Source organism: Acinonyx jubatus, chromosome A1 (genome assembly GCF_027475565.1).
Source record: "Acinonyx jubatus isolate Ajub_Pintada_27869175 chromosome A1, VMU_Ajub_asm_v1.0, whole genome shotgun sequence".
Classification (NCBI taxonomy): Eukaryota; Metazoa; Chordata; class Mammalia; order Carnivora; family Felidae; genus Acinonyx; species Acinonyx jubatus.
The window spans coordinates 98,873,150-99,161,507 of NC_069380.1; the positions used below are offsets into that span (position 1 = coordinate 98,873,150).

General features: G+C 37.1%; 3 protein-coding genes and 1 long non-coding RNA gene across 6 annotated transcripts; 2 read left to right on the forward strand and 2 right to left on the reverse strand.

Moving 5' to 3' along the window:
- Positions 1-58,478: 58,478 nt before the first annotated feature.
- Positions 58,479-60,208, forward strand: FTMT (ferritin mitochondrial). The gene has a single exon (XM_015072561.3). The coding sequence runs from the start codon at positions 58,802-58,804 to the stop codon at positions 59,528-59,530; it is 729 nt and encodes a 242-aa protein (XP_014928047.2). The 5' UTR covers positions 58,479-58,801; the 3' UTR covers positions 59,531-60,208.
- Positions 60,209-99,205: 38,997 nt separating this feature from the next.
- Positions 99,206-174,378, reverse strand: LOC113604521 (uncharacterized). 2 transcript variants are annotated; one of them, XR_008297374.1, is made up of 3 exons: positions 173,998-174,378; positions 173,528-173,651; positions 99,206-108,700 (listed from the first exon to the last, which is right to left on the reverse strand). It is a non-coding gene; the product is annotated as an uncharacterized LOC113604521 (long non-coding RNA). The 2 variants fall into 2 exon arrangements; XR_003426474.2 differs by lacking the exon at positions 99,206-108,700 and adding an exon at positions 167,381-168,047.
- A 52-nt stretch (positions 174,379-174,430) lies between these two features.
- On the forward strand, positions 174,431-240,704 carry SRFBP1 (serum response factor binding protein 1). Its single transcript, XM_015072467.3, has 8 exons — positions 174,431-174,616; positions 185,108-185,196; positions 186,235-186,307; positions 222,878-222,949; positions 233,036-233,117; positions 233,909-234,617; positions 236,277-236,305; positions 240,137-240,704. Exons 1-8 carry the CDS (start codon positions 174,581-174,583, stop codon positions 240,319-240,321), a joined length of 1,275 nt encoding a protein of 424 aa, XP_014927953.1. The 5' UTR covers positions 174,431-174,580; the 3' UTR covers positions 240,322-240,704.
- A 21,357-nt stretch (positions 240,705-262,061) lies between these two features.
- On the reverse strand, positions 262,062-278,480 carry LOX (lysyl oxidase). Of its 2 annotated transcripts, XM_015072475.3 has the most exons (7): positions 277,711-278,480; positions 277,235-277,343; positions 275,483-275,620; positions 273,634-273,790; positions 270,693-270,788; positions 269,693-269,808; positions 262,062-265,697 (listed from the first exon to the last, which is right to left on the reverse strand). In XM_015072475.3, exons 1-7 carry the CDS (start codon positions 278,333-278,335, stop codon positions 265,691-265,693), a joined length of 1,248 nt encoding a protein of 415 aa, XP_014927961.2. In that variant the 5' UTR covers positions 278,336-278,480; the 3' UTR covers positions 262,062-265,690. The 2 variants fall into 2 exon arrangements, with proteins under 2 accessions (XP_014927961.2, XP_014927967.2); XM_015072481.3 differs by lacking the exon at positions 262,062-265,697 and having other exon boundaries at positions 269,689-269,808.
- Positions 278,481-288,358: the final 9,878 nt, after the last annotated feature.

Here is a 288,358-nt window from a genome sequence, read left to right on the forward strand (position 1 = left end):
CCGCATCCGGCTGTGTGCTGACGGCTCAGAGCCCGGAGCCTGCTTCAGATTCTGTGTCTCCCCCTCTCTGTGCCTCTCCCCTGCACATCCTCTCTCTCTCTCTCTCTCTCTCTCTCTCTCTCTCTCTCTCTCAAAAACAACTAAACATTAAAAGAAAAAAAAGCTCTCCAGAGCCCTAAACTAGGATATTATGCAAGTGGAAGAAAAAACATTAGCTGGTGCATTGTGTGAATTATCTGAGAAATAGGAGAGACATAGTAACAATAAATAACACAATGCAATTGGGTGATTATTACTAAGAATGATTGATATTCTGAGGAAAGATCAAGAAAAGCTAAGAGGGATTAGTCACTGACAGATAGTTAAGTGAAAGTCAGAGGGCCTCCTTGCTAGCTCACAGTCACTAATCTCTTTCAGAGGGCAGAAAAAAGTTGGAGGCCAGGCCCAAGACTTAGTATCCGGAGTAGCTCAACTCCAAAGAAGGTTAAACCGTCCACCAAAGCAGTTAGTTCTGCTCTGCAAAATTGAGAGCTCTCTGTGGAAGAATGCGACCCAAGCAGCTCTCTAGGGGATCCAGAGCACAAAAGGCTCCACTGAGTGCCCACACTGCAATGTAAGAACTCAGTTACTTGGGTCTATCAGACTTCATGCTATAAAAGAATTTGGTGGTGGGGCGCCTGGGTGGCTCAGTTGGTTAAGCGTCCGACTTCAGCTCAGGTCATGATCTCAAAGTTCCTGAGTTTGAGCCCTGTGTCGGGCTCTGTGCTGACAGCTCAGAGCCCGGAGCCTGCTTCGGATTCTGTGTCTCCCTCTGTCTCTGCCCCTCCTCTGCTCATGCTCTGTCTCTTTCTCTCAAAAATTAATAAATGTCAAAAAAATTTTTTTAAAAAGAGTTTGGCAGTGAGAAAAGATGACACAGGGAATTTGTGAAAAGCTCCAGTGACATCACAATGCAAACTTCTTCAACAAGCCATACTCTCTGTAACACACAGCTACAATCCTAATTCCACACAAGCTTTTAATATTTTGCTTTAACTTACTTTTAGAATATAGATTTCTGGGCTTCTATATTGTTTTCATGGTTATTCATTTTAAAAGCTGAATAATTTCCTGTTAAGTTCACATAATATAATTTACCTTTATGTTATTAAAAATGAGGGGCACCTGGGTGGTTTAGTCGGTTAAGTGTCTCTTGATTTCGGCACAGGTGATGATCTCACAGTTCATGTGTTGGAACTCTACATAGGGCTCAAGGCTCAAAGCCTGCTTGGGACTCTCTCTCTCTTCCTGTCTTTTTGCCCCTCCCTTGCTTGTGTGCTCTCAAAATAAATAAATTTTTTTAAAAAGCCCATTTATGTGTGTTTTTTGTTGCTATTACATACAATAAATACTTTGATGAACCTTTGGCACATGTAACTTTATATTAATTTGAATTATTTCTGTAGCTTTAAATACCAGTAGTAGAGTGTTGGAGACAAACACATGAACATTTCTATGTCTCTTGATTATTATCATTATCTTATTTTATCTGCTCTCCAAAATTCTTGTAGCAATTATAGTAATTTAAACCATTTCTATAGGGCATCAAATACTCAAAAAATGAAGTAACTTATCCCCTCAAAAAAGAGCTTCATCAGTAACACAACTGGTATTAGAATCACATCTTGACTAGCATGATATTAATTTATTGAGTATACACTTAAACATACAAGAAAAAAATGAAATCATGGGCTTGGTTTTTCCAGGAAGAAAGTAGATTTTCCTCAATCCCAAGGATAAGAGGAACTTAATTTGATGATGTTTCTTCAGCATGAAATACTTTTTCCTAATCTTCTCCTTACTTAGAAATTTCTACCCATTCTTCTTTAAAAGGTTTTTTTAAATGTTCATTTTTGAGACAGAGAGAAAACGTACAGGTGTGTGTGTGTGTGTGTGTGAGATCATGATCTGAGCCAAAGTCCAACGCTCAACTGACTGAGCCACCCAGGACCACCTACCTATTCTTCTTTAGAGAAGAACTCAAAATTTAATTTATGGAAGAAATCGCTCTTTACCTCCAGATTAGCTTAGGTTTCCTATAAAACACTGTCATTCCAGACTAACTTCCTCTTGTAGAATCTATCACAACTATAATTAAATCATTAATAATTAATTACTTTCCTAATACAACATAAGCTAGTTTCTGTCTGTTTTGTTCTCCACTAGATCTATAATATCTACAACAGTGCTGTACATACAAAATTGCTCAATGTTTATTGAATAAATAACCAATACATGGATAGTAGGACGGATGGTCAAATTATTATTTAAGCAGTACTGAATGATGCTCACCAAAAATACTGTTAGCTCTCTTTTTTCTAAAAATCTATAAGGAAACTTGGCTTCAAGATGATGCATTTTTATAAGGCCTTTTCCTTTATTGACTCCAAAAATCATCGTGAAATGACAGTAGAAGTATACTATAAACAATAAAATACAGCACAAAAATAGAAAATATGCCACTGATGAAGGAAAAATTTTCTGGTGGACAGAATGTACATGATAGTGTAATGGCAGACAAATCAGATCAGACGAAGTGACTACCCAAAGCATTAACAGAAGACTTTTGTAGAGATGGGGGTTGTTTAGCCTGGTAAAGACCTGAAAAGATTTCAAGCTTGGAGTTGGCAGATATTGAAAATAGAAATGGGGTATAGGGAAGCACCATGTGTTAACTACAAGGTTACAGCCCTCAAAAGCTGAAGAGAAAGATTTTCCTACTGGCCAATCATGACATGAGTGTTAAGAAAGGGGAGAAAGGCAACTGAAAGCCTGCAGTGACTCTATACCTCCGTGGTAGACCTGTGGAGATTCATTGGGTGGATTTGAGAAACTTAACAGATGAACATAGGGGAAGGGAAGGAAAAATAATATAAAAACAGAGAGGGAGGAAAATGAAAGGAGACTCTTAAATACAGAGAACAATCTGAGGGTTGATGGGGGTGGGGGTGTTAAATGGATGACAGACCTGAAGGAGGGCACTTTTCAGGATGAGCACTGGATGTCATATGCAAGAGATGAATCACTGGGTTCTACTCCTGAAGCCAAGACTACACTGTATGTTAACTAACTTGAGAACAAAAATAAGTTAAAAAATGTAAAAGGGAAGCAAAGCAGCTTCACCCGTAAATAAACCATGTTCACATGTTCCCCACCAGAGGGCAGAATGCTTACGTTGGCAGCTGGCACAGATGAAGTCGTGCCCAAATGTTCCCCAATTTTGTGACAAAAAGGTAGACTGCTGGGTGACAAAATCCACGCACTTGAAGAAAATTCACATCCAGGCATTCTACTGAGGGTGAAGTCTTGAGGATATGCAGATATTTGAATGGTGACTACTATCTGTCCATGCTAAACAGCAGAAGACTTTATCTATAACCAGGAGTGGTCACACAAGGACAGCCACACTGTTTCATAAAAATAACAACATGAAAAAGAAACATTCAGTTTTCAAGTTTTAAAAACAGACTCATAGGCCAAATACCAATATTGTAAAGAACAGATGATAATACTATTAAAAAGAAACTAGTTTTATGCTAAGAGAGATTAAAGAAGATTATTAGTGAAAGTCTTTTTCTGTCTAAGATTTAGATGGGAGGAAAGATTGTGTTCACCAAAATAAATAAATAAATAAATAAATAAATAAATAAATAAATAAATAAATAAAAATGCTGGATACTTTCTTTTTTTTAATTCTAATTTTTGGGGGCAGCTGGGTGACTTAGTTAAGCATCTGATTTTTGGTTTTGGCTCAGGTCATGATCTCACGGGTTGTGACTTTGAGCCCCCAAGTCTCTCTGTTTCCCTTTCTCTCTGCCCCTCCCCTGCTCATGCTCTCTCTCTTTTTTTCTCTCTCTCAGTAAATGGACTTCAAAAAATAAAAATAAAATTCTAATTTTTCTTGATCCTGTCGAAAAGCTGCATTTGCAATGAAATCAAATAACCTAAAATTTAAGGGAGGAAAGATACCTCCTCAGAGAAATGGGATATAAGCCTTGACTCACCTGTAGCAGAATATGGAAGGAAGAAATTCAGGTATCAAGGAAGGAGGTTATAAGAGTTTAAGGATCCAGGTAAATTTATTTTAATTGCTCTATCAGTCAGCATTCTCCAGAAACAAAACTAATAGGAGAGTAAGAAAGGGAAAGAAAGAGAGACTTTGTTTAAGGAACCCAATCACACAATTATGGAGGCTGACAATTCCAGAATCTGCAAAATGGACCAGCAGGATGGAAACCCAGGGAAAAACCGATATTGCAGTTCCAGTACAAAGGTGTCTGATGGCAGAATTCTCTCTGTCTCAGAAGAAGTCAGACTTTTGTTTCATTTAGGCCTTCAACTGATTGGATGAGGACAAACCATATAATGGAAGCCAATAGGCGCATGCAAAGCTCACCTATTTAAATGTCATTCTTCTCCAAAAACACTCTCATATGAAACATCTAGAGGGACATTGGGCCACATATCTGGGCACTGTAGCCCAGCCAAATTAACGCATAAAATTACTGATCACAATTGCTAAAGGCTGAGAGAACAGAACTCTGGGAAGCTATAGACATAGGCCATTTTGTTTCTGCTCTTTTCCATTGACCTCCGCTATGTGTTCATGAAAAAGACTAGAGGACAGTGGGAGGCTGAGGACAGCCTTCCTTGGTGGGCAGGTCTATAGAAATAAAGAGATGGTCATTGCAAGAAAAGCCTGAAGCCTCAAGAAGAAGCTCTTCCTTATGAAACAAAATCCTGAAGTACTTTAAACATGAAAGGAAGTCCTGTCACCCTGGGGCAAGGGTGAAGACTCACTACAGCTGCAAGAAAGTTAAGAGAGGGGCGCCTGGGTAGCTTAGTCAGTTAAATGACCAACTTCGGCTCAGGTCATGATCTCATGGCTTGTGGGTTTGAGCCCCGCATCAGGCTCTGTGCTGACAGCTCGGAGCCTGGAGACTGTTTTGGATTCTGTGTCTCCCTCTCTCTCTGCCCCTCCCCCACTTTCACTCTGTCTCCTCTCTAAAATAAATAAATGTAAAAAATTGTTTAAAAAAAAGTAAAAGAGAAAATCCTACCCCTGACAGGAGAGCAACACATATTCCTGGGGCCAGAATTTCATACCAATAGAATCCTGTACCAATCCAATACATACTTATGAGGAAAGGCAGAAACATTGAACTAACACAAAATCTGCAAAATATACAAGGCAGAGATTGGCTGCCACAGAGACAAGAAGCAGGAGCACAAGGGCACTTGGTTGGCTTAGTCTGTTAAGCATCTAACTCTTGGTTTCAGCTCAGGTCATGATCTCATGGTTGTGAGTTCACTCCCCACATAGGGTTTTGGGCTTGTAGCGTAGCTCACCTTGGATACTCTGTCTCCCTCTCTCTCTGCCCTTTCCCCATTCTTACTCTCACTCATCTCTCAAAAATAAATAAATATTTAAAAAAGAAAGTCTATAAAAAACCTTACCAACAAATAAAATTTAAAAAAAGAAGAAGAACCAGGATCACAGAGGAAACTCCACCTCTGAGGCCCACGGACACAGGGCCTACTTAGGACTCTGGCTGGAGGCTGGATCAGGACAAGAGACCACAGCCCTCTCCTGACATAAGCAGGCTAGAAGACACCCAGGCATGCAACATTTCTGGAGGAGAGGGAAGAATGTGGAGAGAGACACTGGAACACAAGAAAGAATGAAACCTGAGGGTACAAGGAAGTATCAAGAAGAACTCTGCAGCAAACCAGATTCAACTTCAACATGAGGAAACAATAGAGCTATTTGAAGCTGGTGTTGCATCAAGAGTAAATACAACAACAAAAATTTCCAAACTCAGCTCACTTCCTGACAACATAGACCCAACACCTTATACTAAGGGCACAGCCAAAGAGACCACCCATGTCCAGGCATAAATACCATTTCAGTCAGTCTTTCCTTGCTACACATTATATCTACTGTCTGATAAAAATTAGGAGACACATACACAGCAAACAACTCACTGTCAAGAGTTGAAAAAAATAAACAGAATTGGGCTCAGAGATTACTCAAATACTCAATTCTATAATAAAGGATGGCAGAGGGGAGGAAAAAAGAAGGTATAAAAAGCAATTTTAATAACTGAAAGCCAGTCTTCACATTTTAAGGGATCTTTACATGCATAGCATAATGAATTTGGAACAAGCCAAGCCTAGATTCATCCTAACAAAACTCAGAATGCCAGGTGTGAATTAAAGTGTTTAAAATCACTGAAAAAGAAAAATAAGTTTACCTTCAAAAGTATAAAAATAAGATTTGCATTTGCATTTTCCGTCAGCATTATTGGAAACTAGAAAATGTAGCAGTCTTAAAAATTCTGAAAGCAAGAGATTTTAGAGCTAGAACTCTACATTCAAAATATCAGATTTGATTTTGAAAGCACAAGATAGACATTTGCAGCTATAAAAGGATAAAGATGACTGAAGGAATACCCAAGAACAATTTTTTAAAACATGAAATCTAATAGAGGGGAAGTGAGAGATCTGAGAAACAATGACACGAACTCAGGGGAGAATTGACAAGAAGTTGTAGAATGATACCTTTTGGGCATGTTTAGAGCGCAGTCCACTCCAAACAGAGTAAATACTCAGTATGATTAACATGCTGCATATTCTAAATTGTAATCTATATTTTAATTATATCACCAGGTGATTTGAATCCATGTCAGAGTCTGAGAAACATTAGTGTGAGTGCTCTATTTTGCGAGTTTACCATACCACAAGTCAATTGATAAACTCAAAAGTTGATACATCAAGAAGGCAAGGTTCAAGGATGACATTTAGAACCAGGGGCAGAGGGAGTAACAAGTAGAACTAACTGAAAATAGAAAATTTCAACAGTTATTATATATAAAAAGAAAGATTATAAGATGAAGTAGAAGTAAATTTTTACTTTTCGTATTCCACTCTTGGAAAAGCTTGTATTTAACTATGTAAGTATGTTATTTTTATAGCTATTATAAGGATATAAGGATGGGAATCCCAATGATTGCAAAATACTTATAGTTCCACAACTGTTTTAAACCTCCATTAACTATTTGACTTTGTTAAATTAAATTTGGTGTACTAGACCAGATAATTGTTATATTCAAATCGTGTTTACACAAAATAAATACTATTAAAAACAAGCATAAAAGATTTACAACTATAGTTAAAATTCTATTTCTTTTTAAAGTATTCCATGCAACAAATTTCCATTTTGGTTCAACAAAAGTCTTTGGCAGTTTCTTAGATTTGATTGGAATAGAATTAGGCTTGGAAAAGTTTGCCTTTGGGAATGAAAAACAATTATTGTTGAAATATAACTATTCATTGTTTGTATCACAACACAATAAAGTTTCAAATAATAGGCCATTATTTCCATATATTCACAAATTGAAAGTAGTAGCTGGAGCCCTGGAATCCATGTTTAAACCAGAGTAGTTCTAAAATGAGATCAATCCCAATGCTCTACTCTAAACCCTAAAATGAATTTACCATCTCCTTGTCTTTATTATTGAAACAAATAATGCCATTCATAATGTCCTGGAGTTAAAAGTACACACAAATATGTTTTAGTAGTCAGCTGTGTTATAATAACAAACAACTCATAAATCTCAATAGGTTCTGAATCCTACCAATAGAATCCTATACCAACCCAACACCTACTTATGGGGAAATGTGCCCAAGAATTTTGTTACAACAACAAAGCTTTATTCCTCACTGTTGTTTTATGTTGGCAGCTGTGGGTCTCTGCCTCCCATATCCTTTTACACAAGGATCCAGGCTGAAGGGGAGACATTTACTTGCAACATGTAATTCTCAGAGAAGGGGGAAAGATAACCAGAGAATTGGTGGGAACAGACACAATCAATGGCTGTTGAAGATTTGTGTTTGGATGTGGTATATTTCACCTCTGATCACACTCCCTTGGCCAAAGCCCAGTGTCTGCGGGACAGGAATTTCTATTTCACCAGTACACACAGCAAGTTGCATAGATATGGATGGGAATCATAATCATCTTTCACAACAGAGAAAGAAATTGGGAACGCTAATATTCCATAATCCTTTTCTTTCCCTTGAACTTCACAGTCTGTCACACTTACCTGGGAGATATTCTGAGGTCGTATGCCAGATGATGAAGTATTCCACAGAGGAACTGGAAAGCTGGAGGTATTGAATTCCTGTAGAAAGTATGGCTGAGTAAATTGAATAATGAAACATTTTTAATCTTAACTCAACAAAAATTCTGCATTTTTATTAAACTGATGCCATCTCAATTTATCTTTTAATTATATGGTGAAATAATAGATTTATGATTATTTCTTTATGGAAGTTTTATAAGGACAATAAAAATAAGAAATATAGGACATGTTTCAATTAATCATGGATTAAACTGGGAGCCAAATTTGGCATGAGATGAGTTCTAACTATCGATTTTTCAGTTGAGGAGAAAGAGCTATTTAATTCCCATCAGATCTATGCAAAACAGACAGCTCTGAAAAGAATTCTGCGTGAAACATTAGAATTTGTCAGACTATGTGATTTTTCTCCATTTGTATGCAGAGTATATGCAAGCCAGACTGTAGACTCTGGAACTTTGTCAATATCATTGTACCATATTTATTAGTAAGTTTGCCTGCACCTCTTATCCAAAAAGCTATCATCTTCAGTCAACAGAATGGCCAGTGTTAAAATTCTGACACTACTGAACAAGAAATACAAAGGGTAAATGTTTTCACCTGGATAGAGCATATACAGTAGGAATAAAAACATGTTGCAACAGTTACTTAATGATTTTTATTATAAAATTCAAAGGTTAAAGTGTACTTGTTGTTATTATACATACACACACACACACACACACACACACGCACACGCACGCACTGGAGAAGGTATTGACTGCTCTAAATAAAAAGTAAAAACTCTAGGAATAAAACTGGACCAAACTGACAGTCACTTCTATTTTATTATTTTGTATTCAAATACAAAGCTGCAACAGCTGAGGAAAATGCCCTTTTCCTCTTGAATTTTAAGGCAAAATACTCAATGTACATAAGCTTGCCAATATAAAACCTTATGACACAGACCTAATTTCATTGTCTTGTCATCGTGAGTATTATAATGGACAAAAATAACCTTGATCAAGGGAAAGTCCATGGGGTAGGGATGGGACAAACCAAAATTTTTGAGAAACTGCAAAAATGGGCAATAAAAATAACAACGTAGCTTTCCCAACCCTATTTCATTTTGTAAAAATTTCATATACACGGAGAACATTTCAAAAAGTTTCTGGCATGAGGAGCATTATATTGCAAACAGCCTTCTATTTGAATCTCAGTCCTATATTTATAGCTATGGGAAAGTCAGTTATGCTGTTTGAACTTCATGTATTAAATGAGGAAAGGTAAGACATACATTGAAATAATGTAAGAATTCGAAAGAACACAGGAAGCCTGGGTGGTTCAGTTGGTTAAGCATCCGACTTTGGCTCAGGTCATGATCTCACAGTTGGAGTTTGAGCCCCGTGTTGGGCTCTGGGCTGACAGCTCAGAGCCTGGAGCCTGCTTCGGAGTCTCCCTCTCTCTGACCCTCCCCTCCTCACGATCTGTCTCTCTCTCTCTCTCTCTCTCTCTCAAAAATAAATAAACATTAAAAAAAATTTTAATAGAAAAAAATGAATTAGAGAGAATGCATACCATAGTTTTGGGCACACAAGTGGAATTCAATTTTTGCAAGTTTTCATGGTTGTTATGGTTGTTTTTAATGTTTATTAATATGAAAAAGTATTCAACCTTCAAGAAGCTACTCTAGTGCCTATTTTAAAGAATCCATTCAAAACATTTTGGGAATATGAGCTATGCAAGACAATGTGTTAAGCGCCAAGCAAGGTACCAAAAAAGGGTACCTTTTTTCCCTGTTGCGAATGTGGGGTTGAAAAGCAAGGAGAAGACTTAGCTAGAAAAAACACCAGAGCTATCTGGATGTCACTTTTGTGACTGAATACAGAGTTCTGTGCATTCTGGATGTTTCAGCAGGCATGGGTAAGGCAGTGCATTTTTTCTTTCTCAGTGCATTGTTTGATCACAGGAGATGTGGCACAATGAGAAATAGATATTTGGTCTTTATCCCTAGTTCCTGACACAGAGCTCTTATACCCTATGTAATTTCCTGAGTGACAAGAGCACCTTTTGATCCAATGAGGTGACTCTTGATGCACCTAGGTAGCTTCCGGATGGGGGCTGGTGTCCAGAAAGACAAAGGCATGGTTAGAGGGTTTCGGTCCCACCCCTCAGTCACTGGAGAAGGGAGAGAGAGTGGAGGTTTAGTTAGCACCAGTGGCCAATTATTTAATTCATTATGTCTGTGTAATGCAACCTCCATGAATGCCCTGTAAATGATGGTTTGTAGAGCTTCCCAGTTGGTGGACATATGGAGGTGATGGCAGGGTGGCACACTCTCCTTCCCACATACCTTACCCTATCCATCTCTTCCACCCGGCTGGTTCTGAATTTCTATCCTTTATAATGATAGAATTATTATAGCATTAAAGTGTTTTCCTGAGACCTGGGAATTGTTCCAGCACATTATCAAACTTGACGGAGGGTCACAAGAATCCCCAATCTATAGCTAGGAGGTCAAAAGTACAGGTAGAAATTTGGGACTTGCAATTTGTACCCAAGGCAGGAGCAGTCTTGTGGGCCTGAGTTCTTATTCTATGGGCTCTGCATTAACTCCAGATAGGTAATAGAATTAAATCGTATGACACCTGGTTCATGTCCAGAGCGTTGAGAGAATTGGTTGTTAATGGGGGGCAGGGGGGACCTCCACCTATTTGGTGTCAGAAGTTTTAAAGGGAAAGAAGGTGGAAATAGTGTGTAAAAAAACTAGTATAGCAGATATTCCAGCTGAATCATATTCTTTTGAAAGAAGTGAAATACTAGGTACATAGAATTCGAAAGCAATTTGATGAACAGTAGGATACAAAACGATAGGATTTTTAAATTATTTTTTAATGCTTATTTATTTTGAGAGAGAGAGAGAGCATGCGCATGAACAGGGGAGGGGCAGAGAGAGAGAGAGAGAGAGAGAGAGAATCCCAAGCAGGCTCTATGCTATCAGCACACAGCCTGATGCAGGGTTCAAACTCACGAACTGTGAGACCACGACCTGAACTGGAATGAAGAGTGGGACGCTTAAGTGATTGAGCCACCCAGGTGCCCACAAAATGATGTGTTTTTTTTTAAATGACTTTGTTTAATCTTGGAATTTTAATGGTGTTTTGAATTCCCAAGGGGGTTAGGAGTAGGGTGAGACACTGTTCATGTGATATCTAGACATTATTAACAATAGGATGAATCAAAACTGGAACAAGGGTAATGAATAACAATAATGGGGGACCCAAGGAAGTGTTAAACTCTTATCTATGGTTTTGTCTACATTTTAATCTTTCCCTTCATAATCTTTTCTGATCTGTTTGTACACATACAACCCATCATTAAACACTACACTGGCTTGTATTTTATGCTGAAATTGTAATGAGCAACATCCCAAGTCAGCACCACTGACTGCCAAGGATAGCCAGATCTTTCAGGACCAGCCCAACATGCCAACTTTAAAATAAAGTGCAAATGTCACATGGGCATATAAGGAATAGTAATAAGAAGAGAATTGTCTGGAAAAGAAACATTTGCCTAATAACGGCTTTACAAGTTTTACTTGAATTCAGTGCTAGAACAGATTTTAATTATGTCTAGAATTAGTCTAAAGAAAGATAATCTTGAAAGGTGCTCTTTCACAATTATGTGGGGAATATTATACATGGTTTGAAGAATGAAGGGACTAAACTACTTCTGATATTTCTTGATACGTGAAATCGTTTCATATTTATCCAATTAACACATAAAACATGACAACAGATTAAAATCCCACAGTATGCACTCCCATTAACCAGGCTGGCTGACATCCTATTGAGTACATAAGTAGCAAATTTGACCCACAGATAAACAAAAGATTATAGATGCACTTTCTAAGAAGCTTTCAAACTAATGAAGAAAAACAGAAATTAAAGAAATAGACCTAATAATAGAACATTAATTCACTGTCTAAAATGATAAGTCAGCATCTCTTGTATCAACTTGTTGTAATTAACACGAAGAAAGTTCATATGCTCATTTAAAGAGCCAAACTAGGGACACCTGGATAGCTCAGTGGTTAAGCAGTGGCTCAGGTTATGATCTCATGGTTCATGGGTTAGAGCCCTCCCTGCATGGGGCTCTGCCCTGACAGTGTGGAGCCTGCATGGGATTCTCTCTCTCACCTTCCTTCTCTGTCCCTCCCCCACTGGGGCGCGTGCTCTCTCTCTCTCTCTCTCTCTCTCTCTCTCTGTCTCTCTCTCTCTCTCAAAATAAGTAAGTAGACTTTAAAAATAAATAAATGAGAGCCAAACTATAAATAATATAAAACTTGGTTGTCTGAGTGCCTTAGATCAATATTTTTTTGCCACTGACTAACTTTGTACCAAAAAAAGAAATCTTAGCCACATTTTTGTTTGTTTGTTTGTTTTGAGAGAGAGTGGGAGAGCTAATGGATGGGGGAGGGGCAAAGGGAAAGGGAGAGAGATAGACAGAATCTTAAGCAGGCTCCACACCCAGCGCAGAGCCCAACCACAGTTTCTAATAAAAAGCTAAAATGATTCTTTACATGGGAGCAAGAAGATCCCTAGGAAATGTGACATGTAAAGGGAATTATGTTTTAAAAGTTTGACTCCTATTTTAAAAGCTCTTATTACCTACCACTGACATAAGTAGTACCAGAGAAATCTTTTATTTTATTAGGTAAACATAAGGCCACAAATCCATCACTGGAGAGTGTGTTTCTGTAAGCCACTTCACTCAGAGTGTGTGCTAGGATTTTTCTATTCATGCCTATTCTCTCCTCTCTTCCTCGCCTCTTCCTGATCTCAAGTGTTCATCTACAAACACTCACCCACTATTTCTAGTAAAATATTCTGTGGTTTACAACTTTTATACAAAATATTTGTCTTTCAGAGGACAATGATGGAAATGAAAATAAGAATAGAAAAAGATGAGTGTAGGAACTACTATAACTATGAGTAGTCATTGTTAACGCTACCTGTAAATACCATCAAGATCATTGCTCTTGAGAAAGCTGGAAACTAAAAAGGAAAACCATTCCTAAACATAAAAATAAAACCCGACAATGAAAAATATGTTTAATTTATAAATAAAAGTAATTAATATCTTTGAAGAAGTAATTAAGAACAAAAATCTGCTGTATAAGGAAAATCAAAATTGCATATGGAAACCAATTGTTCTAGAAGATTATATAAAAGAAACAAAAGTATACATTAAAAATTAATGAGTACCTATCAAGTATTAAGTCAGCAGCAAGGATACTAATTTTGACTATGACAGTGGGGTAGTTTGCTGTTTTTTGTTTTAGCCAAGAAGAGAAGAAAATAAATTCTCTAATTGAGAGCACTGTATTATGAAACAGTTTCCCCTAGAAACTTATTTCCATTTCACTGTTCCTACATTCAAGAGAATACACAAAATATATTTGTTGACCTAGATCTTAGTTAACTTCGAAAGATGGCTTAGAAGTCTCTTTAACTTCCCACAGGCTCAGAACAAAAGAAGTGATGAAATCCTCTCATGTGCATTACAGAAAAATTTGAGACTATAAACGTTATGCCCCATACAGCTAACAATAATTGCAAGAGAGAAGTGGGGAAAAAATTAGGAATCATGAAAAAAGTAATTCCGAATAGCTGAGTTCTCACTAATCACTGTCAGGAAGGCAGTGCTGATTAAAAGTTTTCAGACTGCCATCAGAACCTGTCAGGCCAGAGGGCACTGATTTTCAATTCACAGCAGTATCATGCAAGCATTTCATTTGAAAAGTGCATGACCCAGTCCTGAAGGAATATTTTACATATTTATTTGCCTTGAACTCAACTCACTTTTTTTTTTCAATCAAAACACCCCCATGATTTCAGGACATCTTTCTCAAGAAAATATATTATCCTTTTAGTGTGACAATAAAGAAACCGGCGGTCTAGGAAAATTCTAGTTGGAGTGTATTGAAAGTGGAAATAGTGGTTAAGTCTAAAATATGTAATTAACCCTAGGTTCAATCCACATATTGCAAAAAGTGATAATGCACTAAAGAAGTGTTATTCAAATCACAAACATGGAAAATGATTACGTGTAGCCTTCAGTGAGATCTCTGGTATTATTTAACTCAGAGTATCATCAACAATGGTTTAAAGCTGATGGATAGACTCTAAGAAATCAAATCTGCCATTAGTAAACCATTGAATAAACCACTGTGTACTTGATAAAGTGAAATATAAGCAGGTAACATTAATCTGGGGATCAGTGCTTAGTCATGAATGATTTTTTTTGTTTTATAATTCAAAATAGAAGCCAAAGTACAAATCCCAAACATAACACCTTTAGTTAAAAGTTACGAATTCCACACCAATATTTACCACTAGAAATATACATTCACCTTCATTCAATTTTCAGTGAATCATGTAGCTGAAAGTTCACTATCCTATACCTTACTTTCTTCCTCTGCAAAATGGGTAAAACAATACATAACAAATAAAGTTGCAGTGAGGATTAAGTAAGGTAATACATGCAAAGTATATACCTTGGTACCAAAAATCAAATAATAGTACATATCATTACCCAAAACAAAACAAAAAAACCTGCCACTTACTATACACTGGCTAAACTTTATTACTTTTCATACATTTTCACTAATCCTCAAGCCTCGCTGAAAAGTTTGTTATCCCTGCTAAAGGAAACAAGCAAAGACAGATCCAATAACTTAGAGAATTAGTAAGTAGAGATATTCAGATTACAATGAATGTTTGACCACAAAGCCCACCTATTTTCAACTATACCAATGGTTCTCAAATTTAAGTGTACATAAGAGTCTCCTGGAAAGCTTATGAAATATAGTTGCTGGATCTGATCACCAGAGGTTCTGATTGAGCACACTGAGGTGATAGCCATGAATGTGTATTTGTAACAAGCTTATAGGTGATGCTGATGCCCCCTTGTCCAGAGACCGCATTTTGATTGAATCATACCATACAGTCTCTCCTAAAATGCAGGATAAATTGATGGTAATTGCATCCATCTTAGAGGACCCTTTTTATAAACCCGTACACAGATAGGTGAAAAGGCTAGATAATGCATCTGTATTCAATCTTATCATTTAAAAATCCAGGCAACAGTTGGTTTTAGTATTGTATCTGGGCAAAAATGCACTTCCTCCTTATTAGATGGAGTTCTGAATCCCCTCCTTTCAAAAAAGAAATCATTCTGAAAACAATCTTGGTTTCCTAAATTCCCTAGTAAGCCAAATAACAGAATTTTCAGAGAAATCTCCAAATCTTCCTGTTTGAAGTATATATTTAAAAATAAATAATTGATAAAATATACAAATGAGCACAACATTCATGGTAGAAAGCTATTTTCTGCACTGCTATAGATATATAACACACTCAATACCTGTAATGATTTCAAAAAGGTCTTGGTAAAGATTTGCACTAATTATTGATTCATTTCTGTGCAGGCGCTTTTATATGGATGAAGGTTGCAGTTAGCCCAGTTTTTTATACTTTGAGGAAAGGATTCAACAAACCTGCTGAGTAGCAGCTACCACTGTTTTAAAAACACACATATCTAAACATATCTATGGATCAAAGAATCATAGAAAGGACCGACAAAGAGAAAGTATTCAATTAATTAATTAAACAACAATTCTTTCTGTGAAATTTGAGACAGGTAATCATGTATTCACTCCTGTCCACCTAAACTCTTTTTGTGAAGGGGAATTCATCAAGCTGTGTATTTCACTTTTCAACAGTTCTACTTATTAAAAAGGTTTCTCTTTTATTCTGTGCATTTTTAATCTGGGGTCCATGCAAACTCCTTCCCCATTATAGTTGATCTATGGGGCTGAAATCCTAATCAAACATTTGCATACCGTTGGTGTATATCTTCCATCAACTCAGTGACTCAAAACAGGTGCAGGACCATTGATTTACATCATGAATTCCATCCTCATGCAAAAAATCCTTCCTCCTACTTAAGCCATTGGGAATTTTATAGCCTCAAAGTTTGCTACTGCTTCAATATATCAGCTTTCCCATTACTTTGAAAGAAGTAATCCTGTCCTCCCCCAATTGACTGGTCTTCTCTTTCATACATTCAACATTTCCAGTTTTCTCCACCATTCCAGTCTGATGTGCTTTCTGGATACTTGCAATTTTTCTCTCCTCCAGGATTGCTAAATATTTATTTTGAGGCATATTAGTAACCATCACATTTTTATGTGATTGAATTTGTGCAATTAATTTTTTCTCAATATACATCATACCAAACATAAACTAAAATGCAATCTATTGTTCTGCCATCATTTATGATAAATGAAGATAGCACTTTGAAGGGTAAAATTTTGTATATTTCCTAACGTTAGCATTACTTTCTTTGGTCTAATGCTTAATTTCATGCTGGAAAAACAAATCTTTCAACAATTCCAAAAATATTTCACATTTTCACTTGCTCTGTGTTAACATACTTAAATGCATTTCAAAGTAATACAACCACACAAAATAGAAGAGTATACATTAATTGATACAAACAGGAATCGTCATGCTTAATCTAATGATGCATTCTATTGTTCTTGATGACAAAAAATTTAAAAAACCTTCCCTCCGAATTTGAAAGAACCTTGCAGGCAACCTTGCAGCAACAATCTTTAGACTGTCTTGTTTCTAAACTCCACATTGTGCTATGAGGTTTAGCACAACAACACACATGAAGGAAATGAAAATATAAGAGTGCCCAGGGATGACATATATATTGTAAGAACAGATACAAATAAAGGGAAACAAAGAGACTCTAACAACAGAGAGGAGAGCAAATAACCACGTGGACTACAAATCATACTGTTTTCAGGGATACTGATTACAGCGCATTGCCCTCTGGAGAACTATGTGTAAGACATTTATTATTTTTCATATTATTTAAAGGTACTGAAAGGTTGTCTGACATGAAAAAATAATCAGAAAAACCTAAATAAAAATATGTTTAGGTTAACAGTCAATCAGAATTACCCATGAATTTCTCATCATATTCATCTATTTGCTCACTTGGCTAAGGTTGAAAGGAATTCCAAATAGAAGTGAATTTTATTGAGAAAAACTAAAGAGCACAAAAGTAAAATGTGTGATGATGGATCAAATGAAGAATTTTGCCCTGGATTTGACACCTTTATAAGATTCATGATAATACTAATCATAATTTTACTAAATACCGTAACACCTTTACTGAGGACTCAACAATGTGACAATGAATGTGCTTAGTATATTCAACCAATTACCTCATTTACACTTCATAACCACTGGATAGGTCAGGAGTTGCCAAACTAAAGGCTGGGGGACAAATCTGACCACCAAACTGTTTTGTAAATTAAGTTTTATTAGAATGCAGTTACCGCTCATTCATTTACATAGTGCCTGTGGCTGCTTTCACCCCACAAAGGCAGAGTTAGGTAGTTGCAGCAGACCATACATTCTGTAAACCTAAAATATTTGCTTATATGGCCCGCTGCAGGAAAAGTCTGCCAATTCCTGAAATAGATGTTATCGATTTTACTTTTATTTTCAGTTGAAAAAACTAAGATAGCCTATTTGACAGGTGATGTTCTGTAATTATCCTTGAATGACAATAAAAATCTAGTGAGTTAAATTCCAAGCCTATCATGAATGACCTTCTCCATGAGAAAGATGTATAGTTCTTATCCTATGGCTCGCATCCTATAGCCAACAGTGAAGTCACAATATGTGAATTTTAGAAAGCTTAAATTAATTGATGAAACTTGGACTTTGGTATGTATTATTTCAAACTGAAGAATAAGAAAAATAAAAGGGACAGAGTATATTTACCTTAAATATCTGCTCCGCAGAGAAGCCTTCCCTGATAGTGTTCTTGGAAGAACTATCGCAATCAATTCCTAGTCCCTGTCTATTACGTCACCCTGGTTATTAAATTAATAGCATTTTCCACAAGTTTCAGCTGTCATGTTTGTTAGCTTGTTGTGTATCTTCTTCCACATAGATGTAAGTTTCATGAGGACAAGGATTCTGTCTTGTTCATCTCTGTATCTACAATGCCTAGTACTATTAGTGCTCAAGTATTTGAAGAATGACAGGCAGTGAAAGAGGGGGATGAAGGAGACCAAATAGAATAAATTGTATTTTCAAGAGATAAAGAACTGAAAGAAAAGCCTTTTGGGCATAAAAAAAGGAATGCATGTAGCAAAGAAAATGCTTGCTTTGCTCTTCCATTGTTTATTGCTATAAATAGAATAAGTAGAAATAAAATGAGATATCCCCAAAGAAAGAATACAGAAGGAATATTTTTTGAGGAGTTTCATTCTTCTAAATATTGATCAACTTCTTTCACTTAAATCAGTCATTTATGAACAAATTGTAGCATAAAACTTTTACAATAGAGGGGGAAAAATAAATATGGTCTTAAACCTATAATTCCTGAACATTAGGATTTCAAGGGGCTGGCAGGAATAGATTTCCACTAAGAGCAAACTAAAATTGAACTACTAAATAGGGTTTGGGTCTAAAACTGAGCAGGAGTAAAATGGTTTAATGAGTCATGAAATTTTATGAAACTGGTAAAAATACTCTATCTAAATAGCAGTCTCTGAATCCAAAATGATGTTATCTTGTTTTCAGAAATAATCCAGTTATCTTTGGACATCATCAAAAGTTGCAAGGACAACTTTTGCCTGATAAAGTAATGAAAAGTTTTAAGTGTTTTGAGATTAGAGTCCATGTATCTACCCCTTGATGTCCTACTACTAACACAGTGCTAATAGAGGTCACCCACTCAACAAATAAATGGATAAGTATTTCTCAGAAATACTACTCTATATGTAGCAAATGCTGTCATACATTGTAAGGCACACCTCCTTCTAGGGTATCTCACTCTCATGGGGAAGGCAGGTAAGCAAACACACTATTTCTCTAATGTAAGAACCAATACAGAAATAATCTCAGAGTGCTAAGAGAGGAAAGCCTTAATAAATATAGACAAGTTAGTTAGCTCTGTACAACCCATGACAAGCAATGTCTATTTACTCAGTGTACTGCAACCACGGAGTTAACCACCATCACTCATGTTTGGCAGAAACTCAAAGGCAAGAAGAAAAAAAAATAGCTTTATGGTGGAAAAAAATTGAAGGCTTTAGGCCTGCCATAACCAGAGGTTATGGTCATGGGGAATTTGTAGATGGGCTAACTACAAGTGGGCATCCTATGTGATTGGTTAGACATTGCATAGTTGGCTCTTTCCAGTTGGTCCCAGGGTGGAAGCAGGGGCAAAAATAAGGAAAGCTGTCAGTTACATGCGGAACTGGTCACTTTGTGCTGGTTACTACAGGGGTCATTGCTTGTGTACTGTTTGCTGCTGGACTGACTCCGTTGGGTCAAAGGGCTATTTTTATATATTGTGCGGCCATTGCTAGTTGCATATTCAGTCTCTCGAATGCATATTGATGGTGATGAAGAATTTAATTAAAAAGTTACCTTCACATTCCAACCAATTTGCCCCCTATTTTTTTTCTTCTCTTATAAGCTGAATGTAACCTACATTTTTAAACATTCATCAAAAGAAGTCATTTGCTAAAGAAAGCTTGTTTGATTTCCAAAAAAGACAGAGTCATAATGTAGAAAAGATTAGTGCTACTGCAGAGAGAATTATAAAATCAACAGATTGGACAGTTCAGAAGCTTATAATAAAATTACTTTTCTCAAATTTGTATTTAAATTCAAGTTAGTCAACATGCAGTGTAATATTGCTTTTAGGAGTAGAATTTAGTGATTCCTCACTTACATATAACACGCAATGCTCAACAAAACAAGTGCCCTCCTTAATACCCATCACCCATTTCGTTTACCCCCTGCCTACCTCCCCTCCAGCAACCCTCAGTTTATTCTCTATAATTAAGAGTTTCTTATGGTTTGCTTCACTCTCCTTTTTGTTCTCTTCCCCTATGTTCACCTGTTTTGTTTCCTAAATTCCACACATGAATGAAATCATATGATATTTGTCTTTCTCTGACTTATTTTGCTTAGCATAATACTCTCTATCTACCTTGTTGCAAATGGCAAGATTTCATTCTTTTTCATGGCTGAGTAGTATCCCATTGTATTAATATAACACACCTTCTTTATCCATTCATCAGTCAATGGACATTTGGGCTCTTTCCATAATTTGGCTATTGTTGATAATGCTGCTATAAACATCGGGCTGCACATGTTCCTTCGAATCAGTATTATTGTATCCTTTGGGTAAATACCTAGTAGTACAATTATTGAGTCATAGGGTAGCTCTTTTTTTAACTTTCAGGAACTCCCATACTGTTTTCCAGAGTGGCTGCACCGGTTTGCAATCCCACCAACAGTGTAAGAGGGTTCCACTTTCTCCACGTCCTCACCAACATCTCTTATTTCCTGTGTTGTTAATTTTTGCCATTGTGACAAATGTGAGGTGGTATCTCATCATGGTTTTGATTTGTATTTCCCTGATGCTGAGTGATGATGAGCATCTTTTCATGTGTCTGTTGGACATCTGGGTGTCTTCTTTGGAAAAAGGCCTGTTGATGTCTTCTGCCCATTTCTTAACTGGATTATTTGTTTTTTGGATGTTGAGTTTGATAATGTCTATACTACCCAAATCAATCTACACATTTAATGTAAACCCTATCAAAATCCCACCAGCATTTTGCACAGAGCCATAATAAACAATCCTAAAATTTGTATGGAATCACAAAAGACCCTGAATAGTCTTAAATAAGAAAAACAAAGCTGGAGCAATCACAGATTAAATTATTATTTTTTTTAATTAAATAAACATGACAGTTCAATTCACAATTGAAGTAGTGGCTGTACTACTACATTAAATGATAACCTTTTAAGTTAAAGAAGGTGTTTTCAATTAAGAAAGTAAGAGGTGCCACTAATGCCCAACTAGTCATATTCTTCGTATGTCCCGTTTGTTCCCATAATTTCCCCTTGTATTTTCTAGTGTGGAAAGCCTGTGTTTTAGATGCATAATTCTACCATGTCTTTTTTTATCTTCAGTTGTTTATCTTAATTCTCAAAGACACGATGGTTTACAAAAAAACGAATAAAAAACAGCAGAACAAAAGCCTAGTCAACCACCTAAAAACCACTTACGTCCAGATGGTATAACACGTAGGGTGTGGGGGAAAAACAGTTCTATGTTCCACACACCCTGTTACTTGCCTCAAGAATACTTAAAATGGCAGATTTTTTGCATTCTTGGTATTGAAGATGGCGCCAAAGGCTGATTTAAAAGTGACAAAAAATAATGTCCAAATGTGTTCATAGTGTGCCTTTATGCATGTGTCTCCCTCACCACATATATTTTCTTCCCACTGCTCACGGTTTGAAAATGTAAAACACAATTTAATATAAATTTAATGGATCATATTCAGTATAGTTGCCCGATTTTATATATGAATTGTGCCAGTTTTTGCTGTCTTGCCTCATAGAGACTCCAGGAAATGTGTGACTTGCCACAGCTCAAGAACTTAAATAAAAGCAAATGTGGTTTCTGATGCAAAGTCCTATACTTCTCAAGTGATTACAAATTCAGAAGAAAATGATTACGTCTGCTATTTAACAAGTTTTAGAGGCATGTCAACTTGCTAGCAAACTCTTTTCAATGTAGGCTGATAAACAATTCTGACTCTAGATCAAAGTCCTCTTCCCTTAGACAAAATCGACCAAGTGCCACAAAATATGCCAGCTCATATTCAATGAACTGGGCTTCTCTTTGCAATAACCTTAGGATTGCTGTAGCAGTGGGTATTCGCAGTATGTGATAACTCTAATTATCTCATTTGTTCATAGCTCTCCCACACAAGGACTGTTAACTCCAAGTTCATAGATATCTTGGAAGGAATCCATTAACTCTGAAATTTTTCAGAAGGGCATATTTTTTTTTTCATGGAAAGACGATGCCCATCTATAAATAGATTCCAAAAAGGTATCAGTGACACCCAATTGGTTAAGATATTGGGATATATCTAAATCATAAACAAATACCTTTGGGATTTATACTAGATAACCAACATATAGGAAAAAAAATAGCTTTAGTGGTCTTTGAAAGATGTCACTAAGTAGTTTTCTCATACATCTGGTAGTGACATTTCTTCTCTCTCTGTACATTTATTTAAGATTTAAACACATTGGTCATTTCAAATAATATTCTATTACTATATTGAACATTTAAAGTCACCAAAATATTTTGCTTTAATGTTAACATGATTTAACATTTATCTTATGCTTTAATTTGATGTTCCAGTTTTAAGTAAGGTCACAGATTATTTTCAATTATTTATTCTTTCATTTACTTATTATCACTACTATATAGATAGGGTTCTTTGTTCCTAACAACAGAATCCCTGCTAAGCAGAAAAGGATGTATTAAGGGCATTAGGTAGCTTAACAAATTTCTATCTCAGCCAAAGAGCCAAACTTGGATGTTAGACAGCAGGAAAACTGCAGCCAGAACAGAACTTTGGTCCTGTTCTAGTGAAAACACCACTATGGCTTCTGCTCACCACTTACTATGCTATGAATCAAATATTTGACAACTACGATGAACCTGAACCACATATTGGCCATTTGATCTTCCATATCTACTCTCAACCCTTTTCTGCTTTGCTCTCTGCTCCAAACGGCTGATCTACCCGATTCTACTAACAAGGTAATGACCCATATGGATTCTCTTTGGATGGACCAATGGGGATACTGCAAAAAAATTGGAGGGAAGAGAGTGAGTTTATGACATTTATTGATTTAGGTCCCTCCCTAAATCTGTTAGGTTCTGTTAGATTGCCTCAGGATGGCCGTGTTCCTTGAGGCAACTTGCCCTGCATAATTCTCTCTCCCTCTCTACTCCAGTTGAATATCCATTTCTCACTCCTTTGGGATAGGGTTAGAGGGCATCCCTACTGCTGCGAGACCAGGGAAATTGCGGTATTCATTAAGATGGCCTACATACCATGCAGACCTTTACCAATGGTGCCTTTATAAATAGACAGTGTGTCCTTTGTTTCCTGTTGAGACTCAAACTTAACAAAACAATATCTGCATTTTTGTTGCTGAAGACCTGTTTTATAGCTATTCCAGGAAAATCAAAATTCTCCCCTACAGGATGCTCTCTCCCTGTACTCGACTACACAAATGTAACTTAATTCCACCTTACAAATCTCAGCTGTAGATCTCAGATAGTATGAAGAACATTAGATGCGAGGATTTGGGGAAATTTAGTTTTATCTTTTAGGCCTCCACAATTCAAGAAAGTACACCAAAAGGGACAAAGTAGATGTTGCACGAGGCAGCATACCATTACCTGCTTCAAACACTGATATTTACAGATAAAAATCTATAAAAAGTTGACCTGCTATGAAGTGAGTAGTAGTGTTTTCTACAACTTTGTCATGTATCGACGTGGCCTATGTTGTTTTATACAAATATTTGGATTAGTAATCAAAGAGCACAGCTCGATATTAACCAAGAACATGCATGTATTAATTATCAATAGTACATAAAGCTTAAAAGGTCAGGTAAATATTGGCTTTGTTATGTGTATTCGGAATATATTTTTCATATATGCAATACATACACCAGAGGTTTATTCTATCACTCTACCAAATACATCCTCAAAAATGTAGCTATGACACAAGTATCATTTCCCCTGCGAATTCCATGGGTGCTGAAAATATTACACAGTGGATAGACTATGGTCATAAAGAGTATTTCCAGGATGTGGTAGACTTTAAAAAAAAATGTTTATGTATTTATTTTGAGAGAGAGAGGGAGGAAGAGAGAGGATCCCAAGAAGGCTCCTCACTGTCAGGACAGAGCCTGTCATGGGGCTCGATCCCACGAACCACAAGATCTCGACCTGAGCCAAAATCAAGGGTGAGATGCTTAACTGACTGAGCCACTCAGGCACCCCAAGATGTGGTAGATTTTTTAAATGACCACAGTCTTTCATTTCTCCAATGAAGAGTAAGTACCTATTTCCCCAGCTCTTGAAAATGGATGAGCTTTGTGAACTCTTGGCCACAAGGATATAGGCAAAGTATAGCACAAGCAAAAATTTGAAAAGCATTTATACACTGGGACTTACCCATTTGCCATTCCTGGGATCTGTTGTTACCACCATCATATGAATAAGCCTTGGCAAGCCTGCTATATGACAAGAGACACGTGACTCAATTATACCATCTGTTCAGGTAACAGAAACCAATCACCAGACAAGTTTGTGAGGCCATCCTGGAGAAGCCAGCCTCCAACCAACCTGCCAGCTAACAGCAGATACAAGAACTGGCCCAAATGAGATGAGCCTAGTGCACCTGGAACAAAAAAGCCAGCATTGAGCCCAGCCCAAATTGCAGACCCACAGAATTATGAGCTGAGAAAAAAAATAAATAGGTTTTTTAAAGGTTTGTCAAGACACTAAGCTTTGTGGGTTTTTTTTAAAACACAAACAAGTTAATGCATGTATAAAAAAAGATACCTAGAAGGAATATGCTGCTGTTGTCTAACTGAAAAATATATAGCATTGCATGTAGGACTGGGCAGTAAACTGAAGCTGGAAAAACAGTGAAGAAACTTGCAAGGGCTGACCTGTGCTATGAAGTAAAGACTAAGTGGCAAAACCATCACCTGTGGTAACGAGGGAGACAAAGAATGTATCTGCTAAGCTTGTTGGGCGTTGACGAGATGGCTTTACAGCAGAATGTTTCAAGTGTCAGTCGGATTCTTTTAGTTTCTAAGATAAAGTGTGGGAAGAGAGATATGCTAAAAATAAACTATTTTCAAACAGAATTTATTTTTTCAGACAGAATTTAAAAGGAAAATAAAAGGGTGAGACAAGTTGGACTGGAAAACAAAATTGTTTCTCATTTCCAGTACCTTCAACTAGAAAATTATCATTATTATTACTTAGTTTCAGGTGTAGGATTTAGTGATTCATCACTTACATACAACACCCAGTGCTCATCACAAATGCCCACCTTAATACCCCTCACCCAGTTAACCCATCTCCTGCCCATCTCTTCTCCAGCAACCCTCAGTTTGTTCTCTATAGTTAAGAGTATTATTTCTGGTTTGCCTCTTTCTCCCACTGCTGTGTTAATCTTTCTTGTTTCTTAAATTCCACAGATGAGTGAAATCATATGGTATTTGTCTTTCTCTGACTTATTTTGCTAAGCACAATACACTTTACTTCTATTAACATTGTTGCAAATGTCAAGATTTCATTCTTTTTCATGGCTGAGTAATATCCCATTGTGTGTGTGTGTGTGTGTGTGTGTGTGTGTGTGTGTGTGTGTGTGTATGCCACATATTTATCCATTCATCAGTCAATGGATTTGGGGCATTTTCTGTAATTTGGCTGTAATCTAAGAAGCCTTAGATTAAAAGGAACTAAGCTGCTAAAATTAAAAAAAAAATCTTCTGTGTCTCAACTGTCTATGGGAAGAAGCAAGTTAAGAAAGCTACTCAGTTGCAATTGGAGGTAATTTTTGTGAAAAAAAATAAGAAACATTTCAGAGACGTGAGCCATGAACTCAAAGGTTGGATTCAAGATCCATAGAAAACGGTGACCAAGTAACCACTCCCAAGGAAAATTTAAAAAGTTTTTACTGGGACCAGTTCTATGGAGAACTGGGACCAAATCAAGAAACATTCCCTGGTCCTAGAAGACCTGACATCATTGGCCCTGTGGGATTCCAGAATTGCATGTATTAGCCCCTGTGATCTGGCTCCTGTTCCTTCCTTTTTTAAATGGAAAAGTCCATTAGAATTATCCTATCCTTGGGACACCTGGGTGGCTCAGTCTGTTGAGTGCCAACTTTGGCTCAGGTCATGATCTCATGGTCTGTGAGTTCAAGCCCCGCGCTGGGCTCTGTGCTGACAACTCAGAGCTTGGAGCCTGCTTCAGATCCTGTGTCTCCCTCTCTCTCTGCTCCTCCCTCACTCATGTTCTCTCTCTCAAAAATAAAACACTACAAAAAAATTAATTATCCTATCCTTGTCCCTCCACTGTAGGTGAGGCACACGTGTTTTCAGTTCAGTTTTCTTTAGTTCATGGGATCAAGAGGAACACAACCAAGGAGCAACATTCAGACCTTATTTAAGCAAGAGAAACACATTCAAAGATCTCTCTTTAAATCATGAGATCCTGGACTTCCAGCCGAAAACTGGAATGTAATGAGACTTCTGGGGAGTCTTAGAAGGAGATAAGGGTATTTTGAAAGTGAGAGGAGAGTGAATTAATTGGGATCAACCGACAAACTCTAGTAGTTTATTAAAACACAATTATCCCTCTTTCATATAAAGGCTTTCCACTTTCCCACCCCTTGAATCTAGGTTGGCCGTGTAATTTGCCATGTAAATGAGACATTAACAAAAATGATACAAGCGCTTACCTACTTGCTGTTTCTGGGCCTTCTGCCACTGCCACCATGTGAATATGCCCAGATTAGCCTCCTGGTTGATGAGAGACATGCGGCTTAATTACATTTATACTCCATCTGAGAGTGTGACAACAATCAAACATGAACGAAGTTCTCGAGAGTCAGTCGGGCCCCAAGTGGCCTGCCAAGTATTAGAAAGCCCAGCTGAGTTCATCCAATTCCAACCTTAGGAAGAGCCGGCACAAACTGCCAAACTAAACAAAAGGTTGTTTTTTAAGCCACTCTCTTTGTTACACTAGCTTGTTACACAGCAAAGGCAAACCAATATACAAGAGTAATCTACTTCCATGTAAACATCTGGATGGAATCTCGAAAGAACAACATGAAAGTCTTCTATATCTCCTATTGAGAAGTCTGGGAATCTAGAATTACTGAAGATTAGATTTTTTGTTTGCTAAAAGGAAGAGTTGAACCCTCTTTTTAAACTAGGTCTGTACTACCCCTAGGAAGTACTGTCTTAAAAGCCGAAGACAGTACTTTACATTGTGGTAAAAAGAGGCTTCAAATTAGAGTTGAAAGATGTTGGGGGCAGGGGGGAGGGTCATGGAGGGAGCATGACCTCTGGTTGACCTGAGGGCTGGCCTGAGCAATCAGAGGCTCCTTGAAATGTACATTTTGCCCACCGTTCCCACAGTGGGAGCCATTTCCAAGGGTGTGGCCTTGCGAGAGCAGTATGTGGTTAGAACATCTACAGTGTTCATGACTTAACCCATTTAAGACCTTGTTAGATCTTGGGTGGCTGTGGAAATCTACTTGGTTTGCTGCAGCCTAAGACAAGCCTTGAGTAGTTTCCCTTGCTTATCCAACCTGCTGCCAACCCCTCTGGAGTGATCCATCTCTTTCCCTGATGTCTCCTTACCCTCAGATAAAGGGCCCAGTTCTCAAACTAACAAAAGATCTGTGTTACTTTTACCTAGTAGCCATTAACTGAATAGTTACATACATATTTACATATACATATACATACATGTACACATACATATATACATATCTAGAGTACATAAGTGGACAGTTCTAGTCCTCTACTGAATAAGTAAAATAAAGGGGGTTGGATGAGGTGATAGCTGAGTTTCCATCTAGCTTGAAAATATTTTGGTTTTCTGATTTCATTTCATATTTTGAGGCCAGTCTGACCATTAAACTAATGGTCCATTAAATTAATAACAATGTCTCCCATATATAACTATATTTTTAATCCAAGTGTTTACAGAAGATTTATATACTTGAAGACAGAAAATAATCACATTCCTAGGTTGCTCGATCAATCTGTCTAGCTAACTAGAGAAATAGAGATTTTTATTTTCTAATATTGTAAAATTGAAAGTTTCACCAATTAGTCCATTTAAAAGTATTTTTTAAATACTAATTACATGTAAAGTATTGTGTTTTGACACCTTCCAGGACACAAGAGGTGTTGTATCTAGAAACTGCCCCCAAAGACCTTACTATTAATTGGAAAAGAAAGATATTTACTTATTAAAAAACAAATCAGGGGACACCTGAATGGCTCACTGGTTGAGCATCCGACTTTGGCTCAGGTCATGATCTCACAGGTGGTGAGTTCCAGCCCCACATGGGGCTCACTGCTGCCAGCCTGTCAGCGCAGAGCCCAATTTGAATCCTCTGTCCCCCTTTCTCTCTGCCCCTCCCCCACTTATGCGCTTGCTCTCTCTCTCTCTCTCAAAACATAAGTAAAAAAAAGCATTAAAAAAAGAAGCAAATAACAAGCTAACCCATAACAATATATGACAAATACCAGAGACATCATGTAAGTCAAAGCTTAGTGGTGAAGAGGGTAGGCTTTGGAGCCAGATTGCTGAACTCTGATGCTAGCTCCATCACTTACCTGCTGTGCAGCCTGGACAGGTTTTTTTGTTTTTTATTTTGTTTTTGTTTTTGTTTTTACCATCTCTGGGCCAACCCCTTAAATACATATGCACAAAATAGGTATATCAAAGATTGTACCTACCCCAGAGATTATTATAATTAATATATATGAAGTGCCTACAACAGTCTAAATGTTAATATATGCAAAGTGCTAAGCACATAGGAAATGTTATATAAGTGCTATTTATCTAAATGTAGATGGTAAATGGCTAGGAATAATTAGCTACTCCACATGAACTGCTCTAAGAGACAAACTCCAGCCACCTCTAGAAGAAAAGTCAGCCAACTTCCTGACTTCAATTTCATGTTCCATCTGTTTATCAGTTTTCAGAAGTGGACCATGTTTGTTAACATTTTGTTTCCTCACATACTCAAATTCAGTGTGCCAAAGTATCTTTTTACTATGGACAAATTCTAATGACAAGACATATGAAGGGCATGTTTTAATCATAACCCTCATGTTGAGTCTGCTCTGTTTTTCTTTTTAAAATTATGTAATGTTTATTTATTTTTAAGAGTGAGAGACAGAGAGTGAGTGGGAAAGGGGCAGAGAAAGAGAGAGAAAGACACAGAATTCCAAACAGGCTCCAGGTTCTGAGCTGTCAGCACAGAGCCCAATGCTCGAACTCAGGAATGGCGAGATCATGACCTGAGCTGAAGTCAGATGCTTAACCGACTGAGCCACCTGGGCGCCCCAAGCCTGCTCTGATTTCAAATGGCTGTTAGAATCAATACAGCAATTGATGCATTCGCATGGAAATATACATGTAAACTCGGTATCTGTGCTGTGCACTAATGCACCTCTCCTAGGAGACTGGCACATAGTATGCATCCAGTGAATATTCTTGAAATAAATTAATGAATATGTTGAAGGTAATTTCAGAGGTAGAATACTAAAGGCAGTATCAAAAAAAATGCAAAGCTCAGTCGGTACTATTGTTCAACTGAGTTTCCTTTTTTTTTTTTTTTTTTTTTTGACTACATGCATCTACACAAAGTTCTACAGGTAAAACAAAAAAACAATAACTCATCTCAAATTAATGTTAGAAAATGCATTTATGTACTAATAGATTTAGGTTTCCAGAATTTTCCTTTTGAAGTTATTTGGAGCCTAACAGTTTACAATGTCATAAGAGCCACCTTAGACGTGATTTTCAGTGAAAGCGTTCAGCGCTAGGTGAGAAAGTGTGGTCTCCAAAGGGCTGCATCGGCATCACCTGCATGCTTGTTAGAGATGTAAATTCTCGGGCCCCATCCCTGACCTGGGGAAATTCTGGAAGTGAACACAGCAGTGTGTTTTAATGAAGTCTGCAGGTGTTTCTGTTGCATGCTAAATTGGGAGAACCCTGGCTTCCAGCAACTTTGTGGTCCTCACTGTCTTTTCTTACAGACTTCCAAAGGAATGATATTGTTCTGTCTTCAAAGAGATAGAGAATTCTTGGGTTATTTTAGGAACTGGTTCCAATATTACAAAAATCAAAATACAAAAAGGCAAGCTCACTCTTCTTTTTCTGAAAACAATGGAATGGAACTGTTCTACCGGGGAAATTTTTTCAAACACTTGGATAGGCCTTTTTTTTTTAATATCTTTTACCACATAACTTATGCTAAGTGTATTTTTGTCCTTTCTTTTAGAAACTGTTGATTTAGTGAAGAGAACAAGAAATATTACATAGTACAAAGTGTAAAAGTCACCAAAGAAAAAAGCCAAAAACTAAAGGTTGAAGAAAAAGTTAATACTGAATTTCATTTCAAATAGATAAAAATTTACAAAGCCATGAAATTCATCTAATGAGAGGGAGCTTGCATAAAATAGAAATAATTTATATGTAAAATGGAAGAACTGATTTTCCCAGTTTGACTTCCATTCAGAGACACATTTGTAAATTATAAGTAGAGATGAGGGGAAAAAAGACAAAGGAATTTAGAATCACAGTCTTAAAATACTGCCAAGGCACTGCATAAACCATTTTTAACAGTAATTGAGTATGTGTATAGGGAATTGCACTGTATTAACCACTTTGGGAATTATAATTTAGTTGAATATAGCTCTTGTTTTCACAGAAGACACAATCTACTGGATAAAGTATCTACTTTGTGATGAAAGTGCATGTTAAAAAGCACTAGGGAGAAAAGAGAAATTTCATTTTAACATGTAGAGTTATAAGACTGCGCTCTAAGAAAGAATTCTATAGCCAGTTTTTTAGATGGGCAACAAAAATTAGAGCTCCAGTAAGACAAAATGATGTTGGTACAGGTTTAGTACAGTCCCTCAGACATAGTAAGTAATCTGTAAACATTTGTTATTCAACTTTACAGTAAATTCTATCATCTTTACTTTCATAGTAGAAATATTGCCTCCTTAAATATCTGTATTAATGTACCAACTAGAAGGAGTTAATGAACAAGAAAGAGAGAAGACACAATTGTCAACTACAGCAAAGAGTTTATTTACATTATATGAGAATTTAAGAGACTCAGTGAGAGACGAGAGACTATGAGACATATAATAATGAAACTATTAACATAAATCAATGTATCATGAGAACTTATTGAACTCCAACAGTGTGTAAGATACTCTAGAACATGTTATCATGCACTGTCAGGATACAAAAATCTGAAAAGCTTAGATTTCTTGTCTGCTGAATGAGAAGATAAGACATATCTGAGAAGTATATGGAAATGAATACAAGGTGATTAAGTGCCCATTTTATGAGGGACAGTGAAGGTTACAGGGCAATATCAATTAAACAAGAGTTTTATATTGGCAGGTGGTATTGAAGTTTTTAGGTTGGACTGTAATTCCTTGTTCTGCTGTGTTTTGGGTTTTTTTTAATTTTATTTATTTATTGAGAGAGAGAGAGAGAGAGAAAGAGTTGGGGCAGAGGGGGAAGAGAGAGACAGAGAGAGAGAGAGAATCCCAAGCAGGCTCCACGCTGTCATCACAGAGCCTGATGCAGGGCTCAAATTCACAGACGCTGAGATCATGACCTAAGCTGAAACCAAGTTGGCCTCTTAACTGACTGAGCCACCCAGGCACTCCTGTTGTGCTGCGTTTTTAGGATAAAATCATTACCTGCCTTGCTTCTCCCAAGCAGATGGGGGTAGGGCTGGAGTGGGGGGGGGGGGGGGAAGTAAGTATTCTTTACTCAGTATCAATGGTTCGTCAGAAAAACAAAATCCAAATCTACAAAACTAATGGTAATTGCCACCAAGTTTGCCAATGGAACTGTATTTTTTTTTTTTACTAACTCACATTCACACGTTCTAAACGGTTTACAGAGTGACTTTGCACACATTCTATTATTAGTTGGCACAGCAAATATGAATAGAAACAGGTGCTCAGGAAGCTTAAAAGACTTGAGTAAAGGCTAACAGCTAGACATTGGATGGAGCCAGGACTCAGAGTCAAATACTCAAAATGGTACTGAATACTTTGAAATACTCAAAATGGTATTGAACACTTTGAAAGGCCAGAGATGAAGATGTTTCCTGGTCTAAATTTAATTCAATATCAAGGAAAAAAAAACTTCCAACACAGGAGTAACTATCATTTGTTGAGCACAAACCGTGTGATCGGTGTTTTATATCTCTAACTGGGCGATCTCCTTGGCCCAGCCAGAGAATCTTAGAACCCATATATTAGTATATGGGATTTTGCTCATATAATCAATAGTCTCCACCTGTCAATAGTTCTAACTAATAGAAAGAGGAGGGAGTAATGTTCTGTGTCCTCCAAGGCTATTTCAGCTAAGAAAAAACAATACTGTTTCTCCTTCTCTCTCTGTTTCTCTCTGGCATCCCAACTCCTGTGCTCTAAGGAAATCAGGCCATATGTGGAAGCCATATATAATTGTTCGAGAAGGCAGTCCTAGTTGGCAACCCAGCCAACATCTAGCCTCATGACCAGACCTGTGAACAAGTCTTTGCCAGGCACTGACTGCAACATGATAGACCATGAGTGACAGTAGGCTAATTGAACTCAGTCAGCCCTGAGGGCCAAGGGAGACAAAAAGAGTGTTGCTTTAAATTATTAAGCTTTAAGGTAATTTGTTCTACAGCAAAATGACAACCAGAGCCTCATTTTTTTTTGTTTTTTTTTTGTTTTGTTTTTTTTAACCTGGATTATTTCTTTAGAGAAGGCAATTAGTTCAATTTGTAGGCTCTCTGCGGAATCCCAGCCAGGTGATAAATATGTAGCACTTGGTCAGGTCTGAGACCTCATTGTGCAGAGACAGCTACATAAATTGTGGAACCCAGTGCCAAATGAAAATGTAGGGCCCCTTTTTCAGAAAGCAGGAAAAAAGTGTGGAGGCATATATATATATATATATATATATATATATATATATATATATGAAGCTTTTTCCTTTCTTTTATGGTGTCTCCACCTGTTTGTGTTTTGTTGTCTCATGCCATTCCCAGGGAAGCAAACTTTACATTTTAAATTATGAGCGCTTTTTGTGCTATTCATCTTTATATTATGCAATGCAAGCTTCAAATGCAAATATCAAAACATTCAACTTACATGTGGAATTGCCAAAATTACACAATTCATATTACGTGACTCCTGTCCAAAGGGGACCACAAGCCCACCAAGGGAGAGAAGAAAGGAGAAAGAGAAAGGAGAAGGAGGAGAAAGAGAGAACCTATGTCTAGGGACGGAGCGAGCCTAGGGATTGTTCTGGGGCATAAGGATTGTGAGGAGAGTGCAGACCCTCACAGGTGGCACAAGTGTGGGGCCGTCTAGGGATGCAAGGTGTACACATGCTCACTGAGCCTGCTGTCAATACAGGAGCCATGCCTCAGAGAGGGTGGGGTCTGGAGAAGTTCCCTGTCTCACTGGTCTGTGAACAACCCCTATGGATCTTTAAACCTTTGTACTGGGAGGCACTCAAACCTGGATGAAAGGTGGCCACCAAGCCAGATGCAGCATCAAGCAGATAGACCACAAGGTAGGTGTTGCCACTCTGGGGTGGGAGACTGTTAATGTCATAACATTCTAGGTTCTAGGATACCATGGAGTCCGCACGCCCACCCTGTCCCTTTCCTGCACCCATGTCCAAATCCCTGTTGGGGACAGAGGCTGGCAAAGGCTGTGAGGTGAGGAGTGTGGAGAAGGAGGCTGGAGGGGCCCAGGATTCCAGGGAGTCAGGGAGCTGGGAAGCAGGGACAACCATCTGGGGAGGTTGCAGGGAAGCAGGATGGGTGGGAGGCTCCAGGGGCCCATGCTTGATCCATTGTCCCTTGAGACTTGCAAATCATAATAGCAACATGCAGTGCATGCCATTAGAAAGAGAAAGACTCAGTAAGTAGTTACAAATGTAACTGAAATTCTAACAGAAGTCCAAGGTGCAATGGGAACCAGTGAGGGTAGGAGGGGTCATCTTTGAAGTATGTAGAAAGACTTCTCTTCTTTCAAATGACACTGGGAGGATGAGCAGGATTGTGTGTCTTTGTTTCCTCATTTGTGGGAAAGACTGGAACAGGGTTGAGCAGGGACACAGAAAAAGGACAAAAAAAGGGCAGGGCATTCCCAGCGGAAAGAAGAGCATGGACCACAGTGCTGTGTCTGGAACAGATACTAATTTTGTAGGTAATGCGAACCCAATGCTGACATACTAAGGGGACAAGAGAGCAGGTTCTGACAGACATGGGACATTAAAATGCAAACCAACAGCAAACCCTGCTGTCTCAGAAGCAGAGAGGAGCATACAGGGGACAAAACAAGTATTTTTTTTTCCCAAATTCAGAGCTTGAGATAGGATTCACATGCAACCAGTTCATTTTGGAAGCTACTGCAGAAAGCGCCACGAAGGAATAGGGATGTAGGACAGAGAAAGGAAGATAACTAATGAAGGCAGTGTTGCTCTGTGGATAACTGTTACTCCCACTGTGGGGCCCCCAGCCGGGAGAGATAGTACAGAAACTTCCCTCAGATTTGTCTCCTGTGGGATAAGGAAGCTAGGGTATTTTGACCAATTCCTCTCCATCACTGATGAGAGACTGCCCAAGGGAATCTAACTCCCTGGGGCTGCTGGTTTGGCCATGTGTGGCAATAGCATACTGCCAGGACCAGAGAATGCTTCAGGCAGAGACCACGGCTGTTACTGGCATTCTTGACAGTGGTGAACTTCAGGGCAGGCTGAGAGGTGTGGGCAGGGTACAGTGTTGGTCACAGCGTCTGACTGAGTGGCTCACTGAGCTGAGGTAAGGAAATGGAAACGATAACAGAAGAAAATTCTAGAAAAGACCATGACCTAAGTAGGGAGATAAAATGGTAGCTAGTACTTCCTAGTTCTCCAATTAACTTAATCCATTCACAGAGGTTTGGCGCTCAGTGTTTCAACTGCCATCTTACATGACAAAACTGGATTTTCCAAGAGCTAACTCACTTGTCCAAAGTTTAACAGCCACTAAGAGGATGGGCTTCATAGCATTGATTCCAATCTTTTTTCTACTATTACATACCTCTTTACTAACATGGCTTTCACCTTGAAAAGGAAAAAAAAAAAAGAATAAATGGGATTGGCATAATCATCTTCATGCACCAGGACATAAGCAGCTTCTAGAAAGTGGATTTACAAGCAAAGTCAAAACAGCAGCCAGTATGAGAAGACCTCCACCTTATTGAAATGTATATAAATATTTTCCCCCAAGAACTCGCCCTTTCTTCATCTTCATATCCTCTACAGTTTTGGAGAAGAACAGAAAATTTTGCACAGAATATTGCTAATGTGCTCTATATGTGTATTAAGGTATATAATATGTATAAGTAAAAAAAAACTAGATTTCCCCTGGTTTAGTAAAAAAGAGTAAGACTCAATTATTGAGGGTAGTCATGCATCAGTAATCATCCAAGGAATAAGTTAACATATACCAGAGGAACAAAATTCTACTAAGCTCAAATACATCACAGGCTTCTAAGAAACAACTTAAAGAGCTAAAAAGAAAAAATCAATATTAACACAATAAATTTAATCATTTATAGGAGGACAGTGTTCTTGGAACTGTACCTTAATAGCAGTCTAAAATTATATCCCCTACTATAAGAACATGGCCTTAGCCACTGGAGTGATTCAGCTGGCACAGTGATTTATTCAGGGTATAAAAAGATTTGAAATATTAAAACCTTAAATTTGAAAGGTTATCTTCTCTGCCTGGACAATAGCTACATATAAGGGTAAAAATATGATGTAACTAATAATAGGACACTTACAAATGAACGATGCCTTCGAAGGTGAACAAAAATTTTAAAATAAGGTGAATAGAATTTTTCATTAAAAATATTTGACATACTGAATATATATTTGAGGCCAAATGCAGGAATAAGTCACTGTCATCACTGCCATGAGCAATTTTAAAAATCAAAATGCTACAGGGAAGTTATTTTAATGATAGTTAAATCTTCTAGAGACCCAGGTGAGCTTTTGACATAAATCTCAACTGTCCCTAAAAATCTTCCCAAAATGATACACGATGCCCCAATCTTTCCATTCAAACAGCTTCAAAAGATCAGAGTCTCACACAGCTCATACGTTTTTTAATTCAACTTTTGTCAAATTGATTTATGATCTCAAATTGGACTTATGTCAATTTGATTTATGTTCCTGCTCTCGGTCGATGCCATGCGTACTTACCATGATGGAGTTGTCACAGAGGGAAGGGGACCCACAGGGAGAGAGATGATACACCTCCCAAGGGGCCATTAACTGGAAAGAACAGAGCAAGCCTTGCCCTTTGCTCTCAATGGTCCATGAGCTTCAAGAAGCATGTGTCTTGCACTTCCAGGCACAGATTAGAAGCCGGGACTCCACTGAGATAAGCAAACAGATATAATCCAGTGCTTTCTGGGAAAGTAACATCTCCCATAAAGTTCTTTTGTACTTCTAAAGATTAGCTGAGTTAGGAAACCGTTTAAAACTCGTTACCTATGACCATTAGGTGATAATACATTTCTGTTCAACTTGTCTTGCTACAGAAGGAAAGCCTATGTGGTTGTCTCAATTTTTCCCACCTTAATATAGACGTTTTGCCTGTCCCAGGGAGAAATGGATTTCAAGGTTTGGTGAAGAAAAAAAGATGTGTGAAATAATATTGCACCTCACCATTCACACAAAATAAAGTTCCCAGCCAACACACTTAAGGACTTAATGGTTAATTATCTGCCCTTTTAGGCACAAGATTGTGATTTCGCTATTAACACCTATTGGCCAAGATATATGGTCCTATTTTCTCCACGTGTGGTCTGCCATTAGCACACGTATTCTTCAAAACTTCTGATGTCACTGCTAGGTATAATTTAACTCTCTTCTTTTTATTGGTAGTATGGTAACGACCATATTTGACTTCTATAAATCTAAACTAAAAAGTGAAGTATAGAGTAGGTGTCTATCAAGCATGTCAATATTTTCTTAGATCACCACCAAACAGTGCAGTGATAAAATTCCCAAAATGACCTTTTGCTTAACCTTGATTTGCAGAAAACATTCTCTCTTTAACAATTGGGGCATAATTTCCACAAATTGCCACTGTAACTACTTCCCAGGAAATCACCAAAAGTTAGTTTGAAAAATATGTTTTGAAAACATTTGAGAAGAATATTGTTTCTACTGAATATCTGCAGATAACAGAATATACCGTGATTTCAAGGCCATGTCAAGGCCAGAAAATGTACTTGTCTAAGTAGATCCTCAGGTACAAAACAAGACCATTAAGAGGCACCTAGGTGGCTCAGTCGGTTAAATGTCCAACTTCAGCTCAGGTCATAATCTCACAGTTCATGGGGCTCAGTTCATGGGTTTGAGTCCCACGTCGGGCTCTGTGCTGATAGCTCAGAGCCTGGAGCCTGCTTCAGATTCTGGGTCTACTTCTCTCTCTGCCCCTCTCTCACTCACGCTCTGTCTCTCTCAAAAACAAATAAACATGAAAAATAAAAGACCATTAAAATTTTACATTTTCTGTAAGCTTTAAGTTGTGACCACCAACAACTCTCTGGCCACTTTCTTCCCTCCCTGTAGCAGCACTCAAATAATAGGGTATTCAGAGAGTTATGGAAGTTTACTCTTCATAGATCTTCAGTCAAGAAAACACCCATGTCTTTCACCAGTTTATGAACAGTACTCTAATTGAAGAGAATGTTCCAAACCAGTCACAGAGATCTAATCTATCCCTAGTATTTTATATAGATTAGATGTCCATTCTATTGATCTTAGAAGATTTCAGGCAGCCTTGAACTCTACGTGTTAGTAAGCCTCTGATGCTATGTAATTAATCTGAGGAACTTTGTATTTCTTCAAATTAGCAAATACCATAGCACCTCAAAGCAATACTGAATTCTAGTAAGGACTGATGAAACTTTCTTAAACTGAAGGTAAGAAAAACTAGGCAAGGCCCCCACAGAAAAGCCAGGGGACTCCTTTTCCACATCTAACATCCTGAGCACACGACTCAAATTTGTGTCTTCATAGGGTGACAAATTATGACAGGTTATAGACAATGTTGTTGGCGCAACAAGTGCCAAAGTTCTCTTGTGATACCTCTCCTGTATCCATGGCTTCGAGCACTGTGCTATTCTCTGTCCCATCAGTGAGATAATAGAGAAGGCCACAAATAGCCTTGGAGGAAAGCAATGATTAAATACAGAATATTGTGACTGTTCCATTTTATTTCATGTTATATCAAGAAATTAATCAGCTATTTAGCTGTTTCTTTCAAGACTGCTTCCTCTGACCTTTTCATAGCTCATGCAGTGCACTGAGAGAGAAGAATAAGAATTCATTGCAGATTCTTCCACACTCTTGCAGTATATCAGGTGTCACAGCGAAAGCTGATTAGCCTGGTTAGGAAAATGTTTTTTCAAAGGAGTGGAAGTGCTCACACTCTGCATGGTGCTTTTCTTTCTCATTAAGCCTGACATTTGAGTGCTTTGTTACAAATCAAAACCCACGACTGCACTAGACCGTCAGTATGAAATTTTGCCTGCTGCACAGAACACAGTACATGGAAAGAAACGAGAGGGAAGCAAGAGAAAGAGTTCCTGATACATACTTTGTAGCTATGGTCACTTGATGACCGTTACCAAGCGGCAGCAGTAGCTGAGCCAGTTTACAGACAGCCATGGACAGCTATTAGAATACTGACTACCACAGCAGCCTACACAATTGACAAATCAGAGGGGACTTCGACTGGAAATCCAAGCACATTTGCTTTGTCTACTCTTCATCCCAAATTAGCCTGCCTTTTTCATAGGCAAAGGTTTTGTCGGAATTCCTTGATTTACATTTTGAACTCGATCTCAGTTAAGCATCTGACTCACTTTTACAACTGGGAATCTAACCAGAGAGTACTGGCAGCAACAGAGAAACAGAGCAACAGGCTATCAGGGGTGGGATGACTGTTGTATCCAGCTCAACTATCATTATGATCTAAGGCTTGGGTTTTCTCTCTAAGTTGAGAGGTTGCAAGTATATGCATAAGTCACTGTGACCTCTTCATACTATGTATACTCTTTGTTTTACTGATAGAAGTTTAAAATTCATGCGCATTTTTTTTTGTAAAAAGAACAGTTGTTGCCCTATTTAGGAACTGCACCAGAAATGGAAATTCTACTCTGAAAAAAAGACTGAGATCACTTGTGGAAATTAGCATAATCAATTTGTCACCATCAGTATATTTACATACATAATAAGTTTCCCTTAAGTATACTGATATACATTTATTTATATATATATACAAATGTATAATACTATCTATAACTGTTGATTTCTATAATTAAAACACAATTTTCTCATGTACAATTCATATTTATCTGTAGCTTAAGCCCCTGGTAGAGCATACTAGGAAATATATTTCTACTTTATTTACTTATTTACCTTTAGAAATAATGGGCATGGATTGAGTGAAGCAAGTTATGAGGGAGAGCCAGAAAAATCCTGTTCTGAATATAAACAGCATATCCAACTATATGCAGTAAATAGCTACACAAAATTAATTTTAGATAGATATACCAAGATGGCGTGATAGATACAATTTCTAATCGTTTTACAATTAATGGATTTAATCTCATTTTTTATAATTTCTATTTCTATATATTTCCCCTTTCACCTGGATGTGAGTAGGCCTGGAATTTAGAAACCAAATATACGCTAACAAATATAAGACATTCCTATCCCTTTTTAAACATAGTATGTTTCTAAAAAATACCAATAATATGTAACATTAAAAAATGCAAATGCTATGTAGAATATTTGCATTATCTAATTCATGTTGTCTTTAGTAAGAAAGCATTTGAAATTATATCTACTAAAATAAAAGAGTAACAGATTAATAAGCTAATATCATTAGTTAAGGAATTAATAAACACCGTGTCTTGGTTATCTATTGCCACATAACAAAATTAGTGGATGAAAACCACAAGCCTCCCAATTTCTGTGGATGAGGACCTGCAGTTGCAGCTATGCTTGGTGCCTCTGGTCAGGGTCTTCTGTCAAATTACAGCCAAGTTGTTGCCTAGGGCCATGTTCTTACCACAAGACTGGACTGGGAGGGTGCCCTTCCAAGGTTGTTCCCGTGGCTGTTGGCAGAACTCAGAACACGTGCCATCTGTGTGCATCTGACCCTCCCCACAGGTCTGCCTCACCACTCACCACATAGCAATGTGCCTCTGCACAGAGTAAATGACCCAAGAGAGAACAAGAGAGAACATCCAAGATGGAAGCCATAGCATATTCTCACCTGATCTTGGAAATAACATCCCATATTGTTTATCACAATTGTTTATTGTTTTATTCATTAGAAAGTCACTAAGTCCAGCTCACACTCAACGGAAGGGGACTATACAAGAGTGTGGATATGACAAGGTAGGGACCATCCAGGTAAAAGCAGAGGCTGCCTTTCACATATTGTGTTGAAACTCTCTTGGAAAATATCCCTTTAGGTCTCAGTTCTGTTTAATCAGCAGCTATTACTCATTTGTAATAATTTATTCAAATATTCTATATCAATATGATATCTGGCTAATTTGGTTCTTTGAACCTCCTGGACTAAAGGCTCCAATAAGCACATTTAAATATAATTTAGTCCTCCAAAAAGAATGTTATGTCTTCTGATATGGCCCATTTTAGACCCTGTAGGAAACCAATTTAAACTTTTTACACTATTTATAATTGCCTTCAAATGTAATTTCTTTTTTTAAATTTATATTTTAGTTAATTAATATACAGTGCAATGTTGGTCTTAGAAGTAGAATTCAGTGATTCATCAATTACATACAACACCCAGTGCTAATCACAACTGCCCTTCTTAATACCCATCAAATGTAATTTCTAATTATCAAATAATTGTTAAATGCCATTAGATTGTTTGGAAATGAGATTATGAAATCCTCTGGTAAAGTATTAGTAAACTCCAGTTTGAATCATAAATCAAATCTGATGAAGAATAACTTCTGCTTCAGTTTGGCAAGAATATTTTTCTGGTTCAGCAGAAGGGGATTAAATTATGGACAGAAACAGACAAAAAATATAAAAGACTTGGAAATCTTGATTCATTCCAGATCTACCATTGCCTCAGTTTTTTTTTTAATAAAAAAGGGAAAAACAAGAGCATCAATCAAAAATAGGTATAGCATCCATACCTGCCTTCATATAGTTATCATTCAATTCATTATTTGTCAAGGTAAAAAATGTTATTCAAATTTTGCTCCAAATTACTTATATTATTTTTATATAAGCATTATCAAGGATTAAATTTCAATTCCAATAATGAGTCACCATTTCTGTCCCTTCACCGTTTACTCAAGGATATTTTTTTATACATTCTGTATGAGGCTGTTACATTTTGGCTCTCTTTCTCGAGACAGAAGTAAGGATATCAGATTATCAGAATCAGATTGGATCCTTATTGCTTATTACCTTTTTTTAACTAAGAAAGGGTCAGGCCAATCCTGTGACCCATTCATATTCTAGAGGATGTCATGGTGAAGAACTAAATCCTTCAGAGCATCCGTCTCCCTGACCTGGCTCTTGCCCATGGTTGGCCCTAAATCGAAACATTTGGATGTGACAAAAGACAGATGCTAATGATCATGCATATCTGCAAAAATCACACCTCATAGTACAATAGTCTTCTCAAGGCTTTCAGAATACCCTCCGTCAATGTGATTCATCACTTTCAAGAATGCCATTTTAAAATATTTCTGGCAATCACATAAGGCACGTGCCGAGAATGACATGAATTAGATCATTTTAAATACATAGAGGTAACTTTATTTCCCTAACTGCCTCCATTATGTAAGTAGAAGATATTACTCCCAATTTAGAGGTTATTCATTAATGACAATGCAAGTTCACATAAGAAATGCCCACAGAAATACACACACACACATACACACACACACACACACACACACACACACACAAATACACACACACATACACACATGGTATATTCAGGCTCTCACATACTATGAATAATGAAACAACTTGCCATCTAAAATGATGCTAAAATATAGTTTTACCAAAGCATAAAGGGCACTTGTATGAATATATATGCATCAAACTGCTAAGATGTACAAGCTAAGCAATTTTAAAAGGGAATTGAGTACTAAGAACTAGTTTTCATTTAAAAACTCAAGTTCCACAGGCCAAAGGAAAAAAATCTGAGTACCAACAAAGTGACATAAACCTCTATTTTAATTCCTACTAGGAAATAATTCTTTTAACTATTATTTTAATCCATAAGCCTTACGTTTCATTTTAATATGGCTGTCCTTTTCTCTGCATAGGCTTTCTCAATGTGAAAACAAAGTCTTACTCAAGATCTTTACAAATACAGAAGATATTAGCTTGCCCTGTCATTCAGAAGGCCTACGTTTTGAGAAAGAGTATCATACTAAAAAGATGCCCTTGTGATTTAGCAGTTCTTTATCAGCTCCCCACAAAATAACAACTTTCACATATGAGACCCTATATTACCCAAAGATAAAAGTATCCAGTGAACTTTCTGTTGGACTACCTACTCCCTGTTTTTCTCCATCTTGCCCTTTGGTGTGTCTTGCCTTAACAATATGACTCAGCCATTATTCCCCTTTGACATAAAATAGCACTTAGTGATTTTTCTTATCATAACCAAACTCAGAAAAATGCATACATCAGAAAGTTTTCGAGATACTCTGACATCTTATTTCTATGAAGGTCCTTACATGGCTTTGATGTGTCCATGTTTCAATCATTATCTGTTTCAGTCTCCACAGAGCTCTTGGGAAGGTAAGAGCTTGATGGTAAAAAAGACTACTAGCTGTTTTAGTCAGCTTGGTCTGCCATAACAAAAATGTCAAAGACTGGGTGGTGTAAACAACAGAAATTTATTTTCTCATAGTTCTGGAGAGCAGAAGTCTAAGATCAAGGTACTAGCATGGCTGGCTTCTAATGAGAACTCTCTCCTTGGCTTACAGATGGCCATCTGCTATCTGTGTCCTCACATGCCTTTTCTTCTGGGCAGCACACTCCTGGTGTTTCTCATTGAAACACCAACACTTTAAGACATAATTTACCTAATTAATCCCTGAAAAGGCCTATCGTCAAATATAGTCACATTGGGAGTTAGGACTTCAACATATGGATTTGAGGGGTGGGGGGAAACAATTGAGTCCATAACACTTGCCAGTATGCTGGGATCTTAAATGATGTCTTTAGGGTCCCACAGGAAACTCTATGGTTCATCCAGGGGTCATTCAGCTCTAGAAGGTCTGTGACATTCCATTTGCTAGTCCCATCACAGATTATGAGCTTCCTCTGGATTTGTGTCTCAGTATATAGAACAAGTATTTATGGAGTTGTGTCTGCAGTATTGGAGCAGCCAATGGCAACTCTAAAGGAAACTCTTCTAAACTTTCCTTTACATATTAGGAAATAAAGCAAACCATTTATCAATGACTCACAGTGATCCAGGTGACTGTCTTATAAAGGTGCCATTCTCATGACCTAAATCTCTGTCCTTTTCAGATAGTATTGATCATGACTTAGAGCCATCTGAGAGAATCAATCCTTCTTCATTAATTTATTCATTCATTCATTCATCAACTATTTATTGTTTGAACGTGCTGGTCAATATCCAACACACTGGGATTCAGCGATAAGGAAGACAAGGTCCCAACTCATAGTTGAGAACTGAACTTGAACTTTTAAAATGTGGACCTTTGGACCTAAGTTTGGAGGACATAATCACTATCCTGGTTTCAATATCATAAAAAAGTGGATCAAAATTAAAATGCTTTCAGGTCGGGACCGCTGCTAGGCCACACAATGCCTTTGTGCAAGTTAAAAAATGGCAGCTTCTCTATGCCCAGATTGGCACATGAACAACACCAGTGTACAACAAGCATCCCTTCCTTCAATGGACAGGCTAAGCACGATGCACAGGCAGGACTGTGGCCACCTACAGACTCTTCGGTTGTATCCATTTGTCCAAAGAACACAAACTGCACCATTATAAGTGGCAGTTGTCTCGCAGATGGTGGGATTCAGAATATATTGGGGAGCAACACAGGCCGCCAGCAAACATTCCAATTGAACACCACCTCATACACCAAACAGTTAACCAGAGAAGATTAAGTAAGGTCTAGGAGATTTCAAGGCCAATCCAGAGATTCAAGGAGGCTAGTAAGTAGAATCCCAGATCCAAAAAAATGTGAATATATAAATTCCACAACAATGAAATTCCAGAGATCTTTGTGACTGATTTTATCCCCAGGAACTCTTTGATCTTCTAGAGAAAGCAAGAAAGGTAGACTACCTTCATGTCATGCTTGTTCTAGCCATCTATTTTCTGAATTATATTACAAATCAACTATGAATAGGGACCTAAGCTGTGAATGCCATGTACTTTAGAAGTACTTATGAAATGCAAAGCAACACAATCCTATTTTCAACAGAAGTAAAAAAAAAAAAAAAAAAGGAAAGAACGAAAGAGAGATTGAAAAAAATCAGTTATGTAGGAATGACTAATTTCTAGTTACAGAAATGATTATTGGGTGAAGAGGAACAGTCTCAAGTGTCCTGCATACACTATCCTAAAATATCTTCATATTTCATTTATTTTAGTTAGTGTTTTTCCAGTAGGCATGCATGAATGCATACCATCAATTCAGTGACTGAGAAGTTTGATAACACCATTTTTCTATATCATGAAGATAAATACACAACTTAGCTTTAGGCTTATAATTAAATGAACCACAAAACTCTGATTTATTAAAACTCTTTGCAGATTTTTGGACAGAAATTTATTCATGTTCAAAGGTAACAATAAATTATTATAAACGTTTCTGAACTGAAATTTGTGTTTTTCTGGCCTACAGAAAAGATGTAAGTAAACCCTTTATTCCCTTAATTATATTATAAGTCATACTTAGGTGGACCAAATTAATAATAAGATTGATAGAAGACATTGTTGGCATATATGCTGATAAAATGTAAACAGCATTTTTATTTTTTCTTTGTAAAAAATTTTATTACTGAAATCTAGCTGATAAACAATGTGTATGAGTTTCAGGTGTACAACATAGTGATATGTGGTTTAATATCAAAACGAGTGCAATGCCTATGACCACACAACAGTCCTAGATTCTAGGGCTATCATCTAGAATCTATATTCTAGATGATCACAAACTGTCATTTCTCCTTTCCTCAAGCACATGTGCTTTTAATTTTTATCAAACCTATTCTATCTTAATTCTGTACTAATATTTCCTAACCTATATTGCCATCTCCATTTGTCCCATGAGGTTTGAAAATTGTTATTTCTTGGGGTGCCTGGTCGCTCAGTTGGTTAAGTATCTGACTCTTGATTTCAGCTCAGGTCATGATCTCATGGTTTGTGGGATGGAGCCCCACATAGGTCTCTGTGCTGATAGCGTGGAGCCTGCTTGGGATTCTCTCTCTCTCTCTCTCTCTCTCTCTCTCTCTCTCTCTCCCCCTTCCACCACTTGTGCACTCTCTCTCTCTCAAAATAAATAAATAAACTTAAAAAAAAGAAATTGTTAGTTCTTATGATCACTCCCACATTTCTCCCACTGTGCCACTGCACTAGCCACTTTCAACAGATGATGACTAGGCTATAGTCATTTCCCTGGTTTAGAGTCTTCTTTATGTACATTTCCTGTCCTCTCTGATTATCCGGCCTCTTCAAAAGCCTCCTTTTATACTTTTTAATTAAAGAAATACTGAAATAGAAATTAAGTAAAATCAGCCATAATCATGTTACTTTAAAATGTATAAAAAGTTAATGTATAAAAAACTAAATCCACATCTTCCTCTTTCCCAATCTATCCAATTGCAAAGGTCAGAAGTTATGGTTAATAGCTCAGTGCCCACCTCTTCTGACACTTTTCTATTTTTATACAGATGTCTTTCTCTCTCTCTTTCATATGTGTGTGTGTGTGTGTGTGTGTGTTAACACTTAAATGTACACTGTTTTATTCCCTCCAAATATGGGAATGTGCGCACACACACACATTGCTTTTTCCACAGAAAATATCTTATGGATATCTCTGTACATTATAAAGAGAACTACTTTATTTTACTAAAGGGCTGTATGATATCCCATTGTATGACCCCCCTGTAATTTGTCAAAGACAGTTTAGATACAGCTTTTTATTTTTATGTGTAACACTGCAATGAAATTAACATACATCTCTATGTACTCTTTAAGCACTATATTTTTTTCCATGTAATTAATTTCTCAAAGTGAGATGGTGAGATCAAAAGGTTATTCTTTGATGAGATTCTTGAGAATAGGATCCATTTGTAGAATCCCACAGGATTTATATAACACTCCAAGATACAGTGGTCACTAACTGGTGTTAGCAGACTCTAGTTAATTGAGTGGTTGACTATTCTAAAAATAGAACTGACCTTTGTAAATACCTGAACAAATACAAGTGATTGACTCTTTCACTTTTTCCTACAGAATAGATTCTACACAGCCATCCAAAGCATCAGTTGAAGAGGTTATGGTGATAGGCAAGTCTTTATTCACAAGAAATTTTTTTTATTGTGTGACTTTGATGCAAATGAAAGCCAACCCACCATTGTCATTGAGAAAGCATTAGCATCTCTCGGTTTTGCTTCTTTCTTTCTTTCTTTCTTTCTTTTATTTATTTATTTTAGAAAGAGAGAAAAAGAGAGTTTAAGCAGAGGAGAGGGGCAGAGGGAGAGAGAGAGAGAATCTCAAGCAGGCTCCATGCTCAGGGTTCAGTATGGGGCACCAAGTAGGCCTGACCCAGGCCCCATGTGGGGATCAATCCCATGATCCTGGAATCATGACATGAGCCAAAATCAAGAGTCAGATGCTCAACCGACTGAGCCACCCAGGTGCCCCAGTTTTACTGCATTCTAATATACTAATCATTACTGGGAAAATACACCATGTATTAGGTTGGTGTAGTATACTTTAAAGACCACTGTCCAAAGGCTGGCCTGTTGCTATCAAAATTTGTAACTGTGTCAATACTCTCTAGCATACAGCTTCTGCATTTGTAAAATAAGATAAATAAAATAGACAAACTCCATGTTCCTTTCTGGTTCTAAATTCTCTACTATAATCCCTGCCAATAAAGACAGCAGTGCCATATTATTTAACTTTCAAAATATTCCTCCCACTTTGATTGAAAATGGAATTATTAGAAACATTTTTCCTAGGTCCGTTGAAATTGTATAAAACTGGAGAAATGTGTTCATATAGCTTCGAATTTGCCAACAAAGTGGACGTACTGATTCCTACTGTATAATGTTTTTGTGAAAATTCAGTGATCAAATACTCTTAGAATACTTTGTATAGTGCTTAGCATATATGAGTACTCAGTGGCTACTACTTTTTTTCATTATGATCACTGGAGAAGGTTTAGAGCTTGTGTTTAAATGCTATATCATTATATCCTGTTTTAAATCATGAAATTGCTTAAAATAGCAGAATTAAGTAATCATTATCAAAAATTTTTTACACAAATTGGGGGTGTCTTAGCTTCTTTAATAAAGAATAATTGCAAACATATTTACTCCTGAACTAATATTGAAAGAGCTAAAATATAAAACATAACAAGCAGAAGAGATTACCAAGAACATACTCAATGATCGTCAATCACCATCAGTTGATCCAAGTCCAGCCCATGAACTGAAAGAACCCTCTGTTATGTAACTTGAGTAATGATGGCAAACCACATCCTTGGTGGAAGCAGCATCCCAGGGTTCTAGCACTGAAAATAGCTACTTCTAGCATATATAAAGGCCAGCATATGTATACTTTATGCACTTTATTATTTCATAAAAGTTTAGGCTACAATGTATAACAGCAAGAAAGGACATATGCAATCATTAAATCCTTTAGAGCTAGAAAGAAGGCTCCAAACCTTGACCTTATTCAAGTCAATTCTGTCCTAATGTGTATTACACATACTATCCGTACTCCAAACAAACACCAACAAAGTTTTGCCTACAGCCTCTCTGCTCCAAATTCAACTCCATCCTCCCACCTTTGGAGGTGTTGTTGTTGTTGTTGTTGTTGTTGTTGTTTTCTGCACAGAATCCTTATCCCAAACATCTTTTAAGACCACAGCCAAGCTGACCTTCTGTGCAAGGCACACCATAATCCTCCTGTACTTGGTTTGAGGTCAGATTCAACCTTCTATGATTCAGTGTGGCTCTACCTCTTGATTTCGAATCCACAGAGGCCCTAAAATCCAGGTGTCTTTTACTTTTTCATAGTATGAGGGGCTTCTTACTCATCTGGCATCAGCTGCTCAAAACATATATTTAGAATTTACTTGAATCGAATCAAATTGAATTGAAGAGGACGGTCGATTCAACCGTTAAGAACATAAGGCTCAAAATTAATATACGTTTACTGGGTTCCACTAGTAGCAGAGATAGAAAAAATAAGCCATTAAATGCACTGCAGCTAAACCATCAAACCGACTACAGTTCCCCTCATCTTTGTTGCTTAAGTGTTATTTAGAACCAGCAAAGTTTGGGGATGTGAAGGAATTTTACTCCCTAATTAGCTTTATTAACAGTGCTCCTTGGATGCAATGGATCAGGTGCCATCTAAATGCTAGATACACAAGGGTGAAAAAAGATGGACAAGAATTTTTCAGTTTAGTGGGGTAATAGGCTAAGTAAATAATTAGAAGTCCATCTCCACACCAGAGTAAGTAGAGGAGCGTGGGACTCCTTGAAGGCCTCTAAGAACCATCTAAGATATGATGAGAACAGTGGAAGTGAGTGAGCTGACAAAGATGCAAAAGGAGGGGGTGCTAGACACAGCTACATGGCTGTGGAAAAGCAGGTGCACTGGGGTGGGGTGTCAAAAGATAAATCCATGTTAATTTGCTCATTCTTTGTAGCAACCACCAAAGGGCCTTCATGAATGAACTAAACATTCATACCTACAAGCCTGGCACCATGCCACTCGGGATTAAAATAGAAACCACGGTTTATTGGCACAGTAGTATCAAGCATCCTGTTAAGATCCCCATAAAATGGGTAGGAGAGATGCCCTGGCTAAAAAGCCTCATGTCCACAAGAACAAATACCTTTTGTAACAATGCCACAGCTTCCAAAAATCCCAGTAAAGGCATGCTCAGAGACAAAGTTCATCATACTCAGAGAAGATTAATGTTAATTTGCCAATCAGGGATAATTTTCCCACTAGCAAGATGGCCTGGATGTGTACTCCACATCTGAGCAGAGGCAGACAGTTAACCAGTCGTCATCATCTCTTGCGGAAGGGGAAAGGGTTTGACAAGCATCTGCCCACACTGTCCTGTGGTTAGTTCTGAGTGGAGCAGTGCTCCAGGTAGTGGACACAGCATGTAGAAGCCTATGGGAAAGGAACAAATAGTACCTTCTGGTGCCTAAAGCAAAGTTCATAAAAAGACTGAAGCATACTGGGAGCTGAGGGAGAGTAAGAAGCGCTGGAAATGGCAAGGAAAAGTCACAGAAGCCCGGGAGAATATATTTTACAGGGCTGTGGTTTAATGTGGGACTACTTGAAGGTTCAACGCAAGTGGATAATTTAATCATATTTGCTTTTTAGATAGCTGTCTGGGGCTATTCTATGCACAGGAGATTAGAAGAGCACAAAACGGTCTGATGTCTATGTCTGCCTCTACATACCCACACTGCAAATTTCCTGGCCCTGTTCTCTCCCCAGGGGTCAGTCTGAATGCACTACAGCAATGAGTTCCCTAGCTTCTGACTTTCTGTTAGGGTCAACCTATGCAGAGCCCTAGCAAGAGACCCAAAGGAAGGCAGAGAATGAGGTCACATAATCATTCCCCTGGATTCTTCCCTTCAAGGTTCCTTCCCTGAGATTGGCCATGTCCTTCCACCAGGTGTCATTGCTCCTTTTCAGGTTGCTCTCAGAACAGTTCACTGTCACCTGGGTTCTGATAGCCAGCCACTCCTCTTGAGATCAGCTCCAGGAGTACTGAACTAACTAGAACTATTCTTATTTTGAAGTGTTCTATCTATTGTCTCCTAGGTCCTGGTCTGATCACAATAAGACTTTAGGTTAGGCAACCAGTTAGGAGTTGTTGGGATCCTGCCCAAGATCCCCTTGGAAACCTTTCACCATGTGTGCGCCCTCTGCCCTGACCCAACCTTCTGTGTGCTCCTTCTAACAAGAGAATCTGTAACACTGGTAGGAAGATGATGGTCAGGACCGGAACTGCTTTTCCAGGACATGCAGACAAGCAGAGAACTTGAGTGTGTACATCTCCCTAGGGCAGGCCTCATAGGCTGTGACTGGCTGGTGCAGGGCTATAAAAGCCCAGTTCCTTGTCCCAGCTCCATTTCTGAGGCATGCCTATCCTCCAGGGGATCCAGAGGTCCCCTGTGGGATCAGTTCAAGTTATCCCATATTCAGGGCCCAGTGAAAATGGTAGCCCATCTTGATGAAAATGCAGGGGAAAGTGGTATTAAAGGCACTAAATAATAAAACGTTTTAATCTCCTCTGTGGTCTCTCTTGACTTGTCATGGCATTTTGACCTTCTATTCAATGTCATTTTAAGAAAGAAAAATGCTTAACATCTTACACTGTAAGCCTCAGTTTCACTGTTCACGTTTAGATTTTAGATTGTGCAATGCCTGCTTTAAGTATAAATATAAGAGCAATTTATTGATATAAAAAGTCACTGAAATTACACAATTCATATTTTGTGGCTTGTACATGCATAGGTATTTCATTGTTACCAGAACAGGGGAAATGCTACACAAAAGTAACTGAATTGTTTTTATTTCGTTTTTTGAATGGGCACACGTTCTATTAACACTTCATCTTTAGCTTACTGATAAAGGAAGGACCAAAAGGAAAATGAACTATGGGTTAGTTTACTTCCTAGATTCCATCCGTGTCACCATTTTTAGCATAAATGACTTGCTAAGACAGTGAAGTCTGACACTAGCAAGAAAAGATCTAGTAAGTTTCCTTAGTCCTTCCTGTTTGTTCCTTGGAATGTCAGGGACTTCTTTCTGCATTCCCCGCACATTCTGTTTCAAAAGCAAAGGGCAGCTTGAAAAGCAAATGGGCACCCCAGCTTCCTTGGTCACAGATTCAACACCTCTACCTCCAACTTGCTTTCAGTGATGCTTATCTCTCACTCCTTATGGCTCCACCAAAATTCAACATTCAGGGAGCATTGTAAGCGCTATCTGTGAACAGGGACGCAAGGGATGAGAAACACACAAATTACATGTGTCTGCTCACCTGTGCACTCCATTGTGCTCCCACCAACACACACACACCACAACCAACTGCTCTTAAAAGATACAGGTTCAGAAATCAGATTCTTAATGACTTTCAAGACCGCTGCGGCAGCAAAGCATTAAACCAAGCCCAGGGCTTGACTCAGTTCAGGACGCTACCCATTTGCACAGGCCTTTGAAGCTAGCCTTTTCTGTTCTCAATTTTGCTGAATCACACCCTTTTATTGTTTCCCCCTTTACACTTCTTCTACTTCCTTACTGGTTTCTCCTGGCGGCATTTCCTTGATAAATCACTTGCAAATGAGACATTTGCTGGAAGTTTGCTTAGGAAACCAACCTAAAAAAGGTTTTATTGGAAATGTTCCTAAGAGGCAAATCTAAGATGAGTTTCAGGAACTGATCACTGGCTGGACAAGTAAGTAACAACACGCACCCCACACCTACGTCCCGCAATACTGGTGGTGAGTGGAGGGTGATAGTTCCTGGGGTGTTCCAGCATTGCAGTTACTAAGATTTCCACTTATAGAACTGGGACAGACACAGATGGAAGGAGATGCCCTTGTGTGTGCAGTCTCTCTCTTGGGTCAGGGCTGTGGTGGAAATGTGGAATTGACTGGGTTTGACTGAGCACCGCTGATGCGTAAAAAAGAGAAAATGACAGGGGCGCATCGGTGGCTCATTCAGTTAAATGTTGGACCCTTGATTATGGCTCAGGTCATGATCTCACAGTTCCTGGGTTCGAGCCCTGTGTTAGGCTCTATGGGGACAGTGTGGAGCCTGCTTGAGATTGTCTCTCTGCCCCTCCCCCACTCATGTGAGTGCCCTCACTTGCTCTCTTTGTCTCTCTCTCTCTCTCTCTCTCAAGATAAATAAGGCTTAAAAAAGAGACAGAGAGAAAGAGAGAGAATGGCAGACTTGGCTGAGTTCATTACCAGAGTAATGAAGTGAATATCAGAAATGCTCCATGGCAGCGTATAAAGAGGTCCTCCTCTCCAGAGCAGGAGTCAGCAAACTCTTTGGGCCAAGTCTGATCCACTACTATCTTTGTAAATAAAGTTTAACTAGAACATGACCACACTTATTCATTACATGTACTCTATGACTGCTTATAGTACACCATAATAGCAGAGTTGACTAGATACCAAAGAGACCTTATGCCCCACCAAGCCTAAAATATTGCTCTGGCTCAGTACAGAAAAAGTTTGCAAGTCCCTGACCTGGAGTCTGAGAGCAGCCTGAGCTGCTTGTCACATGGACTTCCTCCTTGTCTGTCTCTGTCTAATTTTTTGTCTCCTTGGAAGAACCCCAATCACTGAAATAGGATACACCTTAATCCAGTATGATCTCACTTTAACTTGGTGACATCTGCAAAGACCCTATTTCTGAATAAGGCCTATTCACAGATTCTGGGTGGACAAGAATTTTACTGGGATACTATTCACCTAGTATACCACGATATCAACAATTAGGTCCAAATCTCAGCATGGCGCAACTAGGGAAATGCTGGCTCTGCTAAGGGATGGAAGGATTATACTTAGAAGCCCAGGAGCTAAGATGTTCATACAGTTCTAGGAGTATAATGGTCTGAGGTATCCCAGACACCTCCTGAAGATAAAGTAGGAGTTACTGTACCTTGTGCCTCTGACCACAGAGGAAAAAAATTAACAAATGAAATTAATTAAAACAGAGTTTGCTAGACCTCTTCTAGTTTTAGAGGCAGCTTGCACTGCAGTTCTGACTCATTTATCGAGTGACCTGGGAGATTTCCCAGTTTTGAATAGATCTGAGAGTGAGGCAAGAACGTGTTCTGCAGCTGAGTGCAACCACTCCCTTTAGAATTTTCAGAGATTTCCTTGTGATAATACACCGAATCACAATACATTTTCCTTTTCCTAAGACAAAATCCTCTACTGTTCTCTGTTCAAAACCCTCAGATATTCCATTAACAGCAAGAACATAATCCAGAATCCAGAATCCATATTCCAGTGATCAGTGGACTTCTCTCCACCCTAGATTTGTCACATTTTGGACTTCTAACAGCAAGCAATTTTGAAAGGGCCAGTATCAGTAATAAAGATGAAGAATTGCTTGTGTGATTAACCATGTTTGAACATTAAAGAAAGAATGAAAAGAAAGAGAAAGAGACAAAGAAGAGAAAAGGAGAAAATATGTCTTCACTACAAGTATGTACAAGTATAAAGGAGTAGACTTACTTTTCATTTTTCCTTTTCCTCATTATTTATGACTCTGCTCCCATCTATTAACGTAAAACGATAGAGTGATGTTTAAATATTTTCCAAGACAGGTAAATTCTATTTTTTTTACATTTATTTAATTTTGATAGACATAGAGAGACAGAACACAACTGGGGGAGGGGCAGAGAGAAGGAGACACAGAATCCGAAGCAGGCTCCAGGCTCTGAGCTGTCAGCACAGAGCCCGACGCGGGGCTCAAACTCACAAACCGCGAGATCATGATCTGAGCCAAAGTCAGACGCTTAACAGACTGAACCACCAGGCGCTCCCCAAGGTAGGTAAATTCTAAAAAAATATTTAGTATTTAAAATCAAATGCTTTGAAGAAAATACCAAAACACGATTCAGTGAATTACAATCCACTTTCATATAGTTCCTAAATCTCCAAGTGGCAAAGCATTTTCACATATAATACAAATACTTTACTCAATACATCTATAAAGAAGAAAATAGAAGATATTGTTATTCCTTTAAAGGCTGAAATCAGCAAAGTACAGAGCTTTTCTAATAACTTAAAGTGAAGCCATCTCTCAATATACTTGACAAACACATGCTAGGCAAGCTGATATGCCATAGGAAATAAAAATCCCTATCCCCATTCTTCTGGGGGATAGAAACATTGTGCCAAGACTAAAAATTTAAAACCGAGTAGGATGGGTAGCCAGAGGGCAGGAGGGGGGGCAAAATGGGTGAAGGAGAGTGGGAGGCATAGGCTACCAATTATGGAATGAGTAAGTCATGGGAATGAAAAGTATATCACAGGGAATACAGTAATTGTATTGTAATATTGTAATGGTGTTGTATGGTAACAGAAGGTAGCTACACTTGTGATCATAGCACAATTTATAGACTTATGGAATGCTGTGCACCTGAAACTAACATAACATTATGTGTCAACTACAATAAAAAAAAATGAGGAGGATGAGAAGCTGTGCCCTTAAGGACACACACACACACACACACACACACACACACACACACATATCAACATACATACAAGCATGCACATGTGCATGCCCATATACAACCATATGATATGATATACTCTCAGCATAAACAGTCTTCAACAACAACAAAGTAGTGATTAATTCCAAATGAAGTTATCTGAGACCTTACAGAGAAAGTAACATATTTGATGGGACCTAAAAAGATGAGATGGATTTCATGAGGAAGTAAAAGAGGAGAAGACAGCAAGGTGGGGAAGTAGAGGCAACACCAGAGAATCTCGAAAGCTTAGACAGGTGTTCAAGGAGGAGAAGAAGTCATTAAAATGGAGGAAGAAATGACTCGTGAGGAATGGTGGGCCATGATCTAGGTGTGTACTTTTGGTAGAAGACCATTAATTTTACTATGAATACTAGAAATCAAAATGTCCCTCAGATAAGAATCCTTGCATTTTCAAAGTCTAGCAAAATACATGACAAACTTTGTAAGGGAACAAGAAACATTTTTGACAAGTTAACACAGGACGTTTAAGTGTGTATTGTGTTTTATGGCCTTGTTTTGCATTACATTTCATGTACTGCATTTATTTTATATCTATGCTTTTTATTACTTTGGGGAGAAGCATTTATATGAAGAGCATCATTTCTACTAAAACACTGGTAGCAGCAGTTGGCATTTAACACCACTCTAAAGGATCATTTTCAGAACCTCTCTTTAGGGAACTACATTTTAGGAGAAACAAAACTTTGAAGAAAATACAAGCAAAGATGGATATAGGAAAGCAAAAGTTAGTGGGAAATTTCTTGGTGAATATCAGTCAGATTCTGCCAGCAGAGTTTAAGTGCAGCTAGATCTTAGGTGTCCACCTTTATTTATTGTACACTTTAAGAAGTTCATCTGAGACCAAGGAGCTTCCTACCAAACTACACATTTGATGTGTCCAGATTATAAAAGAATTTCTACCTCACTATTCCTACATGATAACAATATAGTGTGGATAAGCATACTTTACAAACTGTGTAAGTTTTTCCATATGTAATAATAATAATTACTGCTTACTGAATAATTGAAAATGAATGATTTTGAATAATTAAATAGACACTATGCAACAAGAACTGTTAAAGAATATTTTGAGTGCTTATTCTGTGATATGCACTGTGATAAGTACCCTGCATAATTATTTTATTGATTCCTTTCAGTAACCCAAAGGAAATAAGTAGGATCTTGGATTTATAACTGAGGAAATTGACCTAGAAAGGTAAAGTGATTTGCCCAAGGAAATATAGGAAAGTAATACAGAGATGGTAACATACAGATAACAGAAAGAAGACCTGAATATAAGCAGCACTAATATCAAAGATCCAGATATTAACCATAAGACATCAAACAATCCTAAGAAATGGCTGAACATGTAAAATGGGCAAAAGCTTTGAATATACACTTCACCAAAGATATATATATATGGTTAGCAAAGAAGTATGACCACATATACTCAGCATCATCAATTAAAATGGGAATTCAGATTAAAGATACAATGTCATACCAGTATACATCTACTAGAATGGCTAAATTTTAAGTTTAAAGTGAAATAAATGACAATACCAAGGGTTGCAAGGATATGAAGGAACTTGAACTCTCACATAGTGCTGATGGCCATATAAAAGGGCAAAACCACTTGGAAAAACAATTGGAAGTTCCTTAAAACGTTAAACCTACACTTACCATATGATCTACCCATTACAAGCAAAATATTCACCCAAGAGAAATAAGCTCATAAAACTACACAAAGACTTGTACGGGAATGTTCACAATAGCTTTACTTGAACAGCCAAAAGCTGTAAACAAGCAGAATATTCATGAGATGGTGACAGAATAAACAGATTGTGGTATCTCTACACAATGGAATACGATTCAACCGTAAAAACTATTAATACACATGACAATATGGATGGATCTCAAAACCACTGTGCTGAGTGATAGAAACCAGGCAGAAAGGTATATACACAGGTTCTATTTATATGAAATTCTGTAAAGTGCAAACTAACCTACGTAGTGAGGAAAAGCAGACCAGTGGATGGCTGGGATGAGGTGGGGCAGAGAGGCAGGAGGGAGTGATTACATAACGAGTTGGGGTACCTGTCAGGCTCAGTGGCAGAACATGCGACTCTTGATCTAGTGGTCATTCAAGCCCCACGTTGGGGGTGGAGTTTACTTAAATAAACAAATAAAAACAAAAATTAAAAATTAAAAAAATACATATAAACAAACCTGAGAGAACTTTGGGAGTTGATGAGTATGTTCATTACCTTGACTCTGATGATGGTTTCACAGACATACCTATGTCAAACCCTATCAACTTGTGCACTTGAAGTATCTGCAGTTTATTTTAGGTCAATCCTATCTCTTTAAAACTGTTAAAAATGTACATGTTGGTTGTTTTGTTTCTATGATTTTTTTAATGTTCCTCTTTTTTTTAATGTTTATTTAGTGTTTAGAGAGAGGGAGAGAGAGAATGAGTAGGGGAGGAACAGAGAGAGAGGCAGACACAGAATCTGAAGCAGGCTCCAGGCTCTGAGCTGTCAGCACAGAGCCTGATGCAGGGCTGGAACTCACAAATCATGAGATCATGATCTGAGCCAAAGTCCATTGCTTAATGGACTGAGCCACCCAGGCACTCCTAATGTTCTTCTTTTAATCTGTGAGAATTACTATCAACATTTTAACGATGGTTTTTTTCTGGGAGAGAAAGATTAGGAATTTTCGGAATTTTCTTCTCTGAGTTAATACTCATTTTCTCAATACACTACAACAATTACAAATATTCTTTTAAAACCAAATACCAGTTTAAATGTAATTTTTTTAAATAGTTATAAACAGAGAGGGAGGCAAAACATTAGAGATTCTTAAATACAGAGAACAAACTGAGGGTTGATTGGGGGGGTTGAGGAGAGGCGAAAATGGGTGGTGGGCATTGAGGAGGACACTTGTTGGGATGGACACTGGCTGTTATATATAAGTGATGAATCATGGGAATCTACTCCTGAAGCCAAAAGCACACTGTATGCACTGTATGTTAGCTAACTTGACAATACATTATATTTAAAGAAATAAATAAATTGAATTTTTAATTGTCCTTTTTATTTTTAATTTAGTATTTTTTATTTTAGTTGAGACGCAATGTTACATCAGTTTCAGATGTACAACATAGTGATTCAACTTCTCTACAGCTTTGCTATGCTCACCACAAGTGTATGTATCTGCATTAACAAAAGACAGGAAAATAACATCAAGTTTAGAGCTAGTTTATTTATTCCTCCTACTTTTCTACAGTATCCTATTTTTCTTTGCAGTAAAGATAAATTTTACATTTAAAAATAAAATCTTTTTATTCTTTTTTAAGTTTTTATTGTTTTTTATTTATTACTTTTAATGTTTATTTATTTTTGAGAGAGAGAGCTGAGCAGGGGAGGGGCAGAGACAGACGGAGACGCAGAATCTGAAGCAGGCTCCAGGCTCCTAGCTGTCAGCACAGAGCCTGATCTGTCTGGGGCTGGAACCCACAAACCGTGAGCTCCTGACCTGAGCCTAAGTCCCACGCTTAACCCACTGAGCTACCCAGACGCCCCAAAATAAAATGTCTTTTTAAAAGAAGGCACTGTCTTCTTACAGACCCCTGGAAATGTGCCTATATACTACTCTGGCAATTATTTCCATACCTACATTTGTTAAAATAACCACAAAGTCAATTTATAAAGACCCAATTTGGCTGTGGACCCCCGCGCCCAGATAAACGTCTGGTGACTTTTGTTTTCCTCTATGTCGCTGCCCTGCCTCCCCCAGGCCTTGGTCTTTCCACAGAAAGAGGTCACAAAGGGAGGGCAAGTACACTGGGCTTGTGCTTTCATTTGCTAGTCCTAGTGCCTGCTTTTCTTTCTTTCTTTTTTTTTTTTTTTAACAGCACTTTTAACTTAGATGAAATAAGTTACAAACGCCCAAGGGCAGAAATGGGGCAATGTTTCGTTAAATGGAGTTGTCAGGATTATCCGTCTGCGCCCAACCGCGACAGGCGCGCGCGCCCCCGCCGCCCTCCGCCTGGAACTCGGCGCCTCTCGAAGCGAAGGCGTGTGTGTGTGTGTGTGTGTGTGACGCAGTCGCCATCGCCTAGGGCTGCGTTCTGATGCAGAAGCCCGTGAAGCCTCTGAAGCCACTGGTGCCCGACCGCGCGGTGAGCCGCCTGGGCCTCAGTTTCCAGACTTCTAAAGAAGGGGAACCATGCCGCCCTGTTTCTTGTTCCTCTCTAAGCAGATCAGCAGTTCGCTGGTGTCCCTGCGCAGCGCGCGCCGAGGCTTCGCGCTCCGACCGCTCTGGGTCTCCTGGCGCCCCTCGGGTCCCCAGCCCGCCGCCCCCCGCCGCCCGCTGGCCGCAGCCACCTCCTCCCGGGACCCTGCCGGGCCCACCTCCGCCCCCTCCCGGGTGCGGCAGAACTTCCACCCGGACTCCGAGGCCGCCATCAACCGCCAGATCAACCTGGAGCTCTATGCGTCCTATGTGTACTTGTCTATGGCCTATTACTTCTCCCGAGATGACGTGGCCCTGAACAACTTCGCCAGATATTTCCTTCGTCAGTCTCGGGAGGAGACCCAGCACGCCGAGAAGCTGATGAGGCTGCAGAACCAGCGGGGAGGCCGGATCTGCCTGCAGGACATCAAGAAACCTGACCTGGACGACTGGGAGAGCGGGCTGAATGCCATGGAGTGTGCGCTGCTCTTGGAAAAGAATGTGAACCAGTCGTTGCTCGAATTGCACACTCTGGCCTCAGACAAAGGTGACCCCCATTTGTGCGACTTCCTGGAAACTCACTATTTGAATGAACAGGTGAAATCGATCAAAGAACTAGGTGACCACGTGCAAAACTTGGTTAAGATGGGGGCCCCGGCTTCTGGCCTTGCGGAGTACCTCTTTGACAAGCACACCCTTGGAAATGAAAACGATCACAACTAAGCCACAGGCTGCCTTCCTTGCTGCCCATGGTGTGTCAAGACCCAGAGTCAGCTGACTCCTGCTTTCTTGCCCTTAAAATGCACCTCCACCTTTATATCCTGTTAAACTGTCCCAATCAAGTGACTTGTGGAGAAAATGTATTTAGCCTCCAGTTAACAAGGGCTTTTTTTTTCTTCCTGTCCAACATCAAGATAATTTTTCTAGCCTGTAAAGTAGCCCAGGATACTATGGTATAAAAAAAGACTGGGAAACAGCTACTGAAAAGTAGATACAAACTTTCTCCAGTTACCAAATATTATTCCAGACCATGAGCCTTCACTAAAATTCTGTGATTTTCTACTGAACAAGTGCCTGTTATTTTTAAGACTTTATGCTAAAGGCTAAAATTGGGAAGATGTGTAAGATAAATATACAAACAACTATAACAAGTTGAAGAATATATATAGTACTATAAAGTACTGTGAAAACCACACATGAAAAATTCTGTGACAACGTTTACCCTTTCCCGGTATTTTCCAAGAAAAAAATAATGTCTGGAGATGATCTGTTTCCAAAGGATTTTGTGATCAAATTCAAGGAAAGCTACACAAAGTGTCGATACTAGCCTTAGGAAGTTATGACACATATGAACATTTTAAGGGCTCTGGGAAGTCTGAGAATTAAAAACATCTTGGATTATTTTTGTTTAGCTCAGTGTTTTCCCAAACCTATCCAATCTCTGCTAATTTGTAGGTGTTTTAATTTTTTTTAATGTTTATTTATTTTTGAGAGAGAGAGCGAGATAGAGTGAGAACAGCAGAGGGGCAGAGGGAGAGGGAGACCCAGAATCCGAAGCTGACTCTAGGCTCTGAGCTGTCAGCACAGAGCCCCACACCAGATTCGAACCCATGAACCACAAATCATGACCTGAGCCAAAGTGGGACGCTTAACCAACTTAGCCACCCAGGCGTACCTGTGTGTGTGTGTATGTGTGTGTGTGAAATGATGATCTAGGTCTGTCTGATTACAAAGTATACACTTCACCATTGGGCTTTATAGCCTCCCTTTAATGTAACTAACTCCTTTTGACAAAAAGAGTGACTACACTGCAGAAAACACATTTCTGTGGCCTTTAAAATGGAGGGGGGTGCGTGGAGGAAGTCACAAAGAAATCCAGAATGAAGGAGGCATCAGCTGAGCACATGTTTTCTTGGGGGCTGGGGGAAGGAGGCATGAGAAAATGAATGCGAGAATATTTGGTCAGCAGGCCCAGGGCTGGACTAAGAACACTGGGTGGTGTTTGGATAGATGGGCTGGAGCCAAATGTGGAGGGGGTAGGAGGGGCTTAAGCTTAATGTACTGAGCAATGGCAGTGCTTGAAGGGCTCTCAGCAAAAGAGTGCTGTGCTAAGAATTGAGCAATCACAAGTTTAGTGGTACAGAATACAAACCCGAGACAACCTAAATGTCTGTGTTAGTTTGGGTCTTCTGAGAAACGTGCCAAGATGGGATTAAGTATATAAGAAATGTCTTAGGGGAGACCAAAAGGCCCCTGAGAGAAAATGGGAAAGGAGCTGGAGAAGCAGATACAGCCTCCAGACTCCATGCAAGTCTGATCCTGGCAGAAGGAAAAAAGGACTGTGGTGCATCGTTGTAAGCAATGTGCTACAAAGCTTTCTGGGAGACCATAGCTAGAGTCGCTCATCAGAGGAATCCCAGGTCTCCCAGAAATGGGCCTGCCTAAGAACATTTCCGGAACTCTGTTATTGACTGGGAAGTGCAGGCTTGCAACAAGCTAAGAGATGAATCGATTTTTCTGAGCAGAGCAGCAGGGTCCTTGGCAAATTGTGCTCCCTGTAGTCCCAGATCTGAGAGGCACATGCACATGACTGCACAAACTCAACAAAATGGTTTAGATTAAAATGCCATACGTGGAATGCCCTACAGCTGTTAAATATGTACAGCCAAGCACATAATGATGTGAGCAGAAATTCACAATGTGTTCTCTTAAAAACGAGAGTATTATGAAACAGGACTATATTATATAATTGTATATAGACAAGTACAGGGGAAATAATACATATGCATACAAAATGGAAGTAGATACACCAACAAAGGAAGCCAGACAGCCTCTTAGTGAGATTGTGTTTGATATTTTCTTTAGCTACTTGTCTTTTTAAAATAAATTTCTTCTTATGGACACCCATTGCACTACTGTCACAACAAGAAAAGTAAAAATATAAGGTAGAGAGAAAGCAATAGGGCCTGAACATGGCAAAATCAGTGGAAATAGAAACAGATGCTGACAGGAATTTACAGGCAGATTATTTACAATTTTGCAAATGAATGAATGGAGAGAGTTACAAAAATGGGGGAAGAAACGAGGGAATTAAAGTGACAGATCTCAGACCTATGTCACTGGAGAACAGAGGAGCCCAGAATAAAAAGGGATCTTGACAGGAGGAACTACTGGGGTGTGGGGAGTGCACAATGATTCGCTTTTGATTAAGCTGATGGGCCTCCCTTTACCATCTAGACTTAAAGTTGGTTTATTTTGCTGCATATAATCTTATTACATGTCTTCAGAGAATTTCCTCTTCAGTTCTTCTGGATGAGTGTTTTCCAAACTACAGATTCCACCCCATCAGTGTCATGAAATTATTTCGTGACTCGCTAGCCACCATTTGTCATTAGAACAGATTTGAACAGAAGTGAAAGTAAGTTAAAAAGGGTATTGCCTCCTGAAATTCTTGTTTTGCAGTCTCTCTGTGTGTATGTGTGTGTGTTTGCATATTTACCTCCTCAGTAATGTTATTTCTTATTCTGTGTTGCTGTCAAAACATACAATATCCATTGTCCCAACTCTTTTACACATTGTCATTGTGGATCTCTCAGTCTCCTCCCGCTCAGCGCTGTCTGTTGATAATCCCCTTATTTCACTAAGAATTTAGAAGGAATCCCAGGAGAACCTCACACTTCCTTGTCATGGAATTGATCACATGCTTGTAATTGTACAAAGCCTTCTGTTCTGCTACAGGGGTTGAAGCATCTATGCCACTTCCTAAAGCCAACCTCCCATGGTGCCCTGAGTCCCAACCCTTGAGCTTATGGAAGGACTCCAGGACATCACACCTCCAATTATTCTCTTGCTGGCATTATCCATTTTGCCCTTTCTACTGATTGGTTCCCAGGAGAAGCAAAGATGGTGTTATTTCTCCTCATCTTTTTTGGACTTACATTCCCTTCAGCAAACGCTAAGCTACCACCCCCTACTTAGTTCTTTTTTCATACTCTTTTACAACAAAACTTCTTAAAAAAGTTATTTCTGTTTCCCATCTCCACTTACCCTGTTCTCTCTTGATCCCCTGCAAGTAAGTCTGTGAACGGTGTTTACCCCCACGCCAACCTTTTTATTTTTCCATCAAGAGCGTCAGTGACTTCCATGATGACAAACCTAGTGCCTCATTTCTCAGCCTTCCTCTCACTCACCCAGCTAGCAGGACTTGTCATTTCACTCCTCAAACACTTACTCACTGTCATTTGTCTCCCTTTCTAATTGCCCCTCAACTTGCTGAACTTAACACATTAAAGTGTCCCAGAACTCTGTCCTCTGGATCTCTTCTCCTCTTTATCTATACTTGTTCTTTAAACATCTCCTCCAGTCCTGTAACTTCTTTTTAAATACCTACCTGTTGAGTTCTAGTCAAAGAAGGCAATGTAGGAAGACCCTGAACTCACCTCCTCCATGGAACTCACCAAATGACAGCTAATTATAGAACAATTCTTCCTGAAGAACTGACCCAAGAGCTAACTGAACAATTTTTGGACAAAGATAGAATGGCAAGAGAACAGCAAGAGAGACAGAGACACAGTAACAAAGGGAATCCCCATTCAGGGACACTGAGAATGGCAGTGGGGAGGCATAGTACCAAGGGGCTGGGGGCAGTCCTTGGTTCTTGGGTACAGAAAAAAAAAAGCCTTGGTTTAAAAGAGTAACTAGAATATAAAAGAGACAACACTAGAATTCTACCAAATGGAGGAGTGACTGTGGGAGCACTCTCCAGGTTGGAGGGACTAGAGAGAGAAGCACATCCTGCTCCACCTTAAAAGCCTAGACTGGAGCGGGGTCTGGACACCATAACTGGTGGGCCAAGCCCATCATCACAGGGACCCTGAGTACAGCAACCTCAGCAAGCCCAGGATTCGCAAATCTACACCAACCTGGGTCACCCTGGGACTCAGGAAAAAGCCTTCAGTTTAAAAGGGCCAAGGAGCTATGGGACACACTCTCCTCTTCCACTTTAAAAACCCAAGACTGGCTCATAGTGAGCCTGCAACCTCAGACAGCCAAGGTCCACAAGCCCCAATCAGCCCCGCTGGTGCTGGGTTACAGAAAAGAAGCCGAGTTTTAGATTTCTTTGCGGTTTTTTTTTTCAGTCTTTAAAAGTTTTATTTTTATTTTATTTTTAAAATTATTTTTTAAATTACTCTTGGTTTTGTTTTCATTTTTGTTCTTGTTATTTTTTCTTTTTGTTCTTTGTAGATTTTTTTCTTTTTTTCTTTTCCTTATCTTTTTTTCCCTTTTCTTTTTTCTTTTATTATTTTCTTTTTAATATTATTATTTTTCTTTTTATAAAAAGCCACAAATTAAAAGAGTAGCTAGCACACACAGCCACAGCTCCAGACAGCCAGCAAAAGTCACTAAGCACACACAGTCTACATAGGAGACACCATACACAAGATTATTCATTCAAATTTAGAAGAAGTAGCTGTTCTACCTAATCCATAGAATCAAACAGAAAGTCAAACAAAATAGGAAGATAGAGGAATGTGCTCCAAAAGAAAGGGAAAGAAAATGCCTCAGAAAAAGATCTAAATATAGATAAACAATATGCTTGACAAAGAATTTAAAGTAATGATCATAAAGATACACTGAGTTGGAGAAAAGAATGGAAGAACTCAGAGAGGTTTTCACTAAGCAGATAGAAAATATAAAAAAGAACTAATCAGAGTTTAAGAATACAACAAATGAAATAAAAAAACATACTAGAGGGAATCAGTAGTAGATCAGTGGATGCAGAAGAACATAGTGATCTGGAAGACAAGGTAACAAAAGCACACAGGCTGAACAGCAAAAAAAGAAAAGAATTTTAAAATGAAAATAGGTTAAAAGATCTCTTAGACAACACTGGGCAGCATTTGCATTTGCATTACATTTGTATTACAGGGGTCCCAGAAGAAGAGAGAAATAAAGGTACACAAAACTTATTTGAAGAAATAATAACTAAAAACCTCCCTAACCTAGGGAAGGAAATAGACATTCAAGTTCATGCAGCACAGAAAGTTCCAAACAAGATGAGCTGAGGAAGTCCACACCACAAAATGTGATAACTAAAATATCAAAGATTAAAGAGAAAGAGAAAATTTTAAAAGCAGCAAGAGAAGCAAAAGTTTATGTACGAGGGAAATCCCATAAGGCTATCAATTGATTTTTCGGCAGTAACTTTGTAGGCCAGAAGGGAATGGCATGATATATTCAAAGTGCTGAAGGGGGGGGGGGGGAACTACAACCAAAAAAACCACTACCTGGCAAGGGTATCATTCAGAATTGTATAGAAAAAATAGCTTCCCAGACAAACAAAAGTTAAAGGAGTTAATCACAACTAACCTCACAGAAAATGTTAAAGAGACATCTTGAAGTGAAAAAGAAATGGCCATAAGTAGACATAAGAAAGTTATGAATAAAAAGATGTAATATATGACAACATATACATAAAACATGGAGGAGGGAGTAAAAAGGAAAAGAAGAAAAAAGGAAAAAAAAAACTTTTCCTGTCAACGCTTTTCTTTTTTTTTTAATGTTTTTTTTTTTTAATGTATTTTTGAAGGAGAGAGAGACAGAGCATGACCGGGGCGAGGGGGGGGGGGAGCAGAAAGAGAGGGAGGGATAGCAGAAAGAGAGGGATAGAATTTGAAGCAGGCTCCAGGCTCTAAGCTGTCAGCACAGAGCCCGCTGTGGGGCTCGAACCCATCTGTGAGATCATAACCTGAGTCGAAGTTGGATGCTCAACTGACCAAGCCACCCAGGCGCCCAATGCTTTTCTTTTTTTAAGAATGTGTTTGAACTTAAATAATCATCAAATTAATACAGACTGCTATTTACTTTGGATGTTATATATAAAACTCATGGTAATCATAAACTCAAAACCTATGACAGACACACAGAAAATAGAGAAAGAAAGCCAAACTTAACACTATAGAAACTCACCAAACCCAGAGAAAGAAGAAACAAACAAGAACTGTAAGAAAAATCAGAAAACTAATTTTGAAACGGCAGTAAGTACACACCTATCAATAATTACTTTATATGTAAAGGGCCTAAATGCTTCAATCAAAAGACACAGGGTGGCTGGTGGAATAGATTCAAAAATAATAATAACACACAAAAACACAAGACCCATCTATATGCTGCCTACAAGAAACTCACCTCAAACCAAAAGATACACACAGACTGAAAGTGAAAAGATTGAAAAATATTCACCATGCAAATGGAAGTGCAAAAAAAGCCATATAACAATACTCATATCACACAAATTAGACTTTAAAACAAAGACTGTAATAAGAGACAAAGAAGGGCATTACATAATGATAAAGGAATCAATCCCACAAGAGGATATAACAATTGTATATATTATGCACCCAACACTGAAGCACTTAAATACATAAAGCAACTATTAACAGGCAAAAAGAGAGAAACTGATGGTAAGATAATAGTAGTAAGAGACTTTAACATCCCACTTACGCCAATGGATGGATCATCTAGATGGAAAAATCAATAAAGAAACAATGTCATTGATTGACACATTAGGCCAAATGTACATAACAGATATGTACAGAACATTCCATCCAAAACGGACACAATATATATTCTTTTCAAGTGTACACTGAACATTTTTAAGAGTATATCATATATTAGGCCACAAATAACTCTCAATAAATTTAATCATATTGAAATCGTACTGTGCATCTTTTCCAACCACAACAGTATGAAACTATAAATAAATCACAAGAAAACACTGGAAAACACACAGACTTACAGAGATCATAGAACATGATACTACACAACCAATGGGTCAATGACACAATCAAAGAAGAAATTTAAAATACATGGAAACAAATGAAAAGAAAAACACAACAGTCTAAGATCTTTAGGACACAGTGAAAGAAACTCTCAGAGGGAATACATACCAATACAGATCTAGTTCAGGAAATATGAAAAAGCTCAAATAAACAATCTTACCTTATACCTAAAGGAACTAGGGGGGGGGGGGAAAAGGCCAAGGTGAGTGGAAGAAATGAAATAATAATGATCAGAACAAAAATAAATGTCATGGATATTAAAACAATTGAAAAAGTCAATGAAACCAAGAGCTGGCTTTTTGAAAAGATAAACAAAATTGACAAATCCTTAGCCAGACTCATTAAGAAAAAAGATAAAGGACCCAAATAAATAAAATCAGAAATGAAATAGGAAAATCAACAACTGACAGCACAAAAATACAAAGGATTATAAGAGAATACTATGAAAAATAATATGCCAACAAATTGGACAATCTAGAAGAAATGGATAAATTCCCCGAAGCACACAATATTGCAAAACTGAACCAGGAAGATATGGAAAATCTGAACAGACTTATTAAAAGTAATGAAGCTGAATCTGTTGATTAAAAAAAACTACCAAAAATAAAAGTCAAGGGCCAGATGGATTCAAGAGTGATTCTACCAGACATTTAAAGAAGAGTTAATACCTATTTCTTCAAACTATTCCAAAAAATTGAAGAGGAAGGAAAGCTTCTAAATGCATTCTAGGATATTTTACCAAACACTACCTGATACCAACAACAGACAAAGACACCACAAAACAAACAAACAAACACACAACAAACTACAAGCCAACATCCCTGATGAACATAGATGGAAAAGTCTTCAACAAAATATTAGCAAATCAGATAAAACAGTACATTAAAAATATCATTCACCACAATAAGGTGGAATTTATTCCCAAGATGCAAGGATGGTTCAATATTTGCAAATCAATCAGCATCATACACCACATCAACAAAACAAAAGATAAAAATCATGGATCATCTCAATAGATGCAGATAAAGCATTTAACAAAATTCAGCATCAGTCATTTTAAAAACTCTCAACAAAGTGTGGTTAGAGGGAATATACCTCAACATAATAAAGATCACATATGACAAACCCACAGCTAACAGCATACTCAATGGTGAGAAACTGAGAGCCTTCCGTCTAAGATCAGGAACAAGATAAGGATGTCCATTCTACTGGAAGCCCTAGCCACAGCAATCAGACAAGAAGAAATAAGAGGCATCCATATCATTAAAGAAGAAGTTAAACTGACAGTATGTGCAGATGGCATGATACTATACAGAGAAAATCCTAAAGACTCCACCAAAAAACTACTAGATACAGGGGAGAGTCTGGATGACTCAGTTGGTTAAGTGTCCAACTCTTGATTTTGGCTCAGGTCATGATCTTACCCTGCGTTGGGCTCTGCACTGCTGGCATGGGGCCTGCTTGGGTTTCTCTCTCTCCTTCTCTCTCTGTCTCTCCCTGACTTGTGCTTTCTCTCTCTCTCAAAACAAATAAATAAACAGTTTTAAAAAGCTCCTAGAAATAATCGGTGGATTCAGTAAAGTAATAGGATACCAAATTATTACCCAGAAGTTTGTAGCATTCCTATACACTAATAATGAAGTAGCACAAAGAGAAATTTTAAAAACATCATCATTTATAATTGCATCAAAAAGAATAAAATACCTATGAATAAAGTTAACCAAAAAGGTGAAAGACCTGTACCGCAAAAACTATAAAAAACTGATGAAACAAATTGAAGATGACACAAACAAATGTAAAGATATTCCATTCTCCTAGATTGAGAGAAGCAGTATTGTTAAAATGTCCATACTGCCCAAAGCAATCTAAAGATTCAACCAACATACCAACAGCATTGTTCACAAAAGTAGAACAAATAATTACTAAAATTTTTATGGAACCACAGAAGACCCAGATAGCTAAATCAATCCTGAAAAAAAAAGAACAAAGCTGGAGGTATCTTGAATCCCAGGTTTCAAGATATACAGCAAAGCTGTAGTAATCAAAACAGTTTGGTATTGGCACTGACACAGGACATATAGATCAAAAGAACAGATTAGAGACTCCAAAAACAAACCCACATTTGTATGGCCAATTAATCTATGACAAAAGAGGCAAGAATATACAATGGAAAAAAGGCAGTTTCTGTAATAAATGGTGCTGGGGAAACTGGACAGCTACACATAAAAAAAAAAATGGAGCACTTTCTTATACCATACACAAAAATAACCTCAAAATAGAATAAAGACCTAAATATGAAACCTGAAATAATAAAAATACTAGAAGAGAGCATAGGCAGTAATTGTCTCTGACATGAGCCATAGCAACATTTTTCTGGATATGTTTAATTTTAATAAATTAAAATGAATTAATTCATATTTAATTAATTAATTAATATTTAATTATTTTGGGTGTTCAGTTACATATATATATGTATGCATACATATATATATGTGTAACTGAACACCCAAAATACATATATGTATGTAAAATACATATATACATATAAAATACATATATATATGTAACTCAACACCCAAAAAAGTTAACAGATTATAAAATGGGCAGAACACCTGAATAGACATTTTACCAAAGAAGGTCTATAGACAGCCAGCAGACACATGAAAAGATGTTCCACATCACTAATCATCAAGGAAACATAAATCAAAACCACAATGAGATATCACATTATGACAGTTAGAATGGCTAAAATCAAAATGACAAGAAATAACAAGTGTCACTGAGGAAGTGAAGAAAAAAGAACTCTCATGCACTGTTGCCAGGAATGCAAACTGGTGCAGCCACCGTGGAAAACAGTATGAAGATTCCTGAAAAATTAAAAATAGAAATACCATACGATCCAATAATTTCACTATTGGGTATTTACCCAAAGAAAATGAAAATACTAGTTCAAAAATATATATGCAATTCTATGTTTACTATGACAGTATTTACAATAGTGAAGATATAGAAGCAAACTAAATATCCATCAATAGATGAATAGATAAGGAAAATGTGGTATACATGTATATAAATATATATACACATACATATACACAAATGTATGTATATACATATAAATGTATATATGTATGTATGAATATTAATGAATATTATGCAGCCATAAGAAAGGATAAGATTGTACTGCTTGAGACAATCTGGATGGACCTAGAGGATATTATGCTAAGTGAAATAAATCAGACCGAGAAAGACAAATACCATATGATTCCACTCATAAGTGGAATCTAAAGGCAAAACAAAATAAATGAATAAACAAATTAAAAGAGGAATCAGACCTGTAAATACAGAGAACAAACTGATGTTTGCCAGAGGGGAAGGGGCGGGAGGATGGGCAAAATGGGTGAAGTGGAGGGGTAGATAAATGCTTCCAGTTATGGTATGAGTAAGTCACGAGAATAAAAGACACAGCATAAGAAATATAGTCAGTGATACTGTAATAGCGATGTGATGGGACAGAAGGTAGCTACATCAGTGGTGAAAGTAGCATAATGTATAAACCTGTCAAATCACTAAGCTTTACACCTGAAACTACTGTAACACTGTGTGTCTACTATATTCAAAATCATATATTTTGGATATATATATGTATCAATATTTAATCGATATTTCTTTTCAAATGTTTAACAGACATTTCATATTGACCATGTTCAAAAGCATATGCCTGATTTCACCACGCTCCACAACCTGTTCAACCCACTCTTTTGGGGTTTTTTTGGTTTTTGGTTTTAGGTTTTTTTCATAATAAATGGAAGGTACAGTCTACCAATTTCTAAACCCAGTCATTCCTGACTACACTCTTACACTCATACCTTACACCAGAACCTTCAGCAAATCTTTTCTGGTCTTCCTTCAAAATAGATCCTTACTACTTCTAAGAACTTTCATCATTGCCACCTTGGCATAAGCTTCCATCTTCTTTCCTTCATTACTACACTTTTATTTTTAATTTTTTTTTAAATTTCTATTTATTTTTGAGACAGAGAGCATGAACAGGGGAAGGTCAGAGAGAGAGGGAGACACAGAATCCGAAGCAGGCTTCAGGCTCCGGGCTGTCAGCACAGACCGGATACAGGGCTCGAATTCATGGACCATAAGATCATGACCTAAGTCGAAGTTGGACGCTTAACCAACTGAGCCACCCAGGCGCCCCTGCATTACTATACTTTACTCTTGACTGGTCTACCTGTTTCCCGCCTTGGGCACACAGAATCATTTTCTCCACAAAGCAGGCAAGTATTTCTTTGTAAGTGTAAGTCAGATCTTGTTACTTCTCAGCTCAAAAACCTTCAGTGGCCTCTGCTCTCATCTGGAGTCAAAATCAGGGTCCTTACCATGTCCCACAATACAATTTGAGCCTCTGATAACATCTCTAGGTATATTATATATACATTAGTAGATAGATAGATACAGAGATAGAGATAGATATGAGACATGTGTGAATGTGTGTGTAAGAGTGTAAGAAATGGTAAGATTATAAAATTTTACATAGATATAAATATATAAATAATGACATCAAAGAACTCTCTCTTTCTCTCTCTCCATAACAGATATCTCTATGCACATTATCAGAGAGTAGAAATAAAGATACACACACACACACACACACACACACACACAGAGAGAGAGAGAGAAAGAGAGAGAGAGAGAGAGAGAGAGAGAGAGAGAGGACATTTTTCCTCACTATATTCCAGTCACGTTGCCTCTTTGTACACTTTGCCCCCAGATATGAATATGGTTCACACACTCATTTCCTTCAGATTTCTGTTCAAGGGGCATTTTACAAAGACCTTCCTGATTATTTGATCTAAATTAGTCACAACATTTCCCATCATTCTCACTCCTCTGATTTGATTTGTTTTCCTCCGTGGCACTTACCACCACCTGACACATTGTTTATTTGCTTGTGTTTATTTGCTTGGGTCACTAGGATGTGAGCTCTGTGGGGCAGGGACTTTGTCTTGTTCACTTCTGTCTCCACACTCTAGAGCAGTTCTTATCTTTTAGTCGCTTCTCTGTGAGCTTGAATGAGTGCTCAAAGATATCCAGAAGCCAGTTGGAAGTGCTGATCTGTAGCTTTCAAAAAATTAGTACCAGAAAAGTAAACTGGGAAGTTGTCCTTATGAACATGGTAAATGACAAATGTGAAAAGGCTGAAGCGACAAAGAAGAGAGAAGAGAAAAGAGAGATACAGGAGAGGGGTCCAAATATAGCAATGTGGGAAATTGGAGGAGCTCTATAATTAGGGGAGATTATATAAGGAACCCTTGATAAGCTACAGAAAAGGAACATAAAAATAGCAAGACAGAAAAAAAAAACACTTATCTAGGAAGCCATGAGACAAGAGAGTTTCCATCAAATGCCGCAGAGCCTAATGAGGTTATGGGTTGAAAGGCCATCAGAGTGGGCAATCAGTAAGTGAGTGGTTATTTTGGAAAAATGGCTTTAGCAGAGGTGGAGATAGAAACCAGGTTCAAGGGAAACAAGGTGGAGAATACAGAAGGCTCTTTTGAAAACTTTTTCTTTTTTAAGTAATGGAAGGTACAAGAGGGTAGAGGGTGCCCATGAGTGTGTTAAAATGAGGAAAGGAGCTAGAAACAAAGGAAAGACTTGAGAAGCAAGTGATAGAATGAGGTTCCAGGAGAGAACAGGGAACAAGAAGAAGAGCCTAAGTATATACAGCCTGGTAGGATATGTCCACCCAAACCAGAATCAGACAGGAGGGAAGAAATGACATAGACTTTGAAGAAAGAAGAGGGCAAAGCGAGGAAGTTTATATTGGCTGAGCTCAAACTAGTTAAATAAAGTAGCAAATGATGTCATCAACTGAGACATAGCTGCCTCTATGTCAAAATATTTTAATTAACCTTATTTCTCAGATATGATTGCAAAAATAATAAATATAAGTTATTTTACAGATGGGATATAATCTTTACTCTTTGTCTAATATTTAAAACAAGACTGGAGCTTTCCCAAATCAAAAAGCAAGTTCCTGGAATTGAGCCAAGCGGGGGCCAGATTTCTAAACAAAAATGTAGTATACAGAAAGATATGGCTCCAAACCCCTAAATGTCTTAATGGATTGTATTACTCCTGAGCACAAACACCCAGTGATGCCAAGATCCCAGGCCCTCAGACCTGCAGGAAAAGACAACATATATCCCCTAACAGTAGCAGCTCTTGAAAATGATCATCTTTCATGTTCAACTGTTACTCAGATTTTGTATGGTTCATTCGAAAGGGTAAAGCTTCCTTAGAGAAGACTTAGCCTCCATGCCAAGATATCTCAGGACAGAGTGTCTGTGTGTGTGTGTGTGTGTGTGTACGTGTGTGCATGTGCGTGTACATCTTTTACTGAAATTTTGACCCAAAGTTCCTGAAGCCAAGAAAGTTCGCTTGACTATTTAAAACTGTGAACTTCACCTTCAAACTTTCCGTTCTCGGATAAAAGGCAACAGAGAAAGCATTCAGCACCTCTAAGGTAAGAGAGGAAGGTAAGATGCATGTGTAGTGGAGAGAAGGGAGAACACAGATTCCTGCATGAGACACTCTACTTCCTCCAAGAGGGCACCAAGACGTACATTCAAGAAGCAGATGACTAGAAAACATGCACGATTGCTAAGCAGAACTGACAACAGCGGTGTCTCTGCTTACAACAGACTGTCAAATAGCACTTACTTTATTAAATCAGAAAGGCGCACAGGCTGTTGCTCTTATGTTGTTACCTTTTCTAAGCTTTATATTTCTATTATGCGAGATTAAGACTCTTGATAGATATAATTGTTTTTAAGTGAATAAGTGAACAAATATGGTATGTGCACGCACATGCACAAAGTCACACACACACACACACACACACACACACACACTTGCTGAGTGTCAGACAGAATTTCAATGCCCACCAAGGACTGAGGCTGGCTGGCAGTCCAGGAGAACAGATCGTAGACATGCATTCAGGTTTGGGCTCCTTCCAAGTAACCTGGCCAATTCCCCAGTACAGATGGTGGCCAAACAATCTCCTGAGATAGAAAGAGAGAGCTAATGCTTTTGGAAATACTTTAGTTTCTCTCAACCCCCCCTGAGTACCATATTATCGTAGGCTGAATTAGCACAAAGAATTTCTAGGACCATAAAAGGACTGTTAGACTACTAAAATCCTATTACATGACCTACACATGGAGCCTAAGAGCCTGCACTTGAGAATTCAGAATATCTGGGTGAGAATAGCTGTTTCACCACACAGCAGCTGCATGATTTGGGGTTAGAAGTTAAACTCTCAGGGTCAGAATTTCCTTTGCAGTAATGACAGCCTGCCTCAAAGGTTATTGGGGGATTAAATAAGACAATTCATATAAAGTTCAGCACATTGTCTGGCATACAGCAAATGCTCAATAAATATTAGTTGCTTAGAACTGGTGTGTTTTTTTTTTAATTTTTTTTTCAACGTTTTTATTTATTTTTGGGACAGAGAGAGACAGAGCATGAACGGGGGAGGGGCAGAGAGAGAGGGAGACACAGAATCGGAAACAGGCTCCAGGCTCCGAGCCATCAGCCCAGAGCCTGACACGGGGCTCAAACTCACGGAACGCGAGATCGTGACCTGGCTGAAGTCAGACGCTTAACCGACTGCGCCACCCAGGCGCCCCTTCTTTTATTTTTTTTTTTTTAATTTAGAACTGGTGTTTTAAAGGGGAAAAAATTATTTGTATTTGTGAACATGTTTGCTTACATATGCAGAGACTATTTCTGGAAGGGTAATGTCAATTGCACTCAATCAAAAGAAACTGGAAGCTGGGATAGGGGCTCTAGTAAGATCTTTCCATTGTACAGCCTTCCATATATCTTGAAATTTTAACCACTTGAAAATATCACCTTTGTAAAAAACCTAAAATTTAAATATAGTGAATAAATAGGAGCTGTTATTAATTTTCCTCACTTCTAAGCACTGCACATATGCTACATTTCTCTATAATGTGTTCTCTCATTAAATTAAGAAATAATCCAAATACAAGTTTGAGGAGGACTAATACTTCTCTTTTATCTAGCCTCAGGCATTTCCCAAAATCATTTGTTTTCTTTGCTCTCTCCTTAGCCATTGATCAAATATTCAGGCAGCTCTCACATCACATTGTCCCAATATGCATGAATTTCAGTTACTATGGTTAGTTAAATAACAACAGTCCCCCAGCAACATGGTTCAAATTTCCGTTACCATGGTATATTTACTCTGAATAAACTGCATCAAGAACACACTTCACTTCTAACTCCTTTGCCCACAAATCACTATATAAAGAACAGATGCCCATCACGATCAGTTACCAATAGTGTCACTTCTTTCCAAGTCCAATGGCAATCGGTCACTGTGCATCTGTTTTCCAATTTACGTTCAGATGGTAAAGCTTAAAGTTGTGTTGCCTCCCCGCCAGTCTCTCAGTGACAAACCCAGGTAACATGTGATAACATTGGATAATCCAAAGAGAGAAGGGGGCAGAGATGAAAGTGTAACAAGAACATAAAAACACAATATTGCTAGAAGCAAAATTGAATGTTCTTAAATTTATGGATCTTCATGGGTGGTTATGATGGAATGAATGAAGATATGCCAGAGAAGTGACACCAGAAAAAAAAAAAAAAAGACTTCCATTAAAAGAACTCTTGGAGATATTTCACAACATTGAAAGTGCAAACGATGAAATTTTGGAAATGAATCCAAATTTTGAGAGAAGAATTGCAATTTATCAAGACGTTAAAAAAAAAGATGGCGGCTCCATATGCTAAGTTATTTTAGAAGAAAAGGCAAACATTAATGAAACCACATGTGATATTTTCTTCGAAGAAATAAAACACTTTACTTCTCAGCATTCTAATGTTTTAAATTACAGTGCATTAAATACTGGTCTTAGTATTTCTTTAATTTCCCTTTATATTTACAACCAACAGTAAGACAGTGTTTACTGTTTTGACAACACAATGTTAAAGGTCACACAATAATCATAATTTTTCCCAGTGATTATTAAGACCACTTTGCATGGCCTTGGGGTCAGTTTTATAGCCTTGTCCAAACACACAAAACAAGAATTATCTGTATATTCAGTAAAATAGAAAACTGATTTCTCTGTTAAGAATACCATTCTAGGGGCGCCTGTGTGGCTCAGTCAGCTAAAGCTCAGGTCATGATCTCATAGTTCATGATTTCAAGTCCCACATCGGGCTCTGTGCTGACAGCTTGGAGCCTGGAGCCTGCTTCAGATTCTGTGTCTCCCTCTCTCTCTGTGCCTCCCCTGCTCACATTCTGCCTCTGTCACTCAAAAATAAATAAAAACATTTTTAAAAATTAAAGAATATTATTCTAAATGCTTTTTTTTTCTATTTGTCAGGCATTTCTTCAATCCAATTAAACATCTCTCAATTATTCCATGTAGTAATATAGGAATCAATTTATTGTGCAGGCAAGGAAACTAGAATTAGAGTCAATGTTCCTGTTTAAAATTCAATAACAAGTAATATTATCATCTTGGCGTACAATTTATAAAATATCTTTACAAACATTAACTGATTTATTTCTCACAACAACTCTACACTCTAGGTGCTTTTTCCATCTCACTTATGAAGAAACTGAGACTTGTAAGTCACACTGGTAGCCAGTGGTTAGGCCGGACTCAGATTCTGAAGTTTCAATTTCAGGTTATGGGCCTTTCCAGTCTATTATTTTGCCTTCTTCCTAGGAAAGGATGCAAAACCCTCATCTGAAGTGTTAAATAGAACACGCTTCTTTTCTACCAGAAAATGTGCACTTGAGGCTTAACTTTCAAGAATTAATGATTTATTAATCTACTATTGTCATTAATAGAATGTAATGATGTCACATCCTTAATTATTAGATGCTTTTTCAGTCATGTTAATTGGCAGTGAAAATGTCACAAATGTCAGTAGTATCTGAGCTCAATTTCTTGGTTGTTAAGATTCCTCCGTCATTATTGATACACACACAAACACACACGCACGCATACACACTCTCTCTTGGGTTCACATAGTCATATGGGAAAGATAATTTTCCTTAAATTGAACAGGATCCACACAAAATAATTGAAGCTCCTTTATTTTCTCCTTTACTGACATGAGTTCAGGAGAGTCTCCCCAGTGTTGAAACAGGAAAATGTTTGATAGACTTATTTCAAACGTTTTCTTTTTAGACAAATACAAAATGTGTTTGAGGAATAACTTAACAGTTTTAAGATGAACCATGTTATTTCTGTGTACTCTGTGTTTTGAAATGCCTACACGCTCTATATTAGTAATCTTGAAAGGACAAAAGATGTGTCTTTGATAGCCAGGGGGTATTTATGAAGAAGATAACAAAAGCAAGATGGAAATACATGGGAACTGTAAGTGGGTAATTTCAAGGTCACAAACTTGAAGGAATTTTAATGACATCAAGCTTCTAGTTGGTAGCATGCTACTTCCACCCATTATAATTCTCACACGGGGCACATCCAGAGGAGGAAGTCAGGAACAAGTGAAATGCTTTGTGAAGGAACTAAGAGGAGGAAACTCATGGGTGAAAATCTGTGAAACATAATGATTTAGCAAGTAAGAAAGGGGGAGCAGCTCATCATGTAACACAGGGAAAGTAGTCAAGCATACATGAAGAAATGATCATTAAAACGAAAACTTGAGTGAAGAGCTAGTGGGAATACAAAGAAGAATAAGGACTACCAGGAAAAGAAAAGGGAATTTTTTTTCACCAAGTGTTTGCGATCTGGTCAGAAACCTTAGAATCATGTTTAACAATTCCTTTTATCTCGACCTCCGTGTCTAAACCATCACCCAGGTCCTAAGTATTTCTTGACTGTGTTCACCCTCTGCCTCCCACCAGTGGCACCCAAGTGTAGGCCACCATGATGGCTCACCCAGACCACTGTTACCATCTTCCAAGCTGTCTTCCTACCCTGACCCAGTCTTCTCTCGGATAAGACAGTGATTTCCATAAAACAAAATCAGATGATGCTATGCATGATCAGACTCTTCTACGGTATTGCAATGTTCTTGGGAGTAAAGACAAAACTATTTAATTTGGCATGAATGCCCCTGTATGGTCTCTTTCATGGCACCTCTATAACATCATGTCTCATCTCTTTTCCCTCTCCATGCTCACTGCATGGGCATTATTTTAGTTTCTAGATTCACCCTCCGGGCACAGAATCTTGGCCACCCTGCTCTGATTGCGTGGAAATCACTTCCTTCCCTTGCACATCTACTCACCTCCTCCTTATTCTTCAATTCTGCAACTGCCACCCACACAGGGAAGAGTTCTGTGTGCCTCACCAGAACCACTCTCTGCTCTTCTTGTCTTTCTCCATTCAAACAAAGACCCATCAATGGGCTAGTCTGCCATGCGATCCCATCAAGGCATCTGTTTACCAACTGACTACTTTCAATGTCACCATCGTTTGCTGCATCCCTCCTCAGAAACCAGCACTCCTGTGAGGAAAGCAGCTCCCTCCACTCAGTCCCTCTGTCCTCAAGTTCTAACAACCCCTCTAACTCTTGCTGCATTAGACCTGAGGTGGCAATGTCCAACCCTAGCCCCATTCCCCCACCACATCTTTGTAAATAGTTGCCTTATTATAGTCTCTTCAAATTATCCTACTTGATTGTGCACTGTACTGCCTGCCAGGACTCCATGATCTTGTCCTTGCTTCTTTCTCCAGCATGATCTCCTGATACTCTTGCCTTCATCCCAAAACATGTGCCTTACAGTCTCCACCACAACATTTTGGACTATAATTACAGCAACCTGAATGTACCCTGATTGTACTCAGATCTTCTTCTTTATTACTCATCTGCCCCAATATCAACCCCACCATGCAGAAACTTTCTGTTCTGGGAAGCCCTGGCATGATCAACCTGCAACCTTCTGGTTTGTCCCTGGAGTTCCCACAGCACTCTGTCTATACCATAACCTTTGTCATCCTGTGACTGTTCCTTGTTTCAACTGTCTCTCCTGCAAGGCTCTGAATCACTGTTTACTTTCCAGTCCCCAGGGCCTCATAACCTACCCAGCATATGATAGCTATTCAGTAAATGAGTCAGATTACAAAGCTGTATGTATTGTCCAGCTAAAGTGGTTCAGAGCCTTACTATAATACAGTACAGTATATTATCAACATGTTTGTCTGTTTACTCGAGACAAAGGTTTTCTCCAAATACAGCACCTTAGTAAGAATGTCGCTACCACAGCCAAAATACTGCAATAGGTGTGTACAGAATGATGTAACTTCCTTCATCAGCCATTTGCTCCTTCTAAAAATAAAATATTTAAGCTTGCTTCTCAATTTGCCTTTTACTGAGCTTTTATCCTTTCAATGTTGTCAAAGAAAATACGGTGCATTGAAAGTTAGGATGGCCCAGAAAATTGGGTCAAGAAAGGTTTTAGAAGGTTCTTCCAGGTAAAACATCATGAATTTTTCATAGCATTGCAACTACTACAGCACTTTCAATATTGATGCACATTAACACTTGTTTAAATGCTTTTATTAAAATTATTTTTCTCTTTTCTTGTATGCTACCTCTTCCTCTCTCCTCCCCAATTTCAACCATGTTATTCGTCAACCAGTTCTTTAGAGGATGTTATGGTGTGCCAACTAGATTTCCTTACCCCTTCAAGACTAAAGCAGTGGGAATGTTGACAGTTGATGGCTCACAGCTGAATCCTCCCCTCTGAGGATTAAGCCTCAGTTAATGAGAACTACAGCCACAGGTCACACGTCCTTACTGGGGGCAGTCCATACCCAATGACTAGTCAGTGAAGAGGGCAGAAAGGGAGAATACAGACAGAGAAGGTAGGGCAAATAGACCCCTGACTCCAGTTTGCAATGACCATGATGGAACATCCCAGCTCCAGAGATCCCTGGGATCCTCTGAGACGTTGCTGTGATTGTATCACAGTCCACCACCCCACCTTCCCTCCCTCCAGCCTAACTGGCTTTCCTTCATTTCCCTTCCATGGAGGATCAGAGAAGCGCTTCTACATAGACTTCCTGCATGCCAATCTCTATCTCAGAGTGTGCTCTCCAAGGAACCTGACTATAAGAACCTTCAAGAAGGATCCCATATAAATAAACTAACATGAGGGGTGCCTGGATGGCTCAGTCAGTTAAGCAGCTGACTTCAGCTCAGGTCATGATCTCGCGGTCCATGAGTTCGAGCCCTGCGTTGGGCTCTGTGCTGACAGCTCAGAGCCTGGAGCCTGTTTCAGATTCTGTGTCTCCCTCTCCATGACCCTCCCCCGTTCATGCTTTGTCTCTGTCTCAAAAATAAATAAACGTTAAAAAAAAAATTTTTTTAAATAAATAAACTAACATGAATGCTTCCATGCTTTCTTCCATGTCTAATTAATCATGTACAAACATGTATTGACACACACACACATATATATATACACACACATTTGTATTGTAAATATATAATATTTTTTAATTAAAATGTAAATTGAGGCATAGTGGATATACAGTATTATAGTAGTTTCAGGTGTACCACATAATGATTTGACATTTATATACATTACAAAATATTCACCGTGATAAGTGTAGTTACTAAATGTTACCACACAAAGTTATTACTATATTATTGACTACATTCCCTATCTGCAAATGATAAAGCTAATCAGAAGTTAATATTCAAAATACAGAAAGAACTCATACAACTCAACACCAAAACACACAAACAACCTGAAAAATGGACAGAGGACCTAAAGAGACATCTTTCCAAAGAAGACATCCAGATGCCAACAGTCGCATGAAAAGATGCTCAACATCACTCATCAGAGAAATGCAAATCAAAACTACAATATCACCTTACACCTGTCAGAATGTCTAGTTTCTGTTATGTTTTTTTAATGGAATCTTATTATAAATCCCTTAATTTTCTCATTCATCAATATATAGTATAAATTCCTCTAGCCAATTTGTATAGCTTTGTAGCAATAGTTCATTCTTTTAGGAGATGAATAACATTTCACCATATATGTCACCAGTATAGACATATTATAATGTATTCAATCATCCATTTTTTGATAGGCCTCTACCTTGTTACAGAATTATTTTGTTTTTATTTTTGGCTTCCAGGAACAAGGCTAAAGTAAAGATTATTGTATACTGTATATAACCTTACAGACTGGCATTTTCATTTCCATAGAATAGGTTTTAAAGACAGCACTAGGTTCAAGAGTGCATATATATATATTTTTTTCTTATTTAAAATTTTTTAATGTTTATTTTTGAGAGAGAGAGTGTGTGTGTGTGAGCAGGGGAGGGGCAGAGAGAAAGGGAGACACAGAATCTGAAGTAGGCTCCTGGCTCTGAGCTGTCAGCACAGAGCCCCGTACAGGGCTGGAACTCACAAACCTTGAGATCATGACCTGAGCCAAAGTCAAACGCTTAACCAACTGAATCACCCAGGCGCCATTATGTTTTTTCTTATACTGTCAGATTTATTTCCGAAATTTCTATAAAATGCACATGTGTACCATTCATGGAGAGAATAACTTATGAAGTGATTCCAATATATATCATTGTGATACATTTCTTTCTTGCCCTCTGACATAGCCAAGTGATTTTATATGAACTTTCTTTTTCAGGATGAAAATATAGAATGGTCCCAAAACACTCTTTTTAACAACTCATGTCTGTGTAGATGTAAAGATAACACAAAAATGGAAAACATCTTTTCAAAGCAAAAGTTCCATTTTCGGGACACCTGGGTAGCTAAGTTAGTTAAGCATCAGCCTTCAGCTCAGGTCATGATCTCGTGGTCCGTGAGTTCAAGCCCCAAGTCGGGCTCTGTGCTGACAGCTCAGGGCCTGGAGCCTGCTTCAAATTCTGTGTCTCCCTCTCTCTCTGCCCCTCCCCGGCTCATGCTCTTTTTCAAAAATAAAATAAAAATATTTTAAAAAATCCACTTTCAATTGCAGGGAAAATCTAGCTTTCTTTCAAGCTAGGGTAAAAAATGGAGTTCTAGTGTACTTAGTTTTATCTGAAACAATTTCTTCTTTTATTCAGACTCTCTTAAAAGCAATAGAATGCATCCAACCTCTTTTCCCGCAGGATTTGACATTAGAAAGTCTCTTACATGTGTTCAGAAGTCTGTGATAACCAGTAAGAATTATTAGGACCAGAGATTTCTCAGGATCCTTGGAAAAAATGTTGGTTTTTGAAAGCAGATAAATTTGATTCAAAAATTCAATTCAAAAAACAACATCCCAAACTTACCATATTCAAATTTGAAAAAGTCAGTTTCAAGATAAACTGATGTTACCACTTCTGATTTCAAAACCAAACCTTTATGGAAATAAAATATAAGATAAAAAATCTTGAATTCTTATGTGTATTTCTCATGACATACATTGTACACCACACAAAGTTCAACTATTGTGCCACTTGAAAACTTGTTGTGATGTGCAAGGAAAACAGTTTTCCTCTCTGTTTTGGCTAAATTAGAAGTTAATGAACTAGGTATTCCAGTGTGGCATTATGTAAATAAATACAAATCTACAACAAAGAGAGTTAATCAAATTGAGTTTCACAATACATTTTCCCAAGTACATTTTGCACAAGAGTACAGACTAAGGAGTAATTATTTTTATGCATGGGCACTTGGCATTTTCAACTTGAGAAACATTTTTGCCAAGTGAAGTCAATTCTATTTATAAGCAAAACCCATTGGTTGCTAATGTTAGGACACCATCTTGTGGCTAAGACATCTAGTTTGAAAACCTGTCTTTTTTAAATTACTTACATAGCAAAAGGTAAAATTTGTTTTAAGTATAACAGAAACTAATCAATAGCTTCACTTTTATTTTCTTATCAAGTAGACATAAGGTTAAGTTTAAGAAAAGAATACTGAATAATTTTTATCAAAAGAACCTTTTTCTCACTGTACATATATCAGCTACAAATCAAATGCTACATTCAAAAATTCCTATATGTTTTAAAAGTATTTTAATGAAATTTTTCTAAAACGAAATTAATTAAATCTTACTAGTAAAGGTAACCTTTCATTTAACATGATAGCATAGTGCCAAACACTTTAAATAAGATGTAGATTGACTGGCTATCTATTTTTATGAATATTGGACAATATTCATAAAAATATCTGAAGGATATGAGAACTTCAAATATCAAAAAGTATTAGTATTTAAAAAGTATTTAAAAAGTATTAATATCTCCAGTAGCCTGCCTACATAGCTAAAATTAAAAAAAGGCCTTAACACTTATAGGAACACTGCTGTAATCAGACATTTTATTTTATTATTTTTAATACTTATTTATTTAATAATATAACACTTTAAATAAATAAATAAAATAATTTCATGCTTATTTATTTTAAAGCATGAGCAGGGGAGGGGCTGAGAGAGGGGGAAAGAAGATCCCAAGCAGGCTCTATGCTGACAGCAGCGAGCCCAATATGGGGCTTGAACTCATGAACCACAAGATAATGATCTGAAAGGAAGTTGGATGCTCAACTGACTGAGCCACTAGGTGCCCCTGCAATTAGACATTTTAAAACACAAGTACGTTAGCAGAGCATGGTACAAGAGGCTGAATGGGTGGTGTCTAATTCTACCTCTGTGACCAATCAGCCACCCATCGTGGACAAATCAATTCACTTATTATTTACTAATTATCATGGCTGTCAAAAGAAATAATAGCAGCTTATCCAGAGAATTTTTGCAAACGTAAAAAAATGGTATGCATAAAATTTCTGGGTTGACTGTAATACAGGAAATTAAGGAGAAATGGATATTGTCTTTTTCCAGAACCTGGTTCCAATCCATGACCTCTGAAGCAACTGTGATTTCTTTAGCAGTTTTGATACATCATTCCTATACCCTTCCAACACATTTTTTTTCTTCTTTTTGTTTTTCTTTTAGTAAGCTATTTTAAGTCAGATTCTGTCACTTGTAATAAACCAGTTTGGTTAACACACCAATGACTTTGGGAAAGCAATTACCCCCACTTAATGGAGGAGGGATTAAAAATGCAGGGGTTGATCACAGCTATAGGTTTGAATTCTGACTTCTTCACTTGCCAGTTGTGTTACTTTTGGTGAGTTATTGAGCTTTCTCTGCCTTGATTTTCTCATTTTCCTTGAAGAATTATGTAGAGTGCTAAATTAAAGTTTGTAAGGCATTGATCACAGTGAATGGCTATGTTGAATGAAATGTGGCAAAAAATGGTAATTATCATAATTATTATAAGTTGATATTATTTTATTTGATGTCCTCTCAAACTTGAAAATAACCCATTGTGTGAAATATTCATCAGTCATAATACTTGTAAAGAAATAATGCTGTTCTGGGGTGCCTGGGTATCTCAGCCAGTTAAACATACAACTTAAGCTCAGTTCATGATCTTGTGGTTTGTGGGTTTGAGCTCCTCATCGGGCTCTGTGCTGAGAGCTCAGATCTTGGAGCCTGAGAGGGATTCTGTGTCTCTCTCCCTCTCTGCTCCATCCCTGCTCATGCTCTGTCTCTCTCCGTCTCACAAAATTAAATAAGTATTTTTTAAAAATTCTTCATTGATGCCCACAAAACATCCGGCCAGGGGATGCCTTAAATGATATTTTGATAGAGACAGAATTGATTTCCTCTAAATGGCCGAAGCTTTAAAACAACTGGTAATTTCCCACAAAACACAGAAAACAATACACGCAACTCTTTGAAAGATTTTGATCTTCACAAATCATTAGTCTAAAATGAAAATAATTTATGAGAATATTTGACTTATAGAATTGACTTAACTTCCCTATAATAAATTTGAGGCTGCTTTAGTTAACGTGATGAGTCAAGATTCAGCAGACTATTCAAATAGCCTCATCACGAAATGATCAGGTATCTTGGAAAAATATAAGATAGCCCTTAGTCTCTTTTATCATTTGACTCATTCAAAAGTAAAAAATGCCAGTTGGGGGTAATGGCGGACTAACTAGGAGGATCCTAAGCTCACCTTGTCCTTTTTGCAGACGACATGATATTATACATGGAAAATCCAATAGACTCTACCAAAAGTCTGCTAGAACTGATACATGAATTCAGCAAAGTTGCAGGATACAAAATCAAAGTACAGAAATCAGTTGCCTTCTTATACACTAATAATGAAGCAACAGAAAGAAAAATAAAGAAACTGATCCCATTCACATTTGCACCAACAAGCTTAAAATACCTAGGAATAAATCTAACTAAAGATGTAAAAGATCTATATGCTGAAAACTATAGAAAGCTTATGAAGGAAATTGAAGACGATATAAAGAAATGGAAAAACATCCCGTGCTCATGTAATGGAAGAATAAATATTGTTAAAATGTCAATACTACCCAAAGCTATCTACACATTCAATGCAATCCCAATAAAAATTGCACCAGCATTCGTCTCAAAGCTAGAACAAGCAATCCTAAAATTCATATGGAACCACAAAAGGCCCCGAATAGCCAAAGTAATTTTGAAGAAGAAGACCAAAGCAGAAGGCATCACAATCCCAGACTTCAGCCTCTACTACAAAGCTGTCATCATCAAGACAGCATGGTATTGGCACAAAAACAGACACATAAACCAATGAAATAGAATAGAAACCCCAGAATTAGACCCACAAAAGTATGCCCAACTCATCTTTGACAAAGCAGGAAAGAATATCCAATGGAAGAAAAGATAGTCTCTTTAACAAATGGTGCTGGGAGAACTGGACAGCAACATGCAGAAGAATGAAACTAGACCACTTTCTCACACCATTCACAAAAATAAACTCAAAATGGATCAAGGACCTGAATGTGAGACAGGAAACCATCAAAACCCTAGAGGAGAAAGCAGGAAAAGACCTCTCTGACCTCAGCCGCAGCAATTTCTTACTTGACACATCCCCAAAGGCAAGGGAATTAAAAGCAAAAATGAACTATTGGGACCTCATGAAGATAAAAGCTTCTGCACAGCAAAGGAAACAATCAACAAAACTAAAAGGTAACCAACGGAATGGGAAAAGATATTTGCAAATGACATATCGGTCAAAGGGCTAGTATCCAAAATCTATACAGAGCTCACCAAGCTCCACACCCGAAAAACAAATAACCCAGTGAAGAAATGGGCAGAAAACATGAATAGACACTTCTCTGCAGAAGGCATCCAGATGGCCAACAGGCACATGAAAAGATGCTCAACATCGCTCCTCATCAGGGAAATACAAATCAAAACCACACTCAGATACTACCTCACACCTTTCAGAGTGGCTAAAATGAACAAATCAGGAGACTATAGATGCTGGAGAGGATGTGGAGAAACAGCAACCCTCTTGCACTGTTGGTGGGAATGCAAACTGGTGCAGCCGCTCTGGAAAACAGTGTGGAGCTTCTTCAAAAAAATTAAAAATAGATGTACCCTATGACCCAGCAATAGCACTACTAGGAATTTACCCAAGGGATACGGGAGTACTGATGCATAGGGGCACTTGTACCCCAATGTTTATGGCAGCACTCTCAACAATAGCCAAATGATGGAAAGAACCTAAATGTCCATCAACTGATGAATGGATAAAGAAATTGTGGTTTATATACACAATGGAGTAGTACGTGGCAATGAGAAAGAATGAAATATGGCCCTTTGTAGCAACGTGGATGGAACAGGAGAGTGTTACGCTAAGTGAAATAAGTCATACAGAGAAAGACAGATAACATATGTTTTCACTCTTATGTGGATCCTGAGAAACTTAACAGAAGACCATGAAAGAGGGGAAGGAAAAAAAAAGGTTAGAAAGGGAGGGAGCCAAAACATAAGAGACCCTGAAAAACTGAGAACAAACTGAGGCTTGATGGGGGAGTGGGAGGGAGGGAAGGGTGGGTGATAGGTATTGAGGAAGGCACCTGTTGGAATGAGCACTGGATGTTGTATGGAAACCAATTTGACAAAAAATTTCATATTTAAAAATAAAAAATAAAAATAAAAAATAAAAAAAATATTTAAAAAAAGAACCGGAGTTAAATAACTCAATAAATGAAATAAAAAATGTACCCAACAGAATAAACAGACTAGAGGAATAAAAAGAACAGGTAAGTTACCTGAAGGACAGGGGTACTGGAAAGCAACCAATCTGAACAGAAAAAGAATTTTAAAAATTAGAATAGGTTAAGGGAGCTCAGCAACATCATCAAGCATAAAAACATTTGTATTATAGGAATCCAAGAAGGAGAAGAAAGAGAAAAAGGACAGAGAATTTATCTGAAGAAATGACAGCTGAAAACTTCGCTAATTAGGAAAACAAACAAACAAACATCCAGTCTTGCAATCAAGACTACTCTATCCAGCAAGGTTATCATTCAGAATAGGAGATAGGAGAGATAAAGAATTTTCCAGACAACCAAAAGTTAAAGGAATTCATTACCATTAGACCAGCCTGACAAGAAACATTAAAGGGAATTCTCTGAATGGAAACAAAAGCCTATAATCAGAAGTAAGAAAATTAGAAAAGAAAAAAAAAATTCAGATACATACCAACATAATAAATGTGTTGATTAATCGTGTATAAAACCAGTACAGAGATTAAAGCACAAAAGCAGTAAAATCAATTTTATCTATAAAAATCAGTCAAGGGATTCACAAAATAAAAGGATGTAAGGTATGACATCATATACATAAAATATGGTGGGAGGGGAAGTAAAAATTTAGTGCTTTAAGAATGGGTTCAGACTTAAGCGATCATCATCCTGAAGTAGACTGCTATATGCATAGGATGTTACATATAAACGTCATGGTAACCGTAAATCAAAAACCTCTAATATATATGCAAAAAATAAAGATACAGGAACATGCTGATTAAAAGTGAAGGGATGGAAAACATTTATTATGCAAATGAAAGCAAAAAGAAAGCTAGGTACCAATACTTACATTGGACGAAACAGACTTTGAACAAACACTGTAACAAGACACAAAGGATACTACAAAATCATAAAAGTGACAATTCAACAAGAAGTTATAATAATTGTAAATATGCACCGAACATGAAAGCATCCAAATACATAAAACAAGTATTAATAGACATTACCAAGGAAGAAATTGATAGCAAAACAATAATGGTAGGGAACATTAACATCCCACTAGATCAATGGATATTTCATCCACACATAAAATCAATAAGGAAATAGTGGGTTTGAATGACACATTGGACCAGATAGACCTAACAGACATACTCAGAACATTCCATCCAAAAACAACAGAATATATATTATTTTCAAATGCACATGGAACATTCTCCAGAATAGACCACATGTTAGGCCACAAAACATGTCCAACAAATCCAAAAAGGTTGTAATCATATCGTGCATCTTTTCTGACCACAATGGTATGGAAACTAAAAATCAAACACAACAAAAAAGTCTGGAAAGAATGCAAAGACAAGGAGGTTAAATAACATGCCACTAAATAATAAATGGGCCAACCAAGAAATCAAAGAATAAATAATAAAATACATGAGACAAATGAAAATGAAAACACATGATCCAAAATATTTGGATGCAGCAAAAACTGTTCTAAGAGGGAAGATTATAGGGGCACCTGGATGGCTCAGGCAGTTAAGCATCCGACTTCAGCTCAGATCATGATCTCATGGTTTGTGAGTTCAAGCCCCACATCGGGCTCTGCGCTCACAGCTCACAGCTCACAGCTCAGAGCCTAGAGCCTGCTTTGGATTCTGTGTCTCCTTCTCTCTCTGCCCCTCCCCTGATTGTTCTCTCTCTCTCTCTCTCTCTCTCTCTCTCTCTCTCTCTCGCAAAAATAAACTATAAAAAAAGATGGAAGATTATAGTAATACAGGCCTACTTTAATAAGCAGGAAAGGGGCACCTTGTTGGCTCAATTGGTTGAATGTCTGACTTTGTGAGTTTGAGCCCTTTATCCAGCGGGCTCACTGCTGTTTGAGCACAGAACCCACTTGGGATTCTCTGTCCCCTTCAATCTCTGCCCCTCCCATGCTCTCACTTTCTCTCTCTCAAAAATAAATAAAACATTTTTAAAAAGCAGGAAAAATCTCAAACAGCTTAAACTTATGCCAAAAGGAACTAGAAAAAGAATAAACAAAGCCCAAAACCAGTAGAAGGAAGAAAATAATAAAGATTAAAATAGAAACAAATTAAATAGAAACAAACAATGAAAAAAAAAGCCCAATAGATATCAATAAAACCAAGGGCAGCTTTCTTGAGTAGACCAGCAAAATTGATAAACTTTTAGCCAGATTCATAAAAGTTAAAAAAATGTACTCAAACAAAATTGGAAATGAAAGAGATGGGGCGCCTGGGTGGCTCAGTGAGTTAAGCATCTGACTCTTGATTTTGGCTCAGATAATGATCTCACGGTTCACGAGATTGAGTCCCACATTGGGCTCTGTACTGACAGTATAGAGACTCCTTGGGATTCTCTCTCTCTCTGCCCCTCCTCCACTCCAGCATGCACTCTCTCTCTTAAAATAAATAAATAAACTTAAAAAAAAAAAGAAATAAAAGAGGAGAAATAATAATCACCGCCACAGAAATACAAAAGGTTATAGAGAATATTATAAAAATTATATGTCAACAAATTGGACAACCTAGGAAAAATGGATAAATTCCTAGAAATACATAACCTTGCAAAAATGAATCAGGAAGAAATATAAAATTGAAATAGACTAATGAAATTGAGTGATTAATCAAAAAATTGCCAACAGACAGAAGTCCTAGACCAGATGGCTTCACAGTTGAATTCTACCAAACATTTAAAGAAGAGTTAATAAATATTGTTTTCACACTGCTCCAAAAAATAGAAGAGGAAGGAAAACTTCCAAATTTATTCTATGACACCAGAATGACCCTGATATCAAAACCAGATATAAAAAAAGGAGAACTATAGACCAATATTTCTGATGAACACAGATACAAAAATCCTGAACAAAATATTAACAAACTGAATCCAACAATATATTTTTTAAAAAATCATTCACCATGATCAAGTGGGATTTATTCCAGGGATGCAAAGGTGATTCAGTATTTGCAAATCAATCAACGTGATACATCACATCAACAAGATAAATGATAAAAATCACACGACCATTTCAATAGATACAGGAAAAGCTTTTTACAAAATACCATATCCATTCATGATTAAAAAAAAAACTTCAACAAAGTAGGTTTAGAGAGAACATACTTCAACATAATAAAAGCCTTATATGAAAAACCCACAGCTAATATCAGATTGAATGGTGAAAAACTGAGAACTGTTCCTCTAAGATCAGGAAGACAAGGATGTCCACTCTCACCACTTTTATTCAACATAGTACTGGAAGTCCTAATCACAGCAATCAGACAAAAAAAAAAAAAAAAGAAATAAAAAGCAGTTGGTAAGGAAGAAGTAAAACTTTCACTACTTGCAGATCATATAATATATATATAAAACCTTAAAGACTCCACCCAAAAACTATTAAAATTGGCAAGTTAATTCAGTAAAGTTACAGGATACAAAATTAATATACAGAAATCTGTTGCATTTTTATACACTAAGAATGAAGTAGCAGAAAGAGCAATTAAAAAAAAAAAGTCCCATTTACAACTGTAACAAAAAGAATAACATACCTAGGAATAAATTTAATCAATGGGGTGAAAGACCTATGCTCTGAAAACTATAAAACACTGATGAAAGAAACTGAAGATGACACAAATGGAGAGATATTCTATGCCCATGGATTGGGAGAACAGATATTGTTAAAATGTCTATACTACCCAAAGCAATCCATAGATTTAATGCAATCCCTATCAGAATACCAACTGCATTTTTCACAGAAGTAGAACTAATAATTTTAAAATTTGTATGGAAACACATAAGACCCCAAATAGCAAAAGTAATTTTGAGAAAGAAGAACAAAGCTGGAGGTATCACAATCCCAGACTTCAAGATATACAACAAAGCTGTAGTCATCAAAACAGCATGATACTGACAAGAGCACTAAAAGAAACACATAGATCAATATAACAGAATAGAAACCTTGGGGCGCCTGGGTGGCTCAGTTGGTTAAGTGTCCGACTTCAGCTCAGGTCACGATCTCGAGGTCCGTGAATTCGAGCCCCGCGTCGGGCTCTGGGCTGATGGCTCAGAGCCTGGAGCCTGCTTCCCATTCTGTGTCTCCCTCTCTCTCTGCCCCGCCCCCATTCATGCTCTGTCTCTGTCTCAAAAATAAATAAAACGTTAAAAAAAAAAAAACAGAATAGAGACCCCAGAAATAAACAATTATATAGTCAATTAATCTTCAACAAGGCAGGAAATAATATCCAGTGAGAAAAAGACAGTCACAAATGGTGTTGGGAAAACTGGACAGCAACATGCAAAAACAAAAACAAACCAAAAAAAAAAACACCCGAAAATATAAAAACTGGACCACTTTTTTACACCATACACAAAAATAAACTCAAAATGGATTAAATACCTAAATATGAGATCTGAAACCATAAAGTTCCTAGAAGAAAACACAGGCAATAATCTCTTTGACATCAGCAGTACAAACATTTTTCTAGGTACGTCCCTTTTGCGAAGTTAAACAAAAGTAAAATTAAACCATTGGAACAGCATCAAAATAAAAGGCTTCTACAGTGAAGGAAACCATCAGCAAAAGAAAAAGACCACCTACTGAATGGAAAAGATATTTGCAAGTGATACATCTGGTAAGGGGTTCATATCCAAAATATATGAAGAACTTGTACAACTCAACACCAAACCCATAAATAATCCAATTAAGAAATGAGTAAAGCACATGAATTAGATATTTTTCCAAAGAAGACATACAAATGGCCAGCATACACTTGAAAGATGCTCAACATCACTCATCATCGGGATAATACAAATCAATCACAATGAGATGTCACCATATGTCTTTCAGAATGGCTAAAAACATAAGAAACAACAAATGTTGGTGAGAATTTGGATAAAAAGGCACCACCATTCACTGTTGTTGGGAACGCAACATGGTGCAGCCACTGTGAAAAACAGTATAGAGGTTTCTCAAGAAACTAAAAATAGAATTACCATATGATCCAGTAATTCCACCACTGGTTATTTAACCAAAGAAAATGAAAATATTAATTCAAAAAGATGTATACACCCCTGTGTTTATAGTAACAGTGTCTCTAATAGCCAAGATATGGAAGAAACCCAAGAGTCCCTCTACAGATGAATGGGTAAAGAAGTGGTATATGTATACAATGGAATACTATTTTCAGCCTTAAAAAATAATGAGCTCTTGCCATTTGCAAAAACATAAATGGAGCTAGAGTATAATGCTAAGAAAAGAGTCAGAGAAAGACAAAGACCTTATTATTTCACTCATATGTGAAACTTAAGAAACAAAACAAATAACCCCAGGGAAAAAAGAGAGATGGGGCACCTGAGTGGCTATTAGTTAAGCATGCAACTCTTGGTTTTGGCTCAGGTCATGGTCTCATGGCCAGTGAAACTGACCCCAGTGTTGGGCTCTATGCTGACAGCACACGGAGCCTGCTTGGGATTCTCTCTCTCCTTTCCTCTCTGCCCCCCCCCCCCCACTTGCTCTCTTCTCTCGCTCTCTCTTTCAAAATAAATAAAATAAACTTTAAAAAAGAGAGAGAGAGAACCCAAGAAACAGGCCCTTAACTATAGAGAACAAACTGATGGTTACCAGAGGGGAGGTGGGTAGGGGGAAAGGGTTAAACAGATGATGGGGATTAAGGAGTACATTTGTCATGATGAGCATCTGGTGTTGCATGCAAGTATTGAATCACTACAATGCACACCTGAAACTAATATAACACTGTATGCTAATTAACTGTAATTAAAATAGAAATTAAAAATAAATAAAAAATAAAACAAAGGAACAAAGGAAAAAAGGGAAAACAAAAATAAACTTTTAAATATAGAGAACGAACTTGTTGCTATAGGGGAGGTGGGCAGGGACATGGGTGAAACAGATGAAGGAGATTAAGAGTACACTCATCTTCATGAGCACTGAGTATTGTATAGAATTGTTGAATCAATATGTTTATATCTGAAATTAATATAACACTGTATGTTAATTATACTTGAATAAAAATAATTCCAACTGACTGTTTGGGAAATTTGATAGTACATTATTTTCAGCCACCCATGTGACTATAGATAGACTGAGGTCAAAACCCAGTTAACTAAAACAAAAGCTCTGTGGACAAAAAAGTTCTCAGAAAATATGTCAACATACTCCCCCATCACCGTTTTTTTCTTTTCTAATTCAGTTCCTGAATTCTCTAAAGGTCAGCTCAATTTTCAACACTCTCCTGAATTCTTCCTTATTCATCATAATTAGTAATGATTATACTAGGCTATCTTATACTTGATTTTATTAAACATCTATATGTTGAGGGCAAATCAAGACACTCCAAGGTAACTAAAACCCTCAAATTTATTCAAATTAATAGCCTTTAAATATGAATTTAGGATTTACCTTGGAGGGAGGAATCCTGATTTTTTTAATGTTCATAAATGTAAAAACCTCTTCTTTCATTTTCAGAGTAGAGGATTTATTACATGTATAATATATGAGCTCATTTGGATTATATTTCATTCTACATTTTTCTCATTAATCACAACGGACTCACATTCCTCACAGTCAAAAAAATTGAAAGTAATGTACAGAAATATAGTGCCAAATTCTTTTACAAAATACGTGGGTTTTTTTTCTGTCTTTCGTGTTAGCAAAACATTTCCAAACTGTCTATGGTTTTTGCTAGAGTTTTCCTATGCAGTATCTTGAATGAGAAATCTTTGGGAAGCATATTAAAGAGTTAAACTTTTTTTGTATTCTTGCATTTATCATTCATTTTATAGAACTTCAGCTGCCATGACTGCTGATATCAGGTGACTGTCAACTGATTGGCGCAGAGTTGGTAGCATGGCCTGCAGTTGCCCTCTGAACCTTGAATATCACTTGTTCAGGTGGGTAATGTTTAAGGGCAGTGTTTATTTTGAAGTGTTTAGTTGTAGAGGCTGAATGTGTCATGAGGAAGGGTTGCATAAGGAGTCATATGGGGAACTCCAAAGTTAGTTTGGCTGCCAGGACATTTAGCCCCTCACTCTAACTCTTTTAAAAACGTGAATTCCTGCTGTGCCTTATGAATTAATCCAACTAACGACTTTGAAGCTCTCAAAATAACAAGTGGGTGAGGTGAGTGGTAACTGATTCAAAATCATCCTTATGTGACACCTACCCTCAGGTCCTAATATAATCCTCTAGGAGCAGTTAATTGAAAAATCCATGATACATGTTATTATGTAACCATCCCTACTGTTTAAAACTCATTATCTGAGCATATTAACAGAATATTCAGCTATAATAGGCATTTGGTATGGATCTGTAGGTTTCATAAGGACTTTTCATGAATCTATAATGCTTCTTCCCTATCTTAGATTTCTTCCTTTCTGTAATAACACATCTCCATTCTCTGCCTCATGGCAAGAGTCATGTTTTTCAGTAAGCCATATGTTGAGGTACTTCCTAATATATATCTTTCAACAATTTCAAATATTATCTTTTTGTTTCTTGGTTACATTAGTATTTTTCAAAAACTAAACTTTTATATACTCACACTATGCACTTAGTAACTTTATTAAAACAAATAGTGCATTCTATTCTGAGCTGATTCATTGGCAGCAAAGATTTGACAGAAATATACCGCATAGTACAGTATCACTTTCACCTGAATCCAGATTGACCCAGTGCATTTATATTAAGAGTTATTCACTGAAAGCAACGGAGCTGAGCCCAAATTAACAATGCTCCCTTGCTTTCTAAGAAATCCCATCATAAAACTTCTTTGAAATCGGGGGCCTCTTTTATCTCCTATCTCCCTATAATGGTATGCACACTGTCTTTTAACCCAAGAAACTTGAATACCTTTTCTTGTTCTCATGGAGTATTTCTGAAATATATTGCACAGTAGAGGTCCGGTCAAAAAACAGGTGATTGTTGCAAATAATAGTTAACATAAAAGAAAGAAATTGAAAATGCCTTTTGTTGCTATTACGATTTTTTTGGTAAGGCTCTTACAAATCTGACACGTCTACCGTCTCACTCGTGTGTCACAGTCCAATGGCTGAGATGATATTGTAGGACTAACATTATGGGGGGAAACGTAATAACTTAGAGTTGTTATGGTTGTGTGGCTTATACCGAGCTGCTCACCACTTGACGCTCATACTCCCTTGTGGCAGGGAGCACACATTACTGGTTGAAAGGAGATATATGATTGGAGAATGATCAGAGAAATAAGTTCTCTACAAAAAATACCCAGTTTACATAATGTGAAAATCAATCACTTAGACCTAATTAGCATCATATTTGAATGAAATTAAGTGTCAGAGTTGCCTATATTTAATAAGTACTCTCATATGTATAGCAAGAAGCTCTTAACAACAGGCAAAAATATAGCCAAACAATATACTGAAGAGTCAGAGAATCATTTGACTATTTTAACTGAAAATGTCTTTTAATATCATCTTACCCTAATATGTTAACCGGTCTTTTGTTCATGTGAAATCAAAGAATAAATAAATTCATGGCTGATCAAGGTGAGAAGAGTGAGCACTGTTTTAGGGCAGTTCTCTCTTTTTTTTTTATGTTTTTTTATTTTATTTATTTTTTTTTTTTGAGAGAGAGAGAGAGCAGGGGAGGGGCAGAGAGAGAAAGAGACACAGAATCAAAGGCAGGTTCCACACTCTGAGCTGTCAGCACAGAGCCTGACGTGGAGCTCAAACTCATGAACCATGAGATCACGACCTGAGCCAAAATCAGATGTTAACTGACTGAGCCACCCACGAGCCCCAGGGCAGTTCTCTTTTTTAACAATGACTTCTTCATTGAAAGTGTCACATATCATTGCTTAAAAGAGATTTTTTTAAAAATACGTATTGAATTTTAAAGTCAATAATAAGAAATACCAAAGCTTATTAATTCATGGTTACAAAAAATATTGCATTATAATGGTCACAGATGTAACTTGTATTAAAATTACTTTCTTCATTTTTCAGGCTTCAGTAAGCATTACCAAAATTAATTGTAATTAATTTTAACCCAATCTAAATGTAGAGGCTTAGGAAATCTTAGTATTGTGTTTGAGATATTAAGACTTTTAAAACCTGATTGCAGTTTTCTATATATAGATAAATATATTATATCTTGTTATTCCTCTCAAGTCTAACAGAAACAAAATATGGTCCCTTGGCTACAGACTTTTGGATTCTGATGATGGTTAGGCAACCAACCTGAGTCTGACCAAACTTTAAATAAGCAATCCTGCAAGAAGAGACTTCATAAAATAGAAAGTAATGTGAGAGATTCCAATATTACTATAAATAAGGAGCAGTTGGTCCCAATGTATAATGGACCCGAACAGCATTGGCCAGCAAAGAGGAAATGATAACTTCGACCAGAGACGAACAGAGAGCCCAGCACAGTTGGCAGTCTTGGTTTTGCCTGTCCAGTATTCCTTCCAACTTCTTTGGTATGCAATACTACCATCTTGTTTGGAGGTTTATTTTCTTCCCACTGAGTGTGGTCTTGGTACGATGTCAGTTAAGGGGACTTGACTTAATCTGGCCAAAGGGGAGAAGAAGGCACAGACCAATCTAGACCAAGTTCACACACACAATAACTCTCAAGAATTTCACTCTGTTAAGTAATTGAGCTCAGAGTTGCAACGGTAAAAAAAGATACGGAGCTGATTCTTTCCAACTGTGAGCAAACAATCCACTAGGCAGTTCCACTGCCTCTAGCCTTAAAATTGCTTTTTCTATGACTTGATTCTATAGCTTTTAGTGTGTGTGTGACATATAGCTGTATTCTTCCAATAAATATATCTGTATCATTCTTACAATTAGCTCAAATAAGTTTCTATTACTTTTATCCGACTAGTCTAAGTGTTTCACTGAGGAGCTGGCTGAGTCTAGTACTGGCCTCCAAGTAGAGGGAAGGGCTGCTGATAGCCAATGCCAGTGTTCCAAGAACCATATCAAAGTGATGAAGCCAAGTCAATCTTGGTTCTGTCAAGTCTCAACTTCTTCAAAGAAGTTCACTCCAGGAAAAAATGCACATTGAGAAGAGAACAAGTAGGAGGACCCACACTTTTATATGAGATGTATTGCCCTTACAGAAATATCAATCTCTTCAAAATAGTAGGCCAGGCAGAAACAAAGATGCTGCAAACAGGCCTCCTAGCCAGAGGACAAGACTGGCAGAATATTAGTGATGCCATGGGCTGAAGTTTAACCCAAGGGATCAAAGAAGAGGCTAGAGATGGTGTCTAGATTAGGTGGGCCCTCCTCATCATCAGGGGTCATGTTGGCATAGCTACCCTAGATCTAGATTAACAGGACTGATTCCAAACTCTGTTTACTGGGACCAAAGTAGTCAACAAAGCCTTTTGCTCTAGTCAGAAATGGCCCAAGGGCAAAGCTGTACCAGCTCTTCTATCTGGGATGACAAGGCAGGGCTGGGTTAGAAGAAGATAAAGATGGTTTGCTAAGAGTGGAGAAAGTCCATGATAAGTTGTGCTTTGAGCTGGAAAAAAAAACGTTTAAATATGTAATCTAACACACTTCTTGCTGTTTCCCAAAATACTACCCCCCTGCATTTGAACTCTTCTCTTTTCTTGGGATGTCCTTTCTTTCATTCTTACATGGTAAGATTTTATTTTTTATTTTTTTGTATAATAGATCCAGCTCAAATGCTATCCTATCTTCCAGGGAGAATTCTTGGCTCTAGAAATAAGCTTATGGTATTTTTACATAATTCTAATTTGAATTATTTATTCCTCCTACAGGAAGGCATGGACGATTTCTAATTAATACATGGATTTGTGCACTGTGCCCTGCACATCACAGGCATACAGAACATAGTTGTTGAATGAATGAATGCCAAGTTCATGAAAGATGTAACTCCCTCTCTGGCTGAAATTATTTATATCTCTCTTTAATGTTTTAAGTATTCATGAGAAATGTTTCAGCTAGAAATTAAACTCCATTAGCATTGGAGGCACTGTGTGCCCTCCTTTACACACAAAATTAACTTTATTACTTATGGAGAAGAAATCTCTCCAAAATAAGGAGAAAGTGATAGGAATAAAGTGGAATAAAAATAAAGAGGAATAGAGGGAAAACAAAGTGTATGTTTCACAACCCAGCTGTGGAATGTATTTCCATTTTTCTTGGGTCTTCCTGGGATATAGGTGGAATATAACAACAAGGCACTTTAGTTTGTATTTGGAAAACATGCATAAGAATATCAGTTGCAATGAAAAAGAAAATGTGCTTAAATACTCCAGAACCAGCTATGGGGGAGGGGGAATCTAGATTCTCTGTGGTTGATGATCATTCTCTGCTTCCTTCAGATAGCTCTTTATTCCAGATCAAAGGCTTGAAAAGTATCATTTCTTCTCTAATACCCGAAATCCCAGCTTTCGGTTTCCAGCGTCATCAGCATTATCTTCTTAGGAAATAATTCTTCCTCAAGGATGAAGAATAATGAGTACCTTGTAATATACATACCTGAAAGTATTCCATTTAGAATTCCTTGTTTCCAAAATACAAAATAAAGAATGCTTTTAAAAGGAGTGATTGAAGCATCATTTAACTTTTTTCTTTCCTCTCCATACAGAACCAGATTTACTCAATGTAAGTGAATTTAAAAATGCAATTTTTAAAATAACCATGACAGCCTATTTGCTGCTAATATGTATATGAATTCAAGAAACAATAAATAATCAAGAGATCATTTGTTTCATAAAATTTCAGATAAATTTGTTTTTACCAATTTAGAGTTCTGAAAAATGTATCAGTGTATAAAGCACATTCGTGCATCTCCCAAAAGAGTGGCCTTTTGAAAGAAATCAAACCTTGTTTCCTTTTACAGGGATAATCAGGAAGATGTCCAAACAATTGTTTTCAGTGAGCTTATGAACTTTTAGAAGGTTAAAGTCTCTATTCCTAGTTCTTTGGGGATTCTTCCTATGTCTTTCACAAGCCTGATACAAGCTTCACTCATCACATGTGTTGGCAGTTTACAAGACTACTGTGCCTGCCAGAAACTAAGCCTACATTTTCACCCATCTTGCAGAGTTTGGCATTAAAAAAAAGCCACTTACTTTTTCTATCAAATGATACTGCTCATTTATAAAAGTGAGAGGTCTGATTCCAAAATCATAGCAATTTGAAGGATTTCTCTTTTCAAATATCAGGACCTCAAAGCATAAATGCTACAAATTAGAACTTACACAGTGACAGATAAAACTTCCTGCAAAACTGTCTTTTTAAAATTAAAACCATGATAATTATGTAACACTAAGCACAAAGGAATGTTCATTTCCAAAATGCACAAAGGAAAGCACAAAGGAATGTTCATTTCTCTAAATGTAACCTGAATCGTCTAAAATTTTTGAAGAAAGGAATGATCCTAATTAGCAGAGGGTCATCCTAATGATACAGTGAATTTTTTCTCTAATTTACTTCTTGGATTTTTATTGTGTCCCTTTAGAAATGCAATACCACCACAAATCTTCAAATGCCCCAAATTCCATGGAGATACATGATACAATCAAAATCCTGCTTCCCCATAAATGGAGAACAACAAGGTTCCCAGTGCACTGCAAATATCTTCAAACTCTCTCCTCAGAAAGCCCCCTCTCTCTCTCTTCCAAAGCTTTTTTCTTTTTAGCCTTCAAAACCAGTGTTGATTCATTAGAGTCTATATTAAAACTGAGAGTCTCTGGCCTGGCTATCTATAGCAGTGTAGATGTCTAGGCCATTGTTAGATGAGGGGAGAAGGTCCAACCATCTCTCTCCATGGTACGTAGATTGAAAAAAAGTGCCTTCCTTCCAGAAAGCTAGGAAATGCTTTCCAATCCTTAATTACTTTTCCACATCCCCTTATTCTGGAGACCAGTGCAGAATATAATCTCCAGCCGTCCTGGAGCTGGATGAATCAATTATTCTAGGGATCTTCCCATTCTGGGAATGGAGAGAAATGGATTCGGCAGAAGGGTCTGGCTCTTCCACTTCAGACAGTGAAACCATGACCAGTTATAATCAATTTCATGGTTTTACTTTACTGACCATCACTCCAGAACACCCTTCAAGGGAAGGGAATAAAAGGAAAAAAAGGCAGGCAGTCATGGCTAGAAGGGGAGGGTTTTCCATCTCCTTTGCTTTATAAGGCAGGAGAGTCTTCAAGGATTCTTTGAGCAGAGGGATCCAGCAGAGGAGTAAGGTAACAACAATAATGTGAAAGGGAGCGTGTCAGCTAAAGAGAGCCTGTTCCACAGCCTGCGAGGTCATTCCACCTGCTGTAAAATCACAGGGATTGCATACTGTTTGTAGAATGTGACACAGTAAGTTGTCAAAATCACCTGAAAAGGTACTTAATTCCACCCCTAATTCTTATGTCCCTTCAGTTTTGATCAAAATTGAAATGAGCTCATTTGAATAAGCGTGCTTTCCATATGGTGGTTTATACAAAGCACAAGTATGTTTATAAACTTTTCAATTTTGTCAAAAGGAAAAATATAAAATAACTCAACAGTCTCTGTGATTTTGTGAGCTAGTTATAAAAATAGAAGTTGATTTTTATGTCTTATGTACTTGACACAAATTAAAATGATACAGCAGGAGTCCAGAATCTAAGCCTAGAGTTTTCCCCATCTTTCTCACCAATGTCCTTCTCCTCCCACTGGTCCACTGCCCCTCTCTTCACTCAGCCTCTGATACCCCAAATCCAGTGTTTCTCAAGCTTTAGAAATGTAGTTATCCCCTTCAATGGAAAAAAATAATCTTTGAGGATTTCTGGTGTTGACAAATTCTTCTTTATTATTATGTTTGTTAAATATGTATAAACACAAAACTAAGTATAAACTCCTTATGCTTAGAGCTTATGTTTGGAACATTAAGTCTACAACCAAAACAAATTTACCAATGTATACAAACAAAATTTAAAAATCAATAAAATTCAATTAACATTAATTAAGTGAGATAGATGATGCTATTATGTTGCAGCTAAACGTAAATACGATATTTAACTGCCTCTGCACACATCTGTCATCTTTGTTCTGAATGCTTACAGTATTTTCTGATATCTTATCATTCAAGTGTTCTAAGACTTTTCTATTAAAACTATTGTAAAGCCTTAAATTGTCATGTGATGCCATTTGGCCTTTACCTGGTATGAAATGCATCATTTATGTATTAAGTTTCGCCTCTACTCTTTCCATAGTATCGCACATTTTAAGTGCCACTTTGCTTAAACTCATTCTTAGACACAAATGCACATTGGCTCTCCATGGGGGCAATTTTGTCCGCTAGGGGATATATGGCAACATCTGGAGGCATTTTGGGTGGTCAGCTGGGAAGAGGGAGTACTGGCATCTAGGAGGTAGAATGCAAGGATTCTTCTAAACATCCTAAAAGCACAGGTCATGTCCCCACAAGTAAGAACCATCTAATCCAAATGTCAGTAACATGGGGGTTGAGAAACTCAGGTAAAGCAAGTGTCAGCTGTTAAAATCCTTTCTCAGGACTTGGTTATAAGTGGTCCTGTGGATAATCCAAAATATGCTTATGTCAATTAATTTTATATTTTTATTTAAAATTTAAAAATCAGGGGGTCCTGGGTGACTTAGTCAGTTGAGTGTAGCACTCTTGATTTCAGCTCAGGTCATGATCCCAGGGTCGTGGGATCAAGCCCCATGTTGGGCTCCATGCTGCTTAAGATTCTCTCTCTAAAATAAAATTTAAAAAAATAAAAAAATAAAATTAAAAAAAATTTTTAAAGACTATTCCTTCCGAAAAATTTCTGAACTCTCCATCTGTTTGATGGAAACTAAAACTGCAATAACTTAGAGCTTCCATTCTGAAGAAGTTAATTTTCTTATATTATATTATAAAATTCCCACCAAGCTTTTGGATTTCTGAATCTTGATCTATTTATTTTATAGCCTGAATATTTATACACATGTAGCATTACTCTTGAATGTCAGTAAATTACATCACCAGAAAAACATTTGCTGGCCCATAATTGACCACAATACCATACAAAAGACACATAAAATTTACTTCAGAATCAATACTATATTATAACCAAAGATCTGGATATACATTCCTACAAAGGGATTATGGGTATGAGAAAGTTTGCTAAGTATAATTATAGATCAGTCTAAAAATGAGATAGCATTTTAGAATTCTAATACCATCTTCAGTCTATCAAAAAAGTATTTATTGGATACCTGTTATGTGGAATGGTCTTTCTACAGTTTAATCTTAGGTCAAGTACAATGTATGTTTTCTCTTCGCACCAATATCCAAGTTTAATGGGTTCCAGCCAGTATGCCTGGAAAATAAATTCTTGCCACGGATAAAGAAACCAGAATGCTTTTGAAGCCAAATTTTTGTTTGTTGTAACAGTAAGTTTCAACATGGTGCGCCTTTCAGTTCCTTTTCAATCTCTTCTAGGCAGTTGCTGCAGATCGTGGAACATGTTCAGCATGTGCAAGGGCATATCCACCCTTCTCTAAGAGGCAGTATTAAGACATCAGCCTAGGAACTTCCTCTGACTCTGTATTGTCCTGACAACTGTGACTCCTGGACGTTATCTATCCTCTCATTTCCTCATTTGCACAAAACAGATAATAAAATGTTTTCATTAGTATCTTGACGACTAAATGAGGTAATATGGAGACAGCTGAAAACAATACCTGACACTTGATAAACTCTCAGTAAATGTTAGCTGTAATTATTTATTTGAATTATAATAAGAGACAAAAAGTTTATAAAAATAGCAGAAGATTGCTAAAGGCTCATTTTTTATTTTAATTTTTAAAAAAATTTTTAAGTTTATTTATTTTTGAGATAGCACATGTGCACGAGCAGGGAAGCGGCAGAGAGAGACAGAGAAAATCCCAAGCAGGCTCCGCGCCATCAGCGCAGAGCCCAACATGAAGACTGATCCCAAGACCATGAGATCATGACCTGAGCAAAATCAAGAGCTGGAAACTCAACCTGAGCCACCCAGGTACCCCTTAACACCTCTGGATGTTTGAAATGAGAAGCATTATTCTGCCTGAAGTAAACCATTCTCTTAATTCCTTCCAGGCATTCGTTCCACTAAAAATGTGTCCATTTACTATTTGTGAGTCCAATTATTATTTTTTCATCAATTCAAACAAATAAACATTTACTGAGCACCTCCTATGTTCCAGGGCAGATGGAGTCCAGTGTGGAGTTTCAAAGATGAATAAGGCAGAGGTTCTTCACTCCAGAAGTTAATGAGCTAAAGTAAAACTGATATTGGCACAGAACCAAATATCACAAAAAAAAATTGCTTCAGCCCGCTACCTGCTTCACAGGCTTGTTTAAAAATGTGTTAGTGATCAGCCCAAACTCAATGATAATGCGGAAAAAACAAAGAGCAAAAGAACTGTATTTGCCTTCCTTTTGTTTGTCAAGAATTCTCTTTATGAAGACAGATGTTGATTACAGATGTGAGGAAATCATTCCAAGCTTCTATGTGCACTGATAGAAAACTCACTCATGTGCACACACACAGACTCACACACACAACACATAAAGAACAGACTTTTCCTTTTAATCTCATATGAGGTTCAATAAAATACTAAGCAAAGCTTCACCTCAGTATGTACTCCACTGAAATAGGTGATGGATACATCAGCCCCAAGAGAGATAAAACAGAAAAGAGAACTGAAATTACAAGGACTGCATTACACTCTTGCCGTTTGCTTGATTCCCCACAGAGTTGTGGATGAGGCTTGATCTGCAAGCACTCTGTATATTTTTGGTCTTACCTAGCTTCTGTAAATTTCCTAAGCTTTGCCTGTTAAGAATCTCAAAAGCAATAGCATTGTGAAAGAGCGAAAATAATAAAGCAGAGTTCTGTGTGGAAGATGAGGAGCTTAAGAGTTAACTAAAAAACAACAACAAAATCCACACGTAATGATCCTATTGTAATATTCCCTGGGGGAGTATTTCTACCTGCAGCTTTCAAATGACTGTCCTTGTTTCTGCCATATTTATAACAATAACAGTAAAAAAGTCATGTGACTTTTGGGAAAAAAGAAACAATTTAGGATCATGTCACAGATTAATAATGACAGATCATCCACATTTCAGCATCATTTGGTTCTATAATAGGAAATCAGCTCTAACATCTTGTATCCGTCAAGAACTGTGAAAGCTCAGATTTCTACCGTACTTGCAAGCTTCCAAGTTAGTGTACCACAATGTCATAGGCATAGTTTCACAACACTATACTCCTAATCCAGAAAGAAAAGCACACTTCGTTAGTCGAGCCCTAGCTGTAGCCAGAGCATCATCACTTTTGCTGCAGGTCTCTGAGCCTCAATTGCCATGGGCCACCGCAAAACAGGCCAAGGAACACCTGTACGCAGGGGGCGGTACTCACAGGAAAGGAACTCGAGCTTAGCAAGCCCAAATCTTTTCTAATGGGCAGTCAGCCTGCTTGAATTTTGCCCCAGAGGCAGACATGATCTTCATCACAGTGGAGATGAAACCATCTGCCCTTTGCTCTCTAGTGAGAAATTTCCCTTCCTTTCTTCCTAGAGGGTTTGCTATAAAAACACCCTTAAACAGATAGTCTAAGATGAGGCAGGCAGTGCCTTAGTTTATAAAACATGTAGCAATGCCAAAGACCCACAGAGAATTACTGAAATACAAAAATATAAAACATCAAAACCCCAAAAGAGCTAATGACTATAGTTTGTGTTTTTGGGGTCAATGTAACTACTGAACCATGCTGATTCCCAGTGTCTCATTAATTTAAATCCAGAAAAGGGTTGACAGATACTTCCTTTTTTTTCCAGATCTTGACTTAGAGCATCAGGGATTTCATATCCACTACATTGGATTTGTTGTTGGGAGTAAGGACTTAAATTCATTTCATATTCCTTCCCACCCCAATGATAACACTAGAATGGAAATAGCTTTGGCCAAAAAGCATATATATATAAAGCCATTTGGGTACAGAATTTTTGTGTGTGGGTGAGAGAGAGAGAGAGAGAGAGAAAGAATGAAAGCTCTGGAATACCAAAAACTATCAGAACTCATTTCTTCTCCCCAACTCAGAGAGGCTACCTTACTTTCCACACAATCCACACAGCAATAATTATTGTATTTCTATCATGCTAAACTCCACTACAGAATACGTGCTAAATGCCATGCAATACAGAGCTAATCAAGGCAAGATTTCAAAGATTCCTTTTTAGAAAAATTAAATGGACTTCCAATCCATAATTAACTATCGCCCCTACTAGACAACCGGGACTTCATTTTATCTTTGTATTTCAAATCCCTCACAAAGATGTTGAAAATGTAAGCACTCAAGGAAGTACTATTAAATAAGACGAAATTTAAAAGATGCCCTGTCAGTATTCACACGACTACATCGAAATAAGTTCAAGGGACTCAATATATTAACAAAAACGTTTTTTCACCTGGACTAACAGTTGCACTATTGAGATAGATCTCACACGTAGCTGTTTTGACCCTACTAAATGAAACAGTGGAGGTTAATACTGTGTAGAAGTGGCAGTGATCCAAAAATTGGAAATTCATCTCCAGCCATCCAAAAGCTACCATAGCAGGTGGTTAGGGAGAATATAGCAAGTATACACACACCTTAACACAAGTTAGAAGAAGAGAACTACAATAAAGAATACATGTTTATATAAAATATCAACTTCATTCTAAATCAGGCTAAATTCGCAAATACTTACTTCATAAACTTTGTTAAAAATTAAGGGTTGAATTTCCACTCCCTAATGGCTAACTGAATGCAAAACCTTACTTATTTCCCCTCTTAAAATTTTCAAGATAACAGAAAAACATAGCAGTCAGGCCATGTAACAAGGAACTGGAGCCACAGTAGTCAGAGTATAATTTCAATCTACTGTTATTCTTTTTCAAGGCTGCCATTTGAAAGGTTCTAGCTACTTGACTATCAGAAACACGAGAATATTCCGACAAAATTAAAAATCTCTCTGCTCTTCAGCCCAGATCTGAGAATATTTTTTTACAGTAAGTTGGAAATTTCAGGGTGTCAAAAGATACAGAAGATACAAGCCCAAAGAATTTATACTATACCTTTATTTCCTTTCCAAGGCAATGCCAAGGGATATTCCAAATCGATTCTTGCTCTTTCCATCCTTCTCTCAAGGTTGTGAGTTGTCAATCAGCATTATCTAGGACCATCAATTCACTTAGCTCAGGGGGGGTCATAAGGACAACAGAGAGGTGTACCAACCTCCTAGGCAGGCTCTGTGGTCAAGTTTGGTGACTGTCTTAAAAATAGAAAGTTATTTCCAAATGTTTTTGTTACCTCTCTGGCAAAGACTGTACGATCTGGGTGACAATTCAATTATAACCTTCTTAAATCATTTCAGGTAGGTTCACAGGTCTCACCTTATTTAGAGCACTGAGAGGAAATATCATTTCTGATCTATGGTAGAAATTAAATTGGAATCTGCCATCATTTCTACACAAAGGAACGCTCCTCAGAGAAATTTTGAAAACATTACACACTACACCCCCTTGTTACAGTACGCAGAATAATTCTACCCATGGAAAGATACACACCAGGCTTTAACTAGGAAAAAAAGTTTGGCAAACTCATTTGTCTCCCATGAGAAAGATGAATTGACATGTCATCTTGGTAAAGAGCCCAGAGCTTTTTCCAAAGGTCTCCTACAGAGCTGCAGAGCGTTATGAACGTGACACAGGACACTGGTCCACAGAATACAGTAAAGGAGAAAGAGTTCTCCGTCCCTATTCCAGCTGGCCAGTCCAGGCCCTAATACTTCATGACTGTACCATCTCAATAGCCTCTAAACTAGTCTGATATCCTTCAAATCGTTCTTCACATGCTAATAGCCTCCCACACGGCTGGCAACATTTTATTTCTAAAAATGTAGTTCTAAGAACATTATTCATCAACTCAGAATTTTCTCAACTTCTCACCACCCTTAGGATGAGTGTAAACTCCTTAGAATGATTCCTTTATGCTCTGATATGAAGGTCTAATTCGCCCCTCTAGTTCCATTCTCCTTCATTTCCCCTCCGCCCAAGCCCATCAAGCTGACCTACTCACCTTTCTTCATTCCTTCAAGTCTCCACTCCTTTTCCAATATTCCTCTCTATTTGGAAATCATGTGCTACAGATAATTTATCAAGATACGTGACTCTGTGCTGCACAATGAGACTGGAATGCGAGTACAAGTAAATCAGGTATTTGTATGTCGCCAGGGCTGGGTATTGACAAAGCAGGACTATGAAAAGTTTACAAAAGTGAGGGCACATGATATGGTCTCTAGAATAGTCTGGGTTGAATAGAGAGACAGGTGAGATCTACAAATGGCTGCAGAACTGGGAGTAAGGCAGTGAAACAACTGATGGTCAAGGGAAGGGAGCTAACAGTTTCCGTTGTAGAAATAAAAGAACAAAGACATGAAATCTCTGAAGTTGAGCAGCTCTGCATGATGGCAAATTGCAAATGTTGAGTGGCAAGTACAGACAATAAACAGAACTCCAAGATTTTTGAATTGGGAAGGTCAAGGGCTATGAGGCTAGGGTTTCGAAAAGCTTATACAGATGAAATCAGCCAAGTGAAGGCAGAAGATGAAGGAAAAAGGAAAATCTTGTTTTCACTGCCACAATCCTTCTCCAGATGGGTTGTCCTCTGAAGGAGGGGAAGAAGATGTCACTGAAAAGGCATATAAACCATCATACAACTAGATGGCATGGGCCTCAGCTCACTGAATAACCTAAAATCAAACTAAAATACATCTCATTTAACTCCTTGAAATAAAATAGAACTTAAGATAATGAAATTTAAAAACAATTCCTCAAAAAAGTACTCAAAGAGTTTATTTGTATTTTTATAGTTTATTGAAAAAAGGAAGATAGATTTTTTTCTAAGCAAACAAACACTCAAAAGGCACATGTCCTGGACCAAATACACACAGTAGAGAGAACTGAAGTTTAATTATAACCACGTAAAACCTCCCAGAGTAAAAATATTGTAATCCACGTTAAGATAACTAAACATTTCACTTCCTGACAAGATTTAAAGTGTAGTAATAAAAATGGCTTGCTAGATTCCAGAAGAGAAAAGAGAATCCTGCCCCTGATGTTCAACCAGTTTTTCCCCAGGAACTTTGTTACCAGAAGAGGCACTGCTGACATGGAGCACTACTTCCTGCTTTGGCTGTACCAACCCACAGAGATGTGAATAGATTTTTTTTTTAAGTTTATTTATTTTTGAGAGAGTGAGAGAGCAGGAGAGGGGTAGAGAGAGAGGGAGAGAGAGAACCCCAGGCGGGCTCTGCACCATCAGCTTGGAGCCCGACTCAGGGCTCAAACCCATGAACTGTGAGATCATGACCTAAGGCAAAATCAAGAGTTGGACACTGAACTGACTGAGCCACCCAGGCGCCCTGACATGAATAAATTTTTATTACACATATAATAGATACCCTGAAAATAGTCTAGGTTGTCTATCAAAGAAAAGAAATTTGTCACAAACCATCTGTTACGAGAAAGAAGAATCTTATTTCAGTAGACACCTTAAAAGTGGATGTACCTTTCAAATCAACATTCAAGTGTGCACGTGGTAACCATATTTTATTCCTATGGTTGTTTGCCTTTATCTTAAAAAGAGAATAATATTGATTGAGAAATCAGAAAGTATAACAAATATATTTTAAAAATCTAAATTTAGCTATATATAGTCAAACTCAGAGACAGTTATTAAATAATCAACCAACCTTTACAAGGTACTCCCCATTAACTGAATCACTGTAAAGTGTTGGAGATATTCATGAACACTGGAAAATAACATATCTTTCAAGTTGAACATTCTCAAAATCTGAAAGAGAAAGGAAAAAAGGCCATTACAAAATGTACTGGTGATGTCAGAAAATGGAAAATAAAACAATAACATCAATTTGATGACTTAACATTTTCAAAACCAGGTTTTATGTAATATGGTGATGTTCTAAGTGACCACCTAATGTTAGAAAATGTGCTGTTCCTGGGGCACTTGGGTGGCTCACTCAACTAAGCGTTGGACTCTGGGTGTTAGCCCAGGTTGATCTCATGATTCATGAGATTCTACACTGGCAGCGCAGAGCCTGCTTGGGATTCTCTTTGTCTCTGTCTCTGCCCCACCCCTGCTCATGCTGTCTCTGTCTCTCCCAAAATAAATAAATAAACATAAAAAAGAAAGAAAGAAAGAAAATGTGCTGTTCCCACTTACCATTATGTAGTCACTAATAAGTTAAAAAAACTATGGTATTCTCATATCATTTCTCCATCAATAAATTGCTGCTATGGTGCTATATAATTAGAAAGATATTTTAAATCTGGCAAATAAAGAAGTATCAACTTGGTGTTTTTATTCCTATTCACTCACATACTTTTTATTTGTAGCCTAAGAAATACTATGATTATCCACAGATGATTAAGGTCCCCTTTGTGCCTTCTGGCGCTGTGAGACATATCTCACTGATGCTTCACAATAACCGATAGAGAAATACATGAGACATGACCTCAAAAGAAATCATGGCAAAAAGCAATGCCTCCACCACTCATAAGCAGTGAAATTGAGGGCAAGTGTCTTAACCTCTCTGAGCCACTATTACCTCCTTTCTAATGCCTACCTCCTAAAGCTGTAAGCAATCAGTGAGATAGTTTGTCAAAACTTGAGTGCAGTGTCTGACTTTGAGAAAGTGCTCAATAAGTCACAGTTTGTATTACCATTTTTATATAAAACCAGTAAGTAAGACAGGATAGGCAGAAAAGGAGATAAAATATAACGCATCAAAACTGAGTGTCAGCAATAGAAGTGAGAAGCATTGCAGGAGCCCATAGTAGGGAGACAAGACAGGAACAAGGCAGTTTCCCAGAGATGCTTTCCTTGAGATCTTGCTGCTTGGTTTGGATTCAAAGACAGAGCTCACAAAAGAGACAAGAGACAAAGAGTACAGCAGGCATGACAGAGGGCCTGTGGCACACGCAAATGTTAGGAACTACCTCGGTGTAGCCAGAAGGATGCTCTTGGGGAAGATAAGGGGACCTTCAATTGAAGTTTAATGCAGGAATAATATTGGAGAAGATATAAATACCAAAGCAAGGAGTTTAGATATACTCGGCAAATAAGAACTGAACAAAGTTTTCTAAAGCCTGAATTTTTATAGGGATGTATTTATGTACACTGATAAGTTAATTGAAGTACATTGTCGAAAAGTACCTCCTGAGCTTTCTCAGATTGGGCCTTTATTTAAAAAGTCAAAAATATAAAATTAAGCTTATCTTTCCTGGCTCCTGAAACAGCAGTTAATGTGATCCACAAAACCTAGTACTCAAAACATGGTTTTTACATTTTAAATGAATATTGTTATTGATGGTAATGGAAAATAAGGATGTGTGCATAAAATTTCATCTTATAACCCCAAGCATTACGTTGTCCAATAGTTTAACCTTTCCCTACTGTAGCAGCCGTCAAGGAGGAGCAAAATGAATGATTAGAATTCATCTCCTCTCTCTTCTACCATTGGACATGCTAATGAGCATAAGAATTAGCAAAAAGCAGGAATGATGGGCCAGAGGTGAAAGCAGTAAATGACAAAAAAGCAAGTCACAAAAATGAAGAATCACTCCCTAAGTAATATAAAGTTGATTATGCGGTATTATGGATAATTACCCTTCAAAAGCACTTTGACAATGAAAATCATTTACAAACAGCTATCACTTGCATACTCCTAAAGGGCTCACATCCTAATTGCCCCTAACTGCACTTGTTATTGCTAAACTAATGCATGTACAACATGGGGCTGGGGTCTTTCTTTCATGTCAAGGATAACACCGGGGTACATGAAAGCCCATCCAGTGTTCAATACTGCGAGGCACTAAGGAGTTAAGTGGATAATCATACAGGCACAGGAGCCAGATTGCCTGGGTCAAAGCCTGACTCCACCTCTAAGGAGCTTTTTGATCTCAGGCAAGTGTTCTTAACTACTCTGTGCCTGAGTTTCTCAGCTTTGAAATATGTGTTATAACAGTGCTGTCTAATAAAGCATACGTAAGTCCATACATACAAGACACTTGCGAGAGTATCAAGAACATGATAAAAGTCAACAGAAGTTAACTAATAATTAGCTGTGTAAACAAAATGATAAAGAATTTCCAGAACGGAAGGAATTACGTCTACATATGACAAGTGGTGGGAGTCAAGGAAGGCTTCAAAAGGAAGATACTAGTTAGACCTGAAGTCTTGGTATGAAGGAAAATGGAGAAAGGACAATTCAGAAAGAGAACAAACAAGACTGAGGAACATGGAGGCACCTGGTGGACTCCAATGGTGGGAAGAAGACCTGTCTTCTAGAAGTGGTGGGAAGTGAAGCCAAAATCTTGGACATTAGGATACACACTGGTAAGGAGGTTCTAAAGCTTGTTAAGGTTAGGAAAGACTTGGCTAGACATAAGATTTAGAAGGAACTTAGCAGTGTGGTAGGGTCCCCCAGCCTAAGGAGAGAGAATAAAAGGGAGAGAAAACTTCAAGGTAACCTGGCTATGTGCCAATGTGACAACATCCCTCATGACCTGTAAACTGAGACTACTTAATCAGACTACATGCTTGTGTGTGTTACCATATATGGAAGACAAAGAAATAGAAAATGTATAAAAAACTATGCCACATGACATTCAGGGCTCAGTTCTTCGGGTACTAACCCAACTGAGCGATGCTGGCATGAATAAAGTTGCTTCCTGGAAATTAAAAGGCCTCAGTGTCATGACTCTGGGTGAGAATCCTGCTACAGCAGCAGTAGAAAGGCTTCTTGAGCTAACGGTGAGATAACCCAGATTCACTGAAAGATAGTATACTGTAAGGCTATCACTGCAGATTATTTAAATCCTAAATCCATCTGCCACTGCACATACACATATATGTATATATGTATGTATGTATCTGTGTGTGTGTATATAATATATAATCTTTAACGAAACTTTGTGTCACTACTTGCCGTCATATGGTGCATATACTCAAGATCAACAAATTTAAATGATCTGCTCAAACAAACACAGCTAGTAAGAGGCAGAACTGAGTCTTCAAACATCCATGTCTATTGGGTGCCAGGGCCCTCGTTCTTTCCACAACATCTAGCTCCCTTCCCAATCTGTTCAATGGCATTAATCTAACACAGCCAACAGTAAGGACCTATACATGGCTATAAGCAATGTAGATGAACAGTGGATGGTTGCTTCCCAATGTCTTGACCATGAGTTATGAAAGGGGAAGGTAGCAAATGTAATTCTCAATTCCCTAGCATGAGTAATCAGCCTCTGAGTGAAAGAAAGATATTTTATGAGAAAGGTGACAGACTTAGTTTAAATATGTGGTGAATTTGAAGTGCCTGTGAGACATCCACTTGGAAAGATTCAGTTGGCAGGTAGAAAGAGAGCTTGAAGCTTCCCAGCAAGGCTAGGCTGCAGACAGACTTAGGAGATATCAAGGATTGGGTGATAGATGGTAATAAGAAAAAGAGAGATTTGTACAGTGGAAACATGTAAAGAAATAAGAAAATAAAAAAGAAGATCTTTTGTTTGTGGTACTGGCTTAAATCATTAGTCCTTGAGAAACCAATAATTTTAAGCCCTGTAATAGTTACTCCACTCTGCCAAACTATTGAAGTGTGATAACACTTATCAATGACACACATTTTTAAGCTCTTGTCAAATGCATTAATGCAGTCAAATGCATTAAAAGCATGCAAAGCATTGTTTAACTTTACCGAGCACCCCCTTACAGAAGTCATTAACCATCAAAATCTCTCTACAAGAAAAAGGCAAGAATTGCAATAACAGCTATAGATTAAAATTTGTGACTCGAACTAGGAGCTCAGCAAAATTATTGATAAAGCTGAACACAGACTCAGCTCTTCTGATTTACACTCCAGAGTATTAGTCAGTGGAGTGACTGCATCTGTTGTTATAATGTGCATCTGTCCCTCCTTGGGACTGAATTGAAACTAAATCAGTTCACACTGTTGTCTTAATAGCTCTAAAATTATAATTGCTATTTAATCACTACTAAATTGGGCTTGGCCTTGATTTCTTGGCAAGTTTTATTTCATTAGTAATATATTGAGTTTCTTTCTCTATTTTTTCCTATCTTCTTGCCAAACATCTCTTTCTAAAATGATAATATGCAAAGTCTCATTTTTTAAATAAAATTATAACCACAGTGTAAGGCAAACACGATTACAGATAAGTATCCTTTTCCATTAATAAAAAAGAATGCTACCATTAAGCATCATAAAAATATGACAAGTCCAGGGGCGCCTGGGTGACGCAGTCGGTTAAGCGTCTGACTTCAGCCAGGTCACGATCTCGCGGTCCGTGAGTTCGAGCCCCGCGTCAGGCTCTGGGCTGATGGCTCAGAGCCTGGAGCCTGTTTCCGATTCTGTGTCTCCCTCTCTCTCTGCCCCTCCCCCGTTCATGCTCTGTCTCTCTCTGCCCCCCCCCAAAAAAAAATAAATAAACGTTGAAAAAAAAAATATGACAAGTCCAGAAAATCTCTTTCTCAAGCACAAATTTTCTTTTACATGGCAGATCAACTTCACTAATACACAATACGTAAACTATGAAACTGAAATACGTCTCACATTTGTGTTTAAATTAGATCAAATTTCATCCCTAAAAACACATTATGTTGATACCAGCTTCCTTGGTAATTACATTCTTGAATCCAGTTCAGAGAAAGTGTCTCCAATAGTCTAATAAAGAAAAATAAAAATTGTGACTTGATTGTGCTTTTTTGATACCTACTTAGGAATAGTTAGAATGATGCATGCACGAAATTAAGAGGTATTTTAATAGCATTAAAGCATAAAGAATTAAACTGTATGCTTGACTGAATCACTGTAACTTCTTGCCCTCGGTTTTCTCAACTATAAAATGAAACAGCTAATCTTAAATTATTTTGAAGTCTTTTCTAGTTCTAATATTTTAAGATGAAGTGACAGTACCAAGGGCTAAGTGTAAGAGAACCTCTAGACCAAATTTCCCATGGCACTCAAGACCCCTCCCAAATGAGCAGAGCAACAAAGTAAACACAGGGGATTATTATACAAGGGCAGCCTGATGCCAACTCACAACCCTCCCACCCAACAAGATGGCTGGTCCCAACCTTCTCTGATAGAGACATTTTAGAGCTAAATGGCTCATACTCTTGATTCTTTTAGTTTCAATAACTATTACATGTATTCATTGACAAGTCTGGAACCAGAACAAGTATTTGTCAATCAAGGACATCGTTAAAGCATACCTTCATAATTAGGAAAGGTAGAGAACATTTTGTTTTCTTTCCTATAATCCAAGATAACCTAAAATAAATGTCATAATATTCCTTCCACTACGCATATTTTGGATTTCATCACACCAAAACTAGACCCACGGCTGTAGTTTAAAAGTTTTAGTATGTTTCCCATGAGGATGCAGGAGTTCTGCTATTAAGACTTTCCTTTCAAGGTCACTGACACATGCAACTGAAGCACTTGGGAGGTAATTCTATGTTTGATTTAAGAGACAGAAGTTGAACTAAAATAAGCATATTGAGAAGCACTAGATGCTAAATTATTCGCTCAGGTTCTGTAACTAGAAAACTGGAATTAGCTTGTGCCTTGGGCACTAGTACATTAAAGTTTTAATATAAAAAGTTCTGCTTATGACTTTGCCCTGATGACTTCTTGTCACTTGTATGCCAAAAAAAAAGCCATATGGAAAAGCACATCAGGGCATGGGCAATAAGTAATTAACTGCTCCTCACTTAAAATCTTTTATCATACAAGGCAGAAACTGTCTCCTAATGACATTAACTTACTTAAAATGAATAATACATGGCAAAAAATGGGTCCCTGAAGTTCAGAAAGGGGATTTGACTCTCTTTTAGTGCATTGTACAGACAAGGCAAGGGCAATTCTCATTAAAGTGTTGAGCATATACTCATAGACCAATGAGGCACAGAATAATTACACATACCTCCCAAAAGACAAAGAACATTAATAATGTTACCTCATACACACCTCAAGGATCAGGACTGAAGGAAGTGATTACAGCATAAAGCGATTGTTTCTAAATGTTCCTGCAAGGGATCTGATAAAATTTTCATGATATTCTAAGAGATTCTTCCTTTCATATATCTTGAAAAGATGCAGAGTATATAATGAGTTTAGAGGAGAAATAATTTTTATTCTTTTCTAGGTTAAATTATTCATTGATTTATTAAATATCTAATATATTTATTTCATCCTTAAATATCTCATCTATTTATTTAAATAACATCAAGATCATTCTTTTCATGGGCAACTAGTAAACAAAACCAAACTTAATAATTTCAATGATAGGCTAAACTGTTTTCTTTGAGCAAATTTTAAACATCTTGGGCAAGGTTTCAAGGATGTCCACAATGACAGTGTTTTATAATGCCACTGTAATGTTTTAGTATATCTAAGCAGTTTACAACGTAACTCTATTTTTTACTGAGGTCTTGAACAATTACTCAATAGTTAAAACAGAACATATATGAAAAGCAGCCATTTATCACAAATTCATAAACATTTTAACAGGAAAAATATGATTTCTGCTTTTAGATACTCTTTTAGTATAAAAATAAATGCACATGAAAAAATAAAAGGAAACTGTCTACAAGAATGGTTTTAATAAAATTCAAATTTTTAATGAAAACATTTCTTAGGTATTCTTTGTCATTTACTCAATTTTTCAAAGTGGATCATCTGATTTTGCCATGATAACAGTAATACATTTTTAGTCAATAATCTCAATGAGATAGCTAAAACTTCAAAATATAACTTTATTACTTTTTTTTATGAAATCAAAAGTGAATAAGACATAAATTTCTCACACAACCTCTGGAAGGCAAAGACCTTCCACAGTTTTACACAGCAATTATACTGGTAAGGATATTTAACATCCATTTGTAATAGGAATAGACATATTTTTGAAGAGATAAGATTTTTATTTTTATTAAAAAATACATTTTTAAATAGGAGGGAAGGACTCTAATTTAAGTAAATACATAGATAGATATAAGCATATGTGTTTGTGTCTGTGCATGTTGTGGGTTTTAAAGCTAGTTCTGAAAGCTTTTTCCATGAATGGTTGAATTAAATTATTTTTTATTAAATTACTTTCAGGGTTTTTTCCCCAATTGAGAGACCAAAAGAAAGGATTACTAGGCCAAATGCAGAAAAATTGCTTTAGAGAACACTGTAAACTGCAGGTCAAGGCATACATAGTCATCTAACCATACTTCCTGCTAACTTAACCTCATGTAAAAACTAAGCTCAATCCAGGAGTAAAGACTTGCTCTCAGCTTCATACTATGCAATGCTTCAAGGACAGTTAAAGCCAGGTGGTTTATGGACTCTACAAATTAATGATATACACAGATAGAATGTTTTGTCCTGAAGAATGGAATCCTACTACATTCCATTCTTCAGATATGTGGTGATAAAGAAGGGAAGAGCAGCTTATTAATATCACATAGCACCCAGGTTAATAGCTATTGGTTCCTCATCATCAAAAACTACCATCAGAAATTCTAATACCTACTTATGGAACTGTTTCTTAGTATCAAAAACAAAACAGAAAGAATGGTTGTGCTCTCCTATTATCGGGTATATTACTGTTTGAGTTTAAAATATTGAAACATGGTAAACAACTCACTAAACACCAGTAAGTAAAAGGAAGCCCTGGTTAGTTATTAAAAAGAGATATGCCAAATGTTTATGTGTGATCATATTCCCTCATTCCAAATTGGCAATGTTTTAGTAGCGACTGGGAAATGATAAATGATAATTGTTTCCTTTTGAGCATCTGGACATATATCACATCCAGCTTTGGTTCATTATGGCTGAGTTTAGCACACATAGCTCATGCATTTTCTCATTTATCTGAAAAAAGGTACAGAATGAGGCTTCAGTCATCTGAATCAACAGCTTTGGGGTTAGATAAGTAATTTCAATTTGAAATTAGATCAATAAGGGGCGCCTGGGTGGCGCAGTCGGTTAAGCGTCCGACTTCAGCCAGGTCACGATCTCGTGGTCCGTGAGTTCGAGCCCCGCGTCGGGCTCTGGGCTGATGGCTCAGAGCCTGGAGCCTGTTTCCGATTCTGTGTCTCCCTCTCTCTCTGCCCCTCCCCCGTTCATGCTCTGTCTCTCTCTGTCCCAAAAATAAATAAACGTTAAAAAAAAAAAAAAATTAAAAAAAAAAAAAAAAAGAAATTAGATCAATGAAATTCCTGAAAAGGTCTTACTCTTATAATCTTAGTTGTACAGATACCTGTACCAGTGCTGAAATACTGATCTATTTCTAGAGACAGCTAGCCTTCAGCTAAGATAGTCTTCTCTCTCTGTAAAAAAGCATATCAGCTATATATTTACTCAGCTTTGAACTCTAGGTGAAGTCATTTTACTGAATTATCACCAGGGAGTTAACCCAAAAAAGTATAGTTTTCTGGGTTTTACCCTGAGAGATTCAGATTCAGCAGATGTGGGACTGGATCCAAGAATTTGCTTTTAGTAAGTCTTCAAGTTGCTGGTAGCTTGGAAAGCATGCTCTGAGAAACATTTACATAAAAGACTGGAAGCAAATCTTTATGACTCTTAACAGTATCAATCTATTTATATTGTTCAAACAATTGCTCAGATTAAGAGTCACTGGAGTATATTAAAATTATGAAAAACTTGTGTGGAAAGCATAATCTATCCGATGTTTACTCTCACATGGATTCAGAGTCTTCGTGCCTTCTTTTTCCTCTTTCTTCTTATATGCTCAGACACAAACACACACATACACACAATTTTTTAGATTGATCGGATGACTGATTGATTGTTCCATTTAAAATTTTAGAAACCATAAATCACAACTTTCAAAATTTAAAGTGTAAAAGGAGCACCTGGCTCTGGAAGTATTGGAACATCTGACTTCCTTCAACTAAAGTGTGACCTAGAAAATGTAAACTGTGAAAATATGCTTTGGAAACTAGAAGAGAGTATTCATCAAATATGAAAACTTCAGAGGGCCATTATTAGTTAATGAGAGGATAAAATAAAGAATTTTATGTAAAAAATGACTAAGAGAAATGAATAAATTCATAGAAACAAAATTTACAAAGATTGGCTTAAGAAAATAGAAAAACTGAATAGTCCTATTGTAGATAATTGAACACTTTTTCACAAAGAAAGCTTCGAGCACAAAAGACATTGTCAATTAATGCTAAGAGACATTTAAGAAGAAATGAGGCCTATCTCATATAATCACTTTCAGAACAGAATAAGAGAACACTTAGGTTTATAATAGCATAACTTTGATGGCAATCACTGAAAGTCACATCAAGAAAATAAATTTATAGGCAAATCTTGCCCAAGAACATAGGTACAAACATCTTAAATAGTGTATTAGCAAAATGAACACAGCAGGATATAAAATGTGAAAAAAAAAAACCCTGACATTGCATTTATTTCAGGAATAAAATCATTTGCACTTAACACTTAAAAATCAATTTATCAATTTATTTCATAACATTAACATTCTAAAGAGAAAAAAATACATAATTACCCCAATTTAATACCCATGCGTGTCAAAAATAAATAAAATTAAGAGAAGAAGGACAATTAATATACTAATCAGAATCTTTTTAGAAAATCTATGTTGCACTGAAAGGGGAAATATTGAAAGCTTTCCCATGTGAAATTGGGAATAAGTGTGATTATACCTCTTTCTAGCTTGTAGTTAAGATCTTGACAGTGCAACAATATAAGAAAAATAAATGATTGGAAAAGGAGTAGTTATTTGCAGATAGAGCCAATAGATGATTGTGCACACAGAAAATTTAAAAGAATTCACAGAACTATTATAATTAATATGTAAATTTATCATGGATGTGGATTAAGTCAATGTCCAAAAATCAATTGCATTTCTGAATAACAATAAACAATGAAAAATTTTAAAAATTAAACGTTACTTTTACTACAGCATCAAAAATAACAAATACTTGGGAAGAAATCTAACAAAAGATTGTGGGGAATAAGCTTAGAAATTCCCTGACCCTGCCCTGATGGGTTAAAAAGGCATAAAGAATTACAAAGCCATAGCATGTTCACACCCAAGTTTGGGTAAACAAGATTAGTATATAGGTGTAGAGAGGGTGGGGCCGAGGCCCCAATACAAAGGTACATGAAGTAAATAAGATTAGATATTCAGGGCAGATACTCCCCCCTCTCAATTTAGTACTATAGCAGAAAGCTGCTTTTGCAGGAAGGAAGGACCAAATTAGGTAAACAGGAAAACAGGGCTATAAACTGCTGCAAGGTGAAGTTGCCCAGAATGGAGCTAATTAACAAAAGAAAGGTGCCTTGTAGACCCTGAGGTTACACACTCTGTCTTATCCCCTAGGCTGGCTAAGTTAAACAGACATGGCGCCCTCATGTCTGCCGTTAACATCCATCTGTCCCGCGCCAGGATTTTGGTTTCTATTGACCCAAACCCCTAACATGGTATATCTTCAAAACTCCCTTTCCCTCAGCTCATGAATTCATGTTACAGATTCATTGTCTCTTTGTGCATGCCCATCATATTTGTAAGCCTTCTGATCTTAATAAATATGGAGCAGGAAGGACCCTTATTCGGGGCTCTTATCTTTTCCCGAACATTAGCCGTCTCTCGCATTTTAATCCTGTGTCCCGATTTCTTGCTAGACAAGAAAGAACTTTAGACCCAGAATCTATGACAAAAGATGTGCCAGATCTCTATAAAATATTATGGAGAATAATTAAAGAGAATCTAAATAGGGGTGCTTGGGTGGCTCTGTCGGTTAAGTGTCTGACTTCGGCTCAGGTCATGATCTCACCGCTTATGAGTTTGAGCCCCACTTTGGGCTCTATACTGATAGCTCGGAGCCTGAAGCCTGCTTCAGATTCTGTGTCTCCCTCTCTCTCAGTCCCTGCCCCACTCATGCTCTGACTCTCTTTCTCTCAAAGATAAACATTAAAAAACAAAAAAACCTTTTAAGAGAGAGAGAAAGAGAAAGAAAGAAAGAAAGAAAGAAAGAAAGAAAGAAAGAAAGAAAGAAAGAAAGAAAGAAAGAAAGAAAACCTAAATAAATGGAGGAATATAACATATTAGTGGATTCAGACTTAATATCCCGAAGATTTTTATTTGCTACAAATTGAGGTACAGTTTAAATTCTGTCCCGTTAAAACTCCCAATAATTTTTTTTGTGTGTGGAAACTGAAGAGTTTATTTTGAATTATATATTAATATGCAAAGAACCACAAGTAGCTTTCCAGGATTTCTCAACCAGATTTCCATGAGAGGATTAAACCCTAATGACCTAAAACTTCCATTTCATGATTTAACTTCTCTTCTATGCTTTAAGAATGGTGTCATAATTGAAAGAATTGAGAAAAATTATCATTCTGTTTTTTTACATTTTCAGTTCAGATGAAGAACATTAGTTGAGAAAGCCTAGCAGAAAATTTTGAAGAAACAGAACACAGAATGCTATCACTAGATAATAAGATTAGTTCTGAAACTGCAGTAATTAAGTCAGTTGGGTATTGCAACAAGAGATAAACAGACTAATAGAAGAAACTTTTCAGGAACAAGTCTAGATATTTATGTCCCTTAATGTATAACAAAGACGCCAGTGCAGAGCAGTAGAAAAGGATGAGCTTTCAATAAATGCTGCTGTGTTAACTGAATGTCTACCTATGTCTGTGCATCTATGTCTATAAACAGACAGACAGATGAGGCAGAGAGAGACATGGATGGTTAGCAGGAGGGAGAAGATAGATAATTTTACCCCTACTTTTTCTACTCACCAAAATCAATTCTACGTGGCATACAGATCTAAATTTAGAAGATACAATAACACTTCCAGTAAGTAACATTAAGAAAAAACCTTCATTAACTTAGGATAGACACAGAGTTTTAAACAGAACTCAGAACTAGCATGAATAAAAATTTTAATAAATTAAGCTATATTAAAATTAGGAACCCATGTTCATCAAATACCATAAAAAGTATGAAAATACAAGCCACTGAGAAGATATTTACAACACCTATAACTGCAGAAGGATCCTGTAACATATGCAAAGATGTGTATTCATCCTCTTCAAGAAAGGACTCATTCAGTTATTAAGAGTGTGGTTAGCTGAGAGCCTCCAGCTATTAACACCTTTAGAGTCTCCAACTTTTGAGCCAAGGCCCCCCTATTTTCAGGATGACAGTGACCAAGGAAGTAACAGCCCAGGCTACATTCTTCATGGTGAGGCCCCTAGCTAATGCCATGCCTTTACAATAACCTTTCTGCATTTTTAACTCTTTATCAGTGTCTGCTTCCCTCAAACACAAACTGACAGATTCATGTACAAACTACACACACACACACACACACACACACACACAAACTTCTAATAATCAACGGGAAAAGGACAAGTCATTTTTAATGGGCAAAGACATGAATAGGTACTTCACAAAATATAATATCCAAAAAAAGATGTTCAACCTCATTACTCCTCGGCAAATGGAAATTAAAACCACACTGATTTACCATTACATACCCACCAGAATGGCTAAAGTTTCAAAGACTGAAAGAACCAAGGGTCAGTGACCGTCACTTTGGAAAATTCTCTGGCAATATAAGCTAAAACAGAAAATACACACATCCTATGACTTAGCAACTTCACTCTTAGGTATATACCTGAAAGATGTGTGTGTGTGTGTGCATGTGTACATAACAAAAGACATAGGTTGTGCATATGAAAATGCTCTTCATAAAAACAAAAAGATTTAAATGAATAAATAATTTGTACTACATTTATCCAACAGAACACCTTACAGCAATGAAAAAAAAGTACTACTACATGCAACAACATAAATGAATATCACAATGTTAAACAAAAGAAGCCACACTTGGGGCATGTGGGTGGCTCAGTTGGTTAAGTGTCCAACTTCGGCTCAAGTCATGATCTCATAGTTTGTCAATTCAAGCCCCATAGTTTGTCAATTCAAGCTCTCTGCACTGATAGCTCAGAGTCTGGAGCATACTTAGGATCCTCTGTTCCTCTCTCTGCCCCTCCCCTGCTTGTGTGTGTGTGCTCTCTTTCTCTCTCTCAAAAATAAACATTTTTTTTTAAAGAAATATTCAACAACAAAAAGTTACACTTAAAATAATCATGTTATGCCATTTCATTTATATAAATGAAATCAGGAAAAACTAATCAATGTGATATAAGTCAAGGTAGTGGCTACCTTTAAGAGATATGGGAATGAGGACAAGATCTTTTGGGGTGTTAATTTTCTTTTGCCTGATCTGAGGGGTAGTTAAATGGATATGTTCACTTTATAAATATCCTTTGAACTATATGTTCATGATTTGTATACTTTACTGAATATATTATATACCTAAAATTTAAAAAATATTTTTAAAAGATTAGAATGTTTTTGAAACTATTTAAAAAATTTTTGAGGTTCATTTAGACTTGACTCTAATTAATTCAGCCCCTTCTTGTATTAATATTGCAGCCTATATGAATGAACATTATTACTTCATACTATTATGACTATGGAGTAGTTACATTCATAAGTATGGACCATGAAAATCAGTTTAATAGCTTTGCAGTCATATCACACATTGTGGATGTTTACAATATAGCTGCGTAAGGAAGTACTCGAGAAACCCCATAATGATGGGGTTATGTCAAAGGGACAACAGGTACCAAGTGGAAAAGCCCCCAGTGGCCAAAGTTAAAGCAATTTGAAAATGAAATAAACAAAGTAGTATTATATTACAATCAAATGCATAAAACAAATATCCTGGATTCATACTGATAAAAATATATTATTTTAAAAAATAAGTAGAACAGAATAAATATCCCATACATAAAAATTCTAAATAATTTGTGTAGATACTCTGCTCCCAAGAAGACGGAATATAATTCTCCACTCCTTCATTGTGTGTACATAATGATTTGCTTCCAAAAAATACAGTATGAGAAGGGGTGGAAGGATGGGAGAGCAACTTCACAGTGAAGATACCTGAGAAACACTACCTCAGTCAGATGAACAAGGTTACCATCAACAGTGATAAATCATGTAAATAGTATGTGCCCTTAATACAGTTTGATGAGAACTGCACTTTACCTTTGTGGTTTTCCAATCAAAAATCAATAAACCCAGTTTAATGAGATCAAAGAAATCCCAATCAGGAAACTTCAGTAAAATATCTGACCAATACTCCTCAAAACTGTCAACATCATCAAAACCAAGAAAAGTCTAAGAAACTGTCAAATTCACAAGGAGCTTAAGGATATATGACAGTGTAATGTTTTACCCTGAATCACCAGAAAGGCATTAAAAAAGATTAAGAAAATCTGAATAAAGTAGGGACTTTAATTAATAATAATGTATCAGGGCACCTGGGTGGCTCAGTCTTTGAGTGTGTCTGACTCTTGATTTTGGCTGGGATCATGATCTCATGGTTCCAGAGATCAAGCCTCACGTCAGGCTGCACACTGATAGCATGGAGCCTGCTTGGGATTCTCGCTCTCCCTCTCTCTCTCTGCCCCTCCCCTGCTCGCTTGCATGCTCTTTCTCTCTCTCTATCTCAAAATAAATAAGCTTAAAAAAATAATTTATCAATATTGGATAATTGATTGTGACAAATGTTCCATACTAATGTAAGATGCTAATAACAGGGGAACTGGGTGTTGGGACTATGGAAACTCTGTATTCTCTTTGCAATTTTTCTGTATATCGAAGACTAGTCTAAGATACAAGTTTATGTAAAAAGAATGAATGTGATTAGAAAACTAGTTTGACATGTGAAATTATTTCTAAAGGAAAAAATGGCAACTTACACATATTAGTAAAAGTTTTTTCTCGTATCTTTATTGGTTTGGACTAATTCTCAATGCTTCCAAATAGTGTCTATTCCTTCATGGTCATCGTCCTCAGTACTCATCCATGGAGACATTTAATTCTCTTTTATGGGATTTTGATTAGCATGAGTAGTATAAGGAATCAAAAAGATCTGGAATTCAGTGCCACCTTTGGCACCAGCAATAAATGTGACTCAATAACCTCCTTATGTCCTCATATTTCTCATTTGTAAAACTGTGATCTAAACTACATTTTGTTAAATGCTAATATTTCTACGTATTAAAATACTCTGTACATACTAGTCTTTAGTAATGACTAATGAAATCACATCTTATCTACAAAATCTTCTATAGTTTATAGTAGGCATAACAAGCTATTAATAATCCCTGATGGTGGAAAAACAAGAAAAATAAATGAAATAGAAAATATAAAATGAGTCTACTGCCTAATAGATTTTGTTGAGCCTCTCAGGAATTCAATTATTGCCAAATTTTCTAAAGATTCTATAAACAGGGGCTCAGTCAGTTAAGTGTTCAACTCTTGGTTTCACCCAGGTCATGATCTCACAGTTCCGTGGGTTTGAGCCCCACATCAGGCTATGTGCTGGCAGTGTGGATCCTGCTTGGGATTCTCTCTCTCTCCCTCTCTCTCTGTCCCTCCTTCACTCACACTGTCTCTGTGTCTCTCAAAATAAATAAACTTTACAAAATTAAAATTAAAAAATAAAGATTCTGTAAACAACTTGAAAATCCAGGAGTAATTTCCTTATTTATACCATTTATTGATGCACTATGTATTCTAATATAGTATCATACATAGCAAAGCTGCGGAGATTTGAATGAAGTTTGCAAAGATTGCCTCAATCCTGTTCCATAGCTTTTTAAACCAGAGATTTCATAAATACTGAAAAATATTTTTGATGAGACTCTTGTCTTCATTAATACTATGCTATACATCTTAACGTAAGCAAATTAACATAAATAAACATAAATGAAGTATTTTTCCTTCCAAGTAGGTAGGAATAACCTGACATTATAAATAATAAACCTGAAATAAAGGGTAGACACATGTATTTTTGAAGTTGGCAGTCATATCTCAGTAGGCCACTGGAAATGTTTCAGTTCCTTAGAGATTAAGGAAGAAACTGTTTGTCAGATATAAATGAAAATATTGAACATTATATGTGCAAGATACCTCAACATTCTCTTACCACTGCTGTTCTCCTGCCAAGAATCCTAGAAGATATATACACTTCGCTCCCATTAGCATCAATTAAACTCCCAGGCTATGGAGCAAATACCTTATTAATGTCAGAGTTGGGGTGCCTGGGTGGCTCAGTTGGGTAAGCATCCTACTCTTGATTTTGGCTCAGGGAATGATCTCATGGTTCTTGAGATCGAGCCCTGAGTCGGGCTCCGGGCTGTTACCATGGAACTTGCTTGGGATTCTCTCTCTCCCTCTCTCTCTGCCCCTTCCCTGCTCATGCTTTCTTTCTCAAAGTAAAATAAATAAATAAATAAATAAACCTTAAAAAAGAAGAAGAAGAAATGACAGACTGGTTGAAGATAAAAAAAAACCCAAGTAAAATAAATTTTGAAAATCAGTAAGCCTAACAACATAAACAGCTGAATGTCCCAGGTTGGGAGAAAGTGGTGTTGAATTATGGAATCTTTCTGAAAAGGTCTCGGAGTTACCATGTCATCACTCAAGAAAGATATAATCAGAGATGTGATATTTAAGAAGCCATGATTTTCCAGAGTCAAGGACAGCTTGACATTCTAGACCAAGGAAAAATATGTGCACATATAAGGTATACTCTAGAAAATCCATGCAGTCCCAGATTGATAGATCAAGGCTGGGATAGTGGTCTTTGAATTTCTTGTAAGTAGTGGGTATAGTATGGGTGGAAGCTTATTCATGTGGTTAACCTTGGCTTCCAGGCTTGCTAGCAAAAGAATGAACATAAGAAAAGAGCTGTTAAAATGTGAGAAAATGAACAACTCAATACTGAATCTGAGAGTAAACACATCAAGTTGAGGTTTGGTGGAAGTTAAGGAAATAAAAGAATACTACCTTTAACAAAAGGGAGGTTTTCCTTTCTGTCATTTAAAAGATATCTAGAAATAAATAGTACAAGTCTGATTCCACCGAATCAGGGAGTCAGTCGCCTTTTATCTTGTCGTTCAGTTATTTTCAGCTCATACTTTAATTCTCATAGTACAAAATGGCAGCTGGAGCTCCAGATATCACATTTGTTGTCAGGCCAACTAGAAGGAGGAAACAGGGTAATCCCTTCCCTCAACTCACTTCAAGGACACTTTTACTCAAAATGTTGCTTACATATTATTAACCAGAAAAGACTTAGTCACTTGGATAAGATCAGCTGCAAAAGAAGCTGGAAAGTACAGTATTTGTTTCCAGATAGTTATGCTTACCACTATTTGTGGGTTCTATCCTTAAGGTGGAAAGAGAAAGAACATCAGCAATAGGTAACTAGCCTCTCTGCCATGGTTCTTCCAGCATTTAACATTTCAGAGGTTAGAGACATTCTGGATGATAATAATGTCCAAGAGTATTATTTTGTTCAAGTGGAGAGAATATAAAAGATACTGATACTGAGGAACTTGGAAATACCTGAGGTGCAGAAGTTGGATACATTACGCACATGCACACGAATCACTCAGAACAACAGAATATTCAAAGAATAAATACTGAACCAGATCCAAAACCTTCACTGGATTTTGGGGAAAAGTGGGACTCTATGAACAATTATATAATCAGAGTGTGTGATTTTTCATAGGAAGAGTATTTTTGTAACAAGATGGGAGAATCATGATATAGAGTTCCTAGACTTCTAACCACATCCCTCCAAGCCAGGAGATGCAGAAGATAAGGATGCATGAGAAGCTTTGAGCAACAATGAGAGTGAGTCCCACAGATTTCGGGCTCAACCACAACTTTGTCATTCACTAGTTTTGTGATTACTGGCAAGGTATAAAAGCACCTTGTTTCCTCATTTATGAACTGGGAATGATTCCTACCTCAAAAGAATATGGTAAAGATTAAACAATATGCTATTAAAACAATGCTGAACTCCTAGTAGATTCTCAAAAAAATTTAGCCACATGTTCTCCTCCATCCAAGAGTCCACAATATTTCTGAAGCAGTTGTTTTTGTTTTTCAGGTTACAGTCTTTTCTACAAAAATTTAGGACAGAATATAAGAACACCATGGACTGAAAATGCATAAATAACCTTTAATTATGAAGGTTCGTATTAGACTTAATTTATGATAAATGCGGACCCTCTGTTAGGTCATAAATTCAGCCACTTATTTCTCTCAGTACCCTCTATTAGATATTAGGAGAGAGAGGGTGCTGTGAGTCTCAATGCCATGTAGGGAGAATAAGCAAATATCCTCCCAGGGTGCCACTTTGCTAAAAGCCTGCCATATGTCCATGACGCACTGAAGCATTAACAGCACATTTCATTTTATATCCCCACTTGACAAGCACAACTTAAAGCAAGGAAGAGCTTGCACTACATGTGCTTGTCTAATTCCCATTACTGCTAATTATGTGCACACGGCGGGAAGACCACATCTCTTCAGACTAAGGTTTACTTTTCAGGAGAGAGATTATGAAAAGTCAGTAAACTTTCAAAGTCGTGAATGATTTATTACATTTATTGGCACTTTATATGCCTGTGGATATTTTATTCGATGACCTTAATTGTTATTTAGTGTGATCACATACTCTTTAAAAAAATAATATTTTCGTTATTTTCATTTTTTTTTATAACGTTATTTTTAATCTCTTGCCTGGTAAGACCTAGTGAAATCTGTCTTCATCAAGAACCCTGGCCATGCCATTTTCTGATTGCAAAGTAGAAAAATTATCTCAGGACTAAGAGGTACTGGTGAAAGGAATGAAATACATAAAAATAAAAACCTTTATCTTTTTATTTGAATATTACTAGAGTATGCCATTTTTAAATGAGTTAAGGAAATTTTATACCCGTTTTCCATGTGATTTCCTATTTTAATCTTTCTAATTATACAAGGAAGTATTTATGAAATACTTTGATAATAGCACAATATATGATGTTATAGGACACACTACTAACATTCTTCTCTGTGCAGTTGCCCGCAGGATAATTACAATGCAAAGAAAACTTTATATCTCACAACTTTTCAGCCTTTTACCCTGGCTTATGTATTTTTAAAGTGTTTATAAACCATCAGAGAGAAAGTATAATTTGATAAAATGAAACACTGGCAAAGCTACAAAGTCTTACCGTCACTACAATAAACCAAATTCGGCATATTCTTTCATCAAGATCTGCCTACATTTTAGAGAAATCTATTTTATTATGAAACATCTAATAGTCAAATAAAATCCATTCCTACATAATAATGCAGAGAGCAAAATAAGCCAAAATCCAATGCTTGGACATATATGGAGTTTAAACTTAACTTCTTCATCCCTAGTTGAGGGAACACATCACTTTATTTTTATCCAAGTCCTGATTCAACTCCAGATCTCTGAAAATTGCTTAATGTTAATATGCTTTTTGGCAAATGATCTTTCAGCAGATTTTGTTTGTGGAACTTTTTGAGATTTCATATCATATTTTGAGCCTCTCCTTTTAAAATTATATCTTCAGGAGTGTTTGAAGCATTTTTACAGAAGGCAAACTCTATGTCTGTCAAGTGTTGCCTTTAAAGTAAATTTTCATAAAGGTGTATCTTCAATCAAGTGAAGCATGATCATTACACTGAGCTCACAGAGAAGGTAAATAAGTGTCAAAGAGGGAAGAGGAGAGATACAGGCTCAACTTCATGCACGGTAAGGACTAGACAACTTTTCTTTGTAATCTTGCCCTATCCTCTTCAAATTATACATTATTTCATCTGCGTCATCTTAAAAATGGAAAGATAAAAAATGCAGGATTTATATTATTCAGATGGTTTAAGTCTTTCCACTGCTGTCAACACACGACAGAATGGAAATCTCCATTTAAAAGCAGGTCTATTATGAATATAAAACTGACCCAAAATTTCAATTAATTATAGCAGCTGTATTTTTTTCTTTGAAAGATTCAAAAGATACACTCCTTTTTCCTAATCTTAGAGGAAAAGTTTTGTGATTCACCACTGAGTATGATGTTACCTGCAGTTTTGTCATATATATATGGCCTTTGTTGTGCTGAGGTATAATCTTTGTAACCACACTTTGAAGAGAATTTTTATCACCAATGGATGTTGAATTTTGCCAAATGCTTTTTCTGCATCTGTTAAGATGAAATGATTTTTGTTGATGTGATGCATCACAATGATTGATTTGCAAATATTGAACCATCTTTGCATCCTACAATAAATCCCACTTGATGGTGGTGAATGATCCTTCTAATATACTGTTGAATGTGGTTTGCTAATATTTTGTTGAGAATTTTTGCATTTATGTTCATAGGAGATACTGGCCTGTGGTTTTCTTTTTTTGTGGTATCCTTCTGGTTTTGGTATCAGGGTAACACTGGTATCATTGAATTTATTTGGAATCTCTCCCTCTTTTTCTATTTTTTGGAGTAGTTTGAGGAGATAGGCATTTACTCTTCTTCAAATGTTTGATAGAATTCACCTGAGTGTCCATCAATACACAAATGGATAAGAAAAACGAGGGGCATCATGGAGCTGTAAAAAGAAAGAGATTCTGGGGCGCCTGGGTGGCTCAGTTGGTTAAGCATCCAACTTCGGCTCAGGTCATGATCTCACAGTCAGTGAGTTCGAGCCCTGCATCAGGCTTTGTGCTGACAGCTCGGAGCCTGGAGCTTGCTTGAGATTCTGTGTCTCCCTCTCTCTGACCCTCCCCCGTTCATGCTCTGTCTCTCTCTGTCTCAAAAATAAATAAACGTTAAAAAAAAATTAAAAAAAAAACAAGAAAGAGATCCTGCCATTTGCAACAACATGGATGGACCTGAGTGGTATTATGCTAAGTGAAATAAGTCAACTGTGGAAGACAAATATCCTATGAATTCACTCATGTGTGGAATCTAAAAAAGAATGAATAAACAAACAAAAAGCAGAAAGAGACCTACAAACACAGAGAACAAACTGATGGTTGGTAGAGGGGAGAGAGTAGGGAGATGGGGAAAATGAATAAAGAGGAGTGGCAGATACTGTCTTCCAGTTATGGAACGAATAAATCACGGGAATAAAAGGCACAGCATAGGGAGTACAGTCAATGATAGTAGCACTGTATGGTGACAGATGGTAACTACACTTGCACTGCATAATGTATATACTTGTGAAATTACTATTTGTACACCTGAAATTAGTGTAAATTGTGATCAATTATACTAAAAAGAAGAAGAAGAAGAAGAAGAAGAAGAAGAAGAAGAAGAAGAAGAAGAAGAAAAAGAAGAAGAAGAAGAAGAAGAAGAACCACCACCACCACCACCACCACCACTCTTCAGTACCCAAGAGAGCATCTCTGATTATTTGGCCTCATACATCTACCCCAAGTGAGTTCCAGAAGCTGCTTCAAGGTAAAACTATCGTCATTTATTCTTCCAGGAGACAAAGACATATGCTGGAAAGGAGAAAATATCCAACTTTCCTCCCCTTCAAACATTCTGCCCATCCCCAAATGATCAGAATCAAGTCTACTTTCTGGACCAGCTTTCTCCCATCCAGCAACTAAGAGGCGATTCACTAAGCAACTTCTATTAAAGATAAAATGTGAACTCAGATTGAGTGAAGATATTCACTCTGTCCATACTGTAGAGTGGGCAGAATAAGACTGCTAAGAATGAACAAATAAAAATCAATTGTGGACTAGCAAGACATTCTTTGTAAATTGTATATGTGCAAAATAAGGTTTTTTTTTGTTTTTTTTTAAAGAATTGGAATTATTTCAACCTAGCTGGTTATTCTAGGCAGGAATAGGATTAGTTGATCTTTTCTTCTTTTTAAATTAATTAGATAAACACTGGGAAATTGATTGGGGTTACAAATCAAGCTTCTGGAAAGAGAATAAAGAAGCCACTGTAAATGTGCATGAAAATGTCTCATTAAAGGTATAGTCAAGTTACCTGGCTCCAGCCGGGCCCTTTGATTCACACTATTGAACCAGCTGCCAAGCATCTCCCTGGAGGGTAGCCATTAGAATGCTGGCTACATGACAGAAATTACAATACAGCCTTCCTTACATGTTTCTTCCCTACTTTTCAACAGTGGTAAAGTATTATCAGTAGTGAGAAACAAGGGGTGGGGGGGTGGGGTGGGAGGGAGAGAAGTTAAAAAATGAATATAATTTCTATTCCTATTCCTTTCAAATAAGGGCAATAACAGAAAAAAACATAATTTTTTTCTGTATTTGTATGGAAGATTTGTCACATGAATTTACCCATCATTTCTGCCTATTAGATGTTACTATTTTCCTTAAAAATAAGCAGTTACTAGTTTAAGTTCACAAATCACATTCATTAAGTTCATAAATCACATAAACTAGTGATCACATAAATCACTAGTTTAAGCTCATAAATCACTAGTTAAGTTCATAAAAAGAGTAAAAATTTACTCTTTTTTAGCATGTCCTCTAATTTTGACATTTGACATTGGCCCCAAACAACCATCCGGATGCAAAGTCATGACGTCACTTTTGCTACTTCATTCACCCTTCCATCTAACCCTATCCCTCCTTCCGTTTTACCACTGGAGTTGTTCTTGCTCAGACTGCTCTCAGTTCCAGTAACAGCCTCTACCCAGCTTCTCTAATGCTGATTCCTTCCTGCACAAAGGCATTGTGCAAATTCCTGAGAGAGTCCTCTTCCTGTGGCCTGCTTTTGGTTATATCCCCTGCTCAAGTGGCTTAAATAATTCCTGAAAGCCTCCTTTAGGCCAAGTGCCTTGGTAAGTATTCAAGGAAGGCATTCAAGTCCACACTCTGATCTAACCCGACTTCTCCTATACTTTTCCCCACTGCTCTCCCTTCAAATAATCCTAGGATCCAACAATTAGATGGTTCTCTTGGATCTGCCCTGCAAACCCCTCCTTCTCTCGCCAAGTCCACCAAATCCACTGCCCAACAGGCGTCTTTCCCTATGGTTAGCCTCCTCGACAATGTTGGAAGCAAATCCCTTGCCAGTTTCATAAGGCCTCCTTCAGATCTCAAATTCCATCTCCTCAAGAAAGGTTTTGTTGACAACACATAAGAGGTTAGGACCTCAGTTTTATACACTTCTGACATCTGTTTCTCCGTGTAATTCTTATAGCATGTATCATTAATTAAATATTTGCATAATTACTTGAGTTATTCTGTTTCTGCTACAAGACAGTGAGTGACCTGAAAGCAAAGAGTGATATCTGTTTTTAATTCTGTACTCCCAGCACCGGGGGATGTAGTGATCATGCCCTCTTTCCACCTATGTGCAATTTTCTGTCCCTGTCCTAGAATTGCTCTCAGACTGTGTGTGCACTGCAGCAATGTGTCATGATGATGTGTGTATGCATCTTATCTGCAGCCTTCAGGCTTTATTCACCCTTTGTCTCCCTGACAGCACCTTGCACAAATCTTTGCAGTGTTCAGTAAATGTTTAACGTAGTTAAGTCGAAAAATAATTAAATGAAGGCTTTGTTTTGGGGGGTTTAGTGGGAGGCTTTTTGTTTGTTTGCTTGTAAAACCTACAAGTAAAAATTGACCTTTGGAAAATTGGGATTATTGGCTCTGACTTCCGATCGTATAAAGTCTTGTCTAAAGGAGAATAAATAAAGTTTATACTTTCTGCCATTAAAGAGGTCTTAAACCTTGACCCTTTAATCACTTTAAATATTCATTTTTATGTTTACCATGTTTACACTACAAGAAAAATTTATTTCACATCTGTATGATACAAATTCCTTTCAAAGTCTTTTAAACTCTTTTTCTCATGTATGCATATTCAACAACTGCGTACAGAAATATCAGTGTGCTAAAAGGCCAATTGTTTTAGCAACATGAAATATTTGCTACATCCATGAGTCTCCCCATGTCAAAACCATTCAACCAGCTTTTCTTGAGAGTGAATGTGTCAGCAGCTCTAGCATTTCCACAGCAGCTCCAGAATTTCTATCAAGAAATTGAGCAATGTAGTTGTAGCTATATAGTATCACTGGAGGGCTTGTCTTTAAGGTGTAATTTCATAATAAATGTGCTACTTCTATTAAAATTCTATGTCCACTTGGAGTGGCCTGGATGGACGCTAATGTAGATTATGGGGAACATATTCCCACACTAACAACTGATGGCACCACTGGCCAGGTCAAATAAAACCTAGTATTACTATAGTTACAATTTTTCATGTTGCTTTAGAAACAAAAATTAGGCAATCATTTTCCTTTCTCTTTCCAAACTTAATTGAGGAATAACTGACAAATATAATCATAGATACTTGAAGTAGACCTTGTGAGGGGTGCCTGGGTGGCTCAAAGGTTAAGCATCTGACTTTGGCTCAGGTCATGATCTCATCATTAGTGAGTTTGAGCCCCACGTCAGGCTCTGTGCTGACAGCTCAGAGCCTGGAGCCTGCTTCGGATTCTGTGTCTCCTTCTCTGACCCTCCCCTGCTCGCACTCTGTCGGTGTCTCTCTCTCTAAAAAATAAACATTAAAAAAAATTTAAAGTGGACAATGTGATGATTTGATGTACATATACATTGCAGAATGATTACCAAGATCAAGATAATGAACACATCCATCACCTCACATATCTTTTTTTATTTTTGTGTGTTAAGAATGTTTAAGATCTACTCTCAGCAACTTTTAAGTATGCAATACTGTGTTTTAAACTAGTTACCATGCTGTACATTAGATCTTCAGAACTTATTATCCTTATAACTGGAACTTTGTACTCTTTAATCTACATCTTCCCATTTAGCTCCCTGGCAACCACCATTCTATTCTCGGTTTTTCTATGAAATCAGCAGGAGGTTTTGGGGGCGGGGGGGTTTGTTTGTTTGTTTGTTTGTTTGTTTTTAGATTACACACACAATCTACTATTTATCTTTCTCTGTCTAGCTTATTTTACTTAGCAGAATGCCTTCCAAGTTCACCCATATTGTCACAAATGATAAAAGATCTTTCTTCTTTTTATGGCATACTAATATTCCTGTGTGTGTGTGTGTGTGTGTGTGTGTGTGTGTACTTATAGTCTTTATCCGTTCATTTAGGTTGTATCAATATCTTGACTATTGTGAATCATGCTGCAATACATATGGGTGTGCAGATATTTCTTCAAGATAAATGACTTCATTTTCTCCAGATGTAACCATTTTTCATTCTTCCACAGTCAACAATCTTGCACAGGGGGTAGTATATTTACTGAGGAAACAGGTGCTCTATTACTTTGAGTAAAAAATGCTAATTTATGCAAAGTTCAAATTTAAAATAATTTTTATTAGCAATAGTTGTTCAAGTCCCCTCAGCATATGAAACAGGATTTACTGCAGACAACGACTTTCTCTTACAAATGAATCAGTCTACTTATTTATTTGGAGAAGTGCTTTCCCAATCTGCATCAAGAAATATCATAGAGTAAGTCATCCTGTAAAATATATGGCTTCTGTCATTCCTACTCACCTAATAAAAACCTGTGTAAGAGAAAAAGGAAACTTAACCAAAGCTGTTTGCATCTGCTAACAAAAGCTGAACCAAAATGAGGGAGAGAGAAGCAGGCAGAGATGGAGTCTGTGTACCGCCCAGGCTGATTATATTTCTGCTCCTGCCATCCTTCATTACAATCAGACTGCCCAGAGCAATGTTTTCCAATTAGGGCATGTGAGTTTCAATGAAGATACTTTTATATATATATATATATATATATATATATATATATATATATATATATATATATTTTTTTTTTTTTTTTTTTTTTTTTTTTTGGGACAGAGAGAGACAGAGCATGAACGGGGGAGGGGCAGAGAGAGAGGGAGACACAGAATCGGAAACAGGCTCCAGGCTCTGAGCCATCAGCCCAGAGCCCGACGCGGGGCTCGAACTCACGGACCGCGAGATCGTGACCTGGCTGAAGTCAGACGCTTAACCGACTGCGCCACCCAGGCGCCCCTGAAGATACTTTTTTAAAGTTTATTTATTTTGAGAGAGAGAGCATGCAAATGGGGGAGGGACAGAGAGAGAGAATCCCAAGCAGGCTCTGCAATGTCAGTGGAGAGTTGATGCAGGGCTTGAACTAATGAATTGGAGGATCACGACCTGAGCCAAAGTCAGATGCCTAAATGACTGATCCACCTAGGCGGCCCTGAAGATACTTTTTTTTTTAAATTTCCTGTGTTTATTTTACTAACAATCTAAGATTTTATACATAAGCACATTCTGGGTATCTGTCAGTACTTGAGTGTAGCTTCATCATTTCAGTACCCATGTATCTGTCTTTCCTACCATACCGAAACCCAACAGTTCACCAATTTGCTGAAGCTAATGACAAAAAGCACAGATGTGAGGTAAATATAAAAATAGTATTTTCACTCTGCACGAATGTTCGATGGGTATCAATAAACACTCTCGAAACAATGGTTATATAACTGTTTCCATGAAGACAAGTGAAGGGACTTTTGAGTTTTCCCTGAGCAAACAAAGGGAAGGTAAAAGATAGGCCAAACTTAAAAGAACCTGCCTTGTGGCAGCCGGTTTCATATTTATATTTTGAGCACTGATTCAGTTTTAGCAAACAACATCATATGTCATAGTAAAACAATGTTTTTAAATAAAAATTTCGGTTCTCTTTTCATTTTGTTTGCATTGATTGAAAAGGTTATTTTGGAGATTATGGGGGGAAAGGCTGGATGAAGATTATGAGGAACCACCCTCCACCACCAGCTACCAATTGACAGCACCACTAGGAAGGAAAACAAGAACACAGTATTACTGTACCATCAACATGTAATTTTTTATGTTGTTTTAAATCAAGACACAAAAATCAGTCATTATTTTTTTACTCTTATCCATTCAACAACCTCATAAAAAGGAGTAGTATATCCAACAATAAGCCAAAAATCTTGAACCCTTAAAAATATTGAAAATAAAGAAGAAGAAAAATAATTTTAAATTACATTGAGGGATATGATCATTTTTGTTTTCATTTAAAAGGTGCCATGAACTTCTCAACTTTGAGAATCAAGGCTCTTACCTACCCAGCATCTTTTGTCCTAACTTTAGTAATAGCATCCCATTCATGCCTTGGAAGACCACTCCTCTGTTCCACATGGCTGAAGTAGAAGAATGAATCATGCTGCTGCTTTGTCCCTTATCCAACATATGGGCACATGACTCACATTAGTGAAATCAGATTCTCCCTTCCAGGATTGTGACTATGAGATGGAGATATATAAAGGTATCAAATGGATAGAACTAAGTTACTTCCAAGGAACATGACTACGAGCCCTTGTTACTGAGATCAATGGAACTCTAGTAGGTTTCTCTTCTTTCCTGGAAACCTGTTGTTGAACTTACTATCCTGTATCATGAGTAATACATTATCCTTCCTATAAATTCCTTTTCTTTTTTTAAATTTAACCAAATTCAGCTTCTACTGGTCACCTAGAATCCTAACTGATGCATTCATCGAAACAAAACTAATCCACATTCACACAAACATCAAAGAAAAAAACTAAAATAGCACTCAAGAGTTTAGAGAAGGATAGAGAAGAGAAAAGCAAGACTGTACATAGTATTTTCTTCCTTTTTCTGACTAGCTCCAAATTAACTTAATAAATTTTAAAGTTGCCATGCATTTGGCTCTATAATGTATCACACACAACTAAACATTTCTTGAAAGCAAGAACTAAATCTTATTCATGTGGTGCTTCTAACATCTTATAAAATACCTGGCATACATAGTAGAGTCAACAAATATGTTTGAATATATTTCATATGTCAATACACAAAGAGGTTTTTTTTGAAGTTTATTTACTTTCAGAGAGATAGAGAGAAAGAGTGGAGGAGGGGCAGAGAAAGAGAGAGAGAGAGAAACCCAAGCAGGCTCCCTGCTGTCAGTGCAGAGCCAGATGCAGGGCTCAAACTCACAAACTATGAGATCATGACCTGAGCAAAAAACCAAGGGTCAGATGCTTAACCAACTGAGCCACCCAGGCATCCACAAAGAGTTTTTAAAATTCATAGAGTTTATTGTAAAGAGAGGGACAAGTCAGTTTTGCAGTTATTTGGAGAACGACCTTTAGAAAGGTAATTATTAGTACCACAAGCATCCTTCACTCTACGGTAAATTCCTTTAAGTCAGAAAATGTTTTTTATCTTTGTATCTCCAGAGTCCTAAAAGCATCTGGTATATAAGTATCACTCAGTAATGGTTTAGTAAATTAATTTATATTAAAATTAGAAATATCACTCAGGAGCATTCATGATATAAATTAATGTGACTTGAATTTGAAGACCCTTTTTATGTCCTACTCTAGTTCACACCTAAGTCTCTATCAAACTATCTGTATTACTTACCAAATTTCCTCCTTAAGGCTATCAAGTAGGCTACATAGCAGCACCGATTATTCCAAATTCTCTAATAATTCACTAGGTCTGTTGAGGTCTAAAGTGAGAACCATGGAAAAATGAATATTAATTTAATCGGTAGTACAGATTCTGTCAGGAGTACTGCCATTATCAACAACTTGATTAATATATTCTAAGTCCTTTTTGCTGAAGTACACTATATAGAAATCACTTTAATGCATGCAAAACCTCTGTGACCTAGCTTGTTCTTTCTCAGAGCTTCAAACACCAGTTAGCCTTACCTTTACTTATAGTCCACCCTTCTTTCACCTTTCCAATCCAAATTTTTGTTAGACACTCAGCAGAGTTAAGGCTTGGTCTTATGTAGGTTATATCTCACTTAAAAATGGATTTTGGTAAGAAGAGTCTAAAGGAAGTGGTCTCCAAATTTGAACAAAGAAGTGATAAGCATACTGTACATCAGGGAAATCACTACACTCCTTGGAGCTGTGGGATTTGAAATCCACAATAGAAAATGAAATAAAAACTCCTTGCCTGAGATATTTAATTATCAAAACAAAGCAAAAGACATGGTATGGCCAATGAATCTTCAACCAAGGAAGTAAGAATATGCAGTGGGAAAAAGTCTCCTCAACAAATAGTGTTGGGAAAACTGGACCACTTTATATACCATATACAAAAATAAACTTGAAATGGATTAAGGACATAAATGTAAGACCTAAACCATAAAAATCCTAGAAGAGAGCTCAGGCAATAATTTCACAGACATTGGCCATAACAACATCTTACTGGATATGTCTCCTGAGGCAAGGGAAACAAAAGCAAAACTAAACTATTGGGACTACTTCAAAATAAAAAGCTTGTGCATAGCAAAAAACAAACAAACAAACAAAAAAAAGAAAACAGCCACCAAAATTAAAAGACAACCCAGTTAATGGGAAAAGATAGTTGCAAATGACATATCCAAGAAAGCATTCGTGTCCAAAATATGTAAAGAATTTACACAACTCAACAAAAAAAAAAAAAAAAAAAAAACAACAAATAATCCAATTAAAATGGGCAGAAGACATGAACAGACATTTCTCCAAAAAAGACATACAGATGGCCAAAAGACACATGAAAAGATGTTTAACATCACTCATCATCAGGGAAATGCAAATCAAAACCACAATGAGATATCACTTCACACCCATCAAAATGGCTAAAATTAAAAACTGAAGAAACAAGTGTTGGCGAGAATGTGGAGTAAAAGGAACCCTCTTGTACTGTTGGTGGGAATGCAAACTGGTACAGCTACTCTGGAAGACAGTATGGACGTTCCTCAAAAAATTAAAAATACAACTACCATATGATCCAGTAATTGCAGAAATGGGTATTTATCAAAAGAATAAAAAAATACTAATTCAAAGTGATATATGCACTCCTATGTTTAATGCAGCATTATTTACAATAGCCAAATTATGGAAGTAGCCCAAGTGTCCATCAGTAGATGAACATATAAAGAAGATGTGATATATATGTGTATGTGTTGTGTGTGTGTATGTGCATGCACACACACAACACACAGAGACACAGGGTTATCATTTAGCCGTAAAACAAGAATGAAATCTTGCCGTTTGCCACAACATGGGTGGATCTAGAGAGTATAATGCTAAGCAAAATAAGCCAGTCACAGAAAGACAAATACTATATGATTTCACTCATACGTGGAATTTAAGAAACATAACAAATGAACAAAGGGGAGAAAAGAGAGACAAAGCAAAAACAGACTCTTAACTACAGAGAACAAACAGATGGTTATCAAAGGGGAAGTGGGTGGGGGGATGGATGAAAGAGGTGAAAGGGATTAAGAGTACACTTACCTTGATGAGCACTGACTGATACATGGAACTCCTGAATTAGTGTACTGTACACCTGAAATTAATAGAACACTGTATGCTAACTATACTAGAATTAACATTTTTAAATAAATAAAAATTTTAAAACTTTGTTATAATCCTCTCTCTCTGTCATTAACTAGCTTTATGTCCTTGATCAAGTTATTTATTCCTTCCAAACTTCAGCTGCCATGTTTATCCATCTATCCACACCTATACTTTGAGAAAGAACTTTTTTTCTTTGACCATATCATGCTCTCTCTTATCTTCATACTTTTGTACATGTTAGAAATGTTCTTTCCTCATGATCTCCTTATTTGCTGCAAATCAAGTTTACTTTGTGCAGAAAGAAAGAAAGAAAGAAAGAAAGAAAGAAAGAAAGAAAGAAAAAAGGAAAGAAGGAAGAAAGGAAGGAAGGGAAGGGAAAGAAAAAACAAAAGAATTCTTGCCTCCTGTTAACTGCCCGACTTTTTATTTATCAGCATATACTCAATCATGACCTCTTCCTAGAAGCACCCAAACTGCTCTAGTGTACCCTCTCTGTGCTCCTATAGCATCCTGGGCGTGTCTCTCCCATAACTCTCATCACACTATGTCATTACTGTTCTTGCTGATCTATCCATCTCTTCTCTTGGCCTAAGAGCTCTTTGTACAGGTTGTGTCTTATTCCTAATGCTACTCTTATTACTTAATATAGTCCTGTGCATATTAAGAGCTCAATAAGTGAACTAATGAATGGATGGACAGATGAATAAAAAAAGATTCTGTTCTAAAACTGGTGTTTATGACAACCAAATGGCATATTTGGTAAATATTACTCTACAGATACAAAAACCTTTGGAATAATGCTTAATCTCATTAAAATACAAACTGTACGTGAAGGAAAGAAATCTAGCTACATCCTTTCCTGCTAAAAGAGGACTACACGGTGGGATCTATTGTTTTTATGGTCCATAGATCAGCTTAATTGCAACGCAGGTATTTATATAAACACAAGTATGCTATTTATAGTCAAGTCACTATAAATGCTTTCTTTTAATGATTTCAGAAGTTAAAGGAGAAAATGAACATCATCATTGTCACAGCAGTTTTTATAATTGAGTTTTGAATAATAAATGAATAATGTGTAAGAATGTAATATAAAAGCAGTTTAGGAAGTACATGTTTCTCATGATATAAATATATATTATTATATAGAAAATCTCCTAATTTTACTGATAAGATAGTATTTAATATTACATAAGAAAAAAAATGCCAGTGTTAATAATATCACTAAGCTCATTTCAAAACATATTTTAATACAATTTCGTTTCAAGTTTTCTTTACTATCAGTGTAGTGAAATCAAGCATATCTTATTTTAAGCCTAAAAAGAAATCATTATGGAGATTTCAAATGTTTGTTAATGGCATAATTTTACTGTAACAAATAAGGCACACCATTCATATTTATGTTTGTTTTTCATTTATATTTTACAACTACAAATGCATCATGGTCTAAGCCCAAACTGCACTGTTTCTAATAGCTCAAAAACACAAATATCTAGAAACCAAAGCATGTTGACAAGATGCTATTTTATTTTTGACAATTATTTTTAATTGTTGTAAATGGGGAAAAAAGGAAAACTGCAATTTTGAGAATCTAAATTTCATCTTTTATATAGATGAAATTTAGATTCTCAAAATTGCAGTTTTCCTTTATGATGACCACTGTTCTAAAAGTTCAGTAGATTGTTTATAAATTCCCAAAAGAGTAATACATAAGGAGAAAAAAGGGAGAAGACGCACAGTCAAAAAGTTTATTTCTTACAATCATTCAGTTTCTCTGGAGGAGCTGAATAATAGTATAGATGCATCAAAAAACCTGTAAAAAGTAGCTGATGCAAAAAAGTATTCAATCACAATTTTTTCCCTGACCTTGTATACTATCCATATTTGTGGTAATTCTCATTTCTTCATATTTGTTTCTTAAAATGTATCAGAAAAAATGAATTGATTCAGGGATTAAATACCATTTTTCTCTAACATGTGGGACACTCAGGGCAACTATAAATTTTAGGAGAGGTAAAAAGGCAGCAAATCTGACTGTACACATTATGTGAAAAGAAAAGGTCAAGAATGAACAGTAGGGGTGCAGTGAGCCATCATTAACTTAGAACACAATTTAACTGACCACTACAGAACAAAATACCATTGGGTTGTCATCTGAAAAAACTTGTAGCCCTCAACTTAAAAATAAACAGAATTCAACTGACCCCTATAGAACAAAATGCCACTGGGTTGTCATCTGAAAAACTTGTAGCCTTCAATTTAAAAATAAAAAGCTCACTTTTACCTCTTCTAAATAATCAACAAAGAATGTTGGTAAGTTACACAAACTGCATTGTCACCATTTGGCTTTCACAGCGCTGGGGACCTCCAGCCCCCAACAAGGAGGAAGAGTCTATTTCCCTGAAAAGTGAATGGTTTAGAACCACTGCTAGTGAATTTTCAATATGGTAAAGATCATCTTAACTAGGAGCCTCTCTTTAATTACTTATACAAATTTTACACTCTTAAATCATGTCATTGGTTTTGGTTTACATTCATTTTCACTATTTATTATTATATTATCATTTAAAGTAATAGGTTTTGTGGAGTACTTACTCTGTCCCTAGCATTATGCCAAGAACTTTATGGAAATTATCACATTTCAGCTCCACGAGAATCGAATTCAAGAGGTACTCTTATGATCTTCATTTTATAGATGAGAAAACTGAGGCTTAGGAAGGGTTTCTTGGTCTGGTTACCAGAAGAATTTAAGCCCTTCCCAGATCTGATTCCTGAACTCATGCTTAGCCACAAATTTAGACTGCTTGAATAAAAAACATGATGATACCACTCAAAATCTCATTTTAATGACTATTGTTGATAAAATATTAATTTTAAGTTAGACAATAAACAGGAAAATGAAATTCCTAAAATGCAGAAAGATGATTGCTTTATTGAGCAAAACTACTGTTAAATCTTGACCCTTTCAGAGTATTACCATCAGCAATTTACACCAGATTCATAAACATCCTGTACCAAAGATCAGAGCAAATTTTTCTATTCAATCTCAGCTTATTCTATAGTAATAGATGCTTCATGGAAGATGGCGGCGTAGGATGATGCTGGGCTCACCTTGTCCTGCTAATCGCTTAGATTCCACCCACATCGGCCTAAACAACCCAGAAAACTGCCAGAAGACTAGTAGAATGGAGTCTCTGGAGCCAAGCGTAGACAAGAGGCCAACAGAAGAGGGTAGGAAGGGCCAAGAGGCAGTGCATGATACTCCCTGGGCAGTGGAGGGACGGCCCGCCCAGCAAGGCAGAGCCCCCAAACTCTGGCTTGCAAAAGTGGAGGGGCCAGACTCCATGAGTTCTAACAGTCAGTGAGACTTACCATCTGGAACGTTAAAAGTCAACAGTTCTGCACTCGGGAGAGTGGGGAGGGTGAGAGGACACCAGGAGGGAGAGTTGTTGAGCCCCAGAAGACAGAGCTCAGCTCAGCAGGGGAACAAAGGCGCTGGCAAGCGCCATCTCCCTCTCCCATCCCCCAGCCGAAATTCCAAAGGGAACCAGTTCCTGTCACCGAACTTGCTGGTACCACGCAAAGGCCCAACACTGTGCTTCTGTGGATCCATCCCTCTGACAGGCCTACCTCCCTCCCTCCCTCCCAGTGCTACAGAGCCCCTCCCGCAAGGGACCACTGATGGTGAAGCAAGCTAGGCCTGCCCTTCCCACCCCTGTGCACCTTGTGGATCCATCAGCTAATATGCCAGATCTCATCAAAGCAGCACCACAAGCCTGGAAGTGCGCAAGTAGCCCAGACAAGGGCCACACCACTCCACAGTGAGTCCTTCCCCTGGGAGAGGGGAAGATAATGTACACACCAGTCTGACTGTGGCCCCAGTGGTGGGCTGCGGGCAGATATCAGGTCTGACTGCGGCCCCGCCCACCAACACAAGTTACTCCCGATAGCACAGGGGAAGTGCCCACAATTTGGAGCCACCACAAGGACTACCCAAAATGACAAAACAGAAGAATTCTCTTCAAAAGAAACTCTAGGAAGCAGCAACAGATAACGAATTGATGAAAAACAATTTAAGCAATATAATGCAAAAAGAATTTAAAATAATAGTCATAAAATTAATTGCTGGGCTTGAAAAAAGCATAGAGGACAGCAAAGAATCTATTGCTACAGAGATCAAGGGACTAAGAAATAGTTATGAGGAGTTAAAAAATGCTATAAATGAGGTGCAAAATAAAATGGAGGCAACCTCGGCTCGGATTGAAGAGGCAGAGAAGAGAATAGGTGAATTAGAAGATAAAATTATGGAAAAAGAGGAAGCTGAGAAAAAGAGAGATAAAAAAATCCAGGAGTATAAGGGGAGAATTAGAGAACTAAGTGATGCATTCAAATGACACAATATCCGTATCATAGGAATTCCAGAAGAAAAAGAGAGAGAGAAAGGGGCTGAAGGTGTACTTGAACAAATCATAGCTAAGAACTTCCCTGATCTGGGGAAGGAAAAAGGCACTGAAATCCAAGAGGCACAGAGAACCCCCTTCAGACGGAACTTGAATCGATCTTCTGCATGACATATCATAGTGAAACTAGCAAAATACAAGGATAAAGAGAATTCTGAAAGCAGCTAGGGATAAACGGGCCTTAACATACACAGGTAGACACATAAGGGTAGGAGCAGATCTATCTACTGAAACTTGGCGGGCCAGAAAGGAATGGCAGGAAATCTTCAAAGTGATGAACAGAAAAAATATGCAGCTGAGAATCCTTTATCCATCAAGTCTGTCATTCAGAATAGAAGGGGAGATAAAGGTTTTCCCAAACAAACAAAAACTGAAGGAATTCATCACCACTAAACCAGCCCTACAAGACATCCTAAGGGAGATTTTGTGAGTGGAATGTTGCAAGGACCACAAAGTACCAGAGACACCACTACAAGCATGAAACCTACAGATATCACAATGACTCTAAACCCATATCTTTCAACAATAACACTGAATGTAAATGGACTAAATGCTCCAACCAAAAGACACAAGGTATCAGATGGATAAAAAAACAAGACCCATCTATTTGCTGTCTACAAGAGACTCATTTTAGACCTGAGGACACCTTCAGATTGAAAGTGAGGGGATGGAAAACTATCTATCATGCTACTGGAAGTCAAAAGAAAGCTGGAGTAGCCATACTAATATCAGACAAACTAGACTTTAAATTAAAGGCTGTAACAAGAGATGAAGAAGGGCATTATATAATAATCACAGGGTCTATGCATCAGGAAGAGCTAACAATTATAAATGTCTATGCACCAAATTTGATGCACCCAAATGTATAAAACAATTAATCACAAACATAAGTAACCTTATTGATAACAATGTGGTAATTGCAGGGGAATTTAATACTCTACTCACAACAATTAATAGATCATCTAGACAGAGAATCAGTAAAGAAACAATGGCCCTGAATGATACATTGGATCAGATGGACTTGACATATATATTTAGAAGTCTGTATCCCAAAGCAACAGAATATACTTTCTTCTCGAGTGCACATGGAACATTGTCCAAGACAGATCACATACTGGGTCACAAAACAGCCCTTAATAAGTATAAAAGAAGTGAGATCATACCATGCACACTTTCAGACCACAATGCTATGAAACTTGAGATCAACCACAGGAAAAACTCTGGAAAACCTCCAAAAGCATGGAGGTTAAAGAACATCCTACTAAGGAATGAATGGGTCAACCAGGAAATTAGAGAAGAAATTAAAAAATATATGGAAACAAATGAAAATGAAAATATAACAATCCAAATGCTTGGGGATGCAGTGAAGGCAGTCCTGAGAGGAAAATACATTGCAATCCAGGCCTATCTCACGAAATAAGAAAAATCCCAAATACAAAATCTAACAGCACACCTAAAGGAACTAGAAGCAGAATGGTAAAGACACCCCAAACCCAGCAGAAGAGAAATAATAAAGATCAGAGCAGAAATAAACAATATAGAATCTAAAAAAAAATTGTAGAGCAGATCAATGAAACCAAGAGTTGGTTTTTTGAAAAAAGAAACAAAATTGATAAACTTTTAGCCAGGCTTCTCAAAAACAAAAGGGAGATAACCCAAATAGATAAAATCATGAATAAAAATGCAATTATTTCAATCCCTCAGAAATACAAGCAATTATCAGAGAATACTATGAAAAATTATATGCCAACAAACTAGACAACCTGGAAGAAATGGACAAATTCCTAAGCACCCACCCACTTACAAAACTCAAACAGTAAGAAACAGAAAACTTGAAAAGACCCATAACCAGCAAAGAAATTGAATCATTTATCAAAAATCTCCCAACAAATAAGAGTCCAGAACCAGATGGCTTCCCTGGGGAATTCTACCAGACATGTAAAGCAGAGGTAATACCTATCCTTCTCAAGCTGTTCCAAAAATAGAAAGGGAAGGAAAACTTCCAGACTTATTCTATGAAGCCAGCATTACCTTGATTCCTAAACCAGACAGGACCCAGTAAAAAAAGAGAACTACAGGCCAATATCCCTGATGAATATGGATGCAAAAATTCTCAATAAGATACTAGCAAATCGAATTCAACAGCATATAAAAAAAAATTATTCACCACGATCAAGCGGGATTCATTCCTGGGCTGCAGGCCTGGTTCAACATTCGCAAATCAATCAATGTGATACATCGCATTAATAAAAGAACCATATGATCCTGTCAATCGACGCAGATAAAGCATTTGACAGAATTCATCCTTCTTTCTTAATAAAAAACCTTGGGAAACTCGGGATAGAAGGAACATACTTAAACATCATAAAAGCGATTTATGAAAAGCCCACAGCTAATATCATCCTCAATGGGGAAAAACTGAGAGCTTTCCCCCTGAGATCAGGAACACAACAGGTATGTCCACTCTCACTGCTCTTGTTTAAATAGTGTCAGATTCTAGCATCAGCAATCAGACAACAAAAGGAAATCAAAGGCATCAAAATTGGTAAAGATGAAGTCAAGCTTTCACTTTTCGCAGATGACATGATACTATACGTGGAAAACCCAACAGACTCCACCAAAAGTCTACTAAAACTGATACATGAATTCAGCAAAGTCACAGGCTACAAAATTAATCTACAGTGCATTCTTATACACTAATAAAGAAGCAACAGAAAGGCAAATAAAGAAACTGATCCCATTCACAATTGCACCAGAAGCATAAAATACCTAGGAATAAACCTAACCAACGATGTAAAAGATCTGTATGCTGAAAACTATAGAAAGCTTATGAAGGAAATTGAAGAAGATATAAAGAAATGAAAAAACATCCCGTGCTCATGTAATGGAAGAATAAATATTGATAAAATGTCAAAAATTCCCAAAGCAATCTACACATTCAATGCAATCCCAATCAAAATTACACCAGCATTCTTCTCAAAGCTAGAACAAGCAATCCTAAAATTCATATGGAACCACAAAAGGCCCCGAATAGCCAATGTAATATTGAAGAAGAAGACCAAAGCAGGAGCCATCACAATCCCAGACTTTAGCCTCTACTACAAAGCTATAATCATCAAGACAGCATGGTATTGGCACAAAAACAGACACATAGACCAATGGAATCGAATAGAAACCCCAGAACTAGACCCACAAACGTATGGCCAACTAATCTTTGACAAAGCAGGAAAGAATATCCAATGGAAAAAGGACAGTCTCTTTAACAGATGGTGCTGGGAGAACTGGACAGCAACATGCAGAAGGTTGAAACTAGACCACTTTCTCACACAATTCACAAAAATAAACTCAAAATGGATGAAGGACCTGAATGTGAGACAGGAAACCATCAAAACCCTAGAGGAGAAAGCAGGAAAAGACCTCTCTGACCTCAGCCACAGCAATTTCTTACTTGACACATCTCTAAAGGCAAGGGAATTAAAAGCAAAAATGAACTATTGGGACCTCATGAAGATAAAAAGCTTCTGCACAGCAAAGGAAACAACCGACAAAACTAAAAGGCAACCAACGGAATGGGAAAAGATATTTGCAAATGACATATTGGACAAAGGGCTAGTATCCAAAATATATAAAGAGCTCACCAAACTCCACACCCGAAAAACAAATAACCCAGTGAAGAAATGGGGCAGAAAACATGAATAGACACTTCTCTGAAGAAGACATCCGGATGGCCAACAGGCACATGAAAAGATGCTCAACGTCGCTCCTCATCAGGGAGATACAAATCAAAACCACACTCAGATATCACCTCACGCCAGTCAGAGTGGCCAAAATGAACAAATCAGGAGACTATAGATGCTGGAGAGGATGTGGAGAAACGGGAACCCTCTTGCACTGTTGGTGGGAGTGCAAACTGGTACAGCCACTCTGGAAAACAGTGTGGAGGTTCCTCAAAAAATTAAAAGTAGACCTACCCTATGACCCAGCAATAGCACTGCTAGGAATTTACCCAAGGGATACAGGAGTACTGATGCGTAGGGGCACTTGTACCCCAATGCTTATAGCAGCACTCTCAACAATAGTCAAATTATGGAAAGAGCCTAAATGTCCATCAACTGATGAATGGGTAAAAAAATTGTGGTTTATATACGCAAAGGAGTACTATGTGGCAATGAGAAAGAATGAAATATGGCCCTTTGTAGCAACATGGATGGAACTAGAGAGTGTTATGCTAAGTGAAATAAGCCATATTGAGAAAGTCAGATACCATATGGTTTCACTCTTATGTGGATCCTGAGAAACTTAACAGAAACCCATGGGGGAGGGGAAGGAAAAAAGAAAAAAAGAGGTTAGAGTGGAAGAGAGCCAAAGCATAAGAGACTCTTAAAAACTGAGAACAAACTGAGGGTTGATAGGGGGTGGGAGGGAGGGGAGGGTGGGTGATGGGTATTGAGGAGGGCACCTTTTGGGATGAGCACTGGGTGTTGTATGGAAACCAATTTGACAATAAACTTCATATATTGAAAAAAAATAAAAAATAAAATTTACATATATATTTTGAAGTAAAAATAAATAAATAAATAAATAAATAAATAAATAAATAAATATTTTAAAAAATAAAAATAAAAACTTTTTTTTGGCACTATATGCTAAGTATCTTGGATGTAAATTTTAAAAAGTAAATAAAAAAAGAAATAGATGCTTTGCTAAAACATGTATAATAATTATTAAACATTAAATGTCTAAATTATAGACACTAATAGATTATTAAGAGCAGAAAAGAGAATCTCATACCCCTCAGGTCAAATCTCAGCAAAAACTTTAACTAGTTTCAAACATTAAACATTACATGGTTCAGCATAGTAATTTCTAAATTTCATGATGTCCAATATGTCCTAAATCTCTTAAATTGTACACAACATTTCCAATGGGCTTCCTTTGATTCTCTAATGTACTGACTTTTTTTAGACAGCTTTACATTGAAAGCATTTTCACTGATCCTCCTGAGGACTTTCAAAATCTATCAAGCTAGTTATTTAGAACCTATCTGATAATTCAACCTCAGTTATTTGTACAATATCTACACATACCCATATCCACAGAAATGGACATTTAAGAAACACCATGAAAATAAGGACTTCATGAAAACCCCAAGAGAATCTGCTATTTACTTATCAAAATCCTAGATGGCCATTTTTTTCCTTTTGAGAAGCTTTATCTCCGTTTTTTTTCCTGATTGTTTCTGCACACAAATAAATAGCAGATAAGATTGTGCATTCAGGATTTATTCAAAGAAAGTACTCATTTTTGTGGGACTGTTCTTCATTTATCCAGATCATAGTTTCTTAATTTATATTTTAATGTAAAACACCATTTTTTTAAAAAAAACAGAAACTTAAAGTAGTTCATCTAGGGGTACCCGGGTGGCTCAAGTTGGTTGAACTTCGGACTCTTGATCTCAGCTCAGGTCATGATCTTAACAGTTTGTGAGTTTAAGCCCCACTTTGGGCTCTGCGCTGACAGCATAGAGTCAGCTTGGGATTCTCGCTCCCTTCTCTCCCTGATCCTCCCTTGCTTGGTTCTTTCTCTGTCTCTCTTTCTCTCTCAAAAATCAGTATTTTTTTAAAAAATACAAAAAATAAAAAATACGGTAGTTTAACTATATTTGTCTAAGACTTCCATACACTGAAACCCGTGATTCCAAATGGTTGATCCTTTTACCAGATTTTATAGCCCCATAATTGCCAAATACCAGTAGACCTATATGGCACTACAGTTAGAAGTTAGAGATGTGACCAAAGGAACCTCATTCTCTCATAACATAAAAATGTATAATATAACACAGTTGCTCCCCAAATGTGGGGAACTTAACACTGAATACTTGATATGGTTCGGTTAGCACACATTTAAAAAAAATTTTTTTATGTTTATTTGTTTTTGAGAGACAGAGAGACAGAGAACGAGCTGGGAAGGGGCAGAGAGAAAGACACAGAATCCAAAGCAGGCTCCAGGCTCCAAGCTGACAGCACAGAGCCTGATGTGGGGCTTGAACTCAGAAACTGCGACATCATGACCTGAGCTGAAGTTGGATGCTTAACTGACTGAGCCATCCAGGCGCTCCCACATTTTTAATTCTGATGTAATGTACTTACTACATTTTAATATAAAAACATATTACTAATACATCAAAATTGTGATAGTATTTTAAGGACAAGGTAAAACAATACATAAGTTTTGTTTTAGGTCATTTTAACAGACAATAAGGAGGTAAATAATAGGTGGGCATGGCATAAGGACAATACAAAACTTACGAAAATTCTGTAAGAATGACTTAAGTTCGAAAAACAGTAATATAATTGAAAAATAGTTGAAGGTTGGCTATAGTCTCAAAAGAAGCATCAAAATCAGGACATCTTAAATTATCATAACTAATTCATAGTTGTTACTGAAGTTAAAAAAGAGAATAATTTGGTTCCATATTAGTGGGTAATATCTTCAGGCATATCTCGAAGCTAATGTTTTATTCAATGTGACATTACAAGCATTTACTTTTACAAACCAAGCCAAGAAATAAATGTGCTGCATTTTAAATAATGTATAATATTTATAGATTTTCTCCCACTCAGATATGTGCTTTACTCTGTAAAGGACAATAAATACCAAGGGCCTGAAAAGATTTGTAAGTGCTCCTTAAAAGCCTTTCTAGAAATTTATTTGAGCCACAAATATTAGGTACCATGTAAAATAAAGCAAAACTAAGAGTAAAGTAGATTCCATTCCTGACACTGCATTATAGTAAGAATGTGACAAAAAGTAGTTTCCATTTAACAGGTGCAAAGGAAAAGGAGAAAAATGTTGTATTTGTAAAAGTCAGATTAGATAAAGTTTAAAATTTTGACCACTCTCTCAAATTGTGTGAGATGTACGTTTTATTTTGTAGGGGAAATTAAATACAATTAATGTTTTTTTTTTTAAGTTTATCCATTTTGAGAAAGCGCATGCACGTGTGCGAGTTGGGGAGGGGGAGAGGGGGAGAAGGAGAGAAGGAGAGAGGGAGAGAGGGAGAGAGTGAGAGAGTGAGAGACAGAGAGAGAGAGAGACAGAGAGAGAGAGAGAGAGAGAGAGAGAGAATCCCAAGCAGTGTTCGCGCTATCAGCTCAGTATCCAATGTGGGCTCCATCTTACAAACCATGAGATCATGACCTGAGCCAAAACCAAGAGTCGAATGCTTAACCAGCTGAGCCACCCAGGCACCCCTACAGTTAATTTTTAAAAATAAAATTCTTTAAATAATATATGATATATGGCCTTTATTTCTATTTGGGACATAAGCTTCCACTTTGCGCTCTTCTTTTTAAAGATAATGCCAAACTATAAATACAAATTTAAAATAGACAGTATTAGAGTATTCAAGATACAAGTGCTTCAATACTTTCTGAAAAAGTCAATAGCATGGTAATTCAGAAGCATAAAAGACATGTGTGATTCCAAGTGTAAAATTCATATAATGTACTCTATGTAAATGATATGTTAAAAAAAAAGTCAGAAATATTATAGGATGATGTGCACTGAGAATTACAGCTCCTGATAACAGTCAGTGCTGACTGAAAATGATTTCATGGAGGTAATCCAAAAATAACAAATTATACTTTGAAAGGCTTTATCAGGGCAGCTGGGTGACTCCATCGGTTATGCGTCCCACTTCGGCTCAGGCCATGATCTCATGGTTTGTGAGTTTGAGCCCCACGTTGGGCTCTGTGCTGACGGCTCAGAGCCTGGAGCCTGCATCGTATTCTGTGTCTCCTTCTTTCTCTCTGCCCCTCCCCAACTTGTACTCTGTCTGTCTCTGTCTCTCAAAAATAAATAAATGTAAAAAAATTATTTAAAGGGTTTGTCATAAAAATTATCACAAACGCTAGCTGGGGGGCGGGGGTGGGAATCAGGGAGCTGAGCCTCAGGAACTGTAGTCAGCTTGTAAGATTAATCAAACATATGTCCATCGAGATTAATGTATACAGCTTCAGTACAGCAAAGGGATTGGCAGTCATTAAGGCTAACTGTAGAGATACACAACATGTACACACAGCAAGCACCATCACAAAACCCTCTCTGGTCTCCACCAGAGGAGGAGCAAGTGGAAGAGACTGTAGACAATAATTCTATTTGCCTTCAATTTATAAAAGTAGGGTTTGAATCAAGTACTCATTCTTACCACTCTGGTATTTTATTGATAAACATTTTTTCCTCCTTTTCACATGGTTCTTTCAATCTGCCTTTTCTTTCCTCTCTCCCTTCCTCCCTTCCTTCCTTCCTTCCTTCCTTCCTTCCTTCCTTCCTTCCTTCCTCACTCTCTCCCTCCCTCCCTTTTCTTCCTTCCTTACTTCCCTCTTTCTCAGTTTCTTCTTTTGTTTCTTTCTGACTAAATCTAGTTGTTTATAATATTATATTGTTCAGGACTATCGTGATCTATGGTCCTTACAGGGCCTCTCTGGTTTTGTATCTCTTATTATATTGTTTGTATCATTTATTCCCTTCAATCATTCTCTTCTACCAAACATTCATGTGTTAGCTTCATATAGATTTACCCAAGAAAGGTGATAGCGTCAAATGTGACCATAACTTAGAATTTAAAAAGATGGTGTTCAATTAATCTTTTGCTTTTTACTCCCTATTTACAATCTAAATTCACTCTCTGTCCTCTACATAGTATTCCGAAGTATATATATGGCACATTGGTGGTGTCCAATACCCCAACAGCAATTAATCTTCCTGGGAAATAGAAATTCTAACAATATAAGGTTGTTACTGCTGTGATTAAATTTGTTTAACACAACCTGCTGATTTCAAAATAATATATATTTTTTCTAACGTGTCTACTCCTTAATCCTATAACAAGTTAAAGTCCTTTCATTTCTGAAAATAAGAAAGATATACATAATGAATAAATAAAGCATGTAGTTAATCTTTCACAACTAACCTTTAGCAGAAAAAGACGGTCAAATTATCTTCTTCCCACGCAATTTATCACAGTCTTTTGTTTTCTGAAAAAGTGGAGAGATGTCCTTGAGCCAGAAAGCTTCATACGACATATTTGATGAGTTCCTAAGGATACATATGAAATGTCAAAGAAATATTGCTACCAGACATTTTAGTACCTTAATGAGATCCTTTAACCCTTCCTTCTACTCTCTAGCTTTCCCTTATGGACTCCGATTGCTTATTACCTTAACAACAGTAAAATATGTTACTAATGTGACTAGAAAATCTCTACACCAAAATTCAAGTTCTTTAGCTTGATGAGAAAGGCATCAAAAATTGATTTTAACAAAAATTGTCAGTCTTTGCTACCATTTCTTTGTTCTAAGGACCTCTATATTTTAGGTTAATTGTACTACTACAACATCCCAACTAGAAACATGAATTTAGAACTACAAGAAAAAAGAATATATACTTGGGAAATGATGAATTTAGATGACTTAACCTCACATGGCTGCTGTGGGGAGTAAATAAAGTACATATGGATAGTGCCTAGCATAGTAGTGCTTAGTAAAAAGTACTAAATTCGTATTAATTTCTCCTCCCATCTCCTCTTTCTTGAAATCCCACTTTGGTCTCTTTCTTATTTTGGATTTCCTCAATGACCAAGTGTCCAAAATCTTAGCCAACTGACAAATCACCTTTTTAACAAAGTCTTCTCATGTCACTATTCTTGAAGAATTTTTACTTGAGTGTAGTGACAATATCTCCTGTAAAAACTTCTAAAAAAGTGAGTGATGTAAACACAGTGGAAACTCAAAAATTATTTTTGAATGAACAATTTAAAACTGAAATGGTGAGTTTGGGTGTGAGTTCAGGGATAAAGATCCTTGATTCATTCATGAAGATCCAACATGTTCTGGGTATAATTCAAATAGACTGCATAAAAATAAACCAAGGTTCTACTGTCGGGGGGTGAGCACATACACAAAAGTACTTCCAACTACTTGCTGAGAGTTCTCAACTTCAACATTTCATGTTTAAGAGCAAAACAAGTATAGAGGACTGGTCATAAAAATGAAGAATACCTGGTCCCTATACTATGACTCTTTTTCTCCAAAACCTATTATTCCACAGCTTGAAGCTATTTATTTAGGCTATATCATTGATACCTATTGTCATCTTACACGACTGACCTGCCAGCCAGCTTTTGGAGCTGCATATTCACATAACTCTGGTGACCGTATGTCCCAGTTTACCTAGGACACTCATCATTTATAATATGAGGAGCCCCACACCGTCACAGGCAAAATGCAATGTGGGACTCAACATTCCATTACATTCTCCTAGTAAAATATCCTTACAACAGGGTATTATTAATTTTTAATATTTATGTTTTGAATATTTATGTATTAACTTAATATTTAATTGTGAAAGTAAGAGAAAGGTAATCTCATAAAATTGTTTTTAATTACAAATAAGACCTCTGCTTTTATCTTAGCAATTAGACTACTCATAGTCTTATCGATAATGTTTAAAATTTGACTACCACCCACCATCCTAGTCCTCTTTCCTATAATAGTATAAACACCCCAGTGAGTTTGCCATGAAACCATCCAGGTAACTCCTTGTGTATCATATTTACCTATATACATGTCTAGCGGTAATAAAAAAAAGTATTATCTTTTAACTGAAGGGAGTGGTTACATAAATTGTATCACACTGTTGAACTAATACTTCAACTTCCTTTTTCCACGCAACGTTTTTTTTAAATTATTTTCTCTAAAGTTTATTTATGCATTTTGAGAGAGAGAGAGAGAGAGAGCGCGCGAGCACGCAGAGGAGGGGCAGAGAGAGAGGGAGGGAGAGAATCCCAAGCAGGCTCTGTGCTGTCTGCACAGAAACAAAGACAAGGCTCAATCCCACGAATTGTGAGATCATGACCTGAACCAAAATCAAGACTCTAACGCTTAACCTACTGAGCCACCCAGGCATGCGTCCACTGAACATTTTGTAAGTGGTTATTGTTGAGGTAAATAAATTGATTAATGAGATAAAGACATGTAGAAAATTATGTTTTTAATTTTTGCATTTGGCCTCATGTTTTTCCAGTTTGATGAACTCTCCAACACATACAATTCATGTGTCTACTCATTTTAATTTTTTCTTGATTAATTTTGGTTTTCTATATGGCCCTAGAAAATTGTTACTGTCTCTAGATGTCCTAATTTTTCTTCATAAAGTCTGTCATCACCTTTGTACCACTACCTGGTAGCACTGCAAGTAATAACAAGCTGAAGTTATGTGTGCTTTCTGCTTTCTTCATGATGGCATTTACCAAAGGTTCTTTTTATTATTAGTTTCAAAAGAATATTAGTTTCACTGATAAAATCTTCTGAGATTTTTTTATGTTTTATTTTTAATATTTCTGTCTTCTTTTCTATTAATTTCAGTACTGAACTCGATGGAGGTATATTTTATTTTTAGTCTTCTTAAAGTTCATTTCATTTACTTTCACTATTTCATTAGTTTTATCATGTATTTAAGTCCTAAATTTTTTGAGTGCTCTGCTTTAGCCACAACCACAAATTGGGATATGTGATACACACATATTTGTTCAGTTATGAACACCTTATAATAGCCATATCCATTTCCCCTTGAACACAAACATCATTTAGAATTGTGTTTTTATCTTCTAGTCATGTACTTTCCTGATTATTGATATCTAATTGCACTGTATTGTGATCAGGAAATATGATCTGCAGGAAAACAATTCTTCCTGTTTGTTAAGATTTCTTCCAAGGTTAAACATAAATTATTTGAAGACTATTTTTACATGTTTGAAAAAATACATATTCTATATTTTGAGAATAGGAAATTAATGCAATTCTATTAGATCAACCCTAGCATTTAAAGTTGTAATTTTCAACAATCTTAATTTATTTTAATCTTTTAAGCTATTTTTCCAAGTGATAAATATTAAAAGTTCCAGTATGGGGGCAGCTGGGTGGCTCAGTTAAGTGTATGACTCTTGGGTTCAGCTCAGGTCATTATCTCACAGTTCTCAGTTTGAGCACTATGTCAGGCTCTGCACTGACAGTGTGGAGCCTGCTTGGGATTCTCTCTCTCTCCTCTCTCCCCTTCCCCTGCTCACTCATGCATGCATGTTATCTCTCTCTCAAAAATAAACTTTTTTTAAAAAATTAAATATTTTTAAAAATAGTTCCCACTATGATTGTAGATTTTATATTTGTCAAATTGTGTAATAAATTCCAAGCAAATTTTTGTTCTTCATGATGAACTGTTCTTATGATGGGGAAATAGTCCTCTATGTTCCTCTGCTTATTTAGTGTTGTAATGAACATGTGTATAAATGTCTCTTACTGGATTTACCTGGATTTAAAGGGTTTTAAATTAATTTGAACTCCTATTTTTTTAATAAGTATATTTAACATATTCACATTCATTGTGGTTACTGCTATGTTTGTATTTCTTACTGTATCATTTTATATTTTCATTTTTACTGCACTTTTTGTTTTTTCTTCTTTTGTGCTTTTTGTTGGGGGGGGGTCTTATGTCTTTTTGTTCTTTTTTCCCCTATTGGTTTTACATTATACACTCTGTTTTCTTCTAGTCATTAGGAAATTGCCGTCACTTGCACTTATTTTTAATAGCATCTAGAGTTCATCAATATTCTCCACTTTAACAGAACATTAATATGCTATATCGTATTCCTTCTCTCTACTTGCTTCTGTTGCTCAATGTCCCATGTTGATATGGTTTGGAATTTTCTTTCCATATTGTTTTTAAGCATTTTAAAGGTTCTATACTTAGAGTTAGCAAACCTTCTTAATTTATTTTCTCCCTGCTGATTTTTGAATTTCACTAATAGCTCATTCATTTTTATTTTACTGGAATAATCCTTTAGTAATTCTTTCTAAGGATGCTTTATTTTTGAAATCAAGCTATTTTGGTTTTGTCATAATAATTTGGAATTTATTGGAATCTATAGGAATATTTTGGAACTTACAGTAATCTATAGGAATAATTTACAAGTTTAATCATTTACTTTTGGTTATATACTTACCAATATAAGTACAACTTTATAAAATATATTTGGTCCCATACTTTTATAGAAAGTTGCCTTTGACTACCACTGCCACTCACTATGAATAATTAGGAAATGTTAATACTGCTAATTTTTCTCTCATTTTCTTCTCTATCACCTAACTTGGACTAGTTATATAACTAACTTCTACTTCAAGTGTTTATCTTCAAAGTTTCTGAAAAAATACTCTGTACTTATTACTTTACCTATTAGTTCAAACATGACCTAAAACTAAAAGTCAGTATTCTTACATCACCAAAATCCATTCTGACTTTTAAAAGCTCTAATTCTAATTGCATTTGTTCCATACTTTTCGTTAAAGAACTACAGAATGCTCATTGGTAAAGCTTCAGATGTCAAAGCCTCTATTGTCTGTGGCAAGTATGGTGCATTCAATTGAAATTTACTTAGAGACAAGAAGTCTGTAAGTGTATATACTACTTAAATCCTGAACTGTTTTTTATTTCAAAGTTTTTCGGGGTCAATTACCTTTTAAAAAACTCTGCCTTCTCAGATATAGTGTGTATTTAAGCATCCGACCTCGACTCAGGTCAAGATCTCACGGTTCACGAGTTTGAGCCCACCACTTTGAGTCTCCTGTCGGGCTCTGTGCTGACAGCTCAGAGCTTGACTTGCTTCAGAATCTGTGTCTTCCTCTCTCTCTGCCCCTCCCACCCTTGTGCTGTCTCTCAAAAAACAAAAACAAAAACAAAAACAAAAACCAAAGACCACCCAAATTGTATCTGTCAGTTTTGTACAGGAAACAAATTATTCTGAACCCAAAATAAATTTTCAAAAAGAAACGTAAATTGGAAATCACAGTAAGAATAATAATACTGAAAAAATAGACATTGAAAAAATAACAGTTATGGGAAGGATTGGATTTTAAGATAGCAAAAGGTGGGAACGATTTCAGAAGTAGTATGAAAGGGTTAACAGGGTTAACAACTGTCGCATATAGGGAGGAGGGGGAATAAAGGAATTAAAATCATTCCAACTATCCATTGCAACTACTAAAATTGTTCATTATCTTTACTATTTGTCAGTTTACAAGACTAATGCATGCTGGTTGTAAAATATTTAAGCGTAACAGAACTTTGTAACATAGAAAGAAGTCTTCCATGATCCAAGCCCAAAGAAAACAAATTAGATTTTTTAAAAGCATACACACACTTTATCAATGTTTTTTTTTTAAATTTGTTTTGTGTTTCTGTCTGTTTTTAGGCATTTACAACATTTAATAGTTTGGGATTCCTTTTGACAAAACAAGGGCATAGATGGGACACAATATGTTTAATTGGCCCCTTATTAGGCAACAATTTCTTGTTTCCAATTTTTCACAATTTGCAAATCAGAGTATGATGAATATTCTCAAATGATATGAGTGTTCTGTAAATGTATGTGTACATTTAAGTGTACCCACAGTCCTCAAAATAAGATTGCCAAATCAGAGGGTATAAAAAGTTTGCATTTTAATGCATATCACTAAATTTCTCTAAAAATTACTAGAACACTAGAATATTAAACTATTAAAAGCAGTGGCCTTTCTCCCACATTGTCCTCAACACTGGATAAGAAATTAAATATATTGATTTTAAGAGTTGTTACAACATTCTATTAAAAACACTCTTTCCTATCCCCTCAGGACAGCACAAAGAATAGAATTGTACTAAAAATACCAGTATTGACAGGAGACAGGTGCATGGCTGGCTCAGTTGGTGGAGCATGGGACTCCTGATCTTGGAGTAGTGAGTTCGAGCCCCACGTTCAATGTAGATATTATATTTAAATACAATCGTTTTTTAAATTTTTTAAATGTTTATTTTTTGAGGGAGAGAGAAAGTGAGACAGACAGAACATGAGTAGGGGAGGGACAGAGAGAAAGGGAGACCCGCAATCTGAAGCAGGCTCCAGGCTCTGAGCTGTCATGATAGCACAGAACCTGCTGCAGGGCTCGAACCCAGGGACCACAAGACCGTGACCTAAGCCAAAGTCAGACGCTTAACTGACGGAGGCACCCAGGTGTCCCTAAAAATAAATGTTTTTGAAAAAACAATACTGACAGGAGACAGACACAAATGCAAATGAGAATCCTAAAATCCAAACTAAGGAAACGGTAAAGGGTCATAATGAAAACAGTAAACCACATGGTTTTTAAAATAATCTTTTAACATGCATCAATTCTTTGCAGTTTTTCTCCAAAATAAAGAACTTTGCCTGTGAAATACTGATCAACCAGAAAATAATTATTTCCAACTCAAGCGTAACTGTTACAGAGGATGTAGTAACAAATTTATCTGATATCAATGACAATAAAAGTTAAGGGCATCTTCTGAGTTTAGACTACCTTTTTAACTACCTTTTTAAATTTGTTCAAAGTCAGAACCAACTGTGTGCTCTACATTAATCCATCATTTTAAGCTTTGCTATTTCCTCTAACAATATAATCATGTATGGTATTACCACTGGAATAAGAACTCTTCTGATGTTGCATTTTCTTTTATTTTAATAGGAAGGAGTAATTAAAGAGAAATAAAAATAGACTCAACTTACACAACTAAATTGAAAACACCACTTATCTGAGTCCTTCAAACACTCATTTAATCAATATGTGTTTTTAATGGTAACAGTTACATGCTTACTAAGAGAGAGCTTAATTAAGAAGTACAATGATGAAATTAGAAAGGTACTAAGGAAGCCATCTGGACATTTAGTCTTTCAACCTATAGACTATCTGTATTCCTTTTATGTTTTAAAATGCATCTAGGAATAATTTGGTGAGCCAATATAGTAATACCAGATGTACTCTGCAAACTGATTATGAAGCAGATGGTTTTATGATCACACTTGTGTTTTAAAAGGTGTTATTCTATTATGTAAGGTTTGCATTCACAATGTATGCTACTTGTTTAGCATTGTGGATGGTGTCATTCTGTCAGAGTATCTCACACATTTCTCTTCCTCTGCATCTGTTCAGTTAAGTAGGCTGACTGATTCTCATACCAGGAGGGATAAATTATCCAATTAAATTGCTGGGAGGACAGTATATTACACAGTCCTAATTTCCTTATTAACATCATGACATCAATATAACTTCTACTAGAGGCAACCATGGAAAATCAACACAGATGTCTAAAAGCCAAGTCAGGTTGTGTCCAGTTTATTAAATGCCTGATCCATGTAACCAAAGAAGATTTGACATGAATATTTTATTCTTAGCAGTCTCTTTCTGCTATATAGCATATAGTTTTGCTTAAACCAGCCTGTAGATAAAGCATACTCTGTAAGTAATTCTATTTTGAGAGACTATCATCATAATTATTCTAGGCATACTAACCTAATGATAAAAACTATTAGCCTTTACTTAGCCATAATAGAAAATAAATATGGCTACAAGTATAAGTATGCCTTTTTGGCACCAAATTTCAGTTTTGTCATTTCTTTAGAACATAGTGAAATGTAAGAAAAACATGCTAAGGAAAAGCCTGACTTGTCTATAAACTCAGTCTGCATCCTGACATCCTTGCCTGATTTGTTAAGGGAACTTAATTCTGGACTTGAGAGATCCAGTGGAATTTATTCTATTATCTTCATTACTGGATTAGTGTTACTATAGAAGAAACCTTCATTCATTCAACTAGCATTTATTTACCACCTACAAAACACTCCTGAGCTAGCCACTACAGATACAAATATAAGTGGATCATGTGTATGCCCTCAAGATCAGAGTCCAGTGGCAAAGTAGAATGCAGATTATTCATGAGTGTCAGAGAGAATTACTATTATTGTAACAAATATTAAACTGTAGTTAATGGTGTTCATAATGAGATATTAAACAGGAAGTATACTGATGTCTATAATTTACTTTAAAATACCCTTAAGGGGCACCTGGGTGGCTCAGTCAGTTAAGCGTCTGACTTTGCCTCAGGTCATGATCTCACAGTTCATGAGTTTGAGCCCCGTGTTGGACTCTGTGCTGACAGCTCAGAGCCCGGAGCCTGCTTTGGATTCTGTGTCTCCCTCTCTCTCTGCCTCTCCTCCACTCATACTGTCTCTGTCTCTGTCTCTCTCTCTCAAAAATAAACATTAAAAAAAATTAAAATACACCTAAAAGAAAAATTAAATACACCTAAAATACCTTCTAAAAGAAGATGAATTAAGAATGGATAAGGGGATGGAAAGCAAAACACATAGGTATGTTCTATAACAAATATAGTAACATATTAATGATATGATCTAGGTAGTGATTATGCAGGTATTTACTGTAAAATTATTTCAACGTTTTTGTATGTTTGAACTTTCCATAACAAAATGCTGGAAAGGAAAAGAAAGCAGGATGCTTACAAGTGAAATTATGGAGGAAGGAGTGCAGTTGCTAGTTATGGCTAGTTTAGAGTAAAAACATGAGAGAGGTTGGCTGTTTTAGGGTGAAAATAGGGTAAATAAATGAAAATCAAGGAATTGAGAAACCAGGGCATGGAACTGGAAAATTCATTTACTTAAATCTTTGTAGATACTGAAATCATCAAAATTTTGTATTTGTTGTACTACAGATAGGTATAGTTAACCACTGTTTAAACCTTCAAGGAATGGGAAATTGGCCAATAATGAGTGACACAGTCTGATGGGAAGCTTCAGTGCTAGATGCTTTTAGGAGGGAGAGAGGGTCAATGTTCTAGATACAAGAGAAAGGAACAATAAGGGAATTCATTCCAATTTCAGGCTCAGGGGCACAAGGGCCAGAGGAGAAAAATTAGCCACTACTTGGCTAATAAGGAAATAGGTAAAAAAGTGTAGTTCTGATCTGAACATTTTTGATTTAGTAATGCTTTTTTAGAAGTCTTTATTCATTTGAGAGATACAGAGACAGTGTGAGGAGCAGAGGGGCGGAGAGAGAGGGAGAGAGAGAATACCAGTAGTCTCCATACCACCAGATGTACAGTCTGATATGGGACTCAAGCTCATGAACTGTGAAATCATGACCTGAGCTGAAAGCAAAAGTCAGTCACTTAACTGACTAAGCCACCCCGGTGCTCTAGTTTAGTAATACTTTTAAGAGCCATAACATTTTAATTATGAGCCTATTACTATTAGATCTTGATATGTTATGGAGATAACAAAATGGGGAGCATGGTCTTCACTTAGAATGGCTGCAGAGTTGAATCAAAGAAAGCTTAATGTTATTCCAATACCTTTGCTTGTATCAACCTAGAAATTCACACATTCCCTTTATCCCACAAGCAGTGATGACCTTATTTTTTGGCTGTCACACCAGAATGGTGCTATTCTGAAAACCTCAGTGCAAAGCCAATGAAAAATGGACTTAAACTCTAGTAAATACATTAAATATGTATGACCATTGGAAAATCTGTCTCTTCAATTAAAAGTTTAGCATCATTTCATACATGCATTTAAAAAATTTTTTGGCAACAAGTTCCAATATTCTGAGGGCATAAAATATCTTTGATAGTAGATCCAAGTAGAAATCAGTTTTTATTAAGAATATACAACCATACATTGTAATTAATTCCTATATTTAAAAATATGATGAAGATTTCTTGTGTTAAAAATGATAACATGAAAATTTAAAGTCCACTTCCTGAAAAGTGAAAAAAATTGTCACATTTATCTGAAACAGAAAGGCCATGTCTTTGCTGTGGAAACTGCCTTGCAAAAATCTTCATAAGGTGAAATTCATATCTAAAACCATAGCTTTACACTTCTTTTTTGACATAAAATTATTAAACATGGGTGATTCATCATTCTTCCAAATTCATGAGTCCATTTTTCCCATTTCTGTTTAAATAACAGTATTCTAGACTAGATAGATAATCTAGTACACTGCCAAAATTATAACCAAAACTGACATTTCTTAAACTACTCTGTCATTACTTGGATTTGACATACTAGAAGGAATAAGAAACATTTGGAATTCTCCCATGAAATACAACTTCTTTTCAGACTTTTTCATGATTTCTGATTACATACTTTTGTTCTACCCATTCAACCTTGCTGATCTGTCTCCACTGACATGGCACACTATTTACACTACTGCTCTTTTGGCCGCTCTTATATTTGCAACCTGAGGGTGGGGGAGGTTTCTTTCATTTATTTATTAGTATTTCTTACATTGATGATTGCACATATGCTAAGTAAGATATAATTCTGCTTAGCTACAACCAATATAATAAAACTCAGGCAACTGGAAGAATTGTAGTGTTTAGAGTCTGGTTGTAGCCCTGCAGTGGTACTGCTGAATCTCTACTTTGAAAATAGAGAAGGTAGTTTTTAACATGGCAGGCTGATGATGCTGACAAGCAGTTGCTATCCTTCCATCTAATATTTCTGACAAGAGGTATTGTTCATGATTGTTTAATTGAACCACTATTAGAATTAACGGCCTTTTTAAAAAAATTTTTTTAATGTTTATTTATTTTTGAGAGAGACAGAGACAGAATGCAAGTGGGTTAGGGGCAGAGAGAGAGGGAGACACAGAATCAGAAGCAGGCTCCAAGCTGTCAGCACAGAGCCTGAAGCAGGGCTTGAACTCACAATGTGTGAGATCATGACCTGAGCCGAAGTCGGATGCTCAACTGACTGAGCCACCCAGGTGCACCTAGAATTAACAGTCTTTTTATCATCCACATAGCAAAACTGGAACAACTCCATTTAAAACTGGGTTCCATTCTAATAAAGATATATACAGAATTTAAATCAGCATATAATCAAATATATATAATCAACCACATCCCCAAAATCTGAAACAAATTAGGTCACCCCAGAATAAATTAAACACTGAGCACTTCAGTATTTTAAGAATTTCTTCCTTTCACATCTTTCTGTTCAAGTCTTGTGTAAATGGCTCAATGAAAATAACCTTTGGATTCTCCAACTCTTTTAAAGCAATTATCTTAGGCCCTTTGACTTTACAATTGATCTTGATCTCTCTGAATCCTACAGCCTATTGTCTCTAAAGTTCTTTCCTTTGCCTCCAGTTTTCAGCCCAGCAATTACTTCCAGAATTTAGTAAAAGAACTTGGTTTTCCTGTTTTGTTTTGAACTTTTCGGTGTCTTAAAATACAGTTGGTTCTCCCTCTCTGAGTCTTTCTATACTAGTTCACTCTGGGCAATTAATATGTCTGATCAAACTGCAGCCTAACTGCAGCCTCTCCTAGCAACCTGACTGGTCTGTGAATCTCCACCTCAAGATAACTCGCAGCCCTCTGCGAAAAAACCCTATTTTTTCCTTAGGATTTTCGTTCCTGTTACTTTTTCTGCTAGGAAAGATGGAAGGAAGGAAGGAAGGAAGGAAGGAAGGAAGGAAGGGAAGAAGGAAGGAAGAGAGGAAGAAAGAAAGAAAGGAAAAACCATCAAGGAGCAGTAACATTTCAATTTGTCTGACTGTACCTAGGAAAAGAGAAAGAAAGTTGCTGAGCAGCTTACATGTACCTTCTTATATCACATGACCTACCCTTACTTATTCCCTGACCACCTGGTCAACAGAGCAGGATTAAGAACCCAGATAGGTAGATTTTTTTCCCCCCAAGGTTGGTGCTTACTTTCTAAAAGGGTATTAAAACAAACAAAAAACAGAAAACTCCTTAGTCAACTTTTTTATTATGCTAGCAAACCAATTCATTTTTAAAACTGATAAAGGCTATCAAGTATTTATCCCACCTCTTCTACACGATCATATCCTAAGATAACAAAATAGTTGAGAAGGAAAAGTTTCTCTTTATAGAAGCAGGATACCGCCTAAATAAATACCAAATAATGCACTTAAATTATCACCATTTTTGAACCATTAAGAAATTAATAGAGCTAGATAATGATCAAAATAGGTACTAATTTCACAGAGGAGTCAAATACCCATGTCTTCGAATGGAAGTACACAATCTTACTGATGAAGTGTTTTTATTTTCAAGAGTTAGAGTCCCATTCAGCCTCCAGATCTAAGTACCAAATCATAAGAAACATAAGGGTAGAGGACAAATTAAATACCATGACACCATGGTATCTAGGAATTATTTTAGTTCTTAAAATAAGACAATAAAATAATTTTAAAATGCAAATACTCATAAAATACATCCTGTTGTGCAGAAGAAGTATAATTAATACTGACATTGAGAACACTAAAAAAAAAAAAAAAAAAAAAAAAAAAAAAGGCAGGGAGGACATTCATCTCTCAACCTTGAGAGAATAATAGGGTCTGGGATTACTCTCTGTTGTAAACAACTTGAAAACTGAATAAAATATATGGAATTTCATATGTAACTTATATATAACTTTCATATATTAGGTAACAGGCAGCACAGGGCTGTAATCCCTGAAAGAAAGCAAACAAATGAATATAGATCTATTCATGGTGTTTTTCTAACCTGATCTTTAATAGTTTGAAACAACACTTTGCTTAATCAAAACCTAGGATACCCTCCAGCTGTAGAACACAAAAATATAAGCATTTTTATAGGACAGATATATACTAAACAACAAGAAAAATGACTGGGAAGGAAAGTAATACATGAGTAGATAAGTGAACAGAATTTTTAAAAATATGATTATCGGGGCACCTGGGTGGCTCAGTCGGTAAGCTTCTGACTCTTGATTTCAGCTCAGGTCATGATCTCACAGGTTTGTGGGATGAAGCCCCACATTGGGCTCCATGCTGGCAGCTCAGAGCCTGCTTGGGATTTTCTCTCTCTCCCTCTCTCTGCCCCTCCCCCACTTGTGTGCATGCACATGCACTCTCTCCCTTTCAAAATAAATAAGCATTTACCATTATCATTACATCAGACAAAATCAGGTTCACCTTATTGTTATATAAAACCCAAATTTACAGGGGCTCAAACACCTAAGTTTTGTTTTTTATTTCACTCAAGGAAAAGTCCAGATTTGGTATAACCATTCAATGAAGTAGTTAGGGACCTATATTCCTTCCAAATTTTGAGCTCACCATTATGTATGTGGCCTTCATCTGTATACTTTTAAATACTGCTGGAGCCCTGCCATTATGTCAACATTCCAGCCAGTGGTAAGGAGGAAGAACAGGAGGTACATTCACTTCAACATAAAGTGTACCTACAACTTACATTTATATCCTTTTGGTCAGAGATATTGGTAAAGGAGGCTAAAACAGAGTCTGTATTCTGGATGGTTAAGTATATTTTTAGCTGTCCTACCTTAAAATCAATGATTGTTTTGCAGTATCAGATGAGGAAAACAGGTAATGGAAGGAACTCTCAATCTCTGCCACAATTATAGAATTACCAATCTAGAGACTGGGAACTAGAAAACTAACTAGACTGAAACCAGAAAGCTCAGCAATCAATATTTCCAAGCATGAAAAAAAGTAAGACCAACTAAAGATAAGGTACGGGGGAATGCAATAGTGAATAAAGAGGTTAGTGGCCCAGGAGCTAAGTCTATGAATGCTGAACCCCTCAAAGACCTACTTTGATCTTTCACTGGATAAGATTTATGCTTTTAAATAGAAGAAGTGACAAGTAGGAAACACCTTAAATTACCCTTGATATATAATTCCTTTAGATTAATTAGAACAAAATGAGGGTATTCCACTTCATGCAAGATATGTGGGATGTACTTCAAAAGCATTTGGTGTACAGGGATACCTTTTATCTGACGGAATTAAGATAGTCTACATAGAGCATCCACCCACTACCCTAGTTCTACAGGTAAGGATCCTGAGATTCAGGAAAATGAAATGACTAACTCAGGGCCAGAGAACTAATAAGTTTTAATACTAGTACAAATGACCCTTGAACAACATGGTTTACAATGGGAGGGTATACTTACACACAAATTTTATTCAATAAATACAGCACAGTGCTATAAAAGTAATTTTTTCCCCAATGATTTTCTGAAAATTTTCTCTCATTTACTTTATTCTAGAAATACAGTATATAATACACATAATGTACAAATATGTGTTAACCAACTATTATTAGTAAGCCATCCGGTCAACAGGCTATTAGTAGGTAAGTTTCTGGGGATCAATTTCATAAGTGGATTTTGAATGTGTAGGGGTTGGTGTCCCTACACCTACCATGTTATCAAGGGTCAACTGTACTAGATATAGAAACATTTTTATTTCCATTACATGGATCTTAAATCTAGCTAAATATTGTCTTGGCAAAATCTAGTTATTCATCAAATTTTAGCTTGCTCAACCTTGAAAAGATCTCACTCAGTACATCAATTTAGAATTCTTATATTCAGGATCTATGCAACATTGAGTCAAAAAGCCAGTTTAACCTACAGTCATTCTGTATTACCTAAATTCTACATTTTTTTAAGGATTTTATGTGTATGTGTTTTTTTTTTTTTGAGAGAGAGAGCATGTGAGCGAGGGAGAAGGGCAGAGGAAGTGAGAGCGAGAGAGAGAGAGAGAGAAAGAGAGAAAGAGAGAGAGAGAGAGAGAGAGAGAGAGAGAGAGAGAATCTTAAGCAAGTTCCATGCCCAGCACTGAGCCTAATGCAGGGCTCAATCACACAACCCTGGGATCATGGCCTAAACCAAAATCAAGAAGTCAGACGCTCATCTGACTGAGCCACCCAGGCACCCCGAGGATTCATTTTTTGAAGCTTACATCTACATTTTTTTAAACTTAATAGTAAAACTGTGGTAATTATTTAGAACAGACAAAATATTTGTTCAGTGAGGAGAGTTTTATCACTTTTTTTTTTTTTTTTTTTTAGCATTTCTAGTGCATGGTGATAATAGAAGCAGGTTGACTTTAGTCAGGATTGTAAATAATTTTAAATTTTCTCCAGAAAAATTCTTGCCCCTTCCCTCATTTCTTGCATCCAGAGCTGACCTCTCCCATACCCTGGCCCTTGCTTGGAACTTCCCTGCGCTCTAAACTAGTTGTTACAGACATGAACACAGGCAGATCTCAAGTCCAGCACTATCACCAGTGGGGCTGGGTAATTCTCTTGAATCAATAGTATTCACATGACCAAGGTAAGGTATGAAAAAGTCTAGCATGAAGCAACCTCTACATAGTCCATCTATTTGGCAAGGCTTCTAGCTTAGACAATGATAAATGTGAGAAGACAAAAGAGGAAGGGGGTCACTGGCTCAGCCAACACATTCAGGTGAGTCAATCCCGGCAACAGAAAGGGGTGATATCTCATACTGTGAACAATCAAAAGTATAGTGAGCACCTGGGAGGTCACTGGTAACAGTGACAAACACAGTTTCAGTGTGGTGGTAACAGGGAATCAAACAGCAGGGCTTTGAGGAACAGCTAAAAAGTGAAGAAGCAGAGACAGCACTTTAGAGAATCTTGAGTAGGAGTTGGGGAAAATAACAGAGCTTCTTTCTCTAACCCTAATCCTCACCAGAAACTGGTATTCCTTCAAAGAGAGGCTAAATGACCAGCTAAAGGCAACTCCCCAGCCTATACACTTTATCACTCTCTCGGCCTCAATGGACAAGTGACCAAAATATCTGCTACAAATAAAAAATGTTTTCTCTGAACAGGCTTTTACACCATTCACTTTATTCTGTCCCAAATTTCCATCTCATTGTTTAAATATAACTACAGCAAAATATCCTTTAAATATTAGTCACTTACAAATGTATAAATCCTCAGGTATTTCGAGACCTGCTTCTCCCAGTCTATTAAGATTCATAAAGTATGATTTTTGCCTTAAAAGATTTTGCTTCACTTTTTACAAATTTCAGTAACTTTAAGAGAACTATCATTTTAAGGGGTGTGTTGGGGAAATACACTTAAGAAATTTAAAAGGTTTTAATTTCTATGCCTAACAATGTTTTTAAAAACTTTAAGAAAGTGTGACAAATCCTTTGTATTACTTCATGAAATACAATGTCTTTTGCCACCTTGCTTTTATATGACTAATTTCCTTTGCTGAGAATTCTCTCCCTATTCTATAGCTGCCTATTTAAGGGCCACCCTTCTTTCAAAATAGAGCTCAAAACCTATCTCCTCTAGGAAGTCTTCTAATCAAATTGTTCTCTCACTTCCCTGTAATAGTCTTTCTATGGCACTCAATATAGTTGGTCTTGGCATTGGAATTATTAAAGTCATTATTCCGTAAGTCCATGGTAAACATGGAGAGCACAACGACTTAATCATTTATCTCCTATTGAAACCAGTACACCGGTTTGCAGAATAGATGCTCCACAATGTTGATTAAAATGAATCACAGCCATAAATTTAAAGTGAATATACAGGGCTTTAATCATGTTTTCTCAACTTAAATCATTATAGGCTTTGTTGCATAATCTTGAGCTTATCTTGGGTTAACTGGCAACTAATTAAAAAAAACAAATCATATATAGGAAGAGATTTATAGTTTATAAAGTGTATTCAGTCTTTAATCACTGAACAATCAATAAATAATTAGATGAATGGGAAAGAATGGCATGGTAGTCATAAATTATAAATGTAGTTTATACACTCATATCATGGAGTTGTTATAAAACTGCCACCAATGATTTTATGTCAACAGACTTGGATTGCCCTCTTATTACCTCTCTGACCTCAGGAATATTTGTTATTCATAAGACACAACTCCCTCTTACGTACTATGCCTATCTTACAAAGTTTCTGTCAAGATGAAATGAGATAATGGAAAATAATAGCAGTTTAAATTATTGAGAGGTAAATATTCATTAAGAAACTACACTGTGTTTTTGCTTAATCATCACAACAATCCTATGAGGCTGATTATCATTCTCATTTTTATAAGGGAAACTTGTCACAGAGAGCTTACATAACTTGCCCAAGGGCATACAGTTATTAAAAAATGGAATTAAACTTTGTTGTCAGATAGTCTGACTCCAGAGTTAAACCTCTTAGCCAAAATACTAAATTGCTAACTCAGTGTCAGCTCATTCCCTGAGATTTTGTAAAATTTGATTATGTAACATAACCAGTTTTTTCAAATTTTAGTATCTAAAATTCCTACCCACACATATAATAACAGATATAATAACAAATCTATTCAAAACACTCCATAAAAATTAAAATAAAATCTAGGCAAAAAGCAATCTGTTAGAGGATTAATTTAGTAAACATATTGGCCTAGGAACTTGCAAATTACCTGCCTTCTATATACTAACCAATTACGCTCTTCAGTGTGTGTGTGTGTGTGTGTGTGTGTGTGTGTGTGTGTGTATTTATATATACATACACATAAAGTTGAATCTTAAAAAAACCCATTAGCAGTTCACCTAGAGGGTTGGTTGTTGTTGGCAATTCACTTCAAATCAAAAATTAAAAACTGAGCAGTTAATCTTAGTCCTTAAAGAAATACAAAATCTGATAGATTCAACTGTTTTCTTTCCAATTTAAAAAATGTTGTCATAAGCCATTTACTTAGATTGCTTTCTATACGTTTCCAAAATTTTTAAAGGTTTTACTTATTTATTTTAAGAGAGAGAAAGCATGAGCAAGGGAGGGGCAGAGAGATAGGAGGGAGCAAGAATCCCAAGCAGGCTGCACACTGCCAACATAGAGCCCAAAACCTGAGCCAAAGTCTGATACATTCAGGTGCCCCTACCTTTCCAAATTTCAATTGTAGTGTCAAATTTGGAGAACAACACTGCCATCCAGGGATAGAGAACTCAAAGTGCAGAGCCATAAAACCAAAAACTTAATGCAGTAGTTAACAGTTGGCACTGAAACACCCAGCTATACTACAATCTGCTGTGAGTGAATTACTAACTGTTCAAATGTAATTTGAGTACAAAATCATCAGATTATAAAGATTATAAATTACACCACATTCTTAAAAAGTGAAAGGATTCCCCAAAACTTCTCTTTTACCCACTCATTCAAGTAAGAGAAAGGTGGAGCATTACAATCACCTTGTTAGTACCAGCCCATAACTTTCTTTTTTTAAAGCACTTCACTAAGATAAGATTAATCTACAAAAAACTGTACACAATTAACACACTCAACTTAATAACTTTGGAGGTGAGCACAGTATATACCATGAAGCCATAACCACACTCTATTCCATTAGCATATTCATCATCTCCAAAAGTTTATCCTGCCCTCTTTAATGCTTTTTTTTTTTTTTTGAGGATAAAAACATTCAGCATAAGAACTATCCTCATAGCAATTCTTAAGTATATGATATTGTTAACTATAGGCATTATGTTTCATAGTTGATCTCTAGGACTTATTCATCTTATATAATGAAATTCTGTACCCTTTGACTAATACCTGTCCATCCACATTTCCCTCACTCCAACCCCTTGCAAACGCCATTCCAGTCCTTTCTTCTTTGAATATGACTGCTTTCAATTCATAATGTACATATTCAATGTTGTATTTGTCCCTCTGTGTCTGGCTTATTTCACTTAGCAAATGTCCTAATATCAATTGTTACCCAATATCTAATGATAGAAACAGAGATCAATGGGCACGTTAGATAAGGAAAAGATTGATTTAAAAATTTTTTTAAAAGTCTTTAGAGAAAGCATGAGTCAGGGACAGGAGCAGAGAGAGAGAGAGAGAGAGAGAGAGGGAGAAAGAGAGAGAGAGAGAATCTCAAGCAGGCTACTGCTCAGAGCAGAGCCAGATGCAGGGCTCGATCCCACTATCCAGAGATCATGACCTGAGCCAAAATCAAGCATCAGATGCCTAACTGACTGAGTCACCCAGGTGCCCTGGAAAAGATTACTTTTTAGTTAATTTTCTTTTCTCAAAGAAAGTGGCCTCAATTGTGTCCTCTACCCCTACTCCAACCTATACATTGAAGCTAAAATCCCTAAAATGTTGGTATTTAAAGATAAAGTCTTTAGGGAGGTAACTAAGATGAATGAAGTCATAAAGGTAGAGCCTGAATCCAACAGAATTGGTATTCTTAAAAGAAAAGCAAGAAATACCACAAAAGTCTCTCTCCAGGTGTGTCCATTCGAATGGCCACATGAGGACAAAACAAGAAGCGGCCACTGCAAGCCAAGAAGAGAACTTCAACCAGAAACAAACATGATGCCACCTTGATCTTGGACTTGTACCCTCCTAACTCTAAGAAAATAATTTCTGTTGTTTGAGCCACCCCATATGTGTTATTTTGTTATGGCAACCCACGTAGACAAAAATAGTGTGATTTGACAAACTTTTGAGAAACCTAAAAATGGAAAACTTGATTCCCATCGAACATGTTGTTGGATCCTTACTTCCACTAATTGGAACACTGTAATAAAGAGGTAAGAGGTCTCACAGTAGTTGCTTTTAATAATAGAATTGTTCTTTCATGTATCTGGTAGCATTTAACTGATCAGGTCAACACTTCAGGAATAAAAGGAAGAGGTGTTTTCATGTGTTGCTTTCCAGAGACACTTGTACCCTGATTAATACAAATACATTGTTATTACTAGAGGAAATGCATGTAGCTTAAAAGAGCAGGTTAGTAGAATCATCTTTGCAAAGAATCAAGATAATTTTTGAGATTGTACCATCAAAAGGGGGAAATGGTTTGACTTGTTAGCGATGTATCAGGGACAATGGAAAACTACTAGTAGTTTAAAATGAGCATCTAAGGTTGCTAAAAGCTTATAATGTATGAGAATAGTTTTTACAGAAGAAATTTCAAGTCAGACTATTGTAAGTAATATAAAAAATGAGGTGCTGATGAAAAAAAATTAACTTCTGTTGGGAGTTACGGAAAGGATTCTTTAAAAGGACTGATGGAACTTAATCCAGTCTTGAAACGTAGCCATTGAGAAAGCAGATCTGGCATGTGGAAAGGCAAAGGAGAGAGCCTGGGCCAAGAAAAGGTAGAAAACAAACCTTGAACCTGAGAAGATTGAAGTGTTGGACAAGAGGAGTCATCCAGAGAAAACACTACAGGGCCTTTAAGAACTACAGACAAACTTCATATTAAGAATACATTTTCTGAATTATTACGGAATCATAAAAACACCTTGTCCCAAGTTAAAATACATATTTTCCATAAAGCTCTACACTTATCTTTAAAATGCCCTTTCCTATGTACTCATGTATGGAGTGCCTACCACCTACCTAGGTTGAAGAAGCCATTACATTCCAGGAGTTCAGCTTTAATGAAGAGAAACAGATGACTAAGGAGACAATTACAATTTAATGTATGGCTTATTAATGGCAAAACTACCTTTGTGCAACATTATTCAAAGAGGAAGTCAACCATCAATGATTTGTGCCCAAATCACACAATAAACTAAAAAAAGAAGAAAAAAAAAACAACCACAATACAAGTCTGGGTTAATGTAATTTGAATACAGAATCATCAGTTAAGAGCACGGACTCTGGACACAGCTGTCTTTTTTGGACAGAGGCGCCTAAGGAGGCCTAGCTTAAATGTTCTTTCATCAGTCTTGAAATTGTCAATTTTATCTGTGAATTTGAGTTTTGTAAGGGAAGTCCAGTGTGACAATGAAACGTATCTCAAGGGTTTAGTCCTGGGTCATTTTTGGTCTTGCCTCCCACATATTCCAGTTGGATTCTCTGGCTTCCCACTTTCCTGCCTCTGCTCAGCAACTGCTGCCATCTTGTTACAAAACATGCATCCTACCCTGAGTCCTGGGGTACAGGTCCCAGGCACCTGTAAAGGTCTGCACTAGATTCACCAATATGCTTGTGCTTGACAGAACACTACATTACATACCAAATAAAAACAAAGGACAGGTCAAGAAACACCATGCAAGACATGAAAAAAAATAAAGAAAAGAAAAACACCTTTTTCCTACTTTTTCAATGAGGGGTCTTACATTTTCATTTTGCACTGGGCTCCGCAGATTTATGTAACCATCCCCTCAGTCCTGTGGCAGTGGTTGGCCCCAGCTAGGAAGCTATGGGTAAGACACTTGGCTCCTCCGAAGTCAGTTTCCACATCTGTAAAATAAGAATAGTTCCTATCTCATCGCATGTCTGTATTTTGGAGATAATTCATGTAAAGCTTTTGCCCCAGCCTCTGACCCATTTTAATGATCAATATTACCAGGTGTTAAGTATTAATTCAAAGATTATCTAATTCAGATTTACTCCTTAATGTCTCTTCAACCTGCAGGCAAATACTTCAAACAGTCATTCCCTTAGGCAGTTGCAAACGTGCTTTTAAAGTTTTCCTCAAATGTTCAATTATTTGTTTCCTTTTCTAAAGGGAAAAATCTATTTAAATCTACTTAAACAGCTATTACTATTATTATATTAGTATTAAATCTATTTAAACGTTCGTTACCTAAATTCAAACCTTATTACAGTGTGCAGACAAAATAGGTCCACGCTTCAGCTATAGTATGAGCCTGGGGGGCGGGGGGGGGGGGGCGTTGGGGAGAGCTGCATCTAATTAGGGCTTCTTGTGAGAAGCGCAAGAATGTTCACAAACCCCAGATAAAAATTCGGTGCAAAAATTGGTCACTCAACTGTTCCTTTCATAAAACGTCTTTTCACTCCCCACTGGGACACAAAAACAAGGTTTTTAACAGCCGAGCCAAGTCTACCAACAAATATAATAAAATAAATAAGCATCTTAAAAAACTTCCACATTTGCCAACAGCTCGAGCCTCCTCTGAACCACCTGCGCAGGCTCGGTTTCCATAGGAACGTGCAGTTCCGGCGCGTAGCCCTTCACTCCGGAAGTCGTTCTCTCTCACTCCCGTTCTGTCCCTGAAAGAGTCAATCTCCCTTCTCCTCAAGTGTCGTCGCGGAAGGTTGGTCGGTGAGTTTTGGGCCACAGAGCGTGCCGTAGAGGGGCGTGGCTACGCACCAGCGATTTGATTCGCAGAGTTCACGTGCTGGTCGCAGCGCTCCTTGAACCCACCATGGCTCAACAGGGGAGTCTAAACCTCAATAACGAGGTAGGCGCCGAGGTCTGGGAAGTTGTGGGACTGCCCTTTAGTACCCTCCCTCCCCCCACGAACGGCTCTTTGGGTCTTTCTGACAGGCGCGTGGTCTCCTGGGGGCGAGGGTAAGGAGTGCGGCTGAAGGAGCCGCTGGATGGGCCCAGGCAGGTTTACCGGAACTCGGAGCCTGGTCACAGTAACTTCCCTTCACGGTTCCGAGGTGGCTGAAGCAAGAGACCTGTCTCTTGCCCTTGGGCCCCATGAATTTTTATCTCTGAGACGTTGGGAGTATCATTTAATCTTTATGGTAACTGTCCGCGTTTGTAAAACGAAGCTCTTGATCCTACTTTCTTCGCAAGGATGTTGTGAGCAATTAATTGGAATATGGGAAGTGTTTGCACGGTGCTGGACAGCTAATAAACTCTCATTAGGCGTTACCTGCCTTTTATCGGGTGCTGAAAGTGAAGGCGGGAGGTTAAGAACTCTAGCTTATACTAAGAGATTGCTGGTCTACAGTGAGATCGTGTCGTTTGTAAGGAGGTACACTCAATACCATGTTTCTTATTGCAACTACTGTCCCATTTCTCTCCTTTCATTTACAGCAAAATTTTTAAAAAGGGTTGTTTATACTTGCTGTCGCTAACTCCCCTTCTCTCGTTCTCTCTTAAATTCAGTCTGAAACCAGGTATTTGCTCTTATCACTGCTAACGTACCGTGTCTGTGTCACTAGGCTACCATTTCTAGCGCTATCCCCTTTCCAGTTTCTGGTTCTATTTAAGGAATCATAAGACATCTGAAGATTTAAAGTAAGCTGGAGAAGCAAGAATCAAATGAGGACCTCCCAGCTAATGCAAAGGAGGTTTTTTATCCTGTATTCAGTGGCTCTGTGTTTGCTATGAGCATGATCTACTGTTCACCTTGCACAGTTGTGTGTAGACATACTTTGTATTTTCAGGCAACCTGTAGGTTGCAACTCAGATAGGAAAGGGTAAGCAGCACCCGCCTATGGTATAGAATAATGCCCAGAAAGACAAGTAGTGCAGAAAAGTTTCCAAAGAAGGCTAAATGAAGTGATTATTCTTTGTCTTTAAGGATCTTAGACTGGCATTGCAGTCAGTGATTCACTGAAGGGAAAAAGGCATTCCAGGCAAAAGGACTGGTGTAAACCAAAACGAGATGGTAGTAGGGACCCCCTTGGGTAGTATAGGGCTAGGTAACTCTCCATTGATGAGAACGTGTGGATGAAGTAGGAAATTAAACTAAAATATATTACATACTGCCCTACTTCCGGGTTAATGAGTCTAGATTTCACTTGGCAGTGGAGTACAGATACATTGAAGGGGGAAATCCTGAAGATCTTAGCATATATTTGTAAACATACATTATAATTTAAAATAAACGGGAGGGAAAATTTACAAAGGGAAAAACAAGCATAGAGTTGTCCATATAAAAATGAGAAATATCCTGAAATTTAAGAAAGACAGCCAATTACAAAATATATTTATATAGCAAATATGACAGATAAATGGCTAATGTCATTACTGTTAAATAGTAGTTAGGAGAAACCGTCTCATAGAAAATTGGTAAAAGAAATGAAATAACTCCTCCAAGGAAGAAATGTATCAGAAAAAGAGTTCACTATCTTAATCCATTACTTTTTCGTTACCGTCCCATCCCAGTCCAAGTTATATCTCTGACCAGAACTGCTTACTAGCCTTCCAACTATTTTCCTTGATTCTTCTCTCCCTCTAGTCTGATCTCCATAGTGCAGCTAGAGTGAGTGCTCGCTTCAAAATAGAAATCTAATCCCATGACTCCCTTGCTTACAGCCTATTTGACGGCTTCCTGTTGCTTTTGGTAAAAACCTGCCTAAACAAGACCAGTCCCCTCTCCCCCTTCTAGTACACCACTGCCTCCCTTCCCACACCCTACTTCAGCCTCACTGGCCTTCCTCTACTAGGAAGCGTCGCACTCTTACTCCTCCTTTGCGCGTATTCTCCCTTGTACCCAAAACTCCTTTTCTTCTCATTAGTCCATTTCATATTTCTACTTTACTTGTTATTTTCTCAGGATAATTGAGTTTGACTTTATCCTTTTATCCCTTCTATAAGCGTTTGTAACTCCATTTACTTTTTAGCTCTTATAATAGTTGGCTTAGGGTATATGTGTGTGAATGTGAGAGAGGTTTCTTATTTCCTCCATTTATCTGGAAGCTTTTTGCTCACCATCATATCTTCACTACCCATCTGTTCAGTAAGTAACTCGAGCCATCATTTTTATGATTCTTAATAACTTAGATTAGCTCTCCCTAACTGAGATTTAGGAATTCAGGGATCCAATAACTGCCTGAAATTATGTGTAAATTGGTGTTTATATGTGTGTCTCTGGGTGGGTGGGGGGGGGGGAGTCCACAGGTTCAACAGATTCTCTCTCTCTCTTCTTTTTAACTTTACTTATTTTGAGAGAGAGAATGTGTGAGCAGGGGAATGACAGAGAGGGGCAGAGAGAATCCCAAGCAGGCTCGATGCTGTCAGCCTGGAGCCTGACACAGAAATGAATCCCATGAACTGTGGGATCATAACCTAAGCCAAAACCAAGAGTCAGATGGTTAACTGACTGAGCCATGCACACACCCCAGATTCTCAAATGTTTATAAATCTCTGGTATTATTTTTGTGATATTGATACTCATTATCTGTGCAAAATTTTTAAGGCTTTTTCTTTTAATAAATTATGTGGCCGTCTAATTTATAGCATGTTTAATTTTCCAAAATATCTTTTGTGAAAATAAAAAGCCTGCCAGCACAGGCACCTATTGTACTGACTTTCATTGTCTTCTACCCTTAATGTTTTTATTCTTTTCAAAAATTTTCCAAGGAGAAAAGCTGACATTTATAGACAACTTCCTGATTCTCAGTTCTTAAAATAATGTTCATTCTTTTTAAGTATGTAAAATCTTCCCTTTTTAATTTTACCTCTATTTTTCTTTTAAAAAATTACTTTATACTTCACTTTATGATTATCTATTACATGTTTTATTTTGACCTGTAGTTTATGTGGAGTTCAAAGTGAGACTATCTAACTGACTTCTTACAGCAGCTTCCCTGACTTTAAGCATAGTACCTAGTTTGTACAGTTAACAATGAGTAAATAGTGTTGGGCAGAGGACAGTATGGATAGCTCAACCTGAGGTACTTCATGTTCACATGAGCGATGGAAATCTCCTAACTGTAGACTTTTTTTTTTCTCCCTCTCCATTGAAGTGGAGAAAGGATGCACAATTGGAAACAACAATGCCCTAGCATGTAGTAAGTACACAATTTGCAAAACTAGTGCTGGATTTGCTCCAGCCATCTCTTTCTTTAGGCAGCAGTGACATGCACAATCAGAATTAGGAGGTGAAACAATCTCATTATGAACTTTAATTCCATAGGGGGGCCAAGGGCCTTTATGTGAAACAGACATTATTTTGTTTCTGATAGCACATTACCAAGAAGCTCATTAGAAAATTGCTTTCTACCTCCTCTTAGATCCTAAACATGAAACAGAATTGCCAGAGAACAAAGTGATTTGTCTCCATGTATTGTAAAAGATAAAAATGTCAAGAACCGTGTTTGTATGTGCTTTTGAAGTTGCAAAGCTTCTATTTCATAATTGAGTGTGTAGTCCTTTTTAATATTTTTTACTGAAATAGTAAATGAGGGTCTGTCCAAAAGAAGGAACTGTTTTCTGTTCTGTTGTTAAACTATTCTGAGAAGTTGTGCTAGGTGGCAGCATATGCTCAATGATTAAGTTATAATCACCAAGTATTCTAGAATTTTTAAATTGTTGTTCGTCAAAAATAAAAAAGTATAATTCAACAGTAAATTATCCAAGCGGCCAAATTAGAAGTCCTCTGTATAATTAATACCATAATAACTAATAATAAGTTATCATATCATAATTAATTGTATCAAATATGAAATTGTTCAGTCATATGGAAAATGACATAACAAATGTCCCTATAATCTCATTCTTGTGTTTAGCAAGTGTCAATGTTTTGCCATATTCTAATGCTTAATTCCACTCACCTTCTTCTCTGTTTCAGAAGTAGTTATTATTCTTTCAGTGTTATTTTATTATCTATATGTTTAATTTAGTAGCATATTTACCAGCATGTATTATGTTACGTGTACCCACAGTGTTTATGTTGTATATTTTTATACTTTACGTGTGTTACTGTATTAATGCAGTGTCATACCACATGTATTGTTCTAAAAATTACTTTTCATCACTTTTAGAGTTTATTCCTAATTATACTTGCATATGTCCTGCATTGATTTAGAATACCACATTGTTTGTGCTTTATTTATATGCATTATTTTATGTCTAATGTAGCATTTTATAGGAAGGCTGCTGTGAACGGTCCTGTGCGTAGCCATTTCCTATTGTTGGAGATGTATCCTCTGGATAGATTTCCTAGAAATAGCATTTTTATCAGGTGTTGCCAGAGTTCCCTCCAGAAGGAGTACACTAGTTTATAGTCCTCTATCAATAGCATGTGAGAGTGCCTATTTCCTAACAGCCTCATGGACATGATGTGCCATGATTGTGTGTGTGTGTCGCGGTCTGATAGATGGGTAATGAAACACAGGTATGCTCAGATTTTTCTTAGCACTGCAAGCTCCCCTAGAGCAATACAAGGTCTAAGGAGCAATTGTTTTCTAATAACTCTGGGATTTTGTTATAGGTTAATTTAAATGCATGACAAAGTCAATGAATTACCAAAAGACGCTGGCTAGTAGTCTGGTTCTCAGGTAGCTAACAAGGGTCAATTCAGAGTAGTATTTACTTTTATCTTGGGACCGTAGTTGCTCTCAGCTTTTTATATCAGAAACTTGGTATCCTTGTCACCCCAAAAGTATAGCTCACTCTTTCAAAAGCAAATTCACATTAACCGTAGCTTATAAGAGTCTGTATAAGTGAGAAAGCTAGTTTATTAAATGTATCTAATGTAGGACAGTAATGCTTACATTGCAAAAGATTCTTTCACTGTCTGCTGATCTCCACTGGCTGCACACAGTTCATTGTTGGGCTCTGATACATGTGTCCCCATAATTCAGTTATTCCAGTACAAATTGTATTACTCGTCTCTGAACTGGGAAATCTTCTTTGGAATCTCCTTGAATTAGACACTGCTAGCTTTTGCTCTTTGTGGCTCCCTTTCCTGTGTTTATGTTGATTCTTCCCCATGTGCCCACATGTCTTTCCTCAAGCAGGTCTGTTAGCTTTCCACTTAATTTAGTTATGATCTTATTTTTGTACTGTCTACCCAAGAGTTGACCCAAGTTACGTTAATGTGTTAAGATTTTACCAGGTAAACTGAGAGCATCCATATGCCTAAGTTCTCATTGACACCTCACTTTGAGCATATGCATCAGGTGTGTGTGTGTGTGTGTGTGTGTGTGTGTGTGTGTGTGTGTGTGTGATTTTCTTCTGCTCTAACAAATTAAATACATTCTTTTGCTGCTTGGAAGCCCTCAGCTTGGATTTGGCAGTCTTGCTGGTCATGACCTACAGATTTGTCCTTCAGTTTCTTTCTTCAAGCTCTTTCCTTTTACTTTTTCTCCTTTTTATTTCTTCTTTGTCAACACATTTCATTTCCATTATTATGCCTCTGTTTTCTCCTTGCTGTCTTTACTTCTCTTTCCTTCCTTCCCTCCCTTCCCTCCCAGACAGTATCGTACTTATTTCACATTTCTAACAGTGGTAGTTCTGTTTGCTTTGGGTTGGGAAACCCAAGAACATTGCCCTTAAGTAGTGCATTGGCCTTCTGACAGTATTGAATGTTTTAGGACTATTTGTTGACTTGTGGGTTTTCTGTCAACCAACTTCATAATTCCTAGGTGCAAATGAATTTTGCATTTGTAAAAAAGAGGCTCATGGTACCTGTTTGTCACTTTTGCAAAAATAAAGTTAAGTGCTTGAAGAAAGTGAAGCACTTGAGGCAAGCATTTGTGAGAAAAATAAAATTATAATTCCATTGTTACATAAAATGAATGTACTTAGTTTTCTAATATAGTAATGACATTTTTTTTATAGCTTGCACAGAAATCCTGGAAAAGTCAATACGTTAGAGAAGCATTTTTTGGTTTTGACATGAAGCTACATACGTAAAGCCTTCCCTTTTCATTTAGAATTCCCTAATGCAGTAATGACAAACATAGTACTTCTTAAATTGGAGTTTTAAAATTGGAATCTAGCTTTCCCATGATCGGAACATAACTGAAGACCAACTCTGCTTACTGTAGTTTCTTAGTTACATTTGGCTCACAGCAGATAGCAAAAGAGCATATAATCACTTCATGCAACTTCAGGGTGCAGCAATTAGAAACAGTTGTTAATATATTTTAATGCATAATTTGTCACTCACTATCGATTTATAAAGGACTTTCAAAAAAAATGTATCCTAAACTCCCACTTTGCTGTGTATGAAATGTAAGCTTTTCTCACTTAAACCTGGTCTAAATGGCTTTTTATTTGTACAAGTAAATTTTTTTTTCTCAATCTAACTTCAAAATAAATTCCAAAGAGGTTAGCATATCTAGTGGGAAAAAAACCTGATTACTCTGCACTTTGTTAATATACTATACATATGAAACAGTGAATGAACAAGTGAGTATTGTAGACTTTCTGGTCATTTATTTAACACATGTTTACTGAAAACTTACACTATACCATCACTATGTTAGGTGTTAAGACATAATATTGACTAAAACCAGACACTTGATCCTTATGGAATTTATAACCTACTGGGAAGAAGACACATTAGATTGTAATCGGATTACAAGTAAAATATTAAACTTAAAATAATGGTCATGATAAGTTCTAGTAGCACTCTTTAAGTGTTTATATAGGCGTATTTTGACCCACTTAAGAAAGCCAGAAAAGATTTTACTGAGAAATGACAGTTGAGCCAAAATCAGAAGGATAAGAAAGAGCATGCCTACCAGAGGAAACAGCAAGTGTAAAGGTTTGGTAATAGGTGGGAGCATGGTGAGGACCAAGGAATAAAATAAAGCCCGTATGCCATCCTAAGATAAATTGGAAACCACCGAAGAGAATAAAGTAAAGGTCTGTCATCAGATCTCTGTGTTAAAAAATGTATTCTAAGTTGTGGATAACTGATTGGAGAGGGGCAAGAATGGATGTAGAGAAACCAGTTAGCAGTAACTCAGCCAGGAGAGCTAGGAGGTCAAGATAGGGGAAAAAGCAGTACAGTTTGAGATATAATTAGGAGATAAAATTAACACAACTTGGTAACAGATTCATTGTGAGGGATTTAGAAAAGAGAACTACTTATAACGAGCCCGCGGTTTATAATTGAACAAAAGGATTGTTCTTTTCCATGAAATATGAAACAACGAAAAGAATCCATTTGGGGGTGAAGAACATGAGTTTAAATGTAAGTTGTAGATGAGTTTAAGCATGCTTAAAAGGAACTGTCAAGTAGAGAGTTGAACACTTAGGTCTGGAGCTAAAAGAAATCTGAGCTGAAGGCAGAAATTACTGAGTCACCGTTGTTTAGTTGGCAAATTACAATATACGTAGGTAAGATCACTTAGGGCTAACAAGTATATTGTGAAAAGAAGAATTGGTTTAGGATTGTCCTTTGAACTTATGACTGGTTTAAAGTGGATGAGCCTTCAAAGAAGACCAAGGTGGAGTGGCTAGAGATGATGGAGGAAACCCAGGAGAGTATTCTGTTATGGAAAGCAAGGGGAAAGTGTTCCAAGAAGGAGAAAGTGGTCAACAGTGTCAAATGCTTCTGAGACTTCAAGTGAAATGAAGCCTGAAACATTTCTGTTGGATTTGAGGGACTTTTAAAAATCATCGGTGTCTTTTATGACAGCTCTTAGTGGAATAATGGGGATGGAAATCCAACTGAAATTATGTGATATTCAGAAGTGGAGATAGGGAGTTTGAACCTGTCTGAAAGCTTGGCTCTGAGGCATTTGTAGAGAGAAGGTACTCCTAGTGATCTTCATAGTGAGGATGTTTTGTCTGTCTTGTCTCTAGTGAAAATGAGTCAAGCTTGAATAAAAATTAATAGAAACAAAACAATTAATGGAAACATCCATGTAAGAGATTGACAGAGTAAAGGGACAGTCTACAGTAAAGGTTCTAAGGAGGCAGAAAAGATGAGATCCAAAACACAACTAGAACATTACCATCAGATACTGTGTAGGGGAATTTCTTACATTGTAACTTTATGAATAGAGGATAATTTGCATTCATGGTTGTAGGTGGTAGAAAGATGATGGATCCCATCTGATGTTCGTCTTCTCTAGGAAATTGGAAAAGAGAGAGGAAGAGGAAGGTCTCTTGTTTAGAGAGCAAAGGTTAAAATAGTCATTGTGGGGGCGCCTGGGTGGCGCAGTGGGTTGAGCATCCGACTTCAGCCAGGTCACGATCTCGCGGTCCGTGGGTTCGAGCCCCGCGTCGGGCTCTGGGCTGATGGCTCAGAGCCTGGAGCCTGTTTCCAATTCTGTGTCTCCCTCTCTCTCTGCCCCTCCCCCGTTCATGCTCTGTCTCTCTCTGTCCCAAAAATAAATAAACGTTGAAAAAAAAAATTAAAAAAAAAAAAAAATAAAATAGTCATTGTGGAAGGAATTAATCAAAAACGTAGGATAGGAGTTAAGAGTATTGGGCCCATTTCAGTTTAGTTGTGATGAATTTAAAGTAGATAGAATGTATTTCCCAGCTATTGGGGTGCTGTGATAAAGAACTCAGGATATTGTTTTCATCCAGGATTAACTAGAGGGATTGCTAAAAGGAGGGATAGGGGAGTTTCAGGTATTCACAAGTGTTGATGATGCATATGACTTGAATAAAAGGAAAGTTTAAAAGAAGAGGACTAATCATATGAGAGAAAGTATAGGGGTAAGTGAACTGGTGGTTACAATGAAGTAAAAAATGGTTGTAGTGGTTAGACTTGACAAAGGAAGTTAATAGACATTGTGGTCTTAGTGTGGAGTATTTGAATTAATGGGTGCTGAGATAGAATAGTTTAGGTCATAAAGAGGAAATGAAGAAGTGAGGATATAATAATGGCTAGGTTGTAACATGGACATCTATGTCACCTGGAATGGTGGAAAATGTTAGGGCGGAAATAAATTGTAAGTTGGTAGCCAGTATTTCAAGGTGAGTTGTATTGAGGGTAAGAGAATAGCCAAATGCAAGAGCCTTGAAGAGACAGGATCATGTGGATATTGTTATTTCAGTAAGGAGAATTTGAGGGATTGTATGTGCCAGGCATTCTTTCAAGGCCCAGAAAGCATCATGTAAGTCCCACAAGGCCCCCGTCCTCTTGGGAGTGCCCAGAGGATTGAAAATGATGGCCACTTGGGGCTCCAGGGTGGCTCAGTCGGTTAAGCATCCGACTTCGGCCCAGGTCATGATCTCATAGTTTATGAGTTTGAGCCCTGTGTCCTCTGTGCTGACAGCTCAGAGCCTGGAGCCTGCTTTGGATTCTGTGTCTCATTCTCTCTCTGCCGCTTCCCCACTTGTGCTCTGTTTCTCTCTCTCTTTCAAAAATAAATAAACGTTAAAATTTAAAAAAAAAGATGACCACGTGAATAAATAGAGACAGTTCACTGAAATAGATGCTGCCTACAAAGTTTACTAGGGATGCAAATGTCAGACGGGTTATCTCTATCTGAAGAAGTCATTGGAAATTTTCTCAGGAAAGATTTTATCTGAACTGAATTTTATTTAGTTCTTAAAGTGGAGAAGGGAAGAAGGGCATTATAAGGAATGATATATGACTCCTAATAATGATAGACGAAATACAAACTCAGAATGATACCATCGTGTTGTACTAAGTACTGTTATAACATGTAGTTCTTCATTATTAGAATATTTCCATTTCTTGGCTGATCTTTCTGTTGTTTCATTCTTAGAGTTCAACACTCCTCTCTAATAGGATGATTTAAAGCATCTGTCAGTGTGCATGCATGTGCACATGCCCCTTGTGTTTTTCACATCTCTTTTAAAGTTATGCTTGAAATTTGTTACTGGAAACAAATGCAAGGGATGCTGCATAAATAAGGAAAATGTTACCACTTTCACACGTTTGTTTTTGGTAATATGAACACTCAGTAAATTAAATTCCTACCATTATAGGTGAAGCTCTGTTTTAAACCCAAGGGTACCAAGATGAATATGACGCTCTCCCATCTCAGGGAGCTCAAAACACAAGTGCAGTATTAAAATACTAATCACCGAGAATGCTGTGACTTTTTAAAAAATTGTAACTGATTTCTCTTAAGTCCTCAGACACATTTTTAGAATGTTGATTTATTGCTTCAGTGTTGATGGAACAAGTTGGATTTCATCTAACTGTAACTGTGGTTAAAAATTCAGTTAGAGTGACTAGACGTAATCTCTAATATTAAGATTCAAAATAAAGTGTGTTTCTCCTTGAATGAAGAGAATACCTTTCTAATTTTGGTTTCATTCCTCAAAGGTTGTGAAGATGAGAAAAGACGTGAAGAGAATCCGAGTGCTGGTTATCCGAAAACTTGTCAGAAGCGTTGGCAGACTCAAGTCAAAAAAGTTAGTCATTTGAAGTCATGGTCCTATGACTAATGAAATGTCAGAAGTTGTTTTTATTCAATATTTACAAAATCTGAGGGTGGGACCTGGAGGAATAATTAAGTATCTTACTCATGCAGCACTTTTTTTTATACGGAGAGGGGGTCTGAGTGGGATACAGTCTGAGTGGGATATGTCAGCACATCCTCAAGTGGTCTGGGCCACGTTTGTTTAAGATACATGATGAATTCTGCTGTTCTTGCAGAGCTCTCATTTTGGAAGCCTTTGCAGAGTGAAAGTCCTTCAGAGTTACTTATGTGTTTTATGTTATTAGAAGTTATTTTAAGATGTTTGATGTTGTTTAATAAATCTGGTAATACCTTGAATCAGTAATAAAAATTTTATAGCACTTTATCCATTGAATTGCTACGTAAGTTGAAATCTTTAGAACCTTGTGGAAGTCTTTATCAAAGCATTGTTTTCCATCAATTTTTTAATATTTTGAAACCTCATTGTCACTGATATTAAAGTAAATGTGTTACTTACAGTTTTTACTCATTAAGCATGAATAGTCTTCAGATATTTTGCTCCTGCTTAATTTCTTGTTCTTTCTATCATAAATAACCTTTTTCTCTGATATAATCAGGTATTTCTCTTTCTGTATTCCTTTAATTGCAGAGAATAAAATTTTGTTGAATAAAATTGTATCCAAACTTTAATGGTAGCTCATTAGCCTATGTTACGTTAAATGCAGTGTGCTGTTAATCATTTGATTAAAAAATATTATTTCGCCTTTCCTTTAAGGAGTTAAAAGGCGTACTTTCTCTCAGTAGTAATAGTCATTAATATAATACCAGATAATGCTTATAATTTGCCAAAAACTTGGGTTTGTTGATGGAATCGGGGTATGTGTTAGGCAGTGGATGTCCAGGACAATGCAGGATAATAGTGCTTGTTATTTAAAGACTTTTTGTGCTCTTCTAGAAAAAATGACTTATTATGATGTGAGTCTAAAATAAATGCTTTTCCTGGCTGTACATTTTCATGTAATTTTTACAGGGGTACTGAAGATGCACTGTTAAAAAACCAGAGACGGGCACAACGATTGCTTGAAGAAATTCATGCAATGAAGGTCAGGCCTTGTGTGAGTGTGAATATACATGTGTGTCTCCATGTCTCCTCTCAGCCTGCCGTGTGTGTGTGTGTGTGTGTGTTGTTATTTGAATGTTATTGCTGTTTGAGACTTATTTTTATGGGTCTGTTTGCTGAAGAATGTAGCACATTTAGAAAATTGTATGTTTAAGCTTACATTTTTCCATGTTTTTTACTGAAGTTGTTAAAGCATTAGAATAATTTGCATCGAAACTCTGCCAAACTAAACTCATCTATGTTTAATAATGCCTCATGCCTAAGATTTTTATTTTTACCCAAACTACACACATCAAGTCCACGTTAAGTTCTAGAATTAAAGCGTTTATGCTGTTCGGTAATGCGGATGGTGATGTTGGTGGCTGACATCATGCTTTGCCTATTGCCAATTCAATAAATTTTTGTGTGGTGGTGTCAGCATTTTATTCAGCTCTGTAGTAACTTGAAATAAAATTAGTGTTGGACCAAAATGATCCGTATTTTTGTTTCTTTCAGCCAGACTCTTCACTAGCATAATTTTTAGGTCTTCTCACTGCTCTTACTTTGTGGAAACTTTCATTTACCAAATGACATACTATTAAATGTCTGGGAGACTGTTTTATTGCAGAACTTAAAAACAACATTTGGTACCAGCAATTATCTTAATTGCAGGGTCATTTTGCATGTATGTTTGACTATTACGTTTTGGTATATCTTCCAAGTTTTGAGATAGATAGAAGAGCAAGAGATTTCTCTAACAGTATTCTAATTGAGTTAGGTCATCAAAGCTTCTCACCATTTTTTCCTTTTGAAGGGATTGTAAAGTGTTTTATAACAAAGTTACCACAGTTAATCTGACTAAATAAAGGTAGGACATGATTCTCCTTTAGTGTGAATTATGTTTTTTATGGGGTAATTTTATTTATGTTCACAGGTCTACAAAAATCATGGAATTCATTTGATACATCTTTCCTTTCTCGTAGTTTTTATCCCCGTTTTATCAAGACGTTCAGTCAAAATATTCTGTATGTGACTCCTAATTATTGTTTGTCTGACTATGGATTACACATCACGTAGGCCTTTCCATAGACCTTTTTTTTTTTTTTCTGTGAAATTCCTATGAGAAATAAAATCTTTGGAGATTTTTGTTTTGATTGTAATACTGAGATAGGAAATTATGATTTATCCCTTTTTCTCTTTCACTTTCTCTTAACCAAGGTCCTTACTAAATTACATTCCTTACCTAAATTTTTCCCTGTAATTTCTTCCAAATAGTCATTTTTGTAGTCCTAGATTATTGAGATGCTTTGAACTACTGTATAACTGCTGATTTTATTTTACCCTGGAAAGGATGTTTTGTATACAATAAGCCTATATGTGGTGTATGAAGTTTGAGATTAAAATATATTCATTAATTTTCCCTTCTGTAGGTCTCAATGATAAATTTAGTTTAGTTAATTAAAAAGAAAAGGCCTATTTGGTCTGCATGTGAAAGTTGTTTTCTGTTATTCTTAAACCTCATCAGCAATAGGAAATCAGGCCCAGTGATAATTAAAGTTTATAGGTTTACAGAATTGCTGTGTCATGACCTTGTGTGTTTGTTTGTTTTCCTAGATTATATAAGACTGCTATGAAATTGTTGCCTCATAGAAAGCTAAAAGTTATCACCTGTATGTTCTTTGTATTTGTAAAATTAATAGTGTATATATTCTTTGAATTCCTGGTTCTAGTGGTCTAGATTGGTTACTCTGACATCAACTTCTTTCATAATGCTGCTTAAAAACTGGATTACATTTAAATTTAAAAAACAGACTAAAAAGTGTACTAGAAAGACTGTATGCTTTCCTTACATTTGAAATTTTATTTCTCGCTCCAGATGCTTTTACACAATCAGTGTACTTTTCTAAAAGAAGCAAATCGTAGAGGACTTTTGAAAATTGAAAGGTCATCTGTGATTTTTTAAGGAAATGTTCATCATCTACATGGGAGTATCAAAGAAATAGTTACAAAACAGAAAACTTACAGTCTCAATTAAATTTGGAGAAAAACCTCTACATAATAGTTTTCCCAGATGAATTTTTTCTTTAGCTCCTATACCACTACATTTTTATAGACTTGTTCATGACATATCGTCCTATACTTGCCTTCTATGATAATAGGGTATTTTGTTGCAAGCTGACTTCCTCAAGAAGAAAACCTGAGATATTTTTAGAAATGGGAGTTTGCGTTTTCTGGCCAAGAAAAAAAAAAAAAGGCCTGATCTTTATGTTACTTTAAAATCATAGGTTCTAATTTTATAGACTGTAATGTATGAATACCAGGTCTTTGCTGTCTTTGCTAATAGCATTCATACTTTTAAAACTTTGATGTAAGTACTGTCTTCTGAAACAGTTCCTTTTTCTTTGGAAGTTAAAGTAGCTTATTAACTTTTACAGATTCTTGTTAGCTAGCCAGAGAAGGAGATAGTAAAATTAAGACATAACATGCAGCCAACCAAAATGCTCAAGGAATTCCTTCTTAAGTAATAAAGGTAATGACTGGCTTTTACTGAGCATTTAGTATGTGCCAGGTACTGTATTGTGTATTTTATATTCATGATTTAATGAAGTTGACATGATTATTGTCTCAGTCTTACAGAATACAAAACTGAGGCTTAGAGAAATTAAGCGGGTTGACCAAGGTCACACAGCTATTAGGGGATGGGCTTCATAACTATTTTGAAGTGAATGGAGGTAGCTACTTGATGGTGCTGCCTCAGTAAGATAAGAATTTCCTGAAATACATCTAGATTCTGCTCTCCCAGATGAGATAATATAATAAACATGGTAGCTGTCCTCTAGAGGATTAAGGCCCAAAGACGTGCAACATGTTTTCCCTTTCCTTGATTCCTCCCAGCTAAATATGTTCAGTTACCTGTGTCTGCGTGTCTTTTCTTGTTCCTCGCTGAGGCTGTTACTCTTCCCTGTGCCAAGTATTCCTGGACACTGAGAACTTGCACGTTCTAGGAGACCTCATCCGGCCTGCTGCCCTTACTTCTCTGTTTTAAAACTTCCTAATTTTGTTTCATCCCCTATTTTTTACATGTTCAGGGCTCTTACTCAAAGCAGCCTTTGAGCTGGCATCAGCTGTTAGGATCGCCTTGTCTCATGCTCCTTCATAGCCTGTTTCTAAGTGGTTGTCATTGTGGACCACAGATAGGAAAAATGGTGTAGATTATGATAATATTTATGTCCTATCATTTGAATTTCACCGCAACTCTGTAAATTAGGCATATTCGTATTTCAAAAGACATGTTGAGAAGAGTTCTGGGCTACATACACCCACTCATTTGCAGGCTTATCATCATATATTTTCATGTGTTAAAATTTTGTGATATTTCTGGTTATATTTGCTTTTTAAAAATTGGTGGAGAAATCTCATATACTTAGGTGTTAGTTAAAGTTTTCTTCTGTGAATGCTTAAAAAGAAATTTTGCCATAGGATAAAAGATGCCTTATGTTTCCTGTAAGTATACTGTGTTAACTGTTTTTATCAAATCAATAGAACAGTTCACTTATTCTAACGTTTTAGTTTTTATTTAAATTCATCTTAGATCATAATTATTTTTGATGGTTTCATCTTTTGCTTATAAGCCAGTACAAAGAATCAATCAGACACATATTAAAGATCTTACCGACCATCCAACTTTACTAATAGTTGCAAGGATATGCAGTCAGAAGGCACATATCTGGAACAAGGAGAGATATCTGGAACTCTGGGCAATTCCCCATGTCCGTCCTTTCTACGTCAGGCAGGCACTTTCTGGCCCAGAATAGATGAGGTCTTTAAATGAAGAGGTGTAGTTATTACCTCATAGCAGAGAGCATATAGATTTTGAAACTTGTCCCTTCTATTCCCCAGGGTTGTATAGTTTAAGTGATTTTCTCCGGTGGGCCATGCCTCATAAGTCTGTAGATTTTTGAGTTTGTTTACTGTAAACATCCTTAACAAAGGACATCCTACTAAGAGCATTCCTCATGTAAAGATTTTCCTCTTAACATACATCACTAATCTGTTTACCAGGAGGACCAGTTAACAGTATATTATTAACAAGTACATCAAACTCCTTCACCTACTTGTCTTAGAGTTTCTTTCTGATAAAGTGAATGGATCCCAGGACAACTGCTTTAATTCTTCCTGGATTTGTAATAGTCTTTTGGCTTGCTTTGTTTGTGCTTCCCTCCACCTGTTTGGAGAATGTTTCAAACCTATAGAAAAATTGTGATTGTGCAGTATAATAAGAATAATGCTACATTGTGTCATATCCATGTTTATTGGTGTTGAGTTCTAATCATTTGGTTTGGATGTTGTCTCAATTTCTCCATTTGAAAGGCACCTTTTTCTGTTTGCAATTATTAAGTAAATTTGTGAAGTTACAAGTTTGAGACAATATAAATATCTTGTAATCTTTCACCCAGTGATAGATGTTCTGTGGCTGAATCAGTCAATGGTTTTTTATTGTTTCTGTTTCTCTGCTGAGATTTTTTTCTCTGATAAAATTGTAATTAACTGAGGAGAATTTTTACAAATATATGCAGGTATGTATCATTGAGGTTATTGATAATAGCCATTTTTGCCTCTGGAGAATGCAGGTGTTTCTGGTTTTTGGTTCTTCATATGAGGATTTTACCCTGGACATAATAGAGGTCAGATAGTAGAGATTCTGGGTTTGATTGGTTTTCTGCAAAGAATGGTTGTATTAGCAGTTAATTTTTTTGGTTAGGCTTTATCCACAAACTTTGTTTCTTAGATAGCAGCTCCAGCCTCAGTTCAGGTCTTTTCTGCTTCAGTGACCTGCTTGAAACTGGCTCTTCCACATGTTCCCCTGCCACTGCTCTTGAACCCTAACCATGCAGACTGCAGTTAGCCTTGGGCCGTACTCTGAAGAGTATACTTTGAAGAGAATGTATTTATTTGTAAAGCTTCCCATCTTTACGTTAGCTTAGTCAGCTTCCACTCCCTATCCGTATTTCTGCTTTCATTTACTCCCTATTACCTTCAGGCAGGGTTTTTTCTAGCATGTCCAAGCTTTATGGCTGTTGCTGGGGGAAGTGAGGGACAAGGGAGTTAACTGTATGATCTGTTAGTATCTTAGTCTCCTACCCAGAAATGAAGGTATCCAAAGCTGGAAGTAACTGTAACTAGCTAAGGAAAGAGACCTGAGCACTCCAAGACAATGTAGATTTACATCTTAGAGAGATGAGGAAGAATAAGTCAAAGAGACTGAGAAAGGATAGCCATGGGAGGAGAAAGAACCAAGAGAGTTTGGTATCTGGGAAACCAAAAGGCTCGTTCAAGAAGGGAGTGATCATCTAGGTGTCTTTGTTAGCAGTGGTAGTGGTAGTGTTTTCAGTTAGCAGCATCATTTTCAGTGTGCAAACTCCATTATTTGATGATGATTATTGAGGAGTTTTTTAAGTTATAGTTCTTCTGTGGCCTAGCCTACTTTGCAGAACCATGCTGATCGCAACAAAATGGGTTTTGTTCTTACTCCTGCGATCCTGAGTATGCCTTTCCTCCTCCCTGTCCCCATCCTGTTTTGTACCTATAAAAAGATGTCTGACAACTCTGAAGGCTGAATTTGTTTCAAAGCCCTGTTTTTCTTCAGTTCTGAAACCTAGAAGCTGCAGACATTGGTCCAAGCATGGAAGAGGTATAGTGTTTCTCTTTCTCATTTACTTCCCAGATTCTTTGAACATGTGTGCCTTATGATCTTTTATGGCTCCTGGGTCTGCAACAATCCATACTGTGACTTGAAAGTAACTTTCATAAATCTGTACTTTTTATTAGGTTATTTTTCTGTAGTGCATTAAGGAAATCAAGTAATAAATGATTTCTTGAAACCTTTAGGTTAACTTTAAAGATCCCCAATAAAAACTCAGCATGGTATTCGTTCATAAAAGGGAGAGAAGTAACACTCTTCTCCAAAACAGTTTCGCCATCCAGGCACCGATGAGAACAGTTCCACCTGCAGGACTGTTTAATTTTTCTCCTTTATTCCTACTTGTCCCATCATATTTTTGCTTCTTTTTCCCTTGTTTGCTTTTCTTTTTTACTGTAGCTCCTGCTAGTATCTGTTCTGGTGGACACTTTATTGAATAGATAGCTCATAAAATAGGTGAATAGGGAGACTGAACGAAGTCAGATTCAGTGGCTCTTGCACTAAGGTAAATCTGAAAAGCATCTGTTGCTGGAGAGGACATCAGTCATGAACAAGCAGTCTTATCCTGCTGAGCTGAGTAGGTTTTTTCTTTCGATGCTTCTGCCTACTTTTTCGTTAGAACGTAGTAAGAGTTTTTCCACCCCTGTCCTTAGGCCAAAAGAAAAAAAGTAAGGATAAATTGATAACTAAAAAATGGAGATCTAAGTTGTAAAGTTCAACTATAATTCATGTGATGAACTTGAACCTCTCTCTAGGCTTCCATTTTGCAACCATCAAATGAAGAAGATCAAATGGATTAAGCTTTCAAAAAGTCATTTCTTGCTCCCACATTCTTTTCTTTTATATGAATTTGCTTACTCGCAACTTTTACTTTCCTGTCTCTTTCAGGCATGAGCAAGAGTGCCTTTATAGCTTCATACTGAGATAGTATTTAGATTTTGAAGTAGTGTAATATTTGGAATTTCTCTTTTAATTACAGAGCAGCCGTTGACATGTTTTGACATGTTGTCATGATACTACTTACATCCCTTAATACCTATTTTACTAAATCAGCAATTCCTTATTTTATATTTTTGGTAGAGTAAGGCCTTTCTAGACATTTACCCTTTTAACATCTAATTTTTTGTGATGGTAATAATTGTTTTAGATACAATCTTCCTTGTACTTTGGTATTTAAAAAGTGACATGTGGTGATTCTAAAATTTATTATAGGTCTTTGTTTCTTCAGAAACTAGCCCCAGACTGATAGTTTGTTCTCATTGGTCTTGAGGGGAAAGTTGTTTTTGTTTTTTGTTTTTTGGTTTTTTTCCACTTTCTATTCAGGACCCATCCCTCTTAATTTGCCATGTCCCTTTTGTCTCTTTTATTACTTATGCCTTTTTTCACCAATAGCTTCAAACTCTCCCTCTTTCTGTTTGTTCCTCAGCTAATAAACTTGTTTAGTCTGTGCCTGAACACCCATCATCCTCCTTTAACTCCTTTCAGTATCTTCTTTTCCCCTTATTAGAATAACATCTTTGTTCCTACTAGTATAGCCACTGTGACCTTGACCTCCTCAGTTCACATTCCCCTGGTAGCCACTGAGTTTCACTCCTCCCTGTTCCTCCGTTTCTTTGAGTAGCATTAACTCTTATCTGTATATTGGCGCTCCCCTTCAGTTCTTTCTTTCTTTTTTTTTTTTCTAATTTTTTTAAATGTTTATTTTTACGAGAGAGAGAGAGAAAGAGAGAGCGCACGCGCACAAGCAGGGGAACGGCAAAGAGAGAGGAAGACACAGAATCTGAAGCAGGCTCCAGGCTCTGAGCTGTTAGCACAGAGCCTGACAAGGAGCGGGAACCCATGAGCCATAAGGCCATGTCCTGAGCAGAAGTCAGATGCTTAACCAACTGAGCCACCCAGATGCCCCTCCCCTTCAGTTCTTTCTTTAGCTTCTCACACGGCACCCTGTAACCCAGCTGCTTGCAAGTTGAACTACGATCACTATTCTGGACACTATAATCTCTCTTTGATGCAAATCTTTCATATAAGATATGCACGCTTATATTAGCTCCACTTAGGTATTTGTGCATGCACTTGAAATTCAACATTGTACATGACTCACAGAGCTAAGCTACAAAGGCCTTTTATTAGGATTGTGGAGTTTCTTAAGCCTAAGGGCAAGAACGCAGTTTCTTGCTGGGGACTATAGTCAGAATGTAGAGAGCTCTTAGAAACCCAGCTGGTGGAGTGCCTGGATGGCTCAGTCAGTTAAGCATCCGACTTCAGCTCAGGTCATGATCTTGTGGTTAGCGAATTAGAGCGAGCCCTGCATCAGGCTTTGTGCTCGCTGCTCAGAGCCTGGAGCCAGCTTTAGATTCTGTGTCACCCCTCTCTCTGCCCCTCCCATTGTCATGCTCTGTCTCTCAATAATGAATAAACATTAAAAAAAAAAAAGAAACTCAGCTGGTTCTTACACATTTCCTTCTTGCCCCTTTTGCCTCCATTTTTTGCTCGTCTCTGTCTTTCCTCATTTTCCATCCCTTCACCCACTTGTCCTGTTGTTCTCCCTCCCCTTCTCTCTGACTCTCCAGATAGCTTTCACTTGTACCATAGAGAAGAGATGGTGGATGACCAGATAGTCTAAAAGATGTCAGTATATGAATATTGAACCTAACGTTTTATGACTCACCATGACTCTCTTATTCAGGTATTCTCTTCTGTTCCTGATTTTGGTTTTGACACTGTTCATCTAGTTTCCTAAACCAGAAATCTAGGAATCCTTTTGCATTCCCTTCTCCCTTAGTTACCTGCTGCTCCCAAATCTTGTCCTTTGTCAAATCTGTTGTCTCTTTTAAGTATGTAACCACTTTTAGCTTGGGTGCTTATTCTTTCTCACCTTGACTTCCTGCATCTGGTGTCACCTCCTTCAAATCACATTTTTCACTGTGATCAGTGACCTCTGTAAAATGCTGATGTGATCAGGAGTCTCCGGTGTGGCACACAAGGCCCTGTGTGATCTGAACTCTGGCTCTACTTCTCCTCTTCCTCTCCCTTCCATGTACCCCATACTTCTTGTGCCAGCTCTGCCAAATCCCAGACGTATCAGTCTATTTCATGCCTCCTTGCTGTTGATCAGGTTTTTTATATTTTCTCTGTCCTGAATAGACTTATTTTCTTCTTTAACACCTAGTTCTTAGGTTCCTTGCTTTTGGAGACAGTCTCTCATACCACCACTCTGACCCCAGAATTATTCACCACCTCCTCCATACAGCCCCCTTCCCTTGTATGTATTTCTTCTGTTGCATAGCAGTACATTCTCCTTTCATGCCATTCCTACTACTTAGACCTTAAGAAAATTAGTGGTTTAAGGCACCTAGCTGGCTCACTCAGTTAAGCATCTGACTCTTGATTTCTGCTCAGTTCATGATCTCACAGTTGGTGAGTTGGAGCCCCACGTCAGGCTCTGCACCGACAGCATGGAGCCTGCTTGGTACTCTCTCTCTCCCTCTCTCTGCTCCTCCCCCACTTGTGCATTCACACATTCTCTCTCTCAAAAATAAATAAACATTTAAAAAAATAACTATCAGTCCTTAAGGAAAAAAAGAAGAAAATTGGTGGTTTTATTCAGTTCTCTCTGTTCCCACACCTACTAATGTATGAGGTACATAGTGGATGTTGCCTAGCTAGCTGACTGAGTGAATTTTAAGCATATTTTTTTTACTTTTATTGGCATCATTTAGAATGTCAGGGTTGCTCTGTGTCTTTGTAGACAAGTAGAACACTCACCCATTATTGAGAACAGTCTAAAATCATAGAGTCGTTTTTAATGTTAAATATCAGCAACAGAAGATGAATAGGCTCTTCATTTCACAGTCACCTTAGCCATTGCTCTTGGACCATTTTCCATCTAATTTAATTTTTTTTAAGCCAGAATTTATATTGCTTCCAAGGCAGTGTAGGATGCCTTGTATACCCAACTTGTGGTATTTGAAATGATAAACAGGAAGTCATAGCGGTATTTTAAAAGATCAGTATATACCGCTCCCCTCACACTCGTGGAACAGCGTTTAGAAACAGATCATGACATTGGAATTTCAGTTTGCTTCCTGGCATGTGGTTTCTGCAGCTTTAAGCCAGCTTTCTGAGTAAGTCATATTCCTGAAACCCTTAACAGTATTGCATTATTAAGCTGTGTTGATAGGAAGATAGTGTATCAAGTATCTGGTGGCCTTAACAGATTTTATTTTTATCTTTTAAGTAAGAGTATTTGTGGCAAATAAAAGTGGTGCCCATCCTCACTTTGAACCTGCTTACTTTTGCTTGAAAACAGAGGATAAGTTAGAGGTTCTTGTTGGCAAAAGTGATGAATATGTGGTTATCATTTACTGAGTCACTCTACATACCTAATTTAAAAAAAAAACTGATTTTGGAATTGCTTCATTCGAGATCAGCCTAGTTCAAAGGCTCCTGAGTGGATAAACAGGATTTAGGGGTAGGAAGTAAAAAAGGAGTATCCCATGACCTTTTAAAAAATATTTCTTATTTTTGTATTGTTTTTATTTAATTTTTTAAGTTTTGTAATTCTGGAAATTTGAACTTACAACCTTGGCAGAACATTCTTACTAACTGTGAAAGTACCCAAAGCCCTTTTCAACTATTAATTTTAAAAATTTGGACAACCAATAGTACTATCATAATTCCAGTACGAAATAATGTGGTGTTTGAGAAAAGAGGCAAATATTACAACATACTTTGTTGGAAACACACAATGGAAGAGAACAGGCCCTAGAGAAAAGCAACAATAAGAAGAGTAAATAACGGGTCTTGCAAAATAGGATTTTCTTTTTTATTTAACTGAATGTCACCTGAAGTTTGGTTAAATGGAGACAAATCACATTCAAACGTTTACACTCCTAAACTTGAACACATCTCCAACTTTGCTAGATTTCTATCGCAGTGCGAACCTTGTATTCTTTTTGTTCTTTCCTACGTGTTAGGATAACTGGTATTAGGGTCTCAGCTCCTCAAAGAATTACTATTTTATGATCACAAGAGAAAATATTATTTTAGCTTTTTTTCTTGAATATGAAGAATTTTATTTTGTGTTCTCTACTTGCCACTAAATTATGTAAGCTGTGTAGTCTTCTAAGAAATAACAGTAATTCTAAGGGGAGTGATTGTTTCAATTGAAAATGCTTCTTTAGAAATTACAATAAAAATATATAGTTTACTTACCCCCCTTTTTTATAAACACTGCCCAAACCCTTTATAGGGTGTTCCATTTTATATACCGGTGAGGAGGAGGAGAGGGAAATACTCACTTTTCTAATTATTGATATCTGTTAAAACTCTGTATTAAAATAGAACTTGTAGGTTTGGGTTTAGTTAACCAATAAAAATTATTCTTCTGTTCATCACAATGTAAGATAGCATCCCAGTTTATTAATGATCATTTACCTTAAGATCCATAAAATTTGTAAATTTTACAATAAATTCTGTATTACGTGCTCAGGTTAGTTAAATAAATTTTGATTGGGAACCTCCTACTGTGTATGTAGATGAATGGATTTCTTCTGTCAGGGGACCTACTGTTCTGTGGGAACCAAGCAATAAGCATAAGTGTCTGTTTAGGATACATACTCTTCCAGTATTGTAACCACAGAGTTGTAGAAGTCCAGAAAGGGATCCGTTAATGTAATTACTTATAGGACTTAGGAAAGACCTTACTGAATGGGGGACACTGAGTTGCAGCTCTAAGAATAGATAGGATTCTGGTTTGGAAAAGGCCATCTAGGTAAAGAGAGCACATTGAGTACAAAGCATACAGGCCTAAAAGTACATGGTGTGATTTGGGACGAGTATTCAGTTCTGTCTTTTATAGTATTTTGCCAGTTGAATTGAAGCTTTTTCTTTGTATGTCACCTTTTTTGAGGATAAGGCCTTACCCAGTGCTAGTGCACTAATTGGCAAAAAGCAGACATTCAGCCAAGGACTTCTTGAGTGAATTAATGACCTGGATGGAATATGGGGTGAATGGAGTCACAAACAGTTGAAGATAGTAATCACAATGGTAGATGAAGTTACTTTTTAAAGCTGTTTAGGAAATGTGGATGGCCAAAGGTTTTTAAGTAATCATATTTGTTTTCTGGCAAGACCAATCTGAAGGACCACGGAAGATTGATTTAGAGGGAAAAGACATTGAAGACTAGCTAACTAGACAGAAAGCAATGACTGACTTCATTTTTTCATGTACATTTACTTAACATGTCTTTACACAAGGTCTTATGCCATGTGATTCATTGTTCCTGCTCTGCAAAAATCTTAACCCTGTCAGAGAAAGGATCTGGGACACACAGTTCTAAAAACAGGCTATAAGTTACACCGGGTGGTTTGAAATTTTTAAAAGAGCAAGAGATTGCTTTTAGCCAGAAGGTTTCCTGGGAAAGCTGACAGTTTAATACAAAATATTAATGTTACTTATTAAACAAATTGATTATTTCCTTAATATTCTTTAATTGAAGGATAGATAGCAGATTACAATGCAACAACTTCATATCCCAGACTTACTTATTTCTAGCACAAGGAAGCTCACCTTGGGATGTAAGAGCACCGCTGCTCATAAGCAATGTAATAATAATGTTAGTTACTAGTTGTGGAGCGCCTACCCCGCTCCAGGAGGCACTTTGCTGCAGCCTACATGTAGTATCTCTCATCTTCGCAGTATCTCTCCAAGGTTCCTCTTGAGCTCCTCCATTTTACTGATGTGGGAACCGGGGTTTAAGGGATAATTGCTCTGCTCAAAGTCACACACCCTTGATAAAACCAGAATTCAATCCAACTCTGTCAGAACTGGTAGTCCATGTGTTAACACTTTACTAACCTAACCCCCTAAAAGTATTAAGTATATAATTTTATCAAGAATAACTAGGTATGGTAGAGAAATGTGCTTGTGCATTATAGTTTGAATGATCAATGTTAATAGAAAAGGGAAAATAAAGATGAGATATTATCATTGACTCTTGGGGGAAAAAGTTTGGATCGGTTCATAATTTGACCTAATTAGAGTAGTTGGGCCTTCCTAAGGATACAGAGTGCCTCAATATCTATAAAAGGTCTTGTGTGTGATTTTAACATTTAGAAATATTATCTGGAAGCTAAAGACCAAAATAATTCCCTTGAGACCGTGAATTAGTAATGATTCAGTTAAATGGGAAAAAAATTCCCATTTCTTGCCAAATTTGGTAGTATAAAAACATTGAATGTAACTCGACTCCAGTATTAATTGGTATAGGCTTTTTAAACTGTTAACACATAATTAAGAAATGAATATGGATTTCATTATCATGTGCCCTTGAAAAAGATTACAGAAACTTGAGGATTCTAGGGAAAATACTTTGAAGGAATTTTATAATAACAAATAGTTTGACTTCATTGGGAGTTTGAAAGATTTTCCCTCATTCTTTTAAAGACCACTCTTTTAATACATTCCTATATTCCTTCTAGCACATCTGTATATCTTAGTCATAACTCCGAAATTACAGGAAAATGCTGGCTCAATCACCTCATGTAATTTCCCTAACTAAGTCTTTTTGATGAATTCTCAAGGTGATTCACTGTTGGGGAGAGAAGAGGGGGGCGGAATGTGCTATAGACCTATGTACTTGTCCATTGAGTTTGAGGTTTTCTTTGTTTCTGGTTATGGTTGGGCAAGGAAAACTAGCAAACATATGTAGATGAAATATTTTCGGAGTAAAAAAGCGAATACAGTATGTTCATACCAAGCTGTAATTTTTTCCTCTTTTTCTTTGATGTACTGAGTAATAACACGTACTATCTATAAACCTCTCACTTTTATTGATTATTTTTATTCTTAACACGTTATCCTGAGAAGACATAAAAATTAAGTGGTTCTAAGTATTTCATTTACTCCTTATAAATTGACCACGATATGTTCTTTTAAACAAAGGAAAAAGAGTAAACCTTTCTTCCCAGTGCCAGCCGTTTTGTTAGAAAAAAATCTCTACAACGAAAAAATCTGTCTCCTCGGACTTGTTAGAATGCAGAAGTGCTCTTGGTAGAATCTTCAGGTTGATGTAAATGCTGGACCTTATCTCTGACTATCGCTTTGGACATGTTAGAAGTGAGTAATTTTATGTGTTAGGAAGAGTTTAGATTTTTTTTCTTTTTGTCTTAAAAGATATATCCCATTTTGATTGCTTGGGTTAAACAAGCTATTTTGTCTTGTTTTCTAAAACGTATTTCTGCTGTGAGAGCTAGGACTAGGTAATGACAAGATGGTTGTGGAGTTTCATTTGGCTAAATTATTTGATACTTACTGTTAAGTGAAATGCAAGTCTTAGAAATACTGAATTATATAAATTGTTTTAGCGCTTGCTCCCTGAGATTGTAGTTATTTTTGTATCAGTAATTTTTTTTCCTATCTTGATGAAAATAATTTATAATAGAAAGATGTATGCAGTTTAATTTTGAGAATATGAAGATGTAATTTTAAACATGAAAGTCAACTTGGAACTGAAGTGAGACAGTACTATTTGTAGACATTTAGTAATTCTTTAACTGGCTGCCAGCAGAAAACCTGACACTAGTAAAATTTCCCAGTAGTAAGACTGATTTATTTTATTGTATCACTCTCCTGCTCAGGAGCCTAAATTAGCTTCCTCTGGACTCCCACACCAAGTCTAATTCCTCATAGGTATTAAAAGCTTTTTTGTCACTTTGCCTTTCTCATATTGAGCAGCTTTCTCTTTCATCCCTATTTCTGTCTGCATATAATAGTCACCATTATATTTCCCACATGTACTTGGTGCATTCCTGTTTTTATGACTCTCTAGCTCCGAAAAGGCAACAGTCATCACCACCTCACACACACTCTTAGAAAACTAGAGTGAATCATTGTCACAGCCTTCACCAACCTCACAAACAGTGGTTTGGTTGGGGGAGGCAGGGGATAAATGCATGAAGATTCATGCCTGGGGAAATAATATCATAATGGATGGGAAATATGTACAATTTGAGAACAGTCCCACAGCCATTTGTATCTTTCTATTGTTCCCACCATTGAGAAGTACAGTCCTAACCAGAAGTTGCCCTGCTTAACTTCATCTTCATGCACAAAAGTACTTAGCTAAGGAGTTTTTAACAGTGTGGTGCATTGTATCTTCCTTTGTGTTATCAGTTCAGGTCATTTGCATGTTACTTTGAAAATTAAATTCTCTTTTTGGTTGGCTTTTATTAAAAAAAAATTTTTTTTAACATTCATTTTTGAGAGACAGAGAGAGACAGAGTGCGAGTCAAGGAGGAGCAGAGAGAGAGGGAGACACAGAACCCAAAGCAGGCCCCAGGCTCTGAGCTGTCAGCACAGAGCCCAACGTGGGGCTCAAACTCACGGAACGTGAGATCATACCCTGAGCCGAAGTCAGACACTCAACTAACCGAGCCACCCAGGCGCCCCTATTTTTTTTAATTGAAGTATAGTTGACATACAACATTCTGTTCATTTCAGGTATACAACATAGAGATTCAACATTTGTCCACATTATAAAATGATCACTGTGGTAAATCTAGTTATTTTTTTGTCATCACACAAACTTATTACAAGTTTATTGACTATATTTCCTATGTTATACTTTTCTTCCCTGTGACTTCCTTATTGTATAACGGAAAGTCATAGCTCTTAGTCTCCCTCGCCTATTTCATCCATCCTTCCACTACTCCTCTCCCTTGTGGCAACCAGCAGCTTATTCTCAGGATTGATGATTCTGTTTCTGTTTTGCATGTTCATTTAGCAGGTTTTTTAGATTCCACATATAAGTGAAGTCATATGGTATTTGTCCTTCTTGGTCTGACTTATTTCACGTAGCATGATACCATGTAGGTCCATCCATGTTGTCTCATACACATCACGTCTCCTTTATCCATTTGTCCATCAGTAGATACCTAGGTTGCTTCCATATCTGGTTATTGTAAATGATACTGCAGTGAACTTAGGGTGCATGTGACTTTTCAAATTAGTGTTTTCATTTTCTGAGCAGAATTGCTAGAAGTGGAATTGCTGGATCATGTGGTAGTTCTATTTTTAATTTTTTTTTTTTTTTTTTTTTTTTGAGGATGCTGTTTTCCACAGTGGCTGCACCAGTTTACATTTTCACCAAGAGTACATGAGGGTTTCCTTCTCTTCATATCCTCATCAACACTTGTTATTTTTTTATTTATTTATTTATTTATTTATTTATTTATTTTTCTTGATAATAGCTAATCTGACAGGTATGGTGTAGTATCCCATTGTAGTTTGTCATTTCCCTGATGGTTAATGATTTTGAGCATCTTTTTAATGTACCTATTGGCCATCTATAGGTCTTCTTTGGAAAAAAACATCTATTCAGGTCCTCCACCTGCTTTTAAATTAGAGGATTGATTTTTTTTTTTAATATTGAGTTTTAGGATTTCTTTATAGTTTGCATTTTAAACCCTTATCATATATGTCATTTGTGAGTGTCTTCTTCCATTTTGTAGGTTGCCTTTTTGTTTTGTTAATGATTTCCCTTGCTAAGCAAAAGCTTTTTGGTTTGCTATAGTCCTTGTTTCTTTATCTTTGCTTTTGTTTTTCTGGCCTATAGGCTGATCGCAAAAAATATTGGTAAAACCATTGTCCAAGAGCTTACTGCCTATGTTTTATTCTAGGGTTTGAGGTCTTAACATTTAGGACTTGAATACATTTTGAGTTTTGGTTTTGTTTTGTTTTGTTTATGGTGGAATGAAATGGTCCATTTTCATTCTTTGGCATGTAGCTGCCCAATTTTCCCAGCATTTATGGAAGAGACTGCCTCTTTCCCATTGTACATTCTTGTGTACTTTGTTATAGATTAATTGACCGTACAGCATGGGTTTATTTCTGGGCTCTCTATTCTTTTTCCATTGATTAAGTGTTTTTTGTGCCAGAACCATACTATTTTGATTACTATAGCTTTGTAGTATTGTTTGACATCTGGAAGTGTGATACCTCCTGCTTTTTGTTTTTACTCAAGATTGCTTTGGCTACTTGGGGTCTTTTGTGGTTCCATGCAAATTTTAGAAATATTTGTTTTAGTTCTCTGAAATATGTGATTGGTATTTGGATAAGGATTACATGGAATCAGTGAATTGCTTTGGGTAGTATAGACATTTTAACAGTATTAATTCTTCCAGTCATGAGCATGGTATAACTTCTTCATTTGTGCCATCTTCCATTTTTTTCATCAGTGTCTTATAGTTTTCAGAGAAGGTCTTTCATCTCTTTGGTTGAATTTAATCTTAGATATTTTACTCTTTTGGTGTAATTGGGATTGTTTTGTTAGTTTTTCTTTCTGACAGCTTGTTATTAGTGTGTAGAAATGCAACGGACTTTTTATACGGGCCTACCTCGTTTTATTGTGCTTCACTTTATTGCATTTCACAGATACTGCATCTCTTACTAATTGAAGGTTTGTGGTAACCCTGTGTTGAGCAAGCTTATTGGCACCATTTTCCAATAGCATTTTCTCACTTCACATCTCTGTGCCACATGTTGATAATTTTTGCAATATTTCAAACTTTTTCATTATTATATTTGTTATGGTGATCTGTGTTCAGTGAATATGACTTGCTGAAAGCTCAGATAATGGTTAGCATTTTTTAGCAACATTTTTTTTTAAATTAAGGAATGTACATTGTATTTTAGACATAATACTATTAGACACTTAATAGATCATTTGATTCCCTTTATTGTGATACTAATTTTATGTCAGTTGTCTAGAACCAGACCCACAATATCTCCAAGGTATGCCCATATTGATTATTGTATTCTACAACTTTACTGATTTCATTCAGTAGCATTATTTATATCAGACAAAATAGATTTTAAAACAAAGACTGTAAGAAGAGAAAAAAGGGTATTACCAAATGATGAAGGGATCAACCCAACAAGAAGATAGAACACTTGTAAATATTTATGCACCCAACATAGGAGCACCTAAATATATAAAGCAAATATTAACAGACACAAAGGGGGAATTCAACATTGACAATAATAAGATAATAGTAGGGGACTTTAATAACCCACTTACATCAATGAATAAATCATCCAGATGGAAAATTAATAAGGAAACATTGGCCTAGAATCACACATTAGACCAGATGGACTTAATAGATAAATCAGAACATTCCATCCAAAAACAGCAGAGTTCACATTCTTCACAAGTGCACATTGAACATTCTCCAGTACAGATCGTATGTTAGGCCACAAAGCAAGTCTCAATTAATTCAAGAAAAATCTTATCAAGCATCTTTTTCAACCACAGTAGTATGAAAGTAGAAGTCAAATACAAGAAGAAAACTGGAGAAAACGCAAATGTATAGAGACTAAACAACATGCTACTAAACAAGTGGGTCAGCCAAGAAGCCAAAGAGGAAATCAAAATACACCTTCAGACAAATGAAAATAGAAACACAATGCTCCAAAATCTATAGGATGCAAGAAAAGCAGTTCTGAGAGGGAAGTTTATAGCAATACAGGCCTACCTCAAGAAACAGGAAAATCTCAAAACAAGCTAACCTTACACTTAAAGTACCTAGAGAAAGAACAAAGCCTAGAGTTAGTCGAAGGAAGGAAATAATAAGGATCAGAGTGGAAGTAAACAAAATAGAGACTTAAAAAAAAAAACACACACAGTAGAAAAGATTAAAGAAACTAAGAGGTGTTTTTTGTTTTGTTTTGTTTTTTCAATGTTTGCTTATTTTTGAGTGAGAGGCAGAGTGCACATGGGGGAGGAGCAGAGAGAGGGAGGGATACAGAATCTGAAGCAGGCTCCAGGGTCAGAGCTGTCAGCACAGACCCTGACACCGGCCTCACACTCCTGAACCACAAGATCATGATATGAGCCAAAGTCTAATGCTTAACCAACTGAACCACCCAGGCACCCCAAGAAGTGTTTTCCTTCAAAAGATAAACAAAATGGGTAAGTCGTTACAAAGAGTCCTCAAAAAAAAGGGACAGCCCCCAATAAATAAAATCGAAAATCAAAGAGAAGAAGTTACAGCACATAGCACAGAAATACAAAGATCATAAGACTGTTTTGAATAATTCTGTGCCAACAAATTAGATAACCTATAGGAAATGGATAGATTCCTAGAAACCTACAATCTTCCAACACTGAATCAGGAAGATACTTAATATCTGAACAGACCAGTTGGTAGTAATGAAATGAATCAGTTATCAAAAAACCCCCTACAAACAAAAGTCCTGGAACAGATGGCTTCACAATTCTAAACATTTAAAGAAGAGTTAATTCCTTTTTTCCTCAAACTATTCTAAACAATTGAAGAGAAAGGAACTTTTCCAAAGTCATTCTACAAGTCCAGCATTACCCTGATACCTAGACCAGACAAAGACACTACAAAAAAAACACACAAACTTAACAGGATGGTGTCCCTGATGAACAGAGATGCAAAAATCCTCAATTCAAAATATTAGGAAACTAAATTCAACAGTACAGTGAAAGGATCATTCATCATGGTCAAGTGGGATTTATTCAGAGGACGAAAGGGTGGTTCAGTAACTGTAAACCATTCAGCATGATACACTACATAAGTAAAATGAAGAATAAAGATTATGGTTATCTCAAGAGATGCAGAAAAAGCATTTGACAAATTCAGCATCCCCTTATGATAAAAACTCTCAGTGAAGAGGGTAAAGAGGAAACGTGCTTGAACATAATGAAGGCCATGTGTGACAAATCCACAGCCAACACCCAGTGATGAAAGTTTGAAACCTTTCCCTGTAAAATCAGGAACACACCAAGGATGCCCACATTCACCACTTTTATTAAACAATACTGGAAGTCCTAGCCATGACAGACGAGAAAAAGAAAAGAAGGGCCTCCAAATGGGAAAGGAAAAAATAAAACTCTCATTGTTTATTGTTGTCTTATACTACACATGGAAAACGTTCAAGTCCCCAATCTTTGTTTTAAAGTCTGTTTTATCTCATACAAGTTTTGTTCCCCCAGCTTTCTTTTCATTTCTGTTTGTGTAGATTATCTTTTTCCATCCCTTCACTCAGAAGTGAGTCTCTCCTAGGCAGCTTATAGGTAGGTGTTATATATTTTTTTATCCATTTATTCATCCTCTGTCTTTTGATTGGAGCATTTAGTCTGTTTACATGTAAAATAATTATTGGTAGGAAAATAAATAAATAAAGTAATTATTGATAGGTATGTACTAACAATAATATTGTATTTGGTTGTCTTTTCACACAGTGCCTGATATTCTGCACAATAGAAAACTCAGTAATATGTTTAAATATTCATATGCATATCTGTTATAAATAGGTTTTTAAAGAGGCTATAGCAAAGAACATTAAATTTTCTTTTTTTTTTTTTTTTTTTTAGTTTTTATTTATTTATTTTGAGAGACCACATGAGTGGGGAGGACAGAGAGAGAGAGACAGAGAGACAGACAGAGAGACAGAATATTCCAAGCAGGCTCCACATAGCCAGCACAGAGCCCAGCATGGGGCTCAAACTCACTGTGAGATCATGACCTGAGCTGAAATCAAGAGTTGGAGGACTAACATACTGAGTCACCCAGGCACCCCAAACCATTAAATTTTTCTAATAAGAGTGAAGATAAGTCTTTATCAAAGTTGTTTGTGAATTTTCTAGTTTCCTGTTTTTTATCCTTTATCTAACGTTAATGCTTTAGACTTTGTTGTTAGTTAATTTTTCATTTCAGGTTTAAGAATTCGAATTTCAAAATAAATTTGGCAATGTGTTCATAACTTTTAAGATGTGGAAAAATATAATTAAAAAAAACAACAATTAAAGCCATTTATGTCATTTCCTGAAATGTTTAACAAGTTGGATTGATACGTTTTTGTACTCTCATCTGTGTGTTTCATCTTAAAACTGGAAATATTTCCTATATGACTGCTGTGGGGATTAAATAAAATATGCAACATCAGTCTTCCTATCATAGCACTCTTTTAATATTTTTTTAAGATTTAAAAAAAATTTTTTTTAATATATGAAATTTATTGTCAAATTGGTTTCCATCAACACCCAGTGCTCATCCCAAAAGATGCTGTCTTCAATACCCATCACCTACCCTCCCCTCCCTCCCACCCCCATCAACCCTCAGTTTGTTCTGTTTTTAAGAGTCTCTTATGCTTTGTAAGATTTTGAATCTGTAGTTTTTTACTCTATATAAATGACAACGAAATGTTTAAATTTTAAAAATTTGTTTTTTGTAGAGAGAGAAAGACAGCATGAGTTGGGGAGGGGACAGAGGGACAGGTGGGAGAGAGATGTACAACACGGAGACCAATGTGGGGCTCAGTCTCACAATCCCGGGATCATGACTTGAGCCAAAATCAAGAGTCGGGTGCTCAACCGCCTGAGCCTGAGCCACCCACGCGCCCTTAGAGAAAATATTTAAGATAGCTGTTGCCTTTAATAGCCTTTTGTAAAGTTATGCTAAAACTATTCAGTGACAGTGTTCTTGAACAGAGATCTCTTAGAAATCCACTATACTACACAGTCCATCATCATTGTCCATGTTGCGTCGTGACTTTAGACCAGAAGCTGAAATCATTCTTTTTAATTTAGTTAGTACTGTAGGATTTAAAAAAAAAAAAAATTACCTAATATTATTTAGTCCTGTAATTTGCCAGAAAATTTCGCATACTTTTATAATGTCCTATCTGGGCTATTCTTAAGACCAAGGCTCTTTATTTCAGGTCAACAGTAATACATTAGGTCTCTGCTTTTTTATGCCAGATGCTCTGCTACTGTATACAAATATAGGAATTAATATGTTTGCCCTTGAGAAGTGTATAAAGAGAGAGATGGACATATGAACAGAATTTCAGTACAATGTACAAAACACTCATAGATGTATCAGAGGAGGGCCATTTAATATAGCTTTGCGGATTCAAGGAAGGCTTTCTGTAGCATGAAGCTGAGCCTTTAAAAGGTGACTGACTGTGACTTCACAAGTAATAAAATGTAGATTTAAATTTATATTGCTTTATTCTTAGTTTGAAAAGGTTGTGAAGTACTTAGAGAACCAAGAAATACTGTTTTTAGATTATTTTTCTAGTTTTCTTACAAGAAGTTCTGTGTTAAGTTCGATATTTATAGTCACATCTCAATGTGGGCAAGAGTAAAAATTAACTGGTGGGGTTTTTTTTTTATTTTTTTTAAATGTTTTATTTATTTTTGAGAGAGAGAGACAGAGTACGAGTGGGGGAGGGGCAGAAAGAGAGAGAGAGACAGAGTCTGAGGCAGGCCCCAGGCTCTGAGCTGTCAGCACAGAGTCCGACGCGGGACTCGAACTCACAAACTGTGAGATCGTGACCTGAGCCAAAGTCGGATGCTTAACTAACTGAGCCACCCAGGCACCCCGTTTTTTGTTTGTGTTTTTTTTTTAGAAAAATAAGAAGTAGTAAACTTGAATGAAACACATAGTTATTAAGTGTACTCTCTGCCATAGTTCCTGAATAGGGACAGTGTTTGCTGGCAGGTCTGGATTGTGCTATGTACCCAATAGTGAGATAACAAAGATCTTTCTTTAACAATTCATAATACCTAGCAAGCATGTATAGCTTAAGTAAGTATTTTTTTAGCGTTTACCACATGCCATGTGATTTTCTAGGCTCCTGTGATACATCTGAGGGGGGGAAATTTAGACAGAGTTTCCTAATCTTTCATAACTTCTTTTTTGGGAGAATTGGGGAAGGCAACGTATTTTTTTTCTTCCAAGTTTTTATTTAAATTCCAGTTAATACACAGTGTAATATTAGTTTCATGTTTAGAATTTAGTGATTCAACCCTTACATACAATACCCGGTGCACCTCACCACAAGTGCCCTCCTTAATCCTTATCGCCTGTTTCATCCATCCCCCCACCCACTTCTCCTGTCATAACCATCAGTTGTCTATAGTTAAGGGTATGTGTCTTAGTCCTTGTCTCTTTTTTTTTCCCCCCTATGGTCACTTGCTTTGTTTCTTAAATTCCACATATGAGTGAAATCATATGGTATTTGTCTTTCTCTGACTTATTTCACATAGAATAATACTCTGTTCTCCATTCATGTTGTTGCAAATGGCAAGATTTCATTCTTTTTTATGGCCGACTAATATTCCATTGTGTATATATACTACAACTTTATCCATTCCTCAGTCGATGAACATTTGGACTCTTTCCATAATTTGGCTATTGTTGATGCTGCTGTAAACATCAGGGTGCATGTATCCCTTTGAGTCAGTGTTTTTGTATTTTTTGGATAAATACCTAATAGTGCAATTACTGGATCAAAGGACAATAGGTATTTTTAACTTTTTGAGGAACCTCCATACTGTTTGCCACAGTGACTGCACCAGTTTGCATTCTCGCAAGCATTGTAAGAGGGTTCCCCTGTCTCCACATCCTTGCCAATACATGTTGTTTCCTGTGTTGTTAATTTTAGCTATTCTGACAGGTGTGAGGTGATATTGTAGTTTTGATTTGTATTTCTCTGATGGTGAGTGATGTCGAGCATCTTTTCATGTGTCTGTTGGCCAAGGGAAGACAACATATTAAGTTAATTATATATCATGCTAGTAGATAATGTGCAATGGAAAAAACAGTAAAGTAGGAAGGATTAGGAGAGATGATGTGAAGTAGCAGTTTGATAAATGAGTCTGGGGTGCAGAAGAGATTTGGATTAGAGATAGTGACTTTGGGGAGTTGTTGACATTTATGTGATATTTCATCCAGTCAGGAGACTGGATGAAATCACTAAATACTAGTGAATAGAAAATTACCAAGCACAGAATCTTGGTCCACTCTCAAGCCAGAGAGGAGAAGGGGAACTAGCAAAGGAGGCTAAGATAGAACAGCCTAGACTGTGGGTCCTCTAAGTCAAATGAAATTAAGGAGAAGGAGCAATTAACGTGTTAAAAGCTGATGATTGTCAACTAGGGGAAGAGCCAGATGGTACTGATACGCTGAGTAAGAGGAGTACTGAGATCTGTTCATGAGATTGAGCAACATGGAAGCCATTGGTGACTTTCACAAAAATATGCATAGGGGAATAATTGGGGGCAGAAGCCTACTTGCAATGGAATTAAGATAAAATAAAGAGCTTTTGGAGATAACTAGAGTTACAGTTATATGGTTCCCTAAAGGCTAGATTTCCCCAGGATTCTTCTGATAATCACCACCTGCCTCAGTTTAATTTTTAATACGGCATCATGTCACTCCCACATGTGTTCTGTTTTGAACAACAAATTATGCGGTCACTGGGTTTATGATCTCTTGCTGTCATTGTTTTATTTGACACCCAAGTTTGACCAGTAGTATCCCTTCTAAGCTGGCTACGTGACTTTTGAGACAAAGATTCTCTTTTTGAGAGAATCTGATTAGTTCTTCCTTTTCTGGCATAACAAAATGTTGTAGGGATTATACATTTCATATTTCCAATCTGTAATCAGCCATTTCTCTAAGAAGCCCTGCTTCATTTCAGTGGCATTTGGAAACCAAGAGTTGAAACATGGATGGATTTTAACTGGAGACCAAGGGAGTGTAAAAGGTAGGTGACAGATGGCAGAAAGGCATTCCACAAATAAAAACTGAAAATGCAGACAGTTACTAAAGATGCTGACACTGGAGGAGGTAAAATTTTTGTAGGTGTTATGTAAAGCTGGATGGCCTATGAGACCCTTCATAGTATATAATTGTGTATACTATTACTGTATATATTATATATTGTTATATAATATAATAATTATATACACTATATACACTAGTATATATAGTGTATACTATATATTTACACTATATATAATTATATATACTATAGTATAATTATATATACTATATAGTATATAGTAATACATATAGGAAAGATACATGGAAACCAGATAATAAAAGAGTTTGAATATAAGACTAAAGGTCTTTGTCTTTGTTCTGTATTAAGCATTTGACACAATGGGCCTTGGAAGTTGTTGGGCCTGGAGGCTGGAAACCCAGTTAGGCTGTTACAATACACATAATCCATAATGAAATCCTGAACCTATGGGTAGTCAGAAAGAGGGGACCAAATTCAACAGAATTACAGGAGAGAAAGCAAAAGGCGGGGAGGGTAGGAACATAACAGAAGCATGACGAAGAGGCCCACAGTGTCAGATTACTCTAAGCTGTCTCATCTGAGTAGCAGAGGCTGGAGATGCCATTAATTGCAGTCGGGAACACAGGAATAGGTGAAGGAGGAAGATGGAGATATTTTATTTGGAAAAAATCCTTTGGCAGTATGATGACAGAGTATACCTTATTGAAGTTCCATCTGGTAGAAATGTATTTAGGAAACAGTAGAACAATATTTAGGAACAGAGTTTTTTGTTGTCACTGAAGGGTAACCATAATGAGATTTCCATCTGGAAAAGCATGAAGATTTGGATGTCAGTAGCTCTCACGGGTTATTTCAGATTCTCTATTTCAGAGAATTGCGTTTCTATCCTCATTTCCAAATAGACAAAAAAAAAAAAAATCTTTAAGAATTCAGACTTCTCTTGTCACCCTTTAATTCCTTGTGTCCAGTATTAACCCCTCATAAGCTAAACATACTCCAATTTTAATCACATTTTGGAGAATACAAACATATTTTGTAGTTTATTAAGTTAAAAGCCCAACTTTAATGAGAGCCTCTTGGAATTAAAAATGTCAGCATGGTTACTGCGTCTAAGTTATTTTTGTCTTGACTCAGTCTCCCTCCCCACAGCCTGATACAGAACAGTTTGGATGCAAACATACTTTCTCCCTTGAATGAGAGACAACGCTAGACTGGTTATCTAGTTTTGAGTCAGTATACTCAGTACTCTGGAGAGAACAAAGACAAGGAGATAGCCAAATAATCAAAATTGGGATTACCTAATTCCAGTTACATTTGCTATTTTGAATATAAGCAAAGCAGTAGCATGCAGCATAGTATGGAATAAAGGAACTGGAATATTCTGGTGAATCTTATTATTAGTGGATGACTACTTTTAATGTAGGAAACTTGAGCAACTTTAGTTGAATGTGATTAGGAAAGAATGAAAACAATTTCTAATATATCACCACTGACAGGATATGGCAAAAAGCAAACTGTGGGGATTCCAGGCTTAGCCCTATTGTAATTCTTTGAATGGATCTCTTAAACTTTCTTGGATTATCATTTCTTCTTAGGCTCATTGATTCACTAGCATTCATAATACTCAAGAGAAGCTGTTATGCTCAGTTACAGATTATTACTGTTCAAGGATATCAATTAAGATCAACAAAAGGAAAAGGCACATGAGGGGAAAGTCCAGAAGACACCAGGCATAAGCTTGCAGCCTGCATCCTCTCCCAGTGTAGTCACATGGTCACACTCCCAGCAGTGTTGTGTGACAACACTTGCAAAGAGTTGCCAACCAGGAAACTCACTTGAGTCATGGTGCCCACATTGTTGGGAGCCAGTCACGTAGGCATGAATTAATCCGCATGACTGTCCTCCTCAACTGCTAAGACTTAAGCCTCCCAGAGCAAAGACATAGCCACCATCAATCACATTGTTAGCATAAACTATCTGATCACATTGGTTCTATGTGTACATATCCAAGCGTTCTGAACTCATCCCAAAGAGCTAGTCAGTGGCCAGTCCTGAGGATAAACCTTTCTCAGTTACATGAAGTTTGAGCATCCCAGGTCTGCTGAGTTAGCCCTTTCCCACATGGGGGTAGAATTATTCATTAGCTTAAGTCTCTTATATTTCCAGTGTTTTAATGAATGGATTGCTAACTACTCTCATATAAATTGTATAGAATTTAATGCTTTATTTAATGTTTAAAATGGTTTGGATAATTCTATTTGAAATCTTAAATAAAAGAAATTATACTGATGCTAGAAAATAAAGCTGGATTGAATGTCTAACAGTAAAAGAAGGTGTGTCTTGCACAAGTCAACACAGAGCCTTGCTCCCCTGACGAATGAACTCCCAAGTGGATAAACTCCAAGATTTTCAAACTTCAGTAATTTTAAGGAAACCTAAGGAAAAGAAACTACTTAAGCCCAGTTTCAGAAGCTAAGTTTAGTTAGTATTTGATTAGTAAATTACTGATCATTTTTGTTTCTCTTGTGTTGGTGATAAATTTAAAGACCTTTTTTTTTAAAATGAAAACCCTTTATAGGATTTCTGTACTGTTGAGTAAAATTTCTCAAGTTTTGCTTGTCTAATTTAGTGTGAGTCTTTCTGGCACTCATTTTAAAGTTGTTTAGTGCAGTATTCCGTATTTAGCACCTGCAATATAACTCTGGTATCTTCATTTTCCCATTATTTATCCCTGATCCGTGGTTTTCTAGTTGAGAATGGTTTCATTTGTGGTTTTTTGTCTTTCCTTTTGTCTTTTGTAACGTTTTTCCTTTTTTTTTTGTCACTTAATGTGTTAAGCCATACTTATTTGACTCCGAAATGTTCAAAACGTTTTCCTAAATTGAAATATATCTAGGTATTTTTTCCCTAAGTCTGTAGCATATGACTTTGATACAAAATCAAATTTCCATATGGAGTAATGGATTTTGTTCTTTTGAAATTGTAGAATATTTGAGATGATTATATTCAATCTAAAATAAGAAAGACCTTTTTAAATTTTTTTCTCATCGTTTTTAATGTTTTTATTTATTTTTGAGAAGAGAGAGACAGAGCATGAGCGAGGAAGGGGAGAAAGAGGGAGACACAGAATCTGAAGGAGGCTTCAGGCTCTGAGCTGTCAGCACAGAGCCCGATACGGAGCTCAAACTCACAGGCCGTGAGATCATGACCTGAGCTGAAGTTGGACGCTTAACCAACTGAGCTACCCAGGTGCCCGGACCTTTTTAAAATTTAAGAGAAATACTTTTCTCTGCAAAAAGGCTTTGGAATTTATTTTGTATGAAAGAAAGCTAAGTGTTCCTTTCTGGTTAGTCATTTTATGTAGAATTAACCCCATACACTAGAAATGTTGTAGTGCAAAATTATCATATAAGCCCTGAACTGGTGTGTTTTCTTTCAATTTCTAATGAATATTTTTTTCACCATGTTCATGTGTGGTGCGTGCAGGGGCCAGATAACCTTTCAACACCAAGTACATATAAAATGTCCTTGGAATACATTACTTAGCTGCTATGTAAAATATCTGTTGCTGGGTGTAAAAATGGATCTTAGTTTTACAGTTGGTATGAAATCTTTTCTCAGAAAGAATATAAATCTTTTAGCTGGCTTATTAGCTAAGGTAGTTTCCCACCCATTCATAATATGATATGCAGGTTTCAATGAGTCCCTAAGTCATATTTTACCTTCTCCCATTCTCCCAGGTATTTGTTCTTACCTTTGCTTCATAAAGAAAACGCCCACACGTGCAACTGAAACTTTATTCGCAAATCCTGAATTGGCCATTTCTATTGATAAGAGATTTTACTGACCTCCTTTAGATTTTCTTTTTTCTCACTAACAAATAGGCATTTTAAATTTCTTTACTCTGGTCCAGTCCTTTCAACAAATGTCTTATACTGGAATCTAGGGGCAAAGATGTGTAAGACACCTTTCTTAACCTGGAAGAACCTTACGCTCTGTGTTTTTCATTCCTTTTTTATATCAGGAAAATGGAAGGCAGAGGTTAATATAAGCGTAACTTATTCGGTGACTGATTTGTATAATGCCTGAAACCATTTTGTTTGGACTAGATAGCTTACTACCTGGCCATGTTAAAGTTTGCTTCCTTCTTATGTTCTTGAAGCAGAACTGTTCCCAACAAGCTGGTTAGAATGTACTTTCACTTCTGAATAGTTAGCCAAAGAGCTGGAATTGTCGCATCTCTTTATTGTTCAAGCCTCTAAATATCATTTGTACTTTCAGAGCTCTCTACTTTTTTAACTAAATTAAGGCTTTTTGGAGTTTTATCCCCAAACCTTGCAGTTTCACTTGTTTTTCAAACTCTTGTGCGGACCCATTCATTTATAACAAAGAGAGTAGATGTATTGTCAGGTAAGACACACCACAGCTGAAAATCCTAAAAATTACCCATCATCCAAAGCATTCTTTGAAAATTGTCAATTACTTCAAATTTTAAATAAATAAATAAATAAATAAATAAATAAATTCCCTGTCTTCGCAATTAAAATCACTGATCTAGTGGACCTTAGTGGAATTTGCTGTAGCAACTGGCTTTCATAATCCATTTGAAATGTAATTCATTCTTAAAATATGACTAAAATCATATGGCCAAATTATAACCTATTTAGTTTTTCATACAACCGAAGAAAAATGAAAATGTTGTTTAAGACTTCTCACTTTAAAAATGTATTAGAGGGGACTCTTGAATGGCTCGGTCATTTGGGCATCAGACTTTTGATTTCTGCTCAGGTCATGATCTCAGGATTCCTTGGTTCAAGCCCTGTATTGGGCTCTGCACTCCCAGCGTGGTGCCTGCTTAGAATTCTTTGTCTCCCTCTCTCTGCCCCTCCCTGCTTGCACTGTCTTTCCTTCTCTCTGTCTCAAAGTAAATGAACAGTTTTAATAAATAAATAAATAAATAAATAAATAAATAAATAAATAAATAAATAAAATGTATATTAGCTATTCTGAGTCAGAATGTACATAAATCTAGAATTTAGAGCAATGAGAGACAGTTTGTGAGTTTTGAAAGTTTAACATGAACTTCCCAAGTAAACTCCACAACACACTCTGAGAAGGATGCAAAAAGGTTATGGGTTAAATTTCCTCTTACCATGCTGAAGGGAATACTAACATTTGAGGTGCTATCTATCCATTTGTGATAATACATCAAGAAGAGTCTTATTTAAAAGGCAGTGCCTGATTTCTTGTGAATAAACATATGGGAAGGGGGGATAACTTCACAATGTAATATTTAATGGTGTTTTTGCATGGTCTAGAAAGACATTGGATTTATTAGTTTCTCCGTGCCTACTTACGATAGCACTAAACCGAAATTTTAGTTTGGGTACAGCATCCCTACCCATATAGGCTTAGTATTTAAACATGATTTAAAAGTTTTGTATGGACTATAACTTGGGAGGTAGCATTCCCTATGTTGTCATGTGGTTACATTTAAAACTAAGGCAATAACCAACTTGGCTCCAAGAGTGAGTATTGTCATAAGGAAAGGTTAAGCCATCCATATTGCATCTTAATTTACTTTGGTAATTTCATAACTTGGATTTAAGATACTTAATTCTGGGCATTATTTATGGTACATTGTGCTTGTCCAAATAATACAGTGTAATGAATTACTTTGTAATATGAAGATTGGTAGGAGATAGAAAGTCAGTTAGTTTCCTAGTGCTGCTGTACAAATTATCACAGATTTGATGGCTTAAAACAAGAAGGATATTTTATCCTAGAGTTCTAAAAGTCAGAAGTCTTAAAACAAGGATGTCAGCAGGGCTGTATGCCTTCTGGAGACCCTAAGGAATCATTTTGCTGCCGTCTTCAGCTTTTACAAGCCACTTGCCTTCCTGCCCTCATGGCCCCTTCCTCCATCTTCAAGGCATGTTTGGGAAGCCATTCAACCTAGTACAGAATGTGTAAATAATAGGTGCTTATGTTGTAAAACTAGGGGTTTATTATAACCCTAATTTGTGTTTGCGGGTTGTACTATCAAAGATACAAATGTAAACACTTGTCCTTCTTCATTCTGAGAATATGCTCCGTACTTAATAGCCAATTTTCAAAGGTGTTATATTCCTAAAAATCTCCTTTAGTTTTGATTGCAGCATTTGTTAAGTTTATTGTCCACTATGTGTCTGGGGCCTTTGATATTTTGCAAAACAATGGATAAGATAAAAAGCAGGTACTCTGGTTCTTGCTGTTTGAGTAATAAACTGTCCTTTGTTTCTGGCCCAGGAGTTTTGTGTCTACTGCTGTCATCCATCAGACTATGCCAGGCTAACCTGTTAACTTTCAAGGAGGGTAAATTCTCAGACCCTTCACAGATCTTGATAATGGCTGTTGTTTATAATTAGCCCAAAAAATGCCCAGTCTTTTTTAGTGGCAACATTTCTTTAAATATATTCAACATTGTTAAATTCAGATCAACTTCAGTCTGTACTTCTCTTTTAAGTGTATTGTGTTTATTTTGAACCTTTGTAACATTTTCCCTGTAGTAGCTCTGAAAGACCACAGAAGTTGCCAAAATTACCTACTGGGATTGCTCAGCACCTCACATTTATTAAAAAACACACTTTTTTTGTGTGTTGAAAAGTACATTAAACACAGCTTATAGAAATCATTACTGCTTCATTTAAAACTAGAAGGTTCTTACACAGTAGAAGGTTCTGATGATGTTCAAATGGTCATATGACATTGGAAACCATGAAATACGGTTTACTTTTGTGTTAGTTTTCACATGAATGCTTTTAAATATGGTGAAGATCTTTTGGATTACATCATAGAAGCAATAAAATAAGTAGTGATCTAGTAGAAGCACTAATTAATTGGTCTTACCACAAACTATAGGACCTTGGACAAATCACATGATTTAATTGGGTCTTCTTTTCCATTTGATAAAGAATTGAACAAAGATAATTTGGGTTCCTTTTAGTTTAGCATTTGTTCATTTATTTTCATACCTTATTTTTATTTATATAGTTGTTTTAACAATAAAAACCACTTTAGGAGTGCCTGTGTGGCTCAGTTGGTTAAGTGTCTGACTTCGGCTCAGGTCACAGTCTCACGGTTCATCATTTCAAGGCTCGCTTCGAGTGAACTCGAGCCCCACTTCAGGTTCTGCGCTGACAGACTGGAACCTGCATGGGATTCTCTGTCTCTCTCCCTCTCTCTCTTTGCCCCTTGCTTATTACTCTTTCACTCATGCCCTCTCTCAAAACTAAATACATTTTTAAAAGATTCAGGAATCCTCATTTTATTAAAAAAAAAAAAAAAGAATAAAAACTACTTCCCATAAATTCCAAAATATAGTGTTTCCTTATTAATTTTCAGAAACCCTGAAATTTCTGTTTATATTTTCCCTTTCTCAAGAGTTGTTTGAGGATTTTGTTGTTTTTTAAAAAATTCCTGGTAGGAGAGCTTTTTTGTTTATAGGTTGATTTTCTTTAATTCCTACTTTTTCATTGTGATCAGGGAGTATTGTTCATATTTTGCTTGATAATACTTACTTTACTTTGACTTAATATTTGATCAATCGTTTAATGTTCCATGTATGCTTGAGAAGGTATAATTTGTATTATAAGAGCATAATGTTGGTAACAAATCCATAAGACAGATAGATATACCTTATTAGGTTAAGACTTTCTAATGCCTTTTACCTCTTATTTTGAGATCTGTTGAATGGAGAGTTGTGTGAAAGTCTTCTGTTAGTAACATATTTCTATTTCTCCATATTCTGTAGTTTTCTGTTTGTCTTGTTTCATTTTTTCTTTTTCTTTTTAATTTTTTTTCAACGTTTATTTATTTTTGAGACAGAGACAGACAGAGCATGAACGGATGAGGGTCAGAGAGAGAGGGAGACACAGAATCGGAAACAGGCTCCAGGCTCTGAGCTGTCAGCACAGAGCCCGACGCAGGGCTCGAACTCATGGACCGCGAGATCATGACCTGAGCCAAAGTTAGGCACTTAACCGACTGAGCCACCCAGGCGCCCCAACATTTTTTGTCTTTATCTAAATTATTTTTTATCTGATACATGATCTCAACTCTTGTTTTCTAATTGTTTCTATTTGCCTCATGTATCTTTGCAAATTCCTTTATTTTTAGCGTTTTTGGATAACATTTTTGTGTGTCTCATATAAATGGCATAGATTTAGGTTTTGCTTTTTGATCTAGTCTGGACATCTTTTCCTTCTAGTAGGTACATTAAACTAATTCACATTAAAATATACTCCTTGTCTTCTCAACTCTGTCATATAATATTGTACATCTAATTATTGGGTATTCTATGTTGTATTTGTCTAGATGTCTCTTTTTGCAATGTTTAAGAAGTTTGTGGTATTTAGAAAGATATTTTTGTCCCATGGTTTATTTATCTTTGTATTTACATATTTTATATAATGCCCTTACTTTCCCATTTTCTTATGTAATATTTTACTTTCCAGTCCATTTTAAACCCTGTCCTTTGACTCCTGCATATTACCTAAACAGTAGTCAATGAGTGATCTTATTTTACTCTCCCTTTCTCTCCTATTTTTTCAACTGCATTTTCATTTTACTTAGATTATGTCAAGTTTACCTTCAATTCTTTATCCTGTGCCCCCATATTTGTTTTCATTATAGCTCGGCAAATAGATGCTCATCATCAGTCCTTTTACCAAAGTTATCTCTTGTTGGCCAAAGCTTTTCCTCTTGAAGATTCCTCTGGAGAGGCAGATGTGTGCAACATTCTCTGAATTTTTGCAGGTGCAAAACTTTTTCCTGTAGACTTGATATTTGTAGAGCAGCTTGACTAGGTATAAAATCCTTGGCTTGAACCTGCTTACCTTGAAAATGCTTCTCTGAACTCGCTTTGAATATTATTCTTGATAACAACCTTTATTTTCTTACTCTTAAACTAAATTGTTATTTTTGCCTCCAGTCTCTGAAGATTTTTTCTTTGTTTTTAATGTCTAATGGCTTTACAAAGATAGGTTGCATTATTGATATTGCAACTCATTTTAGCTTTTCTGTTTTTTAAGTTTTCTATTGTTTGTTTTCCCAAACAAAATGTTTTCTGTTTTTAAGTTTTCTATTGTTTGTTTTCTATTTTTTTTTTTTTTTTTTTTTAGAATCACAGTTTTAAGTATTGGTTTCTTTCATTGTTTTGTTTTTCATCTTCAGAGATATCAATTATAGATATGTGGGATCCTCCTTTGCTATTTTCTTTATCTCATTTTCATTTTCTTGGTAGTTTTCTTGACTTTCTTCAAAAATTATTTTTCTTTTTTTAATGTTTATTTATTTTTGAGACAGAGCATGAGAAGGAGTGGGGCACAGAGAGAGGGGGCAGAGGCTCCGAAGGGAGCTGTGCACAGACAACAGAAAGCCCGATGAAGGCCTTGAACTTACGAACTGTGAGATCACGACTTGAGTTGAAGTCGGGCACTCAACCAACTGAGCCTCCCAGGTTTTGGTTTTTATTTTTGTTTTTAAGTTTATTTATTTATTTTGACACAGAGAGAGAGCATGCAAGCAGGGAAAGCGCAGACGGAGCGGGGAAGCAGGCACTATGCTATCAGCTCACAGCCAGCATCAGGCCCGAACTCATTGAAACTGTGAGATTATGACCTGAGCTGAAATCAAGGCTTAGATGACGCTCAACCAGCTGCACCACCTAACTGCCCCAGTTGATTTTCTTCAAGATGCTTTATTGAATTTTTCTTTGAATCTGTTCTCCATCTCTGAGGTGTTTTATTTTTCTTTTCTTTCATTTTATTTCCTAAACTTTATCAGCTGTTCATGTATTTCTTTGTTCTACCTGTTTCTGTTCTTAGTGTCTTAATTTCTAATTTTGCATATTTTTTGTATAAATCCAAATGCTTGTTTGAGACTCCCTAATACAGTTTGGAGGCTGTTTACAGTTTTTGTTTGTTTCATAATTTTAGGAGAGAATCTATGAAATAAAGTGTTTTTATTTACATTTTCTGTTTTCTTCTTTCCTTAATTTTATGTGAATTTAATTTTTTTTGAAATCCTAGCCATCTGGATCCACCATATATCATTTTTTTAATGAATGTTGATAAGGAGGAATTAGTTTACCTGTCTTTTCTTTTGTCTCCAAAGGGCCCTTAATTTCTCTTTCTTCCTTTACCTTCATCATTATATCTGAAAGGAGGAACAAAGCCCCTATTTATCTGATTCTATGCCTGCTTCTTGAGGCCCCTGCCTTCAGAACCACTTGATTTCAAGTCCTCCCTTGTAGCCATTGCTATGAATTACCAAGTCTCAGTCTTGTATCCATTTTGACTCTCTGTAGTAGTTTTTGTTTTCTAGTGGTGCTTTTTGTCTGTCATTCATGTATGTCCTTCACTCACGTTTTTTTTCTCCCAGAGTCTTCTTAATCTTGTATTCCCTGGCTTTTTGTGTGCACAAGATTGTGATGCAGTGAGTGCTCTGTTGAATTTGGTGTTAAGTTTCTCAACTTGATGTTTTGAAGTTTCCATTATCCTGTATCTCCTAATAATGAAGAAGGCATGGTTCTTGTAGTCCTTGTTGAATTTATTCTTTAGGAGGGAGTATGTGGATGGTTTGAGATTTAGGCAACATCATTCCCTTCTGGAAGCATTATGTTCATATTTGCAATAAAATTTAACTGATTCCCTCTTTAGAATGACTTTTTCACTTACAGAGTAGAAAAAAGTACTTATAGCCAGCCATTGACAAAAGCAGGGCAAGTCTTAAGATTTGGATTTTTTTTTTTTTTAGCTGTACTGTAAATAATTTTACTGACTTTAAACTACCTCGGGGAAGCTAATCTTTCATATTAATTCATCAGTTCCTAAAGACGTATTATGTATACATACACACACACACACACACACACACACACACACATACACTTAAAAGAGTCTTTTCTTTTTATGCTGTTTATATAGATTTTTTAAATATTTATATTAGTGTACAGTCATGTTAGTGTATATACAAGAATGAATATTCTCAGAAACCATGCTTTCTGATCTTTATGACATTGGATCATAATTATCAATATTTAATTTTTTTTCCATTCTCCTCTTCCCAAAAACATAGTTTTACACAGCTCTTTAATATAGAATATGTGGACATTTTTCAGGAGATACAAAAGTCAGTACATACAAGGATATCATTCTGCTCCTATTTATTAAAAGATAAAAATCAGAAAATATGTCCAATAATAAAAGTTTGGTTAAACAAATAAGGACAGTGATGTAAGAGAATGGGAAAAAAAAATGATAAACATTGGCCCTGTCATTAGATGATAAAGCTAGCTCACAAAATGCTATGGTTCTATGTTTATTTAAAATATAATTTAAATCATTTTCGTGTAATAGTACCTACACAATTTTTACCATATCACACATGTCTACCTCACTGTCAGTCAATGTTGTTTTAAAACCAACTAGCTAATTTTTTATTTAGCTGTCTTTTCAACAATATTATGAAAAAAAAATGCAAATGTTCACTGTATTTTTTCCTGCACAATAGAATAACTTGATAGCTGTTAAGAGAAACTTCATTTTTGTATGGTCTAAAGTCACCCTTTGTTACTTAGTGAAATGTATATCAAACTTACATTCTCTTAAAGAAGCATGTACAAGAGTGTGTAATAGAATTGTAACCATGTAAATAAACAGTGCTAGTAATTTTACTTATTTTTTCTCTGCTTTTCTGTTTTTCGATTTTCTAAAATAAGCTCTTTGCATAATATAAAAGTATTGTGTAGGTTAGATTTTTTAATAATTAAAATTAAGTATTTCTCTATAAAGATTTACATTTTGATATAAAATGATATAATTGCCAATGTCCTGAAATGTCATTGAAATAAGTAATTTCTTTGAATCTTGAAATCTTAAATTAACATTTTGAATTATTTTAATCTTATTTCAGTTAAAGAGTTTTTATTATGGTAGAGATTTCTTGGCACATTGAATTTTCTGGCTTCCTTGGAATCTGAGTGTAATTATCTTAGGAGGATTAGCTCTTAAATTCCTTTTTCTGTGGTTTTTCAGAGTATGATAATTTATTACTATGATAGGAGTTATTCTTGTCTAAAACCTAAGAACTTATTTAATATCAAATTTCTTAAAACCAAAACATGGGAAGGAATGTACCTCATAATAATTAGTAATGAATGATGCTTTAAAATTAGACTCATAACTAAAATTACTTTATTTTTTTTATAGGAATTGAAACCTGATATAGTAACTAAGTCTGCTCTCGGTGATGATATCAACTTCGAAAAAATCTGCAAAAAGGTATATCTATAATTGGTTGAGTTTCGTTTTCTTGTCACCCTTTTCCTTGAAAACTTACCAACCAGCCAGTTACTATTAATGTATGATGATTTTTCCCCACTTGAGCTCCAATATTGCCACTAAAAAAATATTTTATCGTAATTTATGAATACTGCTTTGCTTGTAACATCACACCTTCAAAGTCCTTAAAGGTATGTTGAACTTAAAATGTGGCATTTATGTGAGACAACAATTAGTCTCTTATTCTTACTAATGAGTACAAAGGGTATTTTTATTTTTTTCCAAGTAATTTTTGTTACTAATTTATTTAATCAACATATTTACTGCTCTTTGAAAGATTATTTTTACCCCTGTTTTTACAAATGAGGAAACGGAAGATCAGAAAGCATGGAGTGAGCTGAGTCAAGGAGACTACTGTTACGTGGCACAGTTAGGACTGCAAACCAGTTCTGCACATACTATTCCCCCCCCCTTTCTCTTTCCCTTCCTGTTTCCCCTTTTTCATTTCCACTCACTCTGTAGTGTCTACATATAAGAGTTCCAACCTGAAAACAGATTTTGGATTAATTGATGTTTTTGTGTTTTTCTATTTTCACTTTCATTGGCATTTGTTCTAACCCGTATTGCTTCTTGTTTCGTGCGTTTGTGTTCATTTTGCTCTTTTTCTAGTTTCTTAATGTGGAAACTTCAGGCCCTGATTTTAGACCTTTCCTCTTCTGTAACAGAAGCACGTAGTGCAATAAAGTTACCTCTAAGCACTCTTTTATCTGCACCCTTAAATTTGGTATGTTGTATTCTCGTCTTCTTTGAGTTCAAAGAACTCAGTTTTTCAAAGAACTTAATTTTCCTTTGAAACTTCATCTTTGACCTGTGGTTTAATTCTAAGTGTATTGTTTAGTTTCTGAGCAATTAGGGGATCTTCTAGGTATCTTTTCATTACTGTTCCCTTTATGATCCATGAGCACATTTTCTCTGATTTTTATTTGTGTTATGGTTCAGAACGTGGCTTATCTTGGTGAATATTTCCTGTGCACTTGAAAACGACATGTTTTCTCTTGGGATCAGTGTCCTAAAAATGTCAGGTAGGTCACATTAGTTGTTGGTGTTGTTCAGGTGATTTCTTTCTTTACTGATTTTCTGCCTACTTGTTTTATTGAGTACCAAGAGACACGTGTTGGAATCTCCAACTATGAATGTCAGTTTGCCCACTGATTTCTCTACAATTGGTATGAGACATGTCAAATTTTAAAGCATTTTTAAAAAAAATGTTTATTTATTTTGAGAGGGAGAGAGTGCACACACAGATGGGGTAGGGACAGAGAGAGAGGGAGAGGGAATCCCAAGCAGGCTCCATGCTCAGCACAGAGCACTACACAGGGCTTGATCCCATGACCATGAGATCATGACCTAAGCCAAAATCAAGAGCTGGACTGAGCCACCCAGGCATCTCTGAATTTTAAAGCATTTTAACATGGTAAGAACATAAAAGAGTTTTGTTTGTTTGAAGGGGGGGAGAGTTTGTTGTTGTCATTGTCCAACATTAACCAAAAAAAAAAAACCACTTAAGTCTTGAATGTGGTTTTACAACAGCCTCTCTATTTTGTAGCAGCATAATTTTACAGTAATTTTTCATAGGATTTTATTCATGAAGAGAAGGAAAAAATATCCTATTATGGTTTTAAACTGTAGTTTGGTCTGTATCTCAGGCATAATGGTGACATACATGTTAAATAGAATAGTGGTAACTGTAAAAATATAGAATGTATTTTTGTTTTGAGAATTTAAAAAAATAATCTTTTAAGATTTTACTGAAATAAACTTTTCGAACTTTCTGGATGCTAAATTTAGATTCTAGAAGTATTTCCTTAATGTTTCACTTACGGTGAGACTAAAAAGCAATGTAGTATCCTAATAATAAGTTTCCATTTAAACTCTTAACAGTAAAACTTGGCAGTATTTGAAAATACCCATGATAAAAAAATCCAATGTTTGTATTTTTTTTTTTTTAAATCTTCCTAGCCTGATTGTTTTCACTTTGGAAGGTTAATATTAGTACATGTGTCATGTACATTTTTTAGGAGTGCCTGGGTGGCTCAGTAAGTTAAGCGTCCGATTTTTTATTTCTGCTAGGTCATGATCTCATGGTTTGCTGGATCAAGACCCATATCGGGCTCTGCACTGACAGCACGGTGCCTGCTTGAGATTCTCTCTCTCTCTCTCTCTCTCTCTCTCTCTCTGCTCTCTCTCTCTCTCTGCCTACCCCTGCTCGTGCACGTGCGCGTTTTCTCAAAAAATAAACATTTTTTTTAAAGCACATCAGTTTTTTAGAGTATCTTCTACGTACAACCCTTTGTTCAGCTTTTCCATTGTGTGAAATGTCTTTTGTCCAAAAAATGGGGAAACAAATGTCCATGTTAGCTTATCATTGTTACTTTGTATAAGTAAAATCATTTGCATAAGACCATATTTGTAGTCATGAGATTTTTAATAGCAGTTCAGATAAAAAGTTTAGGAGCTCACTGTGAAGTGTCAAGTGAAACCTGGTTATATTTTTGCCCTGTTAGTACCTTCCTCCAAACAAAGGAAGGGAGGAAGGGAAGGTAGAGAGGAAGGGAGGAAAAATTGTTTTATTTCATCAAAGTTCTTGATGGAATCCTGCAGGGATTTAAAGCCAAGGGAGACTGCCGTGCTTAAGAAACCATTTCAGATTCCTCCCAAGCTATTTGATTTCACCTGTTCTGTTAGTATTTTATTTCATTTGTGATGTTCTTCCACTCGATTTGGTTCTTGTGTATGAAAATTTGCTAATTTTCTTTAAAATGAGGCAGATAGCAGTGTTGTGGAGGGAGGACTGATTGTTCTTCAGTGTGTCATAGAAAAGCTGCTCAGTGGAAGATAACCTCACAGAAATGAAGTCTGTTACATAGAGCTCTGCACATTTGAGGCTGTCTGATGAGCAGAGCAGAGCAAACTAATGTATGTAATATCTTACAACTTGCACAGTTCTTCCATATACAGTCTTATCTCAGTTAATCTTGCAACAGTGATCTCATGTGGAAAGCATTCAGGTGTGTATATGTGCACACACATGGGTTTGTGTGTGTGCGTGTGTGTGTAGTCGTAATAGTGAAATGCAGAAAAGGGGTGGAAAGGTTAAGTAGGCAGTTAATATGTATATGATGAAATTTTAAAGCTAGAGAGTTGAAGGATGATAATTCTGACATTTCCAGACAGCTGGTGCCAGAATTTCAGGAGCTTCTCAATTAAAAACATCTGTTGCTTGCAAAGCCATCAGCCGGGCTGTGTGGAATAGAGGAAGGGAATAGGAGACACAGTATTTTCTAGAGGAATATGTCATCTTCTGGGGAGTAAAAGATAGTTATGGTAAACAACTACAGGATAAGGGGAAGCAAATTAATATCTGTTAACATCTACTAGTTGCCTGACTCATTAGATGCTTTTTATACATTAGCTTTCTCTGGGAAAATGATAATAATTCCATTTAACAAATGAGACACAGGGGCCCAGCAAGGTCAAAAATACACCTATAGTCAGTCATTAGAAGATGGCAGGTCCAAGGTCTAAACCCTGGTCCTGCCCAAAAAACAGAAGTTTAGGGGGAAAATGCTGGAATGGGTCCCCTGTCGGTCAGACTACATTTTGGAAACATGGTGTCCTAGGTTTTATACAACCTGAACAAATCTAGAAAGGTCTCCCGTTGCCTTAAGTGTGGACTCAGAGCCTTAGGTTGCCACAGTTCTTCTGAATCAGCTGAAAAGACTGGTTCATATTACCTCCCTAGATATTTTTAATAAATACAAACATTCATATATCTTTAGGTAAAACCTAGAATTGAAATTAAGTCTAATTAATGTCAGAAACATACCAGCATTCTACTTCTACCACTGCGTTAAGAGTCCCTTTGTTCTAGGCAGCATTTCACAGGAATGAACAGTGCATGTAAGAGAGCTTTTTCATTTTTAGACTGTTGTTTATATTCACATGTACATTCTCAAAATTCCTTTCAGAATTGAACACCAAATGCTTGTGTTCATAATAAATACCCAGATGCCAAAATAAAATTTTTCCATAAAAAGATGAGGTGTTTTCCCTTTTTTTATGTAATTTATTTGAAATGGAAGAAACTGGAGGTGTGTGAAAACCACAGTTTCCTGAGAATTTTCCATGGCAAATGTTGTGTCACTGTTAAATAAGGAAAGCTGTGGTTCCTTCACACATCCTCTAATATTGTGAAGGCTTTTTTCATGCAGGTGTAAAATCTGTTCATAGAGAATACTTAGCATTTTAAGCTTCACAATAAATAAGTTCATTTAAATTTAAGGTATATGACTGAATTTCTTCTATAAACCACCATAACATTTTTCATCTCTCCAAGGAGGTTTATCACATTCACTTATTTTATACATTATTGTCTTAACCTTTGAAATTAGGGCAAGATTGTGAGCCTCGGAAGAAGATGTTTGTGTCCTTAATGTGTAAGTCCATGCTTTCACATATTGAGGCATGTTTATATAAATGTAAGTAACAGTAAATATAAAGAGGGAAAACGTAAGTGAGGCAGAAGGTGACCAGTAACAAAATAAGGAGGGGTAAAGGATTTGAAGGGTCTCATGGCAGCTTCTGCCCTGCTTGTTCTTGTGAGCTCTTACACCTCGCCCAGTGTCCTCAGCAGAATGGAGACCTGGCAGCTTGCAGCAGAGACCCAGGGCACTGCCAGCGCCACGAATCTGCACCCACTCAGTTCACAAGCCTCTTTGTTCATAATTATGTTTGATTCCTTTCCAGAAAGCTTGGAGGGGGCTTGGAGGGGAGTCACAGAATGAGAGAAAAGTCATCTCACATACTTTAGAAGAAAACTGATAGAGAATACTAGACTGAGTTCAGAAACTGGACTGTGAGTTTAGCTTCTTCCCAACTTGCTGGGTAATCTTGAAATCAAGTCAGGACTGTTTAGTCTAATTATTGGGTAAAATCATTGGTCTGTATTCCCTTTACCTCTTGTTAAAATTTGAATTCAAAAAATGCATTGAATGAATTCAAATTGCTGTATTAAGAATAAACTTCAAAAGAAGTTTAAAATGTTAAATTTGGCATTGTTTCCTTAGGAGAAATGAAGTTTATTTAAATGGTTGTTTTCGCTTATAAAATGTGATATTTTTAACTAAGAGTTTTTTTAAATCAAATATTTTAGGAAATACATGTGTCACATTTTTTATTGGTCTAACTGAAATCCTTAGTATTGATAAAGCATGTAAGTATGTATATGCCATTAACAGTTTTTCGGTTTGCCCTTTTTCCCAGTTAGAATTCTACTCCCCAAATCATAAGCTACTCAGATTTGCAAATTAGTAACAGACCATCAAGAACAGATCTAAATTAATTAAAAACAACTGGCCACTAAATGTAAGGAAGTTTGAAGGACTAGATGTACCTTAAGGAGTTCTGTACAATGCATTCTTTTTACAAAGATTGCTGGTCGGCAAAGGGAAGAAGCTTAAATTTCTAGGAGTTTCTGCATTCTGGCTACTGTTGATTTGCCATTAGTTTCATGGCTTTAGACAGGGCACTGACTATCTCTGGCTCTGCTTTTGTTTTGTTTTGTTTTGTTTGTTTGTTGTGTTTTTTCATTTCTCTAATAAACTCTTCCAGATCAAACATTCTGGTAATGCATTTTCAACCCCCTCCAAAGTCCTTTTTGTGTCACATCTAAAAATGACGGGGCTGATCCTCTCAGTGTTCAATTTCATTTTGCCAGAAAAATGAAATGTTTTGTGCACCTTCACATACTCACCAAGATTTTCATGAAATTTCTACACTGTAGTATCTCTTGATGTTTAAGTATTCTTAAATAGCTTTAACATTTTTTCAGATTTCAGTATAACAGGAGTACTTTGTTCTCTAAAATATTTGGCAGTGGTGTTAAGTAGCTGACCTTATCAAAATTGCCAATTTATAAAAATTAGAAGTAATAAGGACATGTTGAAATGTATATTTGCAGATATCATAGTGCACAAAGTAGGTTTGTCACATTAACTACAAGACAGTGTTATTGTTAAATAGATTTCCAGCTAAATGAATGAGAATTTGAGAAACTATTTCTTTTCTTTTTGCCTACAGATGCTGATATAGTAACTTTAAATATTTTGGTAATTTTTTTTTTATTTTTTGTTTCTAGTTTTATTGAGATATAATTGACATGTAGCAAACATTGTGTAAGTTTAAATTCTACAACATGATGGTTTGATACACATATATATTGTGAAAGATCACCATAATAAGGTTAATTAATTAACACATCTGTCACCTTATATAATTAAAATTTTTTTGTGTGGTGAAAACATTTAAGATTTACTCTTTCAGAAACTTGCAAGTATATAATAGAGTATAGTTATGTATAATCACCTGGTGAGTATTAGATCTCTAGATGTTATTCATCTTTTTACTGGAGGTTTGTACCCTTTGACCGAAGTCTCCCCCTCCACCACTTTTCCTGCACCACTAACACCATCTCTGGCAACCAACAAGCTGGTCTTGTCTCTGTGAGTTTGGGTATTTTTAAATTCCAAGTCGAGTATTTGTCTTTCTCTGTCTGATTTATTTCACTCATTGTAATGCCTACCAGGTTCATCCACATTGTTGCAAATGGAAGAACTTTCTTCTTTCTCATGGCTAAATAATATTCTGTTGTGTATATATATGTGTATATATATGTGTGTACTTACATATATATGTATATAGACACCACATTTTCTTTATTCACTCCGTTTATCAGTGGACTCCTGGTTGTTCCCATGTCTTGTCTATCATGAATAATACTTCAGTGAACACAGCATCTCTCTGAGATAACTGAACTTCATTTGCTTCTATTTTTAATTTGTTTAGGAGCCTCCTCTGTTTTCCTTAGTGTCTGTACTAGTTTCATTCTCACCAGCAGTCTGCCAGAGTTCCCTTTTCTCCTCCTGCTCACCAACACTTGTTAGCTCTTGTTTTTTTTGATACTAGCCATTCTGACAGGTATGAGATGATCTCTCATCAGGGTTTTGGGTGATTTGCATTTCCCCAGAGATTAGTAATGTTGAGCTTCCTCTCATGTACCTGTTGGCCATTTCTTACTTGGAAAAGTATCTGTTCAAGTCCTCTGCCCATTTTTTAATCAGATTTTATTTTTATTTGGTTTTATTTATTTGCTGTTGAGTTGTATAAGTTCCTTCCATATTTTGGATTTTAGCTCCTCATCTGAGATATGGTTTGCAAATATTTTCTCCCATTCTGTAGATTGCCTTTTCACTTGGTTGACTGTTTCTTATGTTTCGCAGCAAGTTTGTAGTTTGATCTTACCCCACTAGTTTATTTTTGCTTTTGGTGCTTGTGCCGTTGGTATCACATCCAAAAAAAGTTATTGCCACAACCACTGTCATGGAATTTTTTTCCCTACGTGTTCTTCTAGGAGTTTTACAGTTTCACTTCTCACATTTCAGTCTTCTTAGTCCAGTTTAAGTTAATTTTTGTGAGTGGTAACATATGGGTCTCGTTTCATTCTTTGGCATATGAATATCCAGTTTTTCTAATACCATTTATTTAAAAGACTGTCTTTTCTCCTGTCATGTATTCTTGACTCCCTCATCAAATAGCTGTTTACTGTACATGCAAATGTTTATTTCTGGGTTCTCCTTTCTATTCCATTAGTCTATGGGGTCTGTTTTTATTTTAATACCATACTATTTTATTACTAAAAGTTGGTACTATAGTCTGAGATTAGGAAGCATAATGCCTCCAGCTTTGTTCTTCTTTCTCAAGATTGCTCTGGCTATTCAGGGTCTTTTGTGGTTTCATACAAATTGTAGGATTTTTTTTTATTTCTATGAAAAATGCCATTGGCATTTTTATAGGGATTGCATTGAATTTATAGGTAGTTTTGGAACTGCGGATATTTTAACAATACTAATTTTTCCAATCTATAATTACAGATACCTTTACAATTATTTGCAACCTCTTTGATTTGTTATTAAAGTCTTATCGAGTTTTAAGTGTAAAGATCTTTCACTTCCTTTGTTGTATTTATTCCTAAGTATTTTATCATTTTTTATGATACTGTAAATAGGATTGTTTTCTTTATTTTCCTTTTAGCTATTTCATAGAAATGCAACTGATTCTTGTACATTGCCTGGATAAGTCCTTCAAACACGGTAGACTTCAAACTGCCATCATCTTGCACTTACTAATGTACTCATAAGTTTGTATTACTAAGGGGAAAAAAAGCTTTATATTGGTCCATTAACAATGAAGAGTAAATTTAAAATAAAGACATTTAAGACTGACAACTCTACGTGACACACTAGTGAAATGTATTCACTTGTTTTATGAGATGTTTATCGAATCCAGCCTGTTACCAGTTACCGATCCAAGCACTATGTCTGTAGCAATGAGGAAAACAAAGCCCCTGCCTCACAGATAGGAAAATACCTGCACTGACATGCGGTGCTAAGTGATGTGAAGTAAATAAAGAATTATGGCAAGTGTTGTGTTAGTTCAGATAACATTTGAGCAGATACATGAATAATAGGAGATGATCAGCCATGTATATACTTGGGAGTATACCATTCCAGGTAGAGAAGAGCTTATATTGGAGTAGCCTAAGCATCAGAAGGCAGTAAAGCTTGAAGAAGAAGAGATAAGGACATACCATGATCTGGTAACCTTTTAAAAACTCCCTGTGATGCTATATGGAAAATCAGGTGTAGGGGAGCAGGTGACCAGGTTTGAGGATATTTCCTTGGTGCTGCAGGTGAGAGGTGTTGGTGAATTGGTCAAAAGTCTTAACAGCAGAAGTGGTGAGAAATGACTGGCCCTGAATCTATTTTGCATTTGGAACTATAAGATTTGCTAAAGGAATAATTGTGAGCTCTGAAGGAAGGAGAAATGTGATAGAAGAATTCTTAAAGTTTTAGTTCTGAACAACCAGCAAAATTGAAATTACATATAATAAGATAGGAAAGACTGAAGAAGTAAGTTTGGGAAGGATATCAAAGAATTCTCTTTTAATATGTCAAGCAGGAGGTTCATACAGGAGCCTCAATCTCAAGTTAGAGTAGCAGTTAGAAATTTGGAAGTTGTCAGCCTACAGATGATTTTCAAAGAAATTATCCCAAATCATTGGTTTTTCTAAATTCATAAATATATTAACTATTATATATAATCAGCTTCCATTCAGGCATCATCAAGTTTATGAAGTGTTAGCTATCAGCCAAGCACTGGTAGAACATTCTGAGAGTACAGTAGAGATATTGAGACATTCAAAATACAGATATTTAACATCAGATAATTTCTATATCTCTGTTAACTGGAATTTCAAACATTACAATATTTTGAATCACCCAGCTTAGTACTAATATGTTATTTGGTTCTTTCATATTTATTTAGTCTATTTTTAACTAGATTTTTTAAGCTCTTTGAAAGCAGGGGCTTCCCTCCCCCTCCCCCCCCATCACATAGGATGCCTACCACAGTTCTGGAAATACACTAAGACCACAAAGAATATTTGTTAATGGATGACATGATAATTTTTTTAAGTTTATTTGTTTTGAGAAAGAGAGTATGAGTGGAGGAGGGGCAGAGAGAGAGAGAATCCCAAACAGGCTCTGCACTGGCAACACAGAGCCTAACCCTGGGCTCGATTTCACAGACCATGAGATCATGACCTGAGCCAAAAGCAAGAGTCTGCTGCTTAACCAGCTGAGCCACCGAGGTGTTCCTGATTAGATGATTTAATTGTTCAGGGCAGTATTATTTTTGTCACCATGAGCTTTATTTTTTCTTCATCATGGATTATACAAGTGATTTATCTAATGAGAATACTGACAAATTCCTGTTACCTAGCTCTTCATTTTAAAAAAATTACAATACTTTTGGGATGAGCACTGGGTGATGTATGGAAACCAATTTGACAATAAATTTCATATATTAAAAAAATAAAAAAAATAAAAAAATTACGATAGATTTTCTTTTACTCACTTCTTAATAGTACTATCTGGCTTTTATTCCCATGTTTATTATTTCAATTTGCAGCCTGATTCTACTGCAACTGAAAGAGCAATTGCTAGGCTAGCAGTGCATCCTCTTCTGAAGAAAAAAATAGATGTGCTAAAAGGTATGAATTAAATGACTTTTAAGCCATGTACCTAAATGCACTTGGGTATATGATTCTGAATAAATGGCTATTGATTTATTTATTCTATGTTTTTTTTTTCATTTTGAGGACCTTTTATAAATATCTCCTTCAAATATTTTTAAATGTGGTAAGGTGCCTGATATGGAAGTTATCTGATGTCTAGTGAAAAATTAAATCTGTATTTTTTCCTAAATTCTAATATATAAATATGTATGTATTTATATATATAACATATATTCATGGTAAATTTTAATACAACTGGTTTGCTAAATATTAATGTAATTCATAATATTACTTTTGATGTGGCCACGTACTCACATAATTTTCATTATTATAAAATGCGTTGAAAGACTTAAATGTTGTCACAGATGAGAAGATATTTATTTTTATGTCTGAAAGCACGATTTATAATGTGCCACAACCATATCAACACAATTTTGCTAAAGAAATTGAAGTGGCCATTTTATTTTTCTTATTTGTATTCACTGAAGTTTCCACTGTTTTTCATAATTCCAAGGCCTGAAAGGATGGTTAATTTTAGAGTTTTAAATTGAATACCTCTGAGCATTTCTCAGTTTGGTTTTTAAAGTCACTAGAGTTCTTCTGTGGGTTCAGATCTATCATATATATTTGCATATATATATTTGCATATATAATTGCAGTTGTCCTCTTAAGTATATCCAAATAGTTGAAGAAATACTGTACTGAAACAGTTATGTTTTATTATCTGTTTTAATGCTGAAACAAGTCATGTGCTATTTCTTTTGCAGCTGCTGTCAAAGCTTTTAAAGATGCAAGACAAAATGTTGTTGAAATTAACTCATCAAAGAATGCTTCAGTAGAAAATCATTCCAAGGACACTTTGTGTTCAAATGATGATGCCAGTAAGTTGCAGCATGAAGGAACTATTGTCAGTGAGCAAAAAGAGAAAGAAGCCAAAATATTGGCAAAGAAACCAAGAAATTCAAAAGAAAAAATAACCAAGATGGAACATGGACCCAATGCTGTAGACATTCCAGATTCTCCATCAAAGCCTTCTGAAAGGGATTCTGTAGTTCCGTCTGAACCGCGGAAGACACCTGCTGACCCAAAAATGAAAACAATAAGTAAAACTAAAAAAAGTAAAGGGTCCAATAGCTCCCTTGGTGATAACAGTGATGGAGAAGAATTACAGGAAGAAGAAAAGGAGTATTTTGATGATAGCACAGAAGAAAGGTTTTACAAACAGTCTTCAATGTCTGAGGATAGTGACAGTGGTGATGACTTCTTCATTGGGAAAGTCAGACGGACACGAAAGAAGGAAAATAGTTGCCATTCTTCAGTTAAGGAACAAAACCCCCCCAAAAAAGTGTTACCTGAAGAAGATCTACTTGAAACCCATCAGAATATAAGAAAAGACAAAAACCCGCCAAGTACAGAATCAAGGAAGTTTGAGTCAGTGTTTTTCCATTCTTTATCTGGATCTAAAATCTCCAGAAGGTAAGAGTATTTTTTCTATCCTAAAATAATTATTAGTTCTTAATTTTTTTAAAGATAAGAAATATCTGCACATCCTAACTACGACAGAATCTCTCCCATACATACATGTAGTTTATACAACACATCCTTTGTTTAGACTTGGCCCTTTTGAATGTTATATTCGGATCATATTTACAAATACACATATGGGAGGGTGCCTGGGTGACTCAGTTGGCTGAGCATCTGACTCAATTTCAACTCAGGTCATGATCTCACGCATGGTTCTGGGTTCAAGCCCCACATTGGGCTCTGCGCTGACTGTTGGAGCCTGCTTGAGATTCTCTGTCTCTTTGCCTCTCTTCTGCCCTGCTTTGTCCTCTCTCTCTCAAAATAAATAAATAAGCTTTAAAAAAAAAGGGGACATCTTAAAATAAAAATTGTTTAAAATACCTAAATGGCAGTGCCACATTTATCCTGTAGCCAGGTAATTTGTCCAGCTAATTTAAGTTTATCCCTTAGATGACCAGAGTCTTCAAACTTTGAATTTGCTTTTGATGAAAACTTTTCGAAAATATCTCACATATCTTACTCTTTAAATAGAACTTTCTGAAAAGAACAGTGGGCTTTGGGGCGCCTGGGTGGCTCAGTCAGTTAAGCATCCGACTTCGATTCAGGTCATGATCTCACAGTTTGTGGGTCGAGCCCCGTGTCGGGCTCTGGACTGACAGCTCAGAGCCTGGAGGCTGTTTCCAATTCTGTGTCTCCCTCTCTCTCTGCCCCTCCCCTGTTCACACTCTGTCTCTGTCTCAAAAATAAATAAACATTAAAAAAAAAAATTAAAAAAAAAAAAAGAACAGTGGGCTATCTTTTTGACAACCCAGAGCCATCATTATTTTAAACATCAGTCCTTTTCTTATGAAATGCTTGCTCTCACTGAGCTTCTCTGGACTCCTGTGTATTTGGTAATGTTGCTGCCTCTGTCCCTGCAATTTCATTTGTAATTCTAATCTGGTAGGAGATAGCTTCACATGGTTAGATTATTTCTTCAGTAACAGCTATTTTCTTCAGAAAATTGTTTTTGTAAAGTCAAGGATAATTTTTAATAGAACAGAAACTTGTGATGTTAACATTTTCCAGGGAAGTAAGTGTAGAAAGACACACAACCATATTTGGAACCTTAAAATTAATTAAAATCGTTTTTATGTGTCCCAAACCTGCCTCACAAGGCTCCATTTCTTTTCTCACTTGAGAATAACATACCGTTATCCCTTCCATCTCTCACAAAATGTAAATCTTAATTTTTGTTACATGTGACTCTTTCCTGCTTTATGAAGACTTTAGAAATTTTTTGTCTGGATGGTCTTCAAGAGTGGAGACAGTACATTAACCAAGATAGGATATTTTATGACCAGAAGTCCCTGTAAGGAAGTGGGGTGAGAAGGAAATTCACACGTTTCTGTTGTAATATTGGTTGTAAATACTGATTGTAAAATCAAACTTTGATACAGCTAAAACTTGGGGGGGGGGGGGGGGCGGTTATCATTTTTTTAACGATTGTTGGGGGGATGAGGGAGTGCGATAGTCCTTTGAGTTTTATGCCTAGTTTATTTTATTTTATCTTTGTAAAGTTATTTATCTTTTTAAAGTCCTAATGGTCTTTTCTTCTTTTGGAAATTACAGAGAACAGGCTCCAAAAAGCAAAACCCCAGGTATGTATTACTGGCTTCCTGCCCTTTCTACATAGTTAACTGATGCTTTTCCAGAATGGAAGGATAAAAACTCCGGGTTGCTTAGTAGTCTGAATGAATTATGTACCCACAGAAAGGGGAACAGAACATTTTCTAATTATCAGTGTGATTTTTAAATTGTAATTGGTTTTTTTGTTGTTGTTGTTATTACCTATCTGTGCCAGGAGGAAAGGTGTAAATAAAACTTACCAGGACATATTGGCTCTATTTGATTTCTCTTGAACTGAGTTATCATATACGTTATGTCTTAGCACCATACTATTAAATATTCAGTAACAAGTATGTTACTTTCTGGGTTAAGAGCAAAAGTATTTTCACATTAATTCATAACAAGTCAAATTAAATATATTTGGGTAGTCTCACTTCTATACATAATCCCTGACTCTCACTGGCTTAAAATAATGAAAATCTGTTTTTCACTCACATCACAGTCCACTGTGAATTGACAGTTTCATAGAGTAATTCAAGGATCAGGCTCCTTTCATCTTGTGGCTCCTTTCTCCTGCAGTTTCCGTTTGGCCAGCAGAAGGGAAGAAGTACACGGAGAATTGTGCAGGAGGTTTTCATGGGCCAGGCCAGAAAGTGGCAGGAATCAGTTACACTCATAATTCATTAGCCAGAATTCAATTATATGGTGCCATTTAGCCACAGGGGAGCTAAGAAACGTTGTCTAATTGTGTGGTTAGGAGGAAAAAAGAAAGTGGAATTTCTTAAACACGTAACTGTCTGCCACTGACCATCCTTCCCTCACCAGATGTGAGAGATTCCATTTCACTGCCCCTCCCCCAAACAGAGCACACTTCTCTCCTTCCCAGGGAATCCACCTCAGAGTCCCAGCCCAGCATCATCCATCCCCTGGATGAGATGGTACTTTCCATCTGGTTTCCTGGATGGGACTGCCCCAAGTTTGGTGGCCTGGCCACTTAAACACAGACTGCCCGTCCCCAGCTCATAACCAAATACTTAGTGGCAGATCAGGGACAAGGTAACCACAATATAAACTTCCAGTCAGTTAAGAGAGAATTGGGAGGCACATAACATGTCTACCACTACTGAGCAAAAATTGTAAAGGGGCTGGAGGAACTTCCTTGTCCATTGTTCTTCCTGGCTTCTGACTGTCTTCTTGGGAGGTTTTTGTTCTATGGCAACACCTGAAGCAGACATTTGGTATAATTTCCTTGGGGGCTGCACCAAGTGACCGGTAAAAACATATGGTCCTGGAGACCGTTCAGTCTTTCACATTGAAGAGAGTTTTTTCAGCCCAGACTTAGGGTTTCTGTCACAACACAGGTCCCTCCAAAACTTAGTGGATTTCTGACTTCTTCATTTCCCGTTAGTCCATCCATGAGCTAGTCACCACACCACCAATTTTTTCCTAGAGCAAGTTGTCAAACTTGCTTTCTTTATGTTTGAGGGTATTTTTTTCCCTACCCCAAGCATCATTCCATGTGTCTGCTGTGTTGAGACTCTCAGGTTTGGTTGAGAAGGCCATACTCTACTCTTAACTTTGCTCTGGGGCTGAATCTCCAGAGGCCTTTACTGCTTAAAATCTTAGTCTCCCATCTTACTTTCAAAGTCCAAAGGCTTTTCTTAACCTTAAGTTAGTTCCCAGATATCTGGATTCTCTGTTGCTTTCAGTTTCTGTCTGTGAGCTGGCCAGTTCTTTCCTGGACGCTGCTCTTTTTTGTAGTCTGTTGCCAAAGAGCCATCAGTACACTAATTCTTTTATTCTTTCCCACCACCTACCCTGGTGTTGGGAACTCCATAGGCATACAGGCTGCCTCCCAGGTTCTCACTTGGCAACAGTGAGAATGGCCACAGTTCTGCCCATTTCATTGGCATGGGAGATGTGCCCACTTTTCAGCCTCGGGTATCCATTTCCTTACCACCTACCACTGAACGGCCGAGCCACTGCCAACTGTACATGTTGTTGTGATGGCTGCATCCTCCTTCCGAGTGGCACTTTGCTCTTATTCGTAGTAGACTGCCTGCTGTAGCAAGCAGCCACCAAATCGTGGTGATTGAATTCTCATTCGTCACAGCCTGTGTGCTCTTTGCAGCCTCCTTCCGTCTCGTGCCTCTGGGATTTCTCTGTGCTCTCTGGGAGCAGAGAGAGAGATTAAAGGATCGAATGTGAGGTTTTTCTGGTCAGACCTTTTGTTCACATGTCTTTGGCTATAACTCAGCTTCATGGCCTCATCTAGCTGTGGTCAGGATGAGGAATGTATCCTGGCTGTGCCCAGGAGGAAAAGAAAAGTAGGTCTGGCAGACACTTGGCATCTGCCTCATTCACCTTATATTCAGACACAGAGTAACTGTAAACTGCAGGCACCCCCCACATTTTCCCAGTGAGAAGACCCAAGTGCAAGGGCTTTTGTTTTTTCGCTTAGCTTATATATTTATAGAATTTAATTTATAATGTGTTTACACCTACAAATATACTTTACCTAATTATCTAAATATATATATTAGTTTAGAAGACTGCCTTATTTAAATCTCATTTTTTATGAAGCAGTTTCTTTTAACATTTAAACTCTTTGTTCTTCATCACTAGAGCCACTCTGAGTATTATATCAGATTTCTAGACCACATGTGATTTGTGTAGCATGCAGGACGTTTTGAATTCTGTGTACAATAAATGTTTTGGAAATGTTGTCCCAAACTGTGTGTGTTTGTTTGTGTAATGTTACGACATTTACTTTTTAAGGAGATCTTGAGAACGCTTTTGACAGTGAATGATGTCTAAGTTGCAGTGGAGAAATTACACTTCCCACGTACTACTTAAAATCTCTGTTACATTTTTGTCTCCCTTTCCCCCACCCTCATTCTATAAACATGCATTAATTCATGTCTTTTCTGGCTGATGTGTTTCTCACAAACGCTACTTTCTTGTTCAAAATAATGTAGTTTTGGGGCGCCTGGGTGGCTCAGTCGGTTAAGCGGCCGACTTCGGCTCAGGTCACGATCTCGCGGTCCGTGAGTTCGAGCCTCGCGTCGGGCTCTGGGCTGATGGCTCAGAGCCTGGAGCCTGCTTCCGATTCTGTGTCTCCCTCTCTATCTGCCCCTCCCCCGTTCATGCTCTGTCTCTCTCTGTCTCAAAAATAAATAAAACGTTAAAAAAAAAATAACGTAGTTTTAAGTATCTTATAATTTAAGAGGATGTAAGGACTAGAAGCAACTTGCCACCCTTGTATCTGGTGGATAATTTTATGATTGAAAAAGAGCTTTGTCTTAAATTGGAGTGAATTTAGTAATTTATCTCATAATAATTTTATGTTCAATAACAAGGCAGTGGAATCAATCAGTAGCCCTTTAAAAATTCATCTCTCCTCCCATCACCATGGTCAGATCGAGTATTTTAGTAAATATATGTGAATTTTCTGGCTACATCATACACAGATATCCTAAACTAACGATGTTCCTTTGAAAATATAAGATGCTCTTTTCTTTTTTTTCTTTTTCTTTTTTTTTTTCTTGGCCTTCCATGTTGTCTACATTGTTTCCTTTCTTAAACTGTTTCCTCAATGCAAATAAGACAGCACAACATACATGAGGAGATACACAATAAACATCTGTTTAAAATATTAGAAGGCATGTGTCCCGAAATTGCCTATTCATATGTATATTACAATTTCAAACTATTCCTGTTAGACTTAGATTTTAAATTGTGATATATACCATTGAAGTAAAATTAAATTCCTTCTTTAAACGCTGATGTGAGAAAATGAAATGTCTTTCTCTTGTATGGTCTTTAGGCATTTAGTTTTCACTATTTTTGCTTTCTCTTCCCAGGTTTTCGGCAAAATGAACTTCAGCTCAAGAATCCGTTTAATAGGAGTGCACAGAGAGGACTTGAAAATACAAAACAGCAGTCACAGCTGCCTCTTCATCCTTCATGGGAAGCAAGCAGGAGGCGGAAAGAACAGCAGTCTAAAATTGCTGTGTTTCAGGGGAAAAAAATTACATTTGATGATTGATTAGGACTTCTTTCTGTGAACCAGCCTGTTATTAAAGTTATGTTTACATAAGCCGTGCACAAATCAAGTACATACTTAAATTGTTTCTTAATAATATACCCGCACTCTTCCCTCTGTGCAAGAATTCTGAGATCACAACTCTCTCAGTCTTGGTCATGTGCACTTATCATGAAGTGAATATGACAAGTGTAGCTCTTGTTTCTTGCCTTGAAAATGAATGTTTAGGAGATATATTTTACAGTGGAAAATATGAGGAAATTATAGTTATTTAAAATAGATCATCTTTCCTAAGAGTTATTCTTAGCAAAACTAAGTTAACTTTTATTATGGTTATGAAGACAATAAATTATAAAAATAAATGTTAATTTTTATTATACTTTTAATGATTTGTGATCTCTTTGACTTTTAAAATAAGCTCCCCGTTTTTGATTTCTGAATTTTATCTCTAGTTTTTAGGAAACATACGTGTTTAAGTGTAGCAACACGACCAAAAAATTGGTTATATATGTCACTGCATAGAAATACTTGTTTATATCAAGAATGTATAACATGTAGTTACTTTAATGTGCTTTTATAGAAACATTTTTTTTTGTGGAATCATGGATGGGAATTTATTTATAAGGACAAATCCTGAAGGAGGTATGATTGAAGGAGCATTTCCAGAGAACTGAATGAGGTTATGAGATGCCTCACAGGGGAAGGGCCTATTCTCGCTATACAGTACTGTTATTTCAAAGGAAGACAGGATTTTGAAACTCCTTTCAAATGTTTCACTCTGGCTTCTCTGGAAGAAATTAAAGGTTCTTGGTTAACTAACTAAAGATAAGGAAATTCCATGTTGCTATTAATGGCAGGAAAAGGCCTCTGGTTATGAAAGCAGAAATTCATAAGCTCTGGAGAGTCATTTCTGTCATTTTCAAGAGCTTAAGAATTTAGATAACTAAAGCAATGGAATTCAAGAGAGTATACAGAAAGAAAAATGTTTTTTGCTGTTGAATGCAAAATTTACTTTCCCTGCTTTAAAAATTTTATTTTGACATGTCAATTATATAAAATTAAAATTAATTTCCATTGAAATTTTAATTATGAAAAACTATTACAGGAAAGGTGAAAGAAAAATGTGTCCATGCCTACCCAGGTTTAGCCAAATTGTGACTTGGAGAGTACTGTCCTCCAGACCACCAAGTCTGTCCTAGACTTCTTATCCTACTGCAAGGAATTAGGGCCCAGCTACAGGGTTAGAGGGAAGAGCCCACACAAGACACGAGACCACTGTCACTTCTCATACTTCTGACACCTCTGCAGGTTTGGAGGTGGGGGTTGTGGGGGAAGGGTTCCCCAAACACCCTTAGGTTCAAAAATTTGCTACAAAACTCCCAGAACTAGCTGAAACCTACACACACACACACACACACACACACACACACACACACACACTGAAACCTATTCAGAGTTACTGTTTATTACAGGGAAAGGGTACAAATTAGAACCTCTCAAAGGAAGAGATGCATAGGACCATGTCTGTGAGGGTTCTAACTAACACAAAGCTTCTGTTACCATCCTGGCATCAGTGTGCTTAGAGTTTGGCCAGTGTTAGAAGCTCACTCAAGTTTTGGTGTCCAGAATTTTTGTGGTGGCTGCAATATGTAAGCATGATCAGTTGATTGCCCAAATGATTGTAGCTAGCTGCTGCCCTAAACAAAGAGACTTCTATCAGGTATTCCTCAGATTACCTCCAAGAAGCCAGTGGCAAAGGCAATTCTCTCTTTGGGCAAAGCCAAATTCTTTACTGCACAATATTCTTCACCCAGGTTCTCCAAACAGTAACATTACCACATTTGCTTTATCCGTGGCTCTCCTCCTCCTCCTCCTCCTCCTCCTCCTCCTCCTCCTCCTCCTCTTCCTCCTCTTCCTCCTCTTCTCCCCCCCTCTCTTTGCCATTTTTTTTGTTATAATATTTCATTTGTCTTCTTATCATGTTCTGGTTTTTCTCTACTTCCTTGAACACATGGGACGTTAATAGCTGTTTTAATGATCTTGTCTGCAGTGGCTCTCAGTTTTGGGGAGTTTTACCCTTAGGGAACATTTCGCAACATCTGCAGATATTTTCTGTTACGTCTAGTGAATATAGGCCGGGGATGCTAGTGAACATTCTACTTTGTATACAGCAAGAAATTATCCATCCCAAAATGTCAGCAGTGCCAAAATTGAGAAACCTTGGCGTAGGGTTCATTTGGCTCCACTCCAGAGGCATTCCCATTCTGAGCAGCCTGCCTGATGCTTTGTCTTTTATTTAGCAAGTCCTTTTGTTATATCTGGTGAGATGAGAACACAAACTACACCTGGCCCTTTGTAGGTTGTTTCACAAACTCCTTTCTGGTGAATTTTTTCCTGGCCTTGGCAGATTCCTCATACATTGCACAGATCAGTCTTAAGCCATAGGCTTGACAGGGTCCTGCAAAGATCTCCAGAGCACTTGTTTTCTGTTCATCTCCTTCCTCTCTAGTATTTTGCTTCAAATTCTAGTCACAGTAGTCTATGTAAACTCCGAACTCTGTCTCTTCAGTAAGGCCACTGAGCTATTCTAGGGTTCCTTCCCTCAGCAGTGTAGTTTGAAACTCCATGCAATGAGCTAAAGCGCTCAACTGGTTTGTTTTCTTTCTCTGAGTTATTACTATATTGTACTGCCTTTTGTCCATTGTCTGAAAACCTAAGTTTTATATATTTTATCCAGTCTTCTAGTCATTTAATGTAGAATGGCCAGTCTGATTCCTATTACTATATAATCGTCAGCATTAGAAATCCATTGTTTATTTTGATGCTCAAATTGTCCTTAATTTGGCCAGTTGGAGCCTACTCAGGCTGTCTTGTGTCCTTTTGCTATCTAACAGTGAGAAATATGGTTCTCCTTATCCACAGTATATTTACTTATTTTCTCAACCCTAGAATACACAGAAGTTAGTTTCAAAATTGCTAACTGATGCCTCTGCAAAATACAAGTCTACTATCCAAAGTTCAGTATAGTTTTAGAGTTCTTTTTTCTTTAGCTCAAGGACAAATGGTCTCAAAACGAAGTTTGAAAGTTACCCGAAATGATGTCAGCAAAAATGGTGGAGTAAAGACATACTGAAATTCTCTCCCTAAAAAGCAGTGACAAAACTATATTGTCAGAATCAACCTGTTCTGAACTAGGGAGTTAGCCACAGGTTGACTGCAATCCAGGGAGTATTTTTCAGGAAAGGATGCATCTTGATAGGAACAGTGATCTTTGTGACATTTTAACTTGCCCTATTTTCAACTTCTCACTCCTCAGATCCTTGATAGTTTTGAGAACCAGCAGCTCACAATCATAGTGAAAACCAGCACCCTGGCAGCCACTAGAGGAAGAAGAACAGGGTTGGACCTGCTTCAAAGATACATTCACTGAGAACTGTCATTATTTGACCAATGTGGTTATCCACTGGAAGACCCCACTTGCAAGTCTGTCTTGACCAAGAACTTGCTCAGTGTGAAAAGCCTTTTCTCCTGATGTCACTTTGCAAAAACTATCAGAGGTAATTGTTTAACATCACATCTGCCTAAGGCAGTGAATAACAGTTGAGGCAAATGCGTTTATCAAAAAGCTTGAAAGGAAATCTGGAGAATTCAGTATCCTTAGGGACTTTGATAAGTTTTGACATTTCTTGGAATTAAGCAAGTCATGTGCATGCATAGGGCTGTGTCTGTGTTCAGGAAAGAGCTGAGAAGGTGCTAAGCTCTTAACTTCTAGCTGACCTTGAGGTTCTACTCAAGCAGGAAATGAAGGCTCAGGTGGAATTGTCCACTTCCTGGCTAAGTGCTGAAGGTGTGCCCCCGTACACACACACAGAGCCTCTCAGCAAAATTGGAGAAGTGTTGATTCCAGGCATTGAAGGAAATCTCTGTCCAGTTATTAGTGTACCACTAAACTAATGAAGCAGAAACTTCAGTGGCCATACACAACAAAGAATCCAGACTTGACAGTTTCACAAAAGTACACTAAACGGCAACAAAAAACAGGAACAACAAGCCCTAGGGAGAGAGGAATGTCTGATTTTTAGATTTGCACCATTATAGTACTTAAAATGACCAGTTTTCTAAAATACTAGAAGACCTGCAGAAACAAAGTATGTCCCATATACGGAGAAATAAAAGCAAACAAACTGCCCCCCAAGAAGCCCAGACTTCAGAATTATTCAACAAAGACGTTAAATAAACCATTTTGAGAAGATGTACAAAGAACCGAAGGAAACAATGTTTAAAAAACTAAAATAAAATCTGAGAACACAGTCTTACCATATAGAGAATATCAACAATGAGATAGAAATTATAAGAGAAAAAAAAAATTAGGAATTGAAAAGTACAGTAAATGATACGGATAATTCAACATAAGTGGCCAATAGCAGATTGGAGCAGGCAGAAGAAATATTTGGTGAAGCTAAAGATTGGTCAATTTTTTCCTATTTAAAAAAAAAAAAACAATGAACAGATATTCAAAGATGTGTGGAATACCATCAAGTGTACCAACATAAGCATAATGAGAGTCTCATGTGAACTGCCTTTTCACTAATAGCTGTAGACCTTAAAAGAATTGAAAAATGTTCAAACAAAAAGTAAAACATGAATGTTCATAAAACATTATTCATGATAGCCAGAAAGAAACAGCCCAAAAACCATCAACAGATGACTGGATAACAATAGTAGTGTGTGTGTGTGTGTGTGTAGATATATATATATACATACATATATATATCTATATCTACACACACACACACACACACACACACATACACACATATACACCATGGAATACTACTCAGCCATAGAAAGGAATGAAGTATTGATATATACCTCGACTTGAATGAACTTTGAAAACATTGGGTTAAGAAAGAAGCCAAACAAAAACATGGTTCCACTTACATGAAATATCCAAAATAGGTAAATCCATAGGGACCAAAGTTAATTAGTGATTACAAAGGGCTAGGGGAGGGAGGAGTAGTGACTGAATGACCACTAGTGGATATGGAGGCATTCTTTTTTGGATTGGTGAATGTGTTCTGCAATTGGATGGTGGTGTTGGTTGCACAATTTTGTGAATATACAAAGATCCACTGAATTATGTGCTTTAAGAGAATGAATATACGGTATGTGAATTATATTTAATTTTTAGAGTAATAACAGTAAAAAGTGACCTGGGTTAGTGCATTTTCCATGCCTTCCTTCCACGTAGTAAGTACATCATTTGAAATGAACTTTAGTTCACATGTTTCTGATGTATTTTCCTTAAAGGATTTTTCTTCCATCCTTGGTAATTTTACTTAATTTTTTCTTCATGTGTGTGAAACATGAACATTGTTCCATAAGTCAGAGGTGCACAAAATGGTATACTCTGATTGGTGGTGGCAACTCCTCTTTCCAATTGTTTCTTTTTACCCAATTCCCACCCATCCCCTCTAGATAATCCATCTCATTAGTCCCTGGTGTATCCTTTCTGTGTTTCTCTTTGCACAGATGAATAAATGTGTATGTATTTATTTCTCCTTTTTTAATGCAGAAGTTAACACTCCTAGATGATTTTATAAACTACCTTTTTCATTTAAAAATATATCCTGAAGGATAGCTGGGTAGCTCAGTTCGTTGAGCCTCCAACTCTTGATTTAGGCTCAGGTCATGATCCCAAGGTCGTGGGACTGAGCCCCACGTTGGGCTTGCGCTGAGCACGGAGCCTGCCTAAGATTCTCTCTCCCCCTCTGCCCCTCTCCCCTACTCACACTCTTTTTTCTAAAATAAGAATAAATAAAATAATTAAAATGTATCCTGGAAATCACTGCAAATTTGTCCATAAAGATTTTCCTTATTTAAAACAAAGAACAACAACAAAAAGAAACTTTCTAGTACCCCATTAGGTAGACGTCAGTTTATTCAACCACTCATCTATGTTTGGGTGTACAAGTTATTTTCCCTGTCTTGCAGTTACAAAAAATATTGCAAAGAAAATACAAACAACGGTATATCTTTTCATATTATTGGAGTTCTCTCTTTGGGATTTATTCCTAGAGTGAAAATGTTATGTCAGAAGGTAAGTGCATATGTAGTTTTGTTTAAAAATTGCCAATTTTCCAACATGAAGGTTGTGCTTCAGTACAAGTAGAGGCCTGTTTCTTCACAACTTCTCCATTGTGGTTTTACTATGTATTTTCTTATGGGTATAGTTGGATACTTTTTTCAAAATTGTTAAATACTTTCTACATCAGGTTTTGTGAATTTTTTTCATGTCTTGCCCTTTTTTCTACTAGTGAGTTTTGTTTTTGACTTTTCCCCATAATTTTTAAGATTTATTTATATTTTACATACACTAGCCCTTTATCTCTTAAGGGGTATTGCAAGTATTTTTTCCCAGTTTGTTAACTCTTCTGATTTTGTGTTATTTACTTTGCTATCATGTTTTTTTTTTTTTTGTCACTTACTGCATGTAGTCAGATATTTCAGTTTCTCCTTTTATTTCATTTTTGCATATGCGCTTGAAATCATAGAAAATCTTTCCCTATTGTTTGCTTCCTACTTGATCTGACGTCAGTGTTGCTATCCCTGCTTTTTTAGTGTTCCCATTTTCCTGGAATACTTTGTCCATCCCTTTATTTTTAGCCTTTCTGAATCATTCTGTTTTAGGTGTGTTTCTTCAGTACAGTATATAGTTAGGTCTTCATGAGCTAAGCTCAAAATCTTAACACTTAATAGGCAAATTCAACCCATGCACATTTGTTGAATTATCATACTTATTATTTTACTTTCTCTTCAAACTGTACTTTCTATTAAAAAATTAGTTTTGTGTTTAGCAAGATTAATATTTCTGTTCTAGTGGTTACACCTTAATGCCCATCGTCACATTTTTTTATTCACTGTGTTGCCCATGTTCTATTTCACTGTCTAATTACCTTTAATGAGCTTATTCTAACTTCCCTCATCTCATCTCCATTCACCTCCCATTTCTGGTTGCATTATTTTTACTTAATTGGAACCTCCAATGCATGACATAGAGCATTATTGTATAACATTATTCTGCTTCTGAGATTAGTTTTAATCTTAGATTTTCAATAAAGTGCTAGAGTTTTCCAAGTCATTTTTTGTTTGGATGGGCTTTATTCTCTAGTAGATTCCTCAAGAAAGGACTCGTGGAAAGAATTCTTCGAGTTCTTGATGTTCGAAATTTTTAGTGGTTTTCATATGTTAAAGGATTATGGGTGGATCCACTGATTCTGCAGCTCTCTGTGGCAGCAAAACTCTTCTTGCATCTTTGGTGAGTCTTGTTTGGAAGACTTTTTTTGCCCCACCCCGATGTAGGATATCTATCCCGTAGTCTGGACACACGTTAGCTTCCTTACTCTTACCAGAGATACGGGTTTTTTTCTTTCTTTTTCATTTACCGTTCCCCAACCCACGGTGAGTTTTTACCTGTGCCCTCTTGACAGTATCTGATGACCTTACAGTGACCTATAGTGACAAGCTTTTTTCAGTAGGGAGCAAGAGTCCTTGTGGGCATTTGTGTCCTGCTGCAGTACCCTCTCCTTTCAGGCTTTTACCATCAATGAAAACTTTTTCTCCACTCTGTTCCCCATCTGAATCCTGAGTGCCCAGTGTAGGCCCATGGAATCCCCATATTCTGCAAATGTATTAACATACGTAAATAGAGGTCTTTTTTCCTCTAATACTTTTTATAGGTTTATGTTATATTTAGCCTTTAGTTTGTCTGGAACTTACCCCTATGTATTCTGATAGATTGGTATGCTCCTTAATCAAATCAATTAGTACGCAACCAACCTGTATTTCTCAGCATCACCTGAAGTTAGGTTGAGGTCCTGTGACTTAAGAATTGCTTAGTGGAATGCGTGTGGAAATTTTGTAAACCACGTCCAGGTCCAGCCCATAAACTCCTCTTCTGTCCTCCACTCTTCTTGTGTCCACCCGCTGGATGTCAATTCCCAGCGAGACACTAGAAGACACCATTTTTAAAAAGAAGGAATAGCCATCAGCCTAGGAACCTAAGTAGCTATGAGAATTCTAGTCCTCTACTTATTCCTCCACTTAGGCCAATTGGATTTAAGTTATATAACAAACACCTACCGTTTTCAATCAGCGAAAATTAGAGATTTCAATAGAGATTTTGATAGAACAAGTATCATTACTCTCAGAAATGGGTGGTGGAAGGAGGATGCTACTGTAAAAATAAATCCAAAGTACTGTACATGGCATTGCCCCCACAGACAAGACGAAAACTAATATCCAGTATTAGAAAATGAGGTTTGTGTAATGCAATGACAAAACAGTTTTTAGAAAGGTCATTTACAATTACTTGGAATTTGAACCTGAGCCCTTGACCCCATAGCTCTAGGGAAAGGCTAGAAAATGTAATGTTGATTTTTATGACCTGCATTTATCAATGTGATAGAAAACAAGAGATGGGATGTGACAGTAGCCTGTTAGCTTGCAAGGACAGAAAAACAAAAAGTAATAGGATGAAAAAGCCATTGCTTCTAGTCCCAAAGGACAAGAGATTATGCACAAAAATCCATTAAGACTTCTGGCTACAGCACAGATCTGAGTAACAGTGGCATTTCCTCCTAAGGATGATAGCTTTAAGACGGGGCAGAGGAGGGGGAAAGTAAGTCAACCTGGAGAATTATATTTAGGAAAGAGCTTTGAAAGTGCTATGGGCTTATGCAGCTGAATAGATCCCCTTTCTCTCAAAAACAATAACCTGCTTATTTGTAATGCCAAAAAAAAAAAAAAAATTGCAAGCCTGGACTTGACCAGCTTTCGGATGTTCTGTCATTAAAAGTATTTTAGGGCTCCTACACTTGCTCAGGGAAGATATATGGGGTACAAAACTTTAAAGGCCTCCAAGGAGAGTCAGTCCCCATGTATCTCAAATGTGCTAATAGACAAAAAACCTGCTAAAGAGTAGATTCAGAGCTATGAAGAATGTTGAACAAGTAGCTCCTCCCAGGTAGCCAAGTTGAAATCAAGGATAGGTTCTTAATGCTGGAATAGGGGGAACTAAAAATTCCTGCCAGAAGTTTTTTGTAACTACTATAGACCAGTGCCTTCTGTGTGTCTCTGCTATACCTTATACCAGATGCAGTTTTTATTACAAATTTATCCTTGTTTCATCATAGTATGTTGGGCCAGGTGGCAGTAAAGACATTTCTGTAGCTGTGTTGTTGGTGCAAGTATCACTGAAGATCAAGGAGCCATATCCAGAGCTGATGGAAAGAACTATGCCATCATTCAGAGATGTTGCACTTGAAGCTGTTTGCAGTAACTGGATAGAACTTTGGGTTGTCTCCCTTGAAAAAAGAAAAAGAAAGAAAGAAATGTGTTCCAGTTGTGGTAGAGGATACTTGGTAACCAGAAAGATGTACTGTGTCCAACCTAAGTGCTCACTTCATCTACTTCTTTTCCTTAGGTACCTGGCTAACTTCCATTTGCCAGCCTCCTTGAAGTGAGACAAATGTTGGCCAATGGAATGTGGGTAAAAATTATTACATGATGTTCACCTCCCCACAAAATGTTCCAGGCAGTCTTCCACATTTCTTCCCTTGTTTTCCAGCAGGGTGCTGACATCCTGGGCACCCTTGCAGGATCACTTTTGAAGATGAAGTTTCCATCAGCCAGGATCTTTGCATGACTGCATGGAAGAGAACCTGAACTTCATCCAGCCACCTATTGAACTTCACATGAGCAAGAAGTGAGTGAGTATTTGGTTAAGTCATTGAGATGTAGGATGTTTATCTGTTACTCAGCTAGGGTTATTTTGATACATGTATAAGTGGTGGTGATCTAACTATTCTGTTTTTCTAATATGAATATGAATTCTATTTTCGAGTAGTTGGGCCATCCTTTCAGTACTCATTTGAAATGTCACCTTATAATTACAGAACTGCTCCTAGCTCCTAGCTCTCTTTTATCTATCTCTCTGATCCAGTATTACACCCTAAATTATTATAGCTGAATGGATAAAGAATTTGTGGTATATATACACCGGAATATTACTCACCCATAAAAAGGAATGAAATCTTGCCATTTGCAACGACGTGGATGGAGCTAGAGAGTATTATGCTAAGCAAAATAAGTTAGAGAAAGACAAATAGCATATGATTTCAGTCATAGGTGGAATTTAAGAAACAAGACAAATGATCATAGGTGGAAAAAGAGAGACACAAACCAAGAAACAGATTCTTAACTAGAGGGAACAAACTGAAGGTTACCAAGGGGGCGGTGGGTGGGGAATGGGTGAAATAGGCAATGGGAATTAAGGAGTGCACTTGTGATGAGCGCTTGGTGTTACCGTAGGTAAGTGTTGAATCACTGAATTCTGCACCTGAAACTAATAATTACACTGCATGTTAACTAACTGCAATTTACATAGAAACTTAAAAAAAAATCAAAATCAAAAAAAGCATTACTACAATAAATATTTTAAAAATTATTATAGCTTTATATTTTCCCTAGATACTCAATACCCTGGTTTAATCATTGATCTTTTTTTCTTAAAATTTTCTTAGCTCTTCTTAGGCTTTTCTTTACAAACAGATTTTAAAAGTAGCTAGTAAATTTTATTTTCAAAAATTATGTTGGAATATTAATTTTGATTACTCTGAGAAATTGTGACTTGGGAAGTACACAGGTTCTCTTTATTCTCTAGTTGCATAAAATGATAGGTCTGTTTCCATGAATGGGCCTAAATTCTAGACTTGTAGAAGAAATGATACATACAGGAACATGTTCAGTAGCCTAAGTATGACGTCATCATGCAGAAATTAAGTAGCCTTAAGTCAGACACTGGAATGTTGTTTGTACTTTGAACATGTGTTTCTCTTCAAGGGAAAACTTGTTTTGAAAGAAAGTCATTCTCCATGTTGTTTTCAGGATTAAATTAAAAGGATGTTTTTTAGTAAAGACAGCCAAAACTTAGAGGGTGAGTGAAGGAAGGAAGGTTATTTGTGTTTATTTTTAAACTAAGCATGGTATAAAAATTCAGTGTTTAGCTTAACTCCCCCTATCATGGACCAAAGTTCATAGTTCTCACATATACCAACAACAACCAACTTATTTGTGTCTTAAATAGATGTGGACTAGTTCTGAATTTTGTATTTTCATTGTTGGCACCAGTTGTGAAGAAGGAGAGGTTTTTCAGGCCCTATCAAATTTTTAAGATTTTGAAGTGCTATAATTGCACAATTAATGCATAGGATTTACTTTATTTGGTGCTTGCATTTGTTTTCTCCACTTTGAGATTGGTCCATCCCTCAGTATTTCAGGTCTCTGCTCAGATGTCATTCTGTCAGGGAGAGCTTCTCTGACCTGCCTTTGAAAACATCAACTGGTTATTCCATCCTCCTCACTTGATTTTTCTTCTTTGACTTCCGCCACGTTAAAGCTATGCTTATATAGCTGTCAGCCTCCCCACCTCAAATACTAGTTTGAATAAATAATCATGGCTATATACAAGTTTTCTCAGTTTATTAATGACTCCTGTAATTGACTAGCTGCAGCTCCCAGTTAGGAATCTATTAGAGGATCCCGAGTAAGAGATAGGATGGCTTGGACTTGGGCAGTAACAATGGGGAACGAAAATGGGAGAGAAGTTAATGTCTGATTATAGAGGAGAAGGTATGAATTAATCTATGAAAAGTATGAGCATAACTGAAGTCAGAAACCAGTATGAATTCTGGGCAGCCTTAGGAGCCCGTTTGACGTCCATTGTCATTAATTTGAAGTCAGAGAAATTAGCACAGCCATTTGAATCTTCATTTCTGTGACCTGTTTTTTGGCCATAATTATTTGCGCTTGGTAGTATTTTTGTTTCTGACTTGTAGGAGCTCTTCATATGTTCAGGAAATATGCCCTTTGTCTATCGTGATTTGAAAAAAACAAAAACAAAAACAAAAAAACAAAATTCATTTTATCGTTTGTCTCTTGACTTTGATTTTTTCCCAAACAGTATATGATTTTACTCATGTTTTAAATTTTATTCATGTTATAAATGGTTTATTCATGTTGTAAATTCTTTAACCTTCTAACTGGTTATGGTGGGTGTATGGGAAGACTGAATTTCTGTATATCATTAGTTTCCTCAGCCACCTTATCGAACTCTCACCGTTTTTCATAGTTATCCCATCATTTCGCTTCCATTTTTCCAGGCTCAGAATTATATCATTTTAAGATAGTGATCATTTACTTGCTCTTAGTTTTTGTAACACTCTTTCTCTTGCCTAACTGGAATGTCCGGTACTTCCAGGACAACATAAAATAATAGCCCTGAGAGTGGACCTCCTCTCTGTTCCCGACATTAATGGGAATACTTCTGGTGCTGTCTATTTAGATGCAGGTAGATATGTCTTAAGGTGTGAAGAACCATTCCTCTTACTTAGGTGTATTTTTGTAAATCAAGAATAGATGTTGAATTTTATCAAACACCTTTCAAGCCATTTATGAAAATGTTCTATGTGATTTTAGTGGATAGAATAAGTCTGAAAAAAATATTTCAGCCTGGTGCATTTTGACAACTTTCCCTATGTTTTCTATGTTAATTTTTTTAGATTTTCACCTGAACTCAATTTATATATACATTTTTTTAAGTAACCATTTTATTCATGACATATTTTATTTACAGAGCTAAACAGTGTAATCTCTGATTTTTAAAATGACCTCTGCACATTTGGGGTAATTCACCATCAGCCTTTAAAAATAGAATGGCCAGTTATTTTACCAATAAATTGGCTTTCTTTAGAAATAGCAGAAGAATTGCACTTCGGCACATGCAAGCTATGGCAAACCATAGGCAAGTCCAGAGATCAAAGGAAAGGAATGTTACTTTATAGAGAAAAGGAGAAAATTGGGAGGCGCTACTTTGTACACAAGTCCATTGGAGGGAAGTGAGAATTCAGGAGGGTGATGGCTTCTCATTGACTCAGTTGCAGTACTTTCTTATTGTCTGAACCTGTTGCTGGTTGAGGAGAAATCCTTCCTCTCTCCTGCTGGAGCAGTACTGGAGGCTTCTTCCTGTGGGGAACCCAAGGGGGTGAGAGCTCCCCCTTCTGTCCTCCGATGGCACCTTAAATGAGGTTTCTTCTTTGACTCAGTTTCACAATTCTTTTGTCTTATTTTGCATATCTGCTTTATACTTTCTAGATTAATGGTGTACATAAGTAAGATACATAGTTTTCTCTTTGTGCTCTTTTCACCATATCCCACAGACTCTGATACATCACTATTTCTCTGCTACTGGTTTTCTCTCTCCTGTTTTTCAGTTGCTTTTCAAATGTGTGTGTTTTTGTTTTGTTTGTTTTGTTTTGTTTTGTTTTGTTTTCCCCATTTTCCTTCTCTGCTATTTTGGAATTTCTTTTGGTAACTACTCTTTAACTTTTAAAGTGAATCTTTTCTTAAAATCTAAATTAATTTCATTAAGCCTACCAGAACGACACATGGGCCTCATAGATTTAGTCCACTTTTTTTTATCTTGCATGTATTTGTGTCAAATATTTTAGCTCTGCCTTTTTATTTTTAGCTAGAATTAGACAATATCAATATTGCTTTATTCAGTGTTTATGTAGATCTCCTCACATTCTTACCATTTTCTTCATCATTTTTCTTCATTTCCAATGTTATTTCTAGTATTATTAACTACTTTCTTAAGTACATATTTTTCAGCCTTGTGCAAGTGAGGATCTATCACTAGTAAGCTTTCTAACTTTTTGTCTGTCAAAATAATGTCTTTATTTTAATCTCTGTCTCAACGATAGTCTAGTAGAGGAACTAATCTTGGCTAGTTATCTTCTTCCGCTACTATGAAAATATATCATTTGTTTTCTGATGTAGTTTCTATTGAGAAGATGGCTGTCAATCACATTGTCATCCCTTTTAGGCAATTTTGTGTGTCAATGATTCTTTGATAATATGAAATATTTGTATCTTTTAATAGAGGCTATCTTTATAATCGTAATTTTATATGCTCTACTCAGTACTCTGTTGCTTTAGAGCAGGTGTCAACAAACGTTTTTGGCCGCTTTGGAGCTTATCTCTGACAGCTACCTGACTTTGCTGTTGTAGCACAAAAGCAGCCATGCATAATATGTAAACAAATGGCTGTATTTCATTAAATTTTATCTGCCAAAACAGATGGTGGTATGCCTGAGTTAACCACTGGTTCTTATATTTCGACCCCTGCTTTTGATAGTCTGTTCTGAATAATGATTACATTAATATATTTCTTCTTCCTTTCAGCATCCTTTCCTCCACTGCTGGATATGAGTTTAGGGTTTGTTTATCTTTATGTTAATAAATCTCAGAATAGATAGATGGATATATTTATCAGCTTTAAGTTACATATTTTAACCCACACTATGAAAATATAAAGAAGTAGCAAACGCATCTTTTCTTTCCCATCCCTTCTCAACCTTAGTTAATTGTGCCATTTTAACCATAAGGTTTAGAGCATTTACATTCTGTTCTGTCACCCTATCTTTGTCGGTCAGGTGACTTGTTGAAGGTCACATAGCAAGTAAGTGGTTGAAGCCAGGATACTAGGTGAACTTGGATAGCCTGTGTTGTTAACTACATCATGCTGCCGTGTTTTTTCTGAAGCTTCGCTAATCTTGATACCTAACAAAAATTATGGGGGGATTGAGAGGAGCCAAATCATCTATAAATGTGGATGTGAAAATGTCAAACCTGCAAACCAAGTTCTCTATATTTTTTAAAGTTGTTTAACATTATCATGGTTAATTCAATTCAAATGTTATTGAATTTAATTAAAAACATCACTCCAGTAAGACCAATAAAAAAATCTTTTTTCATCCCAGTAAAAAACTGGGAGACTCACTAATCTATCCCATTTCTAAGCAAAGCACTTAAAAATTTAGGAATAGAGGATAACTCATCAACATGAAAACAGGTATCTTAGACTGATAGGCATATTGTATTTAATGAAGAAATATTAAAAGTTAGAAACATAACAAGGATGGCTATTATTATATTGTTACTACATTTCTATTTAACATCGTACTGAAAGCTGAAGCCAGTACAGTTTGAAATAAAAGAAATATGATAGGTGCAGCTAACTTGAAAGGAAGAAATAGAATTAATATTGGTTTTTACTACTGCCTCATGTATAGGATTTTATTCAGTTCCAATGTGTGACTGTGGTTACAGTAAGAGTTTGGTATGGTTTGTTGTTTTAATGCCCTCATCTTCATACGAAGGATCCAAGTTCCCTTATTCCTTTTCTTCAGGAGAACCCACGGCTGTCCAGGATTACTGAGTGACAGGTTATTCATAGGGGAAAAATCAGAAAATCTTTCATTTTGTCCCTGAACCTCTGAAACTTTTTGTTCTTCTTCCTTCTGACTATTTCCTTCCCTGTGTTGACTTCCACTCTACCCTCCCTCTGACTCTTTTTTCCCCTTCCAGTTTTATCTGTTCTTTTGGGGACAGAGAAAACAGCCCCCCAAGTGTGCCTGAAAGAACTCATCTGGCACTTTAGGGCTAAGGTTTGTTTTGAATCTTGGCTGCTGAGTGAATATGAATTGGGAGTAGAGAAATGACCCATTAAGTGTAAATGAGACAGAAAAAAGGATAAGAAATACTCTGAACAGAACAAAATAAACACTAAGACGTAGTTCTGCCCCATTTGCAAATAGGAGTCTCTACATAGCACGTAGCGTTCTTTGACAAGCACTCAGTGAGTGTTAGCTATTCTTGCAAAACTCATCTGGCTGCCAATAATCACTTCTAACCATTATTAATATTTTAGTTACTTTTCTTATAATTAAAATTTTATGGAGAAAGTATATTTCAATCCATCTAGCTTGGGACCAAGAACTCACTACCATTTGGCAAAGGACACCATGATTATCAGGGCCATGTGGGGGAGGTATTATTACCCCAGAAGGAATTAAGGTGCTCATTTCTTTTAAAAGCAAGAACACACACACACACACACAAAAGCAGAAACACAAGGTGTTAACCATGAAAGAGTAACTTCCAGTGCAAGTCTAATAAGAGAGCATGCATATACGTGAATCTATAAAGAAGGTGTTTACCTTAAGCAGTAGAGAAGTAAAACTCCTGCGTGTTCAGAGCACAAGTACTTTACTCTTGCAGAGAGAAGAGGTGTAAGGGGAATGGACATTTGTCTAGCTTGGGTAGAAGGGAAATGTACATAAATGGTAGGGTATACAAGCGATGAAGTGGGGAATTGGGGCCAGATAAAGGCAGGTCTTGAATGTTGTTAGGGTTCTTGAGATTTAGTTAACAGGAAATTGAGAAACCAAATTTAAAACTGAAAAGTCTGAGGAAGAAGAAAGCTATGGACTTGTGTAGAGATTTAAAGCATGTAATATATCCACCTTGCCAAGTGTCCTTAGCTTTCTTGCATTTCCAGTAACTGACCTCTTTGAAAATGTTCTAGGTCATAGTTTTCCCATGATATTTCAGATCAACAGATCATTTGTGTAAGGTTAAAATTACACTTGACAATAATGGGGGAAAAATACACACACACGATAAAAACAGCTCCAAAAACAACGTTTTGGCTTTGCTTGTGAAAGAGCACAGCACCTTAAATGTCTTTCATAAGGTTCCAAAATTATCTCAAATTACAAAAAGGAGGGGGGAAAAAAAGGTCAGTTATCAAGTTTCATGTTAAATGTTATTTAATTTAATAAAGTACATTAATGAAAGAAACAAGTAGTTCATTTCAAATGAGAGACCATACATGCCATTATGGAATTCTCTCAGCTCTTCAGAAAAAGTCACTGTTTCTGGTCATTTGATAATAGATCTAGCAGTGATCATTAATGGCTGCTAAAATGAGTGCGTGAAAACATGGCGGGGAATTTTACAGTGGATGCATCAGACAACACTGAATCCCCAGATCATTCTTACCATCACAAAAAGAGAGACAGCCGGGGACATTCTGGGCTTCCTCATGGGATGCAGTTGTGTGGGGCACACTACCACCTGTCAAGTCTTCTTGCTCCCCCAGATCAAACCCAGCCCCTATCTGGTCACTCCTCCAGAATTTTTATAGGATATGCAAAGAACAAAGGAGTGGATTAAATGACACCACCAGGATACAGTCGACAAAATCTAGAATGTAGAAAATTCTGAGAGAATAGGTATCCTATAAAAATTCCTATTTTTTTCATACATATTAATAGCAAGACAAAGGAAAAATGATAAAAAAGGATGTTTAAAAAGAGAGAGAGACTAAAAACAGATTATAATCAAATTCAATGTGTGGTCCTTCTTTGATCCTGATTTAAATAAACCAACTCAAAAAAAAAAAAAGAAAGAAAGAAACAAGTCATGAGACAGTGTTTGAAGTTTGAATACTAACTCGATTTTTCATGATATTAGAGAACTGTGAGAAATGGGTATTTTTTATTAAAGGCAACGAACTTAAATGATTTCCATTAAAACAGGATGGACATATTGATTTTGAGTAAAGGTCCAAAATATTCTGATAGGGTAAAGTCCAAGTCTGGGATTTTTTTTTTTTTCTCCTTGCATTTTCAAATGAGACCAGTGTCTGAGGTTAAAGTACTCTCACACTGGCCTCTTGTTGATCACTGAGAAAGAATCCCTGAGGACCCCCTGTAGCTAAATTGTGAAATCCTGTGCATGAGGAGAGAGAAAAGGAGAGTATGTCATTTTTTTCCACAGAATATTCTCCTGAGAAAATTGGGAAGGTGGGGGTAGGGAATAAAGCTATGTGTGCCTCACGCCTGATAAGCCTTCTCAAACTCTGAAACAATAACAGGATAACTCCCTGTGGACTAAAAAGCATCCCTGGTCAGCCTGGACCTTGGACACAATCTTGGCTTGGTAGGGAATTTTCCAGAGAGCAGGTTGCCTAAATTAGGGAAGAAGCCACACCATGTGTGTGTTTTTGTTCCCATCCCTCTGACCTCATCTCCTTAGATCTCTGATCTGCAAAGCAAATGTAGCTGAACCACTGATGCTCTTGGAATCAGGTTCAGAAACCTCTGGGATGAGTTGTCACACCTTTGCACCACCCCCACCTCTCCGGTATCAACCCCACGTCAGTTTTTCTATATCCTGGATTAAAAAGAATGAATGGGGTGAATATTGAGAGATAGATGAGCATAGCTGACTGCTAGTAACTCTCACCCAAGGCTCTCAATACCACTGCAGTTATTCTAGAACACTGGTATGTTGTCGTGCTTTTTTCTGAGTTTTCCCTCTGACTTTTTCCACCACTGAACTGTACCCATGCTACAGGGACTGTAAATGTGTTAAAAGCACAATGTAACTAATAGAAATAAAGAGTGCAATGCCCTCTCCCCAAGGTACTGCTTCCAGAGACAGCCTCTCACTGATGCTCAATGATTAACAAGAAAATAGAAGGATGGGAGAGGGGTCATTGGAAATGGGTAGCACCTGGGGGAGCAAAACCTTAAAAGAATGGCTTTTCCTCTTCTTCTTTTCCTGTTTTATCTTTGACTCCACCCTCCTTTTTGCAACTCCACTGTGTTTGGATAGGAAGGAACTAAAGTCTTCTCACTTGTAAGGATAAGCCTCCCTCCTGAAATGTCCTACTAAAACTTCATGAAACACAGAAGGTGGGGTGAAAGTGAACAGGTTGTTTAGACCTGCCAGTAGGGGAGGAAGAGCAGTGTTGAAAGGGAGAGCAGGAATGCACTGTTTCCTTCTGGAGGAAAAATCAGCCCTTAGATACTGATAATATGGGATTGTCTTCGCAGAAATCAGTTGAATGACTAGCTGGAAGAAAAGGTCATGAGTTGGACCATATAGATGTTGATTTTGTTAATCTTTTTGTTAGACATAAATAGGGTGGCTTGCTGGCTCCCAGTAAACTTCTCATTGACAGTACCCATAATAATTCACCCCTGCCTCTGGAGCAATCATTTTCTTTTCCCTCACTTTCCTTTCACACCCATGCATAAAGCCAAAATGCAGTCATGTGCTTGGATGGGAGCAGCCGGTCTCTTGCCTGACGATTCATCCTTGACTTTGGTGATTGAGTAAGAAAGAGCACTTGACTCAACCTAGACCTGTCATAATATTCACATGACTGAGTCTGAGCTTAGGAAATACCTTCCCTAGATTTTCAAACTTGAGCTACAGGTTATTGATATTTTCTTTCTGATTAGCGAGCCAGGTAGTTGTGCACCCAGATTTGTATCTGTAGGCAAGAAGGTTTCCATCCTCATGAAGAAACTAAAACCGAGAGCCTGAAGTTGACATATAAATAAACAGAGAACAGGCAGTAAGAATGTGGCCTTGATGGTGTTTGATTTCCTGATAACAGCTGCTCCTTCAGCAAACCCTAACTTTGCTTTTCCTCTTTTTGGTTACATGAGCCTATGAATTCCTTTTTGGACTAAGCAAGTTGGAGATCTGTTTCTGTTACCAGAAACCAAAGGGCACTAAAACAAAAATGAAGTGATCACAACTACCAGATTGTTTATTTATCCATGAATGTTACCTCCAGCAGCACCCTAGCTATAGATTCTCATAAAAGGTTTTTTTTTTCCTAATACCATCCCTCTAAAAAGATAATGTCATTGTAATAACTAAAAATGGTTGACTTGGATGTTTGCTGTGGTATAATTCACTAGTTTGCAAATAACTCGTTGGTAACATTGGCTCCAGATATCTGCATTCGTTCAATAAAGATAAGTGCAATGAAGATCCAATATTATTTGAACCGTTTGCAAAAAGGAGTTGTTTCTGACCTATCTCTACCATTATATTTGTCCTTAGTCCTTGGTATATACAGCTGTCATGACCGTTGGGTTGACTTGGTCTGTAAAGGTACTGAAAACTAGTAGTGTTCTAACAGTCCATTTTCTTGGTCATTGTATTGACGGTTCATTCACCTTTTGGTTTGTGAGTTTTCTCTGTCTCTCTCTCTCTCTCCAGATTTGGTGCCTGTTACCCATAGTTAAGCAGCGAATTATTGGCAGCAAATTATAAATATATGCATATATCCTTCCAAGTCATTCATTCCCAATCCTGTTTTTCCCTGTCCTTGTTGAGAAATATTAAGATTTACTTGAAATTTACTTAAATGATGCTATCACATATGAAATTATTTCAACTATACAAAATGAATGAACCATGAAGAAAATGATTAATTCACCCTGAATGCTATAAACAACTGATATCTGGGAGAGGAGAGATTTTAATGAGGAGTATCTAAAGCATTCAAATTATTGGACAGATAGGAAAGATGTATGTTTCCTTCTAAAATAGAACATGGTTTAGAGACTGAAATAATGATCTCAACTGAAAGGATCCTATTTAACCATTAGGTTTTTAGAAAGCAAGGCAAGCAATGAATTTGTGGGTTTTAAGTGTTTCTGTGTCCCACAGTCCAAATACTATCACTATCATATATTTGTTTTTTGTTTTTGTTTTTGTTTTTTATTATTATATGAAATTTATTGTCAAATTCGTTTCCATACAACACCCAGTGCTCATCCCAAAAGATGCCCTCTTCAATTTGTTTTAATTAATTAATAAATTATCTCATTTTTATGAACTGGTAATTACTTAGTATGTCATATGCCAGAGTTGTCCAAGATAAATGGCTTAACAGAATAACAAGTGCTATTTAAAAAAAAAAAACAAAAAACAAAACTTTTGTGGCAAAACAAATGTGAGAAATACTGGATAACACAGACAAATTGATTTCTTTACTGCAGGATCTCTGAGACTCTTTAATATGCTAATATGTATTGGGAATCTCCACCATAGAGATAACATCTCCCATATCTATTTTTCTTTGTGATTCTTTCTGAGTAACAGTATCTTGCAAAATTAGAATTATTCTATACATGCTTTAATTGGTTATTCCACCTCTCTGTTAATCCTCTACTAATACCTGTGGCAAGGATTAGAAATATTAATAAATGAGTGTCGTAAGACAGGCACCTTTTCTAACACAAGGAAAGGTCCACTCTCCCCTGTCTTTGTTTCATGAGCTTTTGGTTGAATGAAGAGTACTCAAAACACTGACCACTGACGAGATAAGAGAAATCATATTTTTATTAATAATGAAAGTGTGTTCAGATACTTTGCCTTGAGCAAGCAAGGGAAGCATGAAATTTGTGGTGTCACTGAGAACCAACTACTCAGGTCTGCAACCTGCTGGCCACAAGCCTACATCCATTTTACCTGCAAGAGCTCATTAAAGGTGAATTGTGAGTTGATTTTGCAAATTGTCCCCCCAAAGCACTCGTCCACACTTTGGTGCCTGTTTGTCCTTCCAGGTTATCAGCTCCCAGGCTAATCTGATATACCTTTAGATAAGACATCTGTGATAGCAATGATTCTCTTTATATAAATAATTTGTAGCTTGAGTTGGATAAGTCCCCTAGCAGTATATATATGCTCATGTATCTTTCTTATAAATCAGAGTGTGGTTGTTCTCATAATGCCTGCTGTACATCCTTAGAGAGGTTAGGATCAATTCATGTGCAAGTTTCTTTTTAAAACATCAGCTACATTTTTATCCATCAGAAACAAGTTTCAAGCCATGTGAGCTCGTTAAACAATTTGTTAATACAAAAGGTAACTAAGCAAAACCACCAGCCATAGTCATGGTTTTAAGATTTTAACCTAAAATGAAAATCATATCATTTATTTGTATTTAACAACAAATGACCACTATAGACACTTGAAATCATTTATTCAAGGCATTTTTACATAATCTTGCAATCATAGTATAGGCATATAATAAAAGAATGTGAGAATGTAAAGAAGAATATAAAGCCAGTGTCTGGGCATTTAAAATAAAAGCTCTTTAAAAAAGTTACAGATGTTTTACAAATAGGATTCCTGAAAAATTTGGAAGAAACTAAAACTTCATCAAAAACATTACAATACCAAATCACATGTCATTTAGTTCATAGCAAGCAGTTATATATTAATTAAATGTTTCTATCTTGTGAGCTAAGACTTAATACATTTTACATTCAAGTTGAAATATTTCAGCACCATTCTGGTTTGAAGGATAAATGAAATGCTTTAAGTGTTCAAAAGTGGCCCAGGCCTTTGGGTAGTTGGGAATGAGATAGAGCTGTTGATTGAATATGCTGATTGTGAATATGAATTCTGAACATAAAAAATCCAGAAAAGGGGCATTTTTACTTATCATTTACTATACAGTTAATATCAAAACAAGGTATTTTTAAATTGTATTTTCACACAGTTTGCTAAAGATGAATTCTCAGTGCCATGATCATTTTAGTGGACTGCATTTCCTTCAGAATCTGAATATTACGAATGTTTGTAAGTGTGATTATCCTATGAGATTTCAGAGAGGAAAAAATTGTTCATTATTACAAACAAAACATAGTGAATAATTAGATGATAGAAATTGTGGATAAAATTAGTATGTAAAAATATAAAGATTTCCTGGAAACAGGCAATGGATTCTTGTGGATACTTGTGGATTCGTATGTTATAGTACTGTTGGGAGACTGAATCCTAGCCTCAAAGGTCAAGACATCTTTAATGCAGACTGCAGTCTAAATAATTATGAGGCTACTAACATGGCATATGGAAGGAGTCAATAAATTATTTTCTTATTTAGTCCTTTTTTTCAGAGTCTTTATTAGTTTAAAAGCCAATCTCTTTCCAGCACTCCACATTCTTGGGATTATTTCTATCTCCTTTTTAAAAAATATTTTATTTGGAGTTTGGTAAGGCTGGATTATGTTTTTTGTTTAAATTTTATTAATGAATAACTTTGACCAGCTAATCACTATATGTGAATTTTTGTGGTTATTCAGAGACGAGATCCCTTGAGGTTCAAAAATGTTGAGTGTTAAATCAATACTTATGAGTTATTCGGTAGTGTTTAAGGGTAATGGGAGGAAGGAATATTTACATAAGGAATAAGCAAGAAAGTTTAGCCTCCTAATTGAAACTTTTTTTTCTCAAAATCAACCAAATAGTAGGCTTTATATTTAAGAGGCAGACATTTCAAGGATTGAAAACATAGTTTTAATTATTAGTAACACATACATGCATATAGCTATTTATTTTAACTTATTTTTTTAAAATAAAATATGGTCATGAAAAACAATAGTGCTAAAAAAAGAAAAATTTCAGACATGTATTTATAGTTGTTAAAAATGAAATAAAGTGGACCTAAAGGGAGATAATGACATTTTTAATACTTCTTGAGGTTAGGGGACAGTTGTTGTTTTTTAATATCCCAAGGCCTAGTATGTAAGCACCTGGCATGTAATTAGGCTCTTGAATGATGATGGATGGACAGACAGATGGAAAGCTCCATGAATGATAGTAAATGTCTTCTCATATGTGTTCAAAGGCCATGCTATAATTTTTACAAGGATAAGAATCTCAATGGCCTTGATCTGTAGATGCCAGTCTGGCTCAGTATTAATACTGACAGTAGTTTTGTTGTGTTTTTTTTTAAGCAAGTATATTAAAATATCTCTATTAGAAAAGATAATAATTTGAAAGGATCACTCTACAGTCTTAAAACTAAAAAACGCAACATAAGGCAAAGAGGTACATCAAAGAAGCTATTCCGTAGCTCAGATACTAGCTCAGTAAAAGTTCTGGGTCTCTGTCAAGCCGCATTCTCTGTTGGTAAGCTTGTGCCCTGGTAGAGGAGGATCACATCGGCGCCTGGACGATGGTCCATCTCTAGCCCCTCTTGCCACGATAGGCACTAGTGAGTAGGGAACGATTCTTAGCAGTTGGTGTTGACTTTACGAGTCTATGACGTATGATATACGTGACATAACAGTGAGGGATGCCGCCTCACTTTTAAATTCTACCAAACATGTCCTGGCACTGGAAATCCCTTGCTTGAGATTTGAATACTGGTTCACGTAGGAAGACTTCTGCCTGAGCACCACTAACTTAAAAGTGTCATTTGATTTCTCTCTGCACCTTTTGGATCTAGGGGGGAAAAAAAGGAATCTTCCAAATTTTGTTGTGGCACATGGTTTCACAGTTTGAAAATAAAATCACAGCTATCTCATGGTGCAGCACAGCCATTCGTTGTATAGAAAGTATTCTCTTTCCCTTATTCACCAACCCCTCAAGTATGTAGTGTTACATGCTTTGCTAATTTGGTTTACACTTCAGACACACAGGAAAAAAAAATGTATGATTGATTCCTGGATGACCTGATAATGTTCCTATATCCAGATATGATGTTTTCTATTCTGGATAATTAAAAAAAAAATTTTTTTAGCATTCTTCGTTTTAAAGCATTCTTCATTTTCTACATTAAAAAATGTAGAAAAGTTGAAAATCCTAAGATGTTTTTCATCAATTTTTTTTTAAAGTATTTGAGAGACAGTTGTGGTTTGGGGGACTTGTTTGTATGATTTTTATGTCAACAAGGAAAATATTTTTAGCTAATAGGTCCATATACTTAAATGCATACATAGTATCTCTGAATGTATCACATCTATCATCAGAATGACTTCCCATTCACACAGTCGTCCTCCGTATACCAGTCCCCAGAATGGTGATTCTAAGAATGCCACTTAAAAGGTCTCTGCCCATAGGAAAATTAAAGAATTGAGGCAGCAACAGTGAATGTCAGACAGGTCTTGGGCAGCTCAGTTACTTAATTTGTTCCAAAACAAAGCTGACTTAAGTCAGAATGAAATGGTACACTTAAACAGAAAGACAGGAGTTTACTAATTTTAAAATGTAAACATAAATTTTATATAGGGATGTAACTATCTGAATACATATGTTGCCATTTCTCTGCTATATAATAATATTTCTTGACACCAATGGTAATATGTTTGGTCCTTCCTCAGCACCAGATGTGTCCATATCTATTCGCACAGTAGGAACCTCCTTTCTAAATGGATCTATGCTAAGACATATACAAGCCAGTTATTGCTATGGTTTACTGAAGTTTCAGCACTTAAGAAAATTCTCAGTTCATAGTAATTTTGGCTCATTCACTGAAATGTTATTTTCCCTTTTACACTGTAATTTCTGAAGGAGCCTAAGAAATTTGGATTTCCTTGAAAGGGCCACATGTACATCTACAGAATGGAAACACTGTGTTCATTCGCAAGGTAATACAAATAATAATATTAAAAATGTCCCAAATAATGCCAATTTAAATGTCCAAAATCCAGTTACGTGCTTGGGTGTAAAAGAGTCCAAAAAAAAATTCTTTTGTTGTTTTCTGTTCTGTCTTTGAAAATATATAAGTCCTACTGAAGTTAATCTATTTTTTCCCACTTGAGAACACCAGGCACTGATTTATCCATTGGGAGTTTTGGCTTGCTTTCTAATACCTAGATTAAGAAAACAAAATAAGACAAGTTATTAACTTGATAATATTATGAATGAGTACAGTAGACACGTTTAAAGTTGACCCTTTAAAAAAAACATCTGTAGCAATTTCTCTCCACCTAAGCAACAGTCACCTTATGAAGTTACCCATGAATACACTCTTTTAATACTGATTTGAAGGAGGTGGCTTTGTTAGTAGCTTTGTTAATAGAAAGTGTATGTCTGGTATCTACAGACTTGATGTGTAGAGGTAAAAGAAACAGCCTCTAAAAGAACGGAGAGTAAAGCAGGCCTTATGGGACCAGAAGCCCTGCCCAGATGAGTTCACTCCAGGGAGCAAGTACAGTATGTCCACCTAGACGCAGGGTCTTGGCCTCTGCACTGTCCCACGTTACTCCTCTCTCAGCACAGTTTTGGATGTAGAATGATGCATTCATAGGCAGATACAGGGTCAAAGCCAATCAATGAAATACAGTATTTATATTATGATCACAGATCCCCACATAAAGAAAATAAGCAGTCTTAAGTCACAGACCGTCAATTTCCAGGTACTAAGTTTTGTGAGTGGAGAACTTAATCACAGTATCATAAAACTGAACTGGGCCACAGTCACTGGGTCCATACATTTTGTTTACAGTGAGGACAATGAGGGAGAGAGGCTATATCAAAGGCATACCCTATCTTACTGGGTAGTTTTTACACACCAATGGAATACTCTCCAGTGTTTCATTAGCATGAAAAACAATCAGTGAACCGAGAGATGATATGTCTTTAAAGAGTTAAAAACGGTAGGGATTCCTGGGTGGTGGCTCAGTCAGTTAAGTGTCTGACTCTTGATTTTCATTCAGGTCATGATCTCATGGTTCATGAGATTGAGCCCACATCAGACTCTCTGCTTGGGATTCTCTCTGCCCCTCCCTGCTTGTGAATGTGCATGCATGCATGAACTCTCCCTCCCAGTCTCACTCACTCTCTCTGTCTCTCAAAATAAATAAACATTTTTTAAAAATTATTTTTTTTTAAAGTTAAAAAAGTACTATAACATTACCAAGGGAATCAGGTGCAGTGCCACTTACAAGCCACCAGACTGACCCCATGGCTTTAGGCAAGTTACACTCCTTGATCAAAGAACTTCAAAGACTCCTCATGGCCTTCAGAATGAAGTTCAAACTTTCTGGCTTCCTCTTCAGTGATCCCTTTGATCTGGTCCCAATTTAGCATCCTTTTAGCCCAGTTCTTAACCCCATGAAACACATGCCTTAGCCACACAAGAAGACTTGGTTTTCCAAATCTGTCCTACAGTTTCTTCCTGCCATGGGGGACCAGTGATATTAACTCCTCTTGACATGCCCTTCCCCAACTGCCCCCTGCAGCTCAGTCCTCTTCAACCTTCAAGGCCTAGTTCAAATTCTTTCCTAAAGCCAGTCCTGAATCTCAGCTAGAGAAGATGGCTCCTTCCTCTGAATGCTTATCCCTAGCAAGGGAGACCAGAAGCAAAAGTCCTAACAAAGGAGGCAGGCATCATTCATCTGAAGGCAAGGCTTCCTCTCTCGAGTCACGGTCTCTGCACATCTCCCATTATTATCCACCCCTCGAGAAGTACCATCTTGTTATCTGATTACATATCACTGTAGATCATTTCACCTTCTCCTATTTCCATCTATCTGATCAATACTACTTATTAAAATTTTACCTCAACCAGTCTTGCAATTTAGTTACAGTCAATGACAACTGGTTTAAAAAAAGAAAGAAAGAAAGAAAAATAAAACAACTCTGTGCTGGAGCAATATAAAGGTTTTTTTTATTTGTTTCAAACACCTGGCGATAACCAATTCAATAGATTCTACTGATGAAAATCAAGACACACTCTGTGCTACAACAGTCATATCTCCAGACCCATTCTTAGCACAAGGTCAGCCTTTGTACCTGCAAAGTCACCTGGCTTGTAGCAGAGATCCTTCAGTTTCCCTGCATTTTATTTTACCCCTTGTGGAATTTTCAGAGTGTAGCTCTCCTATAGTTCTCTGTGTCTTTCTCTGAGCCTCTCAATTCCACATCCTAAATTCCCTGAAAGAGAGGGTCATTTCTCTACTGTCCAAGCATTGAATGAGAGGCTACTTGGTGGCAGGTTTGTACCCGGGTACATACAGTGATGGACAAGAGACTGCGTCCCAGCCATGACGGCACAGATAGGAGACAGACATTACACAGCAGATTCACATGTAAAGTAATTGAGAATTCCTGTCATACAGTTCCAAGGGCACACAGTAAAGGGTTAGAAACCGTATTTATCTTTGCATTAGTCTTTAATAGCTAGTTTAGGACCTCAGTGAATCCACAGTGCAAAAGCAAGAATGCCAACAAATAGAAAATGAGTGAATAAGGAATCATAAAAATTGAGAGAAATTAATTAATCTATGCATTTTACACTATTTTAGTTTAGCTTAAATTACACTGATGTGGGGGCACCTGGGTGGCTCAGTCAGTTAAGCATCTGACTTTGGCTCAGGTCATGATCACACGGTTCATGAGTGAGTTCAAGCACTGCATTGGGCTCTGTGCTGACATCTCAGACCTGGAGCCTGCTTCAGATTCTGTGTCTCCCTCTCTCTCTGCCCCTATCCCGGTGCTCTGTCTCTCTCTCAAAAATAAGCATATTTTTTTTTCTTTTAATTACACTGATGTGCTAAGGATTTTCAGTTATCCTTTGATGAACTCCATACAATATGGGCCATATGCCCAGCCAGGTTTTCTGCACCGTGGGCATGTTCCCAAGAATACATTTGATTATCTTTTCTCGGTGCCGTCCTTGTGCCGTCCTAGGCTGCATGTATCTGTAAAGCCGTGGTGCCGTTTGTAAAGCACAGGCTCGGCTCCCTTACAGAATAAGGAAAGGGCTCCCTCTCAGGTGAATACAGCCTGAGCCACAGCACACGGCCCAGAGCATGGAACGTGGGCTGCTCTGAACCCCACACCTCCTCTGGCCAGGAGCCCAGGTGTGGGGGAAAGCCTGCACAACTGGGTTTGGGTAGGTCTGGGAAATCCCACAAACCACAGATTTACGTGGGGCCAACCAACCACTGTCCTGGGCTGTGTATCAAGGAGAAAGGGGTATTAAGTGTGAGTTTCCAGTGCAGCTCTGTGACATGTTTCCACAGTGGCCCAGTGGCACTGGTGCCTCTCCCAGCTGGACACTTTCAGTATCATTCCAACAGTGTTTGTATTACTGGGAATGTAGCACTCCCAGGTCGCACAGGTGATGGTTCGGGTCCTTAAGCCAGTACCGCCAGAGCAGGCAGGGCTTAAGGGATCGCGTAGGGCAGAGACCAGCAGGCCAAACTCCCTAACCTTCCTTCAGTTACTTTCATCACAGCACCACCCCTGTTAATATTTATGTGCTGGGAGTCCCTCTGAGCTTGCATTCAAAGAAGAGTTTCGGGGCTAGGAAAAGTATGCAGGAACTTCCACACATGCCTCCCTTCCTAGGATATTTCTCTAGTACTTGTGGTTTTAGAACTCAAATTTGTAAAATCTTGGTTTTGTACAGAACAGGCGGTCTGACCTCTTCGGTCGAGTACTTTAAGGCAGTGATTTCCAAAATGTACTTTAAAGAACTCTAGGAATTTCTTCAGGGCTGCTTCATGGACTCTGGTGAAGATTGAGGAAATCCAACTGTTTGGGATCCCCCAAGGTCACCCACACTGCATACGGCCTGTTTTACATATTCATCCGCCCCAGGGGCTTTGCGGGTAAACAGTCTGTTCTGTGTGTATATCCTGTCCTGCAAACTCAGCTTTAGGATGATAAAAACCAGAGGACATCTGCCCTCCCCCTTCTCCACCATCATTAAAGGAAGATCAACCCTAATCACGGGATAGCACAGACTGCTTTCCAGGCAAGCTGCGGTAGTAGTAGAAAGAGACACATGTATAATGCCTGTCACTGAGCTAAAACGCTTTGAGAACAGAATCAACTAAGCTAGGCAGTTAGGACTCACGGTGAAATTGTGCAGCCCGAGGCATACGCATGGTGTCCCGTGTAGCGGATTTCACAGCGCACGACATTGTTAGAATAGTCTGATTCCGGCACCAGGTAGCTGGGGTTCACGCTGACCTAGGCAATGTAAATATCATCCGTGTTTCAGATTTCATCAGCAGTGTTTGCTGGTTAATAGCTTCCTATTTCCACAAGGCTACAACAAGGAAATGCATCAACTTCATCAAGCAGGGCGGGGGGTTAAAAAGTGAGGCAAGTGGTAAAACTCTGGAGAAGTTACAGAAGGCGGCCATATATTTTTCACTGAAGTTCTTAAAGTAACTTTTTCATATACGTATGTTGGTTTAGAAATATTTCCGTATGCCTAGGTGGCTCAGTTGGTTAAGGGTCAGACTTTGGGGCTCAGGGTTCCAGCCCCATGTTGGGTTCTGTGCTGACAGCTCAGAGGCTGGAGGCTGCTTTGGATTCTGTCTCCCACTCCCCTGCTCACTCGCTTTCGCTCCCTCTCTCTCTCGCTCTCTTGCTCTCTCTCAAAAATAAACATTTAAAAAAAGAAATATTTTGGGGTGCCTGGGTGGCTCAGTTGATTAATCGTCCAATTCTTGATTTCCACTTAGGTCATGGTCTCACAGTTTGTGAGTTTGAGTCCCACATCAGGCTCTGTGCTGATAGTGTGGAGCCTGCTTGGGACCCTCTCACTCTCTCTCTCTCTCTCTCTCTCTCTCTCTCTCTCTCTCCCCCCCTCCCCCTCCCCCTCCCTCCCTCCCCCTCTCTCCCTCTGTCTCCCTCTGTCTCTCTCTGCCCCTACCAGACTGTCTGTCTCTCTCTCTCTCTCAAATAAACTTCAAAAAAAAAAAAAAAACACTTTTTAAAGAAATATTCCTATGAGATATATAATTGCTTGCAGCGTTGTGATTATTTAACATTGGATTCAGAAGGGGAGGTCCATTGAGTTGCAATCAAAATAAATTGCAGGTTTCTATTTTCAAAGGTCTCTCTACCTTTAGAATGTAGTTTCCAGGCTTTACATCTGTAATATCAATCCATTGGCAGTCTATGTCTGCGTTATAGGTATCATAGCAGCCAGGACTCAACCCCTAGAAGAAAGAAAATTTAAAGATTATTTAAAAAGATGGTATAAGGTTAGAACATGTTAAAGAATGTGTTTAGTAGTTGCAAATTAAATTTTAAGTGAGTACTTACAAGAGTTTGACATAAAGCTATACTTCTATCACATTTCCTTTGAGAAGTATATATTACCCAGCCTTATAGAACCTCCAGCTAAAAAAACACAGGACTAATATAAGTAGTAGTACATGTAGCTTCTTGCACGTGTCGTCAGTTACCAGTGATAAATACACTCTAAGTGACAGGACAGGCCTCCACCAAAATTCTAGAATATCACCAGTTCAGCGATGAAGGCCATGTAATAATCCCCTTAACTCACACATCCTCAGCTCAACTAGCCTTTCCAGTCTCTCTTGGAATTACCCTCCTTCACTCTGAGTGCCCAGATTTTATAGTGTTTGTGCTCTCATGCTCTACATTATAATTGTACTGTATAACAATATATCTCACTAGAGATTAGAAGCTCCTTTAGGGTGGTGTCTATGTTGCATTTTTGAGTAGCTAACATTTATGAAGTATGTATCATGTGCCAGGACCAATCTAAAACATGTTACATCTATAAATTCAATGTTCACAACTACAGGAGGACAGGAGCTGTTATTATCCCCATTTTACAGATGAGGAACATGAGGCACTGTACGGTCAGTTAAGTCACTCAAGGATATATAGCTGGTAAGTGGCTGAGATGGTTTTGAGTTTAGGCATTCAGGAGTCCAGGATCCCTATTCTTAACCAGCATATTATTCATTCTCTCTCTCCCTCTGTCTCTCTCTCTCCCTCCCTCTCTCTCACATTGTCACTGAAATATTTTATTAAATTAAAGGGATGAATGTATGCCTCAATGAATGAATACCACATCACTCGAGTTGCTAAGATATTCACTTCAGTGAGGAAATGAGTGCCTTCTACAGGCCTGGAGGAGGAGAATTCCAATAAGATACAGTCCTTGCTCTCCAGAATGTTACAGTCTAGGGAAATCTGTTCAAATTGGAGTCCATAGGTATATTCTTGATGCAATTAGCCCCTTCTTGAGAAGATTTAACTGTTGTATTTTCATCCGAATACTGAAGTAAATTTTAAAGCATATGTTGGAATCATTTTAACTCACTGTTGCCACTGAATTTCAGCACCCAAAATTTCTTCGGTGCTTAAGATCACCTTGTTACCAAAAGAGCTTTAAGAGCTCTGAAACTGGTACATCAGCTGGCGGAATTTAAGTGATTAACTTTGATTATTTGAACTAGCACACCAGGAACAGGAATTTTTAAGGCCTTTAAAAAAACAAACAAAAAGGCATTTCACATATTCAAAGTCAAACTGTAAGCACAAATGAAATGTAGAACCTTAGCCAACATTGTCTAAATTCGCCGTTTGGTTTTAGCAAAAGAGAACCATTGGTTACATTAAATTAATGAAGTTAATTTAACTGTTTCTAGTTTCATGTGTGTTGAACATGTAAATTTATTATCTAAGAACTTACGAGTTAGATGAAAGTATAGATATAAGGAAATTATATCTATTTTTATGTTTGGGTACATTTAAACTACATTAAAATACAACTAGTCTAAGTTATCATTGGGGCTTTGTCAGAATTTTTTTTTCCCCTTTAAATAAAGTCTGTGTTGAAGAAACATCAGTCTAGTGAAAAACACGAATACAAAAATCACTTGTAATACAAGACCTGGTGAACAGTGTTTAAACAGGACATTCAACATGGAAAGTAACTGATAAGAAAGCTACCATAAATAATGAAATGGGGTCACCCCAAGGAGTTGGAAGACTAGAAGTCTTATAAATACCTACAGACGTAAATTCAGATATTTCAACAGAGAGCTTTCCAGAGCGCCTCTTTTCCTACATGGAGGGAATAAACTCCAGGTGCCGTGCACAGGCAGGCGGCTACTGTGGGGCCGGAGATTGCCGAATGAAAAGGGAACCTCTCTGCCCACATATGTGTAATGTGTGGGTAGGTTATATCTTTTATTTGAACAATAAGTGCTGCCTCCAGGGCAAGTAGAATTGAACCTTTTGCCCCCTCCAATTGCTATGGTGTTTTAAGCTCAGAGAAAGAAGCAGTGGTGACATTTAGGTCACCAAAAAGCTTCCTGCCACAGCCCTAGAATTTACTCCCCAAGATACCAGCTGCTCATCCCTTTGTGCCCTGCCTGATGTACATTCACTACTCCTTGCCAAGATTCCGGCTAGAGTAAAATTATAATGTCCTTTTACAAATGAGGGCTTCTTATGGAAATACTGGCCTGGCTTTTAACTGACACACATTTTCCCGTTATAAGGCATACACACTGCTGAGGTCAGCACTATTTTTAAAAATCCATCCAAGGGACATCTGACATCAATTATACTGTAGGTTTAAATATATATGCGTGGAGAAAGAAACTGTGTCCTTCTAGTCTTATTTTCATGCTTAAAAGAGACTGATTTTGAGGAGCTTTTCAAGAAACAGGTTTCTCTTTGTTGGCGAGCCCCAATCACCATTCTGTCGCTAACTTAATAGGTGGAGGGAGGAATGGTTTTGAAGGGGAGAACACAGAGGTGTCTTTTCCACAGTTACTTACCAAGCCAGTTACAGAATACAGAATGAGTGCCGATACTGGAAACCATTTGGCTTTTTTCAGAGGCTAAACCACTACTTTTCATCGTGGAGCATAGCGATTATGCACATTGACCTTCTGTGATGAGGAAATGCTTTAAGAATAATTCAGATCACCAAGCCACCAGTTTCCTTTTCCCAATTATTTTCCATCCTGACCGGATGACCCCCTGTGGGTTCCCGATTTCAGGCAGCCAACCTACCTGTGTGTGGGCAGTACATGCAAATCGCCTGTGGTAGCCATAGTCACAGGAGGTGTCCTCAAGACAGAAACTCGCTTTGTGGCCTTCAGCCACCCTCCTCTGGGTACTGGCATCGAGTAGGTCATAGTGGCTGAATTCATCCATGCTGTGGTAATGTCTGATGTCCCACACAACACAGAGACAGAACATACAGAGAAAGCCATGAGGATTTTAGACGAATTCCCCACTGCCTCCCACACTTGTTTTCGCATTAAAATTGAGATCAAGTTTGGGGTGCCTGGGTGGCTTAGTGGGTTGAGCATCCGACTCTGATCTCACATTTTGAGCCCCATGTCAGGATCTGCACTGACATTGCAGAGCCTGCTTGGGATTCTCTCTCTCTCTCTCTCTCTCTCTCTCTCTCTCTCAGTAAATAAACTTAAAAAAAGAAACTTATAGAAATTGAAATAAAGTTTACCTCTTTTTTTTAATGTTTATTTTCGAGAGAGAGAGACAGAGTGCGAGCAGGTGGGGGGGGGGGGGCAGAGAGAGACAGAGACAGAATCTGGAGCAGGCTCCAGGATCTGAGCTGTCAGCACAGAGCTTGATGTGGGGCTCGAACCCACGAACCATGAGATCATGACCTGAGCTGAAGTCCAACACTTAACTGACTGAGCCACCCAGGCACCCCAAGATCAAGTTTATCTTAAAGCCAGATTCATGCTAGCTTTCCCTCCCCACCCCAGGGACAGCGATCTCACTTTGCTTTTAGGAAAAACAGACTTATTTTGAGCATTTTGCTTTCCTATTATACCCTGTTTCATCTTTGAATATTTAATAGAAATAGACATTAAACTATCTGTGTTTAAGTAGACCTTGCCATATGCTCTCTAGTATATTTCTTTTGGCTGCCAGTACTCATGTTTCATTCCAAATAAAAGAAGAGCACTCTTGGGAGGTTTCTGTGAGTTTTTAAAAAAGTGAGTTCTCACGTATTTAAAACCTTTACTCAAATACAAAGGAGAAATAATGGTGTGTTTTCCCCACCACTGTTATTTAACTAGTGTAAACTTTTATTTACAAATAAAATAATTCTACTTGATCAGAAAATTGGGTGTTCATATCTGTTTTTCTCATCTTGTTAAAGGAAAGGTGCTGAGCTGTTTATCTTCTCACAGAAGGAAAGAACGAGAAAAAAAAAAAAAACGTTCAAATTGCAGAAGGTTTAAGGGGCATCCTTCAGGATTTCCTGTCATTAAATACCTGGGCAAGTTACCAAGGGGAATTATAGAATTGCCTAATGTAAGGATCTTTAAATTCAGGACAGAACTGGCATTTACCCTGGGTTTGATACAGGCCTTGTAAAACAGAGGTCTGTCCTTGTCACCTCATGGAGTATAATCATCTCTTTCTTTGCAATTGGCATATAAATCCTTCTACTAACAACTTGCAGTCTTTCTGAAATGTTATCTCACTGTAGATGATCTTGGCTGTTGTTAACAAGTTTTTTGTTGTTGTTGTTATTGTTGTTTTTAGAAATCTTACCTGTAGTATGTTGGAATAAAATTCTCATGAAGCCCACTGTTGTATCCTATAGCAGTTTTAATCAGCTGGACTTAGAGTTTCCATTTTAAAAGATAAAAGGATCTTGTAGCTAATGTATTTTCTTAAATACAGATTCCCTTGATGATGTCACATTACACAAAGAAAATTCTAAATGTAAAATACCCAACAGCAGTGTTCTCCCTCTTCTATAAAAACTAAACCTTGGCATTTTTCACCTCCAGGACCACCTGAAAAAGGAAAAAACAACTCACAAGTACCCAGGAGGCCCGCCCACTTACTGGTGACAGGAGGCCCATCCACTTACTGGTGACAGCTGTGCCACTCCCAGGAGTATCTTGGTCGGCTTGGTAAGAAATCTGACGTCCCTTGGTTTTTCACTCTTTGGGGGAATCGCAGCAGCACCCTGTGATCATAATCTCTGACATCTGCCCGGTATGCTGAGCTGTGGTTTTGAAAAAGGAAGCACTTTAATTTCCACAGGATATTAACTCAAGACAAAGTACAAGCAAAACCTTTCCAGTTTATAATGGTGACTGCCTCCCACCCCCACTAGACTATCAGTTGCACAAGCCCAGTGCATTTTGCTTATTTTGTTTACTGCTGAATCCCCGGGTCCCAGAATGGTGCCTGGCAAGTGGCCCGATCTCAGTTGTGAATGTTTGTGGAATGAGTAAATGCATGACAACTAGGGACATCTGCAGTTAAAAAGTGAAAAAAAAAGTAACAAAATCAGCATTAAATGTGTATGCGCAATCAGTAAATTCTGTATTTGTAATCAGTTCTTGTTGAACCACATGAATGAGTAGAAATGATTGCAAATTAAAAAAAAAAAAAAAAAAGAAAGAAAGAAAAAGAAAAAAGTATGCCCTTATTAAGAACTTTGAATTTTGGGGTACCTGGGTGGCTAAGTAGGTTAAGCATCCGACTTTTGGTTTCTGCTCAGCTCGTGATCTCATGGTTCTTAAGTTCAAGCCCCACATCGGGCTCTATGCTGACCCCACCGGGCCTGCTTGGGATTTTCTCTCTCCCTCTCTCTCTACCCCTCCCCTGCTTGTTCTCTTTCTCAAAATAAATAAATAAACTTAAAAAAAATTTTTTAAAGAACTTTGAATTTAACATTGTTTCTTCTTAAAGTGAGGAAATTAATTCTAAAAGCATACACCCAGATTAGATAAATAATTTTGTAACTTTGCTATCTGCAAAACAATGGCATGACTGTAATAATATCATAGGGAGAGCAGCGGAGTAAGTGATGCGAGACTCAGGAATGAAAATGGTAACTTTGGTTTTCTTCTCTTCCTTCCGCCTGACAATTACAGAGGGTCAAAGTGGGAGAAAGATCCAGCTGAACAGATCAACATTACTTTGCTGCTTCTAATATATGTTGTATGGATATATATTCAAATACTACTGAATATTTTCACTTTGCACTTGAACAGTTTTTTTATGAGACCTATCAAAACATCGTTTGCTCCCTCTGCTGGTTTCCCAGCGGCAAAGTCAGAGGATTCCATTCCCCAAATTGCTATGATTTTATTTTAGGACAGATTCAAAAACAAAGCTCTTGCTCGGGCTTATTCTGGCTGAAGTAATACCAAAACAACGAAGCTAAACTGTGGCCTTAAACAAAAGAAGAAAACCGAAGCTTTGCTCTGAGGGCTGCCACAGTGGCAAGTTAGCCCTCGGTTTTTTAAGGGGATATTAACAAGCTCTTCCATTACAATATTTTTTTCCACGTTATTGTACAGTTCTTTAGCTCCAAAGTATGAGGATCTTGGAAAAAGATCATGAGATCCCAACTCTCCACCGTAAGGGTTTGCTCCACCTCCCTGATTTGTGGCAGAGTTTGAAAGACAGAAGAACCCACAGACATCTTCAAAATGTTAAACACTCTCCATCCAGGTCAGCATGCCCAGCAGACCACATTCCACATTCCACTTGCCCCATTGCCCAACTCTTGTCTTCATGGAACAAGAGCTGTGGGAACCAGGCACTCGCGCAGCGCCTGAACCAAGGCGGGTGCATGTAGCCAGGCCGAGGAGATCCTTGTCGGTACCTGGCCAAGCAGTTTTCCTCCGCGGCGCACCTCAGGTTGTACATGGACATCTTCTGCACGTACGTGGAAGCCTGGATGTAGTATGGGTCTGGCACCAGGTCCGGGAGACCTAAACGTCACCAGGCGATTGGGGGGGGGGGGGCAGGGGGAGAGGTAGCATTGAGACAACCCAGCCCCCCACCCCCACCCCCCGGCTTTGGGTCCCTCCATGTCCCTTACCCTTCACCCTTCACCCTTCACCCAACCGGGCTGCGGGTAGCAGGAGAACGGGACGCCCTGGGCTGCAAAGCAAAGTGGAAAGAAAGCAGGAGGGGCCGGGAGTGCGGTTTGCACCAGATTCCAGGGCTGCCTCTGCAGGCGCAGGGGGAGGGATCGGATCTGCGGGACTCAGGCCTGCCGCGCCCAGGCAGCCACGTCGGGGAGCCAGAATTGGGGAAGGGGTGCCCGGCTGCTTCGGGCGACTTGGGGGTGCTTACCGTACTGGAAGTAGCCGGTACCGTATCCGGGCCGGTACCTGCTCCCAGGTCGGGGCCTTTCGTACGTGTCGTAGTAGTTGTAATAAGGGTTGTCGTCGGTGTACTTGTAGGGGTTGTAGGGGTCGTCGCCCACCATGCCGTCTACGCGGCTAGGCGGCCGCAGGTTACTGAGCGCCGGGCGCTCTCCTGGCTCCGTCCCATTGCCGTCGCGGGAGTCCCCAGCGTCGCGGGCCCCGGACGGCGAGTAGCCGGCTTGGAACCAGTGGCGAGCGGCGGGTCGGGGTCGGCCGGTGGCCCCCGACGAGCCCGGGGTCCGCTCCCGTGCTGCCGCCGTGCGGTTGCGAAGCAGCAGGATGGGCGTGCGCGGCTGCGGGACGGTGGCGTTGGCAGCGCCCGGGGCGGTGGCGCCCGGGTCCCTTCGGCGCTGCGGCTGGTACTGCGAGCCCAGGCTCAGCAGGCTGAACACCTGCCCGTTGTTCTCCCATTGGATCCGCTGGCGCCAGGCGGCCGGGGCCGCCGGCGGCTGGCGAGGGGGCTGTTGCTGGCCGGCGGCCGGCTGGGCGCAGCGCAGGAGCGCGCAGAGCTGCAGCGGCCCGAGCACGAGCGCGGTCCAGGCGAAGCGCATCGCTCCCTTTGCCCGATTGTCCCCACTCCGGGAGGACGTAGCTCGGAGACCAGAAAAACGGGGCCCAAACGTGAGAGAGAGGGACAACTCTCCAACCGGGGAGGCGGGCGCAGCGCGGGTAACTCAGTCCCCAGCAAGCGACGCCAAGGGTGGGCTGCAGACCCTCGTCCGGTACAGGCGGCTGCCGGGACGTGGCACCCGCCCGGCTCCTCTTTCCCAGTCCTTCTTTCTGGAAGGCAACGGGGAGCGGCGCGGCGGCCCCGGCGAGCGGGCAGCGTCTGCAGTGAAGGAAGGAGGAGAGATTTTAAACTTTCTGGCACGTTTGCAAAGTTACACAAGCAGTTCTGGCCCGGCAGCCCCTCCGCTATTTGTTCACGTAATGCGATTGGAAACGTGCGAGGCGGACAGCTCCTCGCCTCTGCCCCTCCCTCCCCGTCCTGTCCTCCTCCCCCCAGACACGTTGCACAGGCAGCGTTAAGGGGAAAGAACAAAACGGAACACACATCCTGAGACACACTCGGCTTAATCTGGGGCGAACATGCAGGAATTTCAAAAGACTCAGACAGGCGAAGGCAGCCAGGCCGTGGGGCGACGCCAAAATATGCACGAAGAAAAATGCTATTAGGTCACCAGCCCTGGAGAGGCGGGAAGTCGGGAGGTGGGGAGGGTGCTGGGGGCGAGAGAGTCGGGGAAGAGGGGGCGGGGAGAGACGATTGTGACTAACGTTTATCCATAAGGAGTTAACCAGACAAATTTCCCAATGCATACTCACTCGCTTTTATGGGAAGCTCCCTCGGCAAATAAACCCTGAGATATCAGATTTTGTTTTTCTGTGTGTAGGTAATATGAGAAATGGGTTACAAATTTGTTTCCTACAGTGAATATTTTAATAACTAAAAGTGAAATTTTGCAGGGAACCAAGCCATCTAACGCTGAAGGGATGAATAAACCTGTCTCCTTTTCAAAATGCCGGCCTGATTTGTACTGTGAGTGGGAGTGAAGAACCATCCTTCTTCTGGACAGTGTCTCCCAGGATATTTCAGCAAAGCGAGCTATAGCACTCAGAAGGCAGCTTCAAAGAAGCATTTTTTTTGACTTTTCTCCTTGTACGACTATTTAGGAGGATTGACTTTGGAATTTATAATTAAGTCCCTTTGTTAAATGCTGAAAAGTCCCATAAAACACCCTATGGTGTTTGTTTGATCTTCCAGTGTAAACAAAGGGGGTGCTGAAGAAACAGCCTTGGGGTTCAGATTCTGGTAAGGACAAGGGAGTAGGAGTGGCCAGGCAAGAATGGGTGGAAGATGGGTTGGAGGTAAGTAATGCCCACTGGAAAGAGATGTTTCATGGAGCAGTTATTCACATAGGAGGAGGAAGGGTTTAGGTAGTGTTGGAAGCATTCAATGAAAAAAAAAAAAAAAAAAGAATCTTTAACCAGCCTGATTGAAAGCTGTGACTCAAAACCAGGCTTTAATAACCTTTTTATTGGTCTCATCATTGAGATGTTGTCTACATATACTTCATTATTCGTCTGTCACTGTTGGTCTCTGTCTCTCTGTATTTAACCACCACATTTAAAAAAATTTTTTAATGTTTATTTTTGACAGAGAGAGACAGAGCATGAGTTGGGGGTGGGGGCGGGGAGCAGAGAGAGAGAGAGAGAGAGAGAGAGAGAGAATGAGAATCTGAAGCAGGCTCCAGGCTCTGAGCTGTCAGCACAGAGCCAGATGCAGGGCTCGAATTCACAAGCCACGAGATCATGACCTGAGCTGAAGTCAAACACTCAACCGGCTGAGCCACCCAGGTGCCCCTAATCACCACATTTTGATGATGTGGTGGACAGCTGCTGACTTGAATGCATACCATCCATCCTTCCTTCCTTGCTTCATTTATTTGTTTATTTTTTTGTTTATTTATTTATTTATTTTCTGGTAAGAGCAACTGTATTTTCCTTTGGTAAAACTCTCCTACTCAACTGCATAGTGGGACTTACTGAGAATTCATGAGAGTTTTGCCACTTCCAGCAATGGCAGTGAGATCCGAGCTTGGCTCATCAAACCATCTCCCTACAATTGGATTATGAGCAGGGGGACACAAGGGTCAAAAATGTTGGAATTCACCCTTCCCACTACTGGAGAAAGTTTCTATGACTTCTTGCTACACAGACTGCCCTTGAGCTGTTTCAGGCCAGTACCTTCCAAGAACTGATTCTTCAGCTTTTCCTTACATTTTTCCAGTGTGTGTGTGTGTGTGTGTGTGGCTGTTATGACATGGTCAGAGTCAATTGCTATTATCTGCCACTTAAGAACCATGACTGACACTGAAGGGGGTTGTGATTGGTTCTCTCAGATAATCAGATATCATGACTCTGCACCAAACATGATGGGTTTAGTTCTTTTTGAGTCAGGCTAGATTTGCTCTGCCCATGACTGCACAGCATCCTTGGTTACAAAAGAGTTTCAGATGAACGCTTCCCAGTGGATTGGCAAGTCTATTGCTTATATGAGAAAGGCAAAAATGCAAGTGGAAATCCCACTGATGGCAGGTGAACAGTGCCGCATCTCTTTCTGAAAGTCAGAGACATTTTGTAGACTTTCTGCAGTGCTTAAACTATTCAATTTCTCCAACCCCCCTAAGAGAAGATGGATTAAAAAGAAGAAACAGGTGTATATAATTTGGATGGACAGGCCGAATGATGGGGGAAGCAGGAGGGGAGAGAGTATAATTTGTAATTATCTCTCATCTGCCCATGAACAGCTTATTCCTCAGGAAAGAGTCTCGTAACTGCCAGTGGTTGACCACACATCGCTGAGGCAAGATCTTTTCTGTGAGATGTGACCGTCGGATTGGCAGACCAGAGCAGCCCTTAATGGGAGGGTAGACAGTTTATGCTGGATGTTGAGTAAAATACTCTTGTTTCCCATCCTGGTGCTCAAATAAGAAAAGCTGTTTATCTTCAGACAGCTGATTTACTTTCTCTGGCTGTTAGTTATCTGTAGGACTCGAGGGTTAACCCAAATTCTCTCTGAAGTGTTTTTCCTAGCTTTAAAACTGCTGATTTTTGTGTGTCTAAGTAATTCCAGCAACTTTCAATTCATTCACTATAATGTTGCATTATGATGATTAATATTTCATTAATTACTCCTTTAGTTGGACTTGAAAACATTGGATGTATTTTATGTGTGAGTTAGTCTGCAGACTATCTTCCCTTTTTATAGATTTCCCTTCACTGAAATTCAGTATACATTTTTGTTTTACAAATATTTCTTGAACACACTTATGCTCTGAAGTGTAATATATCATAATGCTGATTTACACTCATGAATACTCAATGAATGTCAACTGATCTCATTTGGAGAATTTATAGCTGAATGAGGGTTATCATTTGTTTCAAATTTGCTCTAACAGACTTAAAAATTCTTATCAGTACAAGTATAAATAACTAGAGTATAAATAACTAGAACAGTAGTGGTATGCAATCTTTATTTTTGGTATTCAATATTTATTTTTATTTTCTTTAAAATACACACATAGTACTTTAGGGGAGAAGACACATTACCCTTTGTCACCCATCCTAATGAGATGTTTACTTAGTTTTCTCTCTTTTCCACTTTCTCTAAACTCTCTGTGACTTAAGACTCAGCCAGGTGAAAACAAACATATGGCTACCACATGGGGGACAATGTAAAGTGTGTGCAAGCCCTATAGGAGACAGTCTAGCCACACATTGTGCACTCTGTTCAATGACAAAACTATTATTCACAAAATTGGAGAAACCACACTTCCTTCTATACACTGAAATAATAACAATAATGACAATCACAACAACAATAACAACAACAACAACAATGGTAGCTACATCAAAATACCTTTAGCATTTTAGTTTTGCTAAGAGCCATATCTGATTCCACTTTGACCTTGGTACTTTCTTTTCGTAGACAGTTCTGCATATGGCATATACCATATGCAGAAGAATGTTGAAATGATACTAATCCTCTTTTTCTATTCTAGGCTATCAAAGTCAATTTATTTTTTTTAAGATTTCATTTTTAAGTAATCTCTACAAACAACATGGGGCTCAAACTTACAACCCTTCAATCAAGAATCGCTTGCTCTGCAATCAAAAGTCGCTTGCTCTACTGAATGAGCCAGCCAGGTACCCGATCAATATCAAGAATTTAAACAGAAATATTGTTTGGCCCATTGACCAAGAAGTGGAATTTGCCCTAAAGCTATGTACACCATGTTTGTTAACTGTATTTATAGTTCTGGGATAATTCATATAAATGGAAAGTAGAATTACGCAAGAAGCCCAAACCATGTAACAGTGCTGTTGAATGACCAAGGCCAGAGCACTAATGCCATAGTCAAAGAACTCAGGCTGAGCATTAATTCTTTTGTTTGGGGCTCAGGAATCTCATATCAAACGTGTTCTTTGGTAAAGACGAATGTGCTTATGTGCTTTGGGGCCACGTCCCTGGGAAGCACCACAGGGAATCAGATAAAGAAGGTAGGAATTTGGAGGTGTGTAGGGGAAAACGAGGAAAGAGGGAAGTATGCCGTCAACACAAGGTGGGTCTTGAGAGGTGAATAAGAGGCACATTTTTAACAAGTAGTTCAGAAAGGGTAACAAGAGTGAAATCAAGAGCTAGAAATCATTTGACTTGGAGTAAAACATAAGAGAGTGAGTTCGCCTTAAAATTCACAGTGTGCTTATGTTCTCTCCTCATTCTTGTCTTATGCCACATTACCACCTCCAGGTACTCACCCAAATATAAAAAGTAGACAGTTGGTACACACTTGTCTGTGTGTCAAGGCGGAACTGAAAAAAAAATCTGTAAACAGACTGAGTAGAAGAATTCCAGAAATTATGAATTTTAAATATATCTTGTTTGGTTACCCATCCCCTTGGGCCACCTAGGGAATGGAAATGTGGAACTTAACCCTAGGGAATGGAAAAGTATTTCATTCTAGTGTCTTTCTGCATATTCATATGTGATTAAGTAAATAATGGTAGTCTTTATAACAAAATGGAAAAACGAGAAGAGATGAACTTATGATAGGAGAATGGCTCTTTGAAATTCACTGAACCAGAGTTCACAGTAGTTTGGTTATATTGACCACAAAAATGAGGGGTCAGCCAGTTGGCAAAACTGCCCATGAGTGAAGTCCAAGTGATTTGACTGGGTCTGATGGACTGTCCAATGGCAAACAAGCAACTCTTCGTCTCACCATGCAGTGTACTAGGCTCATTTCTGTTTCTAACAGAGAGCCCACCGATCTCCTCAGTCCACGTCCTGGTCTATTAGCTGCCCCTCAGCTCTTTCTGCATTCTACCATCCTAGAACCTGGAAGTTATTGAATTTCATATAACCTGGGTGTGATCCTCTGAGAGGGTGGGTTAGAAGTTGGGAGGACGTTTATGCTTAACTCGGGCATCTCTTTCTTTGCCCATCACATGCAATGATTGCAGCCGACCATGAGTCATCTCTCTGTTTTAGCTTAACCCTAGGGCCCGGAAGAACAAGACAACAAATTTACTAACAACCTAATCCAAATTATATGGAGGGTTTTTTTTTTCCTCCCCTGCAAAGAAATAGATCTCAGAACATTTGAGAGTGTTATGCATGTTTGGAGTAGAGGCAGAGTGGAAGGAAGATTTGGTGAGGCTATGAAGGAAAAAACCTGTTTCCTGATTGTACTTGACATAAGTTTTGAGAATCATAGTTCTTTCTCTTTTTGTTATTATTAGAATACTACTCATTTAAACCATCTACTTCCTCTTGATGATATAGCACCTTAATCACAGAATCAAAGCTTTATATGTAATGGTTCTTAAAGCAGTGGGAGTCTCTTAAAGCACACCCAGTTAGTTACAGTTAGGACATTGTTGTAAACATGGGGTTTTTTTGCCTTCTACCTGTTTTATTTTTGTACCTTTTTGCTGTTTCATGGATCATAGTAATTTCTTCCAGAAGGTAGCTGATAAAAAGAGAAAAACTGAAATTCATAAAGTCTTTGGGAGTAGTGTCTCCTACAGGTCATCTAATGGCCCTGGATAGTTTTTCCACTCCTCTGGACAGTTTGACCACTCAAAGACCACTCTTTGAGGAGTGGTGAAATTGTCAGTTTATGGGACATGTGTATGGGAACCAGACAGGTTTTTCTACACTGAGCCATCTTCTTTTATACTCTATTGTCCCTGGTCTGTGTAAGTTTTTGCAAGTAATTAGTACAGGGGCCTGTAACAGTGGCATATTGAAAAATATTAAATGTAGATATTAAATATCAAGTGAAAAATATTAAATGAATATATACATCAAGACGATCCGCAGCTAAGGAATCACCAGTGCTGGAATGATTGAGTTGACTACCCAGGGCCTTTCCACACTTGCTAAATTGTTCCCTAGCAGAGGAAGGAAATAATAAGGAAATATGCAATAATAAGAAAAATAAGCACCCTCTCTAAAAGGACAATACCTGTCTTCTCATTAATAAGACACATTTCTATTTCTTGTCATTAACTACGTTTTTGGCACAATGCATAATGCTTAAGGGCATTACCTCATTTTATCCTCACAACACCCCAGTGAAAGTAGTTGTTAATACTTTGATTTAATGGATAAAGGGCTGAATCTTAGAGAAATTAAGTAACGTGCTCCATTAAAAACTGACAGAGCTGGACCTTGAACCCAGCTCTATCCTATGATACACATTATATGAAACTCTTGCTATGTGAGGTAGAAAGGAGGTAAGTATCAATTTTTTGGGGATTTTCAGTGTGTTAATTATTGGAGAAATTAGGCTTATTAAAGGTTACACAATAAGGAGATTGTGGACAGGCCAACTAAATGAGTAGATGAGCAGTGACTACTTACCTAGTGCCTGTAGTTAAATGGCTTTGGAATAGGTGTGACATACAAGTCAACTGGAAGGTGGCACATAGTAGAAGGAAGCTGGGTGATAGAGACCGACAGTCCCTGGAGAAACTCTTACCTCTACTATTTACTAGTAAGTAGTTCTTGGACGAATTACTTTATTCTGAGACTTAAGTTACTCCACCAGAAATAAAGATAGTAAGTCCTACCTTGCAGGATTGTTGTGTGGATTAAATGTAAGTGTATGGCAGAGATTCTAGCTTATAGCAGGCACTAAGTACATAATGACCATTGTTACTACTTGGTACTTGGGTTTTCAACTTGAAAAGTCAACAAAGACTATTTGTATATAGACAATCATGCTAAAAGGCTTTCTATATATATAGAAACAGAAACAATCTTTACTTTCTAAAGTGCCCATTTTGTTACTTCGGGTCACGAACATTCCTTGAAAAAATATATTTTATTGAGATATAATTTAAATAAATTAAAACGTATAATTTTTAAGTGTATACTTTGAAGAATTTTCGCAAATGGTATGCCTTTGAAACTGGCACCACAGTCAATACACAGATTATTTCCTTATTATTTCACAAAGTCCCCGTGAGCCCACTCCACCCTTGCCCCAGGAAACGACAGTTCTGATTTATTTTTTCCACTTAGGCTAGTTTTATCTCCTCTGGAAGTTCATATGGTTGGGAATTATACAGAGGGTACCCTTTTGTGTCTGTTCTTTTGCTCAGCATGTCTGTTAAATTCATACATATGTTGCTCAATCAGAGGTTCATTTGTTTTTCTTAGTGAGTAGTATTTCATGCTATGAACATACAATGATTTGTTTTCCAGATCGGTATTAAGAATAAAGCTGATATGAGCATTCATCTACAAATAATTCTGTGGATGTATTTTTCATTTCTTTGTGATAAATACTTAAGGGCAGAATTGCTGCAGCTTTAGAGTAGGTACATGTTTAATTTCATAAGGAACTATTAAATATTTTTATAAGTAATTGTATTATTTACCTTCGTAGAAGCTACATAAAAAGTTCCCATTGTTGCACATCCTTGGCATCCCCTGATAGCTCAGTCTTTTTCCATTTTAACAATTGGCTGTATAATGGCTTTTCATTGTTTTAATTTGCATTTCTTTAATGACTAATGATTTTGAGCATTTCTTTTGTGTGCTATCTTTCATGCGCTACACATTTGTGAAATATATGTTTTGACCTTTTGCCCAATTTTTAATTTTTTTATGTTCCTTCTGAGGAGTAAGAGTGTTTTATATATTCTGGATACAGACTTATGTGAGACGTATGTATTACAAATATTTTCTCTGTCTGTGGCTTACCTATTCATTTTCTTAATTATGTCTTTTGAAGAACAGGAGTTTGTAATTTTGATAAAATCTGGTTTACCAGTTTGTTTCTTTTGTGGTTAGTGCTTTTTATATCCTGTCAAAGAAATCTTTTTCCAGCCCAAGTTCACAAGATTTTCTTCCATGTTTTCTTCTAAAAGCTTTATGAGTTAACTTTATCTGTAGGTCTGTGATCCATTTAGAAATATTTGGGGGATATAGTATGAGATAGGAGTTGAGGTTTATTTGTTTCCACATGGATATCCAGTTGATACAGCATTATTTTTTGAAAAGACTATTCTTTCTCTAAGAGGCCCCTTGACACCTATTTCAAAAATCAATTTGCCTTAAATGTGTAGATCTCTTTCTGGACTTCTTACTATTTTTCACTGATGTATTTACTTATTCTTATGCTAGTACCACACTGTCTTGATTATCATAGATAGTAAGTCTTGCAATTAAGTAGTGAAAGTCCTCCAATTTTATCATTTTTTTCTAAAAATATTCTGAGTGTTTTAGGTTCTTTGTGTTTCTACTTGCACTTCAGAAACAGCCTGTCAATTTCCACCTAAAATACTGCTGAAATTTTGACTGAGGTTGCATTGAATCTATAGATCAGTTTGGGGACCATTTATATTTAAATAACATGAGTTTTCCAGCGCTGCCTGGGTGGCTTGTTTGGTTGAGCATCCAACTCTTGATTTCAGCTCAGGTCATGATCTCACAGTTTCATGAGTTCAAGTTTTTGCATCAGGCTCTTCACACTGATAGTGTGCGTGAAGCCTGTTTGGGATTCTCCCTCTCTTCCTCTCTCTCTGCCCCTCCCCCAGTTATGCTCTCTGTGTCTCTCTCCCTCAAAATAAATAAATAAAATTTCCAATCCATGAACATGGTATATCACTCCACTTATTCAGGTCTTCTTTAATTTCTTTCAGCACTGTTTTGTAATGTTCAGTATAGAAGCTACGTGTCTTTTGTTTTAAATTTATTCCTAAGTATTTTATGTTTGTTGAGGTTATTGTAACTGAAAATATTTAAATTTAACTTTCTTGTTGTTTGTTGCTAGTTTATAGTAATACAACTGATTTTATAAGTTGATTTTTTAACTTCTTAAAAACTTTTCTTCTTTAAGATTTAGGAAGCAAAGTAACAAGAGACTGCAGAAGAGGTGTGATGGATGTAAATAAGAGAAAGAAAATATCAGGAAATACTCAGAATGATTCTATATAGGCCATTTTAGGAAATAGGTAATGAAAAAAACAATTCCATATCAGTTAACTTTTGCTGTATAACAAACCAACCCAAAACATTGTGCTTAAAAGAATGCACATACTGTTATTTCACAATCTTTGAGTTAGCTGAGTGGTTCTTCTGCTATTTTCACATGAAGTCACTCATATTCAGTTATATCTTTTTCTCAGAGATATATATGATACATACTTTATTCTGTCTGTGAATGAATCATTTTATTGGGGAAAATAATTTTGACCATAAAAAAATCTATTGAAAAGAACATGAATAATTCATTTCACATAATCAGAATATTGAAAATGGCCAGACGTTTTCAAAAATATTCATTTGTTCTTTCATCTAAAATATTAATACTTCAAATAGTTATGGTAATTCATTAAAAGATAAAATATTATAAGGTGTTATAGTTACTTTTTAAATAATTTTAACCCCACACAGAGTAATTAAAGAGTTTCACAAGAGGAGGAAGGAGCAATATTTATATATATGAAAGTTGTGCTTAACCCTGGAATAAGAAGGAAATAATTTTTAAATGGATGGT

What these genes read in the sequence shown, in the direction of transcription:
- SRFBP1 (XM_015072467.3), top strand. Translation starts at nt 174,581, where the DNA reads ATGGCTCAACAGGGGAGTCTAAACCTCAATAACGAG. An exon ending in GGCAGACTCAAGTCAAAAAA is followed by an intron (nt 185,197 to 186,234) that starts GTTAGTCATTTG and finishes TAATTTTTACAG; the next exon opens with GGGTACTGAAGATGCACTGT. An exon ending in TCGAAAAAATCTGCAAAAAG is followed by an intron (nt 222,950 to 233,035) that starts GTATATCTATAA and finishes TTCAATTTGCAG; the next exon opens with CCTGATTCTACTGCAACTGA.
- LOX (XM_015072475.3), bottom strand. Translation starts at nt 278,335, where the DNA reads ATGCGCTTCGCCTGGACCGCGCTCGTGCTCGGGCCGCTGCAGCTCTGC. An exon ending in TACCGGCTACTTCCAGTACG is followed by an intron (nt 277,344 to 277,710) that starts GTAAGCACCCCC and finishes GGTGACGTTTAG; the next exon opens with GTCTCCCGGACCTGGTGCCA. An exon ending in CATGTACTGCCCACACACAG is followed by an intron (nt 270,789 to 273,633) that starts GTAGGTTGGCTG and finishes TCTTTCTTCTAG; the next exon opens with GGGTTGAGTCCTGGCTGCTA.
- FTMT (XM_015072561.3), top strand. Translation starts at nt 58,802, where the DNA reads ATGCCGCCCTGTTTCTTGTTCCTCTCTAAGCAGATCAGCAGTTCGCTG.